General features: G+C 53.3%; 7 protein-coding genes across 8 annotated transcripts; 5 read left to right on the plus strand and 2 right to left on the minus strand.

Annotated features, from left to right (window-relative positions):
- The first annotated feature begins 25,269 nt into the window (after window positions 1-25,269).
- LOC132083378 (lysozyme C-like) lies at window positions 25,270-27,033 on the plus strand. Its single transcript, XM_059488039.1, has 4 exons — window positions 25,270-25,516; window positions 25,856-26,014; window positions 26,251-26,329; window positions 26,744-27,033. Exons 1-4 carry the CDS (start codon window positions 25,363-25,365, stop codon window positions 26,802-26,804), a joined length of 453 nt encoding a protein of 150 aa, XP_059344022.1. The 5' UTR covers window positions 25,270-25,362; the 3' UTR covers window positions 26,805-27,033.
- An 8,153-nt stretch (window positions 27,034-35,186) lies between these two features.
- CACNA1S (calcium voltage-gated channel subunit alpha1 S) lies at window positions 35,187-97,004 on the plus strand. The gene is made up of 44 exons (XM_059487800.1): window positions 35,187-35,451; window positions 41,020-41,125; window positions 50,013-50,152; window positions 51,155-51,288; window positions 53,413-53,565; window positions 54,701-54,906; window positions 55,973-56,076; window positions 58,428-58,576; window positions 60,040-60,121; window positions 60,671-60,831; window positions 61,733-61,958; window positions 64,146-64,353; window positions 64,613-64,733; window positions 65,142-65,256; window positions 65,381-65,474; window positions 66,183-66,252; window positions 66,495-66,627; window positions 66,886-67,015; window positions 68,441-68,500; window positions 69,384-69,490; window positions 69,894-69,981; window positions 70,208-70,315; window positions 71,124-71,176; window positions 72,150-72,296; window positions 73,294-73,495; window positions 75,637-75,795; window positions 76,083-76,193; window positions 77,342-77,425; window positions 79,744-79,800; window positions 80,401-80,529; window positions 81,468-81,533; window positions 82,439-82,530; window positions 83,371-83,530; window positions 84,765-84,892; window positions 86,517-86,613; window positions 87,125-87,227; window positions 89,999-90,100; window positions 90,227-90,351; window positions 91,858-91,986; window positions 93,295-93,494; window positions 93,922-93,986; window positions 94,851-94,945; window positions 96,189-96,305; window positions 96,540-97,004. The coding sequence occupies exons 1-44, from the start codon at window positions 35,291-35,293 to the stop codon at window positions 96,795-96,797; spliced, it is 5,535 nt and encodes a 1,844-aa protein (XP_059343783.1). The 5' UTR covers window positions 35,187-35,290; the 3' UTR covers window positions 96,798-97,004.
- A 5,562-nt stretch (window positions 97,005-102,566) lies between these two features.
- Window positions 102,567-151,458, plus strand: KIF21B (kinesin family member 21B). The gene is made up of 35 exons (XM_059487742.1): window positions 102,567-102,580; window positions 115,838-116,060; window positions 117,450-117,632; window positions 120,441-120,590; window positions 121,445-121,579; window positions 121,912-122,079; window positions 122,506-122,621; window positions 123,168-123,363; window positions 126,039-126,228; window positions 126,333-126,396; window positions 127,801-128,025; window positions 128,291-128,372; window positions 128,819-128,936; window positions 129,902-130,093; window positions 130,662-130,861; window positions 130,998-131,105; window positions 131,579-131,647; window positions 132,403-132,632; window positions 133,424-133,571; window positions 133,670-133,864; window positions 135,050-135,151; window positions 135,255-135,420; window positions 135,786-135,846; window positions 136,111-136,168; window positions 136,592-136,797; window positions 137,263-137,337; window positions 137,461-137,574; window positions 138,184-138,222; window positions 140,215-140,351; window positions 140,560-140,740; window positions 145,573-145,737; window positions 147,950-148,067; window positions 149,229-149,399; window positions 149,839-150,038; window positions 151,248-151,458. Exons 1-35 carry the CDS (start codon window positions 102,567-102,569, stop codon window positions 151,300-151,302), a joined length of 4,854 nt encoding a protein of 1,617 aa, XP_059343725.1. The 3' UTR covers window positions 151,303-151,458.
- A 10,620-nt stretch (window positions 151,459-162,078) lies between these two features.
- Window positions 162,079-167,371, plus strand: ELF3 (E74 like ETS transcription factor 3). Its single transcript, XM_059487915.1, has 9 exons — window positions 162,079-162,196; window positions 162,968-163,136; window positions 163,699-163,920; window positions 164,148-164,231; window positions 164,325-164,438; window positions 164,563-164,652; window positions 165,175-165,291; window positions 165,441-165,636; window positions 166,361-167,371. The coding sequence occupies exons 2-9, from the start codon at window positions 162,974-162,976 to the stop codon at window positions 166,479-166,481; spliced, it is 1,107 nt and encodes a 368-aa protein (XP_059343898.1). The 5' UTR covers window positions 162,079-162,196; window positions 162,968-162,973; the 3' UTR covers window positions 166,482-167,371.
- A 43,659-nt stretch (window positions 167,372-211,030) lies between these two features.
- GPR37L1 (G protein-coupled receptor 37 like 1) lies at window positions 211,031-232,458 on the plus strand. Its single transcript, XM_059487743.1, is given in 4 exon segments — window positions 211,031-211,039; window positions 226,571-226,674; window positions 226,676-227,591; window positions 231,171-232,458. Coding segments are annotated over 4 exon segments (1,842 nt in total). The 3' UTR covers window positions 231,984-232,458.
- A 2,234-nt stretch (window positions 232,459-234,692) lies between these two features.
- Window positions 234,693-251,405, minus strand: ARL8A (ADP ribosylation factor like GTPase 8A). Its single transcript, XM_059487856.1, has 7 exons — window positions 251,111-251,405; window positions 242,975-243,055; window positions 242,011-242,084; window positions 239,554-239,647; window positions 236,974-237,041; window positions 236,032-236,102; window positions 234,693-235,940 (listed from the first exon to the last, which is right to left on the minus strand). Exons 1-7 carry the CDS (start codon window positions 251,231-251,233, stop codon window positions 235,891-235,893), a joined length of 561 nt encoding a protein of 186 aa, XP_059343839.1. The 5' UTR covers window positions 251,234-251,405; the 3' UTR covers window positions 234,693-235,890.
- A 4,616-nt stretch (window positions 251,406-256,021) lies between these two features.
- On the minus strand, window positions 256,022-267,126 carry PTPN7 (protein tyrosine phosphatase non-receptor type 7). Of its 2 annotated transcripts, none has more exons than XM_059487971.1 (10): window positions 267,097-267,126; window positions 264,605-264,833; window positions 264,079-264,262; window positions 263,572-263,656; window positions 262,956-263,032; window positions 260,218-260,355; window positions 259,335-259,445; window positions 258,624-258,781; window positions 257,688-257,801; window positions 256,022-257,145 (listed from the first exon to the last, which is right to left on the minus strand). In XM_059487971.1, the coding sequence occupies exons 2-10, from the start codon at window positions 264,733-264,735 to the stop codon at window positions 257,052-257,054; spliced, it is 1,092 nt and encodes a 363-aa protein (XP_059343954.1). In that variant the 5' UTR covers window positions 264,736-264,833; window positions 267,097-267,126; the 3' UTR covers window positions 256,022-257,051. The 2 variants fall into 2 exon arrangements, with proteins under 2 accessions (XP_059343954.1, XP_059343953.1); XM_059487970.1 differs by lacking the exon at window positions 267,097-267,126 and adding an exon at window positions 266,203-266,270.
- Window positions 267,127-280,359: the final 13,233 nt, after the last annotated feature.

The raw sequence follows: 280,359 nt of genomic DNA on the forward strand, positions 1-280,359 counted from the left end.
TGGATCAGGTGCTGCCCTTAGAAGTGGGATCCAACACCTGCCCTGCAGGTGGAACCAAATGACCTAAATTACATTTTCATGGCTTTTTTCTTTTGGGAAGATGTTGGGAGTTCTGGATGCTGAGAATTCCAGACTTTCTGTGCTGACAGGCACTGACCCCCAGGAGAACACTGCATTGACCTGAGGCCGTGGAGAAGCTTCCAAAAGGGAATGACAGAACTGGGATTGTGGGTGTGGAGTTTGAATAGAAGTGTGTGATATCACAAGGTGGGAAACTTAGAGTTTAAAATTTTGGAATATAGCGATAGATATAAAGCAAGATGGAGGTTTTAGCCTGAACATGAAATTCCATCTCAATCCTGACCTTGGCAGAGGTAGAGAAGGAAGGAAAAGAAACGACATTAAAGAAAGAAAGATATAAATAATTAAAACTTAAATTATTTAATTATTAAATTAATTTAAATAATTTAAAAATAATTAAAAATTATTAAAAACTTAAATAATTCCTCGGAGCCTGGACGTGGAGACAGCCTGGCTCTGGCTCGGTGCTGTGCTGCTCCTCATCCCCCCTGTGCCCTGTCCACCCCCGGAGGTCACAGCGCTGTCCCCTGCGGGACCCCCGGCCCCGCCCGCCATTTGTGAATGGGTCGGGCAGGCCCCCTATGGCCTCAGCCAATCAAAAAATCGCTCCGGCGCTCTCCGCCAATCAGAAGCTGTCGCTGGGTAGATTTGAGATCGGAGTGGGGAGGGACGGGTTCAAGCGCTGCCAGCCAGTCACAGGAGGTGGTTGGCGGTGATTGACAGATAAGCGAGCCAATCAGCTGGCGCGGATGTGCCTTCGGGGAGGAGGCGTGGGCGCGTTCTGAGCGACAGCTCGTCCAGCCAATCCTCGCCGCCCCGGCTGGGACACGCCCCGATAGACGGACAGCGATAGGCGGATGGACAGAAAGACAGGCCGATAGACAGAACGACAGACGGACGGACAGAAAGCGCGACAGATGAATCGACAAAGATCCCCGCCCCGTGCCCGCCAGCGCACGGGCGGACGGACAAAAAGACATCCCTACTTTCAACGCCTGGGACGGACGGACAGATAGATGACCCTCCCTGCATCTCCCGGGATGGACAGACAGACAGACAGACAATCCCCTCTGCGTCCCCTGGCATAGACACACAGACAGACATCCCCTCTGCATCCCTGGGATGGACACACAGACAGACATCCCCTCTGCATCTCCAAGGACAGACAGACTTCTCTGGGCTTCTCTGGCACCACTCTCCTAACAGCACAGAAACTGAAATTCTCAGCATTAGGGGGTTCCAGCAGTCACTGTCCTGACACTTCTCTGTGAGACACAGCTGGCTGAACTCTGTGTGAAAGTGATTGCAGCTGAATTGCAGCTGGCCTCTGCTCAGTGGGCAGTTTTCCTTATCTCTTCCACACCCAATGCTCCCTCCAGGGAGACATCTGCTGACAACAGCCATTGAATGTCCCTGCATGGCTGATAAGAACTACAGCATCCCATTGGGAGATGTGAGCCCAGAGGGAGGAGCCAAGCATTCCTACCCAGATATAATCTGGAGATTCTGGAACACCAGCACAGCTTCTCCACTGGATTGCCCAGAGGAACAGCAGCTGCCTCTTCTTCCCCTGGATCTTCAGAGGCAGAGACTGCACCTTTCTCCAGGATCCCTGCTCCAGCAGAACCAGCCCTGACACTGCAGGAGGGCTGAGCCACAATTCCAATGGGACTGCTGCCAGCACCCTGACCCACAGGGTGTCAGGCTGGGTTCTGACTCTGTCAGTGTTGTTCTAGTGCACTGCATTGTTTATTTTATTGTTTATTTTCTTCCCTATTAAAGAACTGTTATTTCCTGCTGCCATATTTTTGCCTGAGAGCCCCTTAATTGAAAATTTATAGCAATTCAGTGGGAGGGGGTTACATTTTCCATTTCAGGGGAGGCTCCTGCCTTCCTTAGCAAACACCTGTCTGTTCAAACCCGGGCAGTGCCCCATCCCACCCTGGCAGTGCCCAAGATCCAGGACCCACAGCAGAGCTGCTCCCCCACAGGAATTGGGGCAGGGCCAGGAGAGCTCTTCCCCTTTCCTGGGCACTGCCAGAGCTCCTCACAGCAACCACACGGTGCCGCTGCCGCCCGAGCTGAGCTCCCAGCCCAGCCCAGAAACACCCCAGGGCACAGCCAAGATGCTCTCAAATCTGCTCTGCCAGAACAAAAATATTTCACTGATCTTCACCTTCCAAGTGCAAATTCTTTCTATGCACCACGTTCAAATGGCAACACAAACTTATTTCTGCTTGTGAAAAATCCCTTGTTTTAAAATTTTAAAAGTAAAATAGTAACAAAATGGTTATAAAAAGAGTAAAACAAATTATAGCAATAAGAATTTGGACAATCAGAGTTAGGACCACAAAGGATAATAAAAGCAAAGAATTGGGAATGTTGGGATATTTTCCTCTTGAAAAGCACACCTTGCTAACAAAGGATTAACCCTTAAAAGCAACAGCCTGCTGCATATTCATTCATCTCATACATGATTCAAAAATTCTTTTCAAACAAAGGGTGTTCTCTGGTTATTGTCAACTTCCCCCCTTCATCTTGTAAATCATGGTCAGACTCCATGGAGTCTGCAAGGACTGGTTCTTCACAATAAGAAGGCCATGATTTTTCTCTGGGATCTCAGTGTCTTGTTGCTGTTATCTCTGTGCAAAGAATTTCTTGATGATCTCATCCCTTTCTTGAGCTAGTTAAAAAAAGTATCTTACATAGCACAGTTTCTATTTTAATATTATGTTATAACCTGGAGCTATATTTAACACACTACTTAAGAGGATTAATACAGCATAACTTTCTAACATGACACATATAATATTCATTTGAATATTTGCAAAAAGCCAATCATATAATACACATTTTTCACACGCTCATAAATTTTTTCATTCTTGCTGAGTGATGCTATGAACTTGAAAATATTTGTCAAAAACCTAGCTCACCAAAGTGTTTACCATCATAATCCTTCTGTCTGACAGGATCCAAAACTGAGCACCACCCCTGACTGCTCAGACACTAAAGGTAGCAGGACAAAAAGCTCAATAGTTTTGGCTTTTGCATTCTCACTGTAATGGTTCAACATGAGAGGAATATTGAATTTGTCTTTACAAGCAAGCTGTGGGTCTGCTGGTAGATAAAACCAGCACTGGGAAATAAAAGAAACCATGGGAAGGATTCCACTGATTGATGAATGGAAAAAGATATTTGCTTTTACAAATAAACTTTAGGTTTGCTGATAAATGATATTAGACATTGAAAGATGAAAGAAATAATGGGGAAGAAGAGCCCCTAAATTTTGTAAGAATTAAAAATTAAAAGGGGGGGGTTGTACATTAGAGGGAAATCTTTGGGAAATCTTTGGTATCAGGTGTTATGGGAAGTTTGTACCTCTCAAGTACCTCAGAAATGGGGAAAGAGAGAAGGGAAATGCAGCTGGGAAATTGGGATAAAAAGGAGGCTGCATCCTACAAAAATGTGAGAGACCCCAGGGAAATGCCCCATGGCCTCTCCCTTTATTGGAATAAAGTCAAAGGACTCCTCTGTCTCCTTTTTGGACATAAACCTCTGGTGTTTGTGGGTTAATTTTCCTAACAAACAGCTCTAACCAATGCAACATTGGCAAGAGTTTACAACAAATTATTAATGCTTGTATCCTCTAACTGCAAATAACCCTTATGTGTTTATTTATCAGTTTCTGTGCTTTCTTCCTTGCTATGGATAAACTTGTATTTTATATATTTATTACTGTTAGCTCAGTAGTTTGCCCTGCAGAGCAGCTGCTAAGCCCATCCACCCTGCCCCAGTGTGAGATGTGGATGTGGTGCCCCTCAGGAGAGAGAAAGGGAGTGCAGTGTTTCCTGGAGATTTTCCTTTGTTGGATCTTGGATTTACACACCCTGTCACAGCCCCTTGGCAGGACTTAAGCAACATTTAAAGCCAAGCCAGCTTTGCCCTCCTGAGGTGTGGCTGGAATCCACCTGTGAGCTCCTGCTTTCTCCACAATGGAGAATGCAATGTATTTTTTTTATTTAACTTAGTGATGAAAGCAGCTCAGGAGTCACACTGATGTTCAGCACCTGGTTTAACTCAGCTGCCACCACATCCTTTCCCAGGCTGTCAAATTGTGGGATCTCAGCACCTCAGGATGGAGGTGCAGAGTGGCCGAGACCACCCTTGGGGGGCTCGGGAGTCCTGGAATGTTGCCAGAAGTGTCTGGTGGCAGGATTTTGATCCTACACAGGAGACGACACCTGTATGAGGACTGGGAAGGTTTCACTGGGTGAATGGTGAAGGGATAAGTTAGTTAAAGTGTAAAACACAGGGTTTAGGATTTTGGTACAGGGGGGTCTAAAGAAGTAAGATGGAGGAATTGGGGCGTGTCCTGTCCTTCTTCTTCTTCTTCTTGGCCTCCATCTTCTGTGGTGATGGTGGCACTTTGGGATTGGTTATTACTAAAAGTGCACCGGTTAATAAGGGTAGAAGGTATTGAGGAAAAATGATAAATATTGTACACGTAACTTAGGGTATAAAGATAAGTGACCGCCCCGGGGGCTCGCAGTGTGCCCATGGCTGGCTGCTGTGCAGACCTCTGTCGGGCTGAAAGAAAATCTTTTAGATAAACAATTAATAAACACCGAGACCGAGACAAGATCAGAAGTCTCTCCTCGTCCTTTGAAGCGCCGGGCTCTTCAAGGCCATCCCTGGGCCTTTCCAGGCCACCTAGACAGCCGAGAAAGCGACATCAAATGACAGAAGGGATCCATCAAACAGCCCCATAAACTTATCCTGCACCTTTCTTTGACCTGCAATGGCAGCACTTGATCCTGCTGGGCCACCTCTGCTGCTCTGTGTGGGAACCACGCTGGTGCCTTTACATCCCAGGATAAAGATTTTGGTTTTTTTAAGTGACTTTGGAGCCACCCTAAGGCTGGCTGGAGGAAAACAGCACCTCCTCCATTTCCTCTGGTGTTTTCTCATTCCTGTGTATCCCATTTAAATTATATTCTCACAATTTGGCAAGCAGGATCTATCACTGAAGTTTGGGCTTTGTCTAATAATCATGAATATCAATACTGAAAGTCTTTCTGAGGTTTGGCTCAGGGCACTCTATGCATTTTATAAAACTGCTTCTGGCCACTGTTGAAATTTACTTTTTCTCATCCCCATTTATCTTGAGTGTTGAAACTGATAGGGATTGTCCTCCCTCCTTTGTGGGGTGTGTTAATGTTTGTTTCTTGGCTTTGCAGAGGAGAAATGCCATTATCACCCCACCAGACTTGCAAACCAAAGTAAATCTTCCTGCTGCATGACCTTGCAGGTGGCATCTGCTTCTCACTGCATGAGAAGGGTTTGTCAAATCCCTCTCCAGAACCCAAAATTACCCAAAGCAGAGATGCTTTAATAAATACATTTATTTATTTAATAAATACATTTATTTATTTAATAAATACTGATGTGTTTCAAACTCAGTGATGCTGGTATTGAGTCAAGGCTTTAAAGAAACTGAAAGAGTTAAAAGTTTAGCTAGATTTAGTTAGAAGGATAGAAACCATTTATAGTAATTAAAAGTGTACCAAGAAGAGTAGAAGTGATGGGGAATGGTTAATTATTGGCAGCTGGAGTAGTTAAGCTAAGATATAAATCACTTGCTTGTCTGACTGTGTTTGAAGAAGCAGAATAAAAATGTGGAGCTATTGTGGAAATGAAGAAACCGTGGCTTGTACCTGTGCCCTGAAACCAGCCAAGGGCAGGTGGGGAGCTTGGGCTGCAGCCCAGGGGTCAGAGAGCCTGAAAACACACGAGAGAAAAAAGGTCAAATCCAGGAAAACATCCTTGCCTTCATCTTAAGAAGAGCACTCCCCATTCGAAACCCACCCACCCATTTAAATGAAGGACTGTGCAAGCATGAAGGAACTTTGAACTCATTTAAATACATTTTAATACTAGGTGGGGCTAGGTAATGAATATGTTTAGGCATTACATAAATATGTAAGTCTTTTTTTGGTAAATAAGGTGTTGGATTAAGTCCTTTTCTGACCCAGAGATGGGGCAATTGAGAGGTGTTTTAAAAACTTTTATTTTATTTTCAGTCTCATGACAAGGGTGAGACAATACAGATGTTATAATTCACACCATCACAATCAGAAGCCACTATTTCCTAATTACAATACATTAAAAGGTTTTCTTGGCCTATCAGCTTTTGCCACACCATACCTTAAAACCAGTCACCTAAAATTACCCCTCATGGTCCTACTACAATGCATCTTTCACAGTTCTATTTGTCCAAAGTATTTAGTCTTATTTACAAAATCATCCTTTGAAACTTGTTTCTAGTTCCATTTCTCTCTCAGCAACGTCTGGCAGGTGGCACGAGTGCATTAAGCTTGGTGTTGTATAAGTAATCACTGTGTTCCATTTAAGCCTATTATTTCATATATAACCCCACTATTTTAGACCCCCTGGCTGGAATTGTCCCAGCTTTATTAATTTCAAGGTAAACCCTGCCCTGGGACTTGTCTTAATTTCATCTTGATGCCAATTCTGGCTTGGGTGTCTCCCCAACTTTTTTCATCCCAAGGTTGATTCCAATTCCATGTATCCTGTTTCTCACATGCAACATCCATGAAGACACCCATTTGCTTCATAACACCAATCACATGTACTTTTCCAATAATTTTCCCAAAATATTGATATAAATACAATTTAGTTAGCATGAATCACATCTATTTATCACAATCACATATACTTTTCCAACTATTTTCCCAAAATATTGATATTATTACAATTTACTTAGCACGAATCACATCCTTTTCTCACAATCACATATATTTTTCCAATTATTTTCCCAAAATAGGGACATAATTACAATTTAGTTAGCATTTCTCACAATCCATAAGCCCTGTGCAGAAATCACAGCATGTCCCCAGGGCTGCAGGCCCTGCAGGTTGTTATTACCCACAGCTGTTTCTGTGAATGCAGGACTTCACAGAGAAGACTCACTCAGTGCTGTGCTTCTTTTAAATGGAATTGTTTTTATTCTTGCTAGGTGGCAAGTGCCAGCTGATAGCTTGAGAAGGAAATGATAAAATCATGGAATCTGCTGAGCTGGAAGTCTCAGAGTCTCTGTGGTTGAGAAGACCCCAAGGTGTTGGAAAGTCTTTTTTTCCCAGCCCCACAATTGAAGAAGAAGTTGAGATTCCTCGGTTCTGCTTTTCAGGGTTTATTTTCTCTTATCCATTCCATTCTTTCTCTGACCTGCTGAGATCTGTCCAGCAGGTCGGGTTGTGGCACAGTGGCTGCCCTCAGGGCAGTGTTAACTTTTTATACTAAAAACAACGTGTACTTTATTTACAATAATTTTCCAATACCTATCACCTATGTTAGACAGTCTGTCTCTACTCCAAACCAATCCAAAAGTGTCACCATCACAGCAGGAGATGGAGGACAAGAAGGAGAAGAAGGACAGGACACACCCAGATTCCTCCATCTTGTCACTTGAACGCCCATTCTAAAACCCCAAAATTCTACTTTTTCATCTTGTGATAATTAACTATCATTCTACTCAAACTCTTGTGGCTTGTAAATCTTTATACAAAGTTGGTAATTGTTTCTATGGGTTAAAATCAAAGGCACAGGTGTTTTTGACTCTGTGCCAAGGTCTCTGAGCCCCCTGCCAGGGTCTCGAATCACCCACAACAGCCAGAGGAGTGTCCTGGGTTCTGACACATGGGGACCACAGGGATCATCCAGTGCAACCCCTGCCCTGCACAGACACCCCCAAATCCCACCCTGGGCACTGCTGAGAGCATTGTCCAAACCCTCCTGGGGCCCTGGCACCTCGGGGCTGTGCCCATTCCCTGGGAGCACAACCTGGGCTCCAGATTTGATTATTAGTTCAGGTTTACGAGATATAAATTTTGTAGTACAAAAGGAAAATGTTGGTAGCCGTCATATTTTCTGAAAAATCCTTTCCTTAGGATTTTTCCTCCTGAGAAGCTGTGAGGCCTCAGGAACAAAATGTAAACAATGATTATCTGCTGCTGTGGAATGCAACAGGTGGATTTTGATTAGCCCATGTTGGTTGTTTCTAATTAATGGCCAATCACAGTCAGCTGGCTCGGACTCTCTGAGTCACAAGCCTTTGTTATCATTTTTTCTTTTTCTATTCTTAGCCAGCCTTCTGATGAAATCCTTTCTTCTATTCTTTTAGTATAGTTTTAATATAATATATATCATAAAATAATAAATCAGCCTTCTGAAACATGGAGTCAGATCCTCATCTCTTCCCTCATCCTCAGACCCCTGTGAACACAGTCACAGATGTTGATTGATTGCATAGGGTGTTGTACTATGTTTATTAATTTGATATTTACAAAAATATTTTATGGACATCTGCAGTTGCAGGTGCTTCCATTCTTGTGGAGGAATGTACCAGCAGAGCTTTTTCTATTTAAATTGAGAGAAGCATGCTTTAATTTCACTTAAAATGTGCTCTTCTTCCCATTATAGCTTGGAGCTGTGGATTCTAACTTTTTAAACATAAAAAAAAAAAGGCAAAACAAATCTTTGACTGTAACTAAATGTAGGTGGAGCACCTGAGCTGGTGAAAGTCAGATAATCTCTCACTGATATCCACAATTAGCAGAGCTGTTGCAATCAAACCTAGAAATACAGAGACATTAATATTAAACACAGGCAGCTCAAGAACCCAGCAGTCAAGATGGAGAATAATTTTCTTCACTAACACATTTTTAAAATTTTATTTTTGCATTTAAAAGTGTGTAATTTAATAAATACAGATGTATTTGAAACTCAGGTACTACCACATATTTTAAATTTTATTTTTGCATTTAAAAGTTTGTAATTTAATAAACACAGATGTAGTTGAAACTGAAGTCATATCCTGCCTGGTTTATGACAAGTGTGTGTCAGACAGGATTCTTCCACTTAGAGAGATGTTGAGCTGGAGTGGAAAAAAGATTTAATGGAACAAATGTGAAAGAATAAAAAGCAATAAAAGGGCTTCTCTTTTGCCTGTTGGGTGGTATGAAAATTCCAGCAATGAAATCCCTCCTGGCTCTGAGGGAGCAGTGAAATGTCCTTTATTTAGGAATTTTTGATGTATAGTTACAAAATAGAGGAGAACCTCACTGGAAAATGTTTCTCCTGCCATGGCTGTGATCTGTTGGGAGTGAGCAGGGACAGCTGCAGGTACAGGTGAAGGTGAATGTGGCACTGCAGAACCTCCCCTTACAGCTGCAGGGCTCAGGGGCAGCAGCAATTGTGCAAGATTCCCAATATTTTCTGTTTCTGCATCAGGAGAAAGCCAGAAAACCATCGGGGCCAAAGAGCTTTTTGCTGAAGCAAAGGGTGGAAGAAATATCTTGCAAGAGATGTAATTTTTTTTTTAAATTTTATTTTAAATTTAGGTTTTTTCAAATTTTAATTTTATTTTAAATTTAGGTTTTGGTGGCTTTTTTTTAGGTTTTGGTTTTTTTTTTTTGTTTGTTTTTTTTTTTTTTTTTTTTTTTGTTTTTTGTTTTTTTTTGGTTTTTTTTTAGAAGCTGAATTCTGCACTGAGGTGAAAGTCAGCTGGAAGTCACACCTTCTGGCCTTTTTCTCCTTAGTTCTTCCTCAGTTCCTTCTCCCCTCTGTCTGAAGAACTGCAGGGCTGACCCAGCCAGGGTGTCTGACCAGCCCAACACAAGGTGTCATTCCCAGACAGGTGGAAACTTCAACCAGAGCAAAAGCTGCTGAAAAAGTCATGAATCATATCCCATTCTGCAAGTCAAATTCTTGACTGTTTTCTCACTACTGTTGATTCAGCTGTAAATTACTTTAAAATAGCACTTAAAATGTGTAATTTTCCATACCAGCCATAAGAGAAACTTTGTGCTGAGAAGGCCCTATAAAGATATGTCAATGTTTGCATATATAGATTTTGTTTTCCTTCAGATGAAGTTATCTCTTTATTTCAAAGCTTAATGGAAAGATTTTTGGATTTATGATGATCAGGTGTACAACTGTCAGTCCTCTGCTACAGGTACAGCACAAGGACTCAAATTGTTTAAGCACTAAATTAAAGTTTACTTTCCATTTAGCTGTCATATTCCTCCTCCCTCTTTAATCTTATCTTTAAAATGACAATTTAAATATTTGCTTAGCAGTGCCGTGTTTATCCTGTTAAGATAATCTGCTTATCTGAGAAGGAGAAAGCTGAGATGACCAAGAAATCTGTGAGGAGCAGGAGGCCTCCAAGAGAGCTGGACTTTGAACAAGGACTGAGTGGACAAGGGAGAACAGATTTAAGCTGAAAGATGGCAGATTTAAATTGATTTTAGTAAGAAATTCCTCCCTGTGAGGGTGGGCAGGCCCTGGCACAGGTGCCCAGAGCAGCTGTGGCTGCCCCTGGATCCCTGGCAGTGCCCAAGGCCAGGCTGGACAGGGCGTGGAGCAGCCTGGGGCAGTGGAAGTGTACCCACCATGGTGGGGTGGAATGAGAAGGGCTTGAAGGTCCCTTCCAAGCCAAACCATTCTATAATAAATGCAAAAATCTGCAATATCTCAGAGCTGGCTGCCCCCAGATCAGCCCATCAGGCCAGGGCTGCTCCTGGGCTCCCCTGGCAGGGGAACTGCTGTGCCCAGGGCTGTGGTGTCCCCTGAGCCCAGGGCTGGCTCTGGGCTCCCCGAGTGTCCCTGGGCTCAGCACCAGCACTGAGCACCCTCACACTGAAGGGGCAGCTGAAGGATTCACACCTGAGTGAGGGGAGCAGAATTTGGGGCCTGGCCACTGCTCCTGCTCCCTCCCGTGTGGGCCCAGCCAAAGAAAATCCTCTGAAACATCAAATAATAAAAGAGATATGAAATAACTCTCCCAAATAATGAAATATAGCGGGTTTAGATTAGATTTTAGGAAAAAATCCTTCTCTTGAGGGTGCTGAGGCCCTGGCACAGGTGCCCAGAGCAGCTGTGGCTGCCCCTGGATCCCTGGCAGTGCCCAAGGCCAGGCTGGACGGGGCTGGGACCAACCTGGAGCAGTGAAGGTGTCCCTGCCATGGCATCATCCCACAAGATGATCTCCTGTGGGAAATGAATTTGTAAAGATTCCCAACACCTGACAGAAGGCTCACATGGAATAGCACAGACATTGCTGAGAGAGAAATTGAACTACTTTCAAAGCATGGCCTTGCAAATAAGACCAGATACTTTGGAGAAATAGAACTATGAAAGATGCATTGTAGTAGGACCCACGAGGGGTAATTTTAGACGATTTGCTTTAAAGCATTTACAGCTTTATATGCTTTATAATATATTGTAGTTAGGAAATAATTGGCTTCTGATTGTGATGGTGTGAATTATAACATCTGTATTGTCTCACCCTTCACATGAGACTGAAAATGGAATAAAAGCTTTTAAAACACCTCTTAGTTGCCCCATCTCTGGGTCAGAAAAGGCATAATCCAACAGTCTCCCTGGTCTCTTCCAACTCAAACTCTTCTGGGGTTCTAGTTTATATTTTTCAGTTGGCCAAAGCTGAGGAGGGAGAGAAGAAAGAGAAGCACAAGAGCTCAGCTCCCTAAGGAGGGTTTAGAGGATGAGGAAGACCATCCCAATGAGGTTCAGAGTGGACCCTTGTGCTTTCTAACCTCCACACAAATCCTGGATTCAGCTAGGTCTAATCTTAGCCTCAGACTATGACAATGGTTTATGTTTAATGAAAGTATCTATACAAAATTTATAGTAAATACTGAACAGCTACATGGATTTTTTTATTAATTCAGCATTGCTTCAGTCACTTACTGAGGATCTGTTGGAACTAAGATATCTCTCTTGGGCATGGAAGGACCTCTTATTTTAGGTAAGGGATCTGAAACCTTGAGTGGTGCTCCAGTTCAAGGGGAGTCACTGCTATGCAGCCCAGCTGCCACTCAGGGACAGCTCAAATTTGGCTTATCCTGGTGGCAATATTTATTGGAGTGAAATAGTTGGCTGCTAGTCAGTAGTTTAGAGAAGATAGATGTCTTTGTTTTAGCTCTGTTATCTCCTTCTGTACTTTAGTTATTTTCCACTTTGGGGCTTTGAAACCACCTTTAAAAATATTTTTGCTTCACTTCCTTGTACCTGAGCCAGGAGCATTCCAGGTCTCAAATCCACCACAGGGCGTGGGGCCCTTTGCTCCATAGCTGGTCTGATCCAAAGTACAGCTGAGGGTCAGGTGTATCCACGAGAGGCACCATAATATTTATAAAATTGCCTTGGGGCCTCTTGCCATCTCTCTCTCTGTCACTGGTTATGTTCCTGTATTTCCAAATTTTTTTTTAATAGACAGGAGAGTTTTCTTCTAATGACAAAATTCAGTGTCAGCACATGAATGGTTTACAAATGGAGATGAGAGCTGAGACAAGTCCTGCCTTGACTCAGATTTCTGGCAGTGGCTCTGTTTGAGGTGGTCTGCACCCCAAATGTCTCTCATTTGCAAGTTCTTAAGAATGGCCAGTTAGGGCTATTACAAAATAAATTATTTAGTGAATAGGCACAAGATTAACAGATTTAGGATTTTTAACAGACTGCTTACTGCACAGGATGAAACAAAACCAACTGCTAGTACATGAAAAGATTCCTATATTACAGCTAGTGAAGAAATAGTATAAATCAGGAGTCAATGTAATTTAGCATGGAATTGATGATGGACGACACATAAAGTCCTTTCAACTCAGTTCCTGGGAAAATATCTGCAGAATTTGTGCCCAAACTCTGGGAAGAAATCCTTCACATTTCCAAGGTGTGTGTAGTAGATTTCTGTCTCCATTAAAGTTTGCGCAGCTTTTATAGTTTGTAAATAACAAAGACCGAGAGTCTGAGCCAGCAGACTGTGATTGGCCATTAATTAGAAACAACCACATGAGACCAATCCCAGATGCACCTGTTGCATTCCACAGCAGCAGATAATCATTGTTTACATTTTGTTCCTGAGGCTTCTCAGATTTGCAGGAGAAAAAATCCTGACAAAGGGATTTTTCAGAAAATACATCAGTGACGGTGGTGGGATGAACCATCTCACCTTCAGGCAGAGCTCCCAGCACTGCCTTTTGCAAACCACAATGGGGATGTGCAGAGGCACAGTTCCACCCTGGGCACCCCAATTGTGAAAGCAGAGGCAGCACAGCTGTGAGGTCAGAGCCTGCCCAGCCCTGTGGCAGGGGACAGAACCCAGAGGGGCTGTGTGGCTGTCACACTGGGCACACACCACCTCCTGCTGCAGCTGGGCAGGCAGCTGAGCCCAGGGGGACAGGGAGGAGAAAAGCTCACCAGGAAAACCACTGGAATCATCCAAAGCACTGGCAGAGGTGACTGGAGCTCAGCAACTGCACCATGAGCTGGTACGAAGCGGCTGCTCCTGCCCAGGGTGTCAGGCTGGAGCAGCAGGAGGGATGTGATTGTCACAGGGGTTGGAGCAGCATGGGGAAGCTGACAGGTTTGCTGAAGACCAACCTCTGATGTGTGAAGTCCCCTTTCTGTGGGGATGGAAGAAGAGAAGAGACTCAGGAGACAGGCATAACTTTTCTCTGGTTTCTTTTCCAAGGGATGTTGTTCAGGCTTATCTGGCAGGTGCCTTTGCTCCTGGGGAAAAATTTTCTAAGCCCATGCCATCCTCATAGAGTGCACACTCCCTGTTTCTGCTGTGGGCAGGGGGCAGGATGGGAATGTCTGAGGGGCAGTGCAAGCACAGGGGAGAGCAGAGGGTGTCCCTCACTGCTTGTGCTATGGGCAGTCTCAGGCAGAGCAAAGACCCCTGGCAGTGCCTGGGAGCCTGGGCCTCCACTTTAGCTGCAGAAGCACAAACTGCTGTGGAGCCAAGCACTCAGGGGAGAGCCAAACATCTGCAGGGGAAGGGATTTCCCACCTCTGGCAAGAGACTGTGCAGGTGTGGGAGAGCTCTGGGACGTAAATCAGGCAAAGCTCCTGCGCTTCCTTGTGGTTATTAATTGTTGTGGTGTTGTGGTGGTCTCCAGGATGAAGTGAGAGATGAGAATTGACTCCCAAGTTCTCAGAAGGCTTATATTATATTACATTACATTACATTACATTACATTACATTACATTACATATTACATATTACATATTACATTACATTACATTACATTACATTTACATTCTATTCTATTCTATTCTATTTTAAAACTACACTAAAGAAAGAGAAAGGACACATCAGAAGGCTAGCAAAGAAAGATAATAAAAAACTTGTGACTGACCAGTCCCAACACAGCTGGACTGAGATTGGTCATTAATCAAAAACAATTCACATGGAACCAATCAAAGATGTACTTGTTGGTAAACAACTTCCAAACCACATTCTAAGCAATCAGATAATTATTGTTTACATTTTGTTTCTGAAGCTTTTCAGGAGAAAAATTCTAGCGAAGGGATTTTTCATAAAATATAACAATAACACTTCCTTGCTGTGAAGGGGTTTGCCTAAGGCTGGGTAATTGACAGCCTCAGGACTCCCTCTCTTTCAGGCAAAAGATGCTGCAGCTGAAGAAGAGCATTAAAGTCATCTTGTTGCTCTCAGTGGCTCTTGGTGAGTTTTCACTGGCAAACAACTGAGAGTGACAGCCTGGCTGTGCTAGATCCCAGCTTTCCTTCAGGGCCATCATGTGTGGAAGGTCCTGTGGCCCAGAGGGTGCCCTTGAGTGGCTTTGGGACCACCAGCAAGACCCTCAGGCAGTCTCACAGCCACGCTCTGGCTGCTGGACTGAGCAGCTTGCTGCCAGGTTGGGAGAGAAGGGCGTGGGTACTTCCAAAGCTGAACTGGGGATGCCCAGAAGGGAGTTACAGTGCAAGGAGAGGGGTGGGCAGGTCCTTCCCCAGCCCCTACAGCCTGGTCCTGGTGCTGACTGAAGTGAGGGGAAACAGGGAGTGGAATTGGGGCCACAAGCACTGCAGACCACTCTGCCATGTCCCTGAAGCCTCTCAGCCAGAGGCACATCCTCTCTGCACCCTCACTCCTCACCCCTGAGCTCACCCGCTGCTGACCCCCAGAGCAGCAGGGAGCAGACAATGGGCCCTGGGGCTGGCTGCAAACCCCACCCCAGTGCCTGGTGCTGTGAGTTGCAGGTGGATTCTGTGGGACTGCCCTGTCAGAATGGTCACCATGGACAAAGGAACTCCTGGAGGTTAGTGACTGTGGTGGGACAGGCACCTCCTGCACGGGATGTTGCTGATGGTGGATAAATCTGAGGCTCTTCTGCTCCTACACACCGCCACCCAAAGAAGAAGCAGATTGTGTAGTCTGCCCTGGGAGCCATGGTGGCTCTGGCAGTGGATGTTCTAATCGCGATTTTGGTGGCTCTGGCAGTAAATGTTCTAATTGAGATTTTGGTGGCTCTGGCAGTAAATGTTCTAATTGAGATTTTGGTGGATCTGGCAGTAGGTGTTCTAATCGAGATTTTGGTGGCTCTGGCAGTAGATGTTCTAATTGAGATTTTGGTGGCTCTGGCAGTAAATGTTCTAATCAAGCATTTGGTGGCTCTGTCAGTAGATGTTCTAATCAAGCATTTGGTGGCTCTATCAGTAGACGTTCTAATCGCGATTTTGGTGGCTCTGGCAGTAAATGTTCTAATTGAGATTTTGGTGGCTCTGGCAGTAGATGTTCTAATCGAGATTTTGGTGGCTCTGGCAGTAAATGTTCTAATCAAGATTTCGGTGGCTCTGGCAGTAGATGTTCTAATCGAGATTTTGGTGGCTCTGGCAGTAGATATTCTAATGAAGATTTTTCTCTTTCAGAAGATGCAAAGTCTATTTCCATCAGGACTGACAGCTTTCTGGTAAGAGAGATTTCCTGAACTGGAACTGTGTCTGTGTAGAATGTCAGCTGACCTTGTGCTTCCTGTGCTCAGTTTCCAAACACAAAAGGTTCCTGTCCTTCTTTCCTGCCTTTGCCTTGTGCTCAGCTTGGGCTGGAAAGAAGCACAGCAAAGCAGGGAAAGCCCATGTGTCTGTTCACTGAGCTCAGGTGCTTCACAGAAGGAATGGGCTGCTTTGGCAAGATCTGCTTTTCTGTTCCTGCAGGAATTCATGCACTTTGATTGAAACCCAAAAGTTGCAGAATCTGCTGGAAGAGGTCACTCAGCTGAGGGTGGAGATCAGTGCTTTGAAGGTGACCCTGCCATTTTGGGGAAAGAGAACAGAAAGAGCCATTTTGGTGCTGGGCCTCGCCCCCAAGAAAGCTCTCCTTGGTATTGTTGATGGGGTCAGAACATTGTGGCCACAGACCCAGTTCCTCAACCCTTGTGGCTCCATCAGCAGCACAGTTTGCCAGCTCTGTGGGCATGGCTGGCCATGCTCAGCTGGCACTGAGCTCTGCCTCTGTGGGTGCTGGCAGCCTGCTGAACTGTCCTCTCCTGTTTACTCATGGCTTTCCCAGGAGCTGAGCCAGATAGCTTTGGAACCCTGTGTCAGGACAAACTGGGCCCTCAAGAGCACTGGTAAGGACACAAGCAGCCCGGTCTCCCTGCCCTGTGCCTGTCTGTGTCCTGCCACAGCCTCCAGAGGGAGGTCTGGGGCTGTTCTGGGGGGATGGTACAGAAATGACAACGTTCCTGTGTGGATGGAGGGGCTCTCTTCCTCTCCATTGCACCTGGAGAAGGAATGGCTGGCTTGTGCTTTGCTTCCTCCCTGCACTCTCAGCCCTGTGGGAGAGGCTGTGGCTGCTGTCATTGTCCCCCAGGGCAGGGTGATGCAGGCAGGACAGGTGGACATGGAGCTGCCCAGGGGCACCAGAACGGCTGTCTGAGCACCAAGCCCTGCCAGTGTGCAGCTGCTTGCAACCATTTCCTCTCCCTCCCTTACAGGAGCCACCATTGACACACAAAGAACTTCCCAGACCTATGACTGCAAAGAGAGTTTTCTCTGCAGGATTTTACGCTTCTTCTGGGCTGCCAGCCCTCCTGATACTATCCTGCAGGTATCTTAGCAGAAATCACCACTTTTCTTCTCTCCTGTGAGTTTGGGGACCATTCCTGGGGGCTCTCCCCTCAGCCCAGTGGTACTGATGAAGCCCACAGCAGATTGGATTCCTGAAACCAAAGCTGGAGCACGGGGCTGGGCTTCCTGAGAAGCAGTGGCTCCTCTGCAGAGGGGAGTGGAGACAAACTGAGCTCTGCGGCTGCATTCTGACCACACTCCTTGGCCACAGCTGGCTGAAAGGATTTCTTTCTACCTGGTGAACCTGTCTCCACTGTCAACCCTAAGAAGTGCTTTCCAGGGTGGGAGGTGGGAGGAGGAGGGATGCCCTACAGAGTCCCTGGGCAGAGCCGTTTCTGCTGAGTAGGATGGTTTCATAACCAGTATTCTCTGTTCTGCCATGATGAGGCCACCTTGGTAGGCAGGGAAATCCTTCTCTTTCTGCCCATTTCCTCACAGCTCCTTATTTCCAAGCTGAAATAGAGCCCACAGACATGTCAGCCCCAATGCTTCAACCCAGGGTGGCCCACACATCACTGCTCTTGCATTCTGTTGCAGCCAAAGGTTTTCCCAGGAAACTGCTGGGCTTTCAAAGGCCATCAGGGCCAGGTTGTCATCAAGCTGCCAGCACGAGTCTACCTGACTGCCATCACACTGCAGCACATCTCCAAAGACGCCTCTCCAAGTGGGACCATCACCAGTGCCCCCAAAGACATTGCTGTCTTTGTAAGTCTGCTGGGCCCTTCTGCTGGGGTCTGGCCCTAGTGGGAGATCAGGGCAAGGTTTTGTTTTGGTGCATCCTCTGAGCTTTGTGACTGCTGTGCTCAGTGCAACACTTCAAGGGCTCAAGAGTCTCGGGATTTCTGCTGGTCGGAGTGACCCCAAGATGTGTACAAGTCTCTTCCCTCAGCCCAGCAGTTGAAGAAGGAGTCAGGATTCTTCTGTTCTCATTCTCAAGCTTGTTTATTATTTCTTACCTATAACATCCTTTCTCTGGCCTGCTGAGGGCTGTTCAGCAGGTCAGACAGAGGCTCACTGACCGCCCTTGGAGGCGGTGTTGTCTTTTATACTAAAAACTACATGTACAATATTTACAATAACTTCCCAATACCTATCACCTGTGTTAGATAGTAAGTTTCTACCTTAAACCAATCCAAAAGTGCCAACATCACAGCAGAAGATGGAGGCCAAGAAGAAGGAGAAAGGCTGGACACACCCAGATTCCTCCATCTTGCCTCCTGAACCCCCATTCTAAAAACCCCAAAAATCCATTTTTCACCCCATGACAAACTAACTATTATTCTACTTATTATCTCTTGACTTGTAATTCTTCATATAAAGGTGGTAATTGGCTCCATGGGTCAAAATCAAAGTCTCAGGCATCTTGGGCTCTGTGCCAAGGTCTCTGAGCCCCCTGGCAGGGACTGGAGCCATCCAGGACAGCCAGAGAGATGTCCTGAGTTCTGACCCAAGAAGTCCATTCTTCTTGAGACTCCTTCTGGCCAAGCACCTAGGAGTTCTTGACCAAAATGCAAGGCAGAGACTGAGCTCTACCCTGAGAGCTTCCCTAACCAAGTGCCAGAGGCCTGGGAGAGGCTGACCCAAGTCCGTACTTTCTCTCTTTGTGGGGCTGAGCCTGACTCACTCTCCTTGTGCTTTGCTGCCAAGGGAGTGGATGCAGACAGAGAAGAGGAAACTCTCCTGGGCATGTTCACCTTCAATGTGGAAAAAAACCCCACACAGACTTTCCCTCTGAAGGTATGCTCCACACATGGGGGCCAGGAGTAAAACAGGTTTGCTTGCAAGTCTGATGCTGGGATGGTGCCAATGTTTCTTCCCTGGGCAGAGAGTTCTGGGTTGCTGATGAAGGAGACCTGGTGTGGCTTGGAGGGCTGAGTAGGATGTGGTTGTGGTGGCTGAAGGACAGGGTCAGGCTCATGGCAACACAGCTCCTGAGAGATCCCTGGCTGCAGGCATTGCCTTCAGAAAAGACAAATGGACATGCAGCCACACCACCAAACAAACAGACCTTGTGGCATGGAGAAATGGGGACAAATGGTGGCAAAAGCCATCAGGCATCACTTTATTTACAAATTTTGTTGTTCCACTCTGTGCCCTGCTGACAAGCTGGACAATGTCACCCTGCACAGAACGCCCCTTCTCTCCCATTGCTGTCAGTCTGCCAGGAGGAAGGCAGGCAGAGGGCATGGTGGGGGCTCAGTGGGGTGACACAGCAGTGGAGTGACACTGCAGTGGGGTAACACACAGTTGGGGTGACACACCAGAAGGGTGACACAACAGTGGGGTAACACACAGTTGGGGTAACACACAGTTGGGGTGACACAGCAGTGGGGTAACACACAGCAGTGGGGTAACACACAGCAGTGGGGTAACACACAGTTGGGGTGACACACAATTGGGTAACACAAAGTGGGGTGACACACCAGCCCCATGCACAGGAGCATGTCCCCAGCCCCTCTGTCAGCACAGAGCAAGGGACAGAGGGAAAGGAGGAGCTGGGTCAGCATGCAGAGGGTGCCAAGTGCCTTCCCTTGCCCCCACCCTCCCCAGCAGCCCTAGTAGCAGCTTTAGATCTCTATTGCTTCTCCCAACTTCTTTTGGGAGCTTGTTCCTGAGCAGAAACAGGGCTGGCAGGGTGACACTGATTTCATTGTTGATTTTAACACCCCCTTTTTCCCTCTTCCCAGAACATGCTGCTCCCCAGAGCCTTTTCACATGTCAAACTTCTTGTGAAAAGCAACTGGGGAAACCCGTGGTATACCTGCATTTACCAAGTGAAGGTTCATGGAAAGATGGAAAACCAGAAAGCCTCAACCCAGGGCCAAGATAAATAAGAAAAGACAAAAGAAGAAGAAAGGGCAGGGGGAAGAAGGGAAATGGGGGGAATGATGTGGCATCCCAATGTTGATTTTAGACTCTGCATGTGGGACTGTGTCAGGTGAGTTTTAGGTAAGATATAAGGAATTATAGAATCATTTAATCCCCTCTGTTGAAAGGGACCCACAAGGATCATCAAGTTCAACTCTAGGTCCTACACAGGAGAACTCCAACAACCACACCATGTGTCTGGCAGCTGGCTCAGTGCTGTGACCAGTTCTCTGGGAAGCCTGTTCCAGTGCCCAGCCATCCTCTGAGTGAAGAACCTGGGTAAAGAACCTTCTGTGTGAAGAAGAACCCTCTGGCTGAGTTAGAGGGGACCCACAAGGATCATCAGGAGTAAATCCTGCAACTCCTGGCCCTGCACAAGACAGCCCCAACAACCCCACCATGTGTCTGACAGCTGGCTTGGTGCTGTAGCCAATTCACTGGGGAATCTGTTCCAGTACCTGACCACGTTCTGGGTTCTGGTTCTTCACCCAGAAGGTTCTTCATTCAGAAGGAGAAGGTTCTTTACCCAAGGTTCCTCACCTGTTTCTTCTGGACAGTTACAGGCTCTTCAGGACAGAAGAGTTGCAGGGGTTCCTTCCATGTCAGAGGTTCCATGATTCTATGATTCTATGATTCTATGATTCTATATGACCAGTTGTTTCCAACCCATCTCTTGTAAACCCCTGACATAGTGCTGTGTATGTCTCATCCCAGAAGCAGAGTGGAAGCCACAGGTCCAAGGTTTTAGATAATGGCAGAATGCATGGGAACCTCTACTCCTTGCCCATGACACACTAATTTGTGCCAGAGTCTTGCACTATTGACTAAAACAAATAAAGCCATCGATCCTGGGAATTGAACTTCAACCTTTGTTTGATGAGTAGAACTGTAAGCAGTAAATAAGAAAGCAAAGGATGGGGATTCCACCACCTCCATGGGCAGCTCCTTCCAAGGCCTGAGCACCTTCCCATGGGGAAATTCCTGCTGATGTCCAACCTGCCCCTTCCCTGGCACAGCTTGAGGCCGTTCCCTCTCCTCCTGTCCCTGTTCCTGAGAGCCCAGCCTGACCCCTCAGCTGTCCCATCCTGTCAGGAGTTGAGCAGAGCCAGAAGGTCCCCTCTGAGCCTCCAGGCTGAGCCCCTTTCCAGGTCCCTCAGCTGCTCTTCATCAGGCTTATGGCATGTGACTTTTAGCTAGGAATTCTCTGCAAACCCCTTTGTAGCAACCTCGTACTGGTTTATTGTCACTTAGTTAATCCAGTACAGGGATTTAATTTTTTTGTTACCAAAAATTCAGTAAAATAAAAAAAAACAAAACTCCTTAACACCAACATAGCATTAAAAAGCAGCATTCTTTATTCAGCCAGATGCACAGGGGGATAATTCCTCCCAAAGCTGTGCATGCTGAGTGCAGGAAAGTTTCTGTTTATATTCTGTATTTTTTATACCTATTCATTGATTGTCCCAGACTAAACATACATATGATACATATGATTATACATATGATTTTTATACATATATTTTTTCATACATGCATATGATTTCCCCAAAATCATTAACATATTTCCCCTTCATGCATTCATTCTTCAGTCCTGGGGGTGTCTCTGGTGGTCCCTGGTGGTTGTGGACCCCAATGTTCCAGGTGACCTTGCTGAGCTGGCAGGACACTGAGGCTGGTGAATTTCCAGTCTCCTTACACAATGGGCATTGTGCAGTTTCCATAGGCCAGTCATTCTGGAACAAGCTTTGTGTTAGCTCACCAGGTGTAGGCCATTTATCATCTGCTAACAATTTTATTTATGGCATTATCTTCATCCTTCCCGTTAACTCACAGTCTCAAATTTAAAAAGGCAGGACTTTAAAGTGAGGTAATTACATTTTTAGTACTCCCATGCAAAAAAAAAAAAAAAAATCAACTCAGAGAAAAAATATTTTTCCACATGACCAATTTATGGAAGTAGCTCACTCTGCTCAGCTGAGCTTCAAGTCTAAGTTGCTGGGGAATCCCCTGGCAGCAAAAGCTCTAACAAGGGCCACTGTCACCGCCCTTATGAATCAGACAAGTAAAGCAATCCTAAAAAGCACCAGTGACTAGTAAGGAAGCCAACTTCAAACTGTGGCACAGAAAGAGCAGTGAACAGCTGAGCAGTGAACCCTGCTGCAACTAAAAGCTATTCAGGTGTTACATTTCCACAAAGAATTGCCACTGTTCCTTCAAATAATGTAGGAAAGCTATTGTTGTGAACGTTAGGCTCTTTTTTTCCATTTTAATTCTTATCTGACAGTTGAATCTCAAGTTGTGTAAAACTTTGTTTAGAAAGTCCAACCTTCTATACAAAGTGGGTCTTGGAAACAAATTCTGGACTATGCAAGGGTAAATAAAATAACAAATACATATTTCACAGTTATTTACAAATTTTGTAATACCTGTCACTCCTTTAAGAACCATTTACTCAAGTGTAAAGCCAAGCATTGAAATTTTACGCTAAGCAAACTGTCTCCAGGAAACACATTCTAAAAGTGCCTTAGTAAAGGAGATCCCTTTCCCAGAAACAATAAAAACTTGCCTGGAATAAACCACAGTTGTCACTAAAAATGTGGGAAAAACAAAATTCTCCAACAAAATTTTTAGTGTTAGAGAATCAATGCATTACATCATTCTGGCCAGGATATGCAACAGAAATAATTTCATCCACACAGCCTGGGTTGTGCAGAGAAAATCCATGACATACAAATTTTACCAGATTTTTCACAAACTTTATACAGACAAAACCCATTGGTTCAAGGTTTATTGGTTCCAAGTTACACAGTTTGTAGTATTTGGTTTCTTATTGGTTACAGATCTCTCTGACTGATGCTAATTAGGTCCTCATTCTTATCTTTCTCTTATCTATCTTTTCTCAGACCAGGTGTCTCTGACCATGTTTGGAGTTGATGGTTGATGGAGGGTGATGTTTGGAGTTGATGGTTGTTAAGACAATTCTTGACTGTTGTTACCTTTTGTGTATCTTCTGTGCTACCCCCAGCCTGCTGAGATGTTAAGCTCATCAGGCCTGGAGTGGTGAAACATTTGAAAATAAACTTCAATTCCTTTCCATTTGGGCAAAGGCAAATAAAACCCCTGATTAATGTTATACAAAATATTTTAAACTTGGCATTATTTCCAACAAGAGGGACCCCCATAAGCTCCTCACTGAGCTAGAGGGTTGTAGAGGCATGGATTCCTTACCTGGAACTCATGGCAAATGTGAAGCCTTTGCACAATTTCCTCTAACTTAGGTGTGATGGCTGTTGATGTAATAATACATAAAGAAACCAGTGAAATGATTTCTTCTGCCAGTGTCCTCTGTGACTGCTAGAGAAGAAAAAATAAGCTCTTATATTCAACATCTCACCCACAATCCCCTCCCAAAATACTCTGTTAACCCTCAATCCTTCCTTCTTCAAAGGTGTGTGGCATTGTTAGCATGAAAGGATAAAGAGCTTGCTTTGGAGCTAGAGGAGGAAATAAACCACAGAGGACCCTTTCAAGGACTGAGAACCTGAAAACATGTAGAGGAATATAATTCCTGCATCCTGAGTTTGTCAGCCAATGGTTGTTTAACTGCCAAGCCCCACACAGACACTCCCTCACTGCCCGCCAGAAGGATCAGGGAGAGAATTAGAAGGGTTAAAGCTGGAAAATTCATGGTTGGGATAAAGACAATTTAATATGGAAAGCAAAAGTTACACATGCAAGCAAAGCAGAGCCAGGAATTCACTCCCTGTTTCCCATGGGCAGGCAGGTGTTCAGCCATCCCATGGAGAGCAGGGCTCCAGGACATAGCAGTGACTTGGGAAGGCAAGCACCATCACTGCAAACATCCCTGCCCTCCTTCCTTCTGCCCCCACTCTATGTGCTGAGCATGGTGTCAATGGCCTGGACGTGCCTTTGGTCACTTTGGGTCACCTGTCCCAGCTCCCCACACACCCCCAGCCCCCTTGCCAGCCTGGCAGTGTGAAAAGCAGAAAAGGCCTTGGCTCAGTGTGAGCACTGCTCAGCAATAACAAAAACATCTCCATCATCATCCCTGCATTCAGCACAAATCCAAAATACAGCCCCATGCCAGCCACTGGGAGGGAAATTACCTCAGCCACACCCAGTACAGTCATCTTTTGCTATTTCTTCATCAGACACAACAATATGAGAGATATCTTGCTATTCAGCTGTGCCATATCTTAGCTTTATGTCTTTGATAGCCATTGCCTCTTTTTATTTTTACCTTTCAAGATCTTTTCTTATCCTTATTTTCTTGAGCTTTTTGATGCATACAGTAGGAGAAAGAAAACTGATGTTGAAGGCAGCCAATGTAGTGGTAGTGACAATCTTGAGGTAGTGACCAATGAAGTTAATGTCCAGTGATCAGCCATGGCTTGTAATATACAGTCCGTGCAAACAAAAACATAATAAATCAGGTTTCTTTCTGTTGTATGTAGTTCGTTGTTCAGAAATATTTTACAAGGGATAGTAGGAAGATGAATTAAGAATATAAAGCTGGCTACTCCCTCTTCACCTCCTTTGCAGGAGGTTCTATTCAAGGACATTTTTCATGGTTGATTCTTAACTCATTGCCATTCCCAGTAAATTCTTTTTATCTCAATTTAGGATTGGAGAATGTGAGAGGAGCAGCTTGTAGACTTTTTAATGGAAGTGCTAAATTGGGGAGTATTATTCCTTGACCATGACGAGGGATGCAGCCAAGACAGCTGACCCCCACTGACCACAGCATATCCCAGATCATGAGTAGTGTCCTGCTCAAAGTATAAACCTGGGGGAAGAAGAAGGAAGGAGGTGGACATTTGGAGTGATGGGGTTTGTCTTCCTGAACCACTGTTAATGTGGTGGAGCCGGGTTTCCTGGAGGTGGCTGACCATCTTCCTGCTGATGGGAAGGAGTTTTTCCTCTTTATTTCCTCTATCTTTTTCTTGCATGTGTGGCTTTTTCTTTCCCCATTAATCTGCCTGTATCCCAACCCAAAAGTTTTCTAACTTTTACCTTTTCCATCCCACCAGGGTGGGAGACCTTGAGTAACTTATCAGACTGCTGGGGTTAAGCCATGACACTCAAACAAGGGAACCATAGCCATGACATTTGGAATAATATCCAACTGAGGATTGCTGGGGTGTCTGGGAAAAACACATGCCCCAGCCTTGAAGGACCAGTGAAATAGGTACTGGCACCTTCCAGGAATTTTGGAGTTGTTTTGGACTTTGTTTTGGAGTTTGGCCCACTTCCTTATCGGCTTCTTACTGTAAAGACTGCCCAGACTTCCCAGATATGCTTGCTCAACCAGCTGATCCCTCCCCCTGAGAGCACGAATAAAAGGCTGGCATTGCCAACAGTCCTGGCAGACAGGCAGCTCAAGCTGCTTTGGCACATCTTGCTGTGGACTGCAAGATGAGCAAGTCAACGCTCTTCCTTGGTTTTCTTCTTGTTTTCCTTAGCCTGGCTCTGCCAGGCACCCAGGGAAAAATAATTCCCAGATGTGAGATGGTGAAGATCCTACGTCGGAATGGCTTTCAAGGCTTTGAGGGCACAACTGTTGCTGACTGTGAGTATAATGAGCTGCCACAGCACCTCTCTGCCTGTACCATCTTTGTCTCTCTCAACTTCTTTTTGATCTTCCAGCAGTACTATTCATTCCCTCCATTTCTTTGACTTCATATTTTCCTCCTCCCCTTCCTTGCTCCCTTCTATAGTTCACACAGCAAATATCCATCTAGAGCTGTGTCCTTCCAAGAACTTACCCATCCAATTCTCAAGGTTATTCTATCACCAGTTCAATTATTCCTCCAGCACTTCATTCATCCTGGATACTTTCATATCTTTCCTCTAATTTACCCTCAGCATTCCTTAATGTTCTCCTCTGGGATTTCTTCTCCTCCTGCAGGGATGTGCCTGGTGAAATATGAGAGTGATTATAACACAAAAGCATACAATAACAATGGTCCAAGCAGGGACTATGGCATCTTCCAGATCAACAGCAAGTACTGGTGCAACGATGGCAGGACCCCTGGCTCCAAGAATGCCTGCCACATCAGTTGCTCAAGTAAGTGGTAGGACAGAACAAAGAACCTTTATTTGTTCATTCCATGAAAGCAACGGCTCTGTCCATGACACCTGCCAACAGCTGCTCTGGGCATTTCTGCTGTGCTTCCTCCATCCATCATCTCAGTGTCCCACCCACCCTTCCTTCCTGATGGACACCTTTTCTTCTGCCTGTCTGTCCCTGCTCTTCCTCTGTCCTGCTTTCCTCCACACTGATGTTTTCTCCCTTCTCCACAGAACTGCAAGATGATAACATTGAGGATGACATTCGGTGTGCCAAGAAGATTGCCCGGGAGGCTCATGGCCTCAGCCCCTGGTAAGGATATTTGCAGTTGACACTGGGGCAGAACAGATCAAAGCCAGTCCTGCTACTGACTGAGGGAGGCAGGGGGATCAATGGGTGAGAAGCTGGATTTGGTGGAGTTTGGCACAGTCCTTCTCCTAAAGCTGAAAGGAGAAGATAGGAGTCCTGCCTTGCAGCATCTGCTCTAATTCCCTGAATTTCCCTCCTCTCCCAGAGCTCTCCTTTTTGTTCTCTTCTCTTTCCCCCAGCTCACTTAGATTGAGCTCCATTTATTAATTATACAAACAATTTCCATTTATTTGTAACTTTCAGAGGGATCATTGAGAGTCTTCACCCAAGACTCTCAAAGATTACCCAACTCTGTTGTCATAACCAATTCAATCATAACTTAACTCCTCAAATTACAGAATGTATTTGTTTTTTCAGGTATGGCTGGAAAAACCATTGCCGGGGCAGAGACCTGAGTTCCTTTGTCAGGGGCTGCTAAATCGCTGCACAGGTGTTGATTGTTTCCTCAAGACCACCAGAGATGGAGAATGACAGCGTTTGGAGAGAGGGCCAGGGAAATGCATGGGGTGTGGGGAATTAAAAGCAGTATATTATTAAGATAGAGTGGGTACTGGCTAGTGCTAACTCTGGATGTTTTCACACTGCTGCAATGCAAACAGAGAGCTTACAGCTCACAGCTTAATAAAAACATGCATAGCAACAAGCCACTACAGAGTTTCAGCCTTGATTTACTTGCATAATCCTAACTCAAGATTTTGTTGCCCTAACAGGGTTTAGCAACATTTAGGGTTCCTCTCTCCTTTTGCTTCTCTGTTCTCCTTCACCCCTCCCTTCCTCCTCTCCTTCCCCTTTATTTTTTTTTTGCCCATTCTTATTGGAGTGTCTGTAGTGAGGAAATACAAAAATTTCATTAACATTGTGTAAGATTTGCAGAATTATGTTGTGTTATAACCAAGACAGTCACTGATTGAGACAGACTCCTGATAGAGAGAGAAAATTTACTAATTTACTCCTTAAATTTATCTGAGCATCTGCCCCTGCTGGTATGAGGGATAGGCACTGAAACATTTGGGCATCTGGCCTGAGGGAATACAGCATTTCTTATTTTTTGAGGAAGTCAATCAAACACAGCCTAGAGTGCAGGCAGCATCTCTGTAAGGAAACAATGGGTTGGAAAGGCTGTTAGGGAAGGGAAATATTTTGCTGTTTAGTTTACAAGTCCTTTTTCCAAATGAAAGGTGGATTCAGAAACAGTGCATGAATGAAAGGTGCTAACACTGAGAAAACATGTTTACTGCTTCATGTGCTTTCTGCTGCTGCTAGGGGAGCAATGACTTCTTTGGTGCTTATGAAATAAAGGGATGCTTAAACTCATGTCTTGTGTGAGTGTATAAATCAACCATTAAAGTATGTTTGTTTAGATGGCTGCATCTTAAAAAAAAAGCTCAAAGTATGCCTTGTCTGAAGTCCTTCTTCCCCTTTTCCCCAGTGTTGGAGGTTAGGATTTTTCCTTTTTATTTTCTCTCTCTCATGGAATTTTTCTCCCGTTTGTAGCCTAAGAGATGGGAGCACAGATTGTCCCGGGGTAACTTAAACTGAGGCACAGATATTCAAGAGAGACAAAAGATGTGGACAAAGTGGCCAGGGAAGGGGTGCAGTTTCCAGTCTCTTAGCTGGGGGTTTTCTCTTGGGAAGGGCAAGAATCCTGCAAGATTTTGGCTGGGGGATTGGGGTGAAGCTTAGCTCTCTCCTGCTCTCTCTTGGCATCACAGTGGAGACAGGTGGAGTTTTGGTGCTGGATTTGCTGCCCAGAGGATTTGCTGCCACTGTGCAGATTTTGTCCTGCACTGCTTCTCCTTACCCTGGGTCAGAGTTTGCTTGCAAGAACTGGGACCTTTCCAACACCCAGCCTCACTGGGAAGGTGACCCCAACCCCATCTCCCTTAGTGTGATATATGTTATAAAATAATTAGTGTTAAAGGAAGTGAAACCCACAGCATTTTGTGTACAAAGCCAGTGTTGAGCAACAAGCAATAAAAGGCTTGTTGCAGTAATAGGGTATGTGATAAGAATGGAGATTGCAACACCAGGAGGACACTGTCTCCAGGGATGGGTATTTCAAGGGATTTCTTTCCATCTGACAAGACCCCAGCAGGAGGCATTTGATAGGCATCATCAGAAGTTTGTCCCAGAAAGTTTTCACCTGACAGGATTCCAGGAATTATCCACTGGTTCTGGGAAATGTAGCAGCAAGAAAGAAAAAACTATGATAATAAGCTAAAATATGCTAAAGAAAAGCCCCTTCAAGAGCCCAAAAGACTGTATGAAATAGACCCCTTAGAAATGACATTTTGGAGACCCACAAGGACTTTGGTGCAATAGAGGCCAAATCCCAAGTCTCCCTGACCCTGATCTCTCAGAGTCGAAGTTGCTTGTGGCTTTTTCCAAATTTATACTTTGATTTTCAAATAAATTTCCTTAATTATTAAATTGGAGTATTCCTTATAACACTTAACATCTCCTGGTTCCATGTGGCAGCTGTTTGCAAAGCCTGTTTGCTGCTGCCCAGCCCCGCTGTTTTCCGCCCTTGCTCTGGGTTTTTTCCCTACACTTTAACCCAGCATCCCGTGCCTGCCAGGACACCTGCGGCTCAGCTATGGCTCAGAGTTTCTGCCTCATTTCGTTTGCCACTCCGGGTGTGCCTCTGCTGCTCCAGCCACAGCTCCGAGGCTCCTGATACAGCCCCTCTGAGGGGCACCGGGCCCGGCTGTGCCATGGGTGTGTGAGGGAGCCCCTTCTCCCTCTCCTCTGCCATCCCGAGGGGCACCAGGCCCTGCCCCGTGGGTTTGTTTGTGAGGGAGCCCCTTCTCCATCTCTGCTGCCACCCTGAGGGGCACTGGGCCCAGCTGCCCTGTGGGTGTGTGAGGGAGCCCCTTCTCCATGTCCTCACCACCCTGAGGGGCACCGGCCCGGCTCTGTGGGTGTGTGAGGGCGCTCCTGCTCCATGTTCTCACTACCCTGAAGGACACTAGGCCCTGCCCCATGGGTTTGTTTGTAAGGGAGCCCCTTCTCCCTCTCCCCTGCCATTTGGAGGGCACCTGCCCCGTGGGTATGGGAGGGAGCCCCTTCTCCATCTCTGCTGCCACCCTGAGGGGCACCGGGCCCGGCTGCCCTGTGGGCTTGTTTGTGAGGGAGCCCCTTCCTCTCCCCGGCCCGCCAACACCACCTGAGGCAGATGAGCTGGGGCTGGGACTGTGGGGCAGGGAATGGGACTGGGACTGGGACTGGGACTGGGAATGGGAATGGGAATGGGAATGGGAATGGGAATGGGTAAGTGGGGCTGGGACTGGAGCTGGGTCAGTAGTTCTGGGTCACTGGATCTGTGGTTCTGGATCTGTGGATCTGTGGGTCTGTGGGTCTGTGGTTCAGGGTCACTGGGTCACTGGGTTTGTGGTTCTGGCTGTCACTGGGTCTGTGGTTCTGGATTTGTGGTTCTGGGTCACTGGATCTGTAGGTCTGTGGTTCTGGCTGTCACTGGGTCACTGGGCCTGTGGGTCTGTGGTTCTGGCTGTCACTGGGTCTGTCAGCACAGAGAGTCTGAAATTCTCAGCACCCAGAGTTCCAAGAGCAGGAGTCTTCAGTGACCACCAAGATGGATAACAAAGGATAACTGCTAACAGTTATCCCTGTTAGCCTTGGTAAATCATTTACCTGAGTTCTAACTTGAGTATAATGGTACCATTGTTCCCAACTTGGGTTATGGCCAGGATGAAAACTTGGAATTGATAGGAAAGAGAATTTAGTCATTACTTTATCCTGGCCAGGATGTGCAACAGAAATTATTTCATCCACACGTGCCTGGGTTGTGCAGTGAAATTCATTCTGTCACACATGCCTCTTTAGCATATTTTCACATATTTATACATACAAAGCCCCAAAGAAATTCTAGCTCATTGGTCTTAAATGACACAATTCTTAGTATTTGATCTCCTATTGGTTGTTCATCCCTTTGCCTTCAATGCTGATTTGTTCTTCATTCTTTTGTTCCCTTATCAATCCCCCATCCCTGACACCCCTCAAGGTGCAATCCCCATCTTTGAGAATCACTGAGGGATGTGACACATTTCACTGAATCTAAGGGGAATTTTTGGCAGGTTCCTCTGCACAGATCAGTACAGATGTGCACATCTCTGAATGTGTGTGCCTTGATTATGCTATGAATGCTTTTATCATTAGTCTGTTACTAAGCCACTGTTGAAGTGTAAAAAATGCTATTGAATGTTTAATTGTTAAATCAGTCCACGACAAAGTGCTGCTAAACGCTTTTGCACCCCTATCTTTTTTGTACCCTCACCCTTTTGCATCCTTAGTAAATGTAAAATCCCCTCCATGTAAATTATTCTAAATGAATTCCAATCTGTTTTTCCTACACACACTTCAGCCATGTAGTCAGCAACAGACTGAACATCATAATTCAACTCCCTTAAGTTGTATTTTCACAAATTTGCATTAAAATCAGCTTTTTGCCAGTACCTTTGAGTGCCCAAACCATTCACTGATGACACCAGTGGGCACACACAACTATACATATGTGTGTGCACGTACAGACACATGGACATACCCATGTGAGAAAGGATACTCACTTCCAAAACATTTAAAAGGTTTATTAAAACCTTATCAAAAATACAACAGAAGACTGAATGGAGAAAATATTACAGTGTTGGGAGCAAAGGATTTTTCCCACCGTGTGCTCACCCACACAATGGAGGTTTCACTTTTTAACCCTTTAGCCCCTGCCAAGTTCTGTTCATCGATTCTTCCTTCTCTGTCCAGTAGTGAAGGTCACTTCCTTAAATTTTGATTGTAGGTCAGCTGTTGCCACAGTAACGATCCAACCCTCCCAAATGTCCCAAACCCAGGTCACTCCCTGATAACAACGCAAGGGTGGTGTAAAACATAACTGTAAAACTTCTCTTAACATATACATAATATTTGCCTTTAATTGTGAGAGTCACCCGTGGCATTCCTCACCTATCACACCCACATGTGTGTCCGGCCATAGGGATGAGGACAGGAGCACCAGCAGCACCAGAGCCTCATCCTGCTCCCCTCTGGCTAATCATGCCTCAGTCCTTGGGTGGAAAAACACACACACAGACACACACACGTGCAGGTCCGTGCACACACACACGAGCGGATCCGTGCACACACGGCTGCAGAGCCAGCCCAGCGCCTCTGCCTGCCCGGCCGCTCTCCCAGCATCTCCCCAGCTGCGGGCGCTCGCTGTCCCCTCACCTCGCACCCAGAGGCCGCCCGAGGCGCTGCTCCGCTCCGGGAGCGAGTCCCGGTGCGGGGACGGAACCGCTCGGTACCGCAGCAGCTCCGGGGCCGGGGGCGGGCGGAGCTGCGGGGCCGGAGAGGGGCGGGAGTGGGGCCGCCAGCGGCACAACGGGCCGGGGAGCAGCTTTTGGCTCGGCACGGCTCGGCTCGGTACGGCACGGCGGCAGGAGATGCACCTGAGGGAGTCAGACCCCCATCCCAGGGGTCCCCATCTCTGGGACCCTCCCCACGCCGTGCCCGCGCGGTGATGGAGCGGGAGAGGAACATGCACGCCCAGAAGTGTGCGAGGAAGAGGAGAGCGGCTGTGAGGGGGTTCCATGAGGAAAGAATCTCTCTCTGCCGGGCAGGTAGGGAGTGGCTCCATCGGGCAGAGCGCTGTCCCGTAGGTGCTGGAGCTGTGCCGGGTCGGGTTTGGTGCCCTGTGCCAGTTAGAAATTTGAAAACCTGACAGAAAGCTCACGTAGTGTGCACCTGTATGCTGTCCTTGAGATAAGAAATGCTGACTAAGAAATGCCATGGAATAGGACAGACATTGCTGAGAGAGAAATGGAACTAGGAACAAGTTTCAAGGGATGGCCTAACAAAAAAAGACTAGATACTCTGGAGATCTAGAACTATGAAAGATGCATTGTAGTAGGACCCACGAGGGGTAATTTTAGATTATTGGCTTTAAGGCATTTGCAGTATAGTGTGGCAAAAGCTGATAAGCCAAGAAACGCTTATAATGTATTGTAATTAGGAAATAGCTGTCTTCTGATTGTGATGGTGTGAATTATAACATCTGTATTGTCTCACCCTTCACATGAGACTGAAAATAGAATAAAAGTTTTTAAAACACCACTCAGTTACCCCATCTGCGGGTGAGAAAAGGAGTTAATCCATGTGCCAACAGCTCCCGGCGGGGCTCAGGGCGGCTCGGGGCTGGTTGTGAGAGCCCATGGAGCTGCGGGGATGCCCTGCCCTCCCCTCGGGTTCCAGAGTGTCCCAGGCAGATGTTCGTCCTGCAGATCCCCGCTAGATGGGCCCCGAGGCCTTGCTGGCCCTGCACCGGCAGCAGGGGAACAGGGCTCCTGGCTTTCACTTGGGGTTTAGGGGAAATGACGGCTGAGTGAGAAGAGGGATCTGCCTCGCATGGAAACAGGGCTGGACCCCGCAGAAGAAATGATTTCACTCTGATTTGCACGGCAGAGTGGTGTAGAAGGGGGCAGATTGCTGATTTAACCCTAGTGGAAGCTGCTCTTGGCAGGGGCAGGTTAGGATAAAACGGCAGGGGGCTTGGGATGAGATAATTTTACAGATTGTTTAGGTGGGACTTTTTAGCTCCTGTCCAATTGTCTATGCTTAAGTTTGAGCTGAAGTCCCCAAAGTCTTGTGAGGTGTCTTTTCACTAATTGATGAAACAAACTTCTAGGCTTTTTTCCTTTTAAAAGAGACAAAAGATAGTTTTGTCACTTCATCAACAAAGGCTTGGCAGGGCTTGGCAGAGCACAGTCCAGCCTAGTGTTGCCTCAGGTTTAGCTTTTATATTTTTCAGATTCTGTCCTGCTTTAGTGTGTGGGTCTGGGCTTCATGTTTGGGGATGGTAAACTCTTTCCACAGAACAGGTAGACAAAACAATTCCTTCTCTAGCTGGGGACCCAAGGACACTTGATCCAGATCTCAGGCCCAAAAGCATAAACAATGTGGGCTGAAGATAGAAAAACAAGAAGGATGGGACTGCATGAGGTAAAGCTGTAACTGGACAATTAACTCCAATATGCAAATGAAACAAAAATTATAAAAGTTTGAGACCTCATGACCTGTCATCCATTTTATGGCCATTTTGGGTTGTGCTGCCCAAGGTGGATCTATTTGAGACCTCTTAATAAATCCCTACTTTATTTATTCTTTAGGGATTCTCTGTTCTAGGCCAGCCTTCCCAAGGCAACACCAGGCTGGTTGGGTTCCTGCATCCCCAGATATCCTCCACACCCTGCATGCAGGACTTACCTCTGTAAGGCTGAGCAAGTGGTTGTTTAAGTGACCAGTGCCAGCCAAGTGTTTCCTCTGTGCCTCCAGAAAAGCAAGCCTATAGGAATGTGCCTTTTGTTTAAAGAGTGATAAAACTATCTTTTGTCTCTTTAAAAAGGGAAAAAAAAAAACCCCTAGTAGTTTGTTTCTTCAATTAGGTAAAAAGACGTCTCACAAGACTTTGGGGACTTCACCTCAAACTTAAGAATAACCAATTGGACAGGAGCTAAAAAGTCCTGCCTGAGCAATTTACTAGAAAAAAAAGAGAACAAATAAACGAATTGCTTTTGTGAGTTGTTTTACCAGGAGCAAAAACCTCTTGCACTTAGCTCAGTTTTTCTATGTAAAGAGTTTTGTTATTTTGTCTTTTAATAAAACTTTTCTGTTTCCAACACTGCCACAGGAGCCATCCTGCTGATTTTATGCTTTCTAATGTAGCTGAGCTATCTTGGGTGTGATATAGATCTCCAAGAACTTACGAGACCTGGCTCGAAGAGACCATATATCACAAGCCTGAGAACTTTTTGGGCTCACCATGATTCCCTGGAGCTCAGAGACTGGGGTATCCTGAGTGAAATGGACCCAGCCTCAAAGGCCCTACATGGTCCAGGGCACAGGTGTGCACAGGTGACATCCTGCAGAGGAGGGCTGATGGGATGAGGGGGGAAACTGTCCTTGGGAGCTGGCTGGAGCTAGCTTCTCCCTCTCACCCTGCAGGATGTGATTTGGCAAATGCACATTGCCCTGGGCAGACCGGCTGCTTCCTGGGGCAGGTGGGGACCTGGGGTCAGAGCTGACCCGGGACATGGTGCAGCTGGGGACCTGGGGACAGAGCTGAGCTGGAACACGGTGCAGGTGGGCACCTGAGGACAGAACTGAGCCAGGACAGGGTGCAGGTGAGGACCCGGGGACAGAGCTGACCTGGAGACAGAGCGGAGCTGGGACACGGTGCAGGTGAGGACCTGGGGACAGAACTGACCTGGGGACAGAGCTGAGCTGGGACACAGCACAGGTGGGGACTTGGAGACAGAGCTGGCCCAGGACACGGTGGGGATGTGGGGACAGAGATGACATGGTGCAGGTGAGGACCTGGGGACAGAGCTCAGCTGGGACATGGTGCAGGTGGGGACAGAGCTGAGCCAGGACACAGCACAGGTGGGGATCTGGTGACAGAGCTGACATGGTGCAGCTGGGGACCTGGGGACAGAGCTGAGTTGGGACACGGTGCAGGTGGGGACCTGGGGACAGAGCTGACCTCGGGCACGGGTGCTGCTCTGTCGCAGACAGTGGCCAGCCCGGGCAGCCTGTCCCACCCCCAGCCCAGCCCGTGGCACGCCAAGCACTCGCCCAGCTCCCCATGTGCTGGGTAAAGAGGGAACAGCTGCAGGGGCCCTCAGGAGCCGGGACAGCACCCAGAGCCAGGCCGGGATCTAAATTTAAACTCATGCTTTGTGTGTTTGTACATGCGAGTGCAGGCTCCAGCCCCCACTCCCCCAGCGCCTCCCCTGCTGCACAGAGGGGACAGAGCCAGAGGAGCTCCAGCTGGCTGGGACCTGGGGAAGGGGGGCTCCACTGCAGGCCAGGAGGGGAGCAGACAGCTAGGGGAGCAACATCATGGAGCCCTCTTCTCCCCAGGGTGATGTGAAGAAGAGGCAGCAAAAGGAGAAGTCCAAGAAGCCGGTACCACCCATAGCTCCTCGTCCACCCAGGGCTCTGTTCTGCCTCACCCTGGAGAACCCCCTGAGGAAGGCCTGCATCAGCATCGTGGAATGGAAGTATCCTGTGGCTGCAGGGGCTGCCAGGGGTGTGTGTGTGTGCCTGTGAGCGTGGTGGGCTGCTGGGGAGAGCGGGCAGCCTGTTCCAGCTTGTGCTGTCTCATCAGGCAGCGAGGCACCCAGGGAGCCCTGCAGGATGCATGGCAAAGGCAGTGGCTGTGCTGGCTGGGGAAAGCTGGGCTGGGGAGTGGGTCAGGCCTTGGGTGGGGTGGGACAGGGACAGGCAGGGACAGCCTGGGCCAGGGGACTGGAGGGAGTGAATGTGTTGTGTATGTTGTGTGCTGGGAGCAATGGGGGACAGACTGCTGAGAGGGGAGGGGGTTTGGTGTGGCAGGAGGGGCACAGAGCCTATCCAGGGGTGGGGATGGGGTCAGGCTGGGGACAATGTGATACTCTGGAGGTTTGGGGGTGGTAGCAAGACCCTGGTGAGTTGTTTGGGATGGCTCTTTGTGTGTATCACAATCTGATTCCACAGCTGTGCTCTGCCCTGATGGGGGGCCTCCCCCAAATCCTTGCTGACTCCATTGTCCTCTCAGCTCCCTTTCCTGGTAGTGCTGTCACAGGTGAAGGCTTTTTGTGGGTGATACTGTTCAGAGGGATAGTCTTTCTTTGTGTCTTTGGCTTAGTGTTGTAGTTTGGGTGTTACTTTTTGACCTTTTCACTGGGGCACTGCAGCTCAGAAATACCAAGATGTCATGTTTCTGCCATGCATCCAAGAACTAGAACTTTGCTCACCCATGTTTTATGTAAAGGAAGAGAATGGGAGATGAAATATTTCACTTTGATTTCAGCAAAACATTTGGGCTGTAGCAAAAATGATGGACTGGGGAACAGAATCGAGTTCTTCCATCACATCTTCTCTCATTTTAATTGCTGAACTTGATCTGAGTGCTCCTGGCTTGGCAGGATGATCCCACCCCTGGCCAGGCTTCACTCTGGGAGGTGGCTTGGTCACCTTAGGCTGGCTGTGTTGCTGTGGGGATACAAAACCATGCCCAGAGATGCTGCTTTGTCCAAAGCCCTGTTGGCAGGCACGAGGGCATGCTCACAGCTCTGGTGCTGCTGGAGGTTGAGACCTCATTCCTTTACTGCAAGGGGGCTCTCTGTCCTCCAGGAGTGGGAGCAGGGCCAAAATTGGGCAGTTCTCATTTTCTGTGCCTCTGGCAAGAGAAATGATGGCTCTGTGGGCACAGAAGGGAACTGTGCCTGTGTCCTAAATGGGCACTGAGAAAGGAGGAAACTTGTGTGAGTGCCTGAGTGGCAGGGGAGGTGTGGCATTCACATGCTCTGAACAGAGAGAGACATCATGCTCTCACAGGATTTTTCCTGGAGAAACGCAGAGAGAAATAGAGAAAATTCTTATCTCTATTCTCTGCTCCTATTGTTTTTACACATGTAAAATGTGTTAAGAAAATCGTTGACCTAAAGAGAATTAGTAATGAAATTCTACTACAGATTATTTTATTTCCTTAACCAATTAAAAAACCACTGTACCTGGCTGTCTAGAGAAGTAATGAGATTTTCCTTAAAATAAGTCTTTTATATAGTATAATATAACATAGAATAAAATCTCTTTAGTATAATATAGTATAATATAGTATAGTATAATATAATATAGTATAATATAGTATAATATAGTATAGTATAATATAGTATAATATAATATAATATAGTATAATATAATATAATATGACATAATATGACATAACATAACATAATATAACATATAAATATTCTGTTATATTTATTATATAATAAATATATTAAATATAATGTATTTAATATATTAATATTTTAATAAAACAATTATTCAACCTTCTAAATCAATATAATTACATACCAATAATTTCCTTACATCAGAGGCTCCCTAAATACTATAGGGAGGAGCAGGAAATAGGACTTACATCTTGCAGCATGCTCAGACACATCCTTTTTGCTGGGCCAGCACATGCCAGAGCAAGTGCTCAACACAGGGAGGGTCTTTCCTATCTCAGTGCTCTGGAGGGGGACTGTCACCATGATATTGTCTAAAAAATTCCTTTGCCAGGATTTCTTCTCCTAGGAAGATGAGAAGCCTCAGCTTCTCCATATTTTGCTCCTCTGGAATGTGGTCTGGAGATTGTTTATGCAAATATGTGAATTGTTTTTAATTAATGGCCAATCACGGCCAGCTGTGTCAGACTCTCTGAGTCACAGGTTTTTATTATTCATTCTTGTCTAGCCTTCTGATGTATCCTTTCTTTCTTTAGTATAGTTTTAGTATATAATTTCATATAATATAATATAATATAATATAATATAATATAATATAATATAAATCAGCATTCTGAGGACATGGAGTCAATTTCTCCTCTCTCACCTCATCCTGGGGACCTCACAACACCACAGGGGACACAGAGTGGGTGCCCCCCAGCAGGGTGGCATGTGCAGGTGGCTCTGACCTGTGCAGGACAAACGATCCAGGGAATCAGGTTTCTGCAGTGCCTGCCTGTATTTATACCCAGCTGCACCTGGCTGCCCTCACTCAGGGCTCAGGGTATGTGACAGGGTCGGGTCGTTCCAGTTCCTCTGGGTTATTATGGTCTGCAGGGCCATGCAGGCTGCCAAGGGGAGATTAGCTGTGGCCCTCTGGTGTGGGGGTACCTGGGTGTGGTATTTTCTGGGACCCTGTTGTTGGAAGGAATGATGCATCTGATTCCATGTTCTTAGAAGGCTAATTTATTATTTTATGATACTATATTATACAAAAGAATACTAAACTATACTAAAGAATACAAAAAGGATACAGACAGAAGGCTAAAAAGATAATAATGAAAATTCATGACTCTCTTCAGAGTCCAACACAGCTTGGCCCCAGTTTCCTAATGAGTCAAAAAAATTCACAGCAGAAACCAATGAAACAAGTACCTGTTGGATAAACAATCTCCAACCACATTCCAAAGCAGCAAAACACAGGAGAGGCAAATGAGATAATATTGTTTTCCTTTTTCTCTGAGGCTTCTCAGCTTCCCAGGAGAGAAATCCTGGGCAAAGGGATTTTTCCAGAAAATCTGACTGCCACACCTGGGCTGTTGGTTCTGTTTGGCAGTATGTGCTCCTGTTCCCTGGGCACAGCACTGCTGTGTGGCTGCTGCTGTCAGAGCACAAAGCTGAGCCACAGGGGTGGGCTGGGGTCTTTCTCAAGCAGTTGAAGGGTGGGGAGCATCACTCCACACAGCCCAGGGTGGGTGAAAGACTGACTTGAGGCAGAGGATGTTTTGTGCTGAAATTTGCTCACATCTCAAGAAGTATGTTTATTAGAACGAGGGAATTGAATGTTCTGCAGCTTACTGGATGTTGTGTGCAAGGCAGTCCAACAGCCTGATGGTTGTTGGGATGTGTCTCACTTTGTGACACCACCCTGGTGTTTCAGGTCATTCTGTAGCCAGGAGAACCTCAAGGCAGATGGGGGAGGATTTTGGGGACCCTGGAGGACCACAGAGGCCTAATTCCTGCTGCAAGGCAGATGTGGGGACCTTTGGATGCTGTGTGGTGGGAGCATACTGGACAGAAAGAAGTCAGATTGCAAGACAAGGAGATGAGGAGGATGCTGAGGCTCTGTGGCAGGAGGCAGAAACACTGTGCCCAGTTATCCACATGTCTGGTTTTGGTTCCCACTGCATTTCTGCCTCATAACTGTGCCAGAATCACAGGCAGCCAGTGGATTTCAGCTCCAGTTACAGGAGCTGCAGTGGAGGTCACCCTTCAAGGAGGGCTTGTCTTACCCTGCCCAAGCAGGCAGGGAAGCTCCAGGCCCTGGGCTCTGCCTCATTACCTGGACACAAAGGGGAACAGCTTTCCCAGCTGAGTTCAGTTTTTAAAGTGTCATCAGGTTGATGGATAGAAAGGTTCAGAAAAGGAAGCAAAGGCTGTGATGGGCACAGGACACACTGACAGCACTGAGGCTGCTGTGGATAGCACGGTGCCCCTTGCTCTGTCATACTGGGCTGGACCGTGGTGTGACCACCAGAGCCCAAGGCAGCCCTCAAGGGAGAATGCTGGGGGAAACAGATTGGGGATCCCTGGAGGGGAGAGCCTGGTTGCAAATGAGGCCCTGGAGACAGAGTTTGAGCTCTTTGGAGGCTTCAGGCAGGTCAGAGCTGAAGCTTGTCCAAGAGGGTTCAAGGCCCAGCAAAGCAGTGAGAGCAGCAGGAACCTGGGAGTGACCACGTGCCTGAACCAGGGTCTTCATGGGAAATAGTAAAGTCACCCCTTTCATTCTGAGGTGTTATAGGGCCCAAACAGTCCAGTTTCTATCTTGAAGGGGGTGGGACAGCCCTCAGGCTGTGCTCACTCCTGGAGACAGTCACAGCAGTACTGCCTGTCCTGGGACACCACGGCTGTGAGGACACTTGTGGGTGTTCTGCCACAGGAGCCCCTGGATGAGCTGCCCTGCCCCCAGATACCTTCAGCTGGGGCCATGGAGCCCCTCTGAGACCTGAGCAGCAGGATTCTCCCTCATGGATGCCAAGTGCAGAGGGAGCCAGGGCCTGCCTGCTCTGGGGGGGATGCTTGGGTTCATGTCATAGCAGAGACAGAGACAAAACAAAGCAACGCTCCATTTTCATAAGGCTTCAAACTGTTTTTACTCTAGCATGCATGCTTTTTATACATTCTTACAAAATCCATAAGTTTACTCACGAGAGACAAACAAAGTGCTCATTGGAACAGGCAGTTGCAGGTTTTTCTTATTTATCCTTCTTTCTTGGTTTCTGTGGTAGAAAATTCTTTCAGGGGTAAACATCGATCCTCTTCTCAAACTTCCCTCTGGCTCACAGAAGTTGCTGTAAAACCTCTTCCACAGGTTCAGTGCCTACATTCTGCAAAAGGCTCCTGGCCCTTCAGGGTGGTTCACTGAAGGATGAGGAGGGGGAAGCTGCCAGCTCTCCCATCCCTTTGTCCTGTGACAAAGCTGACCTCAATGTCCTGGCCCTGCAGCCCCAAGGATGTGCTGAGGCTGAGCTCTGGCTGCTCTCTCTGTGCTCTACCCCCATGGTGGGGTTGGTTCTCCACACCAGGCAGGCATCACCTTCAATACTTGTTTTTGGTGTGCTGAAGGCTGTGTTTTTGGTAAACAGTCAGGCCTTGATGGGTTTGCCTACTTCCTTTTACAGGTTTTAATCTTTCTTAATGGATACTCCTCTGCTGGGTTAACAAGATATTTAATACTCTGCTTGTTTGATTTGTTGTATGTTGGTGATTTGTTAATAATGTACAGATGTAAGCTTGCTTCATAGAGGGAGGACCTGGTTACTCATTCTAGCATTAATTCTCCTATTTAAATATAGGTTAGCCTGTTAATGGGGAGGGAGTCATAAAGTTCTTATATTTTTGTAGTGTAGAGCTCTAACACACTCTTTGTTGATGGCTGCTTGAGCCCCACAGAATAACTGGGAAATCAATATTTATCTCCTCGTAGAGATTGTATTCTTTTTCGAAGGAGCTGTATCCCCTTTAAATAGGACAGGACAGGGGTGGGGTTATTGTGCTTTTTCTTTCCTGTCTGCACTCCTTAACACTTCCTCTTAGACCCTTCGAGATCATCATCCTCCTCACCATCTTTGCCAACTGTGTTGCTCTGGCCATCTATCTGCCCATGCCCGAGGATGACACCAACATTGCCAACTCCAGCCTGGTAAGGAGCCCCTGGAGTCCTTCCTGCAGTCCTGAGGGCTCTCTGGGGCTGGTGGCTTGGGGTGACACGGCTGCAAGGTGGCACGAGCTGCTCTGGGGCCATCTGCTGCCCCAGGGGGAGTCAGGCAGTGCAGGTCCAGCAAAGCTGCTGCAGTCAATGGCAGGCAGGGGTGGGGAGAAGTGACTGCAAAATGGGTTTTCAGAGGGGCTGAAAGCACATCTGGGTAGAGATCAAAGGCAGCAGGTTGTGTGTGGAGTAGACATGAAGGAAGAATTGATGCCAATGAAGGAAAAAATTTCCTCTGATTTTTTTATCACACTTTCAAAAAAAACCATCCTGTTCCAGAAAGGGTCAAGTAGTTTGTTGCAGCATTTTGGAATAAATTTTTCTGACCTTTTCTTTCAAAACTCTATTTTAATTTTGTTATTTTTATTTAAGAGGGGAAAAAACCTGTTTCTGTTAGGCAGAAAGGTTACTCCTTTCCAATCATTATTCCATATTCTTCCACAGCTGCTCTAGTTTTCCTGGAATATGATGTTTTGATGTGTCCCAGATCAACAACTTACACTATTTTTAGATTGCCACACCTTTCTACTCTTCAGATCCCTGCTGTGATTCAATCCACATAGATTTCCACTGAGACTGAGTATAATGACTGAATTAAACCATCTAAATCTCCCTTTTAATGAAATGGGGTTCCAGGACACTTCAGGGTGAATGCCCATGGAGGGTTAGATGCTGGGGTGTTCCTTCAGCCTCCTGGCTGGTCTGACCAGCCTCCCTGACCCCTTGGGCTGGTTTGGGGGGCACAGCACCTTTGGGAGGTGCTGTTACCTCAGGGGAGAGGAAAAAGGGGCAAAGCAAGGCTGGGGCAGGCTGACCATGGGGACAGAGGGGATGGAAATTCCCTCTGGGAGAGGGCTTGGGACAGAGCTGGGGCAAGCCCAGGTGTGTGTGGGGATAAGGGGTGTGTGGGTGATCAGAGGGGCTGATGCTGCCCCAGGAGCTTTCCCATGAGCAGGGACCGAGTGATGTAAATTCATTGTATAAATGAAATTCCATCTATTTTTATTTCTTGTCCATTGGATTATTTATGCTATACCCTACTGAGGGATGTTTCAGCCTGTTGCCACAGCAATAGGTGTCAAGAGCCAGGTAGCCCCAGGCTGCTGTTCTTTCGTTCCTGCTTGCTGTCCCTTTGTCACCATGTTCTGATGGCTTTGTAGGAGCAATGCCAGCTGACAATTTAGCCAGGCACCATCACCTGGGACATCAGGCTATGCTCAGCACAGGCCTGCTGCTGGAACCCTGGATGCTGAGAATTTCAGACTTTCAGAATTCCAGACTTTCTGTGCTGACAGGCACTGACCCCCAGGAGAACACTGCATTGACCTGAGGCCGTGGAGAAGCTTCCAGAATGGAATGACAGAACTGGGATTGTGGGTGTGGAGTTTGAATAGAGGTGTGTGATATCACAGGGTGGGAAACGTAGAGTTTAAGGTTTTAGAATACAGTAATATAGATAAAGCAAGATGGAGGTTTTAGGGCAGAGGCTGCTCCTTCTTCACCTTCTTCTGCATGGGTTTGGGTGGTTTTGTGTAATTGGATAAAAATTCTGCATTGCAGGGCATGGGTGGTTGGTTATTGGGTTAAAAGTAAAAATAATTTAGGTGTCATTTCTTAATTGGACAGTTTATCCTTAAAAGGCCTTGTAGAGAGAGATGGGGCTCCATTTTTAGTTTGCAAGAGTGAAGTGCTGCAGAACTCAGGGTTTGTGAGACTGTGACAGAGATAAGAACTGATAAACATCTGAGTCCCAACAAGAAATACCATCTCACACATTTAATCCTGACCTTGGCAGAAAAAAAGAAGCAAAGAATCCTCAGCCTGCAGGTAGTGAAGAAAGGCTTGTGGAGGCATTTTCCTGCAGCAGAGAGGTGCTGTGATGTGTTTAATCTCTCCTTGTCCCTTTTCTGTGTCTTCATTGTCCAATCCTCTCTGGAGAAAGTTGATTTATAAAAATATTTTGAAATTATTGAGAAGGCAAAATGAGGGGAAACTGAGTCAGGGCAGTGAGGACCTTGCCCCACATTGTTTGTGTGTGGGAATTGGAAAACCAGAAACTTCCACAGACACTGAAGGGCTTGATTTGCAGCCTTGGGAGAAGCTTGGATTGATGCAAAAATACAATACACGGACATTAGGTAGAAAAATCATAAACTTATGTTTCTATAGTTGTAAGTAAGCATATGCCTTAAGTGAGAAACGGTATTGATATGATGGTGAAGAGTTTATAGTGTAGTAATAAAATAGTATGGAGTAGGCTGGGAGTTTAGAAGTTATAACAGAAGCATATGTGTACATGTGAGATAGAGGCCACTGGATAGAAGTATCCACAGTGCAGTAGAATTAAGTAAAGGTGGTAGGTTAGAAAAGCAAAATAAACCCTGTAACAACTGTCCATTGGTTTAAAAAGTTCTGTATTGCCTTGTAACAAAGAAACTTGTGATTGCTCTTGAGCTATGGCTGGCAGCTTGCTCTAAAATCTCACAGCCTCTGAGACTGATGTTTATCTGAGCAATAAATCATTCTTAGCCCCAAAACAGTCCCATCCCTCCATCAAAAGCAGTGACAGTGATATTGGGGAGGCAGGACTGAGGTTCCCTCTGGTCAGGGCTCAGTGCTGAGGGTGTGCAGGGCCTGCCCAGCCCCGGCCTCCTCAGGACAGCCCAGAGCAGGAACAGCCACTCTAAAAAGCTTTAAAGCTGAGAGCTCCACAAGTGATGCCTTGTGGGGCTCCCTAAAAACAGAGGGTGGAAAAAATTAGGAGAATGAAAAGCAGGTATATTTATTGAAGGGCCTTCAGGTACATTTTGGGCAGAGGAAACCCCTCAGGGGCTGCACCCAAAATGGAGATGGATTTTCACACTTTTATAAGTTTGGGCCATTTGCATGTTGGAGGTTAATGTGCTAATTACAGCTTCAGGTAATGAAGTTATTTACCCCAAGTTTGCTCCCACAACTCAATTTTGTTCAATTTCTTGGAGCCTGAGGCAGTGAGGTGTCCTTGATTGCCAGGCCTGGAGGGGAATTGTTATGTCTGCCCAAAATGGGAAAAAAACTCTATAAGGAGTTTGGAGTTATACACCAAAGAATTACAGGACTACAAATAGATGAAAAACATAAAAGCTAAAATCCTAAGACATCACAAGAAGAATCTCAGGAGGAGAGGATTCCTAGGAGAGTTCTGCTGCCGCTGCCTTCATCCAAGACTGGAAAACTGCAGAGCAGCCACACTCTGAGTTTCCAGCCAGGGAAGAGTTGCAGTCAGAGTCTACACTAGGTAAACTTAGAATTAGTCCCATAAAAGCTTGGTTAATCAGATCTCATTTATGGGGGGGTGAAAAAATGAAATACCATAAAAATGAAAATAATGAAATAACTATAACCGCTGAAAATAATGAAATAACCATAACCATTGAAAATAATGAAATAATCATAACCTTATTATTTTCTAAGAATCCATTTTGCTCTGTCCTGGTAGAAGTACAGTTGTTTCATTTTAACACATTTCATTATTACTCTTTCTATATTAGATTTCTTTTGATCCAGAAGGGTTTTTAAAATCCTGTTTGTATCTGATTTTGTCTTTTTCTAATGGAATCACAACATTTTCTTCAACCCTGATGAAATTATTTTGCCTTTTCAACTTGTTCAATAATTCACAGCATTTATTTTCACTTTTACTTGAGTTTCCAGAGTTTCAAATCCCACTGTTTTCCACTGGAAATCTTACTCCAGGAGCAAGCAAATTCAGAATGTGTTTAACAAGGCAGGTTATTCACAGGGATTCACCCAAAAAAATACAGATGGCTGTGTGTGACCTGGTTGCCTGACCTCTGTTGGTGAGCAGTGAGGAAATAAAGTCAAATTTAGAGTACAGTTCATCTCCAGGGCAGCTGAGCCATTTCTGCAGCCCTGGTGGGTGGTGTTTGACATGCTGCACACACTGAAATACCTGGTTTTCATAGAAACATAGAATTATGACATGGTTTGGGTGAGGAGGCTCATTCTATCCCCTCTCATGGCCAGGGACACCTTCCTAATATTTAAATGTACTTTTTGTCAATTTAAAGTCAACTCTCTTTTCAGTTTTAGTGGGACTCAAGAGTGACAGCTTGGAGGGAGGCCACTCTGTCAGAGCACCCAAAAGAGGCTGTCCTCAGCCCTATGGGCTTTTTAGGAATTTCAGGTAGGACATGGGAGTCCTAGGGAATGGGGGACAGAGCTGGAGCTCAAACTGTCAAGAAGACAATTTAGGTAGCACAGATGTGCTACTTATTTAAGTATTTAAGTATTTAATTTAAGTAGCCCTGTGTGCAGGCACGCTGCTGGAGTCACACATTGACTTATTTTTGGGGTTCCCTGTGGCAGGAAGGAAATGATGAACCTGACTCCATGTCCTTAGAAGGCCAATTTATTATTTTATGTACTTATATTATATTAAAGAATGCTATACTAAAACTATACTAAAGAATAGAGAAATTTTGCTTACAGAAGGCTTAACAAGATACTAATTAAAACTTGTGACTGCTTCCAGAGTTCCAACACAGCTGATGGTGATTGGTCATTAAGTAAAAGCAGATCACATAAAAACAATCAAACACACACCTGTTGGATAAACAATTTCCAACCACATTCCAAAGCAGCAAACACAGGAGAAGCAATCAGATAATTATTGTTTTCATTTTTTCTGAGGCTTCACAGCTTCCCAGGAGAAGGAATCCTGGCAAAAGAATTTTTCCAGAGAATATGACAGTGACACACATAATGGCTTTAGGGATTTTAGGTAGCATGAATGTTTGATGGCAAGGAGTGTGCTTCTGAAAACCCCATTTTGGGTTGTATCTCAGCCCTGGGCTTGGGGAATTTCTGTGTTTCCAAAGCCTGGACAAAGCCTCAGGTACAATTCAGTGACAAGAATGTGGATGTGTGATGCAGTTGTAGGGAGTCCCAGCTGTAATTAACTGTAATTAGCTGTGAGTGCTGTGTGATGTCTGTCACCCAGGGCTCTGCTATCTCAGGAGCACTGGAGCAGCTGTTTTTGGGCAGCTGAGTGGTGTCCCACAGTCCCTGAGCAGGGTTTGCTGTCCATTCCTGGTTTTCAGGAGTTACTGGGCTCTGTGCCTGGCGGTTGGCATGGAGCAGAGTCATGATTGCATGTGGCTTTCCTAGAGCTTGGGGTCACCCTGGATCTCCTGGAGTCTTCCAGGAGCTGTGGCAATGGACAACACTCCTGCATGTCTGCATGCACAGACTCAATAAAACTGCAGAAACTGCTGCTGCTCTGGTACTGGCACTGGGAGGGGTGCACATGCAGCTGTGTGAGCTGCCCCTGCCTCCCTGTCTTGGTTTGTAAAGCCAGGTGTCTGCTAAGGAAGGTAGGAGCCTGCCTTGAAATGGAAAATGTAAACCACTCTCCTCTGAATTATTATAATTTTGAAATTAAGAGGCTCTTAGGCAAAGATACGGGAATAGGAATAACAGTTCTTTAATAGGAAAATTAAAAATACAAATCTAATAGTACAAAAAAGAAAACAAACCACTGCCAGAGTCAGAGCAGTCCCTGCCCCCTGTGTGTCAGGGTGGTGTCCCAGCCCCATCCCATGGGGGCTCAGCCCTCCTGCAGTGCCAGCTGTGGCTCTGCTGCAGCAGGGATCCTGCACAAGGGGGGAGTTTTCCTCTGCAGCTCCAGGGCTGCTGCAGATGGGCCTGGGCTCCCTCTGGCCATGCAGGGCAGCAGAAAGCTGCTCCTCTGGCAATGCAGGGGGCAAAGGCTGCTGGGGTGTCCCAAAGCTCAGATTGGATCCAGGTAGGAATGCTTGGCTCCTCCCCTGGGCGGAGCATCTCCCATGGGATGGCGGGATTGGATCAGCTCTGCAGGGACACTCGCTGGCCATGGACAGCAGAGATCTCCTGGAGGGAGAGTTGGCTGTGGGAGAGATAAAGAAAAAACTGCCCCAAGAACAGCAGAGAACTGCCCCAGCTCTGACAGATGGTGACAGAATACACATCTCCAGCCACATCTTGCAGCCCAAGATAGGGCTTTATAAGAAAGATTGAGATGAACTTTTTAACAGGATTTGTTGCAATAGGACAGAAGATGATGGTTTTAAACTGAAGGAGGGTAGATTTCAATTAGTTATCTAAAAAAAAAAGATTTATACATTGATGGTGTTTATGCCCTGGTACATGTTGCCCAGAGAAGTTGGAATTTGCTGTTCTGTCCCTCCCAGGCTGGGGGAGGCTGGTTGGGGGCAGAGGGCTGCCTGCTGCCTCTTCCTTGGCCCAGGTTTGAACCTTGCTGCTCATCACTGGCTGCATCCAATACCCTTGAAGCAGCACTGTTCATCTGCTGTGGGCTTCTCAAAGAGTCCTCTGAGGAATAGAAGTTTACCTTTTGATTCTAGGCAAGGGGTTTTCAGAGGAAAATCCCTTCTAGTGAGAGACAAGAGGGTTCTGCTGGAAAATCAGGGCACGGAATTGACTTTTGCAGTGCTGGATCCTGACATCAGCAGCCCAGCAGCTTCATCCCACTCCAGGCTGGACCCTGACACTCACCAGCCCCAGCACTGCAGGGATGCTGCAGCTTGCAGTGGGCTTTTCTGTTTTCCCTCTGCAGTTTTCCTCACCCCACCACACCAGTGGCTGCTGGCATGGCTCTGCAGCCCCTCCATGCCTGAAATGATCCTCATGGCAGTTGTGTTTGCATGGGATTGCAAGGACAGGCTTTGGGGGAGAGTCTGGGGGGCATTTGTCCCCTCAGGGTGGGAGGTGAGCAGTGTTAAGTTGCTGTAGCTGAAACCTTGAAGACAGAGGCAATGCCAGGATCTCTGCCCTTACCCTGGCTGTCCTCAGATCCAACAAGAAATGGCATTGTGTGGGTGACAGTCATGTGGGGACACAGCACAGTCACTGCTTTTGGAGATGTTAATTGAGCCAGCAATGCTTCTCTCTTAAGCTCTAGCCCTGGCTTTGTAAAAGGAGAGGATTTTCCATTTGGCAGGGCATGGGGACCCCTCAGAGCACTGAGGGGTATTGCCCAGTGAAGATCCACTCCCAGTTTGGTCTCAGAGAGAGGTTTCTGCTTTTCTGAGGGCAATTCCCTGGAGATCCTGAGCAGTGATGCTCCTTGTCCTTCAGGGGGTATAAGCAGAGGAGAGGGACCAGGAAACACCCGAAATATCAATATCCCTCTCCACCTGGCTGCTCCAGGAGGCTTTTAGTCTGGAAGGGACATTGTCAGCAAGGGCAGTGAGGGCAGTGACAGGCAGGGCCAGCTGGGCACAGGCAGCTCTGGGCTGTGCTCCAGGGACAGATGAGCTGCCCTGGCCCAGCAGCTGCAGGGCTGTGCCAAGGCCCTGCCATGGGTGCCAGGTCCTGCCTGGGAGGGGGTGCAGCCCCTCTGCCCAGTGAGCCTCAGACCCATTTCCAGCTGGTCACTGTGAAATACAAAGCTGTGTTTAGTGTCAGGTACAAACAGGCCACGTGTGTATTTGTGATTGTATGTGTGGAAACCAACCATGGGACAGTTATAAAAATGAATTCTAATAATAACTGAGGAAAGTAAAGCATGGAAGAAGGCCTTTGAACCCATCTTTTGTTCACAATTAACCTTAGTTGATTTAGGAGCATTTGAATTAAAGTGTTAAGGATGTTGCATTTGCTTGTAGTTAATCCTTAAAGAGTTCTGCAATAATAACCTTTTGAAGTATAATTTTAGAATATTGCTTGCATCCTTGAAACTATAGCTTTGGAATATATATAAAGGAAACATGCTTATCTCACACCTTAATAAAACAGTGAAAAGCAGCTCGAGAAAGGAAGATGAACATCACCTCAAGGATTTATAGTTTTGACCAAGGGAAGCTGGACATCACTGTTATGAGATTTATAGTCTTTGCAATTAAAAGGTGGATCCACATCTGAAGAGCTGGACCTCACCAGATGGGATTCTTCTTCCTTCTTTCAGAAACCAGACCAGCACCATCTGGGGATGCTCCTTTTGGGATACATCCTGAGAAAAACTAAATCACAATAGTGTATAGAATTGTGACGTAAAAATTTGGAATAGAAACTGCTGATGAGTAAAAATTGGAATAGAAACTGCTGAGAAAGCTGATGAGTACCCCTATAAACACCTGTAAGCCCCAACTATGGGTGTGCAGTTGGAGGGAAAACTTCCCCCACTGCACCCAGCACTGTATTGCTCATACTTTACCATATTAATTAATAAATTGATTGCTGCTTGAATATTGGCCTAGTCAAACTTTTTATTCATAACATCACTTTGCCAGGCAAATGTCTGGCATTAAGCAGGAGCCCTTGAGCCCTGGGAGCTTCCTTATCATCCCAGGCAAAAGAAGAGCCATGGTACAGCTGTTTTGTCCCACAGTGACTGTGTGGGGACTCCAGGACAGACCCATCAAGCCCTCAGCTGGAGAGGATGAGGAGGTGTCAGTGCTGCCTGTAGGAGGAAGGCTGTGGGGGAATGAGAGGCGAGCAGCAGGGAGGAAAGCCAGAGAGGAGCAGTGCCCTGGGCCAGGCACCTTCAGGTGGCTTTGCTGGAGCAGTTTGGAGGAACCAAAGCCTCAGGGTCCTGGCATGGGACATTAAGGGGCTGGGGGGATCCTGCTGGAGGCCAGAGAGTGGCAGTGGTGGCTCAGCATGCCACCCGTGTCCCCAGGGTCCCCTTGGTGTGTGTCGGGGTGGCAGCAGGGGCTGCTCCAGAGTCACCGGTGGGGATGACAGGATGAGGATGTCACCAGGGGAGGTGACAGTGTGTTCTAATGGAGCATTCTCTCCTGCTTGCCTTTGCAATCCCCAGGAGAAGATTGAATATGCCTTCCTCATCTTCTTTGCCATTGAGGCCATGCTGAAGATCATTGCCTACGGCTTCCTCTTCCACACGGACGCCTATCTCCGGAACGGCTGGAACGTGCTCGACTTCTCCATTGTGACCCTAGGGTAAGGGAAAATGGGATGGCTGCTGCTGTTCAGCTGCTGCCAGGCCTCTTCCACAGCCAGTTTTTGTGGTGATTGCAATGACTAAGTTGACTAAGTTCATGGGCCCCCTGTTCCTGCTCTGACATCCCCTGGGATCCTCTCTGTTAGGTAAATTAATCTACAAACACCAGAGGTTTATGTCTAAAAAGGAGACAGAGGAGTCCTTTGGCTTTATTCGAAAAAAGGGAGAGGCCATAGGGCATTGCCCTGGGATCTCTCATATTTTTGGAGGACGCAGCCTCCTTTTTATCCCAATTTCCCAGCTGCATTTCCCTTCTCTCTTTCCCCATTGGCTCAGGTACTTGAGAGGTACAAACTTCCCATAACACCTGATACCAAAGATTTCCCAAAGATCTCCCTCTAATGCATAACCCTCTCTTTTAATTTTTAATTCTTACGGAATTTAGGGGTTTTTCTTCCCCAAAGAAGTTTCTTCTTCCCCAGAGGTTTCTTTAACCTCTCAATTTCAAATTTTGTTCATCAGCAAACCTAAAGTTTATTTGTAAAAGCAAATATCTTTTTCCATTCATCAATCAGTGGAATCCTTCCTGTGGTTTCTTTTATCTCCCAGTGCTGGTTTTATCTACCAGCAGACCCACAGCTTGTTTTTAAAGACAAAATCCACTATTCCTCTCACCCTCTAACTCTAATTTCTTCCTGTCTTGACTCCTCTGTGCCTCATAGGTCTCCTTGCCCTGGGGAAAGGGGGTGGCCTGGGGTCCTCCAGGGTTTGCACATGGGGTGGGAGCTCCCTGGCTGTCAGCAGTGGAGCTGGCCTTGCCAAGAGCTGCCCCTGGGCGAGGCTGAGCACGGCTGGCAGTGCTGACCTTGCTTTGCTGCCTTGCAGAGCTCTGAACCCTTAGCTCCGATTTCTCACTCTCCATTCTCACGCCCTTCTCTTTTTCCTTCTCCTCCCTTCTGCCTCTCCTCCTCCCTCCCCTCCCTGTGCCCTGGCTCTTTCAGGCTCATCACCATGACCCTGGAGCAGGTGAATCTGAAGCAGGCAGGGCCCTCGGGGGGCAAAGGCGGCTTTGACGTGAAGGCGCTGCGAGCGTTCCGCGTGCTGAGACCCCTGCGCCTGGTGTCCGGAGTGCCAAGTGGGTGCCAGGCCCTGCTGCCACCCAGGGCTGGGCTGGACAGACCCTCTGGGCCTGGCCAGGCTGGGGGGACATGGGACAGGCTCCTTGGTGTGGCTGGATTCAGCCCAGCCATGAGGAAGGTGTAGAGGACGCACAAGCTCTTGCTTGTTCCTGCAGCTGGTGGTTGGAATTTGCAGGCAACCCTGACAAGGGAAGAGATAAGAATCTTTACTCCATGCTTCAGAAGGCTGATTTATTATTATATTATATTATATTATATTATATTATATTATATTATATTATATTATATTATATTAATCATATAATATTATATCAAAATGCTATACTAAAACTATACTAAAGAAAGGAGACATCAGAAAGCTAGAAAGGAATGAATAATTAAATCTTGTGACTGACCATACTCCCAACACAGCTGGGGAGCCCAGCCACGAGGAAGGTGGGAGGAGGCACAAGCTCTTGCTTGTTCCTGCACCTGGTGGTGGGAATTTGCAGGCAACCCCGACAAGGGAAGAGATGAGAATCTTGACTCCATGTTTCAGAAGGCTGACTTATTATTTCATGACATTATATTATATTAATCACATCATATAATATCAAAAATGCCATACTAAAACTGTACTAAAGAAAGGAGACATCAGAAAGCTAGAAAGGAATGAATAATTAAATCTTGTGATTGACCAGACTCCCAACACAGCTGGGGAGTCCTGCCACAAGGAAGGTGTAGAGGAGGTACTGATACTTGCTTGTTCCTGCAGCTGGTGGCTGTCTGTGGAATTTGCAGGCAACCCTGACAAGGGAAGAGATGAGAATCTTGACTTCACGATTCAGAAGTCTGATTTATTATTTTGTGATATGATATTATATGATAATTATTATATTATAATATTATATGCTATTATATGATATATTATTACATCCTATTACATTATGTTATATTACGTTACATTACATTACATTATATCTATCATATCATATTAAAAATGCTATGCTAAAGCTATACTAAAGAAAGAGAAAGGAGACATCAGAAAGCTAGAAAGGAATGGATAATTAAATCTTGTGACTGACCAGAGTCCCAACACAGCTGGACCTGTGATTGGTCATCAAGTAAGAACAATTGACATGGAACCAATCAAAGATGCACCTGTTGGTAAACCATCTCCAGAGCACATGCCACAGCCATCAGATGATCATTGTTTATATTTCGTTTCTGAGGCCTCTCAGCTTCTCAGGAGAAAAATCCTGGCAAAAGGATTTTCATAAAATGTGTCAGTGACAGTTGTGAGCCCTGGGGAGCTGCAGGGTGGCACACACCTGGCTGCCTCCATGGCTCAGTGGCACTACCTTGGGGTGGCCAGGATCTCGCTCTGGTATCTCAGAGCAGAGATCTTCTTGTGTAACTCATGTGAATACAGCCAGGATGAGAGCACCAGAACAAGGGAGCAACATGAAACAGCCTTCAGCACTGCCTGGCTCTGTTGTGCCCTTCCACGTAATTTCCTGTTGGGTAGAAGTGAAATAGGGATCTCCTTGAGTCAGGTCTCATGAGCTCTTGGAGATCTATATCACACCCATGATAGCTCAGCTACCTTAGAAGGCAGAAAACCAGCAGGATGGCTTCTGTGGTAGTGCTGGAAACAGAAAAGTTTTAATAAAAGGCAAAATAACAACACTCTTTACAAAGAAAACCTGAGCCAAGTGCAAGAAGTTCTTGCTCCTGGTAAAACACCTCACAAAAGCAATTAGTTTCTTTGTTCTCTTCTTTTTCTAGTAAATTGCTTAGGAGGGACTTTTTGGCTCCTGTCCAATTGGCCATCCTTAAGTTTGAGGTGAAGTCCCCCAGGTCCTATGAGGTGTCTTTTTTGCTAATTGAGGAGAGAAACTTCTGGGCTTTTTTTCCTTTTTAAGGAGACAAAGGATAATTTTGTCACTCTGCCAACAAGGAGCACATTCCTACATAGAATAAAGGATTGCCTCCTTCAGATATCTCAGCCTTGCCCATGCCCCTCTTCCCTTGGCAAGGGGCATTTCAAAGGCTGCTTGTTGGTGGGCTGGCAGGGATACAAGGTGCACCCAACTCTGTTTAGGAAGCGGTTGACCTGCTCTCTCTCCATGTTTGTGCAGGCCTTCAGGTCGTCCTGAACTCCATCATCAAGGCCATGGTGCCCCTGCTGCACATCGCCCTGCTGGTGCTCTTCATGATCATCATCTACGCCATCGTGGGCCAGGAGCTCTTCAAGGGCAGGATGCACAAGACCTGCTACTACCTTGGGACAGGTGGAGCTGTGCTGGGGAGGGCAGCAGGGCTGTCTCTGTGTGCTGCTGTGAGACCTCAGGGACTCTGTGTTTGGCAGAAAGTGTGCTCTGGCCAGCATCAGGCCTGGGAGTGTGGCTGAGGGGTGTTGGAAACAGGACCCAGCTGGGTGTGAGGGGTGCTGAAAGGGCCCTTTAACTGGTTTGAGCTGTGCAAGAAAAAAGCCTGGAAAAGTCATGTTCTTTTCCCTCTCTCGTTCTTCATCTCTTTTTTTTTTGTTGATTTTGCATGCTTGGAAGCACTGATCTGTGAGTTATTTTTGTGTTAGTGTCCATGGCTTTCTAAGGTTTTAGCCCAACTCCCAACACATCAATCCTTTCCCTGAGGCACAAGCAGCTGTGAGCAAGCCCAGCCCTGGAGCACATGGGCTGTGGTGCCTTCTGCCTGCACACAGAGCAGATGGAGCTGAGCAGGTCTCGGGTTTGTTGTTGCTGAAATGGCTCCTGAGGTATTAAAAAGTCTTTTTTCTTCGCCCCACACTCAAAGAAGAAGCCGGGATTCCTAGGCTCTTGTTTTCAAGGTTGATTATTTTCTCTTATCTAATACCTGTTTTTCAGACCTGAGAGCTGTTCAGCACCTTGGGGTGGTGTTAGCTTTTTATACTAAAAACTATGTGTACTTTATTTACCATAATTTTCCAATACCTATCACTTATGTTAGACAGTCTGTCTCTACTTTAAACCAATCTAAAAGTGTCACCATCCCAGCTGAAGACGGAGGACAACAAGAAGAAGAAGGAGAAAGACAGGACATGCCCAGATTCCTCCATCTTACTTCTTGAACCCCCATTCCAAAAACGTCAAAATTCTATTTTTTCAGCTTGTGATAAATTCAGTATTATTCTATTCAAACCTTTGTGGCTTGTAAATCTTCACACAGAGTTGTGTGGGTTAAAATGGGTTAAAATGGGTTAAAATCGAAGGCACAGGTGTTTTTGACTCTGTGCCAAGGTCTCTGAGCTTCTTGGCAGGGTCTTGAGCCATCCAGGGCAGCCAGAGGAATGTTCTGGGTTCTGACACAGAGAAGCAGTTTGGAGGAGAAGGTGTGGACTGCTGTGTTTGACCTGACCTGCAGCTCACCCCATGTCTTTTCTCCCAGACGTGATTGCCACGGTGGGCTCGGAGAAGCCAGCCCCGTGCACCAACTCAGGCCATGGGCGGCACTGCAGCATCAACGGCAGCGAGTGCCGCGGCGGCTGGCCCGGGCCCAACCACGGCATCACCCACTTCGACAACTTCGGCTTCGCCATGCTCACCGTCTACCAGTGCATCACCATGGAGGGCTGGACTGAGGTCCTCTACTGGGTACGTGTGGGCTTGGGAACACAGGGTCTGCTAAGGAGGGCAGGAGCCTTCCTTGAAATGGAAAATGTAAACCCTCTCCATCCGAATTATTATAATTTGGAAATTAAAACGCTCTCAAGCAAAGATATGGGAGCAGGAATTACAGTTCTTTACTAAGAAAATTAAAACACAAATGAAACAGTAAAAACAAAAAAACCCCACTGCCAGAGTGAGAACACAACCTGACCCCCTGTGTGTCAGGGGGTGTCCCAGCCCCATCCATGGGGGCTCAGCCCTCGTGCAGTGCCAGCTGTGGCTCTGCTGCAGCAGGGATCCTGCACAAGGGGGGAGTTTTCCTCTGCAGCTCCAGGGCTGCTGCAGATGGGCCTGGGCTCCCTCTGGCCATGCAGGGCAGCAGAAAGCTGCTCCTCTGGCAATGCAGTGGGCAAAGGCTGCTGTGCTGTGCCAGGCTCAGTTTGGATCCAGGTAGGAATGCTTGGCTCCTCCCCTGGGCACAGCATCTCCCCATGGGATGCTGGAATTGGATCAGCCCTGCAGGGACACTCAGTGGCCATGGACAGCAGATAATTAATAAATAATGGCCCATGAACAGCAAAGATCTCCTGGAGGGAGGATTGGCTGTGGGAGAGATAAAGAAAACTCCCCATGAACAGAAGATAACTGCTCCAGCTCTGACAGATGGTGATAGAACACACACCCTCAATTCCAACCTAAGACAACAGGAGATTGCTCCAGCTCCCACCCTGTGAAGGGGTATGGGCCAGGCACAGCAATGACTGGTGGGTGCTCCTCCAGCAAAGCCCATGTTTTGCAGTCCTTGGGAGGCAGTCATGCTGAAGCTTAAGCTTGGGGCTGATATTTTAATCTGCCCCCAAAATGTTTTGGTCTGGATGCAAGCCAGAGACAGAGTTCTAGCCAGCCAGGGCTTGGGGCCAGGTTTCTGTGCCACCATCCCAAGCACTCTTTTGGAAGGGGCAAAGATCCCACAGACTCTTCAGGGGCTCTAAGGGGAAACAGATGGAGGACAGTGCCTTCAGAATATTTCATCTGCATCTCTCCTTGCCAGGTAAATGATGCCATGGGGAATGAATGGCCCTGGATCTACTTTGTCAGCCTTATCTTGCTTGGCTCCTTCTTTGTGCTCAACCTGGTGCTGGGGGTGCTCAGTGGGTAAGTGCCGCCCTATCCTTTCTGCCAGCTGAGGAGTTTAACAGGTTTCAACTATACAAGAAAAAAGCCTGGAAAAAAAGCCTGGAAAAGTTCTGTTCTTTTCTCTCTCTCATTCTTCTTTTTTTTTTTTTTTGGGGCCGGGGGGTATGGGGAAGGGGGTGTTTGTTGTTTTGTTTTGTTTTGTTTGGTTTTGTTGTTTTTGGGACTTTTTTGCACATTTAGAAGTACTGATCTGTGAGTTACTTTTCGTGTTAGTGTCCATGGCTTTCTGAGGTTTTAGCCCAACTTTCAACACATCAATCCTTTTCCTGAAGCACAAGCAGAGCACATGGGCTGTGGTGTCTCCTGCCTGCTCACAGAGCAGATGGAGCTGAGCAGGGGCAGGCACCCCATGGCTGTGGGTTTGGACATTACTCACCTCCAGCTCCCTCCTGCTGTGAGCACACACAGTTTTGTCATGGCCAGCCCAAGGAGAACATCTCTGATGAGTGCAAGGCATCCAAGGGAAGTATTGTTAGTCTAATTACTGCTACAGCAGTCTCATCCAAGTACAGCAATGAGCTGTCATCAGTCTGTTGTGACAATCTAGGCCAAATTCAATTAGTGTTAATTTCCCCAGTAGTACAGTTAAAACCTGAGATGTTACATTCAACCTACCATGCATTGCTGTGGGACTGCTACCACCCCAATTTTGTTGCTGGGAAATATGTGTTGTCCTGAGGAGTGAGGGGGGCTTTTCTCCTCAGGCCTGTGTAGGGTCAGGGTCTTTTTTATGTGTTTCAGTCCTTGTTTTGCAAGTGGATCACACTAATCACCTCTATTAGTTCACAGTGTTAGTTATACCCTAATTACTTGGATTTGTTAGGCCTCTTTTATGACTAGAACCATGCCAGCGTAACATTAAAACAAATTGTGTGTTGCTAGAACTAAAACAAGTTTAAAGCACAAGACAAACCACAGGAACCTGATGCTTGTCTAGAGCTGACTGTAGCTGCAGGACAAGCTGGACTATAGTAATCTGATCCTGGAGTTAGTTGCTGGCACGGAAATGTTCTGAAATGTTTTTACAAATATAACTAAATTATGTTTGAGATCAGGAAAATTATTCTTATAGTGTCTGAGACCTGTTACTAGCACATGTCAACACCAGCATGGCAAGGCAGCAGGTCTACAGTCCTGCCAGACCCCAGAGGAGAAAAGAAATTCATTGAAAGAGAGCAGAAGAGTGGGCTAGGACAATGGCAGACCTGTCCTTTCCATATTACCATGACAGGAGTGTCCTGTTTACCTGCCCTGTGATAAGGTCACCTTCTCCATATGGAGAGCTTGGGGCAGGTTTTTGCTCCCCAGGTGGGTGATACCCCGCTCTGGTGGGGTCTGTCCTGGCCAGGTGTCAGCTGGCCTGTCCAGCTGTAGCACCTGCAGTGAGAAGGTCCCAAAGAGCAGCAGTGGTGGGGAAGGAGCCCTGCCTGCCATTGGGCAGGTGGTAGACCCCCATGACCTTGCCAGGAAGGAGGAAAGTCCCTGGAGCAGTGTAGGGGCAGTGCTGGTGTGTCCTGGTTTGAAAAGCCAGGTGTCTGCTAAGGAAGGCAGGAGCCTTCCTTGAAATGGAAAATGTAAACCCCCTCCCTCCAAATTATTATAATTTTGAAATTAAGAGGCTCTCAGACAAAGATATGGGAATAGGAATAACAGTTCTTTAACAGGAAAATTAAAAATACAAATCTAATAGTAAAAAAAAAGAAAACAAACCCCATCCAGAGCCAGACCATGCCCTGCCCCCTGTGTGTCAGGGGGTGTCCCAGCCCCATCCCATGGGGGCTCAGCCCTCCTGCAGTGCCAGCTGTGGCTCTGCTGCAGCAGGGATCCTGCACAAGGGGGGAGTTTTCCTCTGCAGCTCCAGGGCTGCTGGAGATGGGCCTGGGCTCCCTCTGGCCATGCAGGGCAGCAGAAAGCTGCTCCTCTGGCAATGCAGGGGGCAAAGGCTGCTGGGGTGTCCCAAAGCTCAGATTGGATCCAGGTAGGAATGCTTGGCTCCTCCCCTGGGCACAGCATCTCCCATGGGATGGTGGAATTGGATCAGCCCTGCAGGGACACTCAGTGGCCATGGACAGCAGAGATCTCCTGGAGGGAGGGTTGGCTGTGGGAGAGATAAAGAAAACTGTCCCATGAACAGAAGAGAGCTGCCCCACAGATAGGAATAGAACACACACCCCCATTTCCAACATAAGACATGGTGGCAAGGTGTTTCAGGGCTTTCCAAGGTCTGGCCTGGCACAGATCTGTGGCTCCTGAGAGTTCCTGATATCCTCAGGCCATCCCCTGAGTCTCTGCTGCTTGCCTTGTCCCAGCGAGTTCACCAAGGAGCGCGAGAAGGCCAAGTCGCGCGGAACGTTCCAGAAGCTGCGGGAGAAGCAGCAGCTGGAGGAGGATCTGAAGGGCTACATGGACTGGATCACCCACGCAGAGGTCATGGACAGTGACCGGGCCAGGGGAGAAGGTACCAGCTCTGCTTGCTCACACACCCTCAGCCTGAGGGTTGGGTTTTTACTGCCTAGAGAGGCAAGGTGGGAGTCTTTGAAGAAGTCACAAAGACTCATTTTGCCTGAAAACCCACCAAACAAAATGCTTCAGCTTTTGCAGGACGGTTTCCTTCCTCCTTTTTTACATTTCCTGAATAATTTGGTTGAATCTGACCCAAACTACCAATAATTTATCCCTGATGGTAAATCCATTTCAACCACAGTGTTTAATACTTGCAGACTAATATAAAAGCAGGCAACCCCTCATCAAAGGGAAGAATGATGCATCTGACTCCATGTTTTCAGAAGGCTAATTTATTACTTTATTATACTATATTATATTAAAGAATACTATACTATACTAAAGAATACAGAAAAGATACTGATTGCTAAAAAGGTAATAATGAAAACTCGTGACTCTTACCAGAGTCTTGACACAGCTGGGTCCTGATTGGCCAAAGAGTCAAAACAATTCCCACCAGAATCCAATCAAACAATCACCTGTGGGTAAACAATCCCTAAACACATTCCACATGAGCAAAACACAGGAGAAGCAAATGAGATAAGAATTGTTTTCATTTTCTCTGAGGCTTCTCAGCTTCCCAGGAGAAAAATCCTGGGTGAATGAATTTTTTCAGAGAATGTGAATGCCACAGCAGACCACAAGCAAGGCCTGAGTCTCCTTTGGCAAGAGGGGCTGAAAAGGCCATGAGGAGTGTGTCATACAGTCAGGGCCACAAGCTCTCACACTAGCAGATGCATTAATTTCTTGCCATCACTTGACAGTTTAAAGTGATTAAAAGTGGCCCAGGAAAGCAGGTGGATGTAGAGGCACCTAGCCAAAAGCTCAGCAAAGCCTGGGGATTTCTACCCCAGAGCCACAGGGTTTGCTGTGCCACCCTGCCTGGTGAAAGCACTTTTGATGCCTCAACCTGAGTGATGCATGTGTGCAAAGAGCTTTGGGAAACAGTGGGACAGACAAACAGCTCTTCCAGAGCTGTGGCCCATGTTCTGTTCATCCTTTGCTCAGATCCCAACTGGCCCCAGTTTTCTCCATGCTGGAATACTTGCTGCTGTCCCTCTCTGGGCTGCTGCTGCTCCTCCTGCAAGGCAGGAGTTTCTCATGCCTCGTGCTTGGTTTGCACCTCACCCTCAAAGCCCTCTGCCCAAACTTGGGTTGCTGACTCCCTGGGATAGCACTGTTTGGTGGGGATTATTCAATTCTGAACAATCCCACTGCTGACTCCCTGGGATGGCGCTGCTTGGTGGGGATTATTCACTTCTGAATAATCCTACTGCTGACTCCCTGGGATGGCACTTCTTGGTGGGGATTATTCACTTCTGATGGGGAAGCTCTTCCTAGTGTACTTCTGGAAGAGGTTCCCTCCCACGTGTTCTTCCCAAGGGCTCCAAGGGAAGCCTGTGGTGTCATTTCCTCTAGGTATGATGCCATCGGATGAAGGAGGGTCAGAGACAGAGAGCTTGTATGAAATTGAGGGCATGAACAAGTGGATTCTCTTCTTGTAAGTATGCTCTGAACCATCTGCTTGCATGTGCTTCCACTGTCTCTCACCAGCTGGGCCAGGCTTTCCTGGTCAGCCCCCAGTTTTTGGCAGGGACTGGTGCTTGGGGGAAGATGCAAACATTGGGGTAGCAAACAGGGAATTTGGATATGGTACTGGCAAAAACCTCCTCAAGGTGGACAATGTCTTTGCTGTGGGACCAGGCTCTCAGCATCCTCCCATGGCCTGTGCAGCGCAGTGTATAACTTAGGACACTGCAATTCCAATTTTCTCCTCAATTACAGTGTAATTTGCAATTACACTGTGCCTGCAAGCCCCCCTGTGAGAGGGGCTGGAGCCAAAACTGAGCCAGGAGGGTGAATGAGCTGCAGTGCCTGAGTGATTGCACTGAGTTCCAGGCACAGGTTATGGTCCTCATCCCTTTCCAGGGAGGGAGCAGGGGTGGCTTTGCCCTGCAGGCCTGGGTCTGGCCCACTGCTGGCTCTGCTGATCCTTTGCCATCTCTCCTGATCTTTTGCCATCTCTGCTGATCCTTTGCCGTCTCTCCAGCCGTCAGTGGAGGCGTTGGAACCGAATGTTTCGTAGGAAGTGCAGGGATGTGGTGAAGTCCAAGTTCTTCTACTGGCTTGTCATCCTGCTGGTGGCACTGAACACCCTGTCCATCGCCTCTGAGCACCACTTCCAGCCAGAGTGGCTGACACGGGTGCAAGGTGAGCAAAGAGCCTGAGGGAGGAGGAGGGCCCAGGACACCCTGGTTCCCCAGAGAGCTGTGTGAGCTCTGCTGTGGGTGCACAGCCACACTGGCAGGGCACAGAGGCTCTCAGGAACACACAGAGCCTGCACTGAGCATGTGTGTGTGATCCTTGCTGTCATACAGCTCACACTGACCATGCTCTGTACTCTTAGGGACATGATCTTGCATGGTGAGCACACACAGAGTGTGTCCATTGGCATCTCTGTCCATGCACTCATGCCATGCAGCCACATGCATTTGTGCATGCAGCCCCAGTGACTGCACCTCCACACACCCAGGGGCACACAGAGCACAGGTGTGCACATACACACAGACACACAGACAGACACACACAGACAGACACACAGACAGACACACACAGACACACACACACTAAGAAGCACATGGTGCACAGGTAAATACACACACACACACAGAGGCACACAGAGCACAGGCTTGCACACACACAGAGCTCATACTCAGAGGCATATGGAGCACAAGTGTGCACACACACAGAACTCAGCTCCATGTACACACACACTCAGAGATGTGTGAAACACAGGTGTGCACACACACAGAGCTCACACCCAGAGGCACACAAAGCACAGGTGTGCACACACACACAGCTCAGCCCCACATACCCATGCACAGCCCACGTGCCCACCCTGCATGGAGTCATGTGCACTGTACAAATGTGTGCTCACACACAAGCATGCAGCTGCACATCACCCTCTCATCTTCCTCCCGCTGTGGTCCCCAAAAAGCTGCAGCTCAGGGCTTGGTGTGCCAGAGGAGGGTGAGAAACCCTGCCCTCCTTCCCTGGCTGTCCGGCCATGCTAGGTTGTGGTCCCTGCTCTGACAGGCTCATCTCCCCCCAGACAATGCCAACCGTTTGCTGCTGGCACTGTTTGTGGCCGAGATGCTGCTGAAGATGTACGCGCTGGGGCTGCGCCAGTACTTCATGTCCCTCTTCAACCGCTTCGACTGCTTCGTGGTGTGCTCGGGCATCCTGGAGCTCATCCTGGTGGAGCTGGGCACCCTGTCCCCCCTGGGCATCTCCGTGCTGCGCTGCATCCGCCTCCTCCGCATCTTCAAGATCACCAGGTCGGGGAGGTAGCTGGGTGGGTGGGGCTGAGCTGTGTGTGCGTACACACCTGTGCTCAGTGTGCTGCTGAGTGTGAGCTGTGTGTGTGTGTGCACACCTGTGTTCTGTGTGCCTCTGGGTGTGAGCTCTGTGTGTGCACACCTGTGCTCGGTGTGCCTCTGGGTGTGAACTGTGTGTGTGTGTGTGTGCATGCTTGTGCTCTGTGTTCCTCTGGGTGTGAGCTCTGTGTGCCTCTGGCTGTGAGCTCTGTGTGTGCGTGCACACCTGTGCTCTGTGTGCCTCTGAGTGTGAGCTCTGTGTGTACACCTGTGCTCTGTGTGCCTCTGGGTGTGAGCTGTGTGTGTGTGTGCGTGTATGTGAGGCTGAGCTGTGTGTGTGCACACCTGTGCTCTGTGTGCCTCTCAGTGTGAGCTGTATGTGTGTACCTGGGCCTGAGCTCTGTGTGTGTGTATGTCAGGCTGAGCTCTGTGTTCACACCTGTGCTCCACGTGCCTCTGGGGGGGTGTGTGTGTGTGTGCGCACGTGGGGCTGAGCTCCGTGTGTGTATGCACACCTGTGCTCCATGTGCTGCTGAGTGTGAGCTCCGTGTGTGTGTGTGCACACCTGTGTTCTGTGTGCCTCTGGGTGTGAGCTGTGTGTGTACATGGGCCTGAGCTGTGTGTGTGTGTGCGCACCTGTGTTCCGTGTGCCTCCAAGTGTGTGTGTTTTGTGGAAACAAAACTCCACGACTTTATGAAAGTTGTGAAGCTGGTATGTTTATTACAGTGCTGGATGCATTGGAGATAACTCTCCTTAAAAGATGTGTGTTCCTCTGGGAACTCCAGATCTTTTTTTATCTCTTTCTCAAATACATATGCATACGATTTCACAATAGGATCATACGTATTCATTTTTACAGATTTCTGTGACATTTGCCGCTAATTCTTCTTTATCAGAAAGAATTCTTGGGTCAGGTTGACTTGCTTTCATAGCAGTCTCTCTGTCTCTCTATTTGCCCCCCCCCTTATCTCTGTCCTTCAACTGAAGCAGTCTCTCTGAGCACAGGCTTTTTACAAGAACATGCAGTCAGACTAAACAGCTATGTTTTTGAACTACAGACTTAACTCAAAGATGTACATTTCACCTAAATCAAAATGGATTTCTACTCTGGAAAAATTTTCACTCTGTCTCATGTGTGTATGTGGGGCTGAGCTGTGTGTGCATGCACACCTGTGCTCCATATGCATGTGGGGTGTGTGTGAGTGAGTGCATGGAGCTGAGCTCTGTGTGTGTGTGCACACCTGTGCTCCATGTGCCTCTGGTTGTGGGTGAGTGTGTGCATGAGTGTGTGGAGCACGCTGGCTGCTGCAGCTCGGGGCGCCCGGGCATCCCTCACAGTTCTGGGGCATCGCTGTCCCCAGGGGAGACTGCAGTAAACAGAGCTGGGAGCTGCTGGGCAGAGGGACAAGGCCAGGCTGGGGTTTGTGTGCAGGTTTGACTGGGAGGGGAGAGTGGGAGAGAGCTGAGGCCCCACTCTAGCTCTGGGTTCTAGGGTGTTGTGGGTGGGGCTGCTGTGTAATGTATTTGCTGAGAAATGTCCTTACAAAGGCAGGAATGATGGATCTGACTGCATGTTCTCAGAAGGCTAATTTGTTACTTTATAATACTATATTATGCTAAAGAATACAGAAAGGATACTTACTAAAATGCTAAAAAGATAATCATGAAAACTCCTGACTCTTTCCAGAGTCTCAACACAGCTTGGCCGTGATTGGCCAAAGAGTCAAAACAACTCACACCAGAACCCAATGAAACAATCACCTGTGGACAAACAATCTCCAAACACATTCCACAGGAACAAAACACAGGAGAAGCAAATGAGATAAGAATTGTTTTTCTTTTCTCTGAGGCTTCTCAGCTCCCAGGAGAAAAATCTTGGGTGAAGGGATTTTTTCAGAGAATGTGAATGCCACAGCTGCAGGCAGCAGTTTTATCTTGCTTGTCACACCATGCCTTCAACTTCATTTCTGCCTCCTGGAGCCTTCCTGGAGCAGTCCCAGAGCCCAGCCTGGGTCCAGAGTCCCCCTTTTTGGGCTGCTGGCACATCACCTTGGTCTGTTTGCCTGGGTTCCCTGTGCCTGCCTGGTTCTGCCCACAGCCTTCCCCATCTTTCACCTCCCACATGCCTCTGTCTCTGCTCTTCCCAGGTACTGGACATCTTTGAGCAACCTGGTGGCCTCTCTGCTCAACTCAGTGCGCTCCATTGCCTCTCTGCTCCTCCTCCTCTTCCTCTTCATCATAGTTTTTGCCCTGCTGGGCATGCAGCTCTTTGGGGGCAAGTTTGATTTCGAGGACATGAAAGTGCGGCGCAGCACGTTCGACAACTTTCCCCAGGCCCTCATCAGTGTCTTCCAGGTTTGGGGCAGTGGGAAGGGCAGCAGGGTCTGGGGGTGTCCCCTGGGGGTCCCCAGGCAGGAGTTGGGGCTCAGGGGGATGTGGGTTTGTGGAGTTTGAGACAGGAAAATGCAGCTGGAGTTATGAGCAATAATTCAGGTTCAGGGCTGAGATGAAAGGAGGATCTGACCATGGAGCCAGAAGGGTGGGATCAGTCTGTGGGGTTCTGTCATGCTCTGCTGGGGATGCTCTTAAGTCTTCATTACTGCTCTGCTCCCAGATCCTGACTGGAGAGGACTGGAATTCAATCATGTATGATGGGATCATGGCCTACGGGGGCCCGTCCTTTCCTGGCATGCTGGTCTGCATCTACTTCATCATCCTCTTTGTCTGTGGGAACTGTATCCTCTGCCTGCAAAGCCAGGCCCAGACCCCATAGCATCAACTGCACAGGACTGGACAGGGTCAAGCAGGGGCTTCCCTCAGTGTTTCAGTGCTTGCCTGAAGCTTTTTGGTTGTGAAGAGCAGTGGAACAAACCAGGGCTTCAGGGCTGGCACTGGTGGTGGCTGAAGGCTGGGGGCTGGAGTAAATCACATCTGGAGCAGGTCTGGATGCCTGGCAGGCAGAGATTCAGCCAGAGAGGGCAGCCAGCTCGGAGCTCAGTGCTCACAAGGGATGGATACTGGTTAGGCATCACCAGCCAGGGTTAGCACAAGGGCTAAGCTCCAGGAAGGTTTCTAAGGCAGCCTGGAGACCATGGATGGCTCCAGACAGGAACCATGTCCATGTCCTTAGCACTTTTCCCCAGATATCCTCCTCAATGTGTTCCTGGCCATTGCAGTTGATAACCTGGCTGAGGCTGAGAGCCTGACCTTGGCCCAGAAGGCCAAAGCAGAGGAGCGCAAACGGCGGAAGATGTCCAGGTGGGTGCTGCCATCCCTGCCCTGGGAGCTCCCAAATGAGCTGTTTGGCTCTGAGGGGACACAATGAGCTCTCCCATGGCCCTGCCCAGACTTCAGTTCCTGCTCTGCCCTCTTCTCTGCTCAGAGGTTACCCAGAGAAGACTGAAGAGGACAAGCAGATGCTGGCAAAGAAGCTGGAGCAGAAAGCGAAGGGAGAAGGGATTCCCACAACAGCCAAGGTCAGTTCTGGTGGAGATGAGCCTTGGAGGGCTCCTGGGGGGATGGCCCTGGCTCCCTCCCACCAGCCAGGAGAGACAAAGGCTTGGAGCCAGTCTGGGTCTGGCCTCTTGCCCAGAATCACTCCTTGCTGTAGCATTTGGTGATGGGTGCTCTTGGTGATGGGTGCTCTCAGTGATGGGGCTCTCTGGGGCCAGGCAGGACGTGCTGAAACAGCTCCATTGCTGGGGATCCTTTTCCTCCAGCTCATTCCCTTGGCCACAGCCAGTTCCAGTGGCTGGTGCACACCAGTGTGGGGTGGAGCAAAGCAAGTCAGCAGCATCCCAGATCTCCCTTATGTCCACACCAGCACCCTCCATGTGCAAACCCCTCTGTTCAGCTGTGCTGGCTGTGCTGAGCTGCCTCGGAGGAGCACCTGGCCAGCAGCAACTTTGCTTTCCACTTTCCAGAGGTGCTCTTAGAAGCTCACTCAGGAGTTGCTCTCTATCTTATTCCCCCCTGGCCTATTTGCACAGCTCCAGCACACATTCCTATTTCCAATCCTCTTTGCAGCATCCCCTCACCAGGTTGCAGCCTGGGCCAGCACTCTGTGCTGCTGGATGGGCCCAAGGCAGAGATGCTGCTTGTCCCATGTGGCTTCCAAGATGAGAGGGTCTGGCCAGCTGGCACATGCAGCTGCACATCCTCCTCTCTGTCTCTCCTTGTTTCAGTTGAAAGTGGACGAATTTGAATCCAATGTCAATGAGATCAAAGACCCCTACCCTTCTGCAGACTTCCCAGGTAAGGTTTGTCCCTGGCAGGGCAGCAGGAAGGCTGAGGAGGCACTGCAGAGGGATGGTGTGTGAGGAGCAAAGGATGCAGTTGGCTTCCACCAGCCTTGGGGTGCTGGGGGCCTTCTGGCTTGCATGCCAAATCAGGATCATGCGATCATAAGATTGTCCATAAGATTGTCCATAAGGTCATATTCCCTCTCCCTTTCTGGATGATTCTTTTCTTTCCTCCTTTTCATGGTCACCCTACAGGTGATGATGAGGAAGATGAGCCTGAAATCCCCCTGAGTCCTCGGCCCCGACCCCTTGCAGAGCTACAGCTGAAGGAGAAGGCCGTGCCCATGCCTGAAGCCAGCTCATTCTTCATCTTCAGCCCAACCAACAAGTAGGCACTGCCCCTTCTCCCTGCGCAGGCATGGCCCAGGTGTCTCTGGCACCAGCTGTTCACAGCAGGGTCTTGTTTGAGCATGACAACCAGTTCTGAAGGGAAGCAGCTTATGGGGAAAAGCCTTCTGTGTGGAAGGACTGGTACAGACATCCTTCCATGCCCAGGGCTTTCCTGTCCTCAGGGTTTGGCCATAACCCTCTGCCAAGCTGCCATGCATGTGTCTGATGCATCCCTTGGCATTTCTGTCCCTGGCAGGTTCCGGGTGCTGTGCCACAGAACTGTTAATGCCACCTGGTTCACCAACTTCATCCTGCTCTTCATCCTGCTCAGCAGCATTTCCCTGGCAGCTGAGGATCCCATCCGGGCCGAGTCCTTCCGCAACAAGGTGCCCACAGAGATGGGGGGTTTGGGATGAGTGGGAGAGTATTGGAATTATTGCCAATATTGTGTATGGGACATGCCTGAGCTTGTCTGGCCCTTGGTGCTGAACTAAACAATCGCACTGTGGTGTTTCACCCCACAGACACTTTGGGCTGGCTGGGTGTGTGGTGTTTCACCCCACAGACACTTTTGGCTGTGGGTGTGTGGTGTTTCACCCCACAGACACTTTGGGCTGGCTGGGTGCTGCAGTTGGGCCCGTGGGGACAAGTCCAGGCCTGCAGGAGCTCTGGTGGTGCTGGGATGGAGCTTCCCCCCATAACAGGGGCTGCTCCTCAGGTTTCCCTCTGGCAGAGAAGCTTTAAGGCGATGGTGAAGGAAAGGAGTCGGTTCTGATGGAGGGTTTGGATGCAGAGCTTTATTCTGGCCCACAGGCCTCTGAATGCAGCAGCAGCTCCAACAGAACTCCCTGAGCCCGTGGTTGCTGCTCCTTTAACCCCAGGAGAGGGGCAGGGAAGGGGCAGGGAGCCACCAAGCAGGGACAGGAGGGGAGGGACAAAGGGACAAAGGACACCTGGATGGCCCAATGCCCCCAGGGGTAGAGGGCATCCTGTGAATCTGCCAATCACTCTGTGCCCTTCTGGAATGCCAGGAGTGACAGACAGTGCTGGGAGGGGAAAGGAGAGGTGACTGACACACCTGGGAAGGAATTATCAGGTTCTGAAGTAAACCCTGAAATCACAACGCAACAGGGGAGACCTCATGGAGACCCCCAGCTCCCCAGTCATCAGGGATTTACTTCCGAGATGCTGTTCCTAGGCTGGGATGCCAACCCTGCCTCTGTGAGGGCAGTGCACTCTGGCAGAAGATGCTGGATGTGCTTCCCATTCAGGATGCAGCTGGGACAAAGTTTTACTGCTCCATGTCTCAGTTTACTTCTGGGTGAAAAGATCCCCCTGATAGGTGTGCGGGATTATTTTGGTTTGAAACTGTGGTGGTTTATTGGGGAAGGGGACATCCTGTGAGGCAGCAAAGTGGACGTCTGGTGTGTACAGTGCCCTTGAATGCTGCTGGCATGCAGCCACGGGAGCCATAGCTCCTGTCCTTCAAGGCACCAGTGGGTCTGGCAGGGCCTGGGGGGTCTCACATGAGACAGCTTCCCAAGGCACTTGGGGTTTTTGGGGATCAGATGCTTTCAGGTGGAACTCACCTGGCAAGGGAGAGCTTTGTCCCAGCTGCAGGCTGGACCATGCACTGGAGAAAATCAGCAAAGCTGGGAAAAGTTCAGGAGTGTTCTTGTTGCTGGGTTTAGAGACTGTTGAGCTAGATGGCCTCCCCAGCCCACAGAATGGACAGCTTCAGGATGTTTGAGCATACTGAATATTTCTCTTGTCACCCAAGTCTCATCCTGTACTGGTGTCTCTGTCCCCAGATTCTTGGATACTTTGACATTGGTTTCACCTCTGTCTTCACAGTTGAAATCGTCTTGAAGGTGAGTCCCTGGTCTTGCCATGAGCATGGCCTGGCACATAGGTCTGTGTGGATGTCACAGGTTAGTCAGAGAGAGAAACAGATAATTTTGCCAGGCATCATCCTAGGAAAGTTGTGAGAATGCTCAGAGAAGGAATTAAAACAATTCTTATCTTAATCTCTACATCTAGTGTTTGTGAACATGTAGAATATTTATACGTGGTGTTTATAAAAAAAATATTTTACCAAAAAGTGTTATTCCTAATTAACCAATAGTACAAAGAGTGTTATTTATAAACCAGTCAAGTTCTAAGTGAACATTCCTACCTATAAATATGCAAAGTTCCTAATAAATCTCACTTTATATCTTCTAATCATAAGAGTCAGTGTCGCCTTTCCTCAACCATTCCTAACTCAGTGGTGACAGGTCTAGACTTCTTAGGCATCCATGTTCCTGAAGGTCTCAGTGGGGAGAAACTTTCAGCTGATCCTCCTGGAGAGTTCCTTCATGCAGTCTGGGCGGTGTGTGACCTGTCCCAGAGGCCATGTGTCCTCTCCATTGAGGTCAGGCAGCTAAGCCAGCTGTGCTGTGACACGGGGACACATCAGCCATGGTACCAGCATTTTTATTAAGAAAAAGAGACAAAGAAATCAGTGAAAATCTGTGGACAAAAGTCACATATTGTTCCACTCCAAGGGTCTTTGCTATTCTCCTCTTTAATTTTCTGACTGTCTGGATGAGTTTTTTCTGCAGCCAGTGCTGCACAGAGGATTTCCACCTGAAGCCAGGTTCCTGCCTGGCTGCAGAGGTCTGAGCAGGACAGGGTCCCTTGTGCCCATTCCCTTGGAGGAACCATTCCCCTGATCCCTGTCCAGCCTCTCTCCCATCTCCTTCTGCTCCTCAGATGACAACCTACGGTGCTTTCCTGCACAAAGGCTCCTTCTGCAGGAACTCCTTCAACATCCTTGACTTACTGGTGGTCGCTGTCTCCCTCATCTCCATGGGATTTGAGTAAGCACCTCCATGTGCCACAGGGTGTGCACTGGGCTGGTCAGGCTGGGGATGGTGGGTGGAGGAGGAGCAGCCAGCCCAATGGCTGCCCATGTGCCCATCATGTCACGTTTCGGGAATGTGGGCACTGGGAGCATGCCCACAAACTGGTCAAGGAGGTCAAAGGACACTCCTTGAGTGTCAAACATCTCTGGGTAGAAATTCAGTTTGGATCTGCTTCCTCCAGCTGCCAGTGTCACTTGGCCTTATGTGGAGTGGTGGCTGGTGACATCTGCACGTCTGCCATCCCTTGTCCCTCACTGCTGGCCCCAGCCTGCCCTCCTTGGCTGCTTGGTGGGTCTGTGCCAGCCTAGCCTGAGCAGGGAAGTGGCCCCAGCTCAGCTGTGCCTTCCTGCCCATCCAGGTCCAGCACCATCTCTGTGGTGAAGATCCTGCGGGTGCTGAGGGTGCTGAGGCCTCTGCGAGCCATTAACAGGGCCAAGGGGCTGAAGGTGAGTGAGGGGCTGGGACAGGGGACCCATCCCATGGCAGTCCCACCTGGAGATTGTGTAGCAGGCATCGTGCCTGTTCCCAATTCCCATCACCCATCTGTGGAGTGGGTCTGGCCAATCCCTCTGCTCTGGCAGGCTCCCGCTCTTCCTGGAGAGGGAGGGTGTGGACACAGAGCAGGGGCTTGCCCCAGCTGTTGTCACATCTGCATTTTTCCCCCCTCTGCAGCACGTGGTCCAGTGCGTGTTCGTGGCCATCAAGACCATTGGTAACATCGTGGTTGTCACGACCCTGCTGCAGTTCATGTTTGCCTGCATTGGAGTTCAGCTCTTCAAGGTGAGCTCAGCTGGGCAGGAGGGACCTTCTGCTCAAGCACATCCTGGCCAGGCTCTCCTGGACATCACCCTGAGGATGGTGCCTGCAGTGCTGGGTCAGCACAGGCTGTGCTTCCATGGTCTGAGAGGGGAGCCACAGAGGAGCCTGCAGTGAGAGGAGAGCAGGAAGCACCCAAGCTACTGTCAGGTCCAGGCAGCACCTCTAAAGGGCTGCCTCACCTCCCTTCATGCCTCAGTTTCCTCTTTCTAGGGCAGGAGGCTCTTCTGGCTGATTTCCTCTGTGCTTTGGTTGTGAAAGGTTTCCTTTCTCACAGCGCTGCTCCTGCTCTATGGGCCTTGGCTGCTCTAAGGCAGAGCTGGCCCTGGCTGAGCTCAGTTTTGTTCCAATAACTGAGCTTAAACTCTGAGCTGATGTGGGAAGAGCTGTCAGGACAGCCTGCAGACTGAGCAGAGCTGCCAGCACACCTTAGCTTTTAGTTAATTCCCTGGGTACTGCTTTCTCCCCTGTTTCCCAGACAGTTGACTCCCAGGTAGGGTGAGCTGGGCAGGCCTCAGATCAAGGCTTTGGAAGGTTTGTTCCCAATTCCAGGGAATGTTTCTTGCTCTCAGCCTGGGATTGATCCCAGGTCTGCCATGCCTCAGGAAATGCCTTGTGAACTGGTTTGTTTGGCAGGGACAGTGGGGAGGGCCAGAGTCTGCATCGAAGTGGTGAGGGGGCATTGACTGAGGGCTGGGAAAAAGTCAAAACTCCCCAGGGCTTCTAAAGTCAAAGCAACACCATGGCCTTTTCTGGTGTCTGTTGAATGCAGGGCAAGTTCTACAGGTGCACAGACCCATCCAAGCTGACAGAGAAGGAGTGCAGGTAAGAGCTCCCTGTGGCTCCCAGCTGGGCAGTGACCAGGGCTGGGAGCTGGGGCGATGTGGTGGGGAATGCTTGTGTTCCTGCATGGGAATGCTGCATCCAAAAAGTGAACCTGAGGTGTCATCCTGTTCTCCTTGTCCCTGGGTATTGGAATAATACCAATCTAGCTGGACAGGACGTGCCTGAACTTGTCTGGCCCTTGATGCTGAACCAAACAGCAGCACTGTGGTGTTTCACCCCACAGACACTTTGGGCTGGCTGGGTGTGTGGTGTTTCACCCCACAGACACTTTGGGCCGGCTGGGTGTGTGGTGTTTCACCCCACAGACACTTTGGGCTGGCTGGGTGCTGCAGTTGGGCCCGTGGGGACAAGTCCAGGCCTGCAGGAGCTCTAGTGGTGCTGGGATGGAGCTTCCCCCCATAACAGGGGCTGCTCCTCAGGTTTCCCTCTGGCAGAGAAGCTTTAAGGCCATGGTGAAGGAAAGGAGTCGGTTCTGATGGAGGGTTTGGATGCAGAGCTTTATTCTGGCCCACAGGCCTCTGAATGCAGCAGCAGCTCCAACAGAACTCCCTGAGCCCGTGGTTGCTGCTCCTTTAACCCCAGGAGAGGGGCAGGGAAGGGGCAGGGAGCCACCAAGCAGGGACAGGAGGGGAGGGACAAAGGACACCTGGATGGCCCAATGCCCCCAGGGGTAGAGGGCATCCTTTGGATCTGCCAATCACTCTGTGCCCTTCTGGAATGCCAGGAGTGACAGACAGTGCTGGGAGGGGAAAGGAGAGGTGACTGACACACCTGGGAGGGAATGATCAGGGGAGGGACCCGGGGTTCTGAGGTAAACCCTGAAATCACAACACAACAGCTGGGGTAGATCAGGAACAAGCACAGGGCTGTGTTCCCTTCCCAGGGACCAAGGGGGCCCGACCAGTGGGCCTGAGGGGCCCTGCCTGTGAGCTCTGTGTCCCCTCTGCTGCAGGGGTCAGTTCATCAACTACGTGGACGCAGACCCCACACAGATCGAGGTGCAGGATCGTGTGTGGCTGCACAGCGACTTCCACTTCAACGACGTCTTCTCAGCCATGATGTCTCTGTTCACTGTCTCCACCTTCGAGGGCTGGCCAGAGTGAGTCTGCTGGGGAAACGTCTGTCCTGGGAGCAGGGCACTGCCATGGGGTCTTGGTTTCAACAGACAGGTGACTGCTAATGAGGGCAGGAGCCTCCCCTGAAATGGAAAATGTAAACCCTCTCCCTCTGAATTATTATAATTTGGAAATTAAGGGCTCTCAGGGAAAGATATGGGAATAGGAATAACAGTTCTTTATTAGGGAAGAAAATTAAAATAAAATAGAATAAAATAAATACATAATAAATAATAAAAATAAATAAAAATAAAAAATAAAATAAAAAATGCAGTAATACAAAACAAGCCCAGAGGCAGAGCAGGCAATGTCCCCCTGTGTGTCAGAGTGGTGTCCCAGCCCCATGCCATGGGGGCTCAGCCCTCGTGCAGTGCCAGCTGTGGCTCTGCTGCAGCAGGGATCCTGCACAAGGGGGGAGTTTTCCTCTGCAGCTCCAGGGCTGCTGGAGATGGGCCTGGGCTCCCTCTGGCCATGCAGGGCAGCAGAAAGCTGCTCCTCTGGCAATGCAGTGGGCAAAGGCTGCTGGGGTGTCCCAAAGCTCAGATTGGATCCAGGTAGGAATGCTTGGCTCCTACCCTGGGCGGATCATCTCCCATGGGATGCTGGAATTGGATCAGCCCTGCAGGGACACTCAGTGGCCATGGACAGCAGAGATCTCCTGGAGGGAGGATTGGCTGTGGGAGAGATAAAGAAAACTGTCCCATGAACAGCAGAGAACTGCCCCAGCTCTGACAGATGGGGACAGAATTCACACCCCCATTTCTAACCTGAGACACATGGGCCTTGTCCAGGGTAAAGAAAGAAGAGCTATCAAGGGTGAGAAGCAGGACCAGTCCCCCTGGCTGTGGAGCTGGCAGGGTTACCCAGGCAGTCCCGTCCCACCATTGTTGGATGTCCCCAAAGCTCTCTGTAACTTCTAAGAGGGGTCATGGTCTTTCCACCCCAATTAGGATTTCTGTTGCCTCAATTTCCCTCCTGTAGGCTGCTGTACATGGCCATTGACACCAATGCTGAGGATGCAGGCCCTATCTACAACTACCGGGTGGAGATTGCAATGTTCTTCATCATCTACATCATCCTCATTGCCTTCTTCATGATGAACATCTTTGTGGGCTTTGTCATCGTCACCTTCCAGGAGCAAGGGGAGAATGAGTACAAGAACTGTGAGCTGGACAAGAACCAGGTAATGGGGCTGCTGGAACAGGGCAGGGAGGACCAGCCCTGGACCTGGCAGTGCTGGGGCTGGCTGATTTGGATCAGCCCCTCTTTGTGGTGACACTGCTGTCACAGATGGGTTGAACCTGCCCCAGGCCTGTTTGCCGCTGGGGCAGGCCCAGCTGCACCCATGTCTAGCACAAAACAAGCCTGAGGGAAGGGCAGAGGGGACCAGAAAAAAGGAATGGGCTTCCCTGGACAGGTGGAGTGCCCAGAGGGAGCTGGAACAGGGGGTTGTACCCAGCTCTGGGCTCGCCAGTACAAAAACAGCATGTGTGTACTGGAGTGAGTCCAGCAAAGGGCCACTGAGATGATGGAGGGTCTGGAGCATCTAAGGAGGGTCTGGGAGTCAAGTCTGGTGCTGAGAAGGCTCATAGAAATCTGACCTATGGGTGTAAACACCAATGGGAAGGCACAGAGAAGACTGAGCCAGGCTCTTTTCAGTTGTGCCCAGTGACAGGAAAAATGTAATGGACACAAACTGAAGAAAACAAGAAATTCCATTTTAACTTTAAAAAACCCTTTTTTTTTTTAACGGTGATGGTGGCCAAGACTGGAACAGGCTGCCCAGAGTGGCTGTGAAGCCTCCATCTCTGGAGCTTTACAAAAGCCAACTGTCCTGGGCAGCATGCTCCAGCTGGCCCTGCTTTGGGCAGCACACTGTGACTAGAACATCTCCAGAGGTACTTTGTGCTGCCAGCCCTTCTGTGATGCTGTCATGCTGCCATTCTGGTGGGGGACAGCAAGGCTGAAAGCAGCAGAGGCACTGGCAGAGGATGTGGGACATGTGGGGGGGGACATTGGGGCACCCAGGGTCAGCTGCTGGCCCCAGAGTGCTGTCATGCTCCTGCACTGAGGCAGCATGGGCAGCTTGAGCTGGGGGTGCCAGGGTGATGTGAACCACACAGAAACCCAGCAGAGATGGCCCTGGGCTGCTGGGGAGGCACAGGCCTGTGCAGCCATCTCAGTGCCCCCTTCACCCCTCGTTCATGTGGTGTCTTCACAGAATTCACTTTATTAACTTGCAATATATAAAAGAAACACAGAACTCAGAATGAAAACTTTCTAAAAACATTCCTCCTCCCTTCCATCTTGCAGGGGTTTTCATCTCTTTTCTCTGTCCAAGGCCCCAGCCTATCTCACTCTGGCCCCCCTCTCCCACCCAGCCCACAGCTGGGCAAGGGAGCTCTGACCTCTTTCACCAACTGGAACTAAGAGAGTTTTCTTCATGTAGTTCTTTGCTTTTAACTTCCTGTGTTCCCAGAGGCATAGCTATGCCTTCAGTGGCCACACCAGGTGCCAAAATTCAAATTTCAGCACTGATTGGTTTGAACACAAACTCCCAAAAAACTGACTTCCTTTTCAGACTAAGACAGGGGGTGTGCAGTGTGGCTGGGGGTGCTGAGTGTGCCCTGCAGTGGCTCACACCTGCCCTCTCTGTGTCCCTGTGTGTAGGAGTGCCAGGGGTAGGATGGTGGGGATGGATGGAGATGAGAGATCTCTACAGCCAGGGCTGGGAACTTGTGGGTTATTGCAAAGGGCCTGGGTGCAGGGCCCTGCTGGGAGCTGCCAGCCACAGCTGGGGCAGGGCTGAGAGAAGAGAGGGGCAGAGAGGATGAGAGGGTAAGAGAGTAAAAGGGGTAAGAGAGTGAGGTTCCCATTACAATACCATAAATCTTCTTCTGTGTTGAATATTCTAATTCTCACTAACCAATCTAGTACAAGATACAAATCCTATAGCATTTACATACACCCTGTAACAATCATTACTTTACCACACTGTGTTACATTTTAAACCCTAAAAACTCCTCTTTGGGCCCCTTCTGCCAAGCTGTAGGGTCTGCTCTGACCCTTGGGCCTGTCTGCAAGCAGAGGGTGTTGTTCCATCAAAAGGGGATCACCTTCAGCTGGCCACACCATTGTTTTCCAGTTGTTCAGTAACTGAGGTATCTCAAAGCTTGCTTTCGTTTCAATGTCACTTATAATTTCCATATTCTCAAAATCTTTTGCCAGGCAATCATATTTATAAGGCTTTTCTGTTTCATCTTCCCCAACACCTGTATCCCTGTGTCCCCATGTCCCTGTGTCCGTGTGTCTGTCTGTCCCCAGCGGCAGTGTGTGCAGTACGCGCTCAAGGCTCGCCCGCTGCGCCGCTACATCCCCAAGAACCCCTACCAGTACCAGATCTGGTACGTGGTCACCTCCTCCTACTTTGAGTACCTCATGTTCTTCCTGATCATGCTCAACACCATCTGCCTGGGCATGCAGGTGAGGGCACAGGGCTGGTGGAGGGAGGGGGTGCCCAGGCTGGCTCAGCCCTGCCATCCCCACGAGAGCCTCTGCACAGGGGTGTGTTGTGGTGTGATGTCTGGGTCAGGGCCTCTGGACAAAAATGGGGCTGGTGGTTTGTGGGGAGCCCACAGAATGGGGTGCAGGGGGGAAATTTCCTTTGTACTGAGTTGTGGGAGGGGGCTCTGCATCCCGCACAGATCTCTGAGCTCACAATGGAGGCTGGATCTGCCATCAGCTAATGGCTCCTTCTGCCTTATCCTCAGCATTACAACCAGTCTGAAGAAATGAACCACGTCTCAGACATCCTCAATGTGGCCTTCACCATCCTCTTCACCCTGGAGATGATCCTCAAGCTCATGGCCTTCAAAGCCAAGGTGAGAGAAGAGCATGATCAGCATGGAACGCAGGCCAGGCCAGGGGGTCCATTTATCCTGCACTGGGCATCTCGAGTACAAGCACCCCCAGCCCTGCAGCTCCACAGAACTTCTCCTTACAGGACCCTTAAGGACCACCATGCACAGGACCTTGGAGTTTCTGGGGGGATTACTGCTTGTCAGGGCTACCTTTGCTTGCCAAATCCTGCCCATCCAGTTGGACATTATTCCCATCCTCAGTGTCAGGGCCATAGTGGGGTCATAGCTCCACTGCAGCCATCCTGATCCACCCTCCTCATCTCCCTGCAGTGCAAAACAGGACCAAATAACTGAGCAGAGGGTGCAGAACTATGACCACCATCCCTTCTTCTGAGGGGCAGAATCACTGAAGAACCTTCTGGTTCCTCTGTGTCCTCCTTGACTTACACCCTTGCATGTTCATTTGCCTTGGTTTGGAAAGACAGGAGTCTGCTAAGAAAAGCAGGAACCTCCCCTGAAATGGAGAATGGAAACCCTCCCTACCCCTCCAAATTGCTATAAATTTTCAATTAAGGGGCTCTTAGGCAAAAATTATGGGAGCAGGAAATAACAGTTCTTTAATAGGGAAAAGAAAAAAAAGAAGAATAAAATAAAGAATGCAGTACACTAGAACAACACTGACAGAGTCAGAGCCCAACCTGACACCCTGTGGGTCAGGGTGCTGGCAGCAGTCCCATTGGAATTGTGGCTCAGCCCTCCTGCAGTGTCAGGGCTGGTTCTGCTGGAGCAGGGATCCTGGAGAAAGGTGCAGTCTCTGCCTCTGAAGATGCAGTGGAAGAAGAGGCAGCTGCTGTTCCTCTGGGCAATCCAGTGCAGAAGCTGTGCTGGTGTTCCAGAATCTCCAGATTATATCCGGGTAGGAATGCTTGGCTCCTCCCTCTGGGCTCACATCTCCCAGTGGGATGCTGTAGTTCTTATCAGCCATGCAGGAACATTCAATAGCTGTTATCAGCAGATGTCCCCTCCCAAGGGAGGAGTGATTGTGGTCACTCAGAGAGAGATAAAGCAAACTGCCCACTTGACAAAGGTAATCTGCCGTACAGATGGTAATGGAAAACATCTTGCATGGCAATCTTCAACATCACTCTTCTTTGCCTCCTTCCTGACAGGGCTACTTCGGAGACCCCTGGAATGTCTTTGACTTCCTCATCGTGATTGGCAGCATCATTGATGTCATCCTCAGTGAGATTGATGTAAGTGTCCAGGGGCAGGGGGCTGTTCCCACCCAGGGCTGCCCTGGCACCTGCCCTGGCATGGGGCAGCAGTGCTGGGTGTGCCCAGCCCTGCAGGGGGATGCTGTCCTCTCCTCTCTCCCTGCTCTGCTTGGTTCTGAGGAGGGACAAGCAAGAATCAACACATGGAGAACACAGCTGTGGCCCTTTGAGCTTTAAAGCACAATTTAGATGTCCCCAACTGCCCAGCATGTCACGTTTACCCCTCTGCTCTGGTCTCCTGGATCTGTAGGCACTGGAATCCTGTGGAAAACAGGAACTCAGGACCAACCCATCAGTAGCAGGCTGTGTGCCAGCCCCTGCCCCACTGCACCGGCACCCACACATCCATCCTCAGGTCAATGCAGGTGGGACTAAAAGGGTTCCACAGCTCCCTGACCCCACAGGACTCTGCTGGCCCAGGGGAACCATCAGACCCATCAGATTTCCAGACATTTCCTTTGTGTGTGTCCCTTTACACAGCAGCCGCTGCACACAGTGATGTGTGTGAGCTCCAGCCATCCCTGCAAGCTCTGGGATGGTGCCTCAGGCAGGGCCTGTCTGGGGAGGGCTCTGCTGGGAGCATTTCCAAAGCAGGGCCAGGAAGCCACCATGCCCCTGCCTTCCCTGGCACTGGCACATCCACCCCTGTGTCCTGTCCTGGAAATGCCCCTCTGCTGTGGGAGCTGTGTGCTTCCTTCAGCAGCCTGGTGGGGCTCCAGGGGCAGCTGTGGAATGGGGAGATGATGGATTGACCCTCCCCAGTGGCTTGGCAGTGTCTCCTCCAAGGGGCAGGGCTGGCTCTGGCACTGCTGCTGCCTCTGGGTCACCTTCCATGTTCTGTGTATGTGAGGTTTCCAGAGACTCTTGAGAGCAGTCACCTTCTCTGTAGGGTATTCCACCCTCACAGAGCTGGGGTGAGCAAAACCCACCCACCTTCCTCTCCTGTGAGACCCCTGTGCCCCTCTCTGCACAGCCCTGCCCACAGTGCAGCCACCCTCTGCCCTCTGGGCTTCTCAGCCTTCATGATCCCCCAGATTTCCTGCCAGTGCCAACAGCTTTTATCTGCCATCAGCTCCTCTTCATCCTTGCACAGTAGCTCTCTGCACCTTGGTTTCCACAGCCTGTCCTTCCCAGCCTGTTCTCAGAACTCAGAATTTCAGGATCCCTGGACTCCACAGTGCCTTTCAGTCCCTCTGGAGCAAGGGATAACTTGGCCATTCACCAAAATCCTGTTGCCCTTGGGGTGGGGATGCCCAGGAGCCACCACAGGCCCCAGGCGGATCCTGGTGCCCTGACTGGGCTGCAGGGGCTGCCCAGGTGCTGTGCTCTGTGCGCTGCAGCAGGGCTGTGCACAAAGCCAGGCAGAATTTGGGGAATGTTCTCTGTGCCCTGAGCTTGCCAGGTCCTTTCCCTGTGTCTGTGTCCTTGAGGGTCTGTGGGTGTAGGAGCGTCAGGGGCAGGACAGTGGGGACAGATGGAGATGAGAGATCTCTGCAGCCAGGGCTGGGAACTTGTGGGTTATTGCAAAGGGCCTGGGTGCAGGGCCCTGCTGGGAGCTGCCAGCCACAGCTGGAGCAGGACTGAGAGAAGAGAGGGGCAGAGAGGATGAGAGGGTAAGAGAGTAAAAGGTAAGAGAGCGAGGTTCCCGTTACAATACCATAAATCTTCTTCTGTGTTGAATATTCTGATTCTCACTAACCAATCTAGTACAAGATGCAAATCCAATAGCATTTCCATACAGCCTATAAGAATCATTACATTACCACACTGTGTTACATTTTAAACCCTAAAAACTCCTCTTTGGGCCCTTCTGCCAAGCTGTAGGGTCTGCTCTGACCCTTGGGCCTGTCTGCAAGCAGAGGGTGTTGTTCCATCAAAAGGGGATCACCTTCAGCTGGCCACACCATTGTTTTCCAGTTGTTCAGTACCTGAGGTATCTCAAAGCTTGCTTTCATTTCAATGTCACTTATAGTTTCCATATTCTCAAAATCTTTTGCCAGGCAATCATATTTATAAGGCTTTTCTGTTTCATCTTCCCCAACATGAGGGGATGCTCAGGACACACCACAGGCACAGGAGGAGTCTCATGGTCTGTGTGGTTCCTTGCTCACCCCAGGTGCTGCCTCTGCCTATCACCAGTCACATCAGTTTGTCCCTGAGTCTGAGGGATGCTGGGGCTATGCCTGCCCTTCCCCTTCTCCCCAGTTCCATCTGTCTCTTTGTTCTGTGTCTGTGTTCTCTCCTTGTGTCCCTCCCTGCCTCCCCTGTGCTGACTCTCTTGTTCTCTCTCTCCACAGACCATCCTGGCACCCAGTGGTGGCTTGTACTGCCTGGGTGGGGGCTGTGATGGCACTGTAGGTACCAGCTGTGTGTGCCTGCATCCCTGCCTGCCCCTGCCAGCCTTTGCATGTGCCCTGTGTGCCACCGAGGCCACCACAGCCAGCTCCTCCCTCTGGGCTGAGGGGGATTGGGGTGACACCACACGCACAGACATCCCTTCCCACCCTGCACAGCCAGGGGATGTGGGCAGCACCCCCAGAGACACCTCTCTTCAGTCCCTCCTGTGGTTAAAGTCCTGCTGTGACATTCCCCAAACTGCCCTTCCCTGCTTAAACAGCTCTCATTAACCCTTCCTGTGCCTGGAGCCCGCCCTACACCTCACCCTACAAATAGGGCAGGACTCTGGTGGGACTAAGGCTGTCTGTGGTGGCCCTGTGGCCCTCGGGGCTCTCCCAGTCCATGTGCCAGCATGCCTTCCTCCCTGAATCATCCCAGTGTGAGCGTGGGGACCTGGGGAGATGGGGAGAGGAGCCGGGGCAGAAGTGGCAGCACACTCTGCAGTCTGACCCTGTGTGCATGGCTGGTGCCTGGGGGTGGGATCTCTCTGCCCTTCCTCCCCCAGGACCTGGAATCCCTGCCTTGAAGGGCCCCAGCAGTGTCTGTCTGTCCTGCAGGACCCTGATGACAACGGCCGTGTCTCCATCACGTTTTTCCGGCTCTTCCGGGTGATGCGGCTGGTGAAGCTGCTGAGCAGGGGGGAAGGGGTCAGAACCCTCCTGTGGACCTTCATCAAGTCCTTTCAGGTCTGTCAGGAGCTCTGCTCCCCTCCCAAACACACACATGCCCAGGGCTGGCAGCGCTGGCTGGGAGCATGAGCAGCCTGTCCTCACCAGGTGTGATATATGGTCTCCTCCAGCCAGGTCTCACAAGCTCTTGGATATCTGTATCACACCCAAGATAGCTCAGCTACCCTAGAAGGCATAAAATCAGCAGGATGGCTTCTGTGGTAGTGTTGGAAACAGAAAAGTTTTAATAAAAGGCAAATTAAAATATTCTTTACAGAGAAAAACCCAGCCAGGTGCAAGAGGTTCTTGCTCCTGGTAAGACACCTCACAAAAGTGATGAGGTTCTTTGTCCTCTTCTTTTTCTAGTAAATTGCTTAGGCAGGACTTTTTGGCTCCTGTTCAATTGGTTATCCTTAAGTTTGGGGTGAAGTTCCCCAGGTCCTATGAGGTGGCTTTTTCACCTAATTGAGGAGAGAAACTTCTGGGCTTTTTTCCATTTTAAAGAGACAAAGGACAGTTTTGTCACTCTGTCAGCAAGGGGCACACTCCTATACAGGCAGAGGAGAAAGCTCCAGTGCAGCTGCTGGCCTGAGGCTGGGCTGGGGGCTGCTGGTGTGCAGAACATGGCCCATGTGGATGGGAAGGTGACAGCTCTGAGTGTCAGAGCTGGGCCAGGTGCTGGCAGTACCTGCTGGGTCCATTTGTCCTGGTCCCAATGATCTGGGCTCTGCACCAGGGGTGTATTCAGGGCATGCTCACAGCCTGAGCTGGGCACTGTCCTCAGCCCTGGGCTGTGCTGAGCACAGAGGGCACTGGGGGCTGGCAGGAGGGTGTGAGCGGAACAGGTGAGCTGTCCCCTCCCCTCACAGGGACAGGTCCAGCTCCTTCAGCACCTGCAGAGCCCAGGCCCTGTCCTTGGGCAGTGTCTCACCCAAGCCATGGTCATTTTGTCACAGGCTCTGCCATACGTGGCCCTGCTGATTGTGATGCTTTTCTTCATCTATGCTGTGATTGGGATGCAGGTGAGGGGCGCGGGGGCAGGGGGTGGGAATTGATCTTCATCAGGTGCCCTGAGCCTGATGGCACTGGGGAGGGACAGGGAGGGACTGGTTACTCCCTTAGGCTCTTTCTGGGACTTGGCACATGGTGGGACCTGTTTGCCCTGGTCTTCAAGGGTGTTTGCCACCCCAGCAGCCTCCTCCTGCCCCTGGGGTGCAGCCAGGGCAGCTGGGGCACATGGCACAGAGCACTTTGGGGGTCAGTGGCACAATGCATTGACACAATCCATTGGCTGTCACAGACATCTTTTATGAAAAATCTTTTCTTTAAGATTTTTTCTCCTGAGAAGCTGAGAGGCCTCAGGAACAAAATGTAAACAATGGTTGTCTGCTGCTGTGGAACGCAACAAGTAGATCTTTGATTAGCCCATGTTGGATGTTTGTAATTAATGGCCAATCACAGCCCAGCTATCTCAGACAGAGAGTCCAAGCCACAAGCCTTTTTTATAATTCTTTCTTTTTCTATTCTTAGCTAGCCTTCTGATGAAATCCTTTCTTCTATTCTTTTAGTATAGTTTTAATACAATACATATCATAAAATAATAAATCAAGCCTTCTGAAACATGGAGTCAGATCCTCGTCTCTTCCCTCATCCTCAGACCCCTGTGAACACGGTCACAATTGGCACCAGTGCTTGTCCTGGTTCAGACCTTGTCTCTGTGGCCCAGATGAAGTGCAGCTGTAGTCAGGGGTGTTTTCAGCACTGGCAGGAGTGTCCAAGAGCACCCACATCCAATCTCAATCTCTTTTGGGGATGCCCAAAGCCAAATAAACCAGAGGAAGGGGAGCTCAAGCATCAGAGGTGCTCTGGAGGATATTTGGTGCCAAGGAAAGATGGCACACTGCAGACCTGCCACTGTCATTTACAGATGTTTGGGAAGATTGCCATGGTGGATGGGACCCAGATCAACCGAAACAACAACTTCCAGACCTTCCCACAGGCTGTGCTGCTGCTCTTCAGGTCAGTGTTGTCCTGCTATGTGAGCAGCTCCAGGAGGCTCTGAGCCTGTGGGAATGCCCAGCTTGCAGTGAGGCAGGACCAGCATTTCAGTAGCTGATTTAATTTGTCCCACAGGAAGATCTCCTGCAGCAGGGGAGTGTTTCAGGAGAGGCTGTGGGGTTTCTAGGTGGGGCTGCTGGACAGAGGGGCATTTTGGGGGTTGCTGTTCTGAGTATTTCTTTCCCAGACTAGATTTTAATTTGTGAATTGTGAGGAACTCATTGGAAGCAGGAGCTCAGCCCAAGGCTTTCCTTGACTCCAAACACTTTCTGAAACTTTCAGTGGTCCTATAGCAGCAAGCCCAGAATCCTGACTGCTCCTTTTTTTTGTTCACAGCCTTTTGCAAGTGATTCAGTCAAAACGCCAATTACTAATGTAAACCTGGGTGGCCTTCACCCAGCACTAGCTGTTCTTGTGCTCCACTGGTACCTCATGCTCTTACAGATTGCAGATTTTCCTCCACTCTTCTGGAGTGGATCTGCCATTGGTTTGCTCCAAGGGGCTGCCCACGTGCTTCTGATAACATGAACATTTTATGGGCAGTGTTACAAACCAAAGCTGCTCTTTAACTGGCATTCTGAGGCATTGTTTCACCAAAAGTAGCTGGTGGTTATTAGTTCTGCTCTCTACCTAGTGTTGTGCTAAGGTGGGAATCCTATTTTGTTGATTTTTGGAAATGTTATATATTATGCCAGCGGAGGGTTTGGGTTTCCTTACAAGAGCTTCTGTTTCCCATTCCTCCGTGTGCTGGGCTGGCCTGAGCCCTCCCTGCATGCCCAGGGATGTGTGCCCTGTCCCCAGGTGTGCCACAGGTGAGGCGTGGCAGGAGATCCTGCTGGACTGCAGCTACGGCCGGCGCTGCGACCCCGAGTCCGACTACGCCGAGGGAGAGGAGTACACCTGTGGCACTGGCTTTGCCTACTTCTACTTCATCAGCTTCTACATGCTCTGTGCCTTCCTGGTATGCATCTTCCATAGTTGTGTTTCTCCAAAGTGTCTGGTCTAATTTGTAAGGCTTTGAAACTTGTTTCTGTTTCCATTTCTCTCTCAGCAATGTCTGTCCTATTCCGTGGCATTTCTCAGTCAGCATTTCTTATCTCAAGGTTTGCATACTATGTGAGCCTTCTGTCAAGCTTTGAGATGTCTCTACAAACCCATTTCCCACAGTGTGCTGGCTCCCATTGGCACCCCTATCCTGCCTGGGCAGCCATGGGGTTGGTGGCTGTGTGTGCATGGGGTGAGCCCCTGAACCTCCCCCTGGGGACAACACCCCCAGCCCACCTCTCGGGTTTTTGGTTGTTAATTGCTGCCCCGAGATGTGCAGGATGTCTCTGTTTTGGCTCACGTGTCCAAAGAAAGAGTCAGAGCTCTTCAGTTTTCGGTCTTGAGGTTGTTTATTAATTCTTATCTATAAAATTTTCTTTCTGCCCAGCCGAGATCTGCTCAGCAGGGCAGCCACAGGCACTCTGTGTTGTCCTTTTATACTACAAACTACGTATAACATATTTACACTTAATTCCCAATACCTATCACCTGTGTTAGACAGTGCACTTCTACTCTGAACCAATCCCAAAGTGCCAACATCACTGCAGAAAATGGAGAACAAGAAGAAAGGCTAGACATGCCCAAGTTCCTCCATCTTGTCCCCATAACCCCCCTACCAAAAATCCTAAAATCTACGTTTTCACCCTGTGATAATTTTATTATTATACTATTTAAACTGCTGTGACATTCAGGTCCTCATACAAAGCTGGCAATTTGCTCCAGGGGTCACAATCAAACCCCCAGGTGCTCTGGGCTGTGTGCCAGGGTCTCTGAGCCCCCTGGCGGGGTCCTGGCAACTCTGGACACCTGGAGGGATGCACTGAGTTCTGACACCCACCTACCCAGCCATGCTGTAAACTGACACTGCCCTCCTGGAGGACCCAGGATCCCCTTTTAGTGTCTTCCCACAGCCTCTGTGTGCTGCCTTCCAGATGTGTTTGTGCTGGCCTCAGCAGGGGTGGAGAGGGACGAGATGTTGATGTCCTTGTCCTTTCACATGACCTGCTTGGGCAGGAGGCTCCTCTCTGCATGGGAACACCCTCACTCAGCATCCTCTGACTGCAGGACATCCCAGGCACATCTGCCCTGTTTTTGTGGTGCTGCTCTCTCTCCCCTGGCTGGGTCCTTCCCATGCTTTCCTCTGCCCTCAGATCATTAACCTCTTCGTGGCTGTCATCATGGACAACTTTGACTACCTGACACGGGACTGGTCCATCCTGGGGCCCCATCACCTGGACGAGTTCAAGAGGATCTGGGCTGAGTACGACCCCGAGGCCAAGTGAGTGAGGCTGGGTGGGTGGGTGGGTGGGCAGCATGGAGGGGGTGTGTGGTGTTTTCTGGGTTCCCCCATTGAAGGGAAGAAATGACGAATCAGACTCCATGTTTATAGAAGGCCAATTCATTATTTTATTACATATTTTATTATGTTATGACATTATATTATATTATGTTATATGCCATGCCATGCCATGCCATGCCATGCCATTACTACATTATTTATTATTACATTATTTATATTACATTACATTACATTATTTATATTACATTATTTATATTATATTATTTATATTATATTATGTAATTGTCATTACATTACATTATATTACATTATATTATAGAATGCTATACCAAAACTATACTAAAGAATAGAGAGAGAATACAGACAGAAGGCTTAAAGATAATAACAAAAACTCATGATTGTCTCTTCAGAATCCAACACAGTCTGACCGATTGGTCATTAAATTAAAACAATTCACATGTTGGATAAACAATCTCCAACCACATTCCAAAGCAGCAAAACACAGGAGAAGCAAATGAGATAATTATTGTTTTCCTTTGTCTCTGGGGCTTCTCAGCTTCCCAGGAGAAGAATCCTGGACAAAGAGGATTTTTCAGAAAACATGACAGTGACAGAGGTGTTCCATGGAGAGGACACATGCAGGCAGGGTGAGCTGTGGCACTGCCTTCCAGCCAGCTCCCAGCATCTCAGAGGTTCATGTGGACTTGCCAGAGTTGATCCAGGTCTGATAAAGCCATCAGGAGATTTGGGAATGTAAGATTTTCAGTTCCCTCTCCATCCAGCTGTGGTGAGGCTGCCTGTGGGAACCCAGGACATCCCTCTGGCTGTTTAGGATGGCCAGGACCCCTGCCAGGGGGCTCAGAGACACTGGCATGGAGCACAAAACACCTGTGGGTTTGGTTATGACCCGTGGAGCAAATTACCAACCTTGTATGAAGATCTGCAAGCCGCAACAGTTTAGGTAGAATATTAGTGAAGTTATCATGGGGTGGAAAAGTAGATTTTAGTGTTTCTGGTATGGGGGCTCAGGGAGCAAGATGGAGGGAACTGGGTGTGTCCAGCCTTTCTCCTTCTTCTTCTTGGCCTCCATCTTCTGCTGTGATGTTGGCACTTTTGGATTGGTTTAGAGTAGAAGCTCACTGTCTAATATAGGTGATAGGTATTAGGAAGTTATTGTAAATATTGTACATGTAGTTTTTAGTATAAAGGCATAACACTGCCCTGGGCACAGGCAGAGTGCCTGGAACTGTCCTGCTGGATGGACCTCGGCAGGGCAGGAGAAAATTTTTTATAGATAAGAAACAATAAACAACCTTGAGACTGAGAACTTGAAGAGCTCTGACTCCTTCTTCAAGCACCAGGCTGGGAAAAGAGACTTTCCAACACATCTTGGGGTCACTCTGAGCAGTGAGAGATCCCGACAGCTGCCAACCCTTCCCACGTCACTGCACCCTTCACCTGCTCCCCAGGGCCACAGGAAGCAGCTGCTTTCCCCAGGAGTAGCAGAGAGAAGGGTGGGGATTTGCCCAGGGCTGAGCCCCCAGAGCAGCTCCCCTGGGCACTGCCAGGCAGCTCTGCTGCCCCTCTTCTGTTTCCTCTGCAGGGGGAGGATCAAACACCTGGATGTGGTGACTCTGCTGAGGCGTATCAACCCTCCCCTGGGCTTTGGGAAGTTCTGCCCGCACCGTGTGGCTTGTAAGGTAAGAGCCAAGGTGGTGATGAGGTGTGTGAGCCAGGGACATGTAGGAATGTGCCCCCTGTGGATGGGGGACCAAGAGATTGTTGGCCATTTTGTGCCTTCTAATGAAAAGCTGATGAACTTACAGCAGTGAGACTGTTTTACTGATAGAAATAATGAACACCTGAGTCTGAACATAAACTATCATCTCAAATGCCTTCAATCCAGGACCAGAGAAACCCACAACTGGTACCCCACAGTGTCCAATAACCAAATCACTCTCAGTAAACAATCTCCATAACACATTCCACATGTGCCAAACAACAGGAGCAGTGAATAGAGATAAGAATTATTTTCTCTTCTTCTCTGAGCTTCTCACTGCCTTCCCCAGGAGAAATCCTAGGAGGGAGAATCGTGTCACTCTCAGCTCATAGAATGTGAATGCCACAGCTCCTGGGCAGGCCAGGCAGTGAGTCTGGGGGCTGCCAGGCTGCTGTGGCCCTGCTGACAGGGTTGGTTTGCTGTGTGTACAGCGCCTGGTGTGCATGAACATGCCCCTGAACAGCGACGGGACCGTCACCTTCAACGCCACCCTCTTTGCCCTGGTGAGGACAGCCCTCAAGATCAAGACAGAAGGTAAGCAGTGATCCTGGTTTCCTCTACAGCTTGACAGAGAATCTTCCTTGTGAATTTCCCTTCTTTGACCTGCACATATGTCATGGTTTGGAAAGACAGGAGTCTGCTAAGAAAAGCAGGAGCCTCCCCTGAAATGGAGAATGGAAACCCTCCCCACCCCTCCAAATTGCTATAAATTTTCAATTAAGGGTCTCTCAGGCAAAAATATGGGAGCAGGAAATAACAGTTCTTTAATAGGGAAAAGAAAAAACTAAAGGATAAAATAAGCAATGTGGTACACTAGAAGAACACAGAGTCAGAACCCAGCCTGACACCCTGTGGGTCAGGGTGTTGGCAGCAGTCCCATTGGAATTGTGGCTCAGCCCTCCTGCAGTGTCAGGGCTGGTTCTGCTGGAGCAGGGATCCTGGAGAAAGGTGCAGTCTCTGCCTCTGAAGATCCAGGGGAAGAAGAGGCAGCTGCTGTTCCTCTGGGCAATCCAGTGCAGAAGCTGTGCTGGTGTTCCAGAATCTCCAGATTATATCTGGGTAGGAATGCTTGGCTCCTCCCTCTGGGCTCACATCTCCCAATGGGATGCTGTAGCTCTTATCAGCCATGCAGTGACATTCAATAGCTGTTATCAGCAGATGTCCCCTTCCAGGGAGGTGTGAATGTGGTCACTCAAAGAGAGAGATAGAGCAAACTGCCCACTTGACAAAAGATAATCTGCCATACAGATGGTAATAGAAAACAACTTGCATTGCAATCTTCAACAACATAGATTGAGTTTTAAATGAATAACAACTATTCATTAAATTCAAATAGAAGACATTCAGTGTCAACATTGCAGTGTTGCCTCAAACAGGAGGAAGAGGAAATGCACATTAGGTTTGGAAAGAAGGATAGAGTGATAGAGCATGATGAAAATTTTCCACTGTGCATGAAAACCAGTCACATGGCACCTTTTAATGGAAATCTAATTAAGCTAAAAGACAGCTGAAAAGAATGCTTCATTCTTCCAGCAGCTGAGGATTGGCAGTGAAGATGTTGAGATTCAGGAAAATCTCAACAGGGTAAAAGTGTGAAATAGATTATAGAGAGTAGTGTAGGTGTATCACTTGGAAATTTAGGGCTTTGGGATTTTAGTATGTTGTGGATGGAAGCAAGATGGAGGGCACAGGGTGTTGTCCTGGCTTGTTTCTTCATGCTTTTTCTTCCTTCTTCTTCATGGGTTTGGGTGGCATTTTGTAATTGGGCACAAAAATGCCACCAGTGCCACCCCAAACAGCTCAGGAGTGGGGCTGGTCCAGCTCCCATCATTTTAATTTAGCTTAGGAGAGAAGCTGCTGCCCTGCACAGAGCTGAGGTGGTTCAGCTCCTGAAGATCAGGACTTTCCTGTGCTCACCTCCTGCTTCAAAGTGTGGCAGGGATGGGCTGGCTCTGCCCAGAGCCCTCATTGCAGGGACTCCCAGGCCCCTGAATTAATCTATGCTGAGGAGGAGCTGCTTTCCTTCAGCAGAGTTTGCTGAGCTTTGCTGTCTGTCCCACCAGCTTGTTATGCAAATAAAACAGGCAGGACTCCATTTTCTTCATGGTGGAAAAGGCCAATTCTTTATTCACATAACTGGTTTTATACAGTTTTACAGACCTTGTGTGGGACTCCCATTGGTCAGGAGCTTTCTTGCCAATTACTTTTGTTGGTTAGTAATAAATTGTTACCCTGTATTAATAGGTCACTCAAACCCCCAGTGTGTACATGCAGGGAAAGTTGTTTGTGAGAGATAGTTCTCATTTTTCTATGTAACAGTATAAAAACAGTTTATAGAGGTGCAAGCTGTTTTTTACTCAGGAATAGATTATGTTAATCAACTGCTCACACCAGAATTGCTCTCACATGGGAACTTGCAAAGGGCTAGCCTGACAAGGCCAGCCACTGATTTTAGGAGAGCAAGCTTGATTTTATGAAGCCTTTCTTTATGATTTTACCTTACTGCAAGCCTTGTTTGTGTGCCTGTGCTGTGGCAGAGCCAAGGCAGGCTCTGGTGGGCTCCTGGGATCAGTTCTTGCAGCAGTGCCAAGGTGCTTCCCTCTGCCTGGGGTGGGAACCTGGCAGCCTGGGAGGAGCACAGCAGACCTTGGAGGTAAACTGGGATTCCCAGAATGGTGAATCCTGTGGGAGCACCAAAGGGGAGGTCAAAATCTGTGAAGTGTTCTGGCTGAAATCAAAGCCTTCCTAAGCTCACCTTTGTTGGGTGGGAGACAGAGGAGCTGCCACACCCTCCTGAGGGTGGCCAGGTGTTCGCAGGCTTTGTCTTCACTCCTGTTCACACCCCTGGGAATGAACTGCTCTGTCCTGCTGGCTTTCCCTGTAGGAGTGTGCTCTTTGTTGACAGAGCGACAAAATTATTCTTTGTTTTTTTAAAGATGTTTAGAAGTTTTTTCTTTGATTAAGTGAAAAGACATTTCATAGGATTTAGGGGACTTCACCTTAAACTTAAGGATAGATAGTTGGAAAGAAGCCAAAAAGTCTTGCTTGGGCAATTTAGTAGAAAAGAAGTGAATAAAGAAACTAACTGCTTTTGCGAAGTGTTTTACTGGGAATAAGACTGTTTAGCTTTTGGCTCAGTTTTTTTGTTTGTTATTTTGCTTTTTATGAAACTTTTTTAACACTGCAACAGAAGCTATTTTGTTGATTTTTATGCTTCTAAGGGTAGCTGAGTTATTTTGGGTGTATTATAGGCCTCCAAGAGCTTAGACCTGGCTCAAAGATGCTATTATAACATTTCCTCACAGGTAATTTCGAACAGGCCAATGAGGAGCTCAGAGCTATCATCAAAAAAATCTGGAAGCGAACCAGTATGAAGCTTTTGGACCAGGTCATCCCACCCATTGGAGGTATGTCCCCAGGTGTCCCTCCCAGAGGGACACAGCAGCTCCTGCTCAGGGTCCCATTGCTCCAGCCACACGGACAGGCAGAACCTTCATGTTGGTTTCACCATCATGTTGGTTTCCTCCCTCCAGATGATGAGGTGACAGTGGGCAAATTCTATGCCACTTTCCTGATCCAAGAGCACTTCAGGAAGTTCATGAAGCGCCAGGAGGAGTATTATGGGTACCGGCCCAAGAAGAACCCCGTGGAGATCCAGGTTGGTGTGTGGGTGATGTATTATGGGTACAGGCCCAAGAAGAACCCCGTGGAGATCCAGGTTGGTGTGTGGGTGATGTATTATGGGTACTGGCCCAAGAAGAACTCAGTGGAGATCCAGGCTGGTGTATGGGTGGTGTGTTATGGGTACAGGCCCAAGAAGAACCCTGTGGAGATCCAGGAAGGTGTGTGGGTGATGCTGGAGGGGAGGTTCTCCCTGGAGGAGGCTTCCCCCAGCCTGGGGGCTCAGAGAGCTGCAGGGAGCCTGACCCTCATGTCTGGAGGTGAGGTGGCCCAGGTGAACCAGCACTGAGCTGGCCATGAGTCCCCAGCACTGAGGGGACCCCCAGTGTGACCTTGGTGTGCAGGCTGCAGGTGACCCAAAGCAGAGAAGGGCTTTGACACTCTGCTCTACTCACTCCAGTGTAGAGAGGGCTTGGCAGGATCTGGTGCCTCACCAAGGAGTTTTAATGCCTGGAAAGTCCCACCCCAGACCATTGTCTGTGCCAAATGCTGCTCATCCCAGCATGTTGTCATTATATTACAAAGGTTCTATTATCATTATTTTGTGAGGGTTCCACATTGCTAGAGTTTCATACCTCCTTGATGTTTCTCATTTGTTGTTATTATATTGCAGGAGTTCTACTGTCATTATATTGCAAAGGTTCCATATCACTAGAGTTTTTTACCTCCTTGGTGTTTCTCATGGTCACCTCCTCTAACACTGACTGTTCCTTCTTCTCACAGCAGCCAACTGACTCCAGTTCCCCTCAACCAACCAATCCACTCTTTTATAACACTCTTCTTATTATAGGCTACAGCTGTGGCCTGTTAAAATCAATAAAATGAATATAAATTAATATAAATATAAAATTAATAATTAACCCAGCTGCAACTCTTTAGGGGATAAGATTACTTTCTGTACTACCTTTATTTTTACTTATATTCTATCCCCCTACACCAGCCCTCACCCACCTGCTCTGCCCCAGTCCCAGGGCCTTGTCCCTGCTCTCCCCTCAGCTCCATGTTCCTGGTGTTCTCCCAGCCTCACAGAGCACCAGGGGAGGGGGGTACACGTGGCTGACCCTGAGTGGGACCCCTGCAGTCAGAGGAGCCTTCTCAGCAGGCCCAGGGGTGCTGGCCCAGGGTTTCTGTGCCTGGCCACAAGGCTGGGATGTCCCTTGGCTCTCCTGACTCTGTAGGGAGAAAATCACTGGTGGAGATAAAAGAGCAGGACCCAAAGGTGCAAAGCAAGGAAAGAGCCAGGGACAGAGGCCCAGCCTGCCCTTGGCTGTCACCTCCATCAGGCTATTCCCTTTCCCAGAGCCTGTGGGACAGCAGCAGCTCAGGAGCAGTGCCACCAAGCCCAGCCAGCTGCAGGCTGTGACCCATGGCCTGTCCTTGGCAGGACACCTGGCAGGGGCAGAGTGCCTCATCATGCTCCCCTCTCCAAAGAGCAAGGGGAGGGTGCTGGGCTCACCCAGCCCTGCCTTCCTGTCCCCCCCAGGCTGGGCTGAGGAGCATTGAGGAAGAAGCTGCTCCCGAAATCCATCGGGCCATTTCTGGGGACTTGACTGCAGAGGAGGAGCTGGAGAGAGCCATGGTGGAGGCTGCCCTGGAGGAGGGCATTTACAGGGTGAGTTCAGAATGCACAGCCAGTTTGGTGTCCCACCAGCCCTGATTTCAGAGTGCTGGTGGCTCAGCTTGGCTGCTGGCTCTGGGGGACATTCTGCAGGACATGCTGCTCATTCTCACAAGGATGAGCAGCACTTCTGTCCTTTCTGTGAGCATCAGGACATGCTGCTGGTGGCATCTTGGGCAAGCTGCTCTCTGCCTCAGCTTCCCCTCTGTGAAAGGAGCCAGCCCATGTGCCTGACAGGGCTGTGCTGGATATTTACCTGCTGGTTTGGAGGTTCCCACTCACACCTTCTGCCAGGCTCAGGTGGGATAGCTCTGGTGTCACAAGAACTGATTCATATCCCATGCCCGGGAGCCTCAGAGACAGGCTGGGCAGCTGTGGGGTTGCAGAGTTCCTTCTGTGTCCCCGGGTGCCACAGAATTTGTCATGGCCTGGCTTTTCCCAGTGCTGATGGTCTTGGTTTGAAAAGCCAGGTGTCTGCTAAGGAGGGCAGGAGCCTTCCTTGAAATGGAAATTGTAAACTGAACTCCCTCCCTCTGAATTATTATAATTTTGAAATTAAGGGGCTCTCAGGTAAACATATGGGAATAGGAATAACAGTTCTTTAATAGGAAAATTAAAAATACAAATGCAATAGTACAGAGTAAATCACAGACAGACTCAGACCATGCCCTGCCCCCTGTGTGTCAGGGGGGTGTCCCAGCCCCATCCATGGGGGCTCAGCCCTCCTGCAGTGCCAGCTGTGGCTCTGCTGCAGCAGGGATCCTGCACAAGGGGGGAGTTTTCCTCTGCAGCTCCAGGGCTGCTGCAGATGGGCCTGGGCTCCCTCTGGCCATGCAGGGCAGCAGAAAGCTGCTCCTCTGGCAATGCAGGGGGCAAAGGCTGCTGTGCTGTGCCAGGCTCAGATTGGATCCAGGTAGGAATGCTTGGCTCCTCCCCTGGGCGGAGCATCTCCCATGGGATGCTGGAATTGGATCAGCCCTGCAGGGACACTCACTGGCCATGGACAGCAGAGATCTCCTGGAGGGAGAGTTGGCTGTGGGAGAGATAAAGAAAACTGCCCCATGAACAGCAGAGAACTGCCCCACAGATAGGAATAGAACACACACTCCCATTTCTAACCTAAGACACTGCTGCATGGCCATCAACCCTCAGTGCCTCAGTTTCCCCACCTGGGCAGTGAAGCTTTGGGGACTGTGTGGTTCTGCAAGGCCTGAGCACAGCAATCACTGTTTCAATGTGGGAATGGCCCCAGAGCAGCCTGGAGCTCCAGGCTCCCCCTGATGCCCTCCCTGTTGGTTGCAGAGAACAGGTGGCTTGTTTGGCCAGGTGGACAGCTTCATGGAGCCCAGCAGCCCTCTGCAGCCCCAGGTGGCCAGCCAGAGGCCCCTGCAGTTCACCGAGGTGGGCACTGAGGACCTTGACTCTCCTGTGTTCCTCGATGACTTCCCCCAAGAGGCCAACACCAACATCAACAATGCCAACAGCAGCAGCTGGCTGCAGGGGTAAGGGGCTCAGCCTTGCTGTGCAGGTGAGGAGGGCAGTGCTGTCCCTGCCACTGCCTGCCCTGGGGCTGTCCTGGCTGCACCCTGGCCTGGCCAGGGTTCCCCTCCCACCGCCCTTCATCTCAATGCCATGAGCATGGAAGTGGCAGCAGGGCTCCAGGGGTTGCAGGAATCTCCCCTGCCCCTCACCTGCCAATCTCTGAGAGCCAAGGGCCAGGCCGGGACCTGGGCACAGGTAGAAGGGACAAAAATGACCAATAGGATGGACTTAGTCCTGGGTCTTGGGGTCTCCACCCTGTTCATCCATCCCAGTTGTCCCTATGGGTCTGTCTCCCCAGGCTGGGGAAGGTGGGAGGGCTGTTTCCCCAGGTGGAGCTGGCTCAGAGTGTGCCCCCAGCCAGGCTGACCCTCCTGCCTGCCTTGCCAGGGTGCACTATGAGGATGAGGTGCTGAGGAGGACGGTGCCAGCAGCGCGCAGGCGCCCGGCCTGGGGTGAGTCTGGGCTTTGTTCTTCTTCTGGGGGACTGGGGCCAGCCCAGGGCAGGGCAAGGGGAAGGGGCTGATGGTGCTGGGTGGAAGGAGGAGGTGCAGGCCCCAGTAAGGTTGCTGAGAGCGCTGAGCACAGCAGGATCTCTCTGGAGAGCTCCAGGAGACCCTTCTCCTTCCTTCCACCCTTTGAGGTGATGAGACATGGAGACAGTGCCTCAGCTTGGGGACCACTGGCCATCCCAGGGCAGAAGGACCACCAGACCATGCTTGTTTCCTCAAACAGGGACTTTGGGTGCTGCTGAACTCTTAAACCCTTTGTTTCCCCCAGTCTAGTGAGCCTGGTCCCATCTCTGTCTGGCAGTGGTGTCCTTGCTCTTGTACCCAAATGATGGATGTTGAGATGCCAGAGGAGGGCAGAGGGCAACAGGGCTGGAGAGGGGCTGGGACACAAACCCTGTGAGGAACCACTGAGGGAGCTAGGGGTGCTCAGCCTGGAGAAAAGGAGACTCAGGGGTGACCTTATCACTCTGCACAGCTCCTGAAAGGTGGCTGTGCTCAGCTGGGGCTGGGCTCTTTCTCCAGCAGCACTGACACAACCAGAGCACACAGCCTGAAGCTTGCCAAGGGAAATACACGTTGGATATTAGGAAAAAGATTTTACAGAAAGAGTGATAAAGTTCTGGAATGGCTGCCCAGGGAGGTGGTGGAGTCACCACCCCTGGGTGTGTTTAACAAAGCCTGGATGTGGCACTGGGTGCCAGGGTTGAGTTGAGGTGCTGGGGCTGGGTTGGAGTCGATGATCTTGAAGGTCTCTTCCAACCTGGTCATTCTGTGATTCTGTGATATCCCCACCTTTCCCTCCCACAGAGCAGAACCGCCCCATCCCCATGGAGAGGCTGAGCAGGAGGAGAGGGGGCCCCTCCGGGGGTCTCTCATCACCAGGGCCACTCCTCCTCCAGCAGGTAAAGGGGGCAGGGCATGTCAGAGGGGATGTGTAATGTGGAGGACACAGGTGAGACCCCTCCCATCCTGGGACTTCTCCCTGCCATCCTGGCACAGCTGGGCTGGGAAGGAGCCCCTCTCCAGGCTCATTGGGTGTGTGTGGCAGCCATCTTGCCATCTTCAGTGTCATGCTTTTTATAAGCTACAAGAACATGAAATTTGGTGGGTTGATGATTTATGATCATGGTTTATATTTTTGTTTGGTTTTTTTTGGGGGGTTAGTTCTATGTTTGTTTTGGGGTGGTTATGGAATGGTGATGACAGTTGGTTGTTGTTTTTGATACTAGGAAATATAAAGGAAGGTTAATTGAAAGTGTATTGATGATAAACCTCCAGCCTTGCTGGAGCTTTTCTCATGGATCAGCCTGGAGATGGAGCTGGACTCCCACCCTGCTGCTCTAACAGCTCCATGGGGAGCTCCTCAAACAGCTGGAACAGCTGGGAGCACATGCCTCTGGCTGCCCATCTGCCTCCAGAGCCAGGGCAGAAGGGGTGCATCAGATTTGCCCCATGCTCCCTTTGCTGGGCACAGTGCCTCATGCCTGGCATGTGCCAGGACTGGTTCTCTGCTCTCTGTCCACATGGCCCTGCTGGTCCCATTTTGTTGTCTTATATGTAGCAAGAGTTCTATTATCATTATAGTGCAGGGGTTCCATACCGCCTGCACTGGGATCTGGCTCCCCAGGGCCCCCAGCCCAGCCTAACTGGGAACTGGGGGGGCTCTTGATCACCTAATATATTTTAATATATATTAAAATGCTGAGAATGGATGGGTCCAAGGGGAGGAGCAGAGCTTCGTGCCTCAATGGTTTCTCACAGACAGCTCCTCTAAGCACTAACTCTTCTTGGTCCTTGCAGTAACCAACTGACTCCCTTACTCCAGATCCCACCACTCCACTCTTTTATACCACTGTTCTTATTTGCTGTGTGGCCTGTTAAGATCAGGCCTGCTCCTAATCTTTAGTAATTGGTCCAGCTGCAACTCTTTAGGGGATAAGATTACATTCTATACACCTTCATGCTGTACCCCCCTACACTATTTTGGGGGTGTCCTGGAGCCAGGAGCTCCAGCAGGATGGCATTGCCTGTCCAAGCACAGGGCAGGGACAGGGACAGACCCTGCAGCCCCCACACTGACATGGGAGGGATCTTCCCTGGGCAGGGTCCCAGCACATGTTGCAGCTCTGTGCTGCTCTCACCCAGCTGCCCACAGAGGATGGCACCGTGACAGGAACAGCATCCAGCTCCAGGTTCCAGCAGAGAGAAACCGGTGAGCCAGGAGCATCCTCCACCCCAGCCATCACCTTCCTCATTCAGGAGGTAAGGCAAGGGCACAGCTTGGCAGGGATGGCAGGGAATTCCAGGGATGTCATGCTTGTGCCACGATGGGAGATTGGGGGGGCACAGCTCAGCCACAAGGAAAGCAGCAGGTGTGTGCCAGCACAGAGGGCAGAGGGAGGAGAAGAGGGAGCGAGGGAGGGAGGGAGGATGGGTGCCTGCAGCCAGGGCAGTGCCCAGGCTGAGCACCCAGGCTGTGCTCTCCTCCTCTGCCAGGCTCTGATCTCCGGAGGCCTCGGGGCTCTGGCCCAGGACTCGTCCTTCCTAGCAGTGACCAGGGATGAGATGGCAGCCAGCAGCCAGCTGCAGGTGGATGAAGTGGAGAAGGCAGCTGTGGAGCTGCTGAAGGGAAGAGAAACACCGCAGGGCACAAGAACTGCCTCTGCCCCTCTGGACACCTCAGCTGTGGCACCAGGCAGATCCCCAGGGCTGAGGGGATCTCCCTCCCAGAACATCGCTGCCACTCACCTCTGAGCTGCCACTGCAGTGCCAGGGCTGTCTCAGGGCTGCAGGAGCAGAGCCATCCTGTTCCTGCTTCTGCCTGGGCTCCTGAGCTGCTCTGCCCAGCTGTGGTGTCACTTTTGGGACAGGTCTGGGATGCTGGTGCAGAACGGGACAGTGCTGTTCCAGTGAGGTATTGCAAGAGCTGGACAGCTCATTAAAGTGTTCCTGCTGTGTGCCTCTGGGTGCCCCTCCTGTCCTTCCTCTGCCACCCTGCCTGCACAGCCAGCTGTGTCACCAGAGCTGGCAGTGATTCACATGGCAGCTCCAGTCCACTCATTTTGAGGTTGCCAAGCTCTGGGGATCTCCTGAAATCCCAGCAGCTGGACCCTGCATCCTCGTGTCTCTGCTGGAGCCTGCAGCCAAGTCTGGCCTGCGAGGAGGAGATGTGCCAGGGCTGGGCAGCAAAATGGAGCCTGGGGCCTTTTTGGCTCCCTGTCCCAGCTGTGTGTGGAGCTGGAGATGGGGCAGAGGTGTGAAAGCCTCTGGGGCAGCAGCCCTGGGGCTGGCCAAGAGGAGAGCTGGACACTGTGAAGCCATTTCTGCCCCTTCCACACTGTGCTCTTGGGGTCAGGCATCCCTCCCTGTCCCTGGGAAGGTCTCATTCAGCCCTTGCCATCCATCCCACAGCTCAGTGGGGCCAGGAGGGTGTGAGCTCTTCCTGCAGTGCTCCCAGCTCTGCCTGTGCTGGTGCTGAGCAGGCTGCTCCTCTCTGGGCTGCCCAGGGGACCCACAGTGCCCTCCATGGGATTGGGGTGCTGAGCCCGGGGGCAGCCCCATCTCCCAGCCCAGCTCCTCACTGGGATCTGGCTCCCCAGGGTCCCCAGCCCAGCCTAACTGGGAACTGGGGGCCTCTTGATCACCTAATATATTTTAATATATATTAAAATGCTGAGAGTGGATGGGTCCCAGGGGAGGAGCAGATCAATGAGCCAGCCTGCTCCCCAGCAGGGTTTTTATTGACTCAATCAAGGGAGCTGCAGAGCTCCAGCTGCAGCCTGAGCACCAGAGCCAGGCTGGTGCCTGCAGCTTCCCCCAGTGCATGCAGGCAGCAGAGATGGGCGGTGTGGGGGACACTGCTGCACCCCTTCCTCTTGCTTCTGTGCCCTGGGGCAGGAGCTACACCCTTGACACTCACACCCTCACACTCGCACCGTGATGGAGGAGCACGGGGGCTGGCAGTTCAGCTCTGCCAGGGGATGCCAAGGACCATGGGGTGAGTGATTGTGGTCTCCTGGTGGGTTTAGGGAGATGCAGGACTGCAGATATCACTTACCAAGATACCTGGATGGAGACTCTAAACATAAAGGGTGACACTATGCTGGGGACAGTAGCACTGTGGTGGGGACAATGGCACTGTGGTGGGGGCTCTGTACCTCTGGGGCTGCACAGGGGATGATTTGCTCCATCCCAGGTGTGTGTGTGGTGTGTCTGTCTTAAGCTGATCCTGGCTGAACTGGGGCACAGATGTGGTTTGTGGTGCAGCTGGCATGTGGGTGGGTGTAGGAAGAGAGAAACACCGTGGCACAGTCACTGCCCCTCTCTGCCTGGAGCTTCTGTGGGGAAGAGTCCAGCCTCAGGAAAACCAGCAGCTCAGGCTGGGAATGCACCATGCACCTTGCAAACATGGGACAAAGAAAAAGGAACACCAGCTCCTCACATCCTTGCAGGAAGCCAGACAGGCCCTGTCCTGTCACTCCCATGATTCTGTACCAGCACAGTGTCCTGGGACTTACCCACACCAGCAGAACCGAGGAGCTCCTGCAGGATGCAGAGTCCTGTGAGGGCATGGCCCACAGGGTTTGGCCCTCCCACGGTCCTGGCACCTTGGGACGGGCAAACGTGGGGATGGGGTGAAGGGACCCATACTGCAGAGCAAGGGCATGTGCTGGGCACAGCACTGCCTCACCAGCCATCAGTGCTGGTGTGTCCTGGCTGTTCCTTTCCCTGGATACAGCCTGGACTCCTCCAAAGAAACCTCTGAGTGCCTCAGTTTGCCCTTGTGCTCCTGACATTGACCCCAACCTGCAGAGCTGGGGGTCCCCTGCAGATCCCACTCTGCTGGAAGATTCTTCCTCTGCAGAGCCAGGGTCTGGCTGTGTCCAGCTGCCCTCAGCCCCAGCAATGGGAGTGCAGCTCAGGAAAGGCACAACAGGGACTCCTTCAGCTCCCCAGGGCTTGTCAGTCTCCAGCCCTGCTCTCTGATGGCCTCTGGATGTGTTTCCCTCCCCAGAGCAGCTCCGAGGATGGAGCTCTGTGGGCACTGCCCTGTGCTGTGTGGGTGCCCACCTTGCTGTGCAGACCCCGGCCCTGCAGTAGGGACTGAGCAGTCTGGGGAGCTCAGCTGGCACCTGGACATGCCATGTTCTCTTAGGATAGACTCTCCACAGCCTGGGACAGCCCAAAGGGCTGCCAGGCCCCAGTGCCAGGAGCTCCAAGCTCAGCCCTGCCATGCTCTGTGTCCTGCTGGTCCACGGTGTCACCCCCAGCACCAGAGGGGACAGGATCCACACTGTTCTCTTGGGGTCAGAGAGAGCCGAGGAGGAGCCGGAGCGATGCCAACCATGTGGAGACAGGCGGTGCGGTCCGGAGCAGCCCCGGTACATCCTGGTACATCCCGGTGCATGGCGGTACATCCCAGTAAATCCTGGTACATCCCGGTACATCCCAGTACATGCCGGTACATCCCAGTAAATCCTGGTACATCCCGGTACATCCCAGTACATGCCGGGGCATCCCGGTGCATGGCGGTACATCCCAGTAAATCCCGGTACAGCCCGCTACATCCCGGTACAGCCCGAGCAGCGCTGGCACAGCCCCCGGTACATGCCGGTAAATCCCGGTACAGCCCGCTACATCCCGGTACAGCCCGAGCAGCGCTGGCACAGCCCCGGTACATGCCGGTAAATCCCGGTACAGCCCGCTACATCCCGGTACAGCCCGAGCAGCGCTGGCACAGCCCCGGTACATGCCGGTAAATCCCGGTACAGCCCGCTACATCCCGGAGCGGCGCAGGTGGCAGCGGGGCCGCTGACCCGGCAGAGGGCAGCAGGGGCTGACGAGTGTGAGTGTGAACGGGAGTGAGTGCGAGTTGTGTCCGTGTGTCCCTGTACTCGTGTGTCTGTGTGTCCCTGTGTCCATGCCCGTGTCCGTGCCCCTGTCCATGTGTCCGTGTCCGTGTACCCGTGTGTCCATGTTCCTGTCCGTGTGTCCCTGTGCCTCTGTGTGTCCGTGTCCGTTTGAGTGTCCGTGTGTCCCTGTCTGTGTGTCCGTGTCAGTGCGACTGTGTCCGTGTGTCTGTCTCCATGTGTCCCTGCGTCCATGCCCGTGTCCGTGCCCCGTCCCTGTGTCCCTGTGCCCCTGTCTGTGTGTGCATGTCCATGTGAGTGTGTCCGTCTCCTTATGTCCCTGTCTGTCCGTATCAGTGTCTGTCATGTGTTCCTGTCCCTGTGACCGCGTGTTCCCATGTCCCTGTGCGCGTGTCTGTGTTCGTGTGCCCCTGTCTGTGTGTCCCGATGTCCCTGTGTCCGTGTCCCCGTGTGTCCCTGTGTCCCTGTCTCTGTGTGTCCATATGTCCGTGTGTGCCTGTCTCTGTGTCCGCGTGTCCCTGTGTCTGTGTCCGTGTCCCCGTGTGTCCGTGTGTCCCTGTCCCTTTGTGTCCATGTGCCCGTGTGTCCCTGTCCGTGTCCCGTGTGTCCGTGTCCCCGTGTGTCCGTGTGTCCCTGTCTCTGTGTGTCCATGTGTCCGTGTGTCCCTGTCCGTGTCCCGTGTGTCCGTGTCCCCGTGTGTCCCTGTCCGTGTCCCCTGTGTCCCTGTGTCCGTGTGTCCGTGTGTCCCGGCTCCGAGCGGGTTCCCGCGCCCGGCTCCGCGTGCTCGCGGTCCGGCCCTGTGGGCGTGTCCCGGCCCGGCCCCGCCCCGCACCTGGCCCGGCCCCGCCCCCGCCGCGGCCCCGCCCCTCCCGCCCCGCGGATGCTCCGGGGCAGCGGCGGCCGCGGTGCCGTGCGGGGCCATGGCGGCCCCGGACAGCTGCGTGAAGGTGGCCGTGAGGTGAGTGCGGGATCGGCGCTTCCCGCGGGCCGGGCCGCGCGTCCCGGAGCTCGGTGCGCCCGGCAGCGGTTCCGAAAGGCGGGGCGGGCGCGGCAGCGGCGGCTGCGAGGCGGGGGGTGCTGGGTGCCCGCTCGGCTCCGACCCCAGCCCGGGGCAGTGGGACCCCGCCGGGCCGGTCTGTGCCGGACCCCGCCGCTCCCCTCCCTACCCCCTCCGCACCGTTTCGGGGTGTCTCCCCCCTCTCCCACCGGCTCCGGCGCTGCCTTCCCCCCACCCGCCCCCACCGCCGGCGGAGGGCGAGGCCCGGGACCCCCGGCTCCTCCACCTGCAGAGCCGGCGGCCACCCAGCCTGGGCAGCTCCCGGCTGCTGCGCGGTGCCTTTGGCCGTCCGAGGTGTCACCGAGATGCCGGGCATTGTGGGGGTCCCTGCCCGCCCCCCCCGCTGGGTGGTGGGAAGCGATGCGGTATCGCGGTGTCCTTTGTGCTGGGAACAATGCGCCTGCAGCCCCGCACCTCTCAGAGGAGCTGCAGGCGGCCTCGGAGCCCGCCGGGGCTCGGGGGGCTGCGGAGCTCGGGGGGCGTGGGCCGGGCGAGGCCGAGCCCCGCGGGAGCGGTGACACCCCCCAGTGTCACCCGGTCTTTGTGAGCGCCATGCCCGGCCCGGTGCGGGGCTGCGGGGCTGCGCCTCTCTCTGCCGCCGGGAGGAAGGATCCCCGCCGAAAGAGGGGATCCCGATCCCACGGAGTAGGACCGGACCCTCTCTCCCGCGGGGGAAGGGACCGGCCGGGGCAGCCGCATCTGCCGGGCCGTGGTGGTGGCGGAGCGGATGGCACCCCGTGGGAGCCCGTCCCGCAGCGGACACACCGTGCTGCCCCCCGCTCTGAGCCCCGCCGGCACGGGCAGGGCGGGCTGGCGGCTGCGGGGGCTCGGGGGGCACTGCCCGCGCCCTGCCCGCTCGGAGCGGGAGCACAAAAGATGCTGCTGGTGCAGCGCAGTGATGGAGGGAGAGCGGTGGGTGTGGGGCTGTGTGTGCGTGTGCACGCGGGTGTGCGGGGCTGTGTGCGTGTGTGTGTGTGTGTGCACCGCGACACCTCCCCGCTCCCCCTGCCCCTCCATCCTGCCCGCCCTGGCTGCAGCCCCAGGGGATTTTTTGCCGTTCTCCTCTGGAGAGGCCGAGGGTCGAGGCCAGGCTTGGCTGTGAAGGATGGGGGAGCTGCAGGAGTGAGGGCAGCCCCTGCTGCGGCTGCTGGGGTGGCTGCACAGGGCAGGGGGCTGTGCCAGGATAGAGTGGCTGTGCCAGGACACTGACCCGGGAACCGATTAATGCCGACTGTGGGGGTGGGCATTTCCTCCTGGCCGGACTCTTCCCGTCTCCATCCTGCATTTCTCTCGAGATGATGCCTTTTAGCAGCATCCTGGCCATGGGGTGGGTGCCCCGCGGCATGGCGGCTGTGGAGTGCTTTCTGCGGGGCTCTCCTGATCCCTCCGGTCCCCTCCAGCACTGGGTTCCTGGGCTGGCTGGTGCTTGGCTAGGACACCGCAGTGGGGAGGTGGCTGGGGTGTGCAGCATTGCGGTGGGGCTGGGGCGATCGTGGTGAGGATCCAGGCAGGGGGGAGAGCTCCAGCCCTCTCACACCCCTTCCTTGAGCCAACATCCCGCTCAGAGCAGCTGGTGAGCGCTGGGCACACGGCGCGATGTGCTGCTGGAGGTGAGTCGGGAGGACAAAGGAGCAGGGCTGGCAGCGAGGAGGCTGCAAACAAAGCCGTCAGGTTGTGACGCCGTGCAGGAAGGTGGCTCTGATGCTCAGCTGGGTGTGCCGAGGCTGAGCTGCTCTCCCTGCAGACCACCCACCCACCTTTTCTGCCACAGCAGCTCCTGGGGGCTGGGGCTGGGTTCCCTCCTGCCCCAGGCTTGGAGCAGAGCGAGGTTTTCCTTTGTCAGTGCTGGTGACACCCTGCCGGTGGAGCAGCCAGGCTGCAGGATTCTCTAAAACCCTTGAAGTAAACCTGCCTCAGATCCCACCTCTCTCAGGCATCAGAGCACAGAGGAGATTGAATGTTTCTGGGATGCAGCAGGACACGGATCAAAGCTCTCCTTTTGTCCCTTGATAATGACATGAATGGGCCAGCTGTGCTGTTTCTTTGGGGTCTCTGTGTCTTTCTTTGGGGTCTCTGTGTCTGTGCTGCTGGTGGGAGGGAGGTGGGACCTGGGGAAGGGCCAAGGATACTGGGAAGTGATGGTGGTGTTGCTGGGGGTGATCCAGCTGATGTCAGGAGCTGCCACAGTCATCAGGACCCATCTCTGTGGTCGCAGGGTGGGAGGATAGGGACAGTTGAACAGAGATACTGATCTGTGCATCCCAGTTCCTGCTGATTGCCCTGGTCTGGCAGGAGAAGGCAGGAGAGATGCTGTGGTGTTTCACTGTCAGCCTCACAGGCTCCCATCTTCTCCTGGAGACCCTCCTTGCCCCATTTGCTCTCCAAAGGGCCTGGGAGCTGAGCTGTGGGGACCTGGTTTAGGCTTCCCACGTGCTGGGAGGGAAATGGCTGGTACCTGCAGCAGTGCTGCTGTCAGCAGGAGGAAATGCAGGCCCAGCAGCTCCTCCTGGCCCATGGGCTGATTTCTTCCTGTACCTTGTACCTGCAGCTCAGGGCTGCAGTGTCTGCAAGGGCAGGGCTGGATCCTGTCCTGGCTCTCGCCCTCCCAGCCATCAGGGTCTACTTTGCTTGTCCCCTAGCCTGGAGTGTGACTTGTGAGTGTGTCCCTGTGTCTCCTGGGACAGGTTCTGAGTGTCATTGTGTCTCCTGGGACAGGTTCTGAGTGTAATTGTGTCTCCTGGGGCAGGTTCTGAGTGTGTCTCTGTGTCTCCTGAGGCAGGGAGGAGCTGGCCGAGCCGGGCTGTGCCTCAGCCAGGCCATGCTGGGGTATCGGTGCCTGCAGGGAGGTGCCTCCTGCCATGGTGGTGCAGAGCAGGGCCTGGGGGCCAGTCCTCCTCAGGCAGCAGCCGCTGCTTCCTCCTTGGAGGTGACCTTCAAATGGGTGCCTGCAATGCAGCAGCTCCCCACTCCTGTCCAGGAGGTTTGGTTTGAGGCTTGGCACAGGAATTTGAGGCTGGTGCCCCTCAGCAGCCCCTGTCCCCTCAGCCCCTCCAGGTGCTGCCAGCTCCGGGAGCCACAGGGCGCCAGGCCATGGGACTGACTGTGCTGCTTGCAGGAAGCAGAGCTCAGTAGTTCTGCAGTGTCAGGCAGGGCTGATGGCATCTATTGACCCCCAAGCCATTAAACTGCTTGGCTGGAGGCCTGAGTGGCCTGGCTGGCGGCAGAGCTGCTCCCTCAGGGCACCTCCTGAGGGCCGCTTTGAGAGAGAGAGCATCCCCTGTGCCAGAGCTGCCATGGCACTGAGCATGCCTGGCCTGTCGAGGAGACGCAGGAAACGGAGCTTGTGAAATTGGGGAAGGAAGTTGAGTCGTATTTCAAGTTTATTTAAACTCTGCAACCTCCAGTGCTCTGCTGTTCTTGCAGCTGCCCCGCTGTGATGCTCTGTGGCCCTCACCAGAGCCCGTGTGGGGCTGGTGCCTCGGGGAGGGACTCCCAGCTCTTCCTCAGAGTCCCCTTCCCCTCATCCTCATACACCCTTGGGAAGGGACTCTCATCTCCTTCTCAGAGTCCCCTGGCCTCATCCTCATCCACCCTCAGAGAGGGGCTCCCAGCTTCTCCTCAGAGTCCCTCTCCCCTCATCATCACACACACTCAGGGAGGGACTCTCAGCTCCTCCTCAGAGTCTCCCTGCTCTTATCTTCATCCACCCTCCGTCCCCCTCCCCTCATCCTCGTACACCTTCAGGAAGGGACTCCCAGCTCTTCCTCAGAGTCCCCCTCCCCTTGTCTTCATCCACCCTCAGGGAGGGACTCCAATCTCCTCCTCAGAGTCCCCCTCCCCTCATCCTCACACACCCTCAGGGAGGGACTCCCAGCTCCTCCTCAGAGTCACCTTCCCCTCATCTTCATACACCCTCGGGGAGGGACTCCCAGCTCAGTCCCCCTGCCCTCATCCTCATCCACCCTCGGGGTGCTTTGGCCAAGAGGCTGAGCTGGCAGAGGCCTGCTGGTGGGATCAGCTGGCTCCAGCCCTGCCGGGGTGCTGGCACCTCTGGTGCCCCATGGCTGGGGCTCTCTGCCTGCTGGGATGAATTCTGTGAGCCCAGAGTGTCTGCTGCCAGCTGGGGTCACTCACTGAGGAAGTGAAGCTGGAGCCCTTCCACATCAGCTGTTTTGGGGTGGATTTGGGCCCAGTGGAAAGGTGGTGTGAACCCAATTTGTGCCACTGTCCAGGGGCTGCAGTGGGCAGAGGGAGGGTGCAGCCCTGGTACCTGCTGCCCTCCATCCCCTCTCTGCTGCTGCTGCTGTGCCTTGGAGCCCTCTGGTGTGGTCTGGGGGTCCCTGGTTTCTGCCAGCTCTGGCTGGTGTTGTCCTGGCTTTGCTCAGCTGTTAGAGGCGTGCAGGGAGAGATAAGGCAATCAATTCCACCCCAAGGCACGGGATGTGACTGTCTCCTGGAGGGGGAGGGGAAGGGGGGAGGGGAGCAGCCCATCGTGGTGCTGGGCACAGCCCTGGGGTGCTCTGTCTGCCATCTACAGGGTCAGGGCAGCCCTGGGGTGCTCTGTCTGCCATCTGCAGGGTCAGGGCAGCCCTGATCCATGGAGAGAAAGATCCCAGGAACCTGTTCTATTCTTCAGGGTGCTGGGCACAGCCCTGGGGTGCTCTGTCTGCCATTTGCAGGGTCAGGGACAGCCCTGATCCCCTCAGGAAAAGATCCCAGAAACCTGTTTTATCCTCAGGGTGCTGGGCACAGCCCTGGGGTGCTCTGTCTGCCATCTGCAGGGTCAGGGGATCCCTGATCCATGGAGGGAAGGATTTCAGAAGGGTGCTCTGTCCTCGGGGTGCTGGTCTGGCAAACCATCGCTGTGGGCAGCCCCTTCCTCTCCACCTTTTGCATCTGCTGAGGGCAGCTCAGCCATGGCAGAAGGCCCTGCCCCATCCTGTGGGTGTTTTGCTGCTGGGTGAAGCCATCCAGACATGCTGCTGCTCTGCTTTCACTTTGGGTTTTGCAGCCTGCTGTGACTCAGGGCTGTGTGTTTCTTCCCAGAGCAGGGGGACAGCAGCTCCCCAGCCTGGAGGGAGCTTTTGGGGAGCACGTTGGGCTCTGGGGGTGCTGAGCCCAGGTGTGGGCTCTGTGCCTGCCTTCAGCCAGGCTCTCAATTGGATTTACAGCGGAAATGTTCAGAAATGGATGAAGATGTGTGAGGGGGGAGCAGGGCTGCCCCCCCGGATGTGCCGGTGCCCACAGAAAGCAGCTGGGGCAGGGTTTGGGGCCCGCACACAGCACCCATGGCAGGGGAGTCAGCTGAGCACCCTGCAGCCTCAGCAGAGCCCAGGGCCTCCCAAGGATCAGCCCGAGGACGGGGCCAGCTGCTGCCTCAGCACTGAAATTGGAGGCAGGAGAAAATTGCGGATGAAGCCCCAAACAAAGCTGTCAGAAACATGGCCCTGGCCCCCGGGGAGGGAAGGCGATATCCTCTGTGAATCACAGAGCCAGGCCTGGCCAGTGCTGTGCTGCTGTTCCTGCTGGGGCTGGGGGTGGCCCCAGTGGTCCCACAGGGCTGGTTCCTGCTGGAGGCTGTCAAAACACCCGATGGCACTGGTTAAACAGCCAGGTTTGGGATGTGCTGGATTGTGAGGGTGATGCTACTGGTTAAACAGCCAGGTTTGGGATGTGCTGGATTGTGAGGGAACTGGTTAAACAGCCAGGTTTGGGATGTGGTGGGTTGTGAGGGCACTGGTTAAACAGCTGGCATGTTTGGGATGTGGTGGGTTGTGAGAGCAGTGGTTAAACAGCCAGCAGATTTGGGATGTGCTGGATTGTGAGGACAGCTGCTGCTGGGGTCTGCTGCAGGAGATCAGTCTGCAGGGCCTTCCTCTGCACCCTGGGCAGCTGCTGATGGGTTTTACTGTGGCTGGGTGGAAGGGACAGTGCCTGGCACCCCTTCCCTCTCTGGGCAGAGCAGGAGGCAGCCCTGGTGTGTGCTTGTGTGGGTGCAGGTGCCTCTTCTTGCTCAGGATCTGCCCCTCTGCTCTCTCCATGTGGATGCCACTCAGTCACTGCCCCCATTGCCAGGGGGGAGCTCAGAGCTGAGCCCCAGCACTGGGGGATTCCCTTTCCCTGCCCTGCAGCTCCTTGGAGCCTGACATGGGTGGGGAAGATTTCTTGTCACAGCCTGCTGTAGTGGAGCCTGGTGCCAAGCTCCCCAGTCTGTGCCCCCTGGGGCTGTGGGCACCTCCCTGCCCGCTGGCCGTGCGAAGCTTTGGCAGGGAGATGTTCTCATCCCTGCTTTGCTTTGGGATGCTGGCAGAGAGCTGAACTGCTCCTCCTCTTCCCCAGGCCTTCAAGCACTGAGTTCCCTGGCCCAATGTTGCATGGCTGGGAAACACACCCCAGCAGGTCCATGGTGCTGTGGTCTCTGCTCATCCATTTTTTCAGGCTGCACCTGCCTGAGGGAGGCATTAGGTCGAAATGTTCTCTGTTCCTTGCCCAGGTGAGGGACTGGGTTTGTTCCTGGGTACTTCAGAGCATCCCCTGTCCTGCTGGCCAGGGGCTTGGCATTTATTTATTTCTATTTATTTATGTAATTTATTTATATAAATGATATCTATATTTTCATTTATTCTATATATAATTATATATATAATTTATATTTATTTTATCCATTTATTTATATATGTTATCAATTTATTTCTATTTTATATCAATTGTCTATATTAATAAAATTATATATATTATATATATATGATGTATATTATATCTATTCAATATATAGAATATATAGAATTTGATATAACATATAATGTATATAATATATATAATATACAATATAATATATTATATATATAATATATATTAATCAAATTATATATATTCTATACATAATTATATGTATTAATTTTTATTTATTTGTAATTTATTTATATTTATTTATGTAATTTATTTATATATATTTATTCTATATATAAATATATCTTTATTTCTATTTATTTTTATCCATTTATTTCCTTATATAAATATATATTATCCATATCCATTTATTTATTGATATTTATTTATTTATATCCCCTTATTTGTATTTTGGGAGGGGCTGGAGAGGCCCCTCTTTTGTACCACTTGCTCCCCTGTCTTGTGGGCAGTTTTGCTCTGGTGTTCCTGCTGGGCTCTGGGGCTGCAGAATCTCTTGCCCAGGTCATGCTGTTGTTTCCCCAGTGGCACTGGGTGCCCTGGGAGGTGCCAGCCCTGGCTCTAGGCAGCCTTATCGCCAGCATGGGCACACCTCAGTGGTGCTGGCCTGAACTGGGACATGGGGACCTTGCAGGGGCTCCTGGGAAAGGGACAGACCCTCTGGGTGGGATTTGGGAATTTGGCTCAGTGCTGGGGTGCAGAGCTGGGTTAGGGTTAGGGGAGGTGTGTCCCTCTGTCCCCATCAGACCTGGGGGTTGCTGTGCTTTGCAGGTCAGGCTGATGGCCTGGCAGGGTCTGCTGGTGAATGATGGTTTCCTTTAACTCCCTGTTCATTGCCATACTGCTGCTGAGGCTGCTTTGGGGCTGTTCTGCGTGGCTGGAGGGGAGCTTGGGCCCTGCTGGGGCATGTGTCACATCCTATGTGCTGTCACACTGTGTTTCCCACCCACTGGGGTTTGGTGACACTGCACCAAACTGTGCTGGCTCTGTCGTGTGCAGACATCCTCGTGCTGCTCCCCTTGGGCTGATCCCAGGCTGGCCTAAGGCACTTATGGGGTGAAGCTGGAGTCCAGGGAGACCCCAGACTGGATTGGCTCTGCTCCCCTCTCCCCTGCATCCCCTGGGGCCTGCTGGGTGTCCCTGCCACGGGCTGGGTGTCCCTGCTGGTCCCTGCCACAGGCTGGGTGTCCCTGCCATGGGCTGAGTGTCCCTGCCACGGGCTAGGTGTCCCTGCCATGGGCTGGGTGTCCCTGCTGCTGTCCCATGCTGTCCCTCAGCCTGCCATGGTCCCAGCACAGAGCAGATGGTGCAGCTCACAGCCCCGTGCTCCTGCCAGAGCTAATGAGCAGCACATGGTGCCTGCCACGGCCTGATTTAAAGGTTTCCCTAAGCCTGGGAAAGTCTGGAGTGGTGGATTAGGGGGAGCCCAGGGGGCTGTGGGGTGTGAGGCAGGCTTGCCCTGCACAGGGGCAGGCTGGGTGCTGGTGGGTTGGGGCTCCCTGGGGGATGATGTGGAGGCATGTCCCCCTTTGGGCTGTGCCCAGTGTGGCTCTGGGTGCACCCCAGCTCTGTGGGGTGTCCAGGAGCTCTGTTTGGGCTCAGTGCTGATCCAGTTGTGCTGGCTGTGGCACCCTTGGCAGGGTTTGTCAGGGCACAGTGGCACAGGGGGCTCTGTGCTGTGCTCCCTGCTCTGGGAGGTGCCTGGCTATAGCCTGGCTATATCTCTTAATTGGACTGTTTGCTGACCAGATCTGGCAGTCTCCAGGGGGTCTGATTCAATTTTCTCTGATTGCTAAGCCACTTCCCTGCTGTGGTAATTAAATGCTGAACTTTGTCTTGGTTTGTGTCCAATATAACCTGGGAGCAGAGAGGCAGCCCTTGGCAGCCAGCCCTCTCCCTGGTCCCCATGCTCAGGCAGAATGGGGCTGGGACATCCTTTCGCAGGCAGGGGGACGATTCTCCTGTGGGATCTGAGCCTGGGCAGCCTCTGGGCAGCCCCATCCTTGCTTGAGGTGTGGGAAAACCTGGAGCCCTTTGTTGTGATCCTGCCATGGGGAGCTGCTTGGCCAAGCTGAGAGCCCCACACAGCTGGGTGGATGGTGCTGGCTCTGTGGTGCCTGGGCTGTCCTTGAGCCATGGGATGTCCTGGGAGAGCACTGGAGGATGAGGGGGCTGCTCCTGGCTGCCCTGGTGGGTTCACAGGGCAGCAGCACAGCTTGGGGCAGAGGAGGGTGAAGCTGGGGAGCAGAGGGGACAGCAGGGCTGGGCTCTGCAGCTCTGATGGAGCTGGTGCCCCTGGGAGCAGAGCTGGGGCCATGGGGGGACTGGGGATGGGAGCAGGGCAAGCACAGGGGTGTGGGGATGGCAGTGGGGTGGGGATATGGGGTGAATGCAGGGGTGTGGGGTGAGCACAGGGGGTGTGGGAACACTGACAGGAGCAGAATGAGTGCAGGCAGTGTGGGGAGAGGAGCAGGGCAAGCACAGGGGGTGTGGGAACACAGACAGGAGCAGAATGAGTGCAGGCAGTGTGGGGAGAGGAGCCAGGTGCTGTCTGGGCTTGCCCAGCCCACCTGTCCTGACAGGCTCACAGGGCTGGGCTGTGCCCCTGGTGGGCTCTGGCAGCCCCCAGAGGCTGTGCCTGGGTGAGGGGCAGTGCCTCAGCAGCAGTGCTGTGGGCAGCCTTGCCCCTCTGCTGATGAGGTGGACAAGAGGTGGTGGCTGTGAGTTCTGGGGCCTGGCACAGAGAGGGAAAATCCCATGGAGCTCTTCCAGCCATCACTCTCCAGCTCTCTGGCTCTGCTCCCTGGGCAGCCAGCCCTTCCTGGCTGGGCAGCCTCCTTGGGAGGGAAGAGGAATAGCTCTTTGTAGGGTCTACAGGCAGCCAGCAGAGAGGTCTTGCCGGGACAGGAGCTCTTTGTGATCCCCCAATCTGTGAGCAGCTGCCCTACAGCCCCCTGACAGCGCTGGGAAATGCTGTGGGGTGTGTGTGCTCAGGCTGCTGGGAGGTGGGGCACCCCTGTGTGACATGGGTGATGCTGGGTGATGGATCTGGGTGCCAGCTGTGTCCCAGCAGGGTGGTGTGGCTGCTGTGTGCCCACGGGCACTTTGGTGGGGCAGGGTGGGGCTCTCATAGCTCTAGCTCTGTGCTGGAGGGCTGTGGGAGTGTGCTGCTGGCTTTGGCAAAGTGCTGGGGGCCAAAGGATGCTCTGAGCCCCTTGGGGCTGCCGTGGTGCTGGGCTGTGGGACAGGAAGCTGAGACAGCTGGGTGAGGAGGACATGAACCCAGCAGTCCACGTCAGCCAGGCTGTGCTTTCCCATGCAGTGAGACAGAGTGCAGGAGGCTGGGGCTGCCATGGTGTGTGTGCCCTCACTGGGGATACTGGCAGTGCCCAGCTGACCCCATCCCTGTGCCTCTTGCAGGACTTGAGATGCTGCAATGGGGACATCCCTGCCAGGAGGGATTAGAGACCTCCAGGCTGACCCTGCCTGTGGAGCTGCCTCTCAGTGCCCACCTGGCACTTGGCCCCCAGCCCCTCCTGCACCCCCCAAGGCTGGCACAGGGCTCGGCACAGGGCAGCAGTTGCAGAACAGCTCCTGCACCCATAAGGGCTGGCACAGGGCAGCAATGCAGAACAGCTCCCCAAGGCTGGCATGGGGCAGCAGTGCAGAACAGCTCCTGCACCCTCACCAAGGCTGGCACAGGGCAGCAGTGCAGAACAGCTCCTGCACCCTCACCAAGGCTGGCACAGGGCAGCAGTGCAGAACAGCTCCCCAAGGCTGGCATGGGGCAGCAGTGCAGAAAAGCTCTGCAGTGCCCCAAGGCTGGCACAGGGCAGCAGTGCAGAACAGCTCCTGCACCCTCACCAAGGCTGGCACAGGGCAGCAGTGCAGAACAGCTCCCCAAGGCTGCACAGGGCAGCAGTGCAGAACAGCTCTTGCACACTCACCAAGGCTGGCACAGGGCAGCAGTGCAGAACAGCCCAGGCTGGCACAGGGCAGCAGTGCAGAACAGCTCCCCCTTTGTGCCTCTCTGAGCTGCTGTGCCTCAGCTCTGCCCCTCAGTAGCAGGATCCTGTCCCCCCTCCCTGCAGATGCTCGGTGCCCATGGCAGCCCTGCCATGGAGACAGAGCTTTCAGAGCCTGCCAGCCTGGCAGGGAGGGCAGGGACAGCACTGGGGACGCTCCAGCCGGGCTCCCCTTTGTGTGTGTCCCTGCCTGGCTCGTGCTGGTGCCTTTGGATGCTGCTGCTGGATCAGACTCCTGCTGGGAGCCTGTCATCACCCAGTGGGAGCTGCTGGCTGGGAGGGGTGTTCTGCACCCCTGCCTGCCCCTCTGGGTGTCTATCCATCCATCCTTCCACCTCCTGCCTGCTGCCCTGCCTGCCTGGGAAGGTTTTCTTGGCAGGAGCGTTTGGCTGGGACTGTGCAGCTCTGGCCTGGCTCTCTGTTCCTTGTCACCATCAGGGCAGGGAGCTGAGGGCTTGATGTGCTCCTGCTCCTGCTGGATTTCTCCTTTGTAGGATTGAGATGGACAGAGATGAGAGATCTCTGCAGCCAGGGCTGGAAAGTTGTGGGTTATTGCAAAGGGCCTGGGTGCAGGGCCCTGCTGGGAGCTGCCAGCCACAGCTGGAGCAGGGCTGAGAGAAGAGAGGGGCAGAGAGGATGAGAGGGTAAGGGAGTAAAAAGGTGAGAAAGCGAGGTTCCTGTTACAATACCATAAATCTTCTTCTGTGTTGAATATTCTCATTCTCACCAACCAATCTAGTGCAAGATACAAAACCTACAGCATTTACATACAGCCTATAAGAATCATTACATTACCCCACTGTGTTACATTTTAAACCCTAAAAACTCCTCTTTGGGCCCCTTCTGCCAAGCTGTAGGGTCTGCTCTGACCCTTGGGCCTGTCTGCAAGCAGAGGGTGTTGTTCCATCAAAAGGGGATCACCTTCAGCTGGCCACACCATTGTTTTCCAGGTATCTCAAAGCTTGCTTTCATTTCAATCTTGCTTATAGTTTCCATATTCTCAAAATCTTTTGCAGACAATCATATTTATAAGGCTTTCCTGTTTCATCTTCCCCAACAGGGGAGCACACTGGGGACTGGCACGTGGGTCCTCCCCAGCCCCACAGGTCCTAGGGCGAGCCAGGGTGAGGGATGGGTCTCCGGGGAGCTTGGAGCTGGCTGGACAATGAGGTTTGGGCGAATAGGAATGGGGCCGATGTTAGTGTTGGTGTATGGGCACTGCAACAGCTCAGCATGGCCAGGCTCAGAGTGGGTTCTTAAATACCCTGTGGAAAATTCATGTGTGCACACCCCTCTAGCACTGCTGGTCCAAACTCCCCTTGCAGGTATTTAAACCCCCTGGGGGAAGTGGAGAGACAAAGAAATGTTCTGCTGAAAACCTGCTCTCGTTTTTCCTGAGAGAGAAGAAAATTCCCAAATGTGTTGTGGCTCCAGTTGGTTCCTCTGCCCATCCCCTGGGGCTGCTGTTCATGTCTAGGGCGGGGATGAGGGAAGCACATCATCTTGCTCCAAAAGTAATTAAAGTCAGGGATAATTCTTTCTGGAGGAGGGTGGAACCCTGGGAAGGCGACAGGAACAAGTCTGGGACTGAGCACATCAGAAGCTGCTTTTTATTGTGGCTGCTGAGCTAAATATATCCACAGAGGCACAGAGCAGTTCCCATATGTCTGCTGCTATGTGGGGTGAGGGGTGCAGGGTGCTGGGCACTGCCTGTGCCCCAAAAACAGACCAGGGTCCTCCTGGGCCTTGCTCCTGAGTGGGTGAGGATCATGCGTGAAGTTGTGTCAGGGCAGGGTCATGCTGGATCTCAGGAAAGGTTCTTCCCCCAGAGGGTGCTGGGCACTGCCTGCCATGCCAGGGACCCCCTGTGCCCCAAAAACAGCCCAGGGCCCTCCTGGGTGGGTGAGGATCAGAAACTCTTGCACAGAGCTGTGCCAAGGGAGGGATGGGTTGGATATCAGGAAAGGTTCTTTCCCAGAGTATGCTTGGCACTGCCTGCCCTGTGCCCCCAAACACAACTGAGGGCCTTCCTGGGCCTTGTTCCTGGGTGGGTGAGGGTCAGACACTCATGCACAAAGCTGTGTCAGGGCAGGTTTGGATTGGATATCAGGGAAAGGTTCTTCCCCAGAGGGTGCTGGCACTGCCTGCCTTGCCAGGGACCCCTGTACCCCCAAAAACAGTTCACGACCCTCCTGGGTGGGTGAAGATCATACAGTCATGCACAAAGCTGTGTCAGGGCAGGGTCAGGCTGGGTATCAGGGAAGGTTCTTCCCTCAGAGGGTGCTGGCACTGCCCAGGCTCCCCAGGGAATGGGCACAGCCCCGAGGCTGCCAGAGCTCCAGGAGTGTTTGGGCAGCACTGCCAGGGATGCCCAGGGTGGGATTTTGGGCAGGGGATGGACTGGATGATCCCTGTGTGTCCCTGCCAGCCCAGGAGATTCCTGATTCTGAGTCCCAGCACACTGTGGCTGCTCAGGTCTGGATGTGGCTGCCAGGGATGTGGTTTGAAGGAATTAATAGCTAAGTTTATGGAGCACCCGGGGACTGGAGCTGAGCACTCATTAGCACTAATGAGAGCTATCTGCACGGCTTTGGCTCCAAACTCCTTTTCCACGAGTCCCCTGGGAGCCCCCGGCTTCCTGCAGCCGGTGCATCAGCACGGGCAGAGCTGGGCAGCCCTGCAGAGGGGCAGCAGTGTCTGTGAGTCCTGCAGAGGGGCAGCAGTGTCCGTGAGTCCTGCAGAGGGGCAGCAGTGTCTGTGAGTCCTGCAGAGGGGCAGCAGTGTCTGTGAGTCCTGCAGAGGGGCAGTGTCTGTGCAGGTCCAGCTCTGCTCCCACATTGCCAGGCAGGGGTTGGGTGCACTGGATGGGATGGGATGGGATGGGATGGGATGGGATGGGATGGGATGGGATGGGATGGGATGGGATGGGATGGGATGGGTGGGTCAGGCTCTGCCCAAGCCAGGAGCCAGCTCAGCCTCGCCTGTCCCAGTCCCATCTGCAAGTCCAAGGCTGGGGACAGCTTTTGGGCTGGGTGGTGCTTTGCTTCAAACGGTGAGGACTGTCTTGTCTTGTCGTGGTTTTGCATTTTGCATTTCAAGCCTTTGTAGCTGTGGTTTGATGTGTCTGTGTCGGACTGAGCGAGGCTGTGCTGGCCTGGCTGCCCTGACTGTGCCAGGCTGGGGCTGATCCGGTGCCACAGCCCCTGTCTGTGCCCAGCCCTGCCAGGGCAGTGGGGAGGATGAGCCAGTGCAGCTGTGAGGGGCTGGGGGCAGTTCTAGGTGCAGGCTCTGTGTGCCCAGCCCTGCCTGTCACCCATTCGTGGAGGTGCCTGATGGTGTTTTTGGGATGTGTCACCTCCTGGAGGTGCCTGGTGGTTTCTGGGATGTGTCACCCTCTCTCCTCAGTTGCAAACATGTCGGGGTTATGGCTGGCTGCAGGAGCTGAAGCATCCCCTGCTCTCTATGCTCTGTGCTACAGGCAGAGCTGCTGTCTGTCCCCTGCCTGCATGAACACCAGCAGGGGTTGTAGGATGTCCTGAGCTGGAAGGGACCCACAGGATTCAGCTCCTGGTCCTGTGCAGGACACCCCAGCAATCCCATCCTGGGCATCACTGAGAGCACAGGGATGCTCATTGTCCATTGTGCAAACACTCCTGGAGCTCTGGCAGCCTCAGGGCCATGCTCAGCACCTCTGGGGGAAGAACATTTTTCTAATACCCAGCCCTGGTACAGCTCCAGCTGTTGCATTGGGTCCTGTCACTGTCACAGAGAGCAGAGATCAGAGCTGCTCCTTGAGAGGAAGCTGCAGACCTCAATAGGTCTGACCTCAGGCTGCTTTTGTCCAGTCTGGACAAGCCAAGTGACCTCAACTGCTTCTCCTATGGTTCCTCAAGGCTCTTCACCATATTTATGCCCCACTCTGGACACTCCCTGGTACCTTTCTGTCCTTCTTACACTGTGATGCCCCAAACTGCACCCAACGCTCGAGGTGAGGCTGCAGCAGTGCAGAGCAGTGGGGAGCAGTCTTTTTCCTTTGGTTGTGCTGGACTAGGCACTCTGGGACATGGCTCAGAGGATGGGCTGAGCTCTCATCCTCAGGGCCACACTGGTGTCCCCCAAGCCTGTGCTGCCCTCACCCTGCTTCTCTTCCCATAGGATCCGTCCTCAGCTCCCCAAGGAGAAGATAGAGGGATGTCACATCTGTACCTCAGTGACACCTGGCGAGCCCCAGGTTCTGCTGGGCAAGGACAAGGCCTTCACCTATGACTTTGTCTTTGACCTGGACACGTGGCAGGAGAGGATCTACACCACGTGCATGGGGAAGCTCATCGAGGGCTGCTTCGAAGGCTACAATGCCACTGTGCTGGCCTATGGGCAGGTATGGGCTCTGCCCTCAGTGTGGGCTCTCCAGGGAGGCTGAGAGGGCACCTGGGAGGCTGAGCAAGGTGGAGGGTGTGGAGTATTGATATATTACCAATATAGCCAGATGGGATGTGCCTGAGCTTGTCTCCCCTTGGTGCTGAACCAAACAATGGCACTGTGGTGTTTCACCCCACAGACCCTTTTGGCTGGTTGGGTGTGTGGTGTTTCACCCCACAGACACTTTGGGCTGGCTGGGTGTGTGGTGTTTCACCCCACAGACACTTTTGGCTGGCTGGGTGTGTGGTGTTTCACCCCACAGACACTTTTGGCTGGCTGGGTGTGTGGTGTTTCACCCCACAGACACTTTTGGCTGGCTGGCTGCTGCAGTTGGGCACGTGGAGACAAGTCCAGGCCTGCAGGAGCTCTGGTGGTGCTGGGATGGAGCTTCCCCCCATAACAGGGGCTGCTCCTCAGGTTTCCCTCTGGCAGAGAAGCTTTAAGGTGATGGTGAAGGAAAGGAGTCGGTTCTGATGGAGGGTTTGGATGCAGAGCTTTATTCTGGCCCACAGGCCTCTGAATGCAGCAGCAGCTCCAACAGAACTCCCTGAGCCCGTGGTTGCTGCTCCTTTAACCCCAGGAGAGGGGCAGGGAAGTGGTAGGGAGCCACCAAGCAGGGACAGGAGGGGAGGGACAAAGGGACAAAGGACACCTGGATGGCCCAATGCCCCCCAGGGGTAGAGGGCCTCCTTTGGATCTGCCAATCACTCTGTGCCCTTCTAGAATGCCAGGAGTGACAGACAGTGCTGGGAGGGGAAAGGAGAGGGGACTGACACACCTGGGAGGGAATGATCAGGGGAGGCACCCGAGGTTCTGAGGTAAACCCTGAAATCACAACACAACAGTGGAGGATCTCACCCAGGTGAGGATCTCAACCAGGAACCTGCAATCCTTGGGTGACCCAGCCCTCTGCACTGGGATGTGGGTGCAAGAGTGACACTGGATGGTGGCAGCAGTGAGGACACAGGAGTGTCCCTCCAGCCCAGGCTGAGAGGGGCTGCAGAATGAGGATATGGATGGAGTCAGCTCTGGAGCAGCAGGGCTTTCCTGCTTGTTCAGCCTCTGCCACTGCCATGGAAATTAGGAAAAGTGAACTTACTAAGGTAATAGTGGATGATGAGACAGAACTTATATTTGCACCCTGTAAGGAGGTGAGATCCTGGGTGTGGAGAGAACAGAGCTATCCCTGGTTGGGTGAGAGCTGGAGGCAGGGGTGGCAGGGCTGGGAGTGTGGGGTTGATGTGTCACTGGGGGTCACGGTGGCATTTGGGGAGCCTGAAGTAGCAGAAGGAGAATATGGGATGTATTGGGCAGAGCTGAGCCAGCTCCTGTCCCTGTCTCTGCACAGACTGGAGCAGGGAAGACCTACACCATGGGCACTGGCTTCGACATGAGCATCTCCGAGGAGGAGCAGGGCATCATCCCGCGGGCCATCAGCCACCTCTTCAGCGGCATCGAGGAGCGGCGGCGCGCGGCGCAGAGCCAGGGCCTGGCAGCGCCCGAGTTCAAAGTCAGCGCCCAGTTCCTGGAGGTGAGAGGCTAATGGCAGTCTGGGGGGCACCATGGCCCTGCCCTGCCCTTGCTGCTGTGCCTTGGGGGCAGGGGTGGCCTTGCGTGGGAGGAGGGGGTGGCAGGGCTGGGAGTGTAGGGCTGGTGTGTCACTGGGGGTCACAGTGGCTCAGCACACAGTTCCTGGAGGTGAGAGGGTAATGGCAGTCTGGAGGACACCATGGCCCTGCCCTGCCCTTGCTCCTGTGCCTTGGGCTCCTCCAGATCTCCTGGCAGAGCTGGACCCTGTGACAAGCAGGGGGATGTGTGCTGGTGCAGTGGGGACTCGAAGCACCTACGCAGCTACAAACTGGGTGGAGGGAGCTCCCACCATGGGGAGGGGTCTTATGGCTTGGGCCCCTGGGGATCCAGGGGCTCTGGGCTGTCTTATCTCTGAGATCAAGAATAGCCCTCTGTGGGTTGTCTTACCCCTGCTTGAGGTCAAGGATAGCCCACTGCCTTGGGCCAGAGTTCCCAGTAAACAGGAGGAGAAGAAAGTGCCACTCTTGGGTGGGGAGGGGGTTTTGGGGAAGGACTGGGCTATTTTCCATGTCCTTTGTTGCATCTCTGACCTTGAGAATGCATCCTCTCCTGCCTCTGCCCAGGGTTCTCCTGTTCAAAACCTCTTCCATTAACTGCTTCATTCTCTGGAGAAGTTTGTCCTGGGAAGCACATGGACCTTGTGTGTTGGCAGCATTTTTATTGGGGGATGCTCCTGGGCTCAAAGAGCAAAGAGGTGCACGTGGGATCTGTTTTAAGGCCCCAGTGAGAAAGCACAGGGTGGTGCTGAGCAAAGCTGAGCCCCAAGCAAGCTTCATCTGGTTGAGCTTGAGGTTTTGAGAGGAGATGGGCAGGGAGGGGCCCTGTGCTGTGATCTTGCCTCCTGGTGGCTTTGTTGGCCATCACATCTGGGTGTCTTCAGATGCTGATGGCTTGGAGAGGGCCCAAAGTCACTTCCTTCCACTTATGTCTCCATCTGCAGAGCCCCTGTGGTGCTGTTGTATCCTCCCATTCCCATCACTTGGCCCATCCAAACTCCTGGTTTTCTGCCCAGGGGCTTCTCTTTAGGGATTCTTTGTGCTGGGGTGGAAATGGGGACAGTTTCCTGCCTGTCCTGAGGTCCTGCATGGCTAAAGCAGCACATGGCCACGTCAGGCACTGGTCACCAGCTCTGCTGTCCTGGTAGGGGTGCAGAACTTGTTCTGGCTGATCCCTGTCTTGTGACTTTGCTGCTGGGAGCGGGTTCTGGGAGCAGATTTAGACCCTTGAGGAGCCTGGTGGCACCAGGGGCAGCAGGGATGGATTAGTCTGATCCCTTGTGCTGGCCAGGAACCCGCAATCCTTGGGTGACCCAGCCCTGTGCACTGAGATGTGGGTGCAAGAGTGACACTGAGTGGTGGCAGCAGGGGGACAGATGGGCAGGGGTGTCCCTAAACCCCAGGCTGAGAGGGGCTGCAGAGTGAGGGTATGGATGGAGTCAGCTCTGGCTTTCCTGCTTGTTCAACACCCCCTTATCCCCATTCCACCTGACAGCGATGCCTTGAGCTGTGATGAGGGTGGGGATTCACTGGCTCCTGTGGCCAGGTGAGCCAGGAGGGTCAGGGGGATGTGGAGCTCCTGGGTGTCTGCTCAGTGGAGCTGCTTGTGGGCACCAGGAACTGGACAGGTTTGGGCAGCAGAGACCAACCCAAAGCTCAGAGCTTTGCATGGCAAGCTCTGGAGCACCAGTCTGATGAGGAGTGGCTGAGGGGATTGAGGGGCTCAGCCTGGAGAAGAGGAGGCTCAGGGGGATCTTTGTCTCTACAACTTCCTGACAGGAGGGTGGGGGTGGATGGGGATCGAGCTCTGCTCCCAGGGACAAGGAACAGGAAGAGAGGAAACAGCCTCCAGTTGTGCCAGTTGAGGTTTAGGTTGGATATTAGGAAAAATTCCTTCCCTGAAGGTGTGGTGTGGCATTGGCACAGGCTGCCCAGGGCAGAGGTGGAGTCACCATCCCTGGAAGTGGTCAGAAGATGTGTGGGGACGTGGTTTAGTGGTGAACATGGCAGAGCTGGGATAAGTGGCTGGACTCAATGGAATTAGAGGGCTTTTCCAGTCTGAAGGGTTCCATGATTCTGTGCTTGTGCCTCCTCTGGTACACATGCACCAAAGTCACCATCCCTGGAGGTGGTCAGATGTGTGGGTGTGGCATTTGGGGACATGGTTTAGTGGTGAACATGGCAGTGCCAGGGTAAAGGGTTGGACTGGATACCTTAGAGGGCTTCTCCAGTGTGAAGGATTCCACAATTCTGTGCTTGTGTCTCCTCTGGTGCACATGCACACACCCCAGCTCCCTGCTCAGCCTTGTAGGCAGTGTGAGCACACAGCTATGGGGGAGTGGCAACAGGGTGCCGGGGGCAGCTCCTGCCAGCCCTGCAGTGCCAGGGGGCAGCTCCTGCCAGTCCTGCAGTGTCAGGGCAGCTCCTGCAGTGCCAGGGGGCAGCTCCTGCCAGCCCTGCAGTGCCAGGGCAGCTCCTGCAGTGCCAGGGCAGCTCCTGCCAGTCCTGCAGTGCCAGGGCAGCTCCTGCAGTGCCAGGGGCAGCTCCTGCCAGCCCTGCAGTGCCAGGGCAGCTCCTGCAGTGCCAGGGGGCAGCTCCTGCCAGCCCTGCAGTGCCAGGGCAGCTCCTGCAGTGCCAGGGGCAGCTCCTGCCAGTCCTGCAGTGCCAGGGCAGTTTCTGCCAGTCCTGCAGTGCCAGGCTGGAGCAGCCTCGTGCTTCCCCTGCTCACCCACACCCACTGCTGCCCTGCCCAGCTGTACAACGAGGAGATCCTGGACCTGTTTGACAGCACCCGCGACCCCGACTCGCGCCACCGCAAATCCAACATCAAAATCCACGAGGATGCCAGCGGGAGCATCTACACCACGGGGGTCACCTCACGCCTCATCAGCTCCCAGGATGAGGTGGGTGCAGCACGGGGCAGGCACAGAGCAGGGGGGGCAGCTGGGTGCCACTGGCCAGGGATGTGCTGGGTGGGGACAGCTTGGTGGGGGGATGTCAGAACTCAGTGCATCCCTCTGGGTGTCCAGAGTTCCTGAGGACCCTGCCAGGGGGGCTTGGAAACCCTGACACACAGCCCAGAGCACCTGGGGATTTGATTATGACCCCTGGTGCAAATTACCAGCTTTGTATGAGGACCTGAAAGTCACAGAAGTTTAAATAATGTAATAATAAAATTATCACCAGGTGAAAGGGTAGATTTTGGGATTTTTAGAATGAGGGGTTTGGGGACAAGATGGAGGGACTTGGGCGTGTCCAGCCTTTCTTCTTCTTCTTCTTCTTTACCTCCATCTTCTGTGATGTAGGCACTTTGGGATTAGTTTAGAATAGAAGTTCACTGTCTAACATAAATGATAGGTATTAGAAAGTAATTGTAAATATGTTATACGTAGTTTGTAGCATAAAATGACCACACTGCCTCAAGGGTGCTCAGAGTGCCTGTGGCTGCCCTGCTGAGCGGACCTTGGCTGAATAGGAGAAAAATTTTATAGATAAGATACAATAAACAACTTTAAGAACAAAAACTGAAGAACTCCAGCTCATTCTTCAGACGTGCAGGCCGAAACAGAGACTTTTCACAAATCTCAGAGCTGCAATTAACAGCAAAACTCCCGAGAGGGGGAGATCTTTCCCAGGGTGGGAGTGCAGTCCTGGGGATGTTCTGGAAAAGATCAGTGTGTCCACTGAGCTGCACAGGGTCTGTCCTGACTCCCTAGAAGAGTTCTTTAAGGTTTCCTTCTCCCTGGTGTCGTTGCAGCTGATCCAGTGCCTAAAGCAAGGAGCTTTGTCCCGCACCACGGCCAGCACCCAGATGAACGTGCAGAGCTCCAGATCCCATGCCATCTTCACTATTTACCTGTGCCAGACAAGAGTGTGTGCCCGCCCAGAGCTGGTGAGATGTGCTCCTGCCTCATGGCCAGGCTGTTCTTGGGTTCCATACCCAGCTGATGCGTGGAGTTCCCTTGGGAAGGGGAGGGGGTTTGAAATCTAAGAGAAGCAGAGATTTTTCTGTCTTCTCTCCACTCATAGCCTGCATTAGGATTTAATGGGAGCTGAGAGTGAGTTGATCCTGGGCAGGATGGCTCAGAACAAGCTGCTCTTGGGATGCTGTCCCCGTCTCTGAGGGGCTGGATATGGAGGGTGAACACTCAGACTCTGGCTGATGTCTCAGTCAAGGCCAGGGAGCCTCTGGGGTGCTGACCCCTGGTGTGTCCCTGGCTGCAGGTGAATGAGGAGGTGAGCAGCCTTCTGGATGGATCCCAACCTGCTGCTGAATATGAGACCTTGACAGCCAAGTTTCACTTTGTGGACCTGGCTGGCTCGGAGAGGCTGAAGCGGACGGGTGCCACGGGCGAGAGAGCCAAGGAGGGCATCTCCATCAACTGTGGGCTGGTAGGGCTGCACTACTGGGCAGGGGGGTGCCAGGCCAAAGCCTGACAGGAGAAACCTCTAACAGTGCTGGGTGTTGCCTGGAGCTGCCCTGGGCTGTTGGGGTGCTGCTGTCGTGGCTGGGGTTTGGGCTGTCTCACAGTACCAGTGGTGGGAGCACAGCTCTGCAGCCAAAGGACACTCGTGCTGTGGGCAGGGGTGCAGCTCCCAAAAGGGTGAGATCTGCTAATCAGAGCTAAAAAACCCCCTCTGGGGCTTGATGCTTCTTCTCAGTGCAGCATGGAGAGAGGCACTGCCCAGACTAAGGGGAGCCCCACGCCTGCCCCAAACTTGTGCAACCCAAACCTGTGCTACAGAGTGTGCCCCAGGCCTGATGTGCTGTATCCTCAGCCAGGGCTGAATTTGGGGGGCTTCCCTTTGTGTTGGTAGCTGGCCTTGGGGAATGTCATCAGTGCCCTTGGAGACCAGAGCAAGAAGGTTGTGCACGTGCCCTACCGCGACTCCAAGCTCACCCGCCTGCTGCAGGATTCCCTCGGGGGCAACAGGTAAGGGGGTCCCAGGGTGGGGGCTGAGCTTGGGCTGAGGGCTGCAGGGGCTGTCCCCCTGCCCATGGGGCCGAGGGGGCTCTGGAGCTATGGAGGAGCTGTCTCAGGACAGGGAGAGATGCCTTCTTCCAGGCACAGTATGACTTTGCAGATGTAAAGACATATCAGCCTCAGGTGCAATCAGCAGCTTTGGCAGAATCAGCTGATGCAAAGCCCTCCTGAGCCCTGACAGATCTGGGACTTGGCAAGTGTTGGTGCCCAGAATGGGATTGAATTCCCTGCCTCTTCTCCAAAGAGGGAGGCATTGAGGAAGGGCTGCCTTTCCCAGTGCTATGTGATGTGCTTGAGAGGTCTTGTGGCTGCTCTGGTTCTGGGAGGGATGAACCCAGTTCATACCTTGTTTTAAAACCCAGAAAGGCCCAGGATGGGCTCCCATCCAGGATGGGTGTCTGGGGCCACGTGATCTGTGCTGAGTCCTGCGTTTGTACCTGCTGGGTTGCTGAGCTGTGCAGGGACTGTCTTTCACCCTGCCCTTGCATCCCCAAGCCAAACCATCATGATTGCCTGCGTGAGCCCCTCCGACCGGGATTTCATGGAGACCCTGAACACGCTCAAGTACGCCAACCGCGCTCGCAACATCAAGAACAAGGTGGTGGTGAACCAGGACAAGACGAGCCAGCAGATCAGCGCCCTGCGCGCCGAGATCGCCCGGCTGCAGATGGAGCTCATGGAGTACAAGGCAGTGAGTGGGGCCAGGTCCTGCTGTCCCCAGCAAGGGAAGCACTGCAGCCAGCTGTTCACTGCCCCTCAGTGGGATGGGGTGTCCTTGCTGAGAGCAGGTTTGCCCCCGAGCAGGCTGCATGGGCTGGATAGATCAGTCCTCTATGGGACAGACTGCCTGAAACCTGAGCAGCTCTCAGCTACTGGCTACCTTTAGCAAGCATAAGGGATATCAGCTCTTTAATGATTATCAGCTCTTTGAGTTCAGCTCTTTTGCTTGCTAAGGCACCTCAGGCCAACAGATGTAGAGAGAGAAGGCTGCTCTGGAGTTCCACAGCGATGTCTTTATTGGGGGTCTGTGAAGGGTTCCAGCGATGGCTCTTCTGACCAATTTTGGATCCCCCTATACCCATTATATAGGGTATAGGGGTATCCAGAATTGTCCAATAGCAGGGGTTAAGGAAAAGTGACCTATGGGGTTACAGAGATAAGCTGGGGTCCAAAAGGTGGAAGACAAGGGCTTGCCATGACTTGGCATTTCCTATCTTTAGGCCTCTGCTCTCCACGGGGCCCTGTGACCGTGTTCACAGGGGTCTGAGGATGAGGGAAGAGATGAGGATCTGACTCCAAGTTACAGAAGGCTGATTTATAATTTTATGATATATATTATATAAAAACTATACTAAAAGAATAGAAGAAAGGATTTGATCAAAAGGCTAGCTAAGAATAGAAAAAGAAAGAATGATAACAAAAGCTTGTGGCTTGCACTCTCTGTCTGAGCCAGCTCACTGTGATTGGCCATTAATTAGAAACAACTACATGAGACCAATCACAGATTTACTTGTTGCATTCTACAGCAGCAGATAATCATTGTTTACATTTTGTTCTTGAGGTTTCTCAGCTTCTCAAGAGGAGAAATCCTAAAAAAAAGATTTTTTCCTAAAAGATGTCTGTGACAGGGCCCTTGCAAGTCCATGGCCTGCTACAATGGGGGAGAGAACTGGGAGAGTAACAGTGAGAAAACTCCTTGGTTTAGATACAGTTTAAGAAGTAAAGCAAAGCAAGGAATTCATTCCCTGTGTCCCATCACAGGGAGATGTTCAACCATGCCCAGCCCAGCAATGCTCTGTCAAGTGTAACAGTGACTTGGGGCAACACTCCAGGCATCCCCTGTTTCTTCTTCCCTCCCCCAGCTTTATATACTGAGCATGACATCCTGTGGTTTGGGATATCCCTGTGGTTAGTAAGGAACCACAGCTGTCCTGGCTGTGTCCCCCCAGCTCCTTGTGCACCCCTGGCCCAACGCTGGTGGCTCAGGGTGAGGGGCAGAACAGCTCCTGACTCAGCAGGAGCTGAATCATCCCTGTGGGATCAGTGCTGTGCTCAGCACAGATCCCAAACACAGCACCACACAAAAGCTGCTGTGAGGAAAATGAACTCCACCAAAGGCAAACCCAGCTGATGGAGCAACCCTGGTGAGGAGGCAGAGACAGGTGCAGAAAGGCCCCTCCTTGTGTTTGAGTTGGGGCAGGTTTAGTGGGACAGACCCATCCCCTGCCCCCTAGGAGAAACTGCTAGGAGGAGTCAGGAGGCTTAAGAAACAGGAGCTCAGCTTAGGACCTTGGCCAGGTTTTGGGGATGGTAAGCCAGGGAGAATCCCTGAAGCCTCTCTCACCCTCTGCATGTTCAGTTCAGGCTTTCCTGGTTCCTGCTGTCTGGGTGGGGCTGCCCCCAGGGGTGCAGTGGTGTGTCTGTGTGTGTCCCAGGTGGGTCTGTGTGTCCCAGGTGGGTCTGTGTGTGTCCCAGGTGTGTCTCTGTGTGTCCCAGGTGTGTCTCTGTTTTTCCTAGGTGGGTCTGTGTGCCCTAGGTGGGTCTGTGTGTCCCAGGTGTGTCTCTTTGTGCCCCAGGTGTGTCTCTGTGTGTCCCAGGTGGGTCTGTGTGTGTCCCAGGTGTGTCTCTGTGTGTCCCAGGTGGGTCTCTTTGTGTCCCAGGTGTGTCTCTGTGTGTCCCAGGTGAGTCTGTGTGTCCCAGGTGGGTCTCTGTGTGTCCCAGGTGTGTCTCTGTGTGTCCAGGTGGGTCTCTGTGTGTCCCAGGTGGGTCTCTGTGTGTCCAGGTGGGTCTGTGTGCCCCAGGTGTGTCTCTGTGTGTTCTAGGTGTGTCTCTGTGTGTCCCAGGTGGGTCTGTGTGTCCCAGGCATGTCTCTGTGTGTCCCAGGTGTGTCTGTGTGTCCCAGGTGGGTCTCTTTGTGTCCCAGGTGTGTCTCTGTGTGTCCAGGTGTGTCTCTGTGTGTTCTAGGTGTGTCTCTGTGTGTTCTAGGTGTGTCTCTGTGTGTCCCAGGTGGGTCTGTGTGTCCCAGGCGTGTCTCTGTGTGTCCCAGGCGTGTCTGTGTGTCCCAGGTGTGTCTCTGTGTGTCCCAGGTGAGTCTGTGTGTCCCAGTTGGGTCTCTGTGTGTCCCAGGTGTGTCTCTGTGTGTCCCAGGTGAGTCTGTGTGTCCCAGTTGGGTCTCTGTGTGTCCCAGGTGTGTCTCTGTGTGCCCCAGGTGGGTCTGTGTGTCCCAGGTGGGTCTGTGTGTCCCAGGTGTGTCTCTGTGTGTCCCAGGTGTGTCTCTGTGTGCCCCAGGTGTGTCTCTGTGTGTCCCAGTGGGTCTCTATGTCCCAGCCTGCCCTGCCCTCAGGGGCTGCCCTCCTGTGCCCCCAGGGCAAGCGTGTGATCGGGGAGGATGGCACGGAGGGCTACAGCGACCTGTTCCGGGAGAACGCCATGCTGCAGAAGGAGAACAGCGCGCTGCGCATGCGCGTCAAGGCCATGCAGGAGGCCATCGACGCCATCAACAGCAGGGTCACCTACCTCATGAGCCAGGAGGCCAACATGATGCTGGCCAAAGCAGGTGCGGCTGGGCTGTGCGTGGCGTGGGGGCCAGCCCAGGGAGCAGCTGGGCCGGGGGCTGGGGCACAGCAGGGTGTGCCTCTCACCAGTGCCTGTGCGCTGCAGGTGACGGGAACGAAGCCATCGGCACCCTGATCCAGAACTACATCCGGGAGATTGAGGAGCTGAGGTGAGCGGGCACGCTGCTGGGAGGGCTGGGCTCCTGGGGGCAGGGGCTGGGGATGGGGGCTCACACAGCTCAGTGCTGTGTGAATGAAGCCATCGGCACCCTGATCCAGAACTACATCCGGGAGATTGAGGAGCTGAGGTGAGCAAGCACGCTGCTGGGGGTTCTGGGTTCCTGGGGCCAGGGGCTGGGGATGGGGGGCTCACACAGCTCAATGCTGTGTGATTTCTACTGCTACTATGCAGGGTTGAAGGAGGCCCAGCCTTGGTGGCAAGCAGTGCTTTGGCTATTGTTGTCTTTGGTATGGGCATTGATGGTGAGGCAGAGTGGAAATTTTCCAGGGTAGAAATCTATTTTGATTTAGGTGGAAGGTACATCTTTAAGTATGTAGCTTTTTGTGTAGTCTGGCTGCAAAAAGCCTAGGCTCAGAGAAACTGCTTCAGTGAAAGACAGAGATAAGAGGGGGGCAGACAGAGAGTGATAGAGAGAGACAGAGACTGCTGTGAGAGCAAGTCAACTCGACTTAAGAATTCTTTCTGATAAAGAGGAACTACCAGCAAATGTACGCAAAATTTGTAAAAATTAATATATATAAACCTATTGTGAAATTGTATGCATATGTATCTGAGAGAGAGATAAAAAAGGACCTGAAGTTCCCAGAGGTATACATGTCATTTTAGGGGAACAATTTCCACATGCGTCCAGTGCTGATCCCGGCTTTACAATTTTCACAAAAGTTGTGGAGTTTTGATTATCTCTGCAAAACAATGGAGGGGGAAGTTCTATTTGAAGTGCCTGGGGTCTTTCAGGGACTGCTGCCTCCCAAAGGTGGGTCCATGCCAGTCTCTTGCTTGATCCTGATACCCTGTCTGCCAGCATTATGGCTTTCTGACCCATCATGAGGTGGAATGGCTTAGTAGTGACTCTGTCCCTGGCTCACACCATCCAAGCACATCATGGTTCAGTCTGTAGAAGACTCTGGGGAGACCCTAGAGCCCCTTCCACTGCCTAAAAGAGGCTATAAGTAAGAAGGAGAGAGCTGTTTTTTTTTTTTTTTTTTTTTTAGTGTGGACAGGTAGCAATAGGACAAGGGAAAATGGCTTTAAACTAAAAGTGGAGAGATTTAAATCAGAAGTTAGGAAGAAATTCTTCCCTATGATGTTGGTGAGGCAGTGGCACGGTTTGCCCAAAGGAGCTGTGGTTATTCCATATCTGCAAGTCTATGGAGCTTGGAGCAACCTGGTCTAGTGGAAGGCATCCCTGCCCCTTCCACAGCAGGAATGTGGAATGAAATAAGGCTTAAGGTCCCTTCCAGCCCAAACCACTCTGTGATTCTAAGCCCAGAAAAGACCCCCTGTAGGGCCAGTGGGATGGCCCCTGTTGGACTGTGCTGCTTGCACTCCCCAGGACGAAGCTGCTGGAGAGCGAGTCCATGAACGAGTCTCTGCGGCGCAGCCTCTCGCGGGTCTCTGCACGGGGCCCGTTCCCCATGGGCTCCTCACCGGGCCCGGGCCTGGCTGGGATCTGCAGCCCCGCAGCCACCCTGGACACCGAGGCCTCCGACGTGCTCCGACGGGCCAAGCAGGACCTGGAGCGCCTCAAGAAGAAAGAGCGGCGGCAGCAGAGGAAGAGGTGAGGGGAAGGGGGAGGCTGAGTGCTGGTCTGTCCCTGTGGGGTTGGGTCTCCTCTGCTACAGCCGGAGCCCACACACCTGCATTCCCTTCCCTTCCCTTCCCGCCCTGTCCTACCCTTGGTCTCCTGTTCCCCATCACGTAATTCCAGAGGCTGTTTTCCCCCAAAGGGTCCAAAAGCAGCAGGGAGGGGAGGGTGGCCCAGCAGAAGCTGTTTCTGGCCTCTCTCATGCTGGGACTCACCAGCCCCCCTCTGTTCCCCCCAGCCCAGAGAAGGAGGCATTTAAGAAGAGGCAGAAACTGCAGCAGGACAATGGGGAGGAGACGGATGAGAACGAGGTGGAAGAGGTGAGTGGGCATTGTGTTCACGCTGTGGGGATGTCTGGGTGGTGAGCACTGAAAGTGCCATCCATGGGACAGGGAGCAAGCTCAGGCTGGAAGAATCACTCTGCTGAGGGCTCCATGCTGGAGCAGGGCAGAAGCTGGGTACTCCCCACTCAGCCTGGATGTAGAATGAGGAGTCCATGTTTTTGGGGACTTGGATTTAATCAGCATAGATGAAGAGGGGTCAGCTAGGAAGGGATGGATGGGTCAAATTGCTGTTCCTCTCAACAGGATGTGCTGGGGGTCCAGAAATGGTGCTGCAGCCCCTGGGCATGCTCTGTGGGAGGCTGAGTCCCACCTGGGGGCCTGTGGCCCTTTGCTGTAGGGTGAGCTCAGGTTTGGAGGAGGGAGAAGCTGTGGGGAGAAGGACAGACCATCCTGCTGGCTGAGATTAGGCACTCATCTCTTAGGAGGAGGAAGAACAGGATGAGAGTGGCTGTGAGGAAGAGGATGGGCGCGAGGATGAAGATGAGGACTCGGCCAGTGAAGAGAGCCTGGTGGACTCGGACTCGGATGCAGAGGAGAAGGGTAAAGTGGAGATCTGTGTGCAGCCATGGGCATGGAGGGCACTTGCTCGCATCTCTGGCAGTGAGCTCTGCTCTTGGGGAGGCAGAGCTCACCATGCCCCAGCCATGCCTGCTCTGTGGGACTTGGGGAGCCCCAGGGCTGCTGCAGTGCTGCTTCAGTGCTGCTGCTCCCCAGCAGTGGGGGTTCCCATCAGCTCCTCTGCCCTCTCCATGTGCTGTGTGTCTCAGTTTGGAAAGACAGGAGTCTGCTAAGGAAGACAGGAGCCTCCCCTGAAATGGAGAACGTAAACCCTCCCCACCCCTCTGAATTGCTATAAATTTTAAATTAAGGGGCTCTGAGGCAAAAATATGGCAGCAGGAAATAACAGTTCTTTAATAGGGAAGGAAAGAAAAAGGATAAAATAAACAATGCAGTACACTAGAACAACACTGCCAGAGTCAGAACCCAGCCTGACACCCTGTGGGTCAGGGTGCTGACAGCAGTCCCATTGGAATTGTGGCTCAGCCCTCCTGCAGTGTCAGGGCTGGTTCTGCTGGAGCAGGGATCCTGGAGAAAGGTGCAGTCTCTTCCTCTGAAGATGCAGTGGAAGAAGAGGCAGCTGCTGTTCCTCTGGGCAATCCAGTGGAGAAGCTGTGCTGGTGTTCCAGAATCTCCAGATTATATCCGGGTAGGAATGCTTGGCTCCTCCCTCTGGGCTCACATCTCCCAATGGGATGCTGTAGTTCTTATCAGCCATGCAGTGACATTCAATAGCTGTTATCAGCAGATGTTCCCTTCCTAGGGAGGTGTGATTATGATCACTCAGAGAGAGAGATAAGGAAAACTGCCCACTGACAAAAGATAATGTGCCATACAGATGGTAATTGAAAATATCTTGCATTGCAATTTTCAACACTGTGACTCAGTGGGGCCATGCAAGTGATGCTCCCCGTGCCTCCCAGCCTGACTTTCTCCTCTGCCTCCAGCTGTGAATTTCCAGGCCGACCTGGCAGATCTGACCTGTGAGATTGAGATCAAGCAGAAGCTGATTGATGAGCTGGAGAACAGCCAGCGGCGGCTGCAGACCCTCAAGCACCAGTATGAGGAGAAGCTCATCTTGCTGCAGAACAAGATTCGGGACACGCAGCTGGAGCGGGACCGGGTCCTGCAGAACCTCAGTGAGAGCTGCCTCACCCTCGGGATCCCATTCCTAGACGCCAGTTCCAGCTCAAGCCCAGCTAACTCTAAGTCAAAGCATCCACCCCTTGCTCTGGTAGAGCTTTGCCATCCACCTGCCTCTCCTTGAATCCCTGGCACCCCCCAAGACTCTGCTTGTCTTGCTATGGGAGCAGCATCAGTGCGCTGCACAGCTCTGCACCCTGCTGGTGCTGCAGGAGGGTGGCAAAGCCTCTTCCAGCCTTGAGCACCACTTCATGAGCTGGGGGGACTCCTGGGGAAACTGAGGGATAAAAGAGCCAGTGGTGTGGCTGATCTGCAGGCTGAAATAGGGCAGGGTCAGCCCTGTGTGTGGCTGGGTGTCCCAGTGTGCAGCTCTGCTCAGCCCAGCCCTGTATCTCCACTCTGTGCTGAGCTCTTCCAGCAGATATTCCCAGACAGACCCCAGTTCCTGGTGGGTGAGGAGGCTCAGATGGGACAGGGAGGGATGCAGTGCTGGGTGCCTCCAGGCAGGTCTGTGGGTACAGGGGGGTCCCGGGGTGCAGTGTCAGCTCTCTCCCCACCCACCAGGCACCATGGAGTGCTACACCGAGGAGAAAGCCAACAAGATCAAGGCAGACTACGAGAAGCGGCTGAAGGAGATGAACAGGGACCTGCAGAAGCTGCAGGCAGCCCAGAAGGAGCACGCTCGCCTGCTCAAGAACCAGAGCCGCTACGAGCGGGAGCTGCGCAAGCTGCAGGCAGAGGTGGCCGAGATGAAGAAGGCAAAGGTACCTGGATGTGCCGGGGCGGGGAGGGATCCTGGCTAAGCCTGGAGCAGCGTTTTGCACTCTGGTGGCAGTGCAGAGCGCTGTGTGCTGGGTGTGGGGTGCCCCGGGGCGGTGGCACAGCGGCCCCTCCTTGCAGGTGGCGCTGATGAAGCAGATGCGGGAGGAGCAGCAGCGGCGCCGCCTGGCCGAGACCAAGAGGAACCGGGAGATCGCGCAGCTCAAGAAGGAGCAGCGCCGGCAGGAGGTGAGAGGCCGGCTTGCCATATGTGCAGGAGGCATGGAGAGGGGATACTTCAGAAGCAGGGGGAAGGACCACAAGGATCCCCAGCTCCCTGCTCTGGGTTATCAGCCTTTTTGGAGGTGTCTTGGGCTGCCAAAAGCCTCTGCACTCTGCCTCAAGATTGTGACTGGTCTGGCTGGGGAGGGGGTGTTTGTCCTGCTCTGGCACTCCAGGAGCTCACAGATAGCTGGGTGAAGCCTCACTGGAGGTCCTAGCGGAGCACAGCTGGATGAATGGCTCCCAAAGGATTCCCACTGCTCCTGTTGGAGTTGTGGGGGATGCTGTGGGAGGGGGGAATGTGCAGCCAGAGCCGGCTCAGGGCTGGGAGCCTGCTCGGTGTTAAAATCAGGAGTGAGACTATGCCAAAGGGAGCACTGGGACTGCGACCACATCTGGGCTGGACCTCAGGGGTGTCTTTTTCTTTCTCACTCCTGCAGTTCCAGATCAGGGCTCTGGAATCTCAGAAGCGACAGCAGGAAATTGTGCTGCGGAGGAAAACGCAGGAGGTGAGGAAAGGGGGTTTCCTCCACATAGCCCCCAGTTTCCATGGGGGTCTGGGTCCAGTGCTTGGCTCCGAGAAATCCTATCTTTCAGACAGGGCTGGCTTTGGAAATGGGGTCCCCAAAAGGCAGGGAGAGGTTTTATGGCTCAGGAACCAGGTGGGAAATGGGTGTAGGCAGCATCAGTGTTCCCCATCCCGAGCAGCAGAGCCTGGTGGCAGGGGTGGGCTATGAGGGAGGAGAGGGAGCCCCATGAGGCACAAATGTCCCTGGGCTTTGCTGCTCTCAGACCTGTGGGGCCTGGGGGTGATACAGATGGGTTTAGGCTGGGTGAGGCTGCCCAGCTGACACCATTTGCTGTTCCTTTGAGGGAGTCCCCCCAAAGCTGTGTGTGTTCCCTGGTAACAGCAGGCAGGCAGGGAGACTCCACAGGGCTTCTGACAGTGCTGATTAGAGGAGGGTTTATTGGGGATTCCACCTCCAGGAGCAGCAGGGTTTCTGAGGGAGAAGGGGGAAAGGGGGAGAGAGGAGAGAGAGGGAGAGCCTAGGGGGAAAAGGGCCAAGAGAGAGCCTGGTCTCCCTCACACAGGTTAATAGCAGGCACGGAATAAGCCTTGGGTCAATGGGATTACAGATCCATGACACTTCAGGGGAGGATCACAGGCTTGGAATAAACTGCTCATTTTCAAGGGTTGACACAGATCATACATTTAACTAAAATGCAACACCACAGACCCTCTCCTCTGTCCTCCCTGGGGCAGGTGTCAGCGCTGCGCCGTCTGGCCAAGCCCATGTCCGACAGGGTGGCGGGCAGGACGGGCCCCAAGCTGCCCATGCTGGACTCAGGGGCCGAGGTCTCGGCCAGCACCACCTCCTCCGAGCCCGAGAGCGGCGCTCGCTCCGTCTCCAGCATCGTGCGCCAGTGGAACAGGAAAATCAACAACTTCCTGGGAGACTCCTCGGCCTCCATTAACGGGGCTCGGCCTGCCAGGTCAGGGCAGGGGCTGGGTGGTCGGGCGTGAGACATCCCAGGGATCCCGTGCCTGGCTTTTGATGGGTGGTGGAGATTGAAGGATGGCTTAGTGTCCACTCGAGCCATACTAAATCACTGATCCTGTGATAAGCTGTGCTGGCAGAGTGTGACTGTCACCTGGGTTTGAGCTCAAAGCTGGCCCTCCATGAGGATTAAATGTTGTGGCACAAACTCTACTGGACTCATCTCTTGTCCCACTTTCCTAAGAGGAAAAGTTGGGTGATATATGGTTTCCTCAAGCCAGGTCTTATGAGCTCTTGGAGATCTATATCACACCCAGGATAGCTCAGCTACCTTAGAAGGCATAAAATCAGGAGAATGGCTTCTGTGGTAGTGTTGGAAACAGAAAAGTTTTAATAAAGGCAAAATAACAAAACTCTTTACAGAGAAAAACCAAGCCAGGTGAAAGAGATTCTTGCTCCTGGTAAAACACCTCACAAAAGGCAAAACTTTTTGGCTCCTGTCTAATTGGCTATCCTTAAGTTTGAGGTGAAGTCCCCCAAGTTCTATGAGGTGTCTTTTTACCTAATCAAAGGAAGAAACTTCTGAGCTTTTTTCCTTTTTAAAGAGAGAAATGATAGTTTTGTCACTCCTTCAACAGAGAGCACATTCCTACAGTTGAGTAATGCAGAAACAGCACAGATGCATCCTCTGTTTCTGGCCAGCCAGATCCCAGATCCTGGGCAAGCCTAGCTCTCCAGCACGGTGTGGCCATCTGCCCAACTGCCTCTTCTTCCCTCTGGCTGTAGGAAGAAGTTCCCCAAGAAGGGGTCGAGCCAGACCTTCAGCAAAGCTGCCCGCCTCAAGTGGCAGTCGCTGGAGCGGCGCATCTTCGACATTGTCATGCAGAGAATGACCATTGTCAACCTCGAGGCTGACATGGAGAGGCTCATCAAGGTGGCTGTGGCACTGGGGACAGAGGGGGCTGGGTGGTGGCTGCAGGACAGGGAGGTGGCCATGTGGACAGTGCTAATTCCCCTTCCCTTTTCCCCCAGAAACGTGAGGAGCTGTCGCTGCTGCAGGAGGCGTTGCTGGGCAAGCGGGCAAAGCTGCAGGCAGAGAGCCCCAAGGAGCAGAAGGGTCTGCAAGAGCTGAACGAGGAGATTGAGGTGCTGGGGGCCAACATTGACTACATCAACGACAGCATTTCAGACTGCCAGGCCACCATCATGCAGATTGAGGAGACCAAGGTGGGCAGCAGGACTGGGTATGGCTGGGAGGGAGGAAATGAGAGCATCCCTCTATGGAAAGAGCATCCTTGGGCACAGCCAGCTGGGGCTGGGCTCTGCTCAGAGGACCCAGAGTCCTGTGAGCTGTCACTCTTGGTGGGGCTTCACCCACACAGTCACTCTCGTTAGATGATTAATTATAGAGAGGAGTTCTGGCAGGTCCTTCCATGTCCATGGACATGCTGGTGTCCTGCTGCCCTGGAATTGTAGGGAGGCTGCAGCCCCCATTTGCCCACGGGGCTGGTGGTCACTTGTACCCATGGTTGTTGCTTCATGCACTGGAAACATCCCTGGAGGACTGACTGACTTTTTCCCAGCAGAAGCCATCTAGGTTTTGTGTCCAGTTGTGATACTGGCCATGCCACTGGGCAGCTCCCAACTCCCCTCAATGCCTGCAGCCTGAAATGGAGGCTGTGTGCTGTCCCTGGCTTGTCCCCAGCTGTCACCTTGATTGCAGGGAAGAAGGGCTGCTGTTAATTCACGCCAAGCTTTGGACTGTGGGTTTGGGTGAGCCTGGTGTCTGTTCATGGTCTGGTTTTGTGCTGGAACCAGAATTTCCTTAGCAGTGCATAAACCCTTCAGCACTGGACAGTCCCATGGCTGGATCTGCCCAGTTGTGATGGTGTTCACAGGGGTCTTAGGATGAGGGAAGAGATGTAGATCTGACTCCGTGTTACAGAAGGCTTGATTTATTATTTTATGATATATATTACGTTAAAACTATACTAAAACGAATAGAAGGAAAAGTTTCATCTCAGAAGGCTAGCTAAGAATAGAAAAAGAAAGAATGATAACAAAGGCAGCTCAGACTCTCTGTCCAAGCCAGCTCTGCTGTGATTGGCCATTAATTACAAACAAGCACATGAGACCAATCACAGATGCACCTGTTGCATTCCACAGCAACAGATAATCAATGTTTACATTTTGTTCCTGAGGCCTCTCAGCCTCTTAGGAAGAAAAAATCCCATGAAAAGGATTTTCATAAAAAGATGTCTGCAACACCCAGTAGCCACTGGGCAGACTGGGGAGGGTGAGGGTTGGACTGGACAGTGCTTGGAGAGTGATGGAAGTGCTGTGCTTGCCAAGGAGGCCCATCCAGCAGCAAAGCTACCCTGCTGATCCAGCCCTTGTCCCTGTGTGTTTCAGGAGGAGCTGGACTCCACGGACACCTCGGTGGTGATCAGCTCCTGCTCCCTGGCCGAAGCCCGGCTGCTGCTGGACAACTTCCTGAAAGCCTCCATTGACAAGGTGTGGGGCTGGCAGGGCTGTGCATGTGTGACAGGGCTTCTTCCTGGGTGCCAGGTGTTCCTGGTGGCCAGGACCTTGCTGAGTGCCAGCATTGCCTGTGCAGGGGCTGCAGGTGGCCCAGAAGGAGGCGCAGATCCGGCTGCTGGAGGGGCGCCTGCGGCAGACAGACGTGGCCAACTCCTCACAGAACCACGCCCTGCTGGATGCCCTGAGGGAGAAGGCTGAGTCCCACCCCGAGCTGCAGGCACTGATCCACAACGTCCAGCAAGGTGGGGCCTGAGGCAGGGGCAGCTTCAGGCCAGGTGTGCTGCTGTGGGCTGGGTGCCCACCTGGACTGGGCCTGCAGAAAGCACCTGGAGGTGGCTGGGACCCTGCCCAAAGGCCGTGTTGGGTGGGGGTGTGTGCCCTGGCCATGGACAAGGACAGGGTTATCCCTCATGCCCTTCTGGCCATGGATAACAGGGACAAGGACTGAGTCACTCCCTACACCTTCCTGGCCATGGATGACTGGACAAGGACTGGGTTATCCCTCATGGCTTCCTGAGATAACCCCTCTGCTGCAGGGTTTGGGGTAGCTGGTGACAGTGGTGTCCCCTCTGGGTCCCCCCTGCTGATGCACTTTTCCCTCTCACAGAGAATGGCTACACCAGCACAGATGAGGAAGTTTCAGAGTTCAGCCTGGCCTCAGATGGGAGGTGAGCACCCAGCCTGGCACTGCCTGATGCCATTAATGGACCTCATAGATGGGCATGAACAAAGCCCCACCTGAGCTTTTCTGTGGTGCCCAGCCCTTGGTGGGAGGAGCAGGGACATGAGCAGGGAGTGAAGGCTTGGTCATTCCTTGGAGAAAGGGTGCTGGGGGACAGAGGGTGACCCAAGGAGTCTGGTGGACCATTGGCACCAGCTTTCTGAAGAGAGTTTGGCACTGAAGATCCATCTTTGCTCCTTTCTCCTTGCAGCATCTCCCAGTCTTTCACCATGAAGGGCTCAGCAAGCCAGGATGACTTCAAGTTCAAGGTTAGTTGGCCTTTTTGTGTGTCCTGGTCAGGGAGGCTGGAAGGAGGGATGGAGGGATGTTCAGTGATGCTTCAGGCCTCTGCTCTGCAGCCTGAACCTTGGCGAGCCAGGCTTGGCATAAGGCAGTGTGGCTGATTTATGGATGGGCAGAACCAAGGTCTCCTGGTGCAGTGGTCCTGTCCTGGAGCACCAGAGACTTGGCAAGCACCCACCACACCAGGCAGTGCCTTCCAAATCTGAGTGGCACTGAGGATGTCCCCATGGAAGGAAGCAGCCACTGTTCTGTACATGTTTGCTGGAGGGGATCCAGTGGGATGTGGGGGAGCTGGTTTGTGGCCAGAGAGCACAAACTCTTCCAGCCCCCATTGCTGGCTGCTCCCACTGCCCTCATGTGCCCACCCTGAGCCCTCTGCCCTGCTCTAGGGGGAGCCCAAGCTTTCGGGGCAGATGAAGGCAGTGTCAGCTGAGTGTCTGGGACCCACGCTGGACGTGTCCACCAAGAACATCACCAAGTCCTTGGCGTCCCTCATGGAGATCAAGGAGGACGGGATCGGCTTCTCCATCCGGGACCCCTATTACAAGGAGAAGGTGTCACGGACCATCAGCCTGCCCACCCGGGGCAGCACCTTGTGAGCATGGGCCACCAGTGCCTGGGAGGCTCAGGGGGTCTGGGGAGCTGTGCCTGGCCTGTGGGGGTGCAGAGGGGTGAGGGGAGCCCAATCCTGCATCTGTCCATGCTCGGGTATAGCATGCCATGGGGAATTTCCTCAGCGGGGCTTGGAGAGTGTGTAGGAATGTGTAGGTGTTGCTCGCAGATGGAGAGGAGTATACTTCAAAAGCAGGGAAGGAAGGGGAGAAATGGTGAGGGGATACTTCAGAAGCAGGGAGAACAACCACAAGGGTCCCCAACTCCCTGCTCTGGGTTATCAGCTTTTTGGAGGTGTCTTGGGCTGGCAAAAGCCTCTGCACTCTGCCTCGAGATTGTGACTCCAGCCCAATCTCTTGTTTGCTCTTCTGGGGGAGGACTGAGGTGTTCATTGTGGAGGGGTCCTGGGCAGGGCAGGCACCCACTGTGCTTTGTTCACTTGCTGCAGTCCCAGGCAGTCCCGGGGCTCGGACACCTCGCCCCTGACCCGGCGGAAATCCTACGACCGTGGGCAGCCTGCCAGGTGAGCTCGGGACAAACGCTGACATGGGCAGGGGGGCTGTGTGGCCCAGGATTCTTTCTGGGCCCAGTCAGGTGCCAGGTGAGCAGTTCCCAAGTCATGTGTCCCTCTGATCCTTTGGCTCAGGCCTGCAGACATCGGCTTCACACCGCCCTCGTCCCCACCCACCCGTCCGCGCAACGACCGCAACGTCTTCTCCCGTCTCACGAGCACCCAGAGCCAGGGATCTGCCTTGGACAAGTGAGTCCTGCTGGGGTGAGGGTGTCTGAGGAGGGGAACCCAGACCAGGATAGCACATGGTCTGTACTGAGTCCCGTGGGGGTGTATAGCAACACCAGGGCTTGGATTGGCTCCAGCCAGTGTCCTGTCACCTCTTCACTCTCTGCTCCTCCCTGTGATGGAGCAGCTGCTGTGCCAGGGCTGTGCTCTGCCCACTGGGCCCCTCTGAGCTCACAGTGCTGGCCTCTGCCTGCAGACAGACTTGGAGCCCTGGCAAGATGAGGGAGCAGGATGGGGTGAGGGGATGAGGGCTCAGAGGAAGCTGATGGACTGGCATCCAGCCACAAGTGCTGCTCCAGCCTCTCCTGGCAGCAGGTCAGGTGCTGCTCTGGGCTTGCTAGCAGCGCTGGTGTTCCCTGATGGAGACCTGCTGTCTGTTCCTCTCATGCCCTCCTGCTCTTCTGCTCTCCCCTGGTTCTCCATGTGTGCTTCTCCTTCTCCCTCCTTCCTCTCCTTCTCTCTGTCCTACACTGGCTTGGATGCAATAACAATCTTCCACCTCTGACTCCACTGCTGCCTTCTCTAGTCTGGGTTTTCTCTCCCATAATCCTGCTAATTTTCTGCCCCTAGGTCTGATGACAGCGATTCCTCTGTCTCGGAGGTGCTGAGGTATAGACAATTCTATTTATTATCCCTTCCTCTGCTCCTCCTTCTCTCTGTCAGATGCCTGCTCTCCCTGTCCCTGCATGCTCTGCCTGCAGCTTGCTGCTCTCCCCCATCCCAACTGTGTGTCTGTCCCCCTGGCATGCCACCTCTGGTGCCTGGTGCTGTCAGTTCAAGCTGTTCTGCTTGGATTAGCCCTTGGTGCGTGGTGCTGGGCTCACTGGTGGGTGCTGGCTGCTTTGGGTTGGCAGCATGTTCTCCTCCAGCTCTGATGGGTTCTTGCCAGCATGAGGCCACCACGTGCCAGCCCTTCCCCAGCTCTCCAGCAGGATGGTGAGATGGTGGGGAAGGGTGCTTGCAGTACATGCTTTGTGCAAGCTTCTTCCAGGCAGTTGTCTCAGGTTCAGCTCGTGCCTGGTTGTGCTGCCCTGGTGCTGGAAAAGGTCAGTCTGTCCCTAAAGAAACAAAGTCAGATTGTGGCAGAGCTCAGCCTTGGAGTTAATGTTCTCCTGGGATTCTCTCCCTGCATCCACCACTTCAGAGGTTTCCCAGAACAGGGGCCACATTTCTCCCATCCTTTACAACATTGCAGCCTTCCAGTGCCTAAAGGGGCTTATTACAAAGAGGGAGAGCAACTTTGTACATGGGCAAATAGTGACAGGACAAGGAGGAACAGTTTAAAACTGAAAGAGGAGAGATTTGGAGCAGATGTTAGGAAGGAGTTCTTCCTGTGTGGGTGCTGAGGCCCTGGCACAGTTTTCCAGAGAAGCTGTGGCTGCCCCATCCCTGGGAGTGTCCAAGGCCAGGCTGGATGGGGCTTGGAGCACCCTGGTCTAGTGGAAGGTGTCCCAGCTCATGGCATGGACATGGAATGAGAGGGTGTCGAAAGTTCCAACCCAAACCATTCCATGATTCCATGATCAGCTGTCCAGCACCTAGGTGTCCCCTCTGCCTGTGCCCTGAGCTCCTGCAGCCCCCCTGTGACAGGGAGGGTGACACCAGACCAGTCTGAGAGGGTCACCCTGGGCAGTTTGTGGTCAGGCAGCCTCTCAAAGTCCATGGAAGATGCAGTGCAGGGATTTCCCCTTGGATTCAGTGTTGCTTTGAGGCTGCTGGAAGCACTGGGGGCGAGGGGAGGGCTGTTGGCTTGGCTTGGTAAGTGCAGAGCTGAGGAACATCACATGCATGTGATTTCCACACCCAATTAATGAGCCTGTGCTTGTCCTCACAACTAATGCAAACCTTGCCCTTCTCTAGCCCCATGCATCAGTTTCCCTGCCTGTAAGAAGAAAACAGCACAACTTTGGGTGTTGTGGCTGTGCTTGATGACCAGGTCACACACAGGAGGGTCAGGCTGGGGGTGCTCAGCACCCTGAGCATGTCTGAAGTGGAGGGGATTGGCAGGTGATGTCCCCCAGGACACAGAGCAGTGCTCCTTGGCAGGGGCAGGTGCTGTCCTGCCCAGAGCCAGCACTGGGGGCAGGAACAGCCATTGCAGCAGGGATGTGGGGGGCAGATGCTGCTGCTGCCCTTTGTCACCCTTGGGATCTGTCTTCAAATGCCACCAGCCTGAGGGTGACAGCCTCCAGGGGATGGGGTGCTGATACTGGAACTCTGAAACATTATCCCAGCAGAGCTTCAGCTTCAGGCTGGACAGGGCACAGCTTGCCCCAAAATGGACCTGAGGCCAAAGGCTGAGTCTCCTGAGCTGTCCTGGGTCTGTGCTGGTGAGGCAGGAGAGGTTTGGGGGCAGAGCAGAGGTCACTGGGCAGCCTCCCCCTTGCCCTGTGTGATGGCAGGGGCAGAGGTGGGCAGGGGGTGCCCATGGGGACATTCTGGGGTTTCCACAAAGACCTCAGCTCAGACAGGCGAGGTTCAGGTGGAGCAGTGTCTCACTCTGGGCTGGGTGTGAGGCTGCTCATGTTCTTCCATGCCCTGGGGCTGTGGGCACCATGCCCCTCCACCCCACACTGTACCTGTTCTTTCTCTCCTGTGAAGGGGCATCATCAACCCGGTGGGTGGCACCAAGAATGCCCGGACAGCCCCTCTGCAGTGTGTCTCAGTGGCAGAGGGACACACCAAGCCTGTGCTCTGCCTGGATGCCACCGATGAGCTGCTCTTTACGGGCTCCAAAGGTGGGTGATGGGCAGGGAGGATGCAGAGGAAGCGTTGGCATTACAGGGATGGTCCCTGTCTGCAGTGTTGAGCCCTGCCCCTGTGCTGGGCTGGCTGTCCCCTTTCCTCTGGCCCTGTGGGTGGGGGGACATGCTCAGAGGGAATATTGTCCCCATGTCCTTGGAGGAGACACCCCCAACACTCCTGGGCGTGTTCTTCCTCCCACAGACCGCAGCTGCAAGATGTGGAACCTGGTGACAGGCCAGGAAATCGCCTCTCTCAAGGGCCACCCCAACAATGTGGTTTCCATCAAGTACTGCAGCCACACGGGGCTGGTGTTCACCGTGTCCACGTCCTACATCAAGGTGTGGGACATCCGCGACTCCGCGCGCTGCGTCCGCACCCTCACGTACGTCAGCTCGGGCACCTGGGCACTCTGGGCTCCTCTGGCTCTGCAGAAGCCTTTACAGAACCTACATGGCCAGATAGAGCTCCCTAGTGCCAGTTTGGAGTGCTGCTTCCTGAGGGAACAGGGAGGGTGGGAGAGGTTGGGGTGAGGGAGTTCATGGGAACTCCTGCAGGAAAAATTCGTGGTCATAAAATCACAGAATATGCTGAGTTGGAAGGGACCCATCAGGATCATCACATCCAATTCTTGACCCTGCACAGACACCCCAACAATCCTGCCCTGTGCTTTGTCCAAACACTTGCTGGACTCGGACAGGCTCAGAGCTGTGCCCATTTCCTGGGGAGTCTGTTCAGTGCCCCAGCACCCTCTGGAGGAAGAACCTTTTCCTGACATCCAACCTAAACATCTCCCAGCTCAGCTCCAGCCATTCCTGTGAGTCCTGTCACTTGTCATGAGAGGGAAGAAGAGATCAGTGCCTGTCCCTCTGCTGCCCCTCATGAGGACATTGAAGACCCCAGTGAGGTCTCCCCTCTAGGCTGAACAAACCAAGTGCCCTCAGCTGCCCCTCATGAGGCTTCCCCTCCAGACCCTTCACCATTGTCATGGCCCTCCTTAGGATGCTCTCCAGTGGTTTAATGTCTTTTTTATATTGTGGTGCTCAAAACTGCCCTGAGGGCTTGAGGTGAGGCTACCCCAGTGCAGAGCAGGGCAGGACAATCCCCTCTGCCCAGCTGGCAATGCTGTTCCTGGTGGACATGGATGTCCCTCCTGGCTGCCAGGGCACTGCTGACTCATATTCATTGACTAGGATGCCCAGGTCCCTTCCCACAGCTGCTCTCCAGCCTCTGTTCCCTGCAGGGTTGCTGTGTCCCAGGTGCAGAATCCAGCACTTGTTAAGGGTCAGGAGCTTTGAGGAGATTTTGCAGCTGGTCTGAGAGCTGGCAGCTCCCATGGGGGGCACAGCCCCAAACAGCAGTGTCTGGGTAAATCACAGCCTCTTCAGTGGGAAACCTGGGGCTCTGTGAGGAGTTTGAGGACCAGAAAGGAGCGTGGAACAGACTGTAGCTGTGGCTGCCAGTCTGGAGTAGGGCTCCAAGGTTAGGACAGGATGGTAGGGAGTAATAGCAGCCTCCTTGAGCCAGGTCTCATAAGCTCTTGGAGGTCTATTACTCACCCAAGATAGCTCAGCTACCTTTGGAGGCATAAAATCAGCAGGATGGCTTCTGTTGCAGTGTTGGAAACAAAAAGGTTCAATAAAAGGCAAAATAACGAACAGAGAAAAACCAAGCCAAATGCAAGAGGTTCTTGCTCCTGGTAAAACACCCCACAAAAGCAATTTGTTTCTTTGTTCTCTTCTTTTTCTAGTAAATTGCTCAGGTGGGACTTTTTTGTTTCTGTCCAATTGGCTATCCTTAAGTTTGAGGTGAAGTCCCCCAGGCCTGTGAGGTGGCTTTTTCACCTAATTAATGACAGAAACTTCTGGGTTTCTTTCCTTTTTAAGGGGACAAAGGACAGTTTTGTCACTCTGTCAACAAGGGGCACATTCCTATAGCAGGTCAGAGCTACCCACTTGCTGTGGCACAGGTCTCCTTTCCCCATCCAGCCTCAGCTCACCTGCCTTGGTTTCCCTCCTGGCCCACAGGCTGAGACCTCTCTGCCCTGTGCTGGATGCCAGCACTCACCAGCCCTTCTGTGGAAGCAGAGAGGCACAGGAGGAGAGCAGGGAACCTCAGCTGGAAGCCAGGGCAGGATGCTCTGAGACAGGCACAGAGCCTGATCCTTGGCTGCCTTTGCAGGCTGGGCACTGCCCTGTGGGACAAAGCTCCTGTTGGTCCCATTGTGGCCAGAGGGACAGGGACACTCCAGGGCCTTTCCTCAGTGTGGGACCCAGCTGTGCCAGCCTGGGGACAGCCCTGTGGTTCCTCAGTGGCTCTGGTCTCATCCTTCCTGATGCCTCAGTTTAGCTTTTCTATTTTTCAGATTCTTCACTGCTTTAGTGTGCGGGTCTGGGTTCATATTAAGGGATGCTGAGCTCTGTGCACAGAGCAGGGAGACAAAACAATTCCTGCTCCAGCTGGGCACCAAGGACAAATGATCCAAATCTCAGCCCAAGAGCACAAACAATATGAACTAAAAACAGAAAAACAAGCAGGATGGGACTTCATGGGTTAAAGCTGTAACTGGACAATTAACCCCAATATGCAAATGGACCAAAACTTATAAAAGTGAGAGACCCCATGACCTGTCATCCATTTTGTGACCATTTGGGTTCACCTGGGCTGTAGCCCTGGCTGCTGTTGGTACAAGCCCCTCAGGGCACAGGGCTGGAGCGAAATCTAAGCACAAGGATTGAACTGAAACCCCATGAGAAACTGAGATATATAAAGCTACAAACTGAAATAGAAATATAGATTTAGAATATAGATTTTAGCTTTTAGTAGAAACTTATACTAAGTGCCTTGGGTATCTAGAAAGCTGCAATAGAGAACAAAAGCTTTTTTGTCTTTAGGCACAATTCTACCATAGTGGTGATATGTTTATAAGGCTACTTTGCTTCAGACAAAATGTAAATTGCTGGGCTCTTGTGCTGCCCAAGGTGGATCCATTGAGGCCTCCTAATAAATTCCTACTTTATTCTTTAGCTCTGTCCAACCTCTGTTCTAGGCTCTGTTCAGCCTTGACAAGGCACCACCTGTGGTAACCACATATTCCTGAACAGAGAGAGACAGCTGTCCTAGGATTTTCCTGGGAAGCTGGGAGAAAGCTCAGAGAAAACAATGAGAAAAAATTCTTATCTCCACTTGTTGCACCTGTCATTGTGCACATGTGGAATGTGTTATGGAGATTTCTTTACCAAAGGGTGATTTTATAATTGGTCACTGGTGATGGTGTTTTGGATTCAAGGACCAGTTAGGTCAAAGCTGTATCAGACTGTCTGCAAGGGCAACAGGGGTCTGATGGCTCAGCCTGGACACCACAACCTTCCCAGAGAGAGATCCTGCAAGAGACAACTTTCTTGGGTCTCAGGCAGTCCTTCAGCTGCAGGGTAACCCCAGCAAGGGGCAGCCAGCTCAGCTCTTAGCAGTGATTTCAGCTCTCAGTGATTTCAGCTCTTAGCAGTGATTTCAGCTCTCAGTGATTTCAGCTCTTAGCAGTGATTTCAGCTCTCAGTGATTTCAGCTCTTAGCAGTGATTTCAGCTCTCAGCAGTGATTTCAGCTCTGCCTGGTGAGGTGTCCCCAGGCCAACACAGGGACAAAGAGACAGGAGCGCCATGAGATTGTTCCACAGAGTTCCTTTATTCCAGCACCCTGCAAAGGACACCAGTGACAGCAGCTCCCTCCTGAACAGGGCAGAAACTGGGAGTTTTATGGGGAAAAGCAGGGGTGGGAAAACCCAATCATTCCCAACAAATCTACATGGGATTCCAAAGCATGCTGGGAACTGACCATGACCAAGGAGGATTTCTCAATCAAGAAGAGTTTGAGAAGATCTTATCACAGCCCATTCAAGGGATTGCTCTCCAAGGGAGAGGGCTGGCATGCCCATCTGTCTCCACAGATGGGTTTTTTCTTAATAGGATAATGTAGTATTATAGTATAATATGGTATTATAGTAATATCAGAGCACCCCCATCACAGGAATGATTGAATATGACTCCAAGGCTTTGGAATGCTGAACACTCTATTATCCTATATTATACTATATTTATATTACAAAGAATGCTAAAGAATACTAAAGAAAACTCCTGACTGTCTCTTGACAATCAGGCAACAGCTTTTTGTGATGGGCCAAGGAAACAAAACAATCTTCAGCAAAACCCAATTACTAAATTCCTGCAGGTAAACAATATCCTAACACATTCAACAGGTGCAAAACAACAGGAGCAGAGAATAGACATAAGAATTGTTTTTCTCTTCTCTGAGGCTTCTCTCTGCTTTTCCCAGAAAATCATTGGGAAAAATTGTGCCTTGCTTTTCTCTGTGAAGAGAAACACGGCCACATAGTATAGGATAGTAGAATGAAGGTATAGGCTGGGGATGGTGTGGCTGGACAGTGCCCAGAAAGGAACCTGGGGGTGCTGATGGACAGCAGGCTGAACATGAGCCAGCAGTGTGCTCTGGTGGCCAAGAAGGCCAATGGCTCCTGGCCTGGATCAGGAATGGTGTGGCCAGCAGGAGCAAGGAGGTCATTCTGCCCCTTTACTCAGCACTGCTGAGGGCACACCTGGAGTGTTGTGTCCAGCTCTGGGCCCCCAGTTTAGGGAAGACATGGAGACATTGAGCATGTCCAGAGGAGGCACTGAGGCTGTTGAGGGGCTGGGAACACAAACCCTGTGAGGAACAACTGAGGGAGCTGGGGGTGCTCAGCCTGGAGAAAAGGACACTCAGGGGTGACCTTATCACTCTCTACAACTTCCTGAAGGGTTGTAGTTGGTGGGAGGTCAGTTGTAGTCAAGTGTGGCTGGGCTTTTTCTCCAGGCAGCACTGACATAACCAGAGGTCACAGTCTCAAGCTACATCAAGGGAAATATATGTTGGATATCAGGAAAAAGTTTTTCATGGAAAGAGTGATAAAGTTCTGGAATGGCTGCCCGGGGAGGTGGTGGAGTCACCATCCCTGGGGGTGTTTAACAAAGCCTGGATGTGGCACTGGGTGCCAGGGTTCAGTTGAGGTGCTGGGGCTGGGTTGGACTCGATGATCTTTGAGGTCTGTTCCAACCTGGTCATTCTGTGAATTCTGTGATTGCTCAGCCTCGTGCAATCACAGACTCAACGCTAATTACTCCCCAGCAGGTACAATCCATCACCCCTTTGAACTGTCCCCCTTCAGGTCGTCGGGCCAGGTGATCTCTGGGGACGCGTGTGCTGGGACCAGCAGCCGCATGGTCACCAGCGTGCAGGGCGAGCACCAGATCAACCAGATCGCGCTCAACCCCGCGGGCACCGCGCTCTATGCGGCCGCCGGCAACGCCGTGCGCGTCTGGGAGCTCAGCAGGTCAGGGATGGGAGCTGGGCAGGGCTGGGGGCTGAGCTGGGCAGGGATGGGAGCTGGGCAAGGATGGGGCTGAGCTGGGCAGGGATGGGAGCTGGGCAGGGCTGGGGCTGGGCAGGGCAGGGATGGGGCTGAGCTGGGCAGGGATGGGGCTGAGCTGGGCAGGGATGGGGCTGAGCTGGGCAGGGATGGGGCTGAGCTGGGCAGGGATGGGGCTCAGCAGGGCAGGGATGGGAGATGAGCTGGGCAGGGATGGGAGATGAGCTGGGCAGGGATGGGAGATGAGCTGGGCAGGGATGGGAGATGAGCAGGGCAGGGATGGGGCTCAGCAGGTCAGGGATGGGAGATGAGCAGGGCAGGGATGGGGGCTGAGCTGGGCAGGGATGGAGCTGGGCAGGGCAGGGATGGGGCTGAGCTGGGCAGGGATGGGAGATGAGCAGGGCAGGGATGGGAGATGAGCTGGGCAGGGCTGGGAGCTGGGCAGGGCAGGGATGGGAGATGAGCTGGGCGGGGATGGGGCTGAGCTGGGCAGGGATGGGGGCTCAGAGTGGCATGAAATGATGCCCCTGGGGGAAATGAAATGATTCCCCTGGGCAAAACAAAATGATCCCCTTGGACGAAATGAAATTATCCGCTTGGGGGAAATGAAATTATCTCACTGGGCAAAATTAAAGCCTTTTCCGCAGCAGGAATTGCCTGGAATAAGGGTTTTCAGGATGCTTTCCTATGGGATCCTAGTGGTTTTGGTTTAAAAAAATGTTAAAGAATTTTTAAAGATTTAAATTTAAGATTTTGTTAAATATTTTTATTTTTTAAATCTAAGATTTTCTTAAATCTTAAGTTTAAGTTTTTAGATTTAAGATTTTAAATTTTTTAAAATTTAAGATTTTTTTAAGATCATAAATCTTAATTTAAGAATTAAAGATTAATTTAAGATTTTTTAAGATTTAAGATTTAAATGTAAGATCTTAAATTTAAGATTCTTAAATTTAAGATTTTAAATTTGTAAAAATTTAAGCTTTTTTAATATCATAAAACTTAGCTTGAGAATTGAAGATTAATTTAAGATTTAAAATTTATATTTAGGATTTTCTTAAATTTAAGATTTTTAAATTTTCTTAAATTAAAGATTTTTAAATTTAACATTTAAGATTTTCAGTTTATAATAATGTACCATTTTTTTAAGATCATAAATCTTAATTTAAGAATTAAAAATTAATTTAAGATTTTTTAAGATTTTTAAATTTAAGATTTTAATTTTTGTTTAAATTTAAGATTTTTTTAAGATCTTAAATCTTAATTTAAGACTTAAAGATTAAGTTAAGGTTTTTTTTAAGATTTAAGATTTAAATTTAAGATTTTTTAATTTAAAAAAATTAATATTTAAAATTTAAGATGTTAATTTTAAAAAAAATTTAAGATTTTTAAACATCATAAATCTTAATTTAAAAATTTAAGATTAATTTAGGATTTAAGATTTTCTTAAATTTAAGATTTTAATTTTTTTCCTAAATTTAACATTTAATATTTTAAATCTGTAAAAAATTAAGATTTTTTAAGATCATAAATCTTTAAGGTTTTCTTAAATTTAAGATTTAAAAATTTTCTTAATTTTAAGATTTATTTAAAATTTAATATTTTGAATTTAAGAAAAATTAAGATTTTTTTATAATAACAAATCTGAATTTAAGAATTAAAGGTTAATTTAACAACCCTGTGCTGCAGCTTGGGCCCTGCCGCCAGATGTTGGCACACTCAATCTGCCCTCCTCCCCTGGATCACGGGCCATGGGCTCTGCCCCAGAGGAAGCAGCCCTGGCTGGGGCACCCAGGGCTGGGTGGGAGGATGAGCCCCAGCAGGAGCAGGGGCTGAGCTGTGCCCTTGCTGCCCACAGGGGCTGAGCTGTGCCCTTGCTGCCCACAGGGGCTGAGCTGTGCCCTTGCTGCCCTCAGGGGCTGAGCTGTGCCCTTGCTGCCCACAGGGGCTGAGCTGTGCCCTTGCTGCCCCTCAGGGGCTGAGCTGTGCCCTTGCTGCCCACAGGGGCTGAGCTGTGCCCTTGCTGCCCTCACAGGCTGAGCTGTGCCCTTGCTGCCCCTCAGGGGCTGAGCTGTGCCCTTGCTGCCCTCACGGGCTGAGCTGTGCCCTTGCTGCCCTCAGGGGCTGAGCTGTGCCCTTGCTGCCCTCAGGGGCTGAGCTGTGCCCTTGCTGCCCTCAGGCTGCAGCCCGTGGGGAAGCTGAGCGGCCACATCGGGCCCGTGATGTGCCTGACAGTGAGCCAGACCCCGAGCAACCACGACCTGGTGGTCACAGGCTCCAAGGATCACTATGTCAAGGTACTCTGCTCCTTGGGGAGCAGCACCCCCAGTCCTGTAGCATCTCCCCCCTTGGTCAATCCCCAAGCCCTGAGCCCTGGAAACATCACACTTACCATAGATCATCCCTCCCAAAGGGAAAACAGTCTCCCCCATGGACTTGGTGTCACAACTTCCTCTGGTTTCTCCTTCCCCTGTCACTGGTTTGGTATCCCTGGTACCACCCCCCTACCCCTGGAGGCCAGGCGCCTCTGCCCCCCACCCCTTCCCCTTTATAAGCTCCTGCTCCTCGTGGTTCTTCCTCTTTGCCCGGGTTTGTCCTTCAGGGACTGAGTTACCCTGCTGGAATAAACCCTTGCAAAAGAGCCTTTCTTGCCTCTGATGCTGATCCAGCTGTGGTGAGGGTGAGTGGAGGTTTGACTGCATTGCCTGACTGTTAACTCAGCCTTGCCTTTCAACAGGAGAGGCTTGCTGGGGACAAGAGACAGGCAGCAGCACCTACCACGTTAACACTCACATTTTTAAAATCCTGTAGGGAAGCCTAGATGTTGGGAACCCCTCACTCTTCCCTCCTCCTGAGAGCTGAGCCCAGATTCTGTTTTCACCTCTGCATGTGAGGTTTTCACTTGTTTCCTATTCCCAAATCTTGCCTTTTGCTTGGTCCACAATGCACCTTTGATGCATAAGAGAAATGCAACTTCTTCAGACTCTCTGGCTGTGATTTGCATGTGAGGGCTGACCCAGATGAGTTCACCCTGCTGTGCTCCATAATTCCCCCCTGATAAAGATGCCTTGTGCCTGCTCAGTCACTGCTGCAGCACAGTAGGAGCCTTTCCCTTTCTTTCAGGTTTTAGCAGGTTGAATTAGAGCTGTCCCCAGGGAAGTGGGGAGGGGTGGTGAGATGGTGAGACAGGATCCCCCTCAGCTGTCAGTGTGGCTCCAGAGGAGTGTGAAGGCTCACCATGAGTAAAATGCAGCAGAGTGGGGCTGTCCCTGGTGTCAGATCTCCTCTGCTTGTGGCAGGACCCTGAGCCCCAAAAGCCTCCAGCAGCCAATGCCCAGTCCCATTCCCAAAATCACTCTGGGTGCCCTAAGCCTGGGACACAGAGCGTGGTGGCCAAACTGCCCAGGGCAGGGAGTCCCAGTGCCATCTGTGGTTTGTTACCTGCTGCTCTCCCCCAGGTGTTTGAGATCACAGAGGGCATGGTGGGCAATATCAGCCCCACTCACAACTTCGAGCCCCCTCACTATGATGGCATCGAGTGCCTGGCCATCCAGGGAGATGTCCTCTTCAGTGGCTCCAGGGACAACGGCATAAAGAAGTGGGATCTGGAGCAGCAGGAACTTATCCAGGTTTGGAGGGGAGCACAGGGCAGGGGAGGGTTGCTGCTGGGGCCTGGGGGTTGTCCAGGAACCTGGTGCCAGTGGAGCGGGCACTTACAGTCCTGACCATGAGTGGGTGAGGGTGTGCTGTGCCCCCATAATTTGTCCAGCAGGATGCTTGGGTTTGCTGCCTCTCTTTCAGACAGGCTGAGGCATCAGTTGCAGTGTGGGGGCTTGTGTTCCACCCTGAATTCTGGGTTGTTGTCTCCTGCCCAAGGGAGAAACCAAGCCATGATTTTGAGCCCACGCCCTTGGCTCCTAGCTGGGCACCTCCAGTTCCACCAGGTCCCAGTCAGTCCTGGGGTGTCAGTGAGGAGCTGAGCTCCCTGACACAGTGACAGGATGGGTGCATGGGGCTGCCCGTGGTGCTGCAGGTGAGGTTGGTCATGGCTGTGCTCTGTGCCTCCAGCAAATCCCCAATGCCCACAAGGACTGGGTGTGTGCCCTGGCCTTCATCCCCGGGCGCCCCATGGTGCTGAGCGCCTGCCGAGGAGGCGTCATCAAGGTGTGGAACGTGGACAACTTCACCCCAGTGGGGGAGATCAAGGGCCATGACAGCCCCATCAATGCCATCTGCACCAACTCCAAGCACATCTTCACTGCCTCCAGGTGAGCCCCTGATGTTCTGCCCCCGTGGCCCCTGGGAAGGGGGAGACCCTGGGTGTGAGCTGTCCCCACTGGGGCTGGGTGGGTGAGCAGGGAGCGGGGAGGGAATTGCAGCTTTTAGTCCCTCCTTCATCTCCTTGTGCCCACTGTAGCTGCCCACGGCCAAGCCTGCCCACTGCAGTGCCCAGAGCTGTCCCTGGCCACCCCCTGCCCACGCTCTGGTGATGCCCTGGGTTACTCCCCACGCAGGGACCCCTCTCCCTCGGGGCTGGGCATTGGCTGCTGCTCTCGGGGAGCTCTTCAGCAGCAAGACTCTGATATCCTCTTTTCGACCCTGTCCCTTTTCTCCCTTCCTTTTTCTCTGTCTCTCTCTGCCTCTCCTTCTCCCCCCCTCCCATCTGTGCCACAGTGACTGCCGGGTAAAGTTATGGAATTACGTGCCTGGGCTCACCCCTTGCCTTCCACGACGCGTCCTTGCCATAAAGGGCCGTGCTACTAGTCTGCCTTGACCCTCCTGCTCTTGACTCTCTTGCTCATATGCTCCTCTTCTGTCTCTCCTTCCCTTTTCTCTCCATCTCTCCCCTCTCTCTGTCCCTCTCACTGTTGCTTTTGCTCCTCTCTCTCTTTCCCTCCCCCCCCATTTTTTCTCTGGTCTGAGCTGCTTCTTCACGGTATGAAACTATTCTGAGTTTTTCCCCACTTGATAAGTCTTTGTTAGAATGGACTCACCCCCTTGGCCCAGTCATCCCCTGCCTTGGTTTCACTTCTTTTTGGTTTTTTTTCCTCGCCAAGTGCCCACATCTACTTTGGCACCTCAGTGGGAAGCCATGGCCTGCCCGTGCCTTTGCATGGATAGTGGGTTGGGAGTCAGCAGCCACCCCCAAATCAGCCCATGCCCCAGGAGCAAAGCAGCTCCCTGGATTTCACTGCTGGAGCTCATTCAGGGCGGGTAGGAGTCCTGGTGTGGGGTCACCCTTTCCCTTTGTCCCCAGCTGCTGCCAGAGGGGTGAGCTGGAGGCTGAGCCCCATTGGGTTTGCCTTCTCCCCAAAGTGCACCAGACAATTCCTGCCAAGGGAGAAGGGCCTGGAAGCTTGGGGGGCTGCATGCTGCCGTGCTGGGGAGGGGAGGGCAGTGAGCACCCTGTGGGCAGTGCTGTGGGGCTCCTGCCCCAACCCCTGGGTCATGCTGTCCCTCTCACCTTTGCTCCTCAGCGACTTGACAGTGAAGCTCTGGAGTGGGAGGAGGTTGCCTGCGGGGTCAAACTAGGAACTGCACAAAGACTGCAAGGCGTGGGCAGGGTGAGGGGCAGGGCACCTCTCCTGCTCTCAGTGAGGACTCAGCCACCCACAGGAGCTCAGCCCAGCACAGGGGTTTCTTTGTGTCTGACCCAACGGGGTGGACAATGCTGCATCTGATACTCTGGTCAGCTCCTGTGAGGAAGCAGCTCTGTGGGGCAGCAGCAGCTCCACCTGCCCTCCTACTGAGGTTTCTGATGGTTCTCCAGTGAACAGGAAATGTTTCATCTCTCACCCATCCTGCTGTAAGGACTTTGGGGGTCAGAGGTCCCTGACTCCTCAGAGACACCCAGCTCCCTCCTGCCATGGCTCTGCCGTGCTGTGCTGCTCCTGGGCTGGTTCCTGCAGGAGTCTTCTCCACTCCACGAGGACATTTGGTGTCTGCTGGCCAGGACCACCACACAGAGGATGCTTCTCTGGAGCCATTACTTGTGAGGCACCTCTGCTGTGGGGACTGCAGAAGGATTTCCTGGTACTCCCAGCCTTCCCTTTCCTGTGTGGACGTGTCCCCAGTGGTTGGAGGGTGCTCTGAGCTCCTTTGCCATGTCCCATCTCATGAGGCACAGCAAGCCTGGGATGTTCTCCATTGGGCAGCTTCCAGACTGACCTGCTGCAGTTCCTTTGACATTCTCCAAACCCCACTTGTAAACTCAACTGCCCTATGGCTCTGGGCTCTCCCCCACATGCCCAGCCTGCTCAGCCCTGCTCTGGACATTGTGGTCCCATCAGGGCTTTGTGCTGGGTTCCTGCAGCCAGTTAACCCCCTTGGGACAGAGAAATGAAGCAAGAATGGAGGTTACAGGGCAAAAAGGCCGAGGCTGGATTTGGCACCCCGCTGCTGTGGCTCTGCCTGTCCTTCCCTTGGGTTCTGCCCTCACCTCTGCCTGGACTGGAGCTTGCTCAGGCTGGGCCTGCATGGATGCAAGGCTGGAGAGGAACCAGCAAGGCAGGGAGCAACCAGAGTCACTGTGGCAGGAGCAGAGGGGGACAGGGTTGCACACTGACCTTGCACAAGTCCCTGACTCCCCCTGTGCTGGAAGGACAATCCTGCAGTGGATGATCTTGCACAATCTCATCTCCTGGAGGGTCTGGGGGCTCCACCCTGGAGTGTTTCCCCAAGGACATTCTGCAGGCTCTTTCCTCTGTCTCTCCTGTTCAAGAGGGGCTGGTAAGGCCCTGGTCTCACACTGGAGCTCCCCTCCATCTCTCCTATGGCCCACTGGACCATCCCCTGCTCTGTCCTGCCCTGTGGAATGGCCAAGGAGACCCCAGGATGGGTGTTCCTGCCTCACACACTCTCCTTTCCCCTTTGTCACAGAAGAAGCAGCACTTGAACTCAAATTTAAGGATTTCTCCATGTGATCCCACAGCACTGAACTGGGATCTTGGAGGCCAGGGGCTCCAGGACCTGCCCCATCAAGCACAGACCATTTCCCCTCTGCTCTCTCCAACCATGGTGATACCTTGAACTGCCCCAGCTCATCTGCCACCAACCCTTGCTCCAGGCACTCTGGCTGGAGCAAGGGGATCCCTCTGCATCTCTGCATCATGAAAGACAGGAATTTCTGTATTGATTTGGTGGGGGAAGGGGAGGGTTGCCTTTTTTTTTTGGGAAAATTCCATCCTGCTGGCTTGCCTTGTTGGAGGGTAAATGGTACATGTGTGTGAGTGTGTGTGTCTGTGTGTCTGTGTGTGTGAGAGTGACCCTGCCAGGACAGTCCCTGCTCCCTGGGAGTGTGGCTGAGCCCTGCACAGCCAGGACTGGTGGCTGTGTTGAGGAGAGGCTCCCATCCATCCTGTGTGACCTGTGCAGGCCATAAGTGCACAGAGAGCTCAGCACCCAGTGGCATACAGCCATGGGGGTCTGCAGGAGGTGTCTCCCACCCCCCAGGCCTGTCTTGGAGGGGTTTTTACACTCATTCCTCAGCTGGTTTGGCTGGAGGGGCTCTGTGTGTGTGGCTGTCTCTGGGAAGTGTTTGGCTGTAGCCTGGTGTTGCACCTGTGTGCTCTGAGATCTCCAGTGCCTGCCCTGAGCCTTCCCTGCTGCCATGGCTGGAGGGGGCACCCAGGGTCAGACCTGCCTTGCCTTTGCCCCCAACACCTCCCTGTGTGCAGGCTGAAAGGGCCTGTTCAGTATTCCAGGGCTGAGTGACCTGTCCTGAGCCTCTCCTGCTGCTGTGTCCAGGCTCTCACAGCCCATGGAGGGAGGGAGCTGGTGCTGCGGCGTTGCTGTCCTGAGGCAGGGGGTTTGAAGGGAGGGGAGCCCTGATTTAGGAATAGCATTCTCCCATTTAGTGCTCCTACCAAAACCCCCATGCCCAGCAGGGTGGAGAGAGGAATTGGAGGCACAAAAGATGAAGATCACAGGTTGAGATAAGAGCAATTTACTGCAAACAGCAGTGAGATAAAAAACAAACAGGAAGACAGCAGCAATGTTAATAATAGAAGCATATAAAAGAGAGAATGATTCACATGCAGAGTGCTCACCCTGACCTGACCACAGCCATATTCTACTGACCAGAGTAGACCTCTCCTCTGAGGAGAAGGAATGGATGCTCCCCTGTGTGTCTCCATGGCATCAGTACATTGTGACCAAGCCTTACACTGCTGTGGATCTGCTGGGCCAGCCTTGGATGCACAGCCCAGCAGAGCCCAGTGCTGCTGTCCCCCCCTGGCTGCAGGCAGGGCCCTCTGGGTGCTCACTGCTCACTGCTGCAGCTGTGGAGAGGCATTCAGGGGGATCAGAAGTGACATTAGCCCTGTTGTTCTGTCTGAGCACGTGCCCGCTGGAAGCTGGGCTGGCATTTATCCCTGAAGAATCCCTGCAGTTGTTGTTTTTCCTCTTAGCTCACACAGCCATGCTTCTGGGGCAGAAGTGGGTTTTCCTTCCCAATTCCTCCTGTCCTCTCTCTGTGCTCATGCAGGTAAAACCATAGGATGCCTTGTGGTGTGCCAGTTGCTCCCAGCAGCAGAGGCTCTGGTCTGTACTGGTGTGACAGGGCACATTTCCTCAGTCCACAGCCCTAGACTGGAGAATAAGTCCAGTCCTAAACTGGAACTGAGCTGCTCCAGTTTGGACAGTCATTTAACACAGCTGAGACACAGGTTGGTAGGAAGAAAAAACAATGATCTTCATCATCAGAGCTGGGGAGTCACCTTTAACACTGTTTGTTCTGTTCAGATCTCTGAAGAACCTTCCCAGAAATCTCTTTCTTGACTCCAAAGATTATGTGCACTGCACTAAGGACACCTGGCAAAATTATTTCCTTAACATCCTAAGGGAATTCAGAGCTTCAGAAGCTGTTTTAACAGAACTCAAGGGAGAAAAGTGGGTGAAAGTCTGGGGAAAATCATCCTCCCATGTTCCCCCATGGGGTGGTCATGGTTGTTATTAATGGAGTCCCAAAGGAAGTGCCCCAGGTAGGGGTAGAAGAGCAACACTCAAAACAGCCCTAATGACCCTTGATGTTATCATGTCATAAACAGAGCAATCCTGATCCCCCTCCCTGCTCTGAGCCAGAGGCTGTGATGGGAGCAGACAGAAATATATGCAGGGTTGGGTACCCACATGGGCAATGCTGTCACCAGTGGCTCAGTACCCAATACAGAAAATGTTGAGATCTAATTTGCTTCCAAGCCACTCTGGGCAGATCTGTTGTTATCTTAACTGTTCAAGCCCTACCTTGAATGCCAAAAAAAACACAACAAAAAACTGTTGTGGTTTAGGACTGCTATTCCCCAATTTGGTGTTCCCACTACAACTGTGTGCTGCCACAACCCTCACCTCCTTCCCTCCCTGTGGTGGGATGGAGAGGAGGATTGGAAGCACAAAAGTTAAAAAAATCACAGCAGAGATAGGAACAATTGACTGGAAACAGCAATGAGATAAGAAAAATGAACAGCAACAATATTAATAACAAAAGTGCAACAATATTGATAACAAAAGTGTACAAAAGGGAGCAAATCATGTGCAAAAGCTCTCTGCAGTGTTACCCTGATTGGAAGAGATCCCTTCCCCCTGCCCAGCAATGATGTGAGGTGGCCTAAAAGAACCTCGGGGCTCTGGCCATGTCCCCTCCTGGCTACTGCAAAATTAACTCTGTCCTGGCTGGAACCAGGCCAGGGCTGACTGTGATCCCATAGCTCTGTGTGTGTGTGTGTATGTGTATGTGTGTGTGTGTAGCTCTTAGTTCCTGTGTGGGTTGATGTTTTTCATGCAGAAGAGCATTTCATTTCTTGCTGTTGATCTGGTTTAGCTACCTCACGGTGCAAGCTGGGTGCTGTTCTCATTTGGTTTCCTATTGGGGATGGGGTGGGGAGTTTGTGGTGTAAGAATTTTTATTATTTTTTTCTCTTAATTATTGTTATTGTTATGGTTTTGACACTTGAATTCATCCTGGGGACACGTGGCCTCGCTCCCACCTTGCTGCATGTCTGAGCCACCCCCTGTGTTCCCTCCCTGCTCCTCCTGGGCAGGGAGCAGGGCTGGGGTCCCTGCCCCAGAGGGATCCCCCAGAGCAGCTGCAACACTGAGATTTTGCTCCCATTCCTTGTGGGATTCTGAGGATCTGTGGTGTTTCATTGGTGATTGGCTTGGTTGGCAGCCTGGGGGTGGCTCCATCTGGTCCCTTGGAAAGGGGGCTCAGAAAGGCTCAGCTCAGCCCAAATGTCTCCCTCTGCTCTCACAGATACTCTGTGGATGTGATGGAGCTCTGGGCTGGGGGATGTCTGTGCAAAGCACAATGCTGGGGTGAGCTGCTTCCAGCCACCTCTGCCCAGAGCCTGCTGCTCAGAAAGGCTCAGCTCAGCCCAAATTTCTCCCCCTGCTCTCCCAGATACTCTGTGATGTGATGGAGCTCTGGGCTGGGGGATGTCTGTGCAGAGCACATGGCTGGGGTGGGCTGGTTCCAGCCACCAGTGCCCAGAGCCTGCTGCATGTGCTGTGAAAGCCTCTGCCCAGGCTGGGCATGGTTTGTGAGAACCTGATTCTGCTGTGTGATGGATTTTTCACTCCCAAAAACTCCAGTTGTGTCTAGATTGAGTGCCAGGCACTGACCATAAGCCAGGGGAGCCCTGGAGCCCCAGCTCAGGCTGGCAGCTGCCCTGGCACAGGGGTCAGGGGGCTCTGAGCCAGTTTGGGGTGCAGGTCCTCCCAAACACTAAAGCACAAGGTCCCACATGCAGTGGGTCTAGGAGGGGTGGCCCTTTGGTCCCTGGCCCTCCAGAGCTCCAGTGGGACCATGGGCTGAGGCTGGAGGAGGAGGAGGACTGGGCTGAAGGCTCTTTGCCTGTGGGTGAGCTGTTCCATCCCTGTGCCCTGTGCTGGCTGCACACCTGAAGTCCCCTCTGGTGGTCTCAGAGTCCCTCCAGGGCAGGGACACTTTGGAGCTGCCTTTGTACCACACACCTCATTTTCCTCTGCCCTTGGGCACCTCGATTTGTGACAAGGGTGTGCTCATACCTGCACTCCTGCCTCAGGCTGCTGGGTTATGCTTCTTTCCCCAGGGCCCAACTCTGGCTCTGGGGGTCTCCTCATCCCCAGCACACAGCTCCAGCCTCTGTGGGGGGAGCAGGGCTGGACCAGAGTCAGGAGCCTGAAAGCACTGGATCCCCAAACGACTGTGAGTCCTCCTGAGCAGGGTCCCCTCCCTGTCACCTACAGCTCTGCTGACACAGGCTGGGCTGGGAGCTCTGGGGTCCCATCCTGTCCCCCCAGGTCCCCTCCTCACCACCTCTGAGCAGCTGCTTTGGGGTCTGAATTGCTGCCTCCTGCCTTGGTGCTGCAAACCCAGTGCCTGCTTCCCCTGGTGCTCTCCCAGTGCTCCTTACCCTCACCAGTCCTTCCAGTGCCCCACACTGGAGAGTCCAGGTACGATCCCTGCCAAGCACAGGGCTCCAGTTTGCTTTCCACATTCTCCCTGGAGCTTCACTGTCTCCTGCAGGCTGCTCGTCCTCCTGAGCCCCCCTCACCCTTCTGGGAAGGGACGAGGACCCCCCAGCCCCTCCAGGTGCTGCACGGTGCTCCAGCTGTAACTGGGACAGACCCAGCTCCCAGAAAAGCACAGCCCTGCACCTTCCTCCTCCTCCCCAGGGCTCATCCTGTCACCCACCACAGCCCTGCACCTTCCTCCTCCTCCTCTTCACCAGGGCTCATCCTGTCACCCACCACAGCCCTGCACCTTCCTCCTCCTCCTCTTCACCAGGGCTCATCCTGTCACCCACCACAGCCCTGCACCTTCCTCCTCCTCCTCTTCACCAGGGCTCATCCTGTCACCCACCACAGCCCTGCACCTTCCTCCTCCTCCCCAGGGCTCATCCTGTCACCCTCCACAGCTCTGCCCTGGTTCCTCCCAGCTGCTCCTCCTGGCCTGGCACCCCCAGGTGCTGCCCCAGCCTGGTGTGGGGCAGCTGCAGCACTGTGTCCCCTGCTCCATCACTCCTCCCTGCACAAGGAGCACAACAGCAGATGCCTTTTCACACTTTTGGGGCTTTTCCCAGAGGCCAGCTGCCCTGGAGGCTGGTGGTGTCTCTGTGGGGGCTGTGCAGCCCGGCCCTGGCTGGGTTTGGCAGAGCATGAGGGGTTTGTGTGTGTGTGTGTTTTCTACCTTGGTGTGTTCCTGTAAATAGTGTAAGTTATTGTGCTCTCCTGCTGTACGTTTTTCAATGGCTGTTTGTTTCTTGCCTTTTTGTCTTTGCAAATAAAATGTTCTTGACATGAAGGGATGGAGCACAGAGGTGGTTTTGAGGAGGGAAAGGGCACAGCCAGGAGTTTCCCATCCCCTCCTGTGCCCATGAGCCTGGCCCAGGGGCTGGGGGATAGATGGGGAGGGGGGACTGTGGCTGCATCTCTTCTGGATGGAGGGGAGAATGTCCCTTCCCATGGCAGGGATTACACGTGGTGGCCCTTAAAGGTCCCTTCCATTCGGTGATTCTATAATCCTCTTGGTTGGGAGAAGATTGGACAAGAGGAAATGGCCTCAAGTTGTTCCAGGGGAGGTTCAGGTTGGATATTGGGGGAAATTTCTGCACAAAAATGGTGCTCGGGCCTTGGCACAACTGCCCAGGGCAGTGGTGGAGTCACCATCCCTGAACTGGTCAGAAGACCTGTGGATGTGGCACTTGGGGACACGGTTCCATGGTGAATATGGCAGAGCTGGGGGAACTGTTGGTCTTGATGATCTTAGAGGGCTTTTCCAAAGGAACATTTCCAGGATTCTCAGGTGACCCTGCCCCTGCAGGCAGCAGGTGCTGGGGCAGATGGGGCAGAACTGATCTTAGGGGGGCAGATTCAGGGGCTCAGGTGGTGGAAGGGGCTGAGGGGCTGCCCCTCTCCTGGGGACGAGGAGGAGGAGGAGGAGGGGTGCCCACCGGGCAGTGCCAACCCCTCAGGAGTCAGAGCATCCCTGAGCCTGCAGCGTCACATCGGGAAGGGAAGGGAAGGGAAGGGAAGGGAAGGGAAGGGAAGGGAAGGGAAGGGAAGGGAAGGGAAGGGAAGGGAAGGGAAGGGAAGGGAAGGGAAGGGAAGGGAAGGGAAGGGAAGGGAAGGGAAGGGAAGGGAAGGGAAGGGAAGGGAAGGGAAGGGAAGGAGCGGTGGCGCGGGGCCGCCAGCAGGGGTCAGCCCTGGCTGCGCCACCGCAGCGCCCGGAGCGCGGGAGGGGACACGGGGATGGGGGCGCAGGGTCCCGCCGAGGACGAGGGTTCTGCCGGAGGCTCAGGGTGGTCTGTGCCACACAGCCCTGCCAGGCAGCCCCCGGATTCCCTGGGGAGATGCAGTGCCGTGTCCTGCGGGATGGGGGGATGTTGGGGCGGTGCAGGGTCCTGCAGGTAGGAGGTTTTGGGGGCGGTGGGGAGGTGGCAGGGCCCTGCGGGCTGCTGCCGTGGGGGATGTGTGACACGGTGCCGCCGTGTGGTGCCCGCTGAGCCCCCGAGGTGAGCGATGCCAGAGTCCAAGGACGCTGGGCAGCCTCCAGGGTGGGGAGGGGGACACCGAGCTGTCGTCCCTGCAGCCCCTGGGGCCGGGCTCAGCTCCTGCAGCCCCCATTGCCCCTCTGCCAGGCAGCGCTGTGGGACTGGGCAGAGCGAGCAGCTCTGGGGGCTGCCAGCCCCGCGCTGTGCCCGCTGCCCCCGTCCCTCCTCCCGCACCCCCTGCCCTGCCCCGACACCCTGGGGCCGCAGCCCGGCTTCAAACGTGCCCGCAGTGCCGGTCCCGAGCAATGCCAGCCCAGCTCCGAGGTGTCCCTGGGGGCTGGCAGTGCCCAGAAGTGCCTCAGCCCCCAGCACCATGCCCTGTGTCACCCTCAGCCTGTGACACGGCTGTCACCTTGGCTGAGCCTCCGTGGTGCTGCCAGGACAAGCGTGGGGGTGTCATGGGCCCAACTCCCCCTGGCAGGGCAGGTGACATCACTCCTGCTCCCACCTGGTGCCTCACCCACTTGTGGCACCACAGACACTTTTTATTGCCAGTCATGGCACCATGTCACACTCATGGCCACCTCACAGTGCCCTGTGCCTGAAGGTGCACTGGGCCAGCAGCAAGGGGACAGCAGGGACACAGCCCTGGGAGCTGTGGCCATGAGATGCTGGCAGCCCCGTGCCACCCATCCTCAGGCTGAGGGAGGAATTGCTCTGAGCCCATCAGGGCTGGGGCTGCTTCATGGGCACCATTCTGAACCTTGCTGTGCCCCAGGGCTTTAGGGGACACCTGAGGAGGGGTTTATGCCCTCCCAAGCTACCAGCACAGTGTTTCAGCATCTCTGAGGAGGGTTGCCCATGGTGATCTCCCCATGGGCCATCACAGGGCCCAGGCTGTGGCACCTCAGTGGGCAAAGGGGCAGGAAGGGCATTCCTGCAGGCAGGAAAGTGAAGGGCACCTGCAGGGGTTGGGGAGGAGAGCTCAGATGCTCTGGCCTCCTGATTGCCAAAGGCCAGGGAAGGAAGGGGCAGGCTCAGGAGGACACAGAGGGCTCCCACTGTGCCAGGCACACATTGGAGGCTGAGGGTGTCACCCCTGGGAGCCCCTCTGCCATGGTGGCACTGCCTGGGTGCCTGGCCTGGCTGTGGTGCCTCCCTGAGGTCAGTCTGCAGGGAAGGGACACCTGGTCAGGGTGGTCTGTGCCACACAGCCCTGCCAGGCAGCTCCCAGATTCCCTGCCAGGGGCAGAGCTTTGGGTGGGTGGGCTGTGCACAGCTCGGGCAGGAGATTCCCAAATGCCACAAGGCCACCTCATCACCCCTTGGCTGGTGGCCCAGGGGATGGTGAAATCTTGGCACATCCCACCCTGCTCTAGGGACACCTACAGTGGAGTGGAGGGTGGAAAAACCTTCCCCAGGGGCAGCTTTCCAAGCATAGGCACTGCCCAGTGGGCAGCCAGCTCCTGGGCACGGGGCAGCCCTGGGCTCCATCCCTGGCTCTGGGTCTCTTTCCCTGGTGGCCCTGTGGCAGTGACAGACAGGGCTGCTCCCTGCCAGGGGGATGTCCCTGTGGGATGCTGCCCAGGAAACAGAAAGGCCTGGCAGCACCAGCTCTCGTGAGAGTGCTGAGGAGGAATGAAGCTGAGGTGGGTGATCAGCTGGTGGGACCTGGTGCCTCCTGGCTGGCACACTGGGATGTGACATAGGGGACAGGACATGAGCCACCCTGCCCTTGCTGGTCCATATGCCAGGCTGGAGTATCCATGTTTGCAACAGCCTGCCAGCACAGTGTCACAGGAGATAGTTTGCTGCCAGGTTTGTAGTGATAAGGACCTGAAGTGACAAGGGGGTAATTGTGTGATGCCAGGGTCTGCTCTCCAGGACTGCCTCAGTCTGCATGTGGCTCAGCAAAGAACCAGAACCAGGCAAAGGGGTGCCCCAGCTTTGGCTGGGACTGGCCTGGCACAGGCCGCCATTGCCAGCTGGGCTAAACCCAGCACAAATAAACCTCAAAGGGCCCCAGGTACCCCTGCCCAAGGCCAGAGAGGCAAGAGCCACCAAAGGTACTTCCCCAAATGCATCCCACGACCCTGCCTGTCCCTTGGCACACGTCCCTGGTGAGCATGTGTGCCTGTCAGTGCCAGGCACGTGTGACATGGCAGGGCAGGGGCTGTCACAGCTCTGCAGCCTCACCCAGACCTCCCCCAGGCAAAAATTGACCCATTCTGACCGACAGAGCAGCAGTTCTCAGGCACCTCCCTGGTCTCTGCTGTACCCCTACAAAAACCACCTGTCCCCACCAGCATGTGTGCTGTCCCCAGCGTTTGTCCTGCTTGGTCACTGAGACCTGTTCCTGCTCTGGGAAATCTGTGCCACCCAAGGTACCCCCATTGCACCTGCTGAGTGCCAGGGCTGGCTGCCCACCTGGCCAGGTGTGTGCCCAGTTCCCCACAGTGAAGGACTGGGATATAGCTCCTGGCTCCACTGCCCAGGCAAACCCCACAGGGCCCACCCGACCCCACGGGTGGTTTTGGCTGCAGTGAACCTGCTGCTGTGAGCAAACAAACAGGAGCCTGGCAAGAAAGCAGCCCGTGAAGGCAGTGTCGGTGAAACTCTGGGCACCGCTGGGGCACGGGCTCTAACAATGATTAAACTGGCCAGCCCAGATTTCCCGGCAAGGCAGCGCAGGGCCGGGACCCGGTGGTTCATATTATGCAAATCACCTGGATCTGGGAGCATGAACGTTTGGGGCTGGAATTCCCCTCGGGCTGCCAGATTGTTACACCGCCCAAGCTATAAAAGCAGAGGCACGGGCAGGGCTTGCCCATCGGCACCAGCCTCCCGGGGCCCATGAGCAGAGCCTAGGGCCGGTCTGGCCTCACTCCTCTCCCCGGCTCCTCTCCCCTGCCTCCTCTCTGGATTACCCACCGCTGCTGGATTTGTCACCACAGAAGGTACCAAAGCTTTTTTGCCGGGCCTGTTGATGTCCCCGAGGCTAGGACAGCTGCTTTGCTCTCTCCTTGCACCTTGGCTCTCAGCAGGGATGTGCTCTGGCCTTTTCTCCAGGCTCCATCTTGGCTGTCCCGCCTCAGCTGGGAGTGAGGGCCCTGAGGGGGCAGCGGGACAGCAGCCCCAAAATGGACAGCACGATTTGGCTTTTTGTGAGGGCTGGGCAGGGCTTGGTGCCCTCCTGGCTGCAGTGATTGGGATGTGCTTGTTGTGCAGAGGACTGGAGCTGTGGCACAGCACTGGGCCAGGGGAGTGCCCAAACCCTCACCCTCAGAGGGGCTGGGGGTCACTGTTCTCTGCCAGCCACCCTCTGGCTGTCACCTCTTGCTGGCTGAGGGTCATTGTTCTCTGCTAGCCACCTTCTGGCTGTCACCTCTTGCTGGGCAAGGCCAGGGTCACTGTTCCCTGCCAGCCACCTTCTGGCTGTCGCCTCTTGCTGGATGAGGCCAGGCTGCTGGGACAGGGCTGCTCACAAACAGTGACGCCACGTCCCCAGCTTGCTGTGGCTCAGCCTCCCTGTGTGCTGGCCCCCGAGGAGCTGTGAGTCAGCCCCAGCCAGCAGGTGCTGGGTGCATATTTCTGCAGAAGTGACCTAGAGGTGACGATGGGTGGAGGGAGAGACAGCCCGACCTCACCCAGCCTGGCTCTGGGGTGCTGCAGGTGCTGAGCCCAGGGCTCACTGGGCTCTCTGGGCTCACTGTCATCTCTTGGCACAGAGCTCCATGGCAGGATCTTGTGAGATCAGCAACATCTTCTCCAACTACATCAGCGCCATGTACCAGCCTGACGAGGTGCAGCCAGGCTTGGACATGCTGGGACAGCTTGGGGATGACAGCACCCTGGGGCTCGGCCTCCCGGCCAGCCAGCCCCCAGCACAGAGCACAGGTAGGAGCAAGGGAGTGGCACTGGTGGCATTGGGGAGCTGGCATGTTGGGGCAGTTGTGAGGCAGTGCCACTGGCTGGAAAGAGCGCTGCAAGATACTCGTCCCACTGGGACAAGTCGGCAGCTTCCACCATGCCTCAGTTTCCCCAGGGAAAGGCTGTGGGAGGACACCCTGGGTGGCACAAGGGAGCACATGTATCTGATTTATCCAGGAGATGGGGGAATCATTTTCCTCCTCCCACAGCACAGCATAGGGGACAGGCTGCCAGGGCTTACCAGGAGCAGTTTGGAAGTACAGCCCTGGTGATGGGGGCTCGTGATGGTGCTCAGGGAGGCACCATGAGAAACCAGCAGAGCAGGCTGGATCACAGCACAAACAGGACAAATGGCACCGAAACCAGCCGTGGGGGAAGTGTGGCGTCTTTAGTCCCATAGCTCTTCAAGAGCAGGGCCTGTGTGTCCCTCAGAATTGCCACTGCCCCACACCAGGTGCCCAGTGCCACCCGAGGCACACGGTGCTGGCACAGCCACCCTGCTCTGAGCCCTGCTCTCCGTCCCTTACAGACAAGCCCCAGTGGTTCAGTGAGCTCCCATACCTCTGGAGCAAGGTGCAGGTGCTGGAGTGGATCAGCTACCACGTGGAGAAGAACAAGTACGATGCCAGCTCCATCGACTTCTCCTGCTGCAACATGGACGGGCGCACGCTGTGCCACTGCAGCCGCGAGCAGATGCGCCGCATCTTCGGGCCCCTGGGGGACGAGCTCTACGACCGCCTGCACGAGATCAGTGAGTGCACCAGGCTCTCCTTCTCCTGCAGGCCCAGCAGCTTGAAGAATGAGTTGGAGAGGCCTCCACTAGCCCAGGAGGCCAGAGCTTCCTGGGCACTGCAGGGGCTGCGTGGGAGGGTGTGGGGGCACAGAGCTGACCAAGCATGGCTGGGCTCAGCTCCTACTCTGCACTATTCCCCTTCGTATGGAACAGGCATTGCTAACCCCAGTCCTTCACCCCTGTAGCCTCTGATGAGCTGAACTGGATCATTGATTTGCTGGAAAAAGAGGATGCGACTTCCCAGACCTTCCTGAACTCCAGCCAGCTAGGTAAGACAGGGGCCCTGGCCAAGCCCTTTCCCCAGGGATCACATACTGATGGCAGCAAGGCTAAGCCCTTCTTCCCTTCTCTGCCCCTTCCAGAGTTGGGAAATCCCTGTGCCAAGGACTCCTTGGAGGACTTAAAGCCCACAAACCCTTTCACAGACTTCACCTGCTTGCCAGGCTCCATGTCCCCAGGCAGCTCTGATGTCTCAGGTCAGTGTTTTGACAGGGTGGGTTTGGGTCTCGCAGCAGTCTGGTGGCAGGGGAAGGGTGGGAACCAGGGGGAAAAGCCCACAGATGCTCAGAGGTCTGAACCCTGATCCTTTTTGCCTCTCAGGGCCTGTGATGTCCCACAGCCCCAACTCTCAGGACTCCGGTGGAAGTGACCTCGACCTCGACCCTGCAGAATCAAAGCTTTTCTCTAATGGTGAGTTGTTTCCTTCCAGACAGGAGCTGGGAGGGCAGGGCTGGCTCCCTGGCAGTTCTGCACTTCCTACCTGGCGATGATTTAGGGACAACACCTGAACACCCATCCTCACACTGAGAGGAGGGAAAGGCCTGTTTCCCTGGGTGCTCTGCTTCTGTTTCTCTCCGTTGAGCAGGGTGATGGGCAGGGCAGTGGTGATCCTGTGGGAAGGGCTGGGTGGTGGCAGATGGGTGAAGGCTGCAGCCAGGGATCCAGGGCACAGGAGTCAGTGTTTGGTGTTGAGCCCAGCTGGTGATGACACTGGGAACACCAGGAATGCAAGGAAGCAGTAGGGTCTGGGGAAGGAGCAGCATGCTGCCCTAAGCATAGTGTTGGGGATGAGGCTGGAGGAAATGGGGTGACCTTGCTCTCAGGGGATATTCCCCTGGTACCTGGGCCTGAAAAGAGGGTGGGAAAAGAGGGAGGGTCTGTAGCCCAGCATGTGCTGCCCAGCCTGACGTGCGCCCCTCTCTGTGTGCACAGAGCACTTTCCAGGCAGCAAAAAAGGCGACAGCAAACATGGCAAGAGGAAACGGGGACGGCCCCGAAAACTCAGCAAGGAGAGCAGAGACTGCCTGGAGAACAGGAAGAGCAAGCACTGTACGTGAGGAGCACGGACTGCCTCTCTTGGCTTCTTGGCTTTGTGGGGAATGAGGGAGGAAGGGCCTTAGCAGGGGGGTTTAGGGTGAGCCAAAGGTCCAAGGACCTGCAGGAGCTTCCCAGCTTTACAGCTCAATGTCCTCTTCCAGCCCCAAGAGGCACCCACCTGTGGGAGTTCATCCGGGACATCCTGATCCACCCCGAGCTCAACGAGGGGCTCATGAAGTGGGAGGATCGGCGTGAGGGCGTCTTCAAGTTCCTGCGCTCGGAGGCTGTGGCTCAGCTCTGGGGCCAGAAGAAGAAAAACAGCAGCATGACCTATGAGAAGCTGAGCAGAGCCATGAGGTGAGTGCCCTGCCCTGTCCTGGCGGGGCTCAGCCCCACTGGGGCTCAGCTCAGCCCTCCAGCAGCTCTTCAGTGTTGGCACCCAGGATATTCCTCTGGCTGTTGTGGGTGATTTGAGACCCTGGCAAAGGGCTCAGAGACCTTGGCACAGAGTCAAAAACACCTGTGCCTTTGATTTTAGTCCATGGAAACAATTACTAACTTTGTGTGAAGGCTTACAAGCCACAAGAGTTTGAGTAGAATGATAGTTAATTATCACAAGATGAAAAAGTAGAATTTTGGGCTTTTAGAATGGGGGTTCAAGTGACAAGATGGAGGAATCTGGGTGTGTCCTATCCTTCTTTTCATTCTTCTTGTCCTCCATCTTCTGCTGTGATGGTGACACTTTTGGATTGGTTTAGAGTAGAGACAGACTGTCTAACGAAGGTGATAGGTATTGGAAAATTATTGTAAATAAAGTACATGTAGTTTGTAGTATAAAAAGCTAACACCACCCCAAGTGCAGTCAGTGTGCCACAACCTGACCTGCTGGACAGATCTCAGCAGGTCAGAGAAAGAATGGAATAGATAAGGAAAAATAAACCCTGAAAAGCAGAGCTGACAAATCTCAACTTCTTCTTCGGTCATGGGGCTGGGAAAAAAAGACTTTCTAATACCTGGGGGGGTCATCTCAGCCACAGAAATGCAATCCTCAGAGCCCTGATTGCACCTGTGTCCCCCACAGATATTACTACAAACGAGAGATCCTGGAGAGGGTCGATGGACGGCGGCTGGTGTACAAGTTTGGGAAGAACTCCAGCGGCTGGAAGGAAGAGGAGGTGCTCAACAGGAACAAGGAGCTGTAGGAGTCCTGGATGAGCCAGGGGCTGATTAGCCCCTCAGGGCCAGCCCTGAGCTGGGCTCCTTGACAGGAAACTTTGCCTGCAGCTGTATCTGGAAGCTGCTGGCCCATGCAGCGTGTGGAATTGCGCCGAGGTGTGCAGAGCCCCTGTTTTGGCTCCAGTAGGTTATTGCAAACTTCCCTTGCTGGATCCATACCTCCAGCTGGAGCCATGGGGACTGTGGCTGTTCCAAAGCCTGAACAGATGCAACGGGGAAGAGAACTTCAAGCCCCACTGTGAGAGCCCAGCAGGTCTCCTGCTATCACCCACCTCCTGCCTGGGCAGAGGAGCAGCACATCTGTGTCACCTGTGACTGAACAGAGCTTGTCCCAGCTGCGGGGTCTTCCCTCTCACTGCTTGCACCGTGCCAAAGGTGCCCCCTGTCCTTTTCACTGCGTGTGGGTTGGGTGAGACCCCCTTTGTGTAGCAGCTTCTCAGTGTGGCACCTGCTGAGAGAAGATGGGAACATTGTGGAGCTTCACCCGGCCCCAGAAAGCCCTCAGTGAGTGAGAAGAGGATGTGGGACAGCAGGGCCATGCTGCATTTCTTGCCTGGCCTGTGTCTAGAGACAGGCACTTTCTCCAGAAGCAGCTTCTAATTTATGTGAGACCCAAACCAAGTACATAGTGAATGTACAGATCTATTTTTTCATGAGTGAGATGTTCCTGTGTGAGAGCATGTGCTGTGGGGCACACAGTGTGTGGTGGCAGGTGGTGATGCTCAGCTGGACTGATGTCACAGGGCACAGACTGGTGCTGTGCCAGCCACGTCAGACTGGTGCCACCCAGCCAGGCACCCACCAGGTGCATGTGGTTTTCTCCTTTTCGAGTGTGAATATAAGATGAATAAATTGTTTGGGGTTTTTGTACCTATCTGTAATTTCCCTTGTTTTTCTTAAACACATGGTGAGGTCCAGGCTTGTGTTAGTTGGGATGTGCCATGGCATGGACCTCGTCTGCCACCATCTCCTGCCTGGTCATCCTGGCACAGAGGCACAGGGTGTTCCTCAGGGTGAGGTGGGCTTGTCCCAGCCTGGCTCAAAGCCACCCAGGGAGGGGCATCTCACACCCATTCCCAAAGTTTGGCCCTTCTCAGAGCCCTCTGGAGTTCCAGCCTTTCCTGGAGCCAGAGTTCACCAGCTGCAGGCTGGTGGGAAGCAAAGCCCTGGCTGATCTGGGCAGGGGTTTCTCTCACACCCTCACATTAATACCCAGTCACAGCGTGGGGGAGCACCTGGGGGAGCACCTTCAGCCTCTCCCTGGCCAGGGAGACATGGAGGGATGCCAAGAAGCAGCACAGGCACTACAGGATGATTGATGCTTGCTCATCTCTGAGCCTGGCTGTTTTCTGGCCTCTGCCAGGACCTGGGTGGCACAAGGGCCACATCTCAGGAGGGGGGACTGCAGTGACCTGGCAGTGTGGGCAGCCCAAACACCTCATGTTCCCCTCCTTGCCCAATGCCATGGTGCCTCCCCATCCAGCCCAGCTGTGAGGAAGGCAGGAGGTTGTGTCAGGGGTGCTGAGAGGATCTCTCCAACCCACAGGATCTGTCTTGGGGTTCAGGGTGCTGGAGGCCAAGCAGACTCTCTGATATGTTTCTGCCATGACCGTGGCCAGGAGCAGTGGCTCCTGGCTGGCACACACTGCATTTCACAGTGAGTGACACCAGATCTTGGTGCCACCCTGACCTTCTGCTGGTGCCCAGCACCTGCTGAATGGGGCACACAGGGCACTGGGCACTGCTCAGTTCCTGCTCACCCCCAAAGACAAAAGCCCTGAGACCTGTTCTCTGAGCTTGGAGCTGGACAAGGTCTGGGATACCCAGACAAAAGCTGTGCCACATCCTTTTTTATGGTTTCAGCCCTGCCTGGAGGGACTGAGGAAAGAAGCCAGAGCACCAGCAGGAGGGTGAGGGGAGGTTTTGCTGCCTAGACAGTAAAGGTGTTTTGCACAGCCTGAGATGCATTTTTGGCAGGGGAATCCAGCCATTATCATAGCATCACAGAATCCTAGAACAGTGTGGGTTGGTAGGGGACATAAAGCTCATTTCATTCCATCCCCTGCCATGAGCAGGGACACTTTCCACTATCCCAGGGTGCTCCAAGCTCTGTCCAACCTGGCCTTGAACACTTTCAGGGATGGAGCAGGCACAGCTGCTCTGGGTAACCTGTGCCAGGATCTCACCACACCCATAGAGAATTTTTTCCTAATATCTAATCTAAATCTCTCCTTGATTAATTTAAAACCATCCTCCCTGTCCTATCTGCCCACATTCCCCTACTGCCCTTCATTACTGCCAGAGACAGTTCAACATCCCCCCTCCAGCACTCTCAGGAGTGGGACACACTGCAAAGGAGAGCAGTAACCCTTCAAAGCAAGCTCCCAAACAGGCCATGTGGGCTGTGCCCCTGAGCAGAGCAGGAATTGCTCCCAGTCTGCCTGGCCTCAGCTTGACTGGGATGTTGGTGGCTTCAGCATCCTCCTAGAGATGCTGCAGCAACACCAAGGGCATGACCCAGCTGCTTTGAGGGGCAGAAGGTGCCCATGGGCCAGACCCATCTTCCTTTTTGTGGGTTGAACTGCTGTTTCTACATGGAGCTGCTCTGCTGGTCCACCTGGGAAGACCTCTTTGCCTTCCAGCATGCTGGGCTGAAGTTGTTCCCAGATACACCCTGGGCTGAGGAGATCAGGGCTGCCCTGTGGTGCAAGAAGAGGTCCCAGGCCCTGGGTGTGACCCTGGAGCCAGTCCATGGTCTGGGCTGCAGCCAGACCTCCATCAGGCTCCTTGCATAACCCTCCCCAGGGAACAGGTTCTCCTGCCTGGTGTCTGCTGGCTTCAGTGAGTGCAGGGTGCTCCAGCTCCATCCCTGACCTCCTGGAGCTCCTACAGGCCTGAGGGGTGGCAGGAGGGGCAAGGGGCACACAGGGGAGGTGCCAGGGCAGCGGCAGGAGGGCACACACATGAGGTGCCAGGCCAGTGGCACACACAGGAGGTGCCAGGCCGTGCCCAGTGCCCATCACTGTGTTTGTGAGCAGACACAACCAGGGGGAGTGGGGCAAGCCCAACCCCAGGCTGGGGCTCACAGGAGCTGGCTGTGCTCCTGGCTGCTGTCCCTCAGCTTTGGGGCTGTGGGTGAGGTGTTTATTCTCTGTAAATAGATAAGCCCAGCAGGCTGGCAGGGAGAGGGGAGAACTTTGTCACGCAGCCTGGTGCCCTGCCAAGCGCGCCTTGTTTGCTCAAGCAGTTTCATTTCTCTCCCGCTGCAGTTTGTGTTACCTAACTGGCCTGGGACAATGTTTAACTAGCAGGGAACCTGTCTGCCTCGCCTCTGTGCCCCCAGTGTCCCCAGTGCCCACCACTGCCACTGAGTGGGTGGCACAGCAGGCAGGAGCTTGGGGCAGAGGCGGGGTCTGTGCATCATAAAGTCAGAAAATGGTTTGGAAGAGAATTTATAAACCACCATGGTCCACTCCTTCTGCCATGGCCACGGGCACCTTCCACTGCCCCATCCAGCCTGGCCTTGGGCACTGCCAGGGATCCAGGGGCTCTGGGCACCCTGTGCCAGGGCCTCACCTCCCTCACAGGGAAGAATGCCACCTAAAATATCATCTAACCCTACCCTCTGTCACTGTCCCATTCCCCCTTGTCCCTTGAGGTCCCTCAGCTGTGGGGGTACCTTGTGAGAGAGGAGGAGGAGGAGGAGGAGGAGAAGGACAAGGAGGAGGATAAGGACAAGGATGAGGAGGAGGAGGAGGACAAGGATGAGAAGGAGAAGGAGGAGGAGGCAGGGCTGTGTGGGCACAGACAAGGGGAACAGATCCTGCAGCCTCTCATGAAATCTGTGTGGGTCAGTGGGATGAAGAGCCAGGAAGGACTGGAGAGAGAGCAAGGCTAGAGAAATGCACACTCACACACCAACAGAAGTGCACAGCCAGCACACATTGGGGTAACCCCTCCAGCCCCTCCCAAGCCCACACTGAGCCACCCCAGGCAGGAAAAACAGCTGATTTTTTTATTTTATTATCTTTGGAGGCACCTGGATTTTATGGCTGTGGCAAGCCATGACAAGAACTGAAGAAAAAGAGGATTTTCCTCCAGGACAGCCTCCCCTCACACTTTCACCCTGGGGTCTGCTGGGAGACTTTTCCCATCAGGTGGTCCCAGGGTGAACAGGCTCACAGTTCTCATGGAAATGTCTTGGGCACACTGCAAGTCTCAGCATTGCAGTGTGTTTTGTCTTCCTCAAGACTTCCCAAAGGGCCACAGGGGCCATTGCTCAGCCCTGGTCCCACTCAGGGAAGAGAACAGCTTGCCCTGGCCACTGCTTCCCTAGGAGCTGTGACCAAAAGCAGATTATGGCTGAAATGTGCTGAGTGGGAGCAGAGAAATTGGGTGAGGGGAGAGGTTTCACCTGGAGCAGCACAAAGGTGTCCAATATCCCACAGGCCAGCCCATGAACTGCCCCTGAGCACCACAGCATGACCTGAATTTCCAGCCAAGCCAGCCTGCGGCCATCCTTGAGCAGATGAGAGTAGATGGGAATGCAGTGGGGATGGGGACAGCTGGTGGGAGGCAGGGACCCCTTGGAATAATCACCACAACAAGGACCATCTGTGCTCCTTCAAGCTCCCTGCTGGCTTCACCCTTCCTGACCCTTCTGCTCAGGGGTGGCAGAGCAGGGAAGGCACAGTTGGAGCCATGCACACCTTGGGGACAGTGCAGAGGAGCTCCCAGCATGGCAGAGCAGGGTGTGGAGCAGCTGGAACCACTGCTGAGGTGTCAGGAGCCAGGACATCCCTCTGGCTGTCCTGAGCAGCCCAGACCCTGCCAGGGGGCTCAGAGACCCTGGCACAGAGCCCAAAATGCCCCTGTGGGTTTGATTATGACCCATGGAACAAATTACCAACCTTAGATGAAAATCTGCAAGCCATGACAAATTAAGTAGAGTGATAGTGAATTTATCACAAAGTGAAAAAGTAGATTTTGGGGTTTTAGAATGGGGATCCAGGGGGACAAGATGGAGGGAACTGGGCATGCCCAGCCTTTCTCCTTCTTCTTCTTGGCCTCCATCTTCTGCTGTGATGCTGGCACTTTGGGATTGGTTTAGAGTAGACGCTCACTGTCTAACACAGGTGATAGGTATTGGAAAGTAATTGTAAATATTGTACACATTGTTTTTAGTATAAAGACATAACACTGCCCTGGGGGCAGGCAGAGTGCCTGGAACTGTCCTGCTGGATGGACCTCAGCAGGGCAGGAGAAAGAATTTTATAGATAAGATGCAATAAACAACCTTGAGACTGAGAAATGAAGAGCTCTGACTCCTTCTTCAAGCACCGGGCTGGGAAAAGAGACTTTCCAACACATCTCAGGGTCACTGTGAGCAGCTAAAGATCCCAACACTGAGGGATGCAGTGTCAGGGGCTGTGCTGGGGGCAGGAAGGGGAAGGTTTGGGGGGCCAGGCTGTGAGGGATGGGGCTGTTACACACCTGCATTTCTGAGAGTGGAGCTGCAGAGGGGAGAGCTGCTGCTCAGATCAGACATGGAGGGCAGAGCCCAGGGCACCACATCATACAGGAGCTGGCAGGGGCTGCTGTGGCAGGCTCCAACCCAGCCTGCTGCCAGGGCTGGGCTGGCATGCCCAGGGCTGGGCAGACCCCCTGAGCTGCTCCCCAGGCAGCAGCAGTTACCTGGGGGCCCTTACCTGGGCTCCCAGAGCACCCTCCCCCTGCCTGGCAGTTTCTTGGATACTTCCAGCAGAGCTGCCAGGGGTGCCTGCCTGGCCAGGGCAGCTGCCAGGAGCTCGTCTGGCAACCCTGGGCTGTTTGATTGTTTAGCAAGAGAATGGCTGTTCCCACTGCAGGAATGGGGAAGCTGCTGCAGCTGCCTGGAACCAGAGGCAGCAGGGAGCCAGTGACATCAGGGGCACCCCCAGAGCACGAGGGTACCCCCCTGGGGAACAGGGTACCCCCTGGGACACCCCACATGCCTCTGCCTGTGCCCTCTTCCCCTCTCCCTGTGCTCAGCACCTCAAATTGTGCCCCCACTCACCCCTTGCTTCCAGCCTGGGGGCTGTGACAGGACATCCTTGGCTTGTTCATGCAGGATGGGACTGCAGGGGCCAAGCTCCCACATGGTTGGCTCCTGGTTTGCCACTTGCTGATTCAACACCAGGCATTTTCCCTGCAGCCTGGTGTAAAGCAGAAGCTGCCCTGTCCCAGCCCCATGGCCCTACGCTGCTCTTGATGCTTCTCTGGGAGCAGAGCTCTGCTTGCCCTCCAGCTCCTGCTGACCACAGTGGGTGATCCCTGCTCCTCAGAGACAGATTCATGAACAGTTTGGCCAAAAATGTTGTGGCTGCCCCATCCCTGGAAGTGCCCAAGGCCAGGCTGGATGAGGCTTGGAGCAACCTGGGTTAGTGGAACATGTCCCTGGCCATGGCAGGGGGTGGAACTGGATGGGCTTTAAGATCCTTTCCAATACAAACCATTCTAGAATTCTGATTGCATGACCTGATTCCAGCCCAAAGATTTATTCTCACACAAGTTTGACAAAGCTGCATCTCTGCATCCTCCCCAGTTCCTGTTCCTGCTCAGATGCTTCCCCTCCTAGAGAAAATACCAGATCTCAGACTGCCCAGGTTGGGATACATGTGGAAGAGAATTTATAGACCACCAAACCTTCAGCCCTTGGTTTCTGGCACCCTTCTTGGGTGGATGTCTCCCAGCTTCCTTCATTCCCCTCTCTTCCTCATTGCCACCAAGAATTGCAGTGTTTCACTGTGGAATCAAAAGAAATATTCATTGCATTTTTGTTTCCTGGCCAGCCCTGCCCTTTGTTATCCATCAAACATGATATGGAACCTGGCACTCCACCAGCCTGAAATGGAGTCACTGGGCAGAGAGCACAAGCTGGGCACTCCAGGAATGAGAAAGCACCAACTGAAGGGGCCAGCTGAGCTCAGGGCATCCCTGGTGGGCTGGAGATGCCAAAGAGGCTGTCAAGGTCTGCTTCCATCACACAGACATTCCACTCCAACAGACCAGTGCCTACTGAGAGCTCCACCTTCCCACCTGTTTCAATCACACAGACATTTCACCCCAACTGGCCAGTGTCTTCTGAGAGCTCCACCTTCCACACAGACATTTCCAACTGGCCAATGCCTACTGAGATCTCCACCTTCCCACCTGCTTTCATCACACAGACACTTCACTCCAATTGACCAGTGCCTCCTGAGATCTCCACCTTCCATCACAGACATTTCACTCCAGCTGAGCAGTACCTCCTGAGAGTTCCACCTTCCCACCAGTGCCTCCTGAGATCTCTACCTTCCATCACAGACATTTCACTCCAGCTGAGCAGTACCTCCTGAGAGTTCCACCTTCCCACCAGTGCCTCCTGAGATCTCCACCTTCCACACAGACATTTCACTCCAACTGGCGAATGCGTCCTGAGAGCTCCCACTTCCCACAGGCAATCAGGCCCCACTAACTCTTCTCTCTGCTCCCCCCCGAGCAGGCCACATGCAAACAAGCCCAGAAGCTCATCATGATGTGGGGTCCTCAAAGCCCTGTGCTCTGGAGAGGCCTGGAACTGAGCCTGAGTGATGGGATGGGGACTGGGGATAGGGGCAGCTGCAGATGCTGGGCTGTGTGATGGGGACAGAGCTGTGTCCTCCACAGGCTGCAGCTCCCAGCTGGCATCTGCTGTGCAGATTCATTCCACAGTGAGGTCACCAGGAGCCCTGATCTCCTGCACTTGCTGCTCACCTTCCCACCCAGTCACGGCCACATGCTCCTCTGGGAGTTTTCACTGAGAGTACACATAGGAAATGAAGGTGTTTGAGCTCACCAGACCCTTTGGGGTACATTCTGATCCCCCTGAGCAGCAAGAGTTACTCTTCAAAAGCCAGAATGGTGAAAGGCAGAGTGGCCAGGGCCCTGCTGCAGGTGTGTGAGATGGGCTGTCCCAGCTGCACACCTTCCCCTGCTGCAGGATCCCAGCACACAGCACATCCCAGCAGCCACAGAGGAAGGAGAAGGAAGATGAGGGGCAATGGTGTCTGAAATACCTGGGAGGAGATGCAAGGGAGCAGTGAGAACTGGAATACAGAAGTTAAACCACTCTGCTGCATTGCAATGGTCTCTTTCTCCGGGCAACAACAGACAGAACAAGAGGACACAGTCTCAAGCTGCGCCAAGGGAGATACAGGCTAGAATTAAGGAGGAAGTTTTTCACAGAAAGAGTGGTCAAATACTGGAATCATCTATCCAGGGAGGTGGTGGAGTCACCATCCCTCAATGTGTTTAAAAAAAGACTGGATGTGGCACTTGGTGCCATGATCTAGTTGAGGTGTTAGAACCTGGGTTGGACTCGATGATCTTGAAGGTCTCTTCCAACATAGAAATTCTGTGATTCTGTGATTCTGTAATGAATCCACAGGGAACCCCTTGCTGAGCATTCCACTGTGTCCATGGGGCCTGAATGGAAAGGGAAATGTCTCTCTCTGGTGCTCCACAAAGGGTTCTGGGAGCACTGGGATGCCATGGAGGCTGCTGATGGCCAGAGATGTTCCAAGGGCATGCAGGGAGGAGATGGGCACAGCCACACAGGCAGGGTGTGACCCTGTGGCAGGCCAGGGAGGCCAGCACCACCATGGCCCTGGGCAGGAGCACCTCCTGTGTGCAGGATCCCAGGGGTCAGTGAGTGGAGACAGGAGACAGGTATAGTGAAATATCCATGCTGTGCCATGCACTGTGTCGTGCCGGGGTGTTTGCTGGATTTCCCTGCCTGCCTGCCCCTGAATCACAGAACCATTGGGTTGGGAGGGAATTTAGAGACCATCTTGTTCCACGTCCTCCCATGGCTAGGGACACCTTTCACTGTCCCAGGTTGCTCAAAGATCCATCCAACCTGGCCTTGAACATTGCCAGGGATGGGGCAGCCACAGCTGCTCTGGGCACCCTGTGCCAGGGCCTCCTCACCCTCACAGGGAACAATTCCTTCCCAATATCCCATCTAACCCTGCCCCTGGCAGTGGGAAGCCATTCCCCCTTGTGCTGGCACTTCAGGCCCTTGTCCAAAATCCCTCTCCAGCTCTCCTGGACCTCCTTTAGACACTGGAAGGGGCTCTGAGCTCACCCTGGAGCCTCCTCTTCTCCAGGATGAACAATTCCATATTCCCTCAGCCTCTCCTGTCACAGAGGTTTCCATGTGTCTGTTGGCAGCACAGGGCTGGCAGTGCCCTGAGAGCTGTGGGCACACCCTCTGGGCACAGCACAGCTTTGCTGTCTCCTGCTCAGCCCTGCTCCCTGCCAGAGCCCCAGGGCAAAGCTGTGCTTGGGCTGAGCTGCCACAGCCCCTCCACTGGCACTGGGATATTTTCTGAAAAATCCCTTTGCCAGGATTTCTTCTCCTGGCAAGATGAGAAGCCTCAGCTTCTCCATGTTTTCCTCCTTTGGAATGTGATCTGGAGATTGTTTATCCAAACAATCAAATCTAATTAATAACCTAAATTAATTACATTAATTAATTAATTATTCAATAATCTAAATTCTATCTAATTTTAATCAATAACCAATCACCGTCAGCTGTGTCAGACTGAGGAGTCAGTCACAAGCTTTCATCTTCATTCTTGTCCAGCCTTCTGATGTCTCCTTTTTTTTAGTATAGTTTTAGTATATAATTTCTATAATATGATATGATAATAATATACTAATATACTAATATACTAATGTAATGATACGATATATATGATATGATATGATATGATATGATATGATATGATATGATATGATATAATATAATATAATATAATATAATATAATATAATATAATATAATATAATATAATATAATATAATATAATATAATATAATATAGCAGCCTTCTGAGAACTTGGAGTCAATTCTCATCTCTCACCTCATCCTGGGGACCCTCACAACACCCCAACACTCCACCTCTGAAGGATGGTGTGAGCCAGGGAGGTGCAGAATGAGGATCTAGTCCTGGTCACCCCAACACAAAACCTTGGAAGATATTGAGCTCACTTCACACTGAGCTGGAAAGGGGCAGCTCCCCCTGCCTGGGCTTTCCTCATCACCTCCTGGCTGGGGGGGTCTCTGCTGCTGAAGCAGCCCAGGGCAAGGTGACCATGCCCACCGTGCCAGGCTGTGGGTGCCAGCCTCAGCTGGGCACAGGCGGTGGCCCAGGGGCTGGCATGGTGTGGTGGTGCCAGGTGGCAGCTTCTGGGTGATGCCCAGCTCCCTGCAGAGCTGGCGCTCCTCCAGCCTTGCCTGCAGGACTGCGGCTGAGCAAGCCCAGGCCTGAGCCTGCTCCTGGCCAAAGGGTGGGGCTGACAACATCTCATGGCTCCAGGCCTTTCTAAAAGCAGTTTCAGAGACTCTGTGGGAGCACAAACACCAGAGCCATTACATAAGGTGTGTTTGGGGGTGCACAGCTGGGTGAACTGACAAGAAGCCCGGGTCACAGTGGTGCTGCAAAAACCAGCGACTTTGGGGCCAGTCCTGAGGAATGAGAGTTGTGTTTTACCTGTGAAAAATCCCTGTGGGACCTGCATTATTCCAGCAGCAGGACAATGAGAGCCTTGGCTCTTTCTGACACAGTGGGCACAGTGTGGCTTGTGCCACTGGGAGCTTGCACAGGCTGAGGGTGTGGAGGTGCCTGTCCCAGTTTTCCTCCTTTACCTTCCCAGAGTACCCAGGTGAGCACAGCCAGCCTGGCTGTGGCTGGCACTGGGCTCCTGTGGTGCCATCTGAGCTGCTGGCCTGGCCAGAGCAGGGTGCACAGAAGGTGTCTGTGTGCCCCAGGTGTGCTGCTGGCAGTAGCCAGGGTGTTCTGTGTAGGATGCAGAGGGACAGATGGACACTGAGTCCCTTTGGGTTTACCCGAGGACAATCCCTTCACTCCTCCACCCCACAGGCTGGTGGAATCCGTGTGCAGGAAACCTTTCAACAACAACAGCACTAAGAGGGGGGTGTCCTGGCATGTGCCTCAGGGTTCTTTGGGCACAACAGGAGAGGAGACAGGTACATGAGGAACTGATTGTCTGTCCCCTTGTCGGGATCTTTAGCTTGTCAGAGTGACTCCAAGATGCATTAGAAAGTCTCTTTTCCCAGCCCGGTGCTCGAAGGAGTCAGGGCTCTTCATTTCTTGGTCTCAAGGTTGTTTATTTTATCTTATCTATAAAAAATTTTCTCCTGCCCTGCCGAGGTCCATCCGTCAGGACAGTTCCAGGCACTCTGCCTGCCCCCAGGGCAGTGTTATGTCTTTATACTAAAAACTACATGTACAATATTTATAATAACTTCCCAATACCTATCACCTATGTTGAGCTTCTACTCTAAACCAATCTGTAAGTGCCAACATCACAGCAGAAGATGGAGGCCAAGAAGAAGAAGGAGAAAGGCTGGACACACCCAGTTCCCTCCATCTTGCCTCCTGAGCCACCATACCAAAACCCCTAAAATCTACTTTTCCATCCCGTGATAACTTCACTAATATTCTACCTAAACTGTTGTGGCTTGTTGATCTTCATCTAAGGTTGGTAATTTGCTCAAACCCACAGGTGTTTTGGGCTCTGTGCCAGGGTCTCTGAGCCCCCTGGCAGGGGTCCTGGCCATTCTGGACAGACAGAGGGATATCCTGGATTCCCACATCCCCTCTCCCTGGGCACCTGCAGGGAAGCCCTGAGGTTTCCCAGAGCCTCTGGTCCTGGCAGCCCTTCCCCAGCCATGCAGGGAGCAGTCCCAAGGGTCACTGCAGCCGTGGGCAGGGCCCAGCCTTTGTGCAGACCCATCCCTCCTGCATCCTCCCTTCCCAGCAGTGACGGTGGCAGGCGGTGGCAGCGGGCCAGCTCCACCTGTCTGACAGGTAGAGCAAGGGTGGGGGCAGTGGCTGGCACCCGCTGCCTGTCCCAACCTGCTGGCTCCTGCCACGAGTCACCTGCTGCAGGACAGGAGCAGTGTGCCCCCAGCTCCAGGGCCATGTGCAGGGACAGCTCTGCCCCACCACCGTGGGAAACCAGCACTGCTGGGTGAGGGGGTCCTGAGAAAGGGAGCTGGGGTTGTTCATACTGGAAAACAGAAAGATCCAGGGAGACCTTAGAGCCCCTTCCAGTGCCTCAAAGAGGCTTATAAAAAAGAGGGTGGGCAATTTTTACAGGAAGATAGTGACAGGACATGGGGGAAGAGTTTTAAACTGAAAAAGGAGAGACTTTGATTAGATATCAGGAAGAAATTCTTCCCCGTGAGGGTGGGCAGGCCCTGGCACAGGCTGCCCAGAGAAACTGTGGCTGCCCCATCCCTGGAAGTGCCCAAGACAGGCTGGGTGGGGTTTGAAGCAACCTGGCCTGGTGGAAGGTGTCCCTGCCTATGGCACAGGGGTGGAACAGGATGACCCTCAGGGCACCTTCCAACCCAGACCTTCCCACACTTGTGTGCTGGGTGACTCTGTGATCCTGCAGCATGTCCTGTTACCCACACACAGGGAGTCCTGGGGGTCAGACACTGCAGACACAGTTATGGGCACATCAGAGTGTGTGACACTGGAAATACTCCCAAACACAGACACAGAGTGCACAGACACACAGTTATGGGCACATCCAGGGTGTGTGACTCTGAAAACATCCCAAACACAAACACAGTGTGCACAGACACACTGCAGACACAGTTATGGGCACATCCAGGGTGTGTGACTCTGGAAACACTCCCAAACACAGCCACAGTGTGCACAGACACAGTTATGGGCACATGCAGGGTGTGTGACACTGGAAACACTTTCAAACACAGACACAGCTGATGCAGGCAGGATGTGAGGCTTACAGCCAGACACACAGACACACAGTGTGCACTGCACACACACAGGTACAGCACAGTGTGAGCTGCAGGCTGCACCCAGCATGGTGGCAGCCCAAGCCACACACGTGTCCCACCTCCATCACCCACAGAAGATGTCCAGGTGTCCCCTCACCCTCAGCCAGCCATACACACCCCAGGCTGTCTCTCTGCTCCCAGCTCCCTGGATTGAGAAGGGCTTTGGGATGGGCAGAAATCCCTCAGGGGAGCTGATGGGACCAAGGTACCAAGGCGGGCTGTCATGCCCTGATCCAGCCCAGCTTACCCTGATGATGCAGGGTAAGTGCTCCCTGTTGTGCAGCAGCAGAACCCTCAGGTGCCGGGAGCTGACCCCCAGCCTTGCCTGCTGAAGGTGCAAGCAGCCCATGGGGGGTTCTTGCCCATCCCTTATCAGGAGATGGCAAAGAGAGGTTTGTACCTGCTGGCCAGCACCCCCCCCTGCCTGCTCTGGCAGCCTTGCTCCCAGCTGTATCCCCACAGGGGCTGTGCTGGCTGTTTGGGGACAGCTGGGCAGTGCCCAAGGCCTCTATGACCCCACACTGGATATTTCTGAGGTGGCCTCAGAGCTGCAGGGACAAGCTCACCTGGGGTCAGAGACCTCCAGCATTCCCAGCACCTCAGCACTACCTGAGAGTCACAAACACCTCCTGGATCTGGCTGGGCCACTCCAGCCCTGAGTGACAGCCAGCAGCATCCTGCCCAGCCACTTCCAAACAAGACAAACAGCTTGAGGTCTTGCAAAGGTGCTGCAGACATCTCAACCCCCTCCCACACCAGGCTGAGCTTGGGGCTGTGCCCCTCTCCCCCAGGCAGGGCTGGCAGTGCCATGCAGCTGCCCAGGAGCACAGCTGGGTGGGCCCTGGCAAGGCAGCCATGGTGGGGCACACACACCAGCCCAGCTGGCTGGCACCCAGCTCAGTGTGCACAGGAAAAACCAACGAGTGTCCCCTGGGGCTGTGGGGGCCACAACAGGGGGAACAGGGACAGGGGAACAGGGGAACAGGGACAGGGGACAGGGATAGGGGAACAGGGGAACAGGGATAGGGGACAGGGGACTGGGATAGGGGAACAGGGTTAGAGGAACAGGGGACAGGGAGCAGGGGAACGGGGATAGGGGAACAGGGATAGGGGAACAGGGGAACAGGGATAGGGGAACAGGGATAGGGGAACAGGGATAGGGGAATGGAGGGACAGGGATAGGGAACAGGGATAAAGGATAGGGGAACAGGGGACAGGGGAGCAGGGAAACAGGGGACAGGGGAACAGGGATAGGGGAGCAGGGATAGGGGGACAGGGGAACAGGGAAAAAGGGATAGGGGAACAGGGGACAAGGGGACAGGGATAGGGGAACAGGGTGATGGAGCTCCCTGGGATGAAAGCAGCAATCAGCTCTCCATGAGGCACACACACACACACTGGCCAGGGTTCAAAGCAAACTTCTGCCAGCTGAGGGAGGTGAGAAGGGCTGAGGTGGCAGCTCCTGGGTGATGCCCAGCTCCCAGCAGCACAGCAAGGGGGGCACTGTGCAGAGCTCCTGGTGCTCAGGGCTCTGGGGAGACCAGTTCTCCCTCTTGGGTCCACAACAGCAGGCTGGGAATCCCAGGGGCAGAGCCTACAGCAGGCTTTAGCTTGGTTCCCCCTCTTGTCCCCAAAGAGGGAGCAAATCCCATTTATCCAGAGGAAACAGGCACATGAGGCATGCCACAGGGAAAGCTGGATGGGGAAAGGCCGTGGCTGCAGCTCGCTGACCCTGTGCCTGTCCCGCAGTGCCCCCGGGGTGGCGATGAGCTCACTCCCTGCGGTTTCCCTGCACCGCATGCCAGGTGCTTTGTCATGAGGCAAGAGGAGGAGGGGGAACAGGTTATTCAAGGTCTGCGGGGCCGGGGCACCCACAGGTGAGGGCAGGGGACGGGGCAGGAGGGCTGGGCCGGCACGCAGGGTGCAGCCCCCTCCCCGTTCCACAGCAGCGCCAGGAAAGGGGGGCTCGGGAGGGATTTAGCGCCAGGCACTGCGGCACAGCCACGGGGCACGAACGGAGCGGCAGCAGACTTTGCCCGCGCCTGCAAGGTGTGGCACGGAGAGCGAACAGACTGCAGGGCATAATTATCATCAAAGCCGGAACAGGTGGGGTGGGAGCAGCAGAGGTCATATCTGGGTCAGGTCAGGGATCTGACCTGCATGGGATCAACAGGCTGCCCTGGGATGGGGTTTGCAGCATGACAGCCTCCTTCCATGCCTGGGGCTCCTCAACAAGAGGGGAAGCCAAGCTAAAGCCTGCTGTAGGCTCTGCCCTGGGATTCCCAGCCTGCAGCTGTGGACCCAAGAGGAAGAACTGAGCACCAGGGGCTCTGCACAGTGCCAAGTCCCCCCTTGCTGTGCTGCACCCTCAGCCCTCCTCACCTCCCTCAGCTGGCAGAAGTTTGCTTTGAACCCACAACATATGTGTGTGTGTGTGCCTCATGGAGAGCTGACTGCTGCTTTCATCCCCGGGAGCTCCATCACCCTATCCCTGTTCCCCTATCCCTGTTCCCCTATTCTTGTCCCCCTGATCCCCAATCCCTGTTCCCCTCTCCCCGTTCCCCTGTTCCCCTATCCCTGTTCCCCTGTTCCCCATCTCTGTTCCCCTATCCCTGTCCCCCTGTCCGCCCCTCCCCCTGTTCCCCCATCCATGTTCCTCTATTCCCCTGTTCCCCTATCCCACTCCCTGTTCCCCTGTTCCCCTGTCCCTGTTCCCCCTGTTGTGGCCCCCACAGCCCCAGGGGACACTCGTTGGTTTTTCCTGTGCACACTGAGCTGGGTGCCAGCCAGCTGGGCTGGTGTGTGTGCCCCACCATGGCTGCCTTGCCAGGGCCCACCCAGCTGTGCTCCTGGGCAGCTGCATGGCACTGCCAGCCCTGCCTGGGGGAGAGGGGCACAGCCCCACGCTCAGCCTGGTGTGGGAGGGGGTTGAGATGTCTGCAGCTCCTTTGCAGGACCTCAAGCTGTTTGTCTTGTTTGGAAGTGGCTGGGCAAGATGCTGCTGGCTGTCACTCAGGGCTGGAGTGGCCCAGCTGTCACATTCCCAGCCTGAGAACTGTGCCCAGATGGACCAGAACAATTCCACAGCCCTGGAGAATCCTCCTGCCCTCCCCAGGCTGTTCTTTGCCACCTGTCCACCAAACTGGGCAAACTCCTTTTGGAGAGGCCACAGAGCCCTTCTGCTCTGCCATGCCAGGGCACCTTGGAGACCTCACAGAGTGCTGTTCCTTCTCTTCTGCTCCAACCACTGCTTTTCCTGCTGGCAGATGCCACAGCCAGAGCCCCTGGGCCCCATGTGCTCATCCCCCATGCCTTTGGGGGGCTGTAGTGCTGTGCCCCCTTCCCACACACACACACAGATCCTCTTCTCACACACATCCCAACCCTGCACACTCTCCATCCTTGCCCCATCTTTCCCCCATCCATGTCCCTTCCTGCTCTACCCCTTGGACTAAAGGTTGGGGTCTTGGAGGGGGTCTGACACCAAGGGTTGTCTTGGAGAGCTCAGGGCTGCAAACTTGGTGCCACATGTGGTCTGCACAAAGATTTGGCTGCTGCCAAGGCCTCCAGAAAACAGAGGAGGGGCTGGGGATACACCGTGAGAGGTGAGGATGCTCCCAAACCTGCCAAGCCCATGCTGTCCCAGAGCCATCTCTGTCACCAGCACACAGCTGGACACTGGCAAGGGACAGCTGGGGCTCCTCTCCTAGCCCAGGGCAAGAGCCAGCAGGGACCTCTGCTCCAAGGGCTGAGGGACCACAAGGTTCTCCTTCTTGTGGACAGGCCAAGCATTGTCCCCACAGAGCATCTGGTCCTTGCTGGACAGATGCACTGGAATTGCTGGACAATGGCTGGAAATTCTCTTTTTTCACGTTGAAGTATGACAAGAGACACTGTTGTGCAATCACTTCTCTTTCTGTGACCTTTGTGCGTGGCCAGAAGAGCTGTCCCCCACTCCTGATGGCTTTTGGGGGCCATCAGGCTGGGCTGCACCCACAGCCCCGGGTCTGGGGATGGAGGGGAGAGCAGAGCTGAGGGGAAACAGGGACAGGGGAACAGGGGAACAGGGACAGGGGAACAGGGGACAGAGATAGGGGAACAGGGACAGGGATAGAAGAACAGGAGAACATACCCACCCTGTATGGAGGCAGAAGGATGCCCTAAAGAAGGATGACCCCATGCTGGCACCAGTGCAAGGGCACACCAGCAGCGCAAACAGAGGGTTTGGGAGACCTGCAAACCTAGGGCATGGCTGAGCTGCACCATGCTCGGTGCCAGAGGGGTCCCTGGGTCCCTTTGTGACCTGGTGGGCAGAGGGACCCCCCTGCAGCCCCCCAGCTGGTGTTTGCACTGTGGGAGCTGTGTACGTGTGGGCACGGCCCCCGTGCATGGAGCTCCGTGAATGCCATGGCAGACAGGGTGCGGCACCACCCTGACATTCATTTGGCAAACAGTCCTGGGGTCATGAGCAACAGAAAGGGCAAGTGTAGGTAGTGCCAGCACCCATGCTGAGCCGTGCCTGCTCACCCAGGGCACCCCAGGAGAGCCCACAGGCAGTGGGGCACACGCAGGGATGGAAGGGCACAGGGAAACTGCCCTGGGACAAAGAAAGCCCAGCAGCAGCTCATGCTCAGCCCGATGAGGGACTGAGGATTCCCCAGCCAAGGGCCTGGTGGGTCTGTAACAGCTGCAGCTGCATTCCTGGGCACCTCCCCAGCACCAGGCATGAGGATCTGGGGTTCCTGACCAGCTGGCTGGGCTCCCATGGAGATGTGGGAAGCCAGGGAGGTTCCTGGCACCCACCCAGATCTACATGGCAGCTGGGCATCCTGCAATCCTGCTGGGAATCCTGTAATCCTGCTGGGTCTCACAGGGCAGGAGGGGATCCTGCAATCCTGCTGGGTCCCAGGGATGCTGAGGATCCTGCAATCCTGCTGGGTCTCACAGGGCAGGTGGGGATCCTGCAGTCCTGCTGGGGATCCTGCAGTCCTGTTGGGGATCCTGCAGTCCTGCTGGCTCTCCCAGGGCAGCTGAGGGTGGCCAGGATTTTAGTTCAGTTTTGCCGTGGTGAGCCCAACACCATTTACCCGTTCCTTAGTGCAGTGGCCACAGCCAGGGCTGGATGTTCTGGAGCTCCTGTCCCTGCTGTCCCACAGTGGCTGGGGATCCCATTTCTGCTGTTCCACCTTCCAGCCCATCCCAGCAGGCAGGGACACCAGGGACCCAAGGACATCAGCCTGGACTGGTGGCTTCCCAGAAGGAGGATGTGGAAGCCTTGACACAGCCCTGCTTCTCCAGCACCTTGGTGGTTCTCTCAGCTGCAGATGGCATTTGGGGTGCAGGGGTGGCTCTGTGTGAATCTGTGGGGCTGCAGACTCTGGGGAGCTCTGGCTCATTGAATAGCAGGGTGCCCCAATGCAGGGAATGATTGGCATTGGACTCCAGTGATTCAGAAGGCTGAAAAATTGCTTTATTATACTTTTATATACATTATACTATATATATATTTATATACCTTGTAATATAAAAGTATAATATCTATATTCTACTATACTATATTAAAGAGATACTATACTATACAAAAGATACTGTGAAAAATTCCAATCACTTGTTGTTAACATTTTAAAAGTTTAATAGTAATAAAATGGTTATAAAAATGGTAGTACAATTAGAGTAATAATAATTTGGACAATTTGGATTAGGACAATATGAGACAATAAAAACAAAGAGTTACAGACAATCTGGGTATCTTTTCTGGGCAAAATAAGCCCAGAAAAGGACACACGTTAGCAGAGGATTAACCTTTAAAAACAACAGCCTGTTGCATATTCATACACCTCATACATGATGCATAAATTCCATTCAAACAAAGGGTTCTGTCTGGTCATCATCAGCTTCTTCTTCATAGTCCTAACAGCGTCATCCTGCCTGTGCAAGATGGGAAGAAGTTCATTTCTTCTGATAATGGAGCAATAAATTCTCTTTGTCTGAAAGATTTAGGTGTCCTGTGGCTGCTATTTCACTATGAGTCCTTTCTTTAATAAAGTATCTTACATAGCATAGTTTCTATTTTAACATTTTGTTATAACTTAAAACTATATTTAGCACACTTAAGAGAATTAATACAACATAATTTTATAACACAACACATATAATATTCATTTTAATATTTGCAAAAAGCCAATCATAAAATCTGCATTTTTCACAAAATATACTAAAGAAAAACCCAGGATTCTCTTCAGACAACCAGGACATAGCTTTGACACAATAGGCCAATTAATATAAACAATTATCACCAGAATCCAATTAAGAACTCCCTTCAGGTAAACAGTCTTCCACAGCTAAACATATTTCACATGTGCAAAACAACAGGAGCAGCAAATAGAGATAAGAATTGTTTTCTCTTCTTCTCTGTGCTTCTCCAGGAAAAATCCTGTGAGAGACAGGAAGGGCTGTCAGGGAGGGGAAGGGATGTACAAGAGGGTCTTGAATGTACAATACATATTGTATTGTTTTTAATATTAAAATAACTTTGCAATGTTAAAATAACTTTGCTTCTATTTCTACTAAATAACAAATTCTACTAAATTTAACATCAAAAAATAATTCTACTAAATTAGCAAAAAACTGACATAATTTAGACATAGTAGTAGTAGCTAATGGTAGACATAGACATAGTAGTAGTAGCTAATATAGTTATAAGTGAACTATTTAGTAAAAATAGCATCCAGTGAACATGTAATAAAGACCCTACTATTGGTATACCAACTATCAGCATCTACCATCAGAAGAAAGTATAAACCAAAGCCCAAACTAGAAGTGATAAAGAAAACAAACCAAAATCAAGCCAAAAACCACACATACTCTAAAAAAACAGACCCAAAGAAAAACCATACAAAATAGTTCCTATAATGTGTGCACTAGTTTATAGAAAATATAAATATGCATGAGAGTCTATGAATATGCAACAAGCTAATGGAATAGAAAAAGTATTTAAAGAGTATTTCCAAAAATAACAGTGTACTCTTAGCTAAATGCCAAGCACACAGCTGTTTTTAACCCTTTGCTTCATTTCTGCCTCCTACTCTCTTTTTATTTTTACCAAGAATGTAAACCTTGTTTTCCACACTCTGAACTTTGCTCCTGTCTGCCTGGTGCCAGGGCAGTTCATGCCCCAGAGGCACTGCCTGGTGCTGCCACACGTGCCATGGTGTCTGCAGGCCTGTCCCCTGCCCCACACCTTGCTGTGGGCACCGATGACATTGGGCTGGAACTGTGGCTCCCTGTGCCACTGAAAGGGCTGTAAAACCCCCTGAACTTTGCTCTTGTCTGCCTGGTACCAGGGCAGGTCACATCGACCCCACAGCCCCAGAGGCATTGTGTGGTGCTGCCCCACACAACATGGGGTCTGAGGCCCTGTCCCCTGCCCCACACCTTGCTGTGGGCACCGATGACATTGGGCTGGAACTGTGGCTCCCTGTGCCACTGGAAGGGCTGCAGGACCCTCTGAACTTTGCTCCTGTCTGCCCTGCAGCCCCAAAAGCATTGACTGCTGCTGCCCCACACACCATGGGTTCTGCAGGCCTGTCTCCCTACCCCACACCTTGCTGTGGGCACTGCTGACCTTGAGCTGGCACCATGGCTCCCTGTGCCACTGGGAGGGCTGTAGGACCCTCTGAACTTTGCTCCTGTCTGCCTGGTGACCAGGGCAGCCCATATGGGCCCCAGAGCCCCAGAGGCATTGCCTGGTACTGCCCCACATGTGCCATGGGTTCTGGAGGCCTGTCCCCCTGCCCCACACCTTGCTGTGGGCATGGCTGACTCCTGCCTGACCTTGAGCTGGCACTGTGGCTCTCTGTGTCACTGGAAGGGCTGCAGGACCCTCTGTCTGCCTGGTACCAGGGCATTTCATGGCCCAAAGGCATTGCCTGGTGCTGCCACACGTGCCAGGGTGTCTGCAGGCCTGTCCCCTGCCCCACACCTTGCTGTGGGCACCGATGACATTGGGCTGGAACTGTGGCTCCCTGTGCCACTGAAAGGGCTGTAAAACCCCCTGAACTTTGCTCTTGTCTGCCTGGTACCAGGGCAGGTCACATTGACCCCACAGCCCCAGAGGCATTGTGTGGTGCTGCCCCACACAACATGGGGTCTGAGGCCCTGTCCCCTGCCCCACACCTTGCTGTGGGCACCGCTGACCTTGGGCTGGCATCGTGGCTCCCCGTGCCACTGGAAGGGCTGCAGGACCCTCTGAACTTTGCTTCTGTCTGCCCCACAGCCATTGCCTGGTGCTGCCACACACATACCATGGCATCTAGAGGCCTGTCCCCAGCCCCATCTTGGTGTGGGCACTGCTGACACTGGGCTGGCACTGCAGCTCTCCTTGCCACTGGAAGGGCTGCAGGACCCCCTCAACTTTGCTCAGGGCAGCCCATATGGGCCCCAGAGCCCCAGAGGCGTTGCCTGGTACTGCCACACACACCATGGTGTCTGCAGGCCTGTCCCCAGGCACACCTTGCTGTGGGCACCGCTGACCTTGGCCTGGCACCGTGGCTCCCTCCCTGCACCACAGGATTTTCCGAGGGCCGGGCTGGGCTGAGCTGCTGTGGAAATTCCCCACCTCCTCCAGAGCAGGAGCTGCCCCGCCTCAGCACCCCGGAGCCCCAGGGCTGTCCTCAGGCCGGGCTGGGCCCCTCCCGTGCCCTGACTCTGCAGAAGGCTGAGCTGAGCCAGCCTGGCCGCGCTGCAGCCTGCACACAGTGCCCTCTTTGTCGTGCCGTGCTGCTGGGCCTGATTTCTATTTATTTATGGAGGTGAATGCCTAGGGCTTGTTTGAAAGGAAAACACAGCACCTGGGGGTGCAGGCAGCCGTGCAGGGGTGGCTCTGTGGCCCAGGGTGAACCCTGAGGGGCTGCAGGCAAGCCCAGGTACCCCAAACAGAGACAGACATCATTTTCTCTCACAGGATTTTTCCTGGAAAAGCACAAAACCCCCAATTCTTATCTCTATTTGCTGCTCTTGTTGTTTTGCACATGTAGAATATGGTAGGAAGATTGTTCACCTGAAGGGAGCTCTTAATTGGATTCTGGTGATGGTTGTTTATATTAATTGGCCTATTGGGTCAAAGCTGTGTTCTGGCTGTCTGAGGAGAGAGTAATGGATTTTTCTTTAGTAAATATAATATAATATAATATAATATAATATAATATAATATAATATAATATAATATAATATAATATAATATAATATAATATAATATAATATAATATAATATAATATAATATAATATAATATAATATAATATAATATAATATAATATAATATAATATAAATCTCTTTAATATAGTGCAGTATAATGTAATAACCTCACCTGGCAAGCCCAGGCACTCCAAGCTGGGCATGTGTCCTGCAGGGTGGCAAAGCCCAGAGCACCCAGGTACTCCTCAGTGCCCATGTAGAGCCCACCCCAGCCCTGCTGCAGGTGTTTTGGGAAAGGGGACTGTGAAAAACGCCAATCACTTGTTTTTAAAAAAAAATTTAAAAATTTAATAGTAATAAAATGGTTATTAAAATAGTAATATAATTAGAGTAATAATAATTTGGACTATTTGGATTAGGATAATGAGACAATAAAAACAAAGAGTTATGGACAGTCCGGGTATATTTTCTGGGCAGCACAAGCCCAAAAAAGGACCCATGTTTACAGAGGATTAACCCTTAAAAGCAACAGCCTGTTGCATATTCATACACCTCATGCATGACGCATAAATTCCATTCAAACACAGGATTCTGTCTGGTCAGTGTCAACTTCTTCCTCTTAATCCTAACCTATGTCTTAAATTCTGAGTGAGGTGGGAAGAAGTTAATTTCTTCTAAGAATGGAGCAATAAATTCTTTTTCTCTGTTTCAGCCCGCGCAACTGAAGAACGAGTCTGGACTCTTCACTGTTCGGTCTTGAAGTTGTTTATTAATTCTTATCTATAAAATTTTCTTTCTGCCCAGCCAAGATCTGCTCAGCAGGGCAGCCACAGGCACTCTGTGTTGTCCTTTTGTACTACAAACTACGTATAACATATTTACACTTAATTCCCAATACTTATCACCTGTGTTAGACAGTGCACTTTTACTCTAAACCAATCCCAAAGTGCCAACATCACTGCAGAAGAAGACGACGAAGAAGACGACGAAGAAGAAGACAAAGAAGATGAAGACAATGAAGACGAAGAAGACGAAGATGAAGAAGAAGAAGAAGAAGAAGACGAAGAAGAAGACGAAGAAGAAGAAGAAGAAGAAGAAGAAGAAGAAGAAGAAAACGAAGACGAAGACAGGGTGGACACACCCAAGTCCCTCCATCTTGTCCCCATAACCCCCATACCAAAAATCCTAAAATCTGTATTTTCACCCTGTGATAATTTTATTATTATACTATTTAAACTTCTGTGACTTTCAGGTCCTCATTCAAAGCTGGTAATTTGTTCCAGGGGTCATAATCAAATCCCCAGGTGCTCAGGGCTGTGTGCCAGGGTCTCTGAGCTCCCCGATGGGGTCCTGGGCAACTCTGGACACCCAGAGGGATGCACTGAGTTCTGACCACGGCCCTCATGTCTGGTGAGGCTGGGGCAGGGTCAGTGGGATTTACACTCATCACCAGGAGAAGCTGGTGGCCAACACAGCTTTAGGATGAGGTCCAGCAAGTCTGGAGATGTGGAGCACCATGACCCATTGCAGCTGCTCCTCTGAGCACAGCTGATGCTGCTGATGGGGTGGCCAGGCCAGCCTGGACCATCTCCAGCCTTCTCCACACACACAGCTGGACTTGGCTGGCCTGGGAATGGCCACAGGAGGGCAATGACCACACAGGACACCTGGACAGTGCTTGTAACAAACTCTGTCTATTCAGACTTGTCCTGCATGGAGCTGTGAGCCCACATAACACTGCGGGCCACTCTCCAAGCACAGAGCTGGGTTGTTTGTTCTTTTGGTTGTATAGCATGGGCTTTCTTCCAGTTTGGCTTCAGAGCTCACAAGGGACAGAAATGAGCACATCAACTGTTCCATTTCTGCTGAAAAACACACCTGCACCAATCAGTGCATAACTTCCCTGCTTTGAATTCATCACAGGCTGAGTCTGGAGAGGTTCTGCTTTGTCAGCAGACTGGGCTGTGGATGTCTCTGTGTTCTCCTTCTGAACAAGAAGTCAGTTCACACCAGCCCATCTGATTGGCCTGTGCAGTTTCCCAGGGCCATATCTGGGAGAAGCCTCACAAGTCCCTGGGGTGCTTGAGCTCTCCCCACTCATTACCTGTGGACAGTCTGCAGCCACCAAACATGAGATAACAAACCCCAAGGGCAAAAAGAAGAGTTTAGTGCTCTGAGACCATGGGACAAGGATGGCATAGAGGAGGGTGCAGGTTCAGGTGTCAGGTTAGATTTGTTCAGACCCAGATTTGCTCCCAGCACCCACCCAGTCAGGGCAAGTTGCCTTTCCCATGTAGAAGTTCCTGTGCCATCCCCACAACCATCACAGGATAATTAATGCAGGCCTGTTCACCCCTGAGAGCATGCTGCTGAATCCTTCAACAACCCTCCTGCTCTGGAGTTGTGGCTTGCCAGTATCCCCAACCCTGCAGCCTCCCAGCTCAAACTGGATCTGTGTTTTTATTGCAAAGCCTGTCCTGAGGGGCACAGGAGGAGGCAGGGACACAGGGACACAGCCAGGGCTTGTTGGGGAAGATGAAACAGGAAAGCCTTATAAGTATGATTGCCTGGCAAAAGATTTTGAGAATATAGAAACTATAAGTGAGATTGAAATGAAAGCAAGCTTTGAGATACCTCAGTTACTGAACAACTGGAAAACAATGGTGTGGCCAGCTGAAGGTGATCCCCTTTTGATGGAACAACACCCTCTGCTTGCAGACAGGCCCAAGGGTCAGAGCAGACCCTACAGCTTGGCAGAAGGGGCCCAAAGAGGAGTTTTTAGGGTTTAAAATGTAACACAGTATGGTAATGTAATGATTCTTGTAGACTGTGTGTAAATACTATAGGATTTGTATCTTGTATTAGATTGGTTAGTGAGAATGAGAATATTCAACACAGAAGAAGATTTATTGTATTTTAACAGGAACATTGCTCTCTTACTCTCTTATCCTCTCATCCTCTTTCCCACTCTCTTTCCCTCTCTCTCCCTCTTTGGGGCTTGCTCCAGCTGTTGCTGGCAGCTCCCAGCAGGGCCCTGCACCCAGGCCCTTTGCAATAACCCACAAGTTCCCAGCCCTGGCTGCAGAGATCTCTCATCTCCATCCATCCTGACCATCCTACCCCTGGCACTCCCCCAAGGGCTGTCCCTCCCTGCCAGCTGCTGGCTGTCCCCATGTGCTGTTTGCTCAGCACTGGGTGCCGTGTGAAGGCAAACACGGCTGGAGCAGAAAGGAGGGCAGAGGCTGTGCCAGTCCTGCAGCTGTGCCAGTCCTACAGTCAGGGCACGGTGAGAGCTGCCTGGGGCTTTCCAGGGCACAGCCAAAGCCCTGGCACCCCTAGAGGTCCTCACCTCTCTCAGTGGTGGGGACATCCTCTGGCTGCCACAGCCCCAGCTGTGTCCCCTTGTCCCCCCAGGTTGCTTTCACAGTGTTCAGATTTAACTGTGCCACATGAGCCAGGTGGGCCAAACTCCCCAGGACAGAGAGCCTGGTGGCTCCTGGGGACACAGAGGCAGTGCCCAGCAGCAGGGTGGTTAATGCCATCACACTAAATTTGCCATTGTTGGGCCATCCTGAGAAGCAGATCCTGGACTGGTGACCCTGGGCACCATCAGCAGTGTCCCCCACCCCACAAGCTGTGCCTGTCCCTCCTCTCTTATCCCCAGGCATGTCCCCTGCTGCTGTCACCCCTGAGCCCCATCCCCTCCACTGCCAGCCCCCTTTGGCTGCCCCAGTGCAGGGCAGGAAAGGGAGGAGGTGAAGCATCTTTCCAGTGCTGCTGGGGAAGGACAAACCAAACCAGCAGCACCTGGGGCAGACAGGGGGCCCCTCTGACCCAAAAGAGGCATGGTGGCACCTTGCACATCTGGCTGCTTGGTGGCACCTTGCACATCTGGCTGCCTGGGAGCCCTGCAGCCCATGGGCAGAGCTGCCCCTGTGCCAGGCCAGGACCTGGCTGACCCTTGGCCATAGGAGACTGAGCAATATGTCACCTCCTCCTCCTCTAATTAGCACAGCTATTTGCTGGGGAGCTGTGCTAATTTTCTCCTGTGACATCTGAGGTCAGGGACAGTCCTGGTTTTCCTTCTAACACTGCTGAGCCTGACCTGCTGAGAACAGAGCAGCTCATCCCCCATGTGCCGCAGCAGAGCTCTCCGCTGGGTCTGCACAGGAGGGTCCCTGTCCTTTGGGAGCTATTTCTGAAAAGGGTACCCAAAATAACTTCTCACTCCCCTCATCTACCCCACCCATAGTGGCAGAGGGGCCACAGTGTCCCTGCTGTGCCAGGACCCAAAGGGATGTGGCCAGGGTGGCACAAAAACATGCCCTGGCATTTCCAGGACCACCTGTGCCAACTGAAAGCAGAGGGAGAAACCCAGCATTCCCAGGCTGATGGCTGTGTGCTCGAGGTGTGTCTGCAGATACTTTATCTGTCCCACGATGGGGTCTGAAGTCCAGGAGATAAGAGGCTGGGAGATCATTCTGCAGAGCTGCTGTGGGAAGGATTCCAGGCTCTGCACAGGGCGTGGAACAGGTCCCAGTGCACAGTGCTGGTGGTGCCAGCTTGTGCTGGGAAAGGGCAGGTCCCCAGTGGCACTGCTGCAGTGTGGGGCTGGCTGCCCCCTGTGTGCCCAGCTGTGCAGGGGGCAGGGGGCATCTCTGGGGTGGGATGGGTTGGGATGGGACAGTGGGAACTGCCCAGCCAGGGGGGCATCACTGGGATGGGATGGGATGGGGTGGGATGGGGTGGGGTGGGATGGGATGGGATGGGATGGGATGGGATGGGATGGGATGGGATGGGATGGGATGGGATGGGGTGGAGCAGTGGGAACTGCCCGGCCAGGGTGGTGCGAGGTGGGACAGGGCAAGAGGAATGGCTGGGGCTCACAGCAGGCAGAGGGGAGCAAATGCTGCTCTGTTCTGCCAAAGCTCCCTGCACCCAGCCATCCCCACACAAGAATCCTTTGTTCCTTCCAGGTCCCTGTCCCCCCTGCTGCTCTGTGAGTGAGGGACAAGCCCCACGGCCCTGGTGACTCTGGCAGGCAAATTAAGAATAATTAGGACGTGTGTTTATTACAGGTGTCTGTGAGGACCTGCAGAGTCTGACCCAGAGAGCCCTTTGATCTCAGCTTTTGAAACCCTATAGCTTTGCTGACAGAGCTCCTCTGTATTTCCAGGTCACCAGGATGATCATTTCCATCTGGGAACAATGCAGGCTTTATGCTGCCCTGTGTGCTGGGCTGTCCCTGTGTGCAATGAGCTGCTGTGCAGGAGGATGTCCTGCTGCACAAGCCCTGGCAGCCTCCCCTCCTTCTCTGGGTGGGTAAGGGACAGCAGGAGAGCCCACCCAGATCTTCATCCTCACTACCAATGGAAAATGGGGGGTTCTTAGTGCCAGGAGGTTGAATTTACCCAATGCACAGCCCTGTGATGTAGGAGCATCGGGGGTGGGACAGTTGGGATGGATGGAGATGAGAGATCTCTGCAGCCAGGGCTGGAACTTGTGGGTTATTGCAAAGGGCCTGGGTGCAGGGCCCTGCTGGGAGCTGCCAGCCACAGCTGGAGCAGGGCTGAGAGAAGAGAGGGGCAGAGAGGATGAGAGGGTAAGAGAGTAAATAATAATATAAATAAATAAATTTAATTTAAAAAATTCTAATAAAACTCCCTGTAGATTTCTATTAAAAAATAAAGAACTGTAGATTTCTAATTTTAAAAAAAGTGTCTTTTCCTCCCTTCTAATAATAGAGCCTCTGTATCACCTTTAAGTGATACACCTTTAAGTCCCCAGTATCCCTTCAGTGACAGGGGAGCCATGCTGCAGAGCCTGGAGCCTGCTCAGGTCACCTGGGGACAAGGCAAGGACAGGGAAACACCTGGAGAGGAGAAGCCCCTCAACACCTCCTTGTCCCACGTTGGGATTTTGTGTGAACTGAAAAAGCAGCATCTGAAAAGCCCCAGGATTTTCATGATTGATGTGGTCTGCTGGGCCTTTTCTCAGCCTGGGAATCTGCAGTGACACCTCCCTCTCCCTCTCCCTCTCCCTCTCCCTCTCCCTCTCCCTCTCCCTCTCCCTCTCCCTCTCCCTCTCCCTCTCCCTCTCCCTCTCCCTCTCCCTCTCCTCCCAGGCTCCCTAGGAATCGCTCTGGTCCCAGTTTGGCTGTGTGGAGGCTGTGGTTTGCTTTTCCTTTGTCATACCAGGCATTGTTAGTGAGCAGCTGCAGGGTGGGGACTGGTCCTGCCAGTTCCCTGGGCTGGGAAAGCTTCTGCTGGGGCACAAGATAAAACTTTGCCTGGATAAGCTCCAAGGCTGGGTCTCTGGTGAACAGGGTGTCCCCATAGGTGCTCTGGGGACACCTTTGGATCCAGTGTGACCCCTGGGCTGTGCTTGGGGGGTGATTTCCTCCCTCTCTGGCTATTGGAGCATGAGGAATGAAATGAGCTGAGTGGGGGCCAGCAGTGTCAGCCTGTAGGAGCATCGGGGGTAGGACGGTTGGGATGGATGGAGAGGAGAGATCTCTGCAGCCAGGGCTGGGAACTTGTGGGTTATTGCAAAGGGCCTGGGTGCAGGGCCCTGCTGGGAGCTGCCAGCCACAGCTGGGGCAGGGCTGAGAGAAGGGAGGGGCAGAGAGGATGAGAGGGTGAGAGAGTATAAGAGAGTAAAAGGGTAAGATAGTGAGGTTCCCGTTACAATACCATAAATCTTCTTCTGTGTTGAATATTCTCATTCTCACCAACCAATCTAGTACAAGATACAAAACCTACAGCATTTCCATACAGCTTATAAGAATCATTACATTACCACACTCTGTTACATTTTAAACCCTAAAAACTCCTCTTTGGGCCCCTTCTGCCAAGCTGTAGGGTCTGCTCTGACCCTTGGGCCTGTCTGCAAGCAGAGGGTGTTGTTCCATCAAAAGGGGATCACCTTCAGCTGGCCACACCATTGTTTTCCAGTTGTTCAGTAACTGAGGGATCTCAAAGCTTGCTTTCATTTCAATCTCCCTTATAGTTTCCATATTCTCAAAATCTTTTGCCAGACAATCATATTTATAAGGCTTTCCTGTTTCATCTTCCCCAACATCAGCTAGTGCCTTCCATGGTCCCACAGCACCTGGCTCCAGTGGCAGAGAGCAGCTCAGCCCTCCCTGCACCCATGGAGGCTTGGTGGGCACCTGGATGGGCTCTGAAGCCAGAGCAGAGATGGTGTGGGGATCTGTGAGGGTGATAATTCATCCTGTCTGATGGATTCATGGATAGCAGGAGCACACCAGCAGTGTGCAGCATCTCTGGGTGCTTGCTGCCCTCTCTGCATGTCACCTCCTGATTTTGCAAGGCAAATCCCGGCTGTGCAGGGCCAGTGGAGTGGGGACATCTGCTTTTCTAACAGGTAAACTCCCCAGGGAGCATAGCCAGCACTCAGTACATCTGTCAGTGGAGTGTGGGGACCCCCATCCTGCTGGAGCAGAGCTGTGTGTGGGCTCCCAGCCAGGACAGGGAGAGTCTCTCCCCTGCTGAGGTGTGCTGGTGCCACACATACCTCACATAGCTGCATGCAGGCATCACCAGGCACAGCACTGAGCATTGCTGACCCTTTCCTGCTCTCCAGGCAGCAATGCCAGCTGGGTGCTGGTCTCCCAAAGGTGCTACAGACCTCCAGACCCGGCTCCAGTACCCTGAGCATCCAGCATGGTGCAGGCAGTGCTGGCACCCACCTAGGCAAGGAGCCAAGCACCTCCATGGTGCCAAAAGTTGGATTTGCTGCCTTTGGGTTTTTTGGTGGCATTTTCAAAGCCTCACTGCCCCAGGCGTTCTGTGGTGCCTGTGTGGTTTGGTTTTGCTTGACTTGCTTGGGGTTTTTGGCCCAGGCAAAAAGCTTTTCCCGTGCCTGGCTCAGAGGAGCTGCAGCAGCAATCTTGCACTGCCTTGGGATGAAGTGAAGAGCTGCTGGCTGGGGGCTGGAGAATTGGGACTGGTGGAATTGTGCCACCCTGTTCCAGCCCCAAGCCTTGGGGAGCTGAGCTGGGCAGAGAAAGCAGACCAGAGAACCCAGCCCAGCTGCTTGCTCTGCCCTGCACAGGGGGTGACGCCAGAGAGCCCTGCTGGAACTCCTCTGTGGAGCTGCACTTCCCTTGGGGTGACAGCCAGCACCGTCTCACACCTCCTGTTGGGAAGGGATATTTATTTCTTCAATGTTTGCCCCATTCTCTGGGCATTTTGGGGTCTTTGTTCCTTTTAGGGGGTGAGGGGGAGGAGGGTGTGAGTTCTGATAGTTTGGTGTTTAGCACTTGTTTCCTTTCCTTCCTTGCCTTGTGGGCACTATTGCCAATAAACTGTTGGGGTTTTTTTTCCTCACTTTCCTCCATTAGCATTCATTTTTTCAGTGGAGGGGGATTATTGACACTCTTTAGAGGAAGCTGCTCATTGCAGAGTGTCTCCTCTTAAATTTGTCTCCAAACTGAGCCACCCACACCCCCAGCTACTCCTGCATCCTCCAGCCTGCTGTCTGCCTGGCTTGGAGCACACCCTGGGGCTGCCTCAAGTGATTTTTGCCCTGGAGCCAGCCTGCCCACCCTGACAGCACCCAGACACTCAGGCCATGCAGGCCATGCTCTAAGAGCTCTCTGGCCAAAGCCCTGCTGGCACTGTTGAGCCAGGGATGGAATCAAAGACTCTGCTCTTCATTAGGTGAATCAGAAGGTATAAGGTGTTTAATGAAGGTATTGGGTCTTTTTGTAATCTGGCTCGATTTGACTGGTCTCAAAGGAAAAACCTCTCACACACTTTTCTTCCTTGCCTTGTGTGCACTATTGTCAATAAACTGTTGGGTTTTTTTCCCTCCACTTTCCTCTATTAACATTCATTTTTTTTCAGTGGAGGGAGATTGTTGACACTCTTTAGAGCAAACTGCTCATTGCAGAGTGTCTCCTCTTAAATTTGTCTCCAAACTGAGCCACCCACACCACCAGCTTCTCCTGCATTCTCCAGCCTGCTGTCTGCCTGGCTTGGAGCAGCCCATGCTGCAGAGTCTGACACCCTGGGGCTGCCTGAAGTGATTTTTGCCCCTGTGCCAGCCTGCCCATCCTGACAGCACCCAGACGCTCATGCCATGCTCCAAGAGCCCTCTGGCCAAAGCCCTGCTGGCACTGTTGAGTCAGGGATGGAATCAAAGACTCTGCTCTTCATAGGGTGAATCAGAATTTAATGAAGATAGTGGGTCTTTTCATAATCTGACTCAACTCAATTGGTCTCAAAGGAAAAACCTCTCACACTATTGGTGAACTATGAATAGCACACTCTGGAGAGCCATATCTACAAACAATCGTTACAGAAAGAGAGATAATAATTGTTTTAATTCTTTTATCTAAGTCCTGGGAGAAATTATCTCTGTTCTTTCTTCGACTGAACTGAGAATATCCACACCCAACCATCCCAGGGGTGTGGGGGTGGTCTGGACCCCTTCAGTCTCCTCACAAACCTGCACAGTGGAGCAGGAGGTCTGCAGGATGGGGCAAAACCACAGAAGGATGTTCTGAGCCTGGGAACAGAAAAGATTGTTGGGATGAGAGAGCCTGAGTGCCAGTGTTGGAACCCTGGATGCTGAGAATTCCAGACTTTCTGTGCTGACAGGCACTGACCCCCAGGAGAACACTGCATTGACCTGAGGCCGTGGAGAAGCTTCCAGAATGGAATGACAGAACTGGGATTGTGGGTGTGGAGTTTGAATAGAGGTGTGTGATGTGACAGGGTCAAGAGCTTGGAGTTTGAGATTTTGGAGTATAGTAATATAGATAAAGCAAAATGGAGGTTGTAGGGTGGAGGCTGCTCCTTCTTCTTCACCTTCTTCTTCACCTTCTTCTACACCTTCTTCATGGGTTTGGGTGGTTTTGTGTAACTGGACAGAAAAGTCTGCATTGTGGGACACAAGGGATTAGTTATTGGGTTGAAAGTGAAAATAATTTAGGTATCATTTCTTAATTGGATAGTTTATCCTTTAAAGACATTGTAGTGATAGATATGGGGCCATTTTAGTGAAATACTGCAGAACTCACTGCTTGTGAGACTGTAACATAGGTAAGGAAAAAATAAACATCTGAGTCTGAACACAAAATATCATCTCAAGCACTTTCAATCCTGACCCTGACAGAGGCAGAAAAGAAGCCAAGAACCAGCACACCAGGCCAGGCCTGGCTGCAAGCAGAGTTATTTTAAAGTCCTTGCAAGTGATATAAAGAAGGAAAGGGCCAGGCCAGCCATGAAGCAGCACATGAGATCATGCAGGTGCCTCTGGAGGACACTAAAGGTGAGCTACACACAGGCAGCACCCAGCACACACCGTGCTGCAGGTTTGCTGGATAGAAGGGCAGGATGGAGGCTGAGCTGCTCAGGAGGTTTTTGTTTGTTTGGAGAGGCAGATCCCTGGAGACTGGTGCGACTGCTAGCCCAGACTGGCACTGCTAACCCAGACTGGGACTGCTAGCCCAAACTGGGACTATTTTCATTGTTCTGGTAGTCTAAAATCTGGTTTTTATGTTTTTACATACAGTAGTTAGATATAATAATTCATGAGTATTAGAGTTAAAATCTTGTTTCCATTGGTAAATGGAATTTATATATGGATAAAATTATTTCACAGGGAATCAGAAGCTGTAGAGTGGCTAAAAAGTCTTCAAATTATTGTTGATACACAATATCATACATTTGTATTGAATCATGGCCCACTGATTCCCTTACTATTTACTAAGAGAGCTACACTTAACACTGCAGCCCATGGGTTAAACAGCTCCCTTACTGCTGGACAAGGGGAATGTGTAAACTCTGCTAGCCCAAACTGGCACTGCTAACCCAGACTGGCACTGCTAGCCCAGACTGGCACTGCTAGCCCAGACTGGCACTGCTAACCCAGACTGGCACTGCTAGCCCAGACTGGCACTGCTAGTTCAAACTGGCACTGCTAACCCAGACTGGCACTGCTAGCCCAAACTGGCACTGCTAGCCCAGACTGTCACTGCTAGCCCAGACTGGCACTGCTAGTTCAAACTGGCACTGCTAACCCAGACTGGCACTGCTAGCCCAGACTGGCACTGCTAACCCAGACTGGCACTGCTAGCCCAGACTGGCACTGCTAACCCAGACTGGCACTGCTAACCCAGACTGGCATTGCTAACCCAAACTGGCATTGCTAACCCAGACTGGCACTGCTAGCCCAGACTGGCACTGCTAGCCCAGACTGGCACTGCTAACCCAGACTGGCACTGCTAGCCCAGACTGGCACTGCTAGTTCAAACTGGGACTGCTAACCCAGACTGTCACTGCTAACCCAGACTGGCATTGCTAACCCAGACTGGCACTGCTAACCCAGACTGGCACTGCTAGCCCAGACTGGCATTGCTAACCCAGACTGGCACTGCTAGCCCAGACTGGCACTGCTAACCCAGACTGGCATTGCTAACCCAGACTGGCACTGCTAACCCAGACTGGCATTGCTAACCCAAACTGGCATTGCTAACCCAGACTGGCACTGCTAGCCCAGACTGGCACTGCTAACCCAGACTGGCACTGCTAGCCCAGACTGGCACTGCTAGTTCAAACTGGCACTGCTAACCCAGACTGTCACTGCTAACCCAGACTGGCACTGCTAACCCAGACTGGCATTGCTAACCCAGACTGGCACTGCTAACCCAGACTGGCACTGCTAGCCCAGACTGGCACTGCTAGCCCAAACTGGCACTGCTAGCTCAAACTGGGACTGCTAACCCAAACTGGCACTGCTAGCCCAAACTGGCACTGCTACCCCAGACTGGCACTGCTAACCCAGATTGGCATTGCTAGCCCAAACTGGCACTGCTAGCCCAGACTGGCACTGGTAGCCCAGAGTGGGACTGCTAATCCAGACTGGCACTGCTAACCCAAACTGGCACTGCTAGCCCAGACTGGCACTGCTAGCCCAAACTGGCACTGCTAGCCCAGACTGGCAGTCCAAACCCAGACTGGCACTGCTAATCCAGACTGGCACTGCTAGCCCAAACTGGCACTGCTAGCCCAGACTGGCACTGCTACCCCAAACTGGCACTGCTAGCTCAGACTGGCACTGCTAGCCCAAATTGGGACTGCTACCCCAAACTGGCACTGCTAGCTCAGACTGGCACTGCTAGCCCAAATTGGGACTGCTAGCCCAAACTGGCACTGCTAGCCCAGACTGGCACTGCTGGCCCAGATTGGCACTCCTAGCCCAAACTAGGACTGCTAACCCAGACTCTCCTCAGCTGTGAGTTCTGCCCACTGGTCCTGCAGTCCAAGAGGCTCTGCCAGGTGGTGGCTGGTCCAGCTGTGCCAGCCTGAGCCCAGCTCTCACCAGCAGCACGTTCTGGCTGGTGGGTATCTCACAGGTGAGTAATAGCAAGCACCCTGAGGGCAAGCTGGGATGACCTGAGCTGGGTGTCTCAGGATCTCTCGCTGCTCAGAATGACCCCAAGAAAAGTTGGAAAGTCTCTTTTCCCAGCCTGACACTTGAAGAAGGAGTCAGAACTCTTCATTTCTCGGTCTCAAGGTTGTTTATTGTATCTTATCTATAAAATATTTTCTCCTGCCCTGCTGAGGTCCGTCCAGCAGGACAGTTCCAGGCACTCTGCCTGCCCCCAGGGCAGTGTTATGTCTTTATACTAAAAACTACATGTACAATGTTTACAATTACTTCCCAATACCTATCACCTGTGTTAGGCAGCGAACTTCTACTCTAAACCAATCTAAAAGTGCCAACATCACAGCAGAAGATGGAGGTCAAAAGAAGAAGGAGAAAGGCTGGACATGCCCAGATCCCTCCATCTTGTCCATTCTAAAAACCCCAAAATCTACTTTTTCACTCCATGCTAATTTCACAATCATTCTACTTAATTTGTCATGGCTTGCAGATCTTCATATAAGGTTGGTAATAATCAAACCCACAGGTGTTTTGGGTTCTGTGCCAGGGTCTCTGAGCCCCCTGGCAGGGTCTGGGCTGCTCAGGACAGCCAGAGGGATGTGCTGGGTTTGACAGCTGGGGATGCAGGTGTGAGTGACAGAGCTCTGCTGCACTGCTGGGTGCTGGGGACAGGGCATGCAGGTGAGCAGGGAAAGCCTGGCAAGGAGCTCAGAGCACTTGGAGCAGACAGATCTGGCACATTTACCACATTTCCATCTCCTCAGGTGTTACAGCTGTTCCAGTGTTGCCAGCTCTGGAGTGAAAGGAGTTCAGGGAAACCCCAGCTTGGTGATGAGAGCAGATTTAGATCTTGTGGCTAAGGAAAGAAGCCTGCTCCAGGGCATCTTCCAGCACCAGCAGCCAGTGTGGAGCAGGTTTCCCAGCTGCTGGGCTCTCTGTTCAGTGCTAGGCAGCATGGCTCATGCTCAGCAAGGCTGCTCACAGCCAAGGGCAGCCCCGTGCTGGAGGAAGGAGTGGGTGGAAGTGCCCAGGGTGATGCACAGCAGCATGTGCAGAGCCAAGGGATGGGGAGATCCCCATGGTATGCAAACCAGCAAAGCAGAACACGTCACTGTGGGGTTCACCTGCCTGAGACAGAAATGCCTGGCAGCCCCAGGGGCTGAGCTGAGCCTGCCCACCCCCTGCACCTCTCCAGGCTGGTGGGCAGTGCCTGAACCAGATCCAGGCACACAGGAACGAGCCAGTGATTCACACCAGGCTGCTCCCCTGACGTGGCACAGGCGCCCTGGCCCTGCAGGTGCTGGGCTGAGCCAGGAGCTGAGACCCAACACTGTAGGAAGGAAAAAAGGTGAGAGAGTAAAAGAGTAAGAGAGTAAAAGGATAAGAGAGTGAGGTTCCCGTTACAATACCATAAATCTTCTTCTGTGTTGAATATTCTAATTCTCCCTAACCAATCTAGTACAAGATACAAATCCTATAGCATTTACATACAGCCTATAAGAATCATTACATTACCACACTGTGTTACATTTTAAACCCTAAAAACTCCTCTTTGGGCCCCTTCTGCCAAGCTGTAGGGTCTGCTCTGACCCTTGGGCCTGTCTGCAAGCAGAGGGTGTTGTTCCATCAAAAGGGGATCACCTTCAGCTGGCCACACCATTGTTTTCCAGTTGTTCAGTAACTGAGGGATCTCAAAGCTTGCTTTCATTTCAATGTCACTTATAGTTTCCATATTCTCAAAATCTTTTGCCAGGCAATCATATTTATAAGGCTTTCCTGTTTCATCTTAGCACCTGGGCTGATGGTCCATGGCAGGGCTGAGCCACAGCTCAGGCTCTGCAGCCACCAGCCCAGCCCAGACTCCCCAGCCTGTGCCACTCCTTTTGCCCATGGGTGCTGGGAGCAGAGCCACAGCTCTGATAAGCTCTGGAGCTGCCCAGGCTGGGAGTTTTGAGGAACTCCCAGCCCAATGCCCTGTGCCACAGGTTCTTGGAACTGCCAGCCCAATGCCCTGTGCCACAGGTTCTTTTGTCACCCTGCACCAGGTGGCTGCCAGCACCATCCTGCCATGCTGCCATCAGGACTTGTTTCCCTTGCAGGGAACTCCATTATTTCAAAACAAGTCCTCCTTCATGGAGGCTTGGCACAGCTGGCTCTTCTGAGAGGTCCTGCAAGGTGTAGAGATCTCCTTGAGAGTCTCCCAGCACCAGTCCTGACTGGGCCAAGTGATGATGGACTGGGGACCAGCTGAGCACTGCTGCCAGGGAGAGGGTTCCTGCTGGCTCAGAGAGGCAAATTCTCCATGCAAGCAGAGTGCCTGCATTTTATTTCCAAGCTGAGTTCGCACTGTGCTAGGATAAGAGTCATTTCCCTCTCCCAGCAGCAGTGGCTGGCCCTGGTTAAACATCCTGATGGAACCTGGAAGGGATGCACTGCCAAACCTTTGTAGGGTGCAGAAATGGCCCCCAGCTCTGAGACTCCCCCTGGAAAGCTGGTGCTGGTCATGCTGTCCTCCTCTCATGGGGGTAGAGCCTGATGTGCTGGGCCCTGTGGAGGATGGGTCTGATGGCTCAGTTCTCTCACTGGGAAACTGAGTCAGCTGCCTCCTACCTGGGAGCCCTTCTGCCAAAGATGGGGAACCTGCAGCAAGGAGAAGTTGTGACTGACTCCCATTTCAGGCATGCTGAGGGGGATCTGGGCCCCTGGCAGAAGAGGGGACCCTCACTGGTGGCACTGTGGAGAGGAGAGGGGCAGGATTGTTATAGATGGATAATGAGATGATTGGCTCTCACAATTAAGGGATGACTATTGTGTGAATATTAAGAAAAGCTTTAGTGATGTATAGTTATGTTATTGTAGTTTAGACATCCTCTGTTCTCCCCATAGTTTCCTTTCCCCCCCTGTATTGCTGCCATCAGACAGCCTAGATTATCTAGGACAGGTACAAAGAAGCTGCACAGGTGTCCCTTGCATGGGGCAGTTGGGAATGGAAAAGCTTGGGGGTGCTTACGGGGTGCAGCATGGCAACACCTGACCCCCAATCCAGTTACAAAGCAGTCTGCACTGATAAATGGCAAAGAAGAGCTGACTGACAAACTTTGGGAAGGGCCAGGGCTGGCTGATGCAACCCCAGGGGTGTAAAACCCTGAGTATCCATCTTAAAGATGAACCGGCCACATGGTATCCACAAGGGGCAGTTCCCAGCTCTGTGAATTTTTCCTTATGTAGTCCATTGTTGTATTTTGTCAAGGTTTCACAAACCTATTTAAATTTCCAAAGTGAGCAGTAGTTTCTCTCGGGATGGCGGCGGGAGGAGCGGCCCGGAGGGAGCGCGGGGTGACTCAGCGCTGATGCGAGCGGGGTGAGGCTCAGCCCTGCCTTTCGCAATGTGTTTACAGCACCTGGGTGGCTGCTGCCTTCCAGGACACGCAGCCCATCCTCCCCAGCCCGAACCTGCTCGCCAGGCTCAGCACAGCTGGGCAGTGAGCTGTTCCCAGCCCGGGCTGGCTGGCTCATGGTGGGGAGCTGGGCAGGGTGCCCTCTGCTCCAGCAGTAACCCAAACTGAGGTAGTGGAGTGTCCAAAAACCACCGGGTGCACCAAAACACAGTCCCAAACCATGGGAAGGTGGTGGCACATTGCAGCAGTCATATCCACATGATGTCAGCCCAGGGAGAGGGACAGAAATTCCCCTGCATTCCTCACCCTGTGCTGACTGCCATCCCAGCCACCTGGGCACCTCCTGCCAGCTGCCAGGATACGTGTCCTGTGTGGGCAGACAGAGAGGCAGGGGAAAATCCCTTTAGATGGATAGTTTCAGAGCTAAACATGCTGTTTTGAGAAACTTTCCTAGAGGAAAGTCAAGGGCAAAATGTATTTTGTTTCAATTCAGCTGCTTGTGGAGCTTGAGATGGGAAATGCTGCTCAGAAGCAGAAACACCAACATTTCCTTCCACAGGGGGCTGGGAAGGAGGGTGTCAGGCTGGGAAGGAGGGTGGCCAGCCCATCTCCCTGCTGTCTGCTCTAGGTTAACTTGTTTTTGCTGTCACAGCCCTGCCAGGGATGGACACACAGCACGATGGGTATCAGTGCCCCTGCTGTGCCCACCTGGCACACAGAGACCCCAGACAAAAGTCCTGGAGCCTTCAGGCAGAGCTCAGGAGCTTTCAGCAGGCCCATGCTGATTGCTGCCACACTGGCCATGAGGCACTGCAGAGCTGTGTCACCTCCTGCTCATCCTGCTGGCTGCTGGCCAGCCCAGACCCTTTGTCACGCTGAGCATGACCTGCGTGCAGCAGTTAACCTCAAAACACCGTTGCCAGTTAACCTACTTTGGCTCTGGGCAAGGCTGGGCCCTCTGGAGAAAACCACGTGTGGGCTTGTCTCCTGCTGGCCTCTCTGCTGGCCCGTGTCCATGGCATGATTCAGGGCAGCTCCAGTGCCAAGGGCTGAGCAGAGCCCGTGTCATTGCATTGTCCCTGGGATATTTACTGCCTGTGCTCTGAGCAAGGTTCAGGCTGGCAGGAGCTGGCACCGCAGGCACAAACCGGTGTCCCCAGCCTGGCAGGAGCTGGGGTTGGGTCAAGGTGGGCAGCTGAGCTGGCCCCCCAGCATCACTGTGCTGTGTGGGGAGGGATGGAGAGAGGCACTGTGCAGTGCCATGGCCTGGCCTGGCCTGGCCTGGCAGCTCTCTCAGCCATCCTCGCTCCTGGCAGGCACTCGCTCCACCCTGACAGTGCCCCAGCATTCACCCTGACTGCTTTCCTGCCCCAGCTCCACAACAGGAACATCAGAGAGGGCAGGGCCCACACATGAAACAGAAATGTCTTCACCCACCCCATGCCAGGAATATCTGCCTGCAGGCCATGTGCACTCATGGGCATGGCACGTTCAGCCTCAGCCATTCTCCAGTGGGTCCCCAAATGTGTGTTCAGCCCAGCCCCTTCCTCTCTTGGGTTGAGCTGCAGCTCCCAAGCCCAGCAGCGCCTGGCAGATATCAGACTGCTGTCCCCATTCCCGGGTTCAGAGGGTGTCCAGGGAGCTGGGGAAAGTGCAGCACAGCACAGGCAGGAGCCACCCAGGCAGTAAATCAGGGACAGAGCAACAGCTCCCTGTGTGACTGCAGCCTGCAGCTGCTCCCCTTGGCTGGGGGCAGGAACAGCCAGTGGTGTGGCTGTGCAGTGGTGTGGCTGTGTTATGGTGTGGCTGTGCTATGGTGGGAGTGTTCAATGGTGTGGCTGTGCTATGGTGGGAGTGTTCAATGGTGTGGCTGTGCAGTGGTGTGGCTGTGCAGTGGTGGGAGTGTGCAATGGTGTGGCTGTGCAGTGGTGGGAGTGTGCAATGGTGTGGCTATCCAGTGATGGGGCTATCCAATGGTGTGGTCATCCAATGGTGGAGCAGTCTAGTGGTGGGCTATCCAGTGATGTAGCTATGCAACAGTGTGCCCATCCAGTGCTGTGTCCATCCAGCGGTGTGTCTATCCAATGGTGTGTCCATCCAGTGCTGTGGCCATCCAATGGTGTGACCATCCAATGGTGTAGCTGTCCAATGGTGTGGCCATACACTGGTGTGTCCATCCAATGCTGTGGCCATCCAGCAGTGTGTCCATCCAATGGTGTGGCCATCCAATGGTGTGGCCATCCAATGGTGTGCCAATCCAATGGTGTGGCCATCCAATGGTGTGGCTATCCTATGGGGTGACCATCCAATGATGTGGCTATCCAATATTGTGTCCATACACTGGTGTGTCCATCCACTGGTGTGGTCATCCAGCAGTGTGTCATCCAATGGTGTGGCTGTGCAATGGGGTGACCATCCAGTGCTGTGTCCATCCAATGGTGTGGCCATCCAAGGGTGTGTCCATCCAAGGGTGTGGTCATCCAGTGGTGTGGCCATCCAAGGGTGTGGTCATCCAGTGGTGTGGCCATCCAAGGGTGTGGTCATCCAGTGGTGTGGCCATCCAACAGTGGGGCTATCCAGTGATGTGGTCATCCAATGGGTAACCATCCAATGCTGTGGCCGTCCAGTGGTGTGTCCATCCAATGGTGTGAGCATCCATTGTCACACGTGCCAGCCCCACCTCCCTGCAGCACTGCTGTGACATGCACAGAGGGGAGGGGACAGCCCCTCTTCCCCAGGGCCATGCCCACCCCGTGCTCCCGGTGCTGTGGGGCTCAGCTCTGGGACACACCTGAGCCTCTCCCAGCCCTTGTTTAGCAATGCCCCTCATGTGGGACCAGCTCTTCCCTGGCCACCTCTCATCACCTGTGCAGGTGTGACAGGAACTCATGGAGCCCCTTGGTGGTGTCTGGCAGATGACACTCCTGGGATCCATCCCTCCAGCAACCTCCAGGGGCTGAAATAAAATTCCATTTCAATTATCACATCTTTACAACAGTGAGAGACAGAGAAACCAAAAACCCCGGTTTCTATGGCAACCAGGAATCGCCTCCTTGGAGACTGCGCTGTTTCTGCCCCAGGTGTACCTCAGATGTACCCAGGTGTGTCTCAGGTGTACCCCAGGTGTGCCCCTGTGTGCCCTGGGTGTACCTCAAGTGTGCCCTGGGTGTACCTCAGGTGTGCCCCAGGTGTACCTCAGGTGTGCCCCGGGTGTACCTCAGGTGTGCCCCAGGTGTACCTCAGGTGTGCCTCAGGTTTACCCCAGGTGTACCTCAGGTGTGCCCCAGTGTACCTCAGGTGTCCCCCAGGTGTGCCCCAGTGTACCTCAGGTGTACCTCAGGTGTGCCCCAGGTGTACCTCAGGTGTGCCCCAGGTGTACCTCAGGTGTACCTCAGGTGTGCCCCAGGTGTACCTCAGGTGTGCCTCAGGTGTGCCCCAGTGTACCTCAGGTGTACCTCAGGTGTCCCCCAGGTGTGCCCCAGTTGTACCCCAGGTGCGCCCCGGGCGTGTCTCAGGCCCCTCACTTTCAGGTACGGTGACGTCATGGCTGGTGCGGCGCGGGAAATCCTGACCCCGGGTAACCCCGCGGCGCCGCCGCTCCTGATTGGCTGCAGCAGAACCAGGTGGCTCACTCGGCCAATCAGAACAGAGCCACCACTCCCTCAAGTGCGGCTGCGGCAGGAGGCCTCTGATTGGCTACCGGGCCTCTCCTGACGGATTATTGGCGGGTGCCTGGCGCTGATTGGCTGCGTGGCTGGGTGCTGAAGGCTCATTGGTTCCTTGTTGGGCGCTGTAATGGCGGCTGGGACCGCCCCTGGCGCTCGGGGCCGTGGGGGAGGAGGGCGGGACCGACACCTGCACCTGCTGCAGGCCGAGCTCCAACTCCTGTGCCAGCCCTTTCCCCTGTCCCAGCGGCTGTCCCTGTTGCAGGCCGAGCTCCAGCTGCTGTGCCAGCCCCAGCCCTTTCCCTGCTCCAGCCCCTTCCCCTGTACCTGCCCCAGGCTCTGCCCAGCCCCTGTCCCTGTCCCTGCACTGTCCCTGCCCCATCCCCTGCCCTGTTTCCTGCTGGTGTCTCCTGTGGGGCAGAGCCTTCCCCCGGCTCTCCCAGCAGTGCCCGCTCTGCTGGAGCCCAGCCCTGGTTCATATCCCACCCACAGGAGGCAGAGCCTCCCCTCAGCCTCCCTCATGATCCCTGTTTGCTGGCAATGGCCACCGGTGGCCAGCAGGGGCCTGGGGCAGGTTCTGAGTGTCAATTCCCAGTCCTTCTTACTCCAGTCTGTGGTCTAAACAAGCCCTAGAGCGTGAACAAACAAAACATTGCAGGTGGGAAATGATTGCTGGCTGCCATCTGAGAGCTTTGAACAGTATCTGGGTTCCTTAGGATAGTGGAAGGGAGGGATTCCATCTACAGCAGGTCCTGGAGCTGGCACCTGGGCAGGAAGAGGCACTGGGCATTGAGGGAGATGAGTGTGAGGCGCCACTTGTGTTCTTGTGCTTCAATCTCCTCTGGTGTCACCAGAGCCGTCCTGTCCTGCTCCATCCCACACAGGGGGTCCTGAGGAGCTCTGTGAGGCACCACCCTCACTGCTGATCCTGTGGCACCCTGAGAGCCTCTGGGGCTTTAATGCCACCAGCAGCACCAGCCCCAGAGAGGATCCCCAGACACCCAGCTGGTGAGCTCAGTCTTTGGGGAGCGCTTCACTGCCACCATCCCTGACTCTTAACACAGCTCTGTGATGGTGTTTGCTGGGGTCCCAGGATGAGGGAAGAGACAAGAATGTTGACTCCATGTTTCAGAAGGCTTGATTTATTATTTTATGATATATATGTTATTAAAACTATACTAAAGAATAGAAGAAAGGATTTCATCAGAAGGCTAGCTAAGAATAGAAAAGGAATGATAACAAAGGCTTGTGACTGACTGAGACAGTCCAGCCAGCTGGGCTGTGATTGGCCATTAATTAGAAACAACCACATGAGACCATAGACCCACCTGTTGCATTCCACAGCAGCAGATAATCGTTGTTTGCATTTTGTTCCTCTCAGCTTCTCAGGAGAAAAAATCTAAGGAAAGGATTTTTCATAAAACATGTCTGTGACATAGCTCACTGCTAGGCCACAGGGCATGGATCCCCTGCCAGGCAGCAGCCCTAGCTGGGAGCTCCCAAACCTCTACATGAAGACATTTCTCCATGTGAAGATCCTGACATTTTTCTCTCCATTCATGCAAATGAGTGTGTTCTGAAACGTTCATCTCCTGGCACCCTCATATGAGGAACCCCCTGAACTTCTTCACTGTGCAGAAAGAGCACAGCCTGGGAAGCCCCTGAGTGCCTCAGCAGTGTGAGGAACCCATCTCACTTCTCCTTACAGCTCATTTTCATGAGTGGTCCTGTTGTACTCCACTGTTTGTTGACTTCAACCTCTTTGGCAGGCAACCACCTTTTGTCTACTCACAAACCACTTGGACATTGGTTGTTATGCCTTTAGCAAGTTGTTCCTCAAAAAAAACCAACAAAAAGCTGGCTTGCCTGACCATGGTTTCACATTTCACTTGCCCAGCTTCCCCTCCTTGGTGTTTGGACACGGTTTTGGCTTCTTCAAAGATATCACTTTACCTCCAGCCAGCTCCCACGCTCGCTTTTCACAAACATTTGCTGTAACTCTGCTCCAACCTCTATGAACAGACAAACACACTCACTTTCTGCCTCCAGGGTCATATTTACACAACATCCAAGCATGTTATAAAGGCAAGAGATAAAGCTGTTAGAGAACAGCCAGAGGAGGGCTAGCAGGGTGGTGGAGGGGCTGAGGGCATGGTCAGAGCCCACTGGGGGCTGCAGCTCGGATCTCTGCTCTCTGTGACAGTGACAGGAGCTGAGGGAACAGCTGGAGCTGGGCCAGAGGAGGGTTAATTAGATATTTTTAAAAAGGTTCTTCCCTCACAGGGTGATTGGGCACTGAACAGGCTCCTCAGGTCACAGCTCCAAAGCTGCCAGAGCTCCAGGAGGATTTGTACAACACTCAGGGACAGGGTGGGATTGTTGGGATGTCCTCTGTATGCCCACTTCCAGCTCAGAAACTCTTGTTGTTAATTTTAATTTCCTAATTTCCTTTTTTCAGTTTCTTAATTTTCATAGTGTCCCTCTTTTGAACCTAACTATTGCTGCTGGTTTTCCTGTCCTAGAGATCTTTGTGGTCATCAGAAGAACATTTTGGCCCAGGTTTGTTGTCCTGCAGGTAAAGTCAGGTTAACATGTACACTGAGCCTGGGATGAAGGAAGTGTCTGTGTGACTGGCTGGGTTTGGAAGTACCAGAAAGAACTTTAAAGAGGAAAATTATGAGTGTGGCTTGCACAGGGCACAGCCAAGACCAAGAAGATGCTGAGCAATCTGTTGTTTGCATCAGCCCAGATGGCTGGACTTTGATTTGGGCTGGGGTGTTGGTAACCCCAGCAGGAGAGCTTTGGTAGTGGGAGGATGGCCACGAGATACAAACATGTCCCTCTCATCATCATCCTCCTCCCCTGACACCATGATAGCACCTTCCACAGCAAGGAAACCCAGCCAGAGGCCATAATCCAGGCTGGCAGGTGGATCAGACACTCCATGACCTTGGTAAGTTCCTGCGAGGTGAATAAAGAGCTCTTGGCACTGTGTGAGTAAAGAGAACCCATGAGCCACAGTGAGAACCCAGCTAGCACCATCCTCATCCCAGTGCTGCACTGCTCACCTGGTCACACCTGGGCAGGTGAGTGTGAGGGACACTGGGGATACACAGTGACAGTGACTTAGGCTACTGCTGGTTCCTTTGCTTCTTTTCTGCCTGGGTCAGTGCTGCGATTGAAAGCGCTTCAGATGATATTTCATGTTGGGACTCAGATGTTTATTATCTCTTATCTCTGTCATTTTTTACATTCCCACACATGGCTGGACAGGCTTCACCCAGGAGAAGATCCCTGTGGTGTCACCCCAGCGCAGGGCACAGGAAAGGGGCTGCTCAGGGGACACCACTGCCCCAGTAGAGGTGGGGCTCACTGCAAGGTGCAGGTGTGTGTGGGGGAATGTAAAAATCCCCTCAGAAACTTCCAGGCTTTGCCCTGTAATGATCTACCATGGAGTTTTCCCCACCTAGGCTGAGAGAGAGGACTCCCCCCATGGTGCTGTGCAGCACTATTGCCAATCTACATTAGATTGCTTCCCCCACTGGCCAGTTCATCCCTGCCCACCCCAAGTGTTCATCCCCCATTCCCCCTACAGGTTGCTGCCCTGCCCTGTGCCCTCAGGTCATTGCTGCTGACCCCACACTTAAACCTGTGCACAGCACATGGTGGTGTCTTTGTCCCTGATCCCTTTGGTGTGCTGGAATAAACCTTCACTGGAATTTATCATACAAAAAGCCCTTCTGCCTCCCTGTGCTGAGCTAGCCATGGTGAGTGTGGTGTGTGAACCTGCCTGCTCTGTCTGAATGTTTGCCCAAGCAGCTTTTCCACAGGAGATGCTTATTGGGAAATAGCAGCAACCACCATCCAAACCCCACGTTGCTACAGGTGTGAGCATGAGGGCTTGTGGCCATGTCACCTGCAGAGAAAGACATCACCCACAGCCTGGGAGATCCCCTGCATCGTGGGACGTGTTGTTGTCCTTTTGTTGTCCTTGCCTGCCACCCCATCCCGCCTGCATTCCTGCAGCCTGACTCAGGGTTTGCAGATACTGCCCACGCCTGCCCGGCCACACCGAGGGCTCAGCCCCTCCTCCTGGCACGGCAGCTGGGCACAACTCGGTCAGCCAAGGTCACAAAGGTGTTTGGAATCAGGGAAAGGGGAGGGAGGAGTATGGGAACCATCATGGAAAACCTGGAGCTACAAGAGATGGATTTTGCAGGGCTCCTGTGAGAGGGGACCTGTGCAGTGACACATCAGCATGACTTTGTCAGGATATCCCAGGCTCAGCAGCCCTCCAAAGGAGACTCCAAGGAAACCACAGCAACACTGAGTGACTGGCAGCCAGCAGTTAATGCTCTTTGTCACTTCTCCATCCCTGAGTGGGAAAGGACCAGTGGGATTGGAAAGGTCCTTCCCTCTTCCAGCCTGAGGTTAGAAAACTTCAGCATCTGTGAATACAGGACAAGAAGAAAAGTGAGCAAATAGTGATAGGGAAAAGAGAAAAAGTCATTCCAGCAAATTGTTCCATTTCAACAAAGCTCAGAGGAGGAGACGCCTGAAGATGGGTCCTCAACTTGAACAGGATGAGGGTCAGAGATGTCTCTGCCAGTGGCGCAGGAGATGAGATGGGATGAGAAAGGCACTGCAGGCTAAAGGCTGTGTTGGACAGCAGAAATTGCAGACCTTTCCCCAAGTTCCAGGGACTGTCTGTGTCTGATATTGCCCCTAAAAGCAGATATTGTCCCCAGTGAACTGGTGACCCCATAACTGGGGCCATGGCACTGATCAAATTGGGCTGGTGAACGTCAGAGCAGAAATGCAGGAGGAACAAGGACTTCCTTCCAAGCACGCACCAAAACTCAGGGCCAGACCTTGATGTCAGGGGGTTTCTATTTTGAGTGGAACTGACTCAGTCTCTCACACTTCTCCTGGTCTCTGTCAGCCTCTCTCCACCCCCAGCCTGAGGTGTTTGCACAAGGGGCACGGCTGGGCCTGAGGGCTGAGACACAGCACAGGGCTGCCACGTCAGGTCTGCTCTGCAAGGGCTTCTCTCAACTGGCAGCGACAAAACAGGGCTGGGGAAGGTTCTGGATGCATCAGTTATTATTGTTATTACAGGATCTCTCACCTCCAAACATTGCTCTCTTCACCTTCCACAAGAGTCAGCAGAGCTGCTGCTTTTTAGCTGTTCATTCTCATTGTGGGTGCCTTTTCTGACTGCTGTCTGTTAAAGTGTTGGGAAAGGAGGAAGACATGGGAATCTGCTGACATCTCCTCATGCTGCAGGAGTGGGCTGGCACTCTGGGCTGGCAGCAGTGTCCTTGCAGCATTGGCACCACCTGGCAGCATTGGCACCTGCCTGGCAGCACTGGCACCTGCCTGGCAGCCTGTTCTTTCCCTGGTCCTGGAGCCTGACACAGCACTCACTGAAACACCTGCCCATGGTATCTTATCTGCCAGTCTGCTGCACACTGGGATGTCCCAGATATTCCATTCCATGGGTTCCCCACATCCACAGGATGCACACAGGGCAGGAGCAGCCTGGCTGTGCCCCCTGGCTCTGCTCAGCACTGGCTCTCTGCTCTCCTGTCCCTTTTTGGGGCTCACTCAGCACCCCACAGACACAGATGTGAGGTCCTGAGGTGCTGGAAGTCCTCCAGAGCTTTGTCATGTGGTATTCGTGGAGTATCAGCACTTGGATCCTACTCTGCTGCTGTCCCCTCTGACCTTGCTCCCTGCTGGAGCCCCCGGATTGCTCCTGTACAGGGAGAGCAGGGAAATGTTTCAGTGTTCTGAGTGTCCCAGACAGGAGAGAGAGCTGCCAGGCTGGGCAGGACATGGCCACCTGCATGGCCACCTGCATGGCCACCATCAGGACTTCAGAGAGCCTGGTGGAACCAAGGGACCTTCTGCCCCAAATACAAATCATCCCTGCTGGGTTTGCAGCCAGCCCTGGGCCCTGCTCCAATACAAAACCAGACAATCATGGAATCTCCTGTGCTGGAAGGGATCTACAAGGATCACGGAGTGCAACTCCTGGCCCTGCACACACACCCCAAAATCCCATCCTGTGCATCCCTGAGAGCATTTTCCAAACACTCATTCGCAGAATTCACAGAACTCACATAATCACAGAATCACCAGGCTGGAATAGATCTTGAAGATCATGGAGTCCAACCCAGCCCCAACACCTCAACTCAGCCCTGGCACCCAGTGCCACATCCAGGCTTTGTAAACACCCCAGGGATGGTGACTGCACCACCTCTCCGGGCAGAACATTCCAGAACTTTATCGCAGAGCTCCTGGAGCTCTGGCAGCCTCGGGGCTGTGCCCATTCCCTGGGGAGCCTGGGCAGTGCCAGCACCCTCTGGGGAAGAGCCTTTCCTGCTCTCCAGCCTGACCCTGCCCTGACACAGCTCCAGCTGTTCCTTCAGGTGCTGTCACAGGAGAGGATGTGGTGCCTGGGGCTGGCTCTGTCCCCAGCTGGTGCCCCTGGCTCTGAGGAGCGGGCAGGAAAGGTTCCTGCAGGATTTGTAGGCAGCAGACTGTGCCCAGGCTCTGCTGTCAGGGACAGAGGGTGAGGAGCCTTCCTTGGAGCTCAGTGGCTTCTCCCAGGGAAGACGAACCCAAATCCTGGCAGGCATTGGACATGTGCCAGTTGAGTGATCTCTCAGCAGCTCCTCAGCAAGTGCCCAAAGCTGAGAACAGCAGAGACCTCCCCCAGCTGCAGTCACGAGTGCTGTCAGCACCGAGGTGCAACTGCTGCATTGCCTCACATCACCCATGGTGCTGCCACACCTGGGACATTCCAGCAGCATTTCGTCACCTGGTGACTCAGGGCCTGGCTTGGCTCTGAGCTGGAGCTGTGACCTGACCCTAGGGACAGTCCGTGCATGGTGCTGGCCCCTGTGGCACCGAGGAGCTCCAGGCCCCTGTGGGCTGCTGGCTGAAGGCCCTGTGGGTCAGAGAGTCAGTGCTGAGCAATTCACTGATGGGGCTGAGTCACTGCAGAGAGGGGAAACTGCTCAGGAGGCCTGGGGATCTCTCCATCCTCTCCCTCTGGCTCTTGTGCTGCCCCAGCCATGGGTGACAGCTCTGTCCTGCAGCTGGCAGGGCGTGGAGCCTGGCATAGATGGTGCTGACAGCCCCAGGAACCCCACTTGTACCTCTGCTGATACTGCAGGTGTTGGGTAGAGCAGCTCCAACGCTGTGGAGCCCATCCTGCCCACCCCTGGACAGGTCCTCATGGCTGTCAGGCGGGATCCCGCAGTGCAGAGAGTCTGCAAGGTAAAAAGCTTGGCAGGGAGGTTTTCCCTTCCTGCATCATCCTTCAGGCTTCCCAGGCAGAAACAGGGCTGTTTAGGTAAAGGCTTAGGATGTTCCCTTCCTGTTCTGTGCCCTGCCCTGAGCCTGGGCTGTGCGTACCCTTAGAGCTCATGGTGTGAAGCTTTGGGCTGAGCCTGGATATCCTCAGAGCTCATGTGTGCAGCTGTGGGACCTCAGGGGGCTCCTGCCCCCCAAACCATGCAGCACCAGCACTGTGCAGTGCCCTGCAGTGGGCACAGGTGCCAAACTGTCAGGGCAGAGCACAGATGGATGCCTGTCTCCTCCCATGGCCTCCAAGGAGCCTGGCATAACCCTTCTCCCCACTTGTGCACAGCAATGGGGATGTGATCTGCTCCATGCTCTGTGCCCTGGCTGGATGTGGCTCCAGCAAAGCCTCTCTGGCCCCAGAGCAAGGGGGTCTGTGTGGCAGGGCCACATACTCATGCAATTATTAGATAATAATGACAATATTTAGAAATAATTACTCCTTTCTTGATTGTACCCAGTCCTAGCTGCAGACAAAGTAGGCAGAATGTTTCAGTCTATAACACCAGTTATCATTACAATTAATAAAATGTGGACATTTCTATGTATGTTATTTCTTATGAGCCCTCCCAGGTCACAACCAGGCTGGGACACAGCCATGCCCTGTGCCAGGACACCTCCAGGACAAGGACAGGATTTGGGGGGCCAATATTTGTGATGGTCAGAATGGAACCCCCCAGCCTGGCTGGGGCTTGGAGAAGGGAATGCAGTGCCAGGGTGTGGGCACAGCTCCCCACCCTCATTTGCATGTGTGCAAAGCAGGGAATTTTCCACCAGCCAGCAGCTGAAGTTTCTGCAGGGTGACCTTTGTCCCCAGGCAGGCTGGGAGCCCAGGGCAGCTGACAAATGTCACCGTGGTGCCCTGTCACTGTGCTCCCCCAGAGCTGGGCATGCAGGGCACTGTGTCCTGCCCCCACACCCTGGCACTGCCAGCTCAGCTCAAAACCAGCCAGGACCCCCCAGATCTCCCCAGGGAGGGCTCCCAGTGCCCTCTGCCCACCCTGTACCAGCCCCTGGTGCTGCCCCAGCCCTGAGGGAGGGCTGAGCTGTGCCACAGGCTCTGGGGGTGGCACATGAGGGACAGGCTGTGTCACTCTGGGGTCACTCAGTGCATCACAGCATCGGGGGCTGCCCGTGGGTGCAGGATCTGGGCAGGATGGAGAGGGTGAGCTGTGTGCTGGAGGGCTGCAAGTGGGACAGCCAGGAGAGGCCACTCAGGAGATGAAGATGTGGGATGGAGGTGTGGATGGAGCCCCTGCAGATGGGACACCTGAGGTCCCCACCCGAGGGGCTGGCAGGACTGCAGGCAGCGCTGAGGTGCTCATGGAGCCCCTGGAGGCACCTGGGCCCCTCCCAGAGCTCCCAGCCGACCTGGCTCAGTGCTGGGCACAGACCCCTCCTGCAGGGCAGGGTGTGACACTGGTGTGACACTGGTGTGACATTGGTACCCCTGGTGCCAGCTGTGCCTCCAGTGCCAGCTGTGCCCCCAGTGCCAGCCATGCCCCTGCATCCTTTGGAGGTGTGCCTTGCCCTGAGGGGCACACAAAGCACAGAGTGCCCTGCACCACCTCCCCTCACAGCATTCTGAGGAAACACAAACAACAGCGTTCCCAAAGGAAAGGACAGTGTCCCCAATGACAGAGTTCCCAAATGACAGTGTTCCCAGGGGACAGTGTTCCCAAACAACAATATTCCCAAACATCACTGTTCCCAAAGGACAGTATTCATGAATTAAAATACTCCCAAACAACACTATTCCCAAAGGACAGTGTTCCCAAAGGAAAGGACAATGTTCCCAAAGGACAGTGTTCCCAAGGGACAGAGCTCACAAAGGACGCTATTCATAAAGGACAGTGTTCCCAAACAACACTTTTCACAAATGACACTATTCCCAAAGGACAGAGTTCCCACACGTGTGTTCCTGGAAGCACAATTCACCTTGACTTTTGCCCAGAGCCCAGAACAGCCAGGGCAGAGCGTGGCTGGGCAGCAGAGCCGTGCCTGGCTCGGGGCTCCATGGGCAGAGAGCTTTCCACAGGGGCTCCATGGGCAGAGCGCTTTCCTGAGGAGCTCCATGGGCAGAGAACTTTCCTGAGGAGCTCCATGGGCAGAGAGCTCTCCACAGGGGCTCCATGGGCAGGCTGGTTCCACAGGAGCTCCATGGGCAGAGAACTTTCCTGAGGAGCTCCATGGGCAGAGAGCTCTCCACAGGGGCTCCATGGGCAGGCTGGTTCCACAGGGGCTCCATGGGCAGAGAGATTTCCACAGGACCTCCATGGGCAGAGAGCTCTCCACAGGGGCTCCATGGGCAGAGAGCTTTCCAGAGGGGCTCCATGGACAGGCTGGTTCCACAGGGGCTCCATGGGCAGAGAGATTTCCACAGGGGCTCCATGGGCAGAGAGCTTTCCACAGGGGCTCCATGGGCAGAGAGATTTCCACAGGAGCTCCATGGGCAGAGAGCTTTCCACAGGGGCTCCATGGGCAGGCTGGTTCCACAGGGGCTCCATGGGCAGGCTGGTTCCACAGGGGCTCCATGGGCAGGCTGGTTCCACAGGGGATCCATGGGCAGAGAGCTTTCCACAGGGGCTCCTTGGACAGGCTGGTTCCACAGCTCCCTCAGTGCCAGAGCAGGTGGGGTGCAGCAGCACAGGTGACCCCAGCCCACAGCAGCTGAACGCAGCTGAACCAGCTCTGCCCCCAGAGCTCCCCCAGAGCTCCCCGTGGTTCTCTGGAGCCCCAGTGCCAGCAGGGCTGGGCCCCCATGGCTGCAGGGGCTCACTGAGAGCAGCCAGGGATGCTGCAGCACCCTGAGAGTGGTGCTGGAACAGGGAATGAGCACATCACCTCCAGCAGGATGGCTCCAGGGCTTTGGGGAGCTGCTGCAGCCCCCCCTGTGCAGCTGCCCCCCAAAGCCCAGCTGGCACAGCTCTGGAGGCCCTGGGCACAGAGGGGATGGCCAGAGGGGGGCACACAGCAGCCAGGGAGCAGGAGGGAAAAATGAAAGATTTCTTGCTAGAGACAGAGGGACTGAATTGACACAAATGGAGAAACCAGATACTCATCCCAAAAGAAAGGTGGTGGACTTGAGGATGGTTTATTTTCTACACTTGGGGGTATTTTTGCTCCAAGTCACATTATTGCCTTTTTGACTTTTCCCTGACATTTACAGGGAGCTTTAAGGTGAACCACCAAAGGGAGAGCTCACAGCCTCTCCCAATGGCCTTTTTCTGCTTGCAGAGCACTGCTGGTTTAATTCCACGTGCAAACACTGCCTCTGCCTGAGCTGACCTGGCTGTGGGCTCTCAGTTCCTCCGGGAAAGCAGCGAGGCTGCCGCTGCCCCAGGGCTGGGAACGCTTCCCTGCACAGCCCTGCAGTGCCTGGCTGGCCCTGGGCTGTCCCTGGGACTCAGCTCCTGCTGGGGCTCTGGGAAATCCCTCTGTCATTGGGGCTTGCCTGCTGTAAATGGGTTTGGGTGTTCCTGTGCTGCAGTGACTGCTGGGACACCCACGCATGGAGCGGGGCTGGGATCCCACAGAGGATCCCACAGAGGATCCCACAGAGGATCCCACAGAGGATCCCACAGAGGATCCCACAGAGGCCCTGGGGGCTCTGAGCTCACCCCAGCAGCGCCATGGGCAGACAGGAGCAGCTTTTCATCATCTCCAGGAGCAGGGGAGGAGAAACTGCAGACCCAGAGCCTGTGCTGGCTCCCGGTTGGCACCGGGGTGTGCAGGGCAAACACTGAGGGTGCTTCACTCCCCAAAACCTCAACATCCACTGCACACCATGCCCCATTGCAGGGAGCAGTGACAGAGCTGGGGCTGGAGGGGATGAGCTTCTCTGACCCCCTCCTTGCCTCTGCAGGGACCCCCAGGCTCCCCTCTCCTGTTCCAGGAGCCTGGTAGGGGTCAGTGATGGGCACCCCAGGGTGTGGGAGCAGTGATGGGAACCCAGGGTGTGGGAGCAGTGCCATGGGGGTCACTGATGGGCACCCCAGTGTGGGGGATCAGTGCCAGTGTGGGATCAGTGCTATGGGGACACTGATGGGCACAACCAGTATAGGATCAGTGCCATGGGGACAGTGATGGGAGACCCCAGGGTGTGGGATCAGTGCATGGAGACAGTGATGGGCACCCCCAGTTTGAGGGATCTGTGCCATGGAGACACCCCCAGGGTAGGATCAGTGCCATGGGACACTGATGGGCACCCCCAGAGTGTGGGATCACTGATGGGCACCCCCAGTGTCCGTGGACAGGCTCAGCTTTGTGCCCCGGTGTCACAGGGCTGGCACAGACATTGGGTGGCCTCAATGCCCCTCTAGGCAGGACAAATGACAGAAATGCACAGGGTGTATCCCTGAGGACCCTCAGGGGTGCCCGCAGCCCGGCCCGGCTGCTCCCTGTCTGTGTTTCTGTGTTTGCTGTGTCCCCTCCCTGCCCTCTCGCTGCTTTCCTGGCAAACAGGCGCGGCCAGCCCGGTTATTGCCCTGCTCCCCAGCGCCGCTGTTTGCTGGAAACAAAGGGAGCCTTTTCCTCCTCTGTGTGCCCCACGTGCCCCGAGTCTGCGGCAGCAGAGGAGCCAGGGGTGACAGCTCACACGGGAGCGAGGGGAACAGAGCGCTGTCCCCTGTGCCACCGCTGCAGGGCCACCAGGACAGCTCTGCTGCTGTGTGTGTGTCACAGAGAGCTCTGGCTGCCATGGCAGAAGGTTGGGCTGGAGCCTCGTGGGGTTCTGACATTGATTCTGAGTTAAGAATAAAAGATGCGTTCACTGAGTGAAGGAGTCTGAGCCCTGCAGGGCCCTGGGAGGGCTGAGCTGTGCTGGGTCTGCTCTCACTGCCAGGGCTGATGGGGGACTCTGCCAAGGGCAGAGGGGTGGGCAGCTCTGTGACATGGTAACCCCATTGGAGAGGAGCCTGGGGTCATGGACAGGAGCCTCAGGGACAGGGAGACAGGTGCTGCACACCTGGGGACAGGGCAGCTTGTCCCAGCCCGAGGCAAGGGGCTCAGCATCACTGGCACAGGCAGCTCCTGGCAAAGATGCTCCTCATGCTGCACACAGGCAGCTCCATCTGCCCTCAGGGGACCCACCCACTGCCCATCCCCACTGCCATCCATTCCCAATGCCCATCCATTCCCAATCCACTGCCCATCCCATCCCACTGCCCATCTCATCCCATCCCATTCCATCCCATCCCATCCCATCCCATCCCATCCCATCCCATCCCATCCCATCCCATCCCATCCCATCCCATCCCATCCCATCCCATCCCATCCCCTGCCCATCCACTGCCATCCTAATGCCCATCCCACTGCCCATCTCAGCACCAGCATCACCCCTGCAGTCACTTCTACCTTATTTCTACTCAGCCTTTCAAACTTTCTCCATCTCAGCCATTCTTCTGGGCTTGGATTGGAGCAAATGGCCTGGAGAAACTCTTCTTTCCGCTCAGAAATTCCAGGAGAAACTCTCCTTTCCCTCAGAAATTCCCAGGAAAAACTCTTCTGTCCCCCAGAATCTCCCAGCTCAGTGAGCAGTGGCAGGGACCACGCACATCTCACCCCACTGGGCTCCTCCAGGAGGGAGATGCTGGAGCAGGAGAGCCCAGGGGGATCCTGCAGGACTCTGAGAAACCCCTCAGAGGGTTGGGGGTCCCAGCAGTGCCCACCCACTGCCCCTGGTGTCCTGGTGCTGCACCCTCATCATCCTCCCCACCGTGGATCAGATGTGGCCCTGTTCCACCTCCCCAGCACCTGGGGAGCTGTGGGGGTACCTGGGCATGGGGTGAAACAGATCCCAGGTGGCTTTGCAGATCCCCAGCTGGTTTTACACATTCCCAGGTGGTTTTACAGATCCCAGGTGATTTTACAGATTCCCAAGTGGTTTTGAAGATTCCCAGGTGATTTTACAGATCCCCAGGTGGTTTTACAGATTCCCAGGTGGTTTTTGAAGATCCCCAGGTGGTTTTACAGATCCCCAATTGGTTTTACAGATCCCCAGGTGATTTTACAGATTCCCAGGTGGTTTTGCAGATCCCCACGTGGTTTTGAAGATTCTCAGGTGATTTTACAGATCTCCAGTTGGTTTTGCAGATCCCCAGATTGTTTTACAGATCCCAGGTGATTTTACAGATTCCCACGTGGTTTTGAAGATTCTCAGGTGATTTTACAGATCCCCAGTTGGTTTTGCAGATCCCCAGATTGTTTTACAGATCCTGAGGTGGTTTTGCAGATCCCCATGTGGTTTTACAGATCCCGAGGTGGTTTTGCAGATCCCCATGTGGTTTTACACATCCCCAGGCAATTTTACACATCCCCAGGTGGTTTTCCAGATCCCCAGGTGGTTTTCCACATTCCCAGTTGGTTTTGCAGATCCCCAGGTGGTTTTCCAGATCCCCAGGTGGTTTTACACATTCCCAGTTGGTTTTGCAGATACCCATGTGGTTTTACACATCCCCAGGCAATTTTACGCATCCCCAGGTGGTTTTCCAGATCCCCAGGTGGTTTTCCACCTGCCCTTGGCTGCAGCAGAGCTCTGCTGTCCCTGAGAACAGCTTTGAAGAGCTCCAGTCTGTTGGGTGGTGCAGTGCAGGCTCAGGGACCCTCCTGGCCCGTGTCCCTGCTCCATCAGAGAGTTTGGAATGTGTTCCTGGTTTGGAATGTGCTGCTGGGGCTGTCCCTGTGGGATGTCAGTGGTGTATGATTTTTATGCAGACTTGTCCAAAGCACAGAGGAATGAATGAAATACCTGCAAGGGGGATGGAGGAAAATCCTCTCCTGGCTCCCAGGGGAATATTTGGGCTCTGGTAGAATATTTGGGCTCCCAGTAGAATCTGGCAAACACACTCTCATCTCCCAGGGAACAGCCTGACCTGTGAGAATCAGCTGGAGGAGATGAATGTGCCATTGCCAGGCAGTGTCAGGGCTGCTCTGGGCCAGCCTGGTTCCAGCTCATTGTGAGCTGCTGCAAACAGGGAGGGGAGGAAGAGGAGGATCCCAAAGGAGCGGCTTGGGCAGTGATTCCCTGGTTGCAGAGCCAGCCTGGGGTCACCCCTGTGCCTCTGCAGTGTCACCTTGCCCCAGTGACCCCTCCAGGCAGCTCCGCGACAACGCCTGGCCCTTGTGCAATGCCGCGGAATGAAACCAAAAATAAAAAAATAAAAATAGCTCAGCTCCTGCAGAGCACCTGGCTGCCAGCACCTGGCAGGAGAGCGCTGCAAGGGCTCCCTCCTCCGAGCTGATGGGGCACTGAGGGAGGGAGGGAGGAGCTGCTCATCCTGCTCAGCAATCTGGGGGTGCTGGGGGGTGCTGAGGGGTGCTGGAAGGTGCTGGGTGGGTGCTGGGGGATGCTGGCTGGGTGTTGGGGATGTTGGGTGGGTGCTGGGTGGGGGCTGGGAGATGCTGGTGGGTGCTGGGGGATGTTGGATGGGTGTTGGGGGAGGTTAGGGTGGTTGCTGGGGGGTGCTGGGTGGGTGCTGGGGGGTGTTGGGGGATGCTGGGGGGTGCTGGGGGGTGCAGGGGGATGTTAGGTTGGTGTTGGAGTATGTTAGGTGGGTGCTAGGGGGTGTTGGGTTATGTTGGGTGGTGCTGTGGGATGCTGGGGGGTGCTGGGGGATGTTGGGTGGGTGCTGGGGGATGTTAGATGGGTGTTGGGGGATCTTAGGGTGCTGCTGGAGATTTTGGGGGGTATTTGGGTGCTGTTGTAGGGTGTTCAGGGGTGTTGGGCGCTGCCAAGCTGCCCATCCTGGCCCTGGCACAGGGGTGGGTTCTGCCCATCCTGGCCCTGGCACAGAGGGTGGGTTCTGCCCAGGCCTGGCCAAGGAGCAGTGCCAGCCCCCCTGAGCCTGCTGTGGGCACTGGTGCCCCCGTCTCTCCTGTCTGAGCCTTGCAGAGGGAGCTGGGGCAGCGCTGGGGTTTGCTGAGGAGCAAGTTCAAGTTATTCCTCCTTCATTTAACCCTCTCTGTGCTTGGCTGGCCGAGCTGCCCCTGCCCTGGCTCTGCTGGCACCCCGGGCACTGCACTGTGCCCCGCTCAAACTGGACCCAGTTCAGCTCTTTGGGGCATTTTTTCTCCTGGGTCATTTCAGGTGCAGGGCAGTGGATCAAGGGCAGAGCAGTCATGAACCCTGACTCACGTGAACTTTCAGATTCCCTGGAATCCTTGCAGCCTTTGAGTCACCTGTGGGGATAGTGATACACTCCATCCACTATCAGAGGGCTAAAAATGCATTTTTATTACAGTCTCATGATATTTATAACCAACATTGTTCACCAGAACCTGGCTGCTTCTCAATAACACCTGTAACCCAGTTGGTTAATCAAGGAACCACCCTTTGGTAAACACCTTACCAGAAAAACAACTTATTCAAAACACCAGCTGCAGATTGCTGCTGGAGATTTGTTTACCATTCTTTGCCTCCCTAAAACTTTGCAAACCAATTCATGGGAAGGCTTATCTGCCTTTCTGTGAGCAGGCAGTCACATCCACAGGCACACAAAGCTCACAGGAGTGCTGTGACATCCTTGGCTCTCAAGGAAACTCAGGCTGAGCCAATGATCCCTCTGAGGCTGCAGGGCAGGCCTTGGGCATTGCCAATCTGCTCCTGTAGAGCCCAGCAGGAGCCAAAATCCTCCTTTTCTCATGAGGATTTCCAAATGGTGCTCAAAACTCAGAGCATCTGAGAGTCAGAGGCAGCACGTGGCTGCAGAAGCAAGGTGAGAGATGCCTGGTGAAGGCTGAGCTAGAACAGAGGCTGGACAGAGCTAAAGAATAAAGTAGGAATTTATTAGGAGGCCTCAATGGATCCACCTTGGGCAGCACAAGAGCCCAGCAATTTACATTTTATCTGGGGCAAAGCAACCTTATAGAAATGCCACTACTATGGTAGAATTGTGCCTAAAGACAAAAAAGCTTTTGTTCTCTATTGCAGCTTATTAGATACCCAAGGCACTGAGTATAAATTTCTACTGAAAGCTAAAGTCTGTATTCTAAGTCTGTATTTCTATTTCAGTTTGTAGCTTTATATATCTCAGTTTCTCATGGGGTTTCAGTTCAATCCTTGTGCTTAGATTTCGCTCCAGCCCTGTGCCCTGAGGGGCTTGTACCAACAGCAGCCAGGGCTACAGCCCAGGTGAACCCAAATGGTCACAAAATGGATGACAGGTCATGGGGTCTCTCACTTTTATAAGTTTTGGTCCATTTGCATATTGGGGTTAATTGTCCAGTTAGAGCTTTAACCCATGAAGTCCCATCCTGCTTGTTTTTCTGTTTTTAGTTCATATTGTTTGTGCTCTTGGGCTGAGATTTGGATCATTTGTCCTTGGTGCCCAGCTATAGCAGGAATTGTTTTGTCTCCCTGCTCTGTGCACAGAGCTCAGCATCCCTTAATATGAACCCAGACCCGCACACTAAAGCAGCGAAGAATCTGAAAAATAGAAAAGCTAAACTGAGGCATCATGAGAAGGGAGAGCCCTCGGGCACAGCTGAGCCCTGGCTGACCCTGCCTGTGACACTCTGAGGAGCAGCTCCAGGGCAGGGGGGATGAGGGGTTTGTGCTTCACTGAGCCCTCTGATCTGGGGGCACTCACTCCTCCTGTCCCCCAGCCCCAGCATTTGTGTCAGCCCAGCTGTGGTGGCCCAGCACCAAGTGCCAGCTGAGCTCTCTCTCACAGCGTGGCTGTGAGTGGAGCAGGAGGCCATCCCACACCAAAACTCTGTCAGCATTGTTGGGATCTTTAGCTTGTCACAGTGACCCCGAGAAAAGTTGGAAAGTCTCTTTTCCCAGGCTGGTGCTTGAAGAAGGAGTCAGGGCTCTTCATTTCTCCTTCTCAAGGTTGTTTATTGCATCTTATCTATAAAAATTTTCTCCTGCCCTGCTGAACTCCATCCAGCAGGACAATTCCAGGTACTCTGCCTGCCCCCAGGGCAGTGTTATGTCTTTATACTAAAAACTACATGTACAATATTTACAACTACTTTCCAATACCTATCACCTGTGTTAGACAGTGAGCTTCTACTCTAAACCAATCTGCAAGTGCCAGCATCACAGCAGAAGATGGAGGCCAAGAAGAAGAAGGAGAAAGGCTGGGCATGCCCAGATCCCTCCATCTTGCCTCCTGAACCTCCATACCAAAAACCCCAAAATCTACTTTTCCACCCTGTGATAACTTCACTAATATTCTACCTAAACTGTTGTGGCTTGCAGATCTTCATACAAGGTTGGTAATTTGCTCCATGGGTCATAATCAAACCCACAGGTGTTTTGGGCTCTGTGCCAGGGTCTCTGAGCCCCCTGGCAGGGTCTGGGCTGCTCAGGACAGCCAGAGGGATGTCCTGGCTCCTGACAAGCAATGTCCCACATCCCACCATAAACCCACTCAGAACACCCTGTGCTTCACCCTGGCAGCCCTGGCAGCCCTGTCCTGCCCACCTGGGGCTGTTGTGGAGCATTGGAGAATCTTGGGGGATGTTGGGGATGCTGAGGGAAGCTGGGGGTGTTTGGGGGTACTGGGTATTCCAGGATGGGGAATACCAGGGGGGATGCTAAAGGGATGTTTGGGGATCTTGGAGAATTTTTATTCAGGGGAGGATGCTGGAGGGACATTGGGGAATATTTGAGGATATTGGGAGATTTGTGGGGATGCTGGGGAGGGGTTTGAGGATGTTTGGGGGATGTTGCAGGACGTCGGGGGGATGTTTGGGGATGTTGAGGTAGATGCTGGAGGTGTGGAAATGCTGGGGAAGAGGTTTGAGGATGTTTGGGGGATGCTATGGTATGTTTGGGGATGCTGAGGGGCTGTTTGGGGATGCTGAGGTAGATGGAGGGATGTTGTGGGATGTCAGGGGGATGCCGCGGGGCTGTTTGGGGATGTTGAGGCAGATGCTGGGGATGTCGGGGCTGTGGAGATGCTGGGGAGAAGTTTGAGGATACTGGGGGATTTGTGGGGATGCTGGGGATGGGTTTGAGGATGTTTGGGGATGCTGAGGGGATGTTTGGGGATATTGAGGTAGATGCTGGGGGTGTAGGGGCTGTGGAGATGCTGGGGAGGGGTTTGAGGATGTTTGGGGATGCTGAGGCAGATGCTGGGGGTGTCGGGGCTGTGGACCTGCCCAGTCTGGCCGCTGTCCCGTGTCCCGGGCGGTGGGTGACCAGCAGAGGGCTCGGCTCCCCTCCAGCCGCCGCTTTTTGCTGCCCGGCGCTGCCCGGGCTCGCAGAGCCGCGGCCGGAGCCGGAGCGAGCGGCGGTGCCGGAGCCGCGGGGGCTCGGAGCGGGCACGATGGCATCGCCAGCGCCGCCACCGCTGCTGCTGCTGCTGCTGCTGCTGCTGCTGGCCCCGGGGGCCGCGGGGATGCGGGGCAGGGCTGGCCCGGGGCAGGCTGAGCACACAGCCCCGGTACCGGAGGGGATGCGGGGCAGGGCTGGCCCGGGGCAGGCTGGGCACACAGCCCCGGTAGCGGAGGGGATGCGGGGCAGCACAGAGCACGGGCAGGCTGGGCACACAGCCCCGGTAGCGGAGGGGATGCGGGGCAGCACAGAGCACGGGCAGGCTGAGCACACAGCCCCGGTAGCGGAGGGGATGCGGGGCAGCACAGAGCACGGGCAGGCTGAGCACACGGCCCCGGTCCCCGCGGACAGGCAGCGGCAGCGGCGGGGCACGGAGGAGGACGCGCGGGCCGTGCAGCAGTACGGGCCGGGGGTGCGGGTGGAATTCCCGCGGCCCCTCAGCTCCGGCAGCCTCCAGCCCACCCGGGCCCTGCTCCCCTCCAGCACCGACCCCGGGGTCCCCACGGAGCGGGACGGGCCCGAGCCCCGAGCCAACCTGAGCACCGTGTCCGACCGGCGGCTGCAGATGCACAACCCGCTGTACCCGGTCACCGAGGGCTCCTACAGCGCCTACGCCGTCGTGTTCCTGTCCCTCGTCGTGTTCACCGTGGGCATCGTGGCCAACCTGGCCGTGATGTGCATCGTGTGGCACAACTACTACATGAAGAGTGCCTGGAACTCCATCCTGGCCAGCCTGGCTTTCTGGGACTTCCTCATCCTCTTCTTCTGCCTGCCCGTGGTCATCTTCAACGAGATCACCAAGAAGAGGCTGCTGGGGGACATGTCCTGTCGCATCGTGCCCTTCATGGAGGTAAGGGCTGCTCAGGGCCCCAGGGATGCAGGACTCAGCTCCTGTCTGTCCCCTTGCTCTGGGGCAGGCTGTGGGGCTGCTGGCCTGGCACAAGGACAGCCAGAGATCCCTAATGGGGCACAAGGAGCTGAGGGACAGTCCCCAGAGTGCCCTTCCCTCTGGCTCTGCAGCCAGCACTGATGCTGCCAGGGCTGGGAAAAGCCCATCAGACCCCATCCAGCCAGCACAGGGATTTCTGTCAGCAGGGTCCCCCCATCTGTCTGTTCCTGGCCCACCCAAGGCTGGGGGCTCAGCCCTGCGGTGTGCTGGACACTGTGGGCTGCTGAGGATGGCCCAGGGGGCTGCAGGTGGAATGGGACAGCCCAGGAGTGAGGTCTGGAAGCCTGAGATCTGTGCTTGTCCTCACACCTCAGGGAGAGCCAGGCACCCACTGAGGAGGGCAGAGGGACTGTGGGGACAGGGAATGGACAGAGGAACTGTGGGGACAGGGGATGGCAGAATGAGCAAAACTGCCCCAGAGGGCAGGCAGGATTTGGGCTGATGCAGGAACCCACCCCTCAGTGTGCTCATCTCCCATCCTCGAGGGAACCTTGGGTCCAGCTGTGCCCTGGTGAGACAGACAGAGCAAGCCTGCCTGTTCTCTGTGGTCAATGCCCCGTTTATCAAAGGGTGCAAACAGCTGGAAGAGTTCAGGGACAGGGTCAGGTCACTGAAGAACCCCTCAGGCTTGGTCAGACCAGGGTTCAGAACTTCCCCTCCCCTGGGCATCCACCCCAGTGCTCTGGGTTCCTGTCTGCTCCATGCCCTGCCCCAGAACAGTCCCCTGTGACAGTCACCTGTGACAATCCCCTGTAACAGTCACCTGTGAGTCCCCTGTGACAGACCCCTGTCCATGCCCAGGGTCTGCACTGTGCAGGGTTCCCTGGGCACAGCCCTAAAGCTCCAGCAGCACCTCAGGCTCCTCTGGGTGCAGGGGGATGGCCTGGGGTGTCCCACTGAGCACAGCCCCAAACCTGCACAGCCCCAAAGCTGCACAGCATGGGGTGTTTGCTGGGGGAGCCCTGCAGCCCCCTTGTACCCCTGCCCTACAGGCATTGCTCCTTTCTGAGGTGTCCCACCCCATCCTCTCACTAACTGGAGAGTTTGCCCCATCCCTGTCCTCCACCTCAGGCTTCCAGCTGCACCTGGGTGCACTCAGAGGGGCAGGAGTTTGCCCAAGGCCCAAAACAGACCCTGTTTTGAGGAGGATCTGAGGAAGAGCTGCTGCTCATGGGCTCCCTGTCCCCTGAGAGAACCCTGGGGGTGGCACCAGCAGGTTCAGGGATTCAGGGTGTCCTGGGACAGCTTGGTCCCAGAGGAGTCAGGAAGGGACAGGAATGCTGGTGGGATGTTGGTGCTGCAGAAGGATGAGGGTGTCACAGGTCCTGGTGTGGGGGGTCCTGCCCTGCCCTCCTGCCCCCCAGAGCATGGGCAGAAAGGGCTCCAGGGCTTCCGCTGGGGCAGCTGCAGGAGCCACAGCCAGGCCAGAGCCAAATCCCAGCAGAGTCAGCTGGGAGAGGGATCCTCTCTGGAGGCCAGGGCTCCTGTCTGTCTGTCTGTCTGTCTGCTGGGGCTGTGGCTCAGGCACTGCATGGATGCTGTGGGAAGCAGATGCATCCTCAGTGCTGTGGCACAGGGCCAGGCTTTGGGAGCAAAGCTGGTCACAGGGGCTCCTGGGGACAGGCTGTGTGCAGGGATGTGCTGCACTGACTGATGCCACCATCAGTGCCATCCCTGCAAACAGGGCACTGGAGATGGGTGCTCCACAGCACCAGGAGAGATGGAAGAGCCCTTGGAAGGGTGTAGGCAGCAGCACAGCAACACCAAGGGCTGCAGGTGCCAGCCAGGGTGCAGGTGCAGTGTGCTGGGTGCTGGCTCTGGGCTTTGGGCAGAGCTGGGACATGCTAGGAGATGGTGCTGGGTGCAGGATGCTGGTGCTGGGCTGGTGTCCTGATTCTGTGTCTGGGGAGATGCTGCTGTGCATAACTGAATGTGCTGCTGAGTGCTGGCATCACTCTGGCCATCAGCTGCTGCAGTGCCCAGCCCAGGGCCGAGGAAAAGCCTGGGGGGTCAGGGGGGGCAGTGTTCCAGGCTGTTCCAGGCTGTTCCCAGGGCACCACGTGGAGCCCTGGGAGGTTTCCTGAGTGCTGGGAAGGTCTTTCAGCACGGGTTTGATGTTTGATGGCTTCGTGAGGCCAGGAATGGCCCCAGCACTGGGACACCAGCATGTGACTCTGCCATCATGCTGGCCAAGGGCTGTGGGACTTGGCTCCCACTCTGGGGCTGGGAGTGCTGGTCGGTGCTGGCCACAGCGAATCCTCTCCCTGCCCTGGCCTCCTCCTCTGGCAGAGGGGATGTTTTTCTTGCTATTCTCAATGCAGCGGAAATTGCCCCAAGCTGATTTGGGACAAGGGCGCCTTCAACTCGCTTGGCCTGTCCAGGCAGGCCTTGGGAACCTGGGAACCCTGGGAACCCTGGTGGGTGTGATGGACCCTGCTTCTCCTCTGCTAGAGCCATCCAGGACAGAGCAAAAGCCTGAAGGACAACCCTGCTGTTCCCACCTTGGCTGGATGGACAGACAGACAGACATCCAGCTAAACTTCTCCCTTCTGCAGAAAAGGGAGCTGGGCAGGGACTACAGGGGCAGGGGACATTTTTATCCTTTCAGGAGTCACAGAAAAGTGACTCTAAACCTTGGGACGCAGCCACAGGTGTGACCTCCCTACAGCCTTTGGAGGAGGGGTGGTGGTCTTAGGTAGCCAGGTGTCACAGACATGTTTCATGAAAAATCCTTTCCTTAGGGTTTTTCCTCCTAAGAAGCTGAGAGGCCTCAGGAACAAAATGTAAACAATGGTTATCTGCTGCTGTGGAATGCAACAGGTGCATCTGTGATTGGTCCATTTTGGTTGTTTCTAATTAATGGCCAATCACAGCCCAGCTGGCTTGGACTGTCTTGGTCAGTCACAAGCCTTTGTTATTCATTCCTTTTCTATTCTTAGCTAGCCTTCTGATGAAATCCTTGCTTCTATTCTTTTAGTATAGTTTTAATATATCTATAATTTAATATATATATAAAAATATATTATGATTTATATATAATATATCATTTAATACTATATATTATATATATTATTATATAATATATATTATAGTATATGATATATACATTATATATATTATTATATAATATATAATATAATATATAGTATATTAATATAACAGTAATAAAATATATAATGTCATATTGAAATTAATATATATTATAATAATTAGTACATAGTATTATATTAAAATTATATTCAATCATAATTGTATATATTATATATTATATATTATATTGATGAATAATGTATTATATAAGTTATATAAATAATATGCATTATAATCAATAATAATTTTTATATATTATATAACATATATATCATAAATCAAGCCTTCTGAAACACGGAGTCAACATTCTGGTCTCTGCCAGGGGTTTGCCCGCAGCCTGGCAGAGCCAAGCCCCCTGTGATGTCCCTGTTGTGCCTCCTCCCTGACCAGGTCTCGTCGCTGGGGGTCACCACGTTCAGCCTGTGTGCCCTGGGCATCGACCGGTTCCACGCAGCCACCAGCCCCCAGGCCAGCACGCGGCCCATCGAGCAGTGCCAGTCCATCATCGCCAAGCTGGCCGTCATCTGGGTGGGCTCCATGACGCTCTCGGTGCCCGAGATCCTGCTCTGGCAGCTGGCACGGGACACGTCGCCCGTGTCCGGCGTGATGAGCGAGTTCTGCACCATGAAACCTTCGTCCAACCTGCCTGAGTCCATCTACTCGCTGGTGCTCACCTACCAGAACGCCCGCATGTGGTGGTACTTTGGCTGCTACTTCTGCCTGCCCGTGCTCTTCACCGTCAGCTGCCAGCTGGTGACGCGGCGCGTGCGCGGCCCCGACAAGAAGGGCGAGAGCCGGGGCTCCAAGCAGGGCCAGGCCGAGGGCCACCTCAACTGCACCATCATCGCCCTGACCGTCATCTACGGGCTCTGCACCACCCCCGAGAACGTCTGCAACATCGTGGTGGCCTACATGTCCCCCGACGTTTCCAAGCAGACTTTGGATCTGCTCAACCTCATCAACCAGTTCTTCCTGTTCTTCAAGTGCTCCGTGACGCCCGTGCTGCTCCTGTGTCTCTGCCGTCCCCTGGGCCAGGCCTTCATGGACTGCTGCTGCTGCTGCTGCGAGGGCTGCGGCCCCGACGGCTCCTCCAGCGAGAGCAGCGCCGACAGCAAGCTCAAAACAGAGATGTCCTCCTCCATCTTCTTCGACAAGCCCCGGGAGACCCCCCCGCCCCTCCTGGCCCTGGGCACGCCATGCTAAGTGCCACCAGGGAGCCGTAGCGATCGTTTCACCACCTCCTCCCAAGACCAAACCTTGTTCTGCCATTAGTACTCGTGTCTGGACGTGGAACAAGAGAGACGGCTCAGGGGGCTGCGCCGTGGGCTTCAAAGCCAGCATGGGGCAGGTGGGATTGAAATGCCAGTCCCCATGGCTACCCTGGTGACCCTCTTGCCTCTGCCCAGAGGTCAGTGAGGACAGCTGCACCCTCCTGTCCCGGCTGCCTGGCCGGGCTCCCCGGGGCTCTGCTCTGGAGATGGCGTCGTGCCGGAAAGGTCTCACCTGAAACTACAGAGGCTGACCATGATGGCTCCCAGAGGACACAGCAAACACAAACTGCCCTCCTCCTGTCCCCTCCCCTCCTGCCAGCCCCTCCATAAGAGGAAAAGGTCCAACTGGTCGTATCCCACGGATCCAAGCCGTGCCCTGTATGAGCTCAATAAACCAGTAACCTAGAGCACGTTGTGCTTGCAGCCGCTGGCACTGCTGGGCTGAGCCCTGGGAGTCCCTGGAATGGTTCTTCCCTAAACCTGGGGGCACTGGGGTGGCCATGGGCAGCTGGGGGGCAGGAGGGCAGGGAGCAGCCAGGGGAGATGGGGAAAGGCCCCCAGCCCCTTTGCTGCCTCCCTCTGGGGTGATGCTGAGAGTGAGGGTGCCCTCTGAAGTGTTGGGTTTGGGGTGGTTTGTAGGACCTGAACTGGTCTCAGTAAAGTCCAGCCAGCCCAGCACAGGGCTGAGGTAGCCCCCAGCCTGGTTCCCCATGCACACTCTGCACAACCAAGGTGCTGCTGGGCAGTGCTGTGGGAAGATGTAGGACCACCACCCCCAGCACCCCTTGGGGTGACAGCATCTCCCCAAACTGCCCCACAGGGCTCCTGGCCCTCCTCCACGTGCCCATTGCAGGGCGGTTTCAGGGCACCAGGGTTTCCAAGCCCTCATGTTCCCAGCAGGGCCGGGGGGTCAGGGAGCAGGGGGGTCAGCAGCAGGCGGGACGGATCTGCCCGAGGGCAGCCTGGCCACGCAGCCCCGTCCACCGGAGCTGTTAGAGCTCCTTGTCCCGGGGCTGGCAGCCACCCAGCCCCGGAGTGCCAGCGAGAAGGAGCCGGTTGCCAGGGGCAGTGAAAGGCAGGGGCTCAGTGCGGGCTTTGTGCGCAACACCCACCGGCCCCGCGCGCGCTTTGCTTTCGCAGAGCTGTTTCCAGGGAAACAAAAGGCCCAGTTTTCTTTTGAGAACACAAAACTGGGTTTTTCCTTTCATCCTCCTCGCTGCGAGCCCGTGCTGGGCCCCACGGTTTGGGAGAGGAGGGGTCTGGTCTCGGCCCAGGGATGCAGGGGGCTCATACCCAGGCCGTACCTTTGGAGTGCCCGTGGGGTCAGTGGGGTCCCGGGAGGGTCTGGGGGCTCTGGGCTGCTGGGGGAGGGCACCTCTCATGTGCCTGCTCCACATGGCTCCTCCTGAGCCTGGGCCAAGCGTGAACAAAGCCAGGCTTGTTCTGCAGGCGTGGGGAGGGGCAGGGGGTGCAGGCAGCACTGGCACCGTGCCTGTGGCAGCACCCCCGGGCCAGCCCTGCTCCCACCCTGGGGCAGCTGACAGGGCAGGGCAGGGCCACCCCCAGGACCCCAGCAGCGATGATCACCCCCTCCTGGGGACATGGAGGCACCTCCAAAGGACACAGGAGCCCAGCAGCAGTGGGAACAGCCCCCAGAGGAAGCAGGAGCACTGCAGGACCCAGACCCAGCAGGGCTCTGCAGCAGTTCTGAGACACAGAAGGTCCAGAGGAAGCTCCATGGATGGAGTGCCCAAGCTGGTCTTGGCACCCAGGCCAAAAAAACAAGGATCTGACACCATCAGAGGTGCCTGCTCAATGGCCACACAGTGCCCAGTGCCACCCAGGGGACAGGGACCTCCCTCCCAGGCAGGGCCCCCAAGGATGGGTGGCAGAGATGGGGAGGAAGTAACGTGGCAGCAACCACAGCCGCAACGCAAAATTGTTAATTTATTATTAGGAGGCAAAAAAATTGTACAGTTACAAGAATCATTTCCCAACAGAGGTCAAATCTGAGTCAAAATATCTCTTACAAAAAAAAAAAAAAAAGGGAGGGTGGGGGGGAGACAACACTTTACAAGTCGTTAAATTAAAAAAAAAAAAAAAAAACCAAAAACAAAAAGAAACCTCTCTTTGTGCAATTCTGCAAAAACAAGAACAGAAGGTAAATTCCCAGCCTGACACCCTGGAGCCCAGTGGGAAGGGGCTGGGGGGGCTGCAGGGCCCCCACCCTGTGCCCCAGCCCTGCACTGGCACCAGCACTGCCTCCCCTGCTCACCCAGCTCCAGTGCCAGCCCAGTGCCCCAGACTGGCCCCAAACAACCTGGGCAGGCTCCAGCCCATGGCACAGACATGGCACAGCCTTTGTCACCCCCTGTGCACACACAGACCTGACCACTGTCCCCACAAGCCCTGCTGGCTCTGCCCCACAGCTCCTGTGCCCCCCAGCCAGGGCAGCAGAGCAGGGGGGGCATGGGGAGGGGGCATGGGGAGGGAGGAATGAGGAATGGGGAATGGGGAATGGGGAAGGGGGAGAGGGGAGTGGGGAGAGGGGAGTGGGGAGAGAGGAATGGGGAATAGGGAGAGGGAAGAGAGGAATGGGGAGTGGGCAATGGGGAGTGGGGAGGGAGGAATGGGGATTGGGGAAGGGGAGGGAGGAATGGGGAGAGGGGAATGGGGAGAGGGGAGCAGGGAATGGAGAGCAGGGGATGAGGAGAGGGGCATGGGGAGCAAGGAATGGGGAGAGGGGCATGGGGAGCAGGAATTTGGTGCAAGCATGGGGAGCAGGAAAGGGGAAGTGGGGCATAGGGAGCAGGGAATGGGGAGCAGGCACAGAGCACACCCCTGGGTCAGTGAGCAGCACTGAGGGTGCACAGATATTTCTGAACATCTATCCAGGTGCCTCCACGTGTCCCTCCCTCCCTCCCTGGCATCCCAAGGGATGTCCCTGGCCAGGGCAGAGCCAGCAGCCCCAGCTGGGCACAGGTGATGCCCCTTGGCACGTGGGGAGCCAGCTCAGCTCCCCTGGGAGGTTACAGGTGGGAGGCAGGTGCCAGCCCCAGCTCCCCCGGGGCTGCTGGCACTGCTGAGCCCCCAGCACTGGCACCAGTGCCCCAGATCATCCCCCAGCAGCCAGGCTGGGCACTGGGCAGGATTTGGCCAGGCACAAGAGCAGGGGAAGGGGGACCTGGACCCCAAGGAGGGGTTGGGGAAGTGGAGGCAGCAGGGGGAGGCTGATGGCAGTGGCTTGTGACCAATCCCTGTCCCCCAGAGGGGTGAGGAGCCTGCAGGTGGCATTGACACATCCCCCCAAACCCAAGGCAGGCAGGGCAAGGTGGGCACCCCCAACACCCCCAGGGTGGTCCTTGCCTGGAGGCAGCAGCAGGACACCCAGAGAAGGGAAAGGGGAGCCCCAGGGACCAGCCTGCAGCTGGCACAGCCCCATCCCCAAGGGCTGCCTTCTGCTACCACCCTCCTCCTCCTCCCAACACTGACCCCTGGCTGGCCTTCGGGAGCCCCAGCTTTCCTACTGCTCACAGGGCCCAATTTAATAACAGCACTATCCCTTAAATTAAAAAATTAAAATATATATACATATATATATATACTGTATACACAGACAACAACAGAACAGTGCCAAAATGGAGGAAGAGAGGGCAGGAGAGGACAGGGGACAGGAGGGCAGTCAGACATCTTCTTTACAATAAAAACAAGGACTCTGCCCCAATGTCAGCAGAGCCTGGGGTCCCCTAAAAATACCCATCTAGAGAGAGAGCTGGAGGGACAGAGCAGGAGGGAGGGGATGGGCTGGGACAATGGCAGCTTCCATCCAGCCAGGGCCCTCAGCTCCGCCTGGACTTCGAGTGCTGGATAAGCCACTGTAGGGTGATGTCTGCAGAGGCAAGGGGACACTCAGAGCCTCTGTCTCTGGCTGTCCCCTCCCCCTGTACCCAGCTAACACCCCCCATGCCCCCAGCACTCACCAATGTTGTCCTTTTCTTTGCAGGAGATGGAATAGCAACAGATCTCTCGGTCCTGGATGGCAGAGAGGTTCCTGGGGGAGGGAGCAGGTCTGGCTGCACACTCTGGGCTGGGTGGGGTGGCCATGGCAGACACCCTGGGCAGCCCCTGAAGGGTCTCTCTGTGCTCTGAGACAGGGCACAGGGCAGGGCAGCAGCTCCCCAGGAGCTGTGTGAGGGTCAGGCACCAGGGCTCCATGCCTGGGGGTGCTCTGGGGGGGCTGTGTGACAGGGCAGGAGGGACCCGACCCCACAGAGACCCCAACCACCAAATTCCACATGTCCCCCCAGCCCTGCAGCCCTGCAGATGAGCAGGGAGGTTTTGGGAGGGCTGGCAGCATGGCAGCTGCACAGGAGCAGCAATGGCAGCTGCACAGAAGCAGCAATAGCAGCCCAGGTCCAGAGGTGCTCTGGGAGGTGGCTGAAGGGCAGGAAGTGCTGTGAGTCACTGCAGTATCCCAGATTTTCCCTGAGGAGGAGCCCAGTCCCACTGTCAGGGCAGTATCTGGGGCACACCAGCTCCAGCAGGCAGTGCCACGCTGTGCCAGGCCCCCACGCCACCGTGTGGCACCAGCCCTCGCACTGCTGCCTCCAGCTCCTCTGTGTCTCCACAAGGTGTCACCTCAGACATCATCCTCAGCCACTCGTGTCTGCCAGCCACCCCAGGCCCTCAGTGCCACCCCAGGCTCACAGTGCCACCCCACTGCCACCCCAGCCCACAGTGCCACCCCAGGCTAACAGTGCCACCTCAGATGGGCAACTGTTCTGGGGGGTACACGGCAGAATGGGGAGGGGTCACACTGTGTCACACCCCTGTGCCCCAGGGGAACACTGTGTCACCCACCTGTGCCCCAGGGGGACACTGGCACACTGTGTCACACCCCCAGGTGACACTGGCACACTTACATCTTCTCAATGAGCTCCTTCTCATCCAAGGCACCGGGCAGGTCCCTCTTGTTGCCCAGGACCAGGACCTGCAAGGCAGGACAGGGGACACCTGAAGAACCTGGCACCAGACCAGGCAGGGACCTGCTTGTGCCACCACACAGCCCTGGCTGCTCCACTGGGATGTCCCAGGCAGACAAACCCCTTCAGCAGCTCTCAGGAGGCAGAGCACTTCAATTAACTGCCTTAATTAGCCCTGCACAGCATCTCCTGGGCACTCCCTGCTCCCAGTGCTCATGGCCCCACAGTGTCACAGATATCTTTTATGAAAAATCCTTTCCTTAGGATTTTTCTTCCTGAGAAGCTGAGAAGCCTTAAAAAGAAAATGTAAACAATGATTATCTGCTGCTGTGGAATGCAACAGGTGCATCTGTGATTGGTCTCATGTGGTTGTTTCTAATTAATGGCCAATCACAGTCAGCTGGCTTGGATTGTGTGTCAGAGACACAAGCCTTTGTTATCATTCTTTGCTATTCTATTCTTAGCTAGCCTTCTGATGAAGTCCTTTCTTCTATTCTTCTAGTATAGTTTTAATAAATTATATGTCATAAAATAATAAATCAAGCCTTCTGAAACATGGAGTCAGATCCTCATCTCTTCCCTCATCTTGGGACCCCTGTGAACACGGTCACACCACAGCTCATCCTCTCTGGAGGGCACCAGCATCTCCTGCGCACTCCCTGCTCCCAGTGCTCATGGCCCCACAGCTCATCCTCTCTGCAGCATCTGCTGTGGCACCAGGACACCCTCCCAGGAGCCTCTCCTGTCTCTGAGCAGAAAATGAAATGTCTGGCACTGACTCCATCCAGCAGGAGCCAACCCTGGGTGCTGGGCAGACCCCACAGGGCAGGCAGACAGCCCAAAGCAGACCCAGCTGTTTGTGCCATCACTGGTGTGTCCCTCGGAGCAGCCGTGTGGCTGTCACCTGACAGGGGCAGTGCCAGCCTGCACTGGGCTCTGCAGCAGCTCAGGGTGAGCATCTCTCCCAGCCTGGTTCCATCAGGAGCCTCTGTCAGAGCAGAGCCTCCAGAGGCCTGGGACTGCAGCCTGGTGTGCCAGGAGCTGAATTTAGCTGGCAGGGACATTTGGGATCCATGGCAAGTCTTCAGTTAGCTCCTTCCAAAGGATGCTGATTTGGGATAGCTGGTGCACAGCCCACCCCTCAGGTGTGGAGACCCTGGAGGGCATTCCCTGGTCTAGGGAGACACAAGAAGCTTCCCTCAAAAAGCTGTTAGACCCCACTGGCTCCTTCCCCTGTTCCTATGTCTGTTCCTATGTTCCTGAGCCACACTTTCCCTATTTCCTGACTGGCCCTCACCTTTTGTTCCAGATTACAATGCAAGATGTTTTCAATTACCATCTGTATGGCACATTATCTTTTGTCAAGTGGGCAGTTTTCATTATCTCTCTCTGAGTGATCACAATCACTCCTCCCTCTGAGGGGACATCTGCTGATAACAGCTATTGAATGTCACTGCATGGCTGATAAGAGCTACAGCATCCTATTGGGAGATGTGAGCCCAGAGGGAGGAGCCAAGCATTCCTACCCGGATATAATCTGGAGATTCTGGAACACCAGCACAGCTTCTGCACTGGATTGCCCAGAGGAACAGCAGCTGCCTCTTCTTCCACTGGACCTTCAGAGGCAGAGACTGCACCTTTCTCCAGGATCCCTGCTCCAGCAGAACCAGCCCTGACACTGCAGGAGGGCTGAGCCACAATTCCAATGGGACTGCTGCCAACAGCCTGACCCACAGGGAGTCAGGCTGGGTTCTGACTCTGTCACTGTTAGTTTGATTTACTGCATTGTTTATTTTATCTTTTTATTTTCTTCCCTAGTAAAGAACTGTTATTTCTTGCTCCCATATTTTTGCCTCAGAGCCCCTTAATTGAAAATTTATAGCAATTTAGAGGGGTGGGGGAGGGTTTCCATTCTCCATTTCAGGGGAGGCTCCTGCCTTCCTTAGCAGATTCCTATCTTTCCAAACCAAGACATCTTTGTACTGCCCAAGACCAGGGTCAGTGCCCAGGCCCCTGGAGAAAGCAGAACTCTCCAGGTGTGTGTGCTGGGACCTGAACATCTCACTGTGCAGCTGAATTAAACATCTGTGAATATTATTCAAAACCCCTTTTTGCTTCTTTACTCTGGACTTTACTAGCAGCAATTCAGGCTGCAACACACAGGTACAGCACACCTGTGACATGTCCCACCTCCTGCACATGCCACAACCCCATGTCCCACCTCCTGCACCTGTCACAGTCCAGCTGCCCCTCTCACAGGAGACAGCCCCTTCCTGACACAGCACAAATCAGTGTAAATCCATGTGAGAGGGGATTTCACCCAGGGGGCCTGATCTGTGCTCTCTGCCCCAAAGTTCCCTCCATGTTGCTTGGCCCAGTTCTGCCCTAGGAAGTGTCACTGTCCCAGCTGGTCCCTCAGAGTGCAGCAGGGAGGTGATGGCTCCAAGGAAGGGGAGCCCTCCCTGGATGTGCTCTGCAGGCCCTGGCAGTGCCAGCCTGGGCAGCAGGACTGAGGCTCACCGGGATGCCCTGCAGCTGGGGCTTGTCCAGCAGGTTGTGCAGCTCATTCTTAGAGGCCTCAATCTTCTCCTGGTCAGCAGCATCCACCATGTACCTGCAAGGGAAGGGACAGCCCTGAGCACAGGTGCCCAGATCTCCATGCTGTGTCTGTGCCACCCCAAACCTCCTCCTATGGCAGCTCACTGGGAACAGGGCCAGCACATGGAGGGGGTTGATAACAGGATCCTTCCACCTCTTCACCTCTTCCCAAGGATGGCTGTGGAGCTGAGAGCCCCTCATGTCTCCCAGGGGAGTGAGGGAGCAGCTCATCCTTGTCTCTGCAGGTGACAGGGTGGGTGAGGGAAGGCCAGGCAGGAGCTGCAGGACACACTTAGTGTCCAACATGCACATGGAGCTGCCATGTAAACACCCAGGACAAGCAGAGCGGGCAGCAGAAGCTGAGGATGCAGAGGTGACAATGACCCAAGAAGGGGAAGGACCTCCTCATCTCATTGATGGGGTAATCTTGGGAGAGGCCATGGAGCACGAGGATGTGAAGCTGGTGGCCACCAATGCTTCTCTGAGCAGAACAGGAGATTTGGGAGAGGATTTTGTTCTTACAGGCCAACTTTTATCCTGCACATGATGTCAGTGAAGCCAAAACTTGGGTGAGGAATTGATCAAAGCAGCCTTGAATTCAAAGATCAAGAAGCTGGGAAAGAAGGGGTGAGAAACACCAGCTCATCAGGCTTTGGGGAGTTATTTAAAAATAGGAATACATTCCACAACAATGTCCTTTGCTAGGAAACTCTAGAGGCAGAGATAAATCCTAGCTAGTTTGTAAAAACCCTAAGACAGCTCAGTTCACTTTTGCTCAGCCTCCAAACTAATTAATAGAAAACTTTTAAAATAACTTTTAAAAATAGGAAAATAGGAAAAGCCCTAACTACTAAAGTGCTTAACACAGGAAAATGGGAACATGTGCCAAGAGGGAAAAACACTCCCAGGGACAGCCCCAGCCCTTGGCATGCTGGGCACAGGGGGGAGCTGAGAGCAAAGGGAAAGGCACCTGACACAGCTTGATGTGATGATGAGGGCAGACTGGAGTGTGGCATGGATGCTGACAGGTCCTTTTGTTTCCTGACAACCACAAAATGATGACATTATGGAAGGAGGCAGCAGAAGGGGTGAAAGGAAAGAGATTTTGTCATTTCCAGCAAAGCTCATTGTAATAAAAAGTGTAATAAAAACACTCTGCAGGTCCAAGGCCATGTCCCAAAGTGCAGAACAAGCAGTACCACACTCCTCCTCACCTGCTAAGGTTTAGAATTGGGAAGGGCAGCACAGAAAGCAGCCCTCCAAATCTCAGGGGATGGTCACTTGGGAAAGATCCCATAAATATTATTTTCTGTCTGGGTTTAAGTAACCCCAGTATGGTGTCCCAAGATCAGTATTTGTCCTTTGGAACAGGCAAGCTGCTTCCCATGAGTGCCTTGCTATGCTCTCCCTGGACTCCTTGACATTGCTTTTCCTGCACTGTTTGCAAGCAGGGGACAGCCAGGGACACTCAGGTTTGCTGACTCAGGAGCAGGTGAGACTCCTGCTCTCAGCACAAGATTAATCTGGCAGCACACAAACATCCTGAGCTGGAAAGCAGCCTCTCCTGGGGGAAGGGCTGAGCCCCTGTGGTGAGCAGCCAGCACAGAGGATGCTGGAAGGGGGAGCCTGGAAGGGGGAGCTCTGAGGAACAGAGCTGGACTGAGGGATGCTGCAAGGGAAGAGGAGGGTCTGGCACAGCTGCAGGGACCTGTGTAGAGCCCATGTACACATCAGTCCCCAGGGGAACTATCTGGAAATGAGGAGGCTCAAGGGGGACTTTCTTGTCTCTCCAATTCCCTGACAGGAGGATGGAGCCAGGTGGGGGTCAGGCTCTCCTCCCAGGAAACAAGCAACAGAACCACAAGAAATGGCCTGAAGTTGGACCAGGGGAGGTTTGGGTTGGATATTAGGGAAAAATTCTCCCCTAGAAGGGTGGCCAGGCCCTGGCACAGGCTGCCCAGGGCAGTGGTAGAGCCACCATCCCTGGAGGTATTCAAAAAACATCTGGGGATAAATATGGTGGTGTTGGGTTAATGGCTGGACTTAATGATCTCAGAGGCCTTTTCCAACCTTCATGATAATTCAGTAATTCAGTGATTCCAGCTCCTGACACGGATTCCAGCTCGGGCAGCAAAGGCACTCCAGCAGCCCAGGGTGGGGTGATGGCCCAGCCCCTGGCAAGGCTCAGCAGCAGCAGCAGGGGGTGACAGCAGGGAGTGACAGCAGGGAGTGACAGCAGGGCTCAGGGACACTCACCATGGCACGGGGGCAGGGGGTGACAGGAGGGCTCTGGGACACTCAGAGGATGGCAGGGGGACGTAGCAGGGCTCAGGACACTCACACCATGGCAGGGGGACACAGCAGGCACAGGATACTCACACAATGGCACTCACTCCACGGCAGTATCTCTCCCACATGCTGCGGAACCGCGGCTGTCCCCCGATGTCCCAGAGCTGTGACAGGGACATGGCACTGTTAACTGGCACTGTTACCCTGGCACTATGCCCAGCACCCCACACTCCTGCCCCACACCCTTCCTCCCCACCTGGGGCATTCTGGCTCTGCACCAATCCTCAGGAGGAGGCTCGTGACCTGATAAAGAAGGGAGAACCCTCAGGCAGGGGAGCTGGAGGATGCTGAACCCCCCTGTGTGTGCCTGTGCTGGCACAGAGGGACCCCTGGACCACCTCCCCCCCATGCCCATCACACCTCCTGCCATTTCCCATTTAAGAACATTCAGCACACTCAAAAGTGTTCCTGCAGCAGCCAGAGGTCCCCCAGCCAGCTTTTCAAGCCTGTCCAACAGCTATTTCCCAGTATAACCCCAGCCCTGGAAAAATCTAGAACAGGTAGAACCCTCCTCTTCCTCTGCTCCCCAGGCAGAGACCACCACTGCAGGCCATGACTTGTTTTTCCCAGCACTGCCACCCTTAGCAAGGTGACCACATCCACAAGTTGCTACCAGCAAGCCAGAGATCCAAGGAAACCTCCACTGGCTCTCACTGCACAAGTCTGGATCCCCTACAGTCCTTCCACCACCTCCTCTGGTGGGTACCTGAAGGACCCTAACAGGGAAAGTCTTTCACTTCCAGGTGGTGGAATCACTGGAAATGTTAACAAAACACCTGGATGTGGCACTTGGACACACAGTTTAGTGGAAGACATGGCACTCCTGGTTGGACTTGATCTTAAAGGGACTTTCCACCCTTAATGCTGCCATGCTTCTATTCTGTGAGCTGCAGCTGGGATCCCTGGAATTCTTCCACCTTCAGAAGAAGAATCACCAATCTTCACCTTCACCCTTCATCCCAAGAGCCCTCACCAGCAGTAACTACAATCTTACCTTTATGGTGACATTTCCTTTGGTGATCTTCCTCATGTTGAAGCCCACTGTTGGGATCATGTCCTCATTGAACTGTCCTGACTGCAAGAACAAGGTGGGACAGTGTTAGGAGGTGGAGGATGGGGCCAGGGCAGCAAGGCTGACAGCCTGGGATAACCCCAAGGCTCTGCCCTCCTGCAGGTCCATGCCAGGAGCACAGAGCCCAGAAGACAAGGTTCCACCATGACCATGGGAATGCTGCTCTTTTCCAGTGGGACAAAGCCTGGTGGGCAGAGGGAAGCCATTGTGTCATTGTGCCAGGCTTGCTGAGCATTTTGCATGTAAATCACCCTTTGTACACTTTTCTTATTAGCAGTGTTGCTCTCAGTGTCTTCTTATCTCGTTGCTGTTTCTAGTAAATTGTTCTTGTCTCAACCCATCACCTTTGCCTTTTGTGCTTCCAGCTGGAGAGGAAGGGGAAGCAAGAGGCAGCCAACAGCTAACAGGACTGGGAGCACCAAACTGGGGAATACCATTCCTAAACCATGGGACACTATGGCTGCTGCAATGGCCACAGGTGCCCTGGGTGCCCCGGTGCAGCCCCAACCCTCAGCCAGCTGCCACCCCCATCCCTGGACCCACTGCTGTCCCCATGGGCTGGGGGTTTACCCATCCCAGCTCTCTCAAACCCTCTGTGGAGGAGGCTGAGACCTTGCTCCTCTGCAGGGACCTCTGGTCAGGCAGCCCTGGGGTTTCAGGCTGGGCCCCCCACCCAGGGAGGCACCTCCTGCCCCAGCTCCTCTCCAGCTGCAGGTCCTGGGGGCACCAGCACGGTTCATGTTTCTGCTTTGGATGGTTCATGGCCCAGCTCAAACCAGACTGACTTCTGCTTTCAAGTGGGAGCTGTCTGCACTGCTCCCCCAGTTCTGCACCCTGCCTGTGCTGGGTCACTTGGGGATCACAAAGTGCCCCCTAGAACTGCTCCAGGGCTGTGCCACTGTCTGCTGAGTTTATGCAGCAGATGAGGAGATCCCTGTGGGGCTGCAGCAGCCCAGCCTGCTGTGGAACAGGTCGGGCTTGTTGGAGCAGTGAGCAGGAGCCATCCCTGTGCTGGTGCTGGCTCACCAGCCCCGTGCCCAGCACACACCAAGGGGTCCTGTGAGAAACAACCCTCACTTTTAAAATGTTAATGATTTATTAAACCTTAACAAATACAACAAAAATACGAAATAAGGTAAAATTACAGCACTGGGAGCCCCCATGACTATCAACCATGTGCTCATCTTCAAAATGGATGCTCCCCCTTTTATATCTCTAGACCCCCTTAAAGTCCTGTCAGTTAACCCCTTCCTTGCTGTCACTTTCTCACACCTTGGGTGGAGCTCAGGTGTTGCCTTAGTAACAAGCCAACCCTCCCAATGCCTGGGTACCAAGGCCATCCCATGATAACAATGAAGGGGAGAATACATCACAGTAACACAACTCTGCATCTACAAAACTTCTCTTAACACACACAGAATGTTCACCCTCCATTGAGAGCCACCATCTCATCACTCATCTCTGAGAGTCTGGCAAAGCCCACCCCAAGTGTGCTGCTCAAATCCCAAGAGTGCAGGATGGGCCCAGGTGGAGCAGCACAGAGGGACATCACAGGCAGGGATGTGGCAGCTCTGGGGCAGGAGAGAGGAGCTGGCACAGCCCTTCACCTCAAACTAGGATTATGGCCTGTAAATGCATCCTGGGGGATGCTGGGGAATGCAGAGGAGCCAGTAGGGCAGGATGTTTAACAGCCAGGATAGTGCAGCCTTGGGGATTTCAGCCATCAGTGCCAGAAACCTGCAGGAACCACCAACCATGGCCAAACTCATCGTAGCAGGTCTTTACTGCCTTAAAATCCTCAGTTTCTTGAGGGCTTTTCTCTTAGTTAACACAAACCTCAAACAGGAAGTCAGTTTATGCTATTTTGGCATAAACAGATTTTTGTGCCTGGCTGAGCCTGTGGCTCCTCCAGATACACCACATCAGCAAGTCCCCAGGGATTTCCTGAGCTGTTCCAAAGGCTCTGCAATACCCCCTGCTTCCCTTTTTCACATCCCTTTTGCATTCAGCAGCACAAGCCAGCAGCCAAGGGGTGCTCAGGCCACGCTGCACCCACACAGAACTGTGAGGAAGGGCATGGGGAGAGGAGGGGAGGCAGGCAGGGATCCACAGGGCACATCTGCTATAGGCTGAGGTTTAACACACAGCTGAGCTCTGTGAAATTAAAGAATTTTCAGGCTTTGATCATTGGGCACAGAGAGCAGTAGCTGAGGAGCTCTTGGAAGCTGCAGGCACTTCCCTCAGGGATTGCAGACACATCATGGCATCTGCTGGCTGTGCAAAAGCCACACCAGATAAAGTTCCCATGTGACAGAAGTTTCTTCCAGGAAGGGGTGAGCTGCAGGAGCCAGGAATCACCTCTTCTTTCTTCCACAAGTGGGACAGAGCATGTCTGTGTGAGTGAGCACAGCCCTGCTCCTGCCCCAAACCCCTCTCCCACTGCAGCTCCTGCCTCCAGGCTGTCCATGGAGCCACAACAAAACTGCCTGAGCTGTCCAGAACAGGCTGAGCAGGGAATGCAAGGCACGATGCCCCAGGATGGCTCCCACGTGCTGTCCCATCACCCACAGAGGCATCTTGCTCCTCCTCCATCAGCTCATCCTGCATCAGCTGCTCTCTGAAAGCAGCTCCCAGTGCTGGAAACACAGTTTCCTCTTCCCTCTCCAACTACCCTGGTGCTGGTGCCTTCAACACATTTTCAACTCCCTGCAGGGTCCAGCCATCCACAGCTCCACTGCCAGGAGAGCAGGGAGCACCCAGATGGAGACAAGCAAAGGCTTCACTGGACACATTCTTCCCCCAAATTCTGGTTATGTAATGGACATAGCACCCATGCTCACCCTGAAGATGATGCCAAGCCACACCAACTGCTAAACAACAGAATTCAGAGAATTCACAAATGACTGGGTTGGAAGAGACCTTCAAGATCGAGTCCAACCAAATTCCACTGGGAAGCACAAAAATTGTTGCAGGCAAGATGGATTTTGTGGCCACAAATCCAGGTCAGGTCTTTACAGACTCCAGTTCATTGCTTGTTTTGCCAGGGTCACCCACTGCTCTGCCCAAACCACTCTGCCTTGGTGCCCTGCCTGGAAGGTAAGAGACCTTTCTGCCCAGCCCCAACACTTTACAGTTGGGTCACTGGGAGAGGTGGCCAGAATTCAGCTTTTGCCAGGGCAAAGGGGATTTTATAAGTGGTGCCCCCAGGTCATGCTGAGCCCATCCTGACACATACACATGTGTCACTTCAGCCATCACCCCTGGCCCACACAGGGGCTGGCTGGGAGCTCGGCTCACTGGCACATGCAGAGAAGCCACCTCAGGCTCCCTGCTCCAGTGAGCAGCACACAGGGCTGAGGTGGCCAGGCCCTGCTCCTCACCATGGTGTCACCCTGTCCCAGCACAGGATGGCACGGGAGTGATGTGACCTGCTCTAGATCCATCACTGCAGGCTGCTCTGCAGCCCTGCTCCCCAGAGGGACGAGATGGCAGAGCTGGAACCCAGCCCTGCTCTCTGCAGTTGTGTCTCCATCACCAGAGTATGGCCCTCCCTGGAACAGAGGCAGGAGTCCAAAGCACCTTGGTTTGTGTCTCCCACCACTGTCTGGAGCATCCCCACAACTGCCCAGCCTGGCACTCCTGCCAGGTGGCACTTGAGGCCCTGCTAAACTCTGTCTCAGCTCTAAAAAGGAGGGCAAATTTTATATAAAAATATAAAAAAGAAGTCTTTTATGATGTGAGAGGTGAGGCCCTGGCACAGGTTAGCCAGAGGAGCTGTGGCTGCCCCATCCCTGGGAATGTTCAAGGTCAGGCTGGATGGGGCTGGGAGCAAACCAGTCTAGTAGAAGGTGCCTGTATGTGCCTGCCAATGGTGAGGGTGTTGGACAAGTTGATCTTTAAAGATCCCTTCAAACCCAAACCACTCTGGGATGCTATCTCAGGAAAGCCACACTGTCCATTTTCATTGGCTCATGTTGACAGAGCTTGCAGCAGAAGACAAGACCATGCCTCAGCCAGATTCTCCTCCTCTTCTAGGAATATGGAGAACCCCCCCTAAAACCTGAGACCTTCTGCATTATGAAGGTAAGGAGCACAGACACACCTGTGGAGGGCCCAGGTGTGCATCTGAGGCAGAATGAGAACCCACAGCCACCTCCCACCCAGTGGGGCATACCCAGAGCTCTTGGGAGAGGTGGGTGACAGGGCAGACTGGTGCAAATATATCACGACATCTCCCTACTAACCCCTCAGCACCTCTCTGCTCTACCCCAGCAAACCCTGGGCACCTTGCACACCTGGAGCTGCACGTTCCCTCCCAGGCTCATCCAGCTGGCTGCCCAAGGGGTCAGTGTCTCTCTGAGGAGGGGTGGGAGGAGGTGCTGAGCTCTGCAGTGTTCTGAGCCACTCCCTGGCCATGCCTTCCCTGAGATCCCTGCTGGAGAGCTGGCACCTGCCCCACCATCCACCATCCACATCCTACCTGGAGCCAAACATGAGGCTGCTGTGGTTTCACAGGATGGGCCAGGCTGGAAGGACCACAGTGATCCAACCCCCCTGCTCACCCAGGATCACCCCACAGCTCTGGAATGTCCCCAGGGAGGGGGGCTCCACACATGTCTGGGAGCCTGTTCATGGCTCCATCACTGCCCAGGGATGAAGTTCTGCTTCATGTCCAGGTGGAACTTCCTGGGCATCAGTTTCTGTCCATTCCTCCTGTGCCAGTGCTGGGCCCCAGGGAGCAGAGCCTGGCACATCCTCTGAGCCCTCCCTGCAGACACTGACAGACGCTGCTGAAGGCCCCTCTCAGCCATTTCTTTTTGGCTGTTTGGCTCAACAGCCTCAGCTCCCTCAGCCTGTCCCTATAAGAGACATGCTCCAGTCCTGTCAGCATCTTCACAGCCTCCACTGAACTGGCTCCGGGAGCTCCATGGTCCCTCTTGCAGCACTGGTCTCAATCACTTTCCAGGCAGGGCTGGAACACAGGATGGTGCCCCAGAGCTCCCACGACATCCAACACCCTGGCACTTGTGCCCTCACTCTCTTGGAAGGCTCCAGCACAGGTAGAAATCACATGATAAAAAGCAGCAGTGCCCTCTTGTTCCAACCACGGCCTGCACTGACAGGTTTTGGGCCCCAGCACCCACTGAGGAGCTCTCAACACCCTTGAGTCATCCATGGCACCACCAGACTGGAAAAAAGGCAGCTAAAAGCCCACTGGCTTCAGGGTAAATCAACACCAGGTGTGTAGCTGCAGCAGGAAAGACTTCAAGCCTCAGCTATCAACAGCTAGGAAAAGAAAAAATAAGTCCTGGAAAATCAAAGTTCCCTCCCCAGGCAGGTGACCCAGGAGGAGTCACCCTGACCACAGCTGCCTTCAGCAAAGCCCTTGTGGGGCACAAGCACAGCCTGGCTGCTGGAGGGAGCGCCCACCTGCCAGGGAACCAGAATCAACTCCTCAGTCAGCTGCAGCTACAAACCCTGCAAGCAAAGGATGGTGCCAACCCCCAGAGCAGCTCTGGTCCCAGAAAGGACCTTCTGCCCTTCTTGTGACATCTCTCCAACATCCCAAAATCCCACACTTCTCCAGTTCAGGTTTTATCCCCTCACAAAACCCAAATCACAGCTATTTCCCCTTCCAACAACCCCATTGCAACACCCTAAAGCCAGGCACCTCCAGACCTTCTCAGACAGTTCCTGTTGAGCTGGAATTTCCTGTGCCATGCTCCTGTTTCACTGTGCCCAACAAATCCTTCTTTCCAGGATATCTTCTCAAAAGTGGGTGCCCCGTTTTGTGTCCATCTGCCACAAAACTTGAACTTTCCAAATAACTTAAGAGGCCAAATTCAGCACCATGAGCCTGACTGCCATGTGAGGGTCTCAAAAACCCCAAAACAGACCTGCCAGACCAGCAGGCCACGGTGCCAACTTCAGCCACCTCAAGAGCTGCTGAAATTCCTCAAAATCCCTCTTCCCTGCACCAGCAATCCTGGCTGAGCAGAGAGAGTCCCAGTGCATGGGTCCTGCCAGTGGGGTCTTGCCCACAGTTAAATGTGGGTTAGTGCCCACATTTAAATTGCCAGGTACAAAATATTTACTCACAGAAGCAAATCTCACAAAGCTCACACTGAGCCCTGTCTGCTCCAGATGTGGCTGGGAGAGGAGGAGACATGTGGGGAACACCAACCCTTGGGGTTTCCAGCCCTGTGCAGGCAGAACAGTGCAGCAGCTCTGGGATAAAGCTCCATCACCCTTCACAGCTTAACTGGGTGATTAAAACCAACAATAAATTACTCTGCCATTTTTAAGGTAGCCTGGGTGCTGTTAACAGGCAGCAGCACCCAGCAGACCAAGAGCAGGAGCAGCTCACACGTTGGCACCACCACGTCCCACCCTGCCATGGGATTGCAAAAATTGACTATTAAACATGCAAATGGCAGGGAGAGGTTCCCCAAAAATAGGACTGGTGTTCAGGGTCACTGCCCCAGATGCAAAATGCTTCCTGACCCCAGATGCTGGTGTTGGTCTATGGGAGGAACCAGCAGGAGACTGGAGCACTGAGAAGCGACTTCCAGCAAGAGAGCAGGAGTGCCACCATCTCCAGGATGAAAAGCATTTTGGGGTGTCCTCTCTCTGCCCCTAGACACTTCAGGAAGGACATTTATGTCACTCAGCATCTCCCAAAGAGCAATGCAACAGAGCGTCCATATGGGCTGAAAATCCCCTCTGAGAGCTCAGCAGCTTCCAGCACCCTGAGCAAGCACCAAGAATTTGCCCTGCTTTGGAGCCATGGCAGGCACAGACTTCAGAGCAACCAGGGGGCAGTGGGGGAACCAGGGCGGATCTGCATCCACCTCCCTCCATGAACAGTCCAAACCCACCCTTCAGGATCCTCCCGCCCTGCACCATCACTACTGAGAGGACCAGAACACCCCGAAAAGCCGGCGGGGAGCCTGCCGAGCATCCATCCCCACGGGTGAAGCCACGCCCTGGGCTCGGGATCCAGGACAGCAGCTCCCGAAGCTGTGCTGGATGCAGGAGCCCGCGGATGAGGCAGCGCGGCCGGGGAGAGGCCGGGGCTGAGGGGCCCGAGGCGGGGTCGCTGCCCTGCCCTGCCCCGCTCGGGTGCAGCCGGCACCCACAGCACGGTGCTGGGTGAAACACCTCGTGCTTCCCGAGGAAGGAAGGCAAACGCCTCCACACCGGCCCCAAGGGAAGGATCCCCGGCGGCACCGAGCGCGGCAGGGCCGTCCTGAGGCGGCGGCAGCGACCATGACAAAGCGCCCGCTGCTGCTACGGGACCGAGAGCGGAGCTCCCGCAGTGCCCGGGCGGCGCTGCCCGGCCCACAGGGCACCGACACCGGCACCGACCGCTGAGCACGGCCGGGGCTCCGGAACACAGGGCAGGGCCGAACCGGACCCGAGCACCCCCTCGGCTCCGGGGATGCGGGGAGCGAACGCTGCGGATGGCCTGGGCTGCCCCGGGCCTGCACCCTGCATCCCATACTGTACCCCACTGCTGTACCCCACCCTGCACCCCACAGTGTACCCCACCCTGCAGCCCACCCTGTGCCCCACATTTTACCCCACACCGTACCCCACTGCTGCATCCCGCACCCACAGCCTGCACCCCCTCCCTAAAAGCATTTTCAGGCTGGAGTGCGATAGGGTGGAGACGTTCAGAGAATACCCAGGGATGCAATGGGGACATGCAATGGGGATGCAGTGGGGTTACAATGGGGATACAACGGGGGTACAATGGGGTGCAGTGGGGGTACAATTGTGATGTAATGGGGGTACAATGGGGTGCAACTGGGATGCAATTAGGATGCAATGGGGATGCAATGGGGGACGGAAGGCGCGGGGATGCAATGGGGACGTGCAATGGGGGTACAATGAGGGTATAACGGGGGTACAGTGGGGATGCAATGGGGGTGCAATAGGGATGCAATGGGGGTACAATGGGGTTCAGTTGGGATGCAGTGGGGGTCCAAGGGTGAAGCCCTGGCTGGGCACGTGACCCCTCGGGGATGGGGCGATGCGGGGCGTCCCCGGGCTCACCGCGATAACGTTGACGAAGGTGGTCTTGCCCGAGTACTGCAGCCCCACCAGGGTCAGCTCCATCTCCTCCTTCCAGAACAGCGCCCGGAACCAGTCCAGCAGCTTGTTGAAAAGCGCCAGCATGGTGCCGGCCGGGCCGGGCCGCGCTGAGCGGGGCCGAGTTGAGCCGAGCGGAGCCGAGCCGAGCCGGGCCGAGCAAAGCGGAGCTGGGCCGGGCCGGGCCGAGCGGGGCTGGGCCGGGCCGAGCCGAACGGGGCCGAGCCGAGCCGAGCGCGGCCGGGCCGGGCAGGGCCGAGCGAGGCCGAGTGGAGCCGAGCGAGGCCGAGTCGGGGCGGGGCCAGTCGGGGTGGAGCCGAGCGGAGCCGATCGGGGCCGAGCGGAGCCGATGGAGGCCGAGCCGCCGCCGGTATTGTCCGCGCGCCCCGGGCCCTGCTGCCGCACCGGGTGGGGCCCGCGCGCCGCCTCCCCCGCCCCGCTGCCGCGCCCCCTGCCGGCCCGGAGGAGCCGCTGCACCGAGCGGCTGGGCCCCGGGACAGCACGGACAGACCGGAATATCCCACAGCCCTGCCCTGGTCACTGCCGGCATCCCCGACCCTTGGTAACCCAGATCCTGAGGCAGGGGGAGTGCACCCTCAGCCTGAGGGGAGGGGTGCACCCTCGTACCGCTGCCCCCCACAGCCCTGCACATCCCCCCGAGCCCACCCCTGCGCCCCGACACACCTGGACCCCAGCTCCCCTGCAGCCACAGCCTTCCTGCAGCCCCAATATCCCCCAGCCTGCACTCCTGTGCCCCCAGCACCTCTTCACCTGGTGCCTGCTGCATCCAGCACCTCCACCTCCATCACCCTGTGCTGGTCACCTGCACCCGGCAGGTGCATTCCCTGCACCCCTGGCAGTGCCCTGGCACAGCTGGCACCAGCCTCTCCAGCCATGCCACGGGGCAAGCCCCAATCCTGCACCTGTACCTGCACCCCAGGCCCCCACACACCTCGGAATGCAACTGGGACCACTGGCACACACAGCAGGGCAGAGCCAGCCCGTGGGGCTGCCCCTCTGCCCTCCTGCCCCACTGTCCCCCTGGTGTCACCTGTCCCCCTCGTGTCACTGCCAAGTGACATAGGAGCTGCCCCTTGCCCAGGGCTGGTGGCATCCAAAGGAGGTGTGCCAAGGAGACACCAAGGTTGGCAAGGCCCCAGCAGGGCCCCTGGTTCCTGAGGCTCAGGGAACACCGGTGGGTGAGGGGGGACCTGAAGCCCCAGTCCTGAGGGAGGTGCACCTGCTGTGGTGGGAGCTCCATGGGCACAGGGAGTACCTCATCCACCTGCTGTTTTCTTCAGTGATGGGCCAGTCACTGCTTTGGTGCCTTTGGAGGTTGTGCTTGGCCTCAGGCCTCAGTTCCCCCAGGTGATGTCTGTGTGATGATTCAGGTGCAGGCTGCAGGGGTGCAGGGATGGTTCAGGTGCAGGGATGGTTCAAGTGCAGGCTGCAGGGGTGCAGGGATGGTTTGGGTGCAGACTGCAGGGATGCTGAGGGTGCTGGGGGTGCAGGTGTTTGAGGGGTGCAGGCAGTGCTGGGTGGGGGAGATGCAGGGTTGCAGAGGTCCTGGGGTACTGGAGGGTGCAGGGTGTGATCAGTGCAGGAGAACTGGGGGTGCAGGTGTGGGGTGTATAGCAGAGCTGGGGCCAGCAGCCAGGGTGGCACTGGGGCACAGGGGGTGCCAGGAGCCCCAAGCAATGCCACAGAAGCTGGCAATTCCCACCTGCAGAACGAGACACAACCCAAAGGCACAGCTCCCTCAGAGGATGTTCCTGTGAGAGCCGTACCCAGCCTGCTGCCTTAGCAGCCTTCAGCCATCAGGTTCAGCAGCCTCAGAACCCTCTTGCTTTGGCCCTGCTCACTCTGCTGGGCTGGGGGTGCAAGCTGCCCCAGGGCTGTGCTGGCTGTGCCTTGGCTCTGCTGTGCTCTCCCACACATGGGCTCCCTGGCTGTGCCACTCCAACAGGGCTCATTCCATCCACGTGGGCTTTGAGCCAGGCCTAAAGCAAGGACTGACACACCAGGCTGTTTGCAGTTTCCTCACAGCAGATCCTTTACTGCAGCAGCTGCTGGTGATCTGTGAGAGACAAAGTGCTGAATCCACTGCTGGAGCTGCCTGAGACAAATGGGTGTGCACAGGAAATGGGGAAACTGGGTTAGAGCTCAATTCACCTCACAGTCCTGACAATTAATGGTGGGGAAGTTTCCCTTATGTGCTATAAGTCATGGGGAAGCTGACTTTATTTTTGGAGACAGAAAGTGTTTTGCTCTCCAAGCTGCTGCAGCCTGCTCAGGATCCCTGTGCTCCTAAAGGGAGGCCTAGGAAGCAGAAATATCATTGTTTTCTGTAATCACCCCTTCAGAACTCCTCATACCAGTGAAAAATTCATCATCCCCCAAATCTTGCATGGAATTTCTGCTTGAAGGGTTTTTTTTTCATAGAATCAGAGGATTGTTCAGGTGGGAAAAGTCCGCTAATATCATTGACTCCAGCTGTTAACCCAACATTGCCATGGTCACCGCTGAACCATGTCCATGGTGACTCCACCACTGCCCTGGGCAGCCTGTGCCAGGGCCTGGCCACCCTTTTGGTGAAGAAATCTTTCCTGAAATGTCTGCTTTCCAGGTGATGGCTTGGTCACTGATTACTTGGAGTCCACAGGTGCTGTTGGAGCCTGTGGTTACCATCACTCACCTGAGAGCAAAGCTGTTATTAATTAATCAAAATGCTTGATTTTGGCACATGCTCTGCCTTTCCAAGGACTTTCTGAAGCAGTGCTGTGTTTGATGGCACTGAAGCTTTCCACCAGCTGCAAGTGAATTTGGAGCCTTCTGGGTCTACTTGCCACCACCAAAGGTGGTGTGTGCCACAACAGTGATGTGTGCCATGTGGCCACCATGTTGTGTTCCTCCCATCCCAGTGAGCTGTTGCAAGGACTATCAGCCTGGAAAACCCCAGGCCAAAATTACAGTCATATGGATAAAATAGGATCTTATATCTTGTATCTTTATACCTAATATATTTTCTTAGATGTCAGAAAGAAATATTTCACAAAGAGGGAGGTGAGGCCTTGGCACAGGCTGCCCAGAGAAGCTGTGGCTGCCCCATCCCTGGAGTACCCAGGGCTAGATGGAATTACAACTTAAACTGGTTTATGATTGTGTGGAGGAAGGACTTTTCCTGAGCCCTGGGGACATGGTTCTCAGGATGCTGCAACCCAGGGCCCCCAGCTCTGCCTGGGCTGTACCTCCCCTGGAGCACAGGAACACCATGAGCAGGACAGCTGGGACCATACCTGGTGTTTAAGTGGGGAACTGAGGAACAGCAGCAATCTTGCTGTGCTGACCCAAGCTCAGGGGCTTAATGCTAGCCCAGGGCATGGGAGAGCACAAGATTTTAGAGAGATTCCTTTTCTCTGTCCGCTGGCACCCTGTGCTGTTTATGAACCTGAGGCAGTTTCTCAGGACACAGCCAGAGCAGCTCAAACCTGTCACAGCACACATCACACTTGAGATGGGCACAATACACAGAGTGTCACCACGTAATACCAGAAGGCTTCAAGCCACACAGAGCAACACCACACCACTTCAGAAGACTTCAAGAACTGGCCCTTCTTGTTCTTTAGCCCAACCTCATGTTCATGCAGTGCACCTGTGTGCCCTCTGTTCCCTCTGTGGTTGCTCAGCACCCCTGGACACTCCATGGCTCAGTGCTGTCAGTGCTGCTCACAGCTGCACCCACTTCACCCCTGACATGGGCTGAGCCCAGGGAGGGTTTGGCAATAACACAGGGGATGGTTCATCCACAGAGGATGGAGAGAACTCCCACAGGGGCCAGGTAAGTGTGGAGCAGATGGAGCTGGTAGAAACTGAGATCAAAGGCAGGAAATCTGCTTAACTGATCATAATCTGCATCAGACAGCTGAGCTGGAAAAACTCCCAGCACCTGATGGGGAATCTGGGAGGAGGTGACAACACCCCTGACCCAGCTGGGATCCTGGTGCTGCTCCTGCATGCCTTGGGAGACCCTCAGGCAGCCCTTGGCCTGAGCCTGCCCTAAGAGCTCTCCTCTGGACAGCACACTAAAAGCAAGAGGAAAATGGTGTGTGTCCTGCTGTCCAGGGAGTGCAGGAAGACTGTCCAGGTGCAGTTTGCAAGTCTTCAACTTCTCCTGCTTGATGGGAGTGGGTGAGAAAGACTTGAGGAGGGGGATGCCGAATAAAGCCTGTCTGACAACTCAAACCTCCATGGGTGCCTCAGAGACACCATTAAAGACAAGTGTTACACCAAATTACCGGAGAAGACAAAGTCCTGAGCCATGCATTGACCTGCAGGGAGCTTGCAGAAGCTCCACAGCCTCTCCAAGTGCCTGAGCATCACACAAGAGTCCCACAGAGAACACAATTCCACCCCAAATGTCCTGGCTGGGCAGGCTGGGGCTTGAGGAAAGGCTGAGCTGGCACTAGGAGCAGAGAGATTTCTCTGCCAGGACGATGGAAATGCAGCAGGTGAAAGGATGGCACTTGAGATCTGCTCCTTTTCCTGCTGCTGGGCCAGGAAGCAGATTTGTGCCTGATGCCAAGGGAGGGAAGTGGGCAGGGATGACCATTGGGCAGCAATTCAGCTGCATTTTGGGGAGCCATGGAGGGGGGAAGGGGTAGGTCATGCACACACATCTTCCAGCAGGAAAATTGAGCCTTTTCTCCCTGCATCTCACACTGGATCATGTCAGGGCTTGTGACATGGGTGGGCACAGACTGGGCATTTCCCTTCTCCTTCCCAGCCCTCACTGCCCAAATGAGTGTTTGATGCCCATTGGCAAGGGCAGCTTTGGATACCTTCATAGTACTTCAAAATACTTCCCAGAGTATTTCCATCTCCATGCTTTATGACAAAATGTTTTTCCATCTTCTATATTTCCCCCTCTGGATTTATCAGTTAAAAAGCCAACCTAATAAAACCCAAATATTATTTTGTTCTTAATTCAGAAAAAAACCCCAAGAATTTAAAATCCCCACCCTCATATAACAAAAGGCAATTGGGAACACATCACTTGCAAACTGCATTTGGGAATCTCCCCTGCTAGAGAGAGGGGAGGTCTGGGTTGGATATGGGGGAAAATTTCCTTTCTGAAAGGTGCTCAGGCACTGGCACAGGCTGCCCAGGGAGGAGGTGGACTCACCATCCCTGGAGGTGCTCAGGAAACAAATATACATGGCAATTCATGATGCAGTTTAGTGGGCTCAGTGGGGTTCGATCAGAGGTTGCACTTGATGATCTTGGAGGTCTTTGCCAACCTTTGAAATTCTATGATTCTGCTTTAAGGCTGTTGAGGAGATGTTGGCTGAAGGTGGAGAGGAAAGCAAGCTGTGGAACGCTGTTAGTGACTGTGCACCAAGCCATCAAGGTGTGTCTTTAGCAAGCAGAGCTTCATGGTGCATGTTTGGAGCAAGCCCAGCCCTGTCCACAAGGATGCACAGCCAGGACAGAGGCTCTGTTTATTTCAGGGTAGTTCCACCAGTGCTGTGTCTGACAGGGTGGACATTTGTGTGCAGCTGAAAGGCAAACCACACACCCAGCACCTGCCAGCTGCAGTTCCTCCACACAGCTTGCTCTTCTGCGTCAGGATCTTGCACCTCTCAAAAGCCAAAGCTGCTTTCTGTGGGTGAAATCTGCCTGGAGGCAGCAGCAGTGGCCACGTGGAGCAGCCAGTGCAGCACCTCACCTTGCTCATCCCCAGGGTCCAAAGCCACAGTTGGGCTGGCTGGGCTGTGCTCATCCCGAGGGATGCTCATGCTGCTGCTCTGTGGCCTGGCAGCATCAGGAGGGGTTTTGGTGAAGGTATCCCCAGGCTGGTGCAGGAGAGGTCCGAGCAGGGAGCCACGGGCCCGGCGGGAGCCCTGCACTAGCAGGCTGCCCCCTCTGGCAGCTGGGAGGCGTAGAGAGCCAGCGTGTGATGGAGGAACTGGTACTGCTCGCTCGTCTGGATCATCCCACCCCTGCAAGGGAAAGGCAGGGACCACTGACACTTCACAGACACAGAACCCTGATCCAGCTCTCTGCTCCCACGGCACAAACATTCCTGCTGCACCAGCCATATCAAGATGCCTCTGAAACAGGCAGCAGAGCAGCCCAGAGAATGGAGGGGTTCAGAAGCATTGCTGGGCTGTTCAAAATGAGATTAGCAGCTGATTTGGTGCTAATTTTCACCTGTACTTCTTGAAAAGTGGCCAGGTGGAGTGTTTCTGGACTTAGTGGCTGAACTGGAAGGGAGGAGAAGATGGCTGCCAGGTTCACAGCCCCTATCCTCTCCCTTGTGTCCTCAGCTCAGAGCTACAACAGCTCTGACTGCAGAACCAGCCTGGCACTGGGAATTGTTTGCCATCCACACACCTGCTTTCCCCAGGCACCTTTCTGGTTTCCAGCAGAAATAGTCCCCGTGCCCCTTGGCATGCCCATGCCCATGTCTCTGCCACATCCCTCCCCCAGCCCTGCTGTCAGGCTGGCACCCAGCAGGGAGCCCCCTGCCCTGTGTACCCACCTGTCTATGCGCAGATGGCACACGATGCCCAGGATATCCACCTCCCCCGTGTCCTGCAGCTGCTGGCACCCGATCCTGGTGGCAATGAAGCAGCCGGTGCGGCCGATGCCCGCGCTGCAGGGCAGACACAGCTGTGAGCACCCTCAGCACCCACTGCCTGTGCTGGAATTGCTGAGCTGCTGCACTCCTGGATTGGGATCTCTGCCTAGAGGGAGGCTGGGTCCTGGCCCCAGCTGCCAGACCAAGGTTCTGAGCCAGGCACCAAATCCATGGGCTGGGGTCGCTCTGCCATGGCAGGGAGCTCTTGCCAAGTGGCACAGCCCAGCTGAGGTTGCTCTGCAAGCACAAAACCAGTCTGTGCCCATCCCTGTGCAGTGCAGGGGGCTCTGCAGCCCTCCCCTCCCAGCTGGGCTCTAACCCCAGCACCAGGTTTGCACTCAGCCTGCAGCAGTGCATGCTGCACGTTCCATAGGGACAGCTGGGTGCTCTGCTCCGCTGTCCCCAGATTCATCAGCAAGGAGAGAACAGGCAGAGGCCACCTCCTGCAGGAGGGCTGTCCTGAAACATGGCCACATCCAAGCCACAGGCCATGCTGGGTGGCACAGGGAGCAGGAATGGGTCAGGTTCAAAGGGACCAACCATGGGGTCACCTGGTTCCATCTCCCTGCTCAAGCAGGACCTTCCAGAGCTGGAGATGTGGGTGTAGGGTGGGGCTGGTGGTTGGGTCCCAATGCAGACCCTTCCTGCTCTCACCCTGCTGGACCCCAGTGCAGGAGCTGCCACTCTAATGCCACCATTGAGCTGCCAGGACAGGAGCTGCTGTGGGTGGCTGTGCCCTGGGATTTCTGCACCACCTGGGACCTCTGTGTGAGCACTCACAGGGGATTGACCCTGGACAGAAGCACAGACAGGGCTCAGTGAGGTGCAAGCTCTTACCTGCAGTGCACCACGATGGGCCCTGGGCTGGCTGCAGTCTGCAGAGCCTCCTCCACCTTGGCCACCAGGTGCAGCAGGGGCTTGGCTGACTCAGGTGTCTGCTGGTCTGGCCAGGAGGGGAAGAGGATGTGCTTGACCTTGCGGCATTCCTTCCCAAGCTTCTCCAGCACAGCACAAAGAGAAATGGGGATGTGAGGGCATGGGCCAGATGAAATGGGGAGTTCAGCTCAGCAGAGCTCAAGCAGCCTGCACCCATCTCAGCCATTTTCCTTCTGAATCCCTCTCTGAGCCTCTGCCAGACATGAGGGAGAGACCCCAGGGCCAGAGCCAGAGGATGAGAATAGATGCAGAGTGTTCCAATACTGCCACCGGAGTCCAGGCAAAGCAAGCCAGATCCTCTGGCTGGTGTCACCCCAGGGTGACACAGAGAGCCCATGGGGCAGAGCCCAGTGACACAGTGCAAAAATACCAGGCTGGTGCTGCTCTGCCCAGCTGACCCTTCTCCTCTGCACCCCAGGACTGGCTCCTGCTCCCTCCCAGCCTCCCCAGGCTCTGCACACCCCTCCTCTGGCAGGGCCCTCCTGAGAATCATGAACCCTCCTCTCTCCTGTCACAGAGCATTGCCATCTCACCAGAGATGCCAGGGGTGCCAGGGGCACTGCTGGGCCCCAGGTGCTCCCTCTGTGCCCCCAGGATGAGGCTCAGACCCACCTGGATGGAGAGGTCCCGCACCACGTACTCCACAGACTCGCTCACCCCCTGCACGTGGATGGTGAAGGGGCCGTAGGTGCCCTCCTTCTCAGGCCAGTAGTGGACACATTTCTGGAGAACAAGGCAGGTTTGTGGCTGTGGAGATGCTCAAGGCACCCAAGGACCCTCCTCAAGGACGTTTGAACTGTGCTTGAGTCAGTGCTGGTGGGAGGGGTCCTCACCTTGGGGGCAGTAGGGGAGTGGGGAAGGTGGAGGTAGAGTGATACAGAGGGAGAGTAAAGAAGGGATGGATCCCTGCCCCTGCACCCTCTCCCACGCCCTGCCCTGGCTTTCAGGCCCCAGGGATATGCATCCCTGCTCAGCCCAGGAAGCTTCCAGATGCAGCAGGACCCAGGGCACAGGGAGAGAAGGGAGCAAGGACATGGCCAGGAAAGAGTTTCCAGGTCTCAGTTCCCCCAGGCAGGTGCTGTTGGCTCCCACCCCAGAAGCAGAAGCAGTGGGCAGCAGTGCCTGGGCTGGATTCCCTGGCTGAGAGCTCAGCCCAGGGCAGAGCTCTGGGGGGCCAGAGGGGCATTGCTGCCCACTGCTTCTGCCCCATCCCTGGGGACTGCCCTAAACTCTTTATCCAGCTTTAACCCTTTATTATCCAGCTGGTAAAGAAAGCCCAGAGCACACAGCCATGTGAGGAGGAAAACCAGCTAGGACCAAGGCTGCAGCCCTGGGGATCTCCTCCTCCACTTGTGATTCATCAGGGAACCCTCTGAGATAAAAGCACAGCGAGCGGGTGCACGGCCCCACATGCGGCCTCACACACTCACACAGCCCTCTGCTGCCATCAGCACCCCCTCCCGCTGTGCCCAGGGCTGGGCAGGCTCCCTGGTACCTCCTTGCGCTCCTGGAGCTCGGTGATCATGACGATGAGGGGCGCCTCCTCTTGCCACACCATCTGCCAGAAGTCGCTCACGGTGTTCAGCAGGGGGCCCTGTGTGGCGATGTACTCCCGGGGCCGGCCCGCGTAGCCCTGCCGAGCACAGCCTGTCAGGGACCGGGCCACCCTGAGGGCACCCTGAGGGCACCCTGAGGGCACCGCGGCTGTGCCCAACTCACGCCAGCCCCCACCACGCTTTTCTCCTCTATGCTTTAGAGGCTAAAACGTGCTGTTTCCTACTGAACCTGTCCTTAAAATGCTTTACAGATCTGCTGAGGAGCCACCAGGCATCCTCCCCACCCCACTGGTCCCATCTCCAGGAGCAAGTCGATCCTAGCACACCCAAGGGCACTATCAGTGTGCCAGTAGCTGACAGATGCCTTGGCAAGGCAAAGCGCACACGAGGAGTGCACTCCTCAGTGGGGGAATTTCCACAGGGACAAACAGGAATCCCCTGCTTCGCACCTCCAGGCATCCTCTGCCTCCAGACACTTCTCCTGGCATAAAATTGCCAAACGTATAGAAAATCCACACCCTCCCAGCAATCTGTTGATGCTCTGGTCTCACAAGAAGTTGCACTGGCCCAGCTAAGGAATAGGAATGTTCTCAGGAACATTTTGCAGAGCCCTAATTTCATGCCTTGAAATGATTTTTTTTCCCTAGGAAATGTGATTTTCCATTTAGGACTGTCATTCCCTGGGGGTATCAACCCTGGGAATTCCACCTTCCCCCCACAGCCATGGTCAAAGACATTTCATGGAACACCTCAGCAGGAAGAGCATCAATCCCAGGTGGGGCTGATGTGATCAAACACCTGCAGAGCCCTCCCAGATTCCTGTGCCTCCCAGGCATGCCCAGGCAGGCTGGGCTGCCAATTTTCTGATGTGCCCACAAATTCCTGCACTGCTACACCTCTGAGGAGGCAAGGGGAAGGAAGGAGTAAGGAAATACCAGCTGCACACAGGGGAGAGTGGGCACAGGTGTGTGTGCCACAGGGATGGGCAGTGCTTGTGCACTGGCAGCAGTCAGGTGAGGCAGAGGGGATGCAACAAGAGGGGGAGATGATGGAGTTCTGGATGCTGAGAGTTTAAAACTTTCTGTGCTGACAAACTCTGACACCCAGGAGAACACTGTGTTTGACCTGGGCGTGTAGAGAGAGCTTCCAAAGCTGACTGATAGCACTAGGATAATGTGTTCAGTTAGAAGTGTGTGATTTCACTGAGTAGAAAATTTAGAGTTTTAGAATACAATAATATATACACAACTAAAATAGACTACTATAATATATATATATAACTAAAATAAACTAGTTTTAAACCAGTTACTAGTCCTTATTCTTCACCTTCTTCTTTGTAAGTTTAAGTAGTGTTTTGTAATGAGACAAAAAAGCTCACATTGTGGACTTTGAGTAATCATTTGAGTTATTAAGCTAAAAGTGAAAATAATTTAGATGTCATTTCTTAATTAAATAGTTTAGCTTTAAAAGATCTTGTAAAGAAAATCCCAGCATTCCTGGGTGTGCCACACCTGGGGTGTAGGGACAGGGTGGCAGTGTCACCTGCTGTGCAGCTGCCAGGCTGCCTCAGGAACACACAGCTCCTCTGCTGCCTGTGGGCAAACTGCCCCTGGAGCTCCCAGCAGCTCTGGGCACAGTGCTCCTGTCTCAGGGAGCTTTCACCCTCCCTGCTGGTTGCTGCTTGCTCCTGTGGGTCTGAGCCACAAGCAGCACCAGAAGAGAAATGCTCCTGACTGCCCTCCTGACAGCTCCACCTCCCAGGGGTTTGTGTGGCACCCCAGTCAGCACTTCTTGTGGGCTGCTTGTCCACATCCTGCTTTCCCTCATGGCTCACTCACAGCACCCACAGCTCCCCTCTGCTTCCCTGGCCCTGGGCAGTTCTCCACAATACCAGCAGTTTCACTCCTAACTCTACTAGTTGTCTTCTTACTAACTATCCTAGAGGTAGCAGTAGCGATAATCCAAGCCTATGTTTTCACTGCCCAGGGTGCTGCAGTGAGATCAGTGGCTGAGCCAGGGCCCTGGGCAGCCCCAAGGGCTGGGTGCTGCAGTGAGATCAGTGGCTCAGCCAGAACTCTGCCCCAAAGGCAAAGCTGGCACCTGGCTCACAGAGATGCCACTCTGGCAGAGACTGCAGCCTGGAAGGGTTTGCACAGGGATGGAATCAAAACTAAATTGTCTATGTAACATCCTAGGGTCTGGGGATTTCTCAGTCTCTGGAAAGGAACCCACCAAGTGCCAAGCATAAGCCACACCCCATTTTAATTAGCTCCCTTCCTGGGAAATTGCAGCAAGCTCCCTGAGCAGAGAGGAAATCCCAGGATCAGTGAGGTTTGAGGATCTCTGAGCTGCTGACACAGCTTGCCTCCCGTGCCTGTGCCAGACAATGGGCCAGTGTGTGAGGAGCAGATGGAGAAGCCACTGCCAGGGAGCCTTTTGGGGTGCTCAGTGTGCCCAGGAGCTGAGAGCAGCTCCCTCCTGAGACTGTCCCACCACAGGAGCAGTGTATCTGTTCTGTGCAGATGGAGCCACATCTCCAGCTCCAGCAGGGGTGGTAAGTTAAGTCTGCAACCCCAGGGCAGCCACAGGAGAGCAGGTGGCAGTGTCCCAGCATGTGTGAGCAGTGTGGCACCTGCAGCCTGATGCACTGAGAGCCCTGGGAGGAGAGGACACTCACTGTGATGTAGTTGGCATTTATGTAGCTGTCTTCCTCCTGGCTCCCAGCCCTCCTGAGGCAGACCCGGCTCTCAGGATCTGAAAGATGTCACAGGTCTCACCCAAGGGACTGATCCTGCCCATCCTCCCTCCCCGACCCCAGGGGCTGGAGCCTGAGTCCTCCTGCTCCACGCCATGCCCAGAGCTGTCTGCACCCTCCCCCAGGCCTGTTCTTGTCCCACTTCAGCCTCACTCCCCTGGCAGGGCACAGCCCAAACCTGTAGGTGCCGGAGTGAGCAGGTGGGGTGACTCACCTGCAGTGATCCCCAGGACATCCACAGAACCTTAAAAGATTTTCTAAAGAAAAACCCAGCATTCCTGTGTAACCATATCTCAGCTGTGCCCCTCCACAACACCCTCAGCCTTTACCCTCCCAGGACCATGCCCTTGGGACATGGAAGGCCCCAGGAGTGCTGCACACCTGGGTAGGAGCAGTTCCCCCTGTGCCCCAGCACTGTGCACACCCCTGCAACATGGGCAGCAACAGCACCCAGGGGTGCCCACGCCAGTGCCAGGGCTGCTCTGAGCCGCCCCTCACCCACAGACAAACACAGGCAAAGGGACACAGTGGCACCTACTGGGGAGAATGGTTTTGTATCTGTCCTTGAAAGCATGGCCAGGGATTTCCAGCTCCTCCGGACTCACGAAGTTGGGTGGGATTTTCTGCAAGGGGAGAAAACAGCCATGAGGAAAAGCCCGTTGCTGCCACTCGTGTCCCCTGCTGGTGGCAGACCTGGCTGCCCAGCAGGGCAGAGCTGGCCCAGGGGCATCAGCAGAGATGCCAGCTCCTGGGATGAGTCCTGGCTTTACTCCAGTTGTGGGGGGACTCCTTCCAGAGAGGCAGTGCTGGGAGAAGAGCATGGTATAGCAGGGCAAGACAGGGTTTTGCAGGGACCCCAACAGGACACGTGTGCACAGGGACCAGGTGAGACCTGGGCACCCCTCCCCTGTTTGCCCACACCTCCTGCCCTCCCCCTGGGGCTGTGGGGCACAGCTGGGCTCAGAGCCCAATGTTCAGCCCTACCACTGCCAGCCCCTGGCACCCCTCCTGCGAGGAGGGAGAGGGAAAATCGTGATCATCGCACCGAGAACTCCTCCTGGAGCTGTGCCAGGCTCTGGGCGTGCTGCTGGAGCTCCTGTTTCCTCAGCACGTGGCTGGATGTCCTCAGAAACTTCAGTGTGATGTCCCGTGGCGTGCAGACAGGCTGGATGGGCTCCACGTTCCCCAGAGAGCTCATATCCAGCACCAGTGACACATTGGAGCCCCTCCTGCAAGGCACAGGGGTCCCCGGCTGACCTACTGCCACCCTGGGACAGAAGGACAGCCCACCCTACTGCATCATCAGCTAAAACCACCCCACACTGGGCAAAAGGCAGATGGAGACCCCAGCAGATAGGGAGACTGAGGAACAGGAGCTAGCTGAACATTTTATGATTGATAGCTGAACATTTTGCCTTTCTGGTGGGAAGAAAGTCCCCTGAGAAGGTGTTGGGATTTGTCCTGAGCTGCCTCCACACTCAGAGCTGGCAGCTGCAGGCAGAGGGCTGGCAAAGGAATGTCAGGGGAGCCCTGGGATGAGCAGTGCCATGGGTACCCGGAGGCACACTCACCTCTCCTGCAGTCGCACGTGCTTCTTGGCAGGGGAACTGGGCTTCTCTGCCTTGTCCATGTCCTCTGCAGCTGCCTGGGCTGCCAGGCTGCCCCTATGAACTCTGGAGCACACCAAGCAGGCCTGGACCATGCTGCAGCAAGCACAGAGCCCTCGTCCTGAAGCACAGCAGGGCCACACAGGGGGGACTCAGCTCCTGGGAGAGCATGGAGCCATCGGAGGAGAAGCAGCTGGAAAAGAAAAGTCAGATGTGAGAGACACCACGAGGCTGGATGGAGCCCCCACAGATGGTCTGCAAGCAAGGGATGGGTTTTAAGTGCTCAGTTGTCCTGGAAGCAGGACCCCCAGCCCCTGTATGCAGGCAGATATCCTGGAGAGCTGGCAGCACAGTCACCCTCCCTGCAGCACTGCAGCCCACACTGGTGACCAAGGCATGGCACCAAGGGCCACCTGCGTCCCCTGAAGGAGGACACCCACTCTGGTGGCAGGCACAGCCTGGCCTGGGGGAGCCCCAGAGGCTCTTCACCTCCATGGAAGCACATGCCCTGTGTTTCCAGCCCTTCCCCATCACATCCCCCTGCTTCATCCTGGGGACATGGTGGGCACTGGGAGCTGGAATGTCTGAGTGCTCAGCAGGTGACATGAGGTGGCTGTAGCCACTGCACAGAGCCTGGCCATCTCCTGCTGCAGGGACACACAGACCAGGCACCCTAAACAGCCCCATAGCCCTGGGACAGCCTCCTCCATCCCGCAGGTCACAGCAACTGTCAAGAGGAAACTGCTTTATCTGGGTCATTGAGCAAAAGGCCGTGGGCAGCCCAGCTGGGGAAGGTGTCAGACATCCTCCATCACCAGGGCTGGGCAGATGCAGGTGATGCTGACTCACCTCTGGGCACAGTTCCTCATGGTGCAGCAGCACCCTGGGATCCTGAGCCCCCTCCTCATCCCCTGCTTCCTCCATGAGCAGAAGACAGACCCAGAGCAAGCGAATTATGCAGAGTCAGAGCTCTTGGTGGCAAAGAGTGGGACCCCAGGCAGCCCATCTGCTCGGGGAGGTCTTGTGGAGAGCTGGTGTCCACATGGTGGTTGGGAACACAGCTAGGGCAGGAGCTGCTGCCCAGGATTCCCTGCTGCCCGGTGGCATTTCTGGGAGTGGCAATGCCACCACTGCCACTCACACCATCCCTGTGCCCTCAATGCAGGCAGGACAAGAGCAGCTGCTGACCAGAGACAGCCCAGGCTCCCATCCCAGTCTGGCCAGGAACACCTGGGAGATGCCAGGGAAGCACCTCAGCTCACATGGCCTGCCCAGCATCCTGGCCTGCCTGGCACCGCCATGCCCACACACATGCCCACCAGCCTGGTACAGGCCTGGTGTGCTCCCCTGAGGGCTCTCCTGCCCAGCCTGGCACTGCCTGGGGACTGCCCAGGGGCTCTCCTCCTCAGCCTGGTGCCCTGAGGGTGCCCTGGGGGTTCTCCTGTCCCGCTTGGTGCCCAGGGGCTATCCTGTCCAGCCTGGTGCCCTGAGGGCTCTCCTGCCCAGCCTGGCACTGCCCTGGGGGCTATCCTGTCCAGCCTGGTGCCCTGAGGGCTGCCTACCTGCTGCCCGCCGTGAGGGCTCCTCGGTCCCGGCCCAGGCCCCCGGGCACGGCACGCTCGGCCTGACAGCACGGTTTGAAAGTGTTCAGGAAGCCGCTTATCAAAGGAGCTGCTGCCTCTGCTGCTTCCTCTCCCTCCTTCTCCCCCACCCCGGCAGCCGCCCACACACATACCGGCCACAGCTCCGCAGCTCGGCCCGGCCCGCCCGGCCCTGCTCCCCCCGGCCCGCCTGCCCCGGGCATGGCCCGGCCTCCCCGGAGCCCCGGGAGGCTCCACAGGAGCTCCAATGGGGCTGTGGGGTGAGCTCGATGGGCTCTGTGACACGCCATGGCCAGCCCTGTGCCACCCTGGGGCACGGAGGGATGGGCAGGAGCAGCCATGAGGGCAGGTGTGAGGCGGGCTGCTTGGCAAGAGGCAGTGGGGCTGCTCTGGGTGCACCACAGCCCCTCAGGAAGCCAGGGTGAATCCTCCCATGCTGCCATGAATCCCCCCATGCTGCCATGAATCCCCCCATGCTGCCATGAATCCTCCCATGCTGCCACAAATCCTCCCATGCTGCCATGAATCTTCCCATGCTGCCATGAATCCTCCCATGCTGCCATGAATCCCCCCATGCTGCTGTGAATCCATGCATGCTGCAGTGAATCCTCTCATGCTGCCATGAATCCTCTCATGCTGCCATGAATCCCCCCATGCTGCCATGAATCCCCCCATGCCTGCTGTCCTCTTGCTCAGGCCATGCCCTGGCTGTTCCCCATCCCCCTGGAATGTGCTAGGGCTCACTCAGTGCCTCCCACCCTCGGTGCCTGCCCGTGTGCTCCTTGTGCCACCCCATTGTCCCAATCCCTGTCCACGTTGGGACACCCCTCTGCACCCACGACCACCCCTGGGTACCTCAGGTAGGACAGGTGGGCTCCCCCTCCCCAGCAGGGAAGGGCAGGAGTGGATTTGGGGTCGCAGGTCCCTGGGCCTGGCTCAGGTAGGCCAGGTCTGCCCTTGGGGCACTGCACATCCTTCCTGACACATCCCCACTGCTCTTCCTGTTTGCTCGTGCTGGGCTCTGCAGCTTCCTTCCTCCTCAGCCCCCACCCCGCTGTGCTGCAGCAGCTCCTGCTGCACCCCAACAGCCACACAGACCCCAAACCCTTCCCTGTGTCTGCTCAGGGCTGCTCTGGCCACAGCCACCCCAGCCCAGCTCACTGAGGTGACTATGCTGTCACCTTGCTGGAGAGCTGCGTGTCTGTGCACACCTGTGTGTTTGCAGGTGTGCCAGAACAGCTTCCCTGGGCAGCCCTGCCAGTGCCACCCATTGCCACCCCGTGCCACCTGAGGGCTAGGACATCAGAAGGCCCAAGCACCAGAGCAAAGGGCAGGGCTTGGCCAGCAGCAGAACAGCCTCATCCTGGAGAAAAAGCCACCAGCACCTCTCTCTTACCTGCAGATCCTTGAGTGGCCAGAGGATAGACTGAGGAATTCTCTGTGCCCTGTGTGGGATGATAGAACACATCTGTAAGGCCTGGAGACAGCCCCATCACACACTGCCCTTCCTTCCCACTGTCCCTGACAGAGCCCAGGAATGGCTGAGATGACCAGCACTGAGGCACTAAACAAGGTGTCTGCAGAAACTTGCTCCCAGTAGGAACCAGAGCAAACAAACAAGGATCTGTGCTGGAATAACAAGCTGCCAGACATGCAGAGACTTCCTGAGGCTGGGACTGGGTCTGTGCTCTAAGTGTGGAGGGCACCTGTCCCATCTGGGTGGCTTTGAGTTCAAGGGGTTCCTGAGGATAGAGTGTCTCAGGTTGGAAATGGGGGTGTTTATTCTATCACCATCAGTCAGAGGTGGGGCAGTTCTCTGCTGTTTATGGGACAGTTTTCTTTATCTCTGCCACAGCCAATCCTCCCTCCAGGAGATCTCTGCTGTCCATGGCCACTGAGTGTCCCTGCAGGGCTGATCCAATTCCAGCATCCCATGGGAGATGCTCCGCCCAGGGGAGGAGCCAAGCATTCCTACCTGGATCCAATCTGAGCCTGGCACAGCACAGCAGCCTTTGCCCCCTGCACTGCCAGAGGAGCAGCTTTCTGCTGCCCTGCATGGCCAGAGGGAGCCCAGGCCCATCTGCAGCAGCCCTGGAGGTGCAGAGGAAAACTCCCCCCTTGTGCAGGATCCCTGCTGCAGCAGAGCCACAGCTGGCACTGCAGGAGGGCTGAGCCCCCATGGATGGGGCTGGGACACCACCCTCACACACAGGGGATCAGCTCTGCTCTGACTCCGGCAGTGGTTTTTGGTTTTGGTTTTGTTGTTGTTGTTGTTTTATTGCATTTGTATTTTTAATTTTCCTAGTAAAGAACTGTTATTCCTACCCCCATATCTTTACCTGAGAGCCCTTAATTTCAAAATTATAATAATTCATAGGGAGAGGGTTTACATTTTTAATTTCAAAGGAGGCTCCTGCCCTCTTTAGCAGACACCTGGCTTTTCAAACCAAGACATTCTTCCTGCCAGGTGCTGCTTTGGTTATGAAATGCCCCTGGATGCTGCAGGAAAGATGCTGATGCACTTCCTTTGCAAAATGGCTTATTTGGTTCCACTTAAATTTGGTCATGACAAAGGACCCCACTCAACGTTAAAAGGGGAAGCTGAGATGCTGGGATGCAGTGCATCCTCTGCCTCTGAAGCACCACAACACCAAGGTACTCCTGCTCAGGGATGTCCTCAGGAAAGCCTTGCAGCACTTTCCCTCTGCTGCTCAGAGCTCCCTGTGCTGCTGGCTTGGCTCTGCCAGTCACACACCTGCCTGTGCCAGCTGCCGCTAAGCAGGACACCCAGGATGCAGCCTCTGGAAACTACACCTGGCCCCTGGGGCTGCTCCTTATGCAGAAAATTTCAGTGGAGACTGAAGGGACTGTCCTTGGCCATGGCCTCTCACCCACGGTAGGAGGAACACAGTAGGGATGTTGTGTGGGGATGTGCCATGGCTCCTAGGATCAGAAAAGTTTGCACTGCTGAGATGTCCTGACCCTTACACACCTCTGATGGTGCACAGCTGGAGCCTGGTGTGCTCCCACCTGCCAGCATGGCTGCTCTTCCTCCTCTCTGCCAAAGCACCAGCATGCTGAGGAGGTGCATGTGAAGGGAAAGCATGAGAGGGGATACAGACCTGTGGAGACCACAGCAGGAAAATGAAGGTGCTGGTGGAAAATGAGGCATGAGCTGGTACAGAGAGACTGGATGTGAGGGAGACGAAGAGCAGAGGGAGTCAGAACACACTGCATGATCCAGGGCATTTTTCAGTTCTCAGTGCCATCTGGGCAGCAAGCTGTCCCCTGTACCTTGCTGCACCCGCCTACATCTGCTGCCCTCCTGGGACTGAGCCCTGCCCCTCCTGCCTGCTGGGCACAGAGCAGGTGCACACCCACACCTGCAGGTGTCCCTGGTCACTCAGCAGTGCCCATCCCTGCTGGTGGGCAGAGACCTTGAGCAGGGCAGTCCAGACATGCCCTCCCTCCTTCCATCCCTCCCCTGGAATGCACCTTTGGGCACATCACTTCTGGCCACCTCAGAACCCCTACCTGGAGCAGGATGCTGCCAGCTGGCTCCTCCTGAGGGACCCCGGCTGGGTCACAGAGGGGTGTGGGCAGTGGGGAGCAGAGAGCTGGGGGATGCTCTGGCCAGGACTGTGCCAGGACAAGCCCTGCTTGTCCCATGTCACATCACCAGCTCTGCAGCATTGGAGCAGAGCTGCTGGATCCTACAAGCAGGGACTGCTGGGGCCAGGGCACACCTGGCTTTGAGGGGAGACAATGTCCAGGCTGGGGGCAGATCCCAGCCCAGGGTCAGTTTGCTGTAAAGACAGGACCGGGATACCAGGACAGCCACTGCAACCTGGTGTGAGCAAAGAGGAACATGACAGTGTCCAGGGGCAAAATCCAGCAGGGGGTGGGAGGAAGCAGCACTGAAGGAAATGGCTCCAGGCAGGTCACTACTGTGCCCCTCACCTTCCTGCCTCTCTCCTGTGAGGTCCCAGAACAGGAACATCCCTTGTCCCCCAGCATTCCTTTCTGCTCTGACCTTGGTGGCAGTGGGGTGTCAGGGGTGATGGTGATGCCCGGAGTGGTGCTGGGAGTGTTGGTGATGGAGGGATGCACATGAAGGGAAGAGTGTCAGCTGTTACCACACCAGCCATTCACCCTGACCCAGCCAGGGATGTGCCAGACATGGGATCCCCTGTGTCCTCTGTCCATGGACATCTGTGCATTAAGATTATCTGTTGGGATGTGAGGACTAGAGAGGTCTGTAACACAGTCTCAAGGGCCTTGAAGAGTCGTTATAGGTATGGCTTTACTTTCAGCAAGATATGGGGTCCCTATGGAGTTGGTGCTCTGGAAAGGAAGATCTGAATTTATCCCTGGTACTTGCTGTTTGTTCACTTGCATTTTAAAGCTCCTCTTCCATGGGGTCATCTTGCACCTCTGGCCATAATTTCATAACCAGTTCCCTCTGTGCAAAGAGCACCTTCGAGCTCCAGACTGGGACCTGTTTTCCCACTGATGACCAGCCAATCCTTATGCCCATTTCTGCCCTCCAGCCTCGTGGGCATGGGCTCTCTCACCCAGCCTCCCTGCCCTGATCCACACCCCAGCACCTCTCTCTCCTCATCCTCTCCCCACAGCACTGCAGCCCTAAAGTCACCTCAGCACTGCTAGCTCAGGGGCACTGCTGGCACCCAAAGCACAGACAGTGCCCATCACTTTCACTCCCCAGGGCTGCCAACCACACCTCGGCTTTGTCCCACCAGGCCCCGTCACCTCTGGGTCCGGCACTCAGGAAGGGATGGTTCTGCTTCCGTAGGCACGGCTGGCAGTCAGGATGTCCTGCAGTCTGCTGGAAATGAGCCCATCTCCTCCGCTGCCTGAACATCGCTCGCAGGCTTGAAGGTGAAGCAGCTGCCTGGGGATGGAGCAGGCTCTGTGCCAGCTGCCGGCAGGGCACAGGAGGAGGAGGAGGAGGATGAGGACGGTGCAGCCATGCCGAGCATCCCGCAGAGCCGCCCGGAGGCAGCGAGCCCTCGGCCCCTCACCTGTATCCGTGTCCCCTGCCCGCCGGCCCGGGGCCAGGCACTGCCCGGGGGCCCAGGGCAGCAGCCCCGCCGATGGCTCCTCCCGAGAGCGGCTTCTCGCTGTTCCAGCGTCCTCCAGGGCAGCGCGTTCCCAAGGACAGCCCCGGCAGGAGCATCCTCCGGGCGGGCTGCGGAGCTCAGCGCTCAGCACAGCGCTGCCTGCGAGCCCGGAGCCCCGGCATCCCACCGGGACCGGGATGATCCCCGCGGATGCGCGACCTTTCCCCGCGGCCGGTGCCGCTCTGGGCAGAGTTTGCTCCTGTGCTGTGCCTGGCTGGAGCTGGGAGCAATTATGGAATTGCTGGTTCGTTTTGCCAAGGCACTGCCGCTGATGCTGCCTGCCCTCTCCTCAAGGAGAATCAGAGGAAGAGTTTAGGACCTGGATTTCCTGCTTAACTCTGGATTATTTTCTTTGAATCACTCGGTTTGTTCTGCCTACAGAAGAGGAGACTGAGAGGAGACCTCACTGAGCTCTTCAACATCCTTATGAGGGGCAGCTCCAGTCTCTGCTCTCTGTGACCAGGACAAGAGGAAACAGCTGGATCCATGTCACAGGAAGTTTAAATGATAAAAAGAAAAATGTTTTCACCCAAAGGATGGTTGAGCACTGGAGTGGGATCCCCTGGGAAGTGGTCACAGCTCCAGACCTGTCTGAGCTCCAGGAGCATTTGGACAAAGCTGTCAGACACAGGGTGGGATTGTTGGGTGTCTGTGCAGGGCCAGGGGTTGGACTTGATAACCCTGATGGATTCCTTCCAGCTCAGCATATTCTGTGATTCTATGACTGCTGAGTAGAACCATGGTTCTGGAATTAGATACTCTCCTGTATCTCCTGCAAACAAGCTGAGCTTTCCTCCAAATTTGCCAACAGAGCAGAGAGCTGGGCTGCACCAGTACCAGCACCACTGGGCTGGGCTAACACTGATATAGAACTGGGGCTGCTGTGGACTAAAGAAGGTGCCTTGGCACAGGAACAGTTCCCCTGGGAAAGGTGATCTCCAGAGTGAAAGTGCTTTATATCAGCTTGGTTTGCTCCTCTCCTCGTGTGGGAAGAAGATCCCCCTGTTCATTTTACAGTGTAGTACTGTTCCTAAGCCAGGCGTATAGAATCAGGAAATAATAATAAATAATAAATAGGAAATAATAATGAGGTATATAATCAGGAAATGACAGAAAACATTAAGGTTGAAAACTCCCTCTAAGATCATTAAGTCCAACCATTAACTGACCAGTGCCATGTCCACCACTAAATTGTGTCCTCAGGGGCTGAGGGTAAAGGGGATCTAAGCCTGGACATGGGACCAGTCCTCAAAGGTGCTGAGACTTTGACACTCTAGCCAACAAATGCCAATGGAGAAGCCACAGAGGGCCAGCAAGGGCCACAGAATGACCTGGTTACCAGGACAGCCTGCTGGGGACACACCTGTGGCAGCACCTGGCTCATCCATGTGTCACTTGGGCTTGTCCTTTGCTTTCCTGGGTGCCTCCAAGAGAGCTGTGCTTTTAGAAATGCTGTCAGGGAAATGCTGTGTGCTTTGGTTTGCCTTGGGGAGAGAATCTTGCTTGGACACCTGTGGGCTGGCCAGGAGGCACACACATCCTCTCAGGAGGCTCCAGGACACAGAACTGCCTGCAAAAAAAGGCTCCTAGGAAGAGGACACCCCCCAGCTCCTCTCTGTCCTCACAGCACACAGGGCAAAGCAGTTCTTGTGGGAATCTTTAAAATTACAGGGTTTTGGGAAGGCTGCAAAAGGCAGGCCTCAGAGACAGCAGAACTGCAATTAGAGCTAAGCAGCAGCCATAAGGTTTGTAAGCAGAAAAATTATCTAAGTAGAAAGTAAGGACAAATAGAACAATGGTCTGTGTATTAATGCTTGTGTAGAATAACTCCCTAAACTACAGAAAAGTTTATCTACTGAGATATTAGCGAGTTCTAAGCTTAATAATGGAGCTCTGTGCATTGTATCTTAAGGCTTACAAGCAGGTATTACATTTGAAATAAGCAAGCATTGTTTTAACCAAAGGTACCTGTGCTTATAGTGATTGGATAGAACTACTCTCAATATAGAATATATACCATACAGATCTAAATACTGTTAATGTGCTTTTGCTTTGTGTGATTGGTCAAAAAACTTTTAAAGTAAGTTGTAACATTGAGTTCTTCATCTGCTGCCTGGATGTGAGCTGATGGCACCTTCCCATTGTCATAACCATGTAATGAGACTGATGCTGGAAAATAAAACAGCTCAAGACACATTCCTAGCAGTCCCATTCCATATGTGATTTGTACATAACCCCTGACCAGCAGTAGGTCTCAGTGAAAAAGGCACAAAAAGGCCTGAAAATCCTCAAGATTTATCATGTTATTCCTGTCCTGGGTGCCTTGGCATACTGCAGCAGAGTGTTATAGATGGATAATGAGATGATTGGCTCTCACTATTAAGGGATGACTATTGTAGGAATATTAAGAAAAGCTTTAGTGATGTATAGTTATGTTATTGTAGTTTAGACATCCTCTGTTCTCTCCACAGTTCCTTTCCCCCCTGTATTGTGACCATCAGACAGCCTAGATTATCTAGGACAAGTACGAAGAAGCTGCACAGGTGTCCCTTGCATGGGGCAGTTGGGAATGGAAAAGCTTGGTGCTTAGGGGGCGAGGCATGGCAACACCTGACCCCCAATCCAGTTACAAGAAAGCAGTTTTCACCAATAAATGGCAAAGAAGAGCTGACTGACAGACTTTGAGAGGGGCCAGGGCTGGCTGATGCAACCCCCAGGGGTATAAAAGACTGAGCATCCATCTTGAAGATGAACCGGCCACGTGGTGTCCAAGAGAGCAGTTCCCAGCGCTGAGAGTTTTTCCTTATTTAGCCCTTTGTTGTACTTTCATCAAGGTTTAATAAACCTTTTTAAACTTTCAAAGTGAGCAGTTGTTTCTCACAAGTGGGACCTTGGCAGCCCTGCTGGGTTTGCCCAGCACAGCCCAGCTGGCTTTACTCAGCAGAGCCCTGCTGAGTTTGCCCAGCACAGCCCTGCTCAATTTGCCCAGCACAGCCTTACTGGGTTTGCCCAGCACAGCCTTGCTGAGTTTGCCCATCAGCCCTGCTGGCTTTGCCCAGCACAGCCTTGCTGAGTTTGCCCAGAACAGCCCTGCTGGGTTTGCCCAGCACAGCCTTGCTGAATTTGCTCAGCACAGCCCTGCTGGGTTTGCCCAGCACAGCCCTGCTGGGTTTGCCCAGCACAGCCTTGCTGAGTTTGCCCAGCACAGCCTGCTGGGTTTGCCCAGCACAGCCCTGATGGCTTTGCACAGCACAGCCCTGCTGGGTTTGCCCAGCCCAGCCCAGCCCTGCTGGCTTTGCCCATCAGCCCTGCTGGCTTTGCCCAGCACAGCCCTGCTGCCCCAGTCCCTGGGCTGCTCCCTCAGGGGGACACCGAGCCTGGTGACCTCTCAGCAGTGCCATTATCAGTGACAGGAAACGAGCTGGGCAGGAGGGGCAGGAGACAGAGCCCCAGAGAGAAAGGAAGCGGTTACAAAGCTGTCACTGCTGCACGAGGAGCTGCGCCCACGCACCTGTGGGCACGGGGAACAGCGCTGCCCTGGGTGATATATGTGATCCAATAATTCCTGCTAAAGAAAATTGTGAAAAACACCAATAGCTTGTTTTTAAAATGTTTTTAAAGTGTTAAAAGTTTAATAGTAATAAAATGGTTATTAAAATAGTAATACAATTAGAGTAATAATTATTTGGATAATTTGAATTAGGACAACATGAGACAATAGAAACAAAGAGTTACAGACGTCCAGGTATCTTTTTCTGGGCAGCATAAGCCTGAAAAAGGACCCATGTTAACAGAGGATTAAACCTTAAAAACAATAACCTGTTGCATATTCATACACTTCATACATGATGCATAAATTCCATTCAAACACAGGATTCTGTCTGGTCAGTGTCAACTCCTCCCTCCTAATCCTGACGTCATCTTCAGCACTGAGCAAGGTGGGAAGAAGTTCATTTCTTCTGATAATGGGGCAATAAATTCTCTTTCTCTGAGAGATTCAGGTGTCCTGTGGGTGCTATCTCAGTGTGAGTCCTTTCTTTAGGGAAAAAAGTATCCTACATAGCATAGTTTCTATTTTAACATTATGTTATAACCTAAAACTATACTTAACACACTGGTTAAGAGAATTAATACAGCATAACTTTCTAACACAACACATATAATATTCATTTTAATATTTGCGAAAAGCCAATTATAAAATATGCATTTTTCACAGAAATTAAAACCACAGCATTTTGTGTACAAAGGCAGTGTTGGGCAACAAGCAGTAATAGGCTACATGATAAGAATGGAGATTGCAACACCAGGAGGACACTGTCTCCAGGGATGGGTATTTCAAGGGATTTTCTTCTGTCTGACAAGACCCCAGCAGGAGGCATTTGATAGGCATCATCAGAAGTTTGTCCCAGAAAGTTTTCATCTGACAGGATTCCAGCAATTATCCACCAGTTCTGGGAAACGTGTCAGGAAGAAAGAAGAAACTATGATAATATGCTAAAATATGCTAAAGAGGAGCCCCTTCCAGAGCCCAAAAGCCTATATAAAACAGACTCCAGAAATGACATTTGGAGACCCACAGGGACTTTGGTGTGGTAGAGGCCAAATCCTGAGTCTCCCCGACCCTGGATCACCTGGCTCAGAGTCAAATTGCTTGTGGCTTCTTCCAAATTTATACTTTGATAATTTAATAAATTTCCTTCATTATTGAATTGGAGTATTCATTTATAACAGCCTGTTACAGTCAAATTTTCTGGAAAACTCTTTTCGCCCAGGATTTTCTCCTGGGAAGCTGAGACGCCTCAGAGAAAAAGGAAAACAATAATTATCTGATTTGTTTCTCCTGTGTTTTGCTTTTTTAGAATATGTTTAGAGATTGTTTACTAACAGGTGGTTGTTTCATTAATTTCATGTAATTTGTTTTGACTTATTGGCCAATTATGGTCAAGCTGTGTTGAGGCTCTGGAAAAAATCACAAGTTTTCATGATTATCTTTTTAGCCTTCTGTCTGTATCCTTTCTGTATTGTTTAGTTTAGTATTCTTTAATATAATATAGTATCATAAAATAATAAATTAACCTTCTAAAAACATGTAGTCAAATTCAACATTCCTTCCTGCCACGAGGCACCCCACAAATATAAAACTGCCCTCCTGCAGGCTGGGCTGCTCTGGGGTCTCCAGAGAGAGTTTGTGATTGTCCTGGCTTGGAAGGCAAACATTGGAACCCTGGATGCTGAGAATTTCAGACTTTCTGTGCTGGCAGGCACTGACCCCCAGGAGAACACTGCACTGACCTGAGGCCGTGGAGAAGCTTCCAAAATGGAATGACAGAACTGGGATTGTGGGTGTGGAGTTTGAATGGAAGTGTGTCACATCACAGGGTGGGAAACTTAGAGTTTAAGGTTTTGGAATATAGTAATATAGGTAAAGCAAGATATAATTATATAGATAACGCTTCATCTTCTTCTTCATAAGTTTAAGTGGTATTGTAGTGTAATGTAACGTAATGTAATGTAATGTAATGTATGTAATTAGATAACAAAGTCCACATTGCAGCCCACACATAGTTAGTTATTAGTAAATTACTTATTACTAATTAAATATTAATTATTCATTAATTATCAATTACCATTAATTAGTTATTAGTTTTTTAAAATAAAAATAATTTAGGTGTAATTTCTTAATTAGACAGCTTATCCTTAAAAGGCCTTGTAGAGAGAGAGAGACAGGGCTCCATTTTTAGTTTGTTAGAGCGAAGTGCTGTAGAATTCAGGATTTGTGAGACTGTGACAAAGATAAGAACTAATAAACATCTGGGTCCCAACAAAAAATCACACATTTAATCCTGACCCCAGCAAAAAGAATTTAAAACTCAACAGGCACAGATCCTCTCCTAGCCTTTGATAACAGCTAGAAAGGTGCTTCAAATAGCCCACACTCAGCCAGTGTCTGCTGCAGAAATAGGTGTGGTGAGTCCAGTCAATGGCAAGTTGTGGGAGTTGGATAAACAGAAACTTCTACAGATACTGAAGGATTTGATTTGTTATAAAAAAGATTAAACTTAAAAGTTAATAAACTATAAAAAAATTATTAAAAATTATAATAAAAGCATATGTGTATACATGAGTTGGAAGCCCTTTGATCAAAATAGCAGTAATACAGTATAAATAATTAAAAGTGATGAGTTTAATAATAAATAATTAAAAGTGATAACAAAATAAACTCTGTAGCAACTATCTATTAGTTTAGAAAGCTATATATTACCTTACAACAAAGAAACTTGTGACTACTTTAAACTATAACCAAATACTCCTTTAAAATCTCACAACCTCTGAGACTAATATTTATCTAAACAATAAATCATTCTTAACCCAAAAATAAGCCCATCCCTTCATTACTAACAACAACAATAACAAGTGAGTCACTGCTCAGGGGTTAAGATTCTTAACCTTGCTGAGGACAGACTGTACATGCAGCTGCCTGAGGCCAAAGGGCCATGGAGGATGTGCCAGCAGCTTAAATTTTAGGGAAAAAATCTTCTCTGAAAGGTGATCAGACACTGGCACAGGTTGCCCAGGGTGGAGACAAGGCAGGTAAATGTGGCTGTTGTAGATGAGTGATGAGATGGTGGCTCTCAATGGAGGGTGAACATTCTGTGTGTGTTAAAAGAAGTTTTGTAGATGCAGAGTTGTGTTACTGTGATGTATTCTCCCCTTCATTGTTATCATGGGATGGCCTTGGTACTCAGGCATTGGGAGGGTTGGCTTGTTACTAAGGCAACAGCTGAGCTCCACCCAAGGTGTGAGAAAGTGACAGCAAGGAAGGGGTTAACTGACAGGACTTTAGGAGGGGGTAGAGGTATAAAAAACAGAGCATCCAGTTTGAAGATGAGCATGTGGCTGGTAGTCAGGGGGCTCACAGCGCTGTAATTTTCCTTATTTAGTCCTTTTGTTTGTATTTTATTTTTGTTAAAGTTTAATACACCTTCAAAAATTTCAAAAGGTGCGCAGTCATTTCTCACATCGCACTTGGGGACATGGCTCAGTGGTGGGGCAGTGGTTGAAGTTGGTGACCTTAGAAGGCTTTTCCAAGCTGAATAACTGTGTGATGACTTTTCCAACCTGAACAACTCTCTCTTCTTGCATGTGTGAAAAATGCATATTTTATGATTGGCTTTTTGCAAATATTAAAAGTAATATTATATGTGTTATGTTAGAAAGTGATGCTGTATTAATTCTCTTAAGTAGTGTGTTATAGTTTTAGGTTATAACATAATGTTAAAATAGAAACTATGCTTTGTAAGATACTTTTTTAAAAGAGAGGAATTAAGTACTCCCAAAGGGCTAGCAGCCACAGGACACCTATATCTTTCAGAGAAAGAGAATTTATTGCTCTCTTATCAGAAGAAACAAACTTCTTCCCGCCTCACTCAGCCCTGAAGACTCCATCAGGATTAAGAGGAAGAAGGTGGCACTGACCAGACAGAATCCTGTGTTTGAATGGAATTTATGCATCATGTATGAGGTGCATGAATATGCAACAGGCTGTTGTTTTTAAGGGTTAATCCTCTGTTAATGTGGGTCCTTTTACAGGCTTATTTTGCCCAGAAAAAGGTACCCAGACTGACCATAACTCTTTTTTTTACTGTCTCATATTGTCCTAATCCAAATTGTCCAAATTTTTATTACTCTAATTATATCACTATTTTTATAACCATTTTATTATCATTAAACTTTTAAAATTTTAAAAACAAGTGATTGGCGTTTTTCACAACCTTCAAAAATTTTAAAAAGTGAGCAGTCATTTCTCACATGGGGCTTGGGGATGTGGCTTAGTGGTGAGCAGGGCAGTGCTGGGGCAGTGGTTGAACCTGCCTTAGAAGGCTTTTCCAACCTGAACAACTTAGTGATGACTTTTCCAAGCTGAACAACTCTGTGGTGATTCTTGCCTGGCAAGAGGCAGAGCCCTGGCAGACCCAGCTCCCCTCCCTGCAGCTGTGGAGGAGCCTGGCCTGGACAGGCAGAGGCAGCCAGAGGGCAGCAATGCAGAGCTGATGGTTCTGCCCAATGCTTCTCCTCCAGCTCCCAGCCATAACAGAATGTGGGCTTGTCTGCTTTGAAAGCTGATCTGGATTGCAGAAATTCAGGGAGCTGCCATGTTGGGCCATGCCTGCCCCTCCTGTGATTCCTCTGAGTGCTCTTGGTCTTGTGGCCGGAGGTGGGAGCCACAGGATCTTGCAGCACATGGAGTCTGCTTTGTCCTGGTTCCAGGCGTCAGAAATATTCCTGTCTGTTCACAGTGGGGAAGTCAGGGTGCTTGGAGCCACAGATGCCCCAGATCTGGAGGAAAAGCAAAGAAAGGGTGAGATTTTTAGTGCTTGGAGCCACAGCTGCCCCAGATCTGGAGGAAAAGCAAAGAAACTGTGAGCTTTTAGTTTCTTTTTTTCTGCTGTTGGGGCTGAGAGGGGTCCCTAGCTGCTCTGGGGCTGAGAACACCTTTCCTGCCAGCAAGTCCAAGGATGAAGCCATGGAGCTTTCAGCACTGGAGGAGAAATGCAGGCAGCAACTGGTGTCACCAGGGCCCCAGATGCAACAGAAGTGTTTGGCTTCTTGCCCATGAGAGCTGTGCCCTGCCAGACAGCAGCTGTACCACCCCAGGGCTGCTGAGCACCCTGCCCTGCTCCTGCCAGCGGAGCACGGGGTCAGGGCTGGCACCAGGGTGGTGTTTGTGGTGACCCTGAGCAAAGCGCTGGGCCTCCCACCCCTGGGGCCAGCAGCACATCACAGGTGTGGTGCCTGGTGGGCAGCGCCATGGTCACTGTGCAGTGCTGCAGCTGCTGGTTCAGCATCCCTCTACCCCCACACCTCACCTCTGGCTTTTGAGGGGTGTTTTGGGTCAGAGTGGGTTCCTCTGTGATGCCGAGCCTGCCTTGGTGCTGGGGCCCAGAGCTGTGGTAGCAGGACAGGGCAGCAGAGGTCA

This window comes from Ammospiza nelsoni, chromosome 23 (genome assembly GCF_027579445.1).
Source record: "Ammospiza nelsoni isolate bAmmNel1 chromosome 23, bAmmNel1.pri, whole genome shotgun sequence".
Classification (NCBI taxonomy): Eukaryota; Metazoa; Chordata; class Aves; order Passeriformes; family Passerellidae; genus Ammospiza; species Ammospiza nelsoni.

Excerpts from the sequence above, each read along its gene's own strand:
- LOC132083378 (XM_059488039.1), top strand. The coding sequence starts at position 25,363 with ATGAGCAAGTCAACGCTCTTCCTTGGTTTTCTTCTTGTTTTCCTTAGC. Across the intron at positions 25,517-25,855 it reads GGGCACAACTGTTGCTGACT|GGATGTGCCTGGTGAAATAT; the intron begins GTGAGTATAATG and ends CTCCTCCTGCAG. Across the intron at positions 26,015-26,250 it reads CTGCCACATCAGTTGCTCAA|AACTGCAAGATGATAACATT; the intron begins GTAAGTGGTAGG and ends CCTTCTCCACAG.
- CACNA1S (XM_059487800.1), top strand. The coding sequence starts at position 35,291 with ATGGAGCCCTCTTCTCCCCAGGGTGATGTGAAGAAGAGGCAGCAAAAG. Across the intron at positions 77,426-79,743 it reads TCATCCTCAGTGAGATTGAT|ACCATCCTGGCACCCAGTGG; the intron begins GTAAGTGTCCAG and ends CTCTCTCCACAG. Across the intron at positions 82,531-83,370 it reads GCTGTGCTGCTGCTCTTCAG|GTGTGCCACAGGTGAGGCGT; the intron begins GTCAGTGTTGTC and ends CCCTGTCCCCAG.
- KIF21B (XM_059487742.1), top strand. Across the intron at positions 122,080-122,505 it reads TCTCCATCAACTGTGGGCTG|CTGGCCTTGGGGAATGTCAT; the intron begins GTAGGGCTGCAC and ends TTGTGTTGGTAG. Across the intron at positions 137,575-138,183 it reads CAGGGATCTGCCTTGGACAA|GTCTGATGACAGCGATTCCT; the intron begins GTGAGTCCTGCT and ends TTCTGCCCCTAG.
- ELF3 (XM_059487915.1), top strand. The coding sequence starts at position 162,974 with ATGGCAGGATCTTGTGAGATCAGCAACATCTTCTCCAACTACATCAGC. Across the intron at positions 163,137-163,698 it reads GCCCCCAGCACAGAGCACAG|ACAAGCCCCAGTGGTTCAGT; the intron begins GTAGGAGCAAGG and ends CGTCCCTTACAG. Across the intron at positions 163,921-164,147 it reads CGACCGCCTGCACGAGATCA|CCTCTGATGAGCTGAACTGG; the intron begins GTGAGTGCACCA and ends TCACCCCTGTAG.
- ARL8A (XM_059487856.1), bottom strand. The coding sequence starts at position 251,233 with ATGCTGGCGCTTTTCAACAAGCTGCTGGACTGGTTCCGGGCGCTGTTC. Across the intron at positions 242,085-242,974 it reads AAGGAAATGTCACCATAAAG|CTCTGGGACATCGGGGGACA; the intron begins GTAAGATTGTAG and ends TCCCTGTCACAG. Across the intron at positions 236,103-236,973 it reads AAGGAGCTCATTGAGAAGAT|GAACCTCTCTGCCATCCAGG; the intron begins GTAAGTGTGCCA and ends TCCCTCCCCCAG.
- PTPN7 (XM_059487971.1), bottom strand. The coding sequence starts at position 264,735 with ATGGTCCAGGCCTGCTTGGTGTGCTCCAGAGTTCATAGGGGCAGCCTG. Across the intron at positions 263,657-264,078 it reads AGCTCCAGGAGGAGTTCTCG|AAAATCCCACCCAACTTCGT; the intron begins GTGCGATGATCA and ends CTCCCCTTGCAG. Across the intron at positions 257,802-258,623 it reads CCCATCGTGGTGCACTGCAG|CGCGGGCATCGGCCGCACCG; the intron begins GTAAGAGCTTGC and ends TCTGCCCTGCAG.